Below are 260687 nucleotides of genomic sequence, written 5' to 3' on the forward strand. Positions count from 1 at the left end.
GTTAAAGCAAGATGGCTGCTGACATTCAGCCTTCCTCTTCCTCTTAAGGCTTTGTGGTCTCAGCTTCTTCCAGTATCAGCTGTAGGCTGGGATAAATCTTGTCTCTCTCTCAGGGCTCCTTTCTTTCCAGGCTCAACTGCTCTGTTTTCTCCACAAGGTCAGCTGTAGACTATGCGGCTCTCTATGCTTTGCCTCTCTCCCCAGGGCTCAATTCTCTCCAGGTTCAGCTGCTCTGCTCCCACCACAAGGCCAGCTGTGAACTATCAGGCAAATGGCTCGTCTCTTTTCCAGGGCCTCTGCTGTGTCTAAAGAGCCATCTCTATTCTTCTGTGCTCTTCTCCTGTGTGTTTACTCCCCAGGGTTCCAGCATTCAAAATTCTAACCTCCCTTCTCTGCAGTGGGGTTTCTCTGTGCGTCCCACCCCTCAATGTCCTACTGGCGTGGCCCAATCAAAGCCTCAATCATTATTTAATCAAGTGAAAGTGAAAACTCTGAATCTAATATAAGCTACTATGCCCAGAGGAGCTGATCAGTTTACAAACATAATCCAATATCTATTTTTGGAATTTGTAAATCCAAACTGCTACACTTACCCAATGTAAAAGTGATGGGGGAGGGGAAAGGATGTGGCTCAAGCTGTTGGGCACCTACGTACCACGTGGGAGGTCCCAGGTTCGGTTTCCAGTGCCTCCTAAGCCAAGAGAGCAAGCTGGTGCTACAGGCTGTCCCAGCGAGGTGCAACAAGATGATGCAACTGAGGAAACAATGAGAGACACAACAAGCAGGGAGCAGAAGTGGCTCAAGTGATTGGGTACCTCCCTCCCATATGGAAGGTCCCAGGTTTGGTTCCCTTTGCCCCTTAAAAAGACAAGGAGACACAAACACCACCAGGATGGGGAGGGGGATATGAATAAGTTAATAAGTGATGGGAGAGGCAGCATCTTCCGATCAAAACGCAGCTCAGGAGTTTCCTGAAACCCTGAAGAAACTGATTGAAGAGAACAGCTAAAAACTGGAACAGATTGTCAATGCTGACAAAACTACCCTATACTGGGGGGGGAGGGATGCCTCAGAGGACACACATCAGCCCAGAGAGGTGAGTCCCAGGCTTTAAAGCTGCAAGGTCTAGGTAAACTTCCTCTTGTGTCAATGTCATAGGGTTGACAATAAAGACAGCCCTGATATAAAAAGCTGCAAACCTTTGAGGTCTGAAAGGAAAGGACAAGTACCAACTGCCTATCTTCTGAAAGTTCAGTAAGAAAGCATGGACCACCTAAGGACTTTTCCTTGGCTGATTCCATTCAGTATCTTGTGCTGGAGGTTACAAAATAGCTTATTAGCCACCCACAACCCCATGAATTCCATGCTGAAGGCAAAGTCATCTACATTCCCCTTAATGTAGGTTTTCCAGATTCTGGGGGCACTGTGCCCTAACCCCTGCAGTGTGGAAGGGTTAACTGTATTTGTCTTTGTAACATGGATTTGATGATACTTTTTTGAAGAATTGCTATAAGGGAGAGTCTGTGAATATATAGTCAGCCTTTTTCTCATAAACCACCATCTTAAGGATTTCCCATCAGAAATAGAGGGAGCGAATGTAGCTCAAGTGTTTGAGTGCCTGCTTCCCATTTACAGAGTCCCAGGTTCAATCCCTGATACCTCCCAAAAACAAAACAAATGAAAAAGCCAACTCAGGGAAGCCAGTTAGTGGTTCAGCCCCAGTTAGCACATACAAGGCAGGATCGGGTTCAATCCCTGGCCCTGGTACTGCAAAAAAAAAAAAAAAACCCACCCTTGACCCAATCCCCAGTCACCCACTGAGTAGTGGCTTTGAAATGGTCTTTTTAGCTAAACTGATGTTCTAGTATCAGATCAAAGACAACAGCCTTACAGAGACTGGGAAGGTTGAATCCACATAACAAATCCCTTTTTATATATGTGTATCTCCTACTGGTACTGTTCCTCCTGTTGATACACCTAACAATATGGATCATCACACCTGGATTTATCTTTTTAACATCTCACGGTTCTTCTCTCCATCCTCACTACCACTTAGTTCATACCCTATCACTTTTACAGTAATTTGTTCGTTTGTTTTTCTGCCTCCAGCCACTCTTGCCTCCCTCCAGTCCAGCTCTTAGGGCTGCCACATTGAGCTTTCTCAAGAGTCTATCATGCCATTCCCCTAGGTGATGTCATTCTGTGGCTCTGCCATACCTTTACTTTACTATATAAAATTCAAACCATACAAAAACATGTAATAGGAAATCAGGCTCTTTCCCAATATCCCAAATCTCTTTTCTATAGGCAATCTTTTGCCAGACTCTAGAGATAAAATTCTATGCAAAAAGTATAATTTTACCTTGGTCTTTCCACATATCTTGGAAATTTTATCTGTCAGTATCTTTTTCTAAATTAGGTACCCACTCTAAAAAGAAAAGAAACTGGTGCCTGCCACTTTCAAGATGGCAGAGTGAGATGCTTCAAGGCTCCTCATCATTGTCTCCCCTGCCCCAGAAGCTTTGAACAGTCTGCAAGACCTGGAAGAAACATCTTTCTGAAAGCTCCAGAAAGGACTGCAATAAAAGAGCAAACACTGAATCAAGAAAAAGGTTACGTAAAAATTGTAGGATCTTATAGCACCTGGGCTACCCTTTCCCTTACCGCTCACCAGCTTGGCAAGGAACTGGACATGCTCCCAATCTGAATATCTAATTCCAGTTCTAGAGGGAGCAAAGTAACCCTAGTACACATACTGGAAGCACATATGTCTGGCCCAGTCTCTCTAGTGGTGGCCTATGGGATTCACCTTCCCAGAACTTGCCCATTGTGTAGAAGGCAGCTCACAAAACTCCCTCTCTAGGTTTTATGTATATGGGAAATTCTTAGGGACACACACGCAGAAAGGATCACTGAGGTCCCTACACTTTGGCCTGGAGCTATTCTCATTGTAGGGAAGGAGATTGATTGTCCTAAAAGGACACTTGCACATATCAAATCTGCAAGTACTGGGAAAGGTGTTCCCCACCACCACCATTTTTTTGTTTCTTTGTTAGCTCCTGGCAATTAAGGAAAACTCTGTCATAATTGTAGCTGAATACAGGCTTAAGGAACAGATGCCTCAGAGTCTAGATTGCATTGATAATACATTAAAATATCAAAATGTCCAGGTTTCTAATTGTAGGGACTTGTAATTTTATCTTCTGTTACAGTAGTGGTCCATAAGAAATGTTATATTTATGATAATTTTCATCTACATGGGATATTTATTTGCAGTGATGTCTGAATACTGCAAAGTCAGCACACATAGGAACAGTGGACCTGAACAAGAGCCATGTGGTAGGATCAGGAAATAAAAAAGAATACCAAAAAAAAAAAAGTTCAGGTTTCAATAAAAGGTCACAAAGTATATTTAAAAAAAAACAGGAGGGAAGCAAACTTGGCCCAATGGATAGGGCGTCCGACTACCACATGAGAGGTCCAAGGTTCAAACTCCGGGCCTCCTTGAACCGTGTGGAGCTGGCCCATTCACAGTGCTGATGCGCACAAGGAGTGCCGTGACACACAGGGGTGTCTCCCGTGTAGGGGAGCCCCACGCACAAGGAGTGCACTCCATAAGGAGAGCCACTCAGCGGGAAAGAAAATGCAGCCTGCCCAAGACTGGCGCTGCACACATGGAGAGCTGACGCAACAAAAAGACGCAACAAAAAGAAACACAGATTCCTGGTGCCACTGATAAGGATAGAAGTGGTCACAGAAGAACACACAGCTAATGGACACAGAGAGCAGACAACTGGGGATGGGGGAGAAATAAAAATAAATAAATAAATAGGAAGACCTAATAACCCTTTAAAAAAAAACACAGGAAACAATGTTCAAAGCAAAAGAGAAGATTAAAGAATTAGAAACCATCAGTAAGGAAGATCAGACTTGGGATGTAACCAGTGAAGACTTTTTAAAAATAGGTTCTAAATATGCTCAAAGAGCTAAAGGATGAGAAACAGACTTGGCCCAGTGGTTAGGGCGTCCGTCTACCACATGGGAGATCCACGGTTCAAACCCCAGGCCTCCTTGACCCGTGTGGAGCTGGCCCATGCGCAGTGCTGATGCGCTCAAGGAGTGCCGTGCCACGCAGGGGTGTCTCCCGTGTAGGGGAGCCCCATGCGCAAGGAGTGCACCCGTAAGGAGAGCCGCCCAGTGCGAAAGAAAGTGCAGCCTGCCCAGGAATGGTGCTGCCCACACTTCCCGTGCCGCTGACGACAACAAAGTGGACAAAGAAACAAGATGCAGCAAACAGACACAGAGAACAGACAACTGGGGGCGGGGGGGAGTTAAATAAATAAATAAGAGCTAAAGGAAAATATGGAAAAAAAATTAAAGGAAGTCAGGAAAATAATATATGAACATCCAGAGAATATCAATAGAGAGAAAAAATTATGAAAAGGCACCAAACAGAGGTACAAATTAAAAAGTCATTAAGTGTTCAATAGCAGCCTGGAGCTGGCAGAGGAAGAATCAGTGAATTTGAACATGGACAACTGAGATCATCCAGTCTGAGGAACAGAAAGAAGAATGAAGAAAAGTGAGCAGAGCCTGAGGAACTGTGTGGGACACCATCAAGATTACCAATGTACACATTGTGGGAGCCCCTGAAGGAAAAGAAAGGGATGGAGAGAATTTCAAAGAAATAGAGGCTGAAAACTTTCCAAATTATTCAAAAGACATGAATGTGCATATCCAAGACATTTAACAAACTCCAAACAGGATAAACCCAAATAGAACCACACCTTCACATATACTCAGGCTGTGGAACACCAAAGGTAAAGAGAATTCTGAAAGCTGCAAGAGAGAAGCAACATGTTAGCTACGAGGGACTCTTAGTAAAACTAAGGGCCAATTCTCATTGGACCATGAAGGGATAAAACTAGTGGAATGATGTACTGAAAGCAAAAAATTGCCACCCAAGAATTCTATATCTGGCAAAACTGAAGCAGAAGGAAAGGAGGGGAGGGGAAGTTATAGACTCTCAGTTTGTTTATCTGTGAATATTCTAAATTCACCCTCATTTTTGAAAGACAGTCTTGCCAGATGTAAGATTTTTTCTCTTTCGGTATCTTAAATATATCATACGGCCTTCTTGCCTCCATGGTTTCTGATGAAAAATCAGCAGTTAATCTTATTGGGCATCCCTTATATGTGATGAGTCTCTTTTCTCTTGCTGCTATCAAGATTTATTTTCACTCTCTTTTGTTTTGTTTTTTAAAGATTTATTTTATTTCTTTCTCTCCCCTTCCCCCCTGTTGTCTGCTCTCTGTGTCCATTCACTGTGTGTAATTCTGTGTCTTGCATTCTTGTCATGCAGCACTGAGAAACAGTGTCACTTTTTTTGTTGCGTCATCTTGTTGTGTCAGCTCTCCATTTATGCAGTGCCACTCCTGGGCAGGCTGCTCTTTTTTGCGCGGGGCATCTCTCCTTACAGGGCACACTCCTTGTGTGTGGGGCATTCCTACCCGGGGGACACCCCTGTGTGGCATGGCACTCCTTGCTCATGGCAGCACTGCACATGGGTCAGCTCACCACATGGGTCAGGAGGCCCTGGGTATCTAACTCTGGACCCTCCATATGGTAGGCAGATGCTCTATGAATTGAGCCACAACCACTTCCCCACTCTTTTAAAATTTGTAATTTCTTTCAATCTATTTTTCTATTTTTAAATTTTATAATAAAGGACTTTTAACAGCAAAAAAAAAAAAAACACCATTGTTTATACACTTTGGATAGATCACAGAGTATGTGAATATATCTCGATAAAACTGCTTAAGGAGCAAATAAATAATTGTGCAACAACAGCCAGAAATAGCAACTATGTGCAGAAGGGGAACAAAGATTTTCTCTTTATCTATGGTGTTTGACATTCTGATGAGTGTGGGTCATGGGGTAGGTCTCTTTGGAATTATTCAGATGGGAGTATGTTGTGCTTCTTGGACACAGATATCTATGTCCTTCAATAGGGCCAGTTAATTTTCTCCCATTATTTCCTCAAATATTCCTTCTGCCCCCTTTCCCTTCTCTTCTCCTTCTGACACAGAGGTTTGCACACCTCTTGCTGTCATTTAGTCCACCAAGACCCTGTTCAATTTTTTCCATTCTTTATCTGTTCTTTTATATGTTTGTTTTCAGAGGTCCTGTATTCAAGCTCACTGATCCTATCTTCTGCTTCTTTAAATCTTCTGTTATATGCCTCCAGTGTATTTTTTTTTTCATTCCCGCCCCCTGAGAAGGCTCCCTCATCTGTCTGCACATTGCTCAGCTTCTTTAGGAGGCATCGGGAACCAAACCCAAGACCTACCATGTAGGAGTTGAGTGCCCAACCACTTGAGCCACTTCTGCTCCCTGTTAGCTGCAGCATCTTTTCATTGCAGCGGTTGTATCTGCTGGTTTTGGCATCTGTGGTGTCTGCTGATTGTGGCACCTGCTGGTTGCAGCATCTGCTTGTCTTCTTTAGGAGGCACCAGGAACCAAACCTGGGACCTCACATGTGGGAGGTGAGTACCCCAACCGCTTGTGCCACTTCCGCTTCCTCCTTGTTGTGTCTTCACTGGTTGCAGTGTCTGCTAGTTGCAGCACTTGTTCTTCTTCTTTAGGAGGCATCAGAAATCGAATTCAGAGGTGGTGGACTTGGCCCAGTGGTTAGGGTGGCCGTCTACCACATGGGAAGTCCGAGGTTCAAACCCCAGGCCTCCTTGACCCGTGTGGAGCTGGCCCATGCACAGTGCTGATGCACGCAAGGAGTGCCGTGCCACGCAGGGGTGTCCCCCACGTAGAGGAGCCCCATGCGCAAGGAGTGTGCCCCCTAAGGAGAGCTGCCCAGCACGAAAGAAAGTGCTGCCTGCCCAGGAAGGGTGCCGCAAACATGGAGAACTGACACAACAAGATTATGCAACAAAAAGAAACACAGATGCCTGTGCCACTGACAACAGAAGCAGACAAAGAAGACGCAGCAAATAGACACAGAGAACAGACAACTGGGATGGGGGGAAGGGGAGGGAAATAAATAAAATAAAATTTTTAAAAAGTATATTAAAAAAAAAAAATCGAATTCAGGACTTCCCATGTGGGAGGCAGGCACCCAATTGCTTTTGCCACAACTGCTCCCCTTCCCTCCAGTGTATTTTTTATTTCATTTATTGTGACTTTCATTCCAATTAGATCTGCTATTTTCCTATTTATACCTTCAAATTCTTCTTTGTGCTCATCCAGTGTCTTCTTGATGTCCTTAATCTCCTTATCCATCTTACGGAATTTATTAAGGAGATTTGCTAGAACATCTATGATCAGTTGTCTGAACTCCTTTATGTCATCTGGATGCTTGGTTTTATTCCTATTGACTGGACCATATCTTGCTGTTTCTTGGTATGGATTGTAATTTTTTGTTTATGTCTCAGCATCTGATTTACTCCTTTTCTCCTTAGGGCTTTTTTTTTTAATTGGCTTTGAGCTATAGGCCCTCTTTTGTACTTGGTTCAACTTAATTTGAAATTTTATAGATGCTTGTGTTTAGCCAGTCTGAATTTTTTTCAGCTTTTTCATCTGTTTCTTGCCTTTTATCCCTTGCTGGTTGCAGAACAGGATGCGGTTAGTACTATATGCCATGGAGGCTGATGCTGCCTGCATTGCCCCAGGAACCAATGAAGCGTCTCCCACCTTTCTCCCCTATCAGGGGTTGGAAAGGAGCTGCAGCCGTGTACAGTAATCCAAGCCATGCAATTCAAGACCTTCTGTAATTGCCCAAACTGACTGATGAAGCTCCACGTCCCTTCCTCCACTGCCTGGGGTAGGGATGCAGCTGCGGGTGTGGGCAGCAAACTAAGCTGTGCAAGTTAAAACTGACTAGTTTCCCAGGTAGACTGATGAAGCACTGGCCCCCCTCTTCCCTGTCAGAGGCAGCAATGGAGCCTCCAATGTGCTCAACAATCCAGTCTGTGCAGGCCAGAAGTGACTGCAGTTGCCCAGAGAGGGTAACAGAGCACTGTTCCTCCACATGCTCTGTCAGGGGCAGGGATGGAGCAACAGATGTGTCCAATTACCTAGTTCATGCAGGCAAAAGTGGCTATAGTTGTCCTGATAGGCTCAGGGAGTACTGTCCCTTCTGCCCCATTAGGGGCAGGGATGGATCCCCAGGAGTGCCAAACACTCTACTTTGTGTGGACCAAAAGCACCTGCAGTTGCCTGGAGAGGTTGAGGAAACACCGGACCCTTCCTATCCTACTGGGAGTGAAACATATCCACAGGTTTGCCTTCCAGTCTAGTCCATGCAGGTCTAAAGTACCTGCAGTTGCCCAGAGAGGCTGTGCAGGTCCTCCCACCTTGCTCCCTGCTGGAGATGGGGATGGAGCCTAGGCTAGGGCTGCAATCCAACCTGTGCAGAAAGCCAGTCCCTACCTTCTCTGGGGTTTTCAATCAGCCCTGCTTCCCCTCATGCTGGGGGTCGAATTAAAATGGAGGCTACCAGACGCATTCCAACTTGGACAAGTTCAAACTTTAGCTGTTCTTAGGAATGGAAGTTAATCAGCTGAACTTACTAATCAGTAGCTTAAATTGGTGCCTGGCTGTCTCTTCATCCCCCATTTTTGGGAAATGGGCCTCCAGCCAGGGAACAGCTCCTTAGGCAGCTTGCACTGCCAGCAGGGCACTGGCCTCCATGGGATGGAGTGGTCACTTTCCTCCTTCCATTCTTCCAAGGAAATTGCAGGACACTTCTAGTCTGCTGGGCCCCACAACCAGGTGATTTAGATAGCTCTGGGAGATTCCTAACTGCTCTGTAGAACAAGTGAATTCTTGGAGCACCTTATTCTGCTGCCAACTTGCCTGTTCTCAAGATAAAGGATATTAAGACAGTGGATAAGCATAAAGAAAAATTTGAAAACATGCAATGAAAAGTAACAAAATTTATGAGAATGAAAGGCAAAATAGATTAAAATTCACTAGAGGCATAAAATAGATTTGAAGAGGCAGAAAGAATCAGCAAACTAGACAAGACAACTGAAATCTTACACACAACAGAGAAAATGCATGGAAAAATTGAGCAGAGTCTCAGGGATTTGAGTAATAGCACAAGACACATAAACATACATATCATGGGAGTCCCTGAAGGAAGGGAGAAAGGAAAAGAATTTTCAGGAATTAATGGCTAAAAAATTCCCAACTCTTAATGAAAGACATTAATTTACAAGTCAAAGAAGTGTGACTACTACAAACAGAATACATTCAAGAGACATACTAATCAAAACATCAAATGCCAAAGATAAAGGGAGAATTCTGAAAGGAGCAAGAGAAAAGTATTTGATCAAATACAAGGGCTGCCTGAAGACTAAATGCTGATTTTTCATCAGAAACCATGGAGGCAAGAAGACAGTGGTATGGTGTATTTGTTGGAGATTTGGGCCTGAAGGGTATCGGGAATGAAAGAAAGAGAAAAAGAAGAATGAAAGAAAAAGAAAGAGAGAGCTGGGATCAGGGGGTCTGCAAATAGAGACTCATCAGACAATTTTATTGTTTACAAGGGGCTCTATATATAGTCTATGTGAGAACAAGCAGCAACATGCAGTTAACTATCAGCATTACTCATAGTCTAAGGAATTTAAAAAATCTTATCTCAAGGTACAAAGTCTAAGTGTTCTATTTACTACAAAAGGTATGTGCTCATCTTTTCTTTCAGCCTTTAACAGCTTCATCCTGTTTGCCTGGAACTCTTAATTACCGCATTCCTTAGGTTGCAAGGGTAGCCATGGAAACAGCATGTCTCCCCTTGTGAGACCACTGTGCCTCAGTTACCAACAATATTTAAGGTACTACAGCAAAAAAACTGCCAGCCAAGAATCTTATATCTGGCACGGTTGTCTTTCACAAATGACGGTGAGTTTAGAAATTTCAGATAGGGAAGCAGACTTGGCCCAGTGGTTAGGGCATCCGTCTACCAAATGGGAGGTCTGCGATTCAAACCCCGGGTTTCCTTGACCCATGTGGAGCTGGCCCACGCACGGTGCTGATGCGCACAAGGAGTGCCGTGCCACACAGGGGTGCGTAGGGGAGCCCCACGCTCAAGGAGTATGCCCTGTAAGGAGAGCCGCCCAGCGCGAAAGAAATTGCAGCCTGCCCAGGAATGGTGCCGCTGACAACAACAGAAGCGACAAAGAACACGCAGCAGATAGACACAGAAAACAGACAACTGGGGCGGTGGGGGAGGGGAGAGAAATAAATAAAATCTTTTTTTAAAAAAAAGAAATGTCACAGATAAACAGAAACTGAGAGAATTCATAAACAAGAGACCTGCCCTGTAAGAAATACTAAAAAGAGTTCTGCAGGATATAATGTAAAGACAGGAGAGGGAAACGGACTTTGGCCCAGTGGTTAGGGCGTCCGTCTACCATATGGGAGGTCCGCGGTTCAAACCCCGGGCCTCCTTGACCCGTGTGGAGCTGGCCATGCGCAGTGCTGATGCGCGCAAGGAGTGCTGTGCCACGTAAGGGTGTCCCCCGCGTGCGGGTGCCCCACGCGCAAGGAGTGCTCCCGTGAGGAAAGCCGCCCAGCGTGAAAAGAAAGAGCAGCCTGCCCAGGAATGGCGCCGCCCACACTTCCCGTGCCGCTGACGACAACAGAAGCGGACAAAGAAACAAGACGCAGCAAATAGACACCAAGAACAGACAACCGGGGGAGGGGGGGGAATTAAATAAATAAATAAATCTTTAAAAAAAAAAAAAAAAAAAAGACAGGAGAGAGGCTCTGAGGAGAGTGTAGAAATGAAGAGTATCAGTAAGAGTAGCTAAAAAGGGTAAAAGGAAAGAAAAAAATAAGATATGACATAGAAAAGCCAAAAGATAAAATGATTTAAGTAAGTGCTGCCTTTACAGTAATAACATTGAATGATAATGGATTAAAATCCCTGATAAAGACACAGATTGGCAGAATGGATAAAAAAATATGATCCATTCATATGCTGTTGACAAGAAACATACCTTAGATCCAAGGTTACAAATGGGTTAAAAGTGAAAGGCTGGAGAAAGATAATCTATGCAAACAACAACAAAAAAAGCTGAGATAGCTGTACTAATACCAGGTAAAATAAAGTTTAAATACAAAGCTGTTATAGGAGACAAAGACAGACATTACATATAAATAAAATAATAATCATAAATATGTATGCATTTAACCACAGTGCCCCAAAACACATGAGGCAAACACTGGCAAAACTGAAGGGAGAAATAGAAAACTCTACAGTAATAGTTCATACTTCAAATTACCACTCAATAAATAGAACATCTAGATAGAGACTCAATACAGAATCAGAGAACTTGAATAATAAATGATCTAGACCTAACATAAATACAGAACTATTTACCTCAAAACATCAGGATAAACATTCTTTTCAAATGCTCATGGATCATTCTATAGGGTAGACCACATGTATCATAAAACAGGTTCTGATAAATTTTAAAAGACTGAAATTATAGAAACTATAATATCTGGAAACCACACTTCTGACAAGGGTCTAATATTCATGATATATAAAGAGATCTTAAAACTCACAAATAAAAAGACAAATGACCTGATTTTAAAATGGGCAAAAGAACTGAAACACATTTTTCTAAAGAAGAAATACAAATGTCAAAAAAACATGAAATAAAGGTTCAACATCACTGACTATTAGGGAAATGCAAATCAAAGCTACAATGAGATATCATTTCACAACTACTAGAATGGCCACCATTCACAATTGCCAAAAGATGGAAACAACTCAGGTGTCCATCAACCACTGAATAGATAAACCATGGTGTTTACAAATGATGGGATATTACACAGCTGTAAGAAGATATGGAGTCATGAAGCGTATGACATCATGGATGTCATGGAAGGACATTATGTTGAGTGAAGTAAGCCAGACAGAAAAGGATAAATATGGTATGATTTCACTATTATAAACTAAATATATTGTGTAATCTCATGGACTTAGTAACTTGAATATGAGTATCCAGAAAATAAAGTGAGGTTAGAGAATGGAAAACTGAGGGTTAATTTGTGCAGAGTTGGTAAAAAGGATGTGTGTCAATCTTTGGAAATGAATATAACAGGTAAGAGCACAACATAACTAGCAGTGCTATTATATGGGTATGACAGCGGTTAAAACGTGAAGTCTAAGGTCATGTAAATTACAAAAAGGAAAGCTAACAAATATAACATGGAACTGTATAGCATAGTAAAACCTTATGTGAAATACGAATATGGGTAATATTGCATATTACTGTTTTTCTTTGAAACTGAACAAATGCATGTTAATGTTACAAAATGTTTTTTGTTTTTTTTTTTTAAAGATTTATTTATTTATTTAATTTCCCCCCCTCCCCTGGTTGTCTGTTCTTGGTGTCTATTTGCTGCGTCTTGTTTCTTTGTCCGCTTCTGTTGTCGTCAGCGGCGCGGGAAGTGTGGGCGGCGCCATTCCTGGGCAGGCTGCTCTTTCTTTTCACGCTGGGCGGCTCTCCTTGCGGGGTGCACTCCTTGCGCGTGGGGCTCCCCTACGCGGGGGACACCCTTGTGTGGCGTGGCACTCCTTGCGCGCATCAGCACTGCGCATGGCCAGCTCCACACGGGTCAAGGAGGCCCGGGGTTTGAACCGCGGACCTCCCATATGGTAGACGGACGCCCTAACCACTGGGCCAAAGTCCGTTTCCCAAAATGTTATTATCAGACCAAAAAAAAAATACCCATTATGCTAAGTGAAAGAAACCAGACACAGAGTACTACATACATATTGTAGTATTCCATTTATATAAAATGTAAATATAAATCAAATTCTAAAGATGAAATTAGATTAGTGGTTATGTAGGGCTGGGGAAGGAAAAGGGACTGAGAAGTGACTGCTAAGGCATGTGGAGTTTTTCTTTTTGGAGTAATGAAACTGTTCTAAAAATTTTTGTGGTGATGAGTGTACAACATTGTAATTATGCTAGGGGTCATTGATTGTACACTTCGGATGGATTGTATGGTATGTGAATATATCTCAATAAAACTGCTTTTTTTTTTAAATGGGGGGAAGCAGATGTGGCTCAAGCAATTGGGCTTCTGCCTACCACATGGGAGGTCCCAGTTCAGTTCCCAGTACCTCCTAAAGAAGACCGTGAGCTGGAGCAACAGGCAGGTGCAGCAAACTGATGCAAGAAAATGATGCAACAAGAAACACAAGAAGGAAAATGAGAGACACAGCAAAGCAGGGAGTAGAGGATTCCTGTGCCTTGTAATGAAGATGAGCAAGAGAGCGAGCTGACGTGACAGGCAGGCACAGTAAACTGACACAACAAGATGATGCAACAAAGAGACACAAGAAGAAAAAAAATGTAATGAGAGACACAACAAAGCAGGGAATGGAGGTGGCTCGAGTTATTTGGTGCCTCCCTCCAACACCAGAATTCCTGGGATCAGTTCCTGGTACCTTCCTGGAAGACAGACACAGGAAGTGCAAAACAATGAGGGGGTGGGAAGAATAAATAAATAAAAGTAAATCTTAAAAAAAAATGGGCAAAAGACCTGAACAGACATTTTTCTAAAGAAGAAATACAAATGGCAAAAAAAAAAAAAGAGGAAAAATGTTCAACATCACTAGCTAATAGGATAATGCAAATCAAAGCTACAATGAGGTACCATTTCACAGCTACTAGAATGGCCATTATTTAAAAAAAAAAAAGCAGAAAACAGAAAGCTACAAGTGTTGGAGAGGATGTGGAGAGTCAGGAATGCTTATTCACTGTTGGTGGGAATGTAGAACGTACAGCTACTATGGAGGACTGTTTGGTGGTTCCTAAGGAAGTTAGATATAGATCTGCCATGTGACCTAACAATAACACGACCAGGTTTATGCCCTGAAGATCTGAGAGCAGTGACACAAACAATATCTGCACAATGATGTTCACAGCAACATTATTCATACTTGCCAGAAGATGGAAACAACCCAGGTGTGCATCACCTGATGCATGGACAAACGTGTGGGATATACCCATGAAGGAATATCATTCAGCTGTAAGAAGAAATGAAGTCATGAAGCATATGACAATGTCAATGAACCTGGATGACATTATGTTGAGTGAAGTAGGCCAGACACAAAAGGTCAAGTATTGTATGATTTTGCTACTATGAAATGAATAAAATGAGCAAACTCATGGAGTTAATAGATAGAATATGTCATCAGAAAATAGAATGTGGTTAGACAATGGAAAGCTGAGATTTAATCTGTTCAGAATTGGTAAAAGGACATTTGTAAAGGTTGTAAATGAACAGAAATGTTTTTCTTTTGTTGCTCGTACAAACATCATACTGTTTGTAATTAGCACTGGTAATATATGGGTCTGATAGTGGTTAAAAGGGAAAGTCTAAGGTCATGTATATGACAAGAAGGAAATCTAAAAAATGAAACATGGGACTGTATAGCATAGAGAACTCTCTTGAGTATGGTTAATAGTACATACATAAGAATGTTTTCCTCTAAAACAGAACATATGTATGTTAATTTTACAAGACGTTAATATCAGGGTGGTATTTGGGCAAAAATACAACCAAATCCAAGTATGACAATAGTGTAAAGTAATATCCTAATAGCTTTCCATCAATGGTAATAAAAAATGAAGTATGATATGTGAGTACTACATATTATTTGACTCCATCTATACAAAATACAAATAGAAATAATAATAAATTACAGAGATGGAAACATTTGCAGTTATGTATGGCAGGGGAAGGAGAGATTGTGATTGGTTTGCTGAGGACTTCTATTTCTTGTAGAGTCAGTGTAGGCTTTTTTGTGTTTCCAGGAAATTGTCCATTTAGTGTAAGTTTTCTAACTTGTTGGCACACAGTTATTCATAGTAACCTCTTATGATCTTTTTTATTTCTATGGGGTCAGTAGTAATGTTCCCCCTCTCATATCTGATTTTATTCATTTGCATCTTTTTAAAAAAATTGTCGATCTAGCTAAGTGTTTGTCAATTTTATTGATTTTCTCAAAGAAACAACTTTTGGTTTTGTTGATTCTCTATTTTTGTTCTCAGTTTCATTTAATTCTGTTCTAATTTTTGTTATATCTTTCCTTCTACTTGCTTTGCTGTTGGTTTGCTCTTCTTTTTCTGATTCCTCCAAGTGTGTAGTTATGGCTTTGATTTTAGCTCTTTCTTCCTTTCTAATATATTTAGGACTATAAACATTCCTCTCAGCACTACCTTTGGTGCATCCCATAACTTTTTTTAATCAATTTTATTGAAACATTCATAAACCATACAATCTATCTAAAATGTATAATCAATGGCATCTGGAAGTATCTCAGAGTTGTACATTCATCACTTCAATCAATATTAGAGCATTTTAATTACTCCACAAAAAAGAAAAGAAAAAACAACAAAAATTAAAAACAAACATCGAAAAAGAAAAAAATACCTACCTTTCAGCAGTCACTTCTCAATCTTTCTAGCCTCCTCTTGCCACACATAACTGTGTATCTATTTCCATCTCTACAATTTATTTGTTTGGAATACTATTCAGCTGTAGGAAAAAATGATGCATGTGAGAACAAGGATGAACCTTGTGGACATTATGTTGAAAGAAATTAGTCACACATACAAAAGAACAAATATTGTATGATCTCACTAATATGAACTAAATGTAATGAGCAAATCCAGGGAGTTAATAGCTCAAATATAGGTCACAAAAAGATAAAATGATGGTAGAGAATAAGGAGCTGATGCTTAATTTGTGTAGGATTTGTAATAAGGTTAATTGTAAATGTCTGGAAATGGAAAGAGGTGATGGTCACACATTACCATGAGTATAATTAACAGCACTGATATGTGGGCATGACACTGGCTGAAGGGGAAAGTTTAGGGTCATGTATCTCTCTAGAATCCACTAATGCTAACTGTCAATTATAGGGGGCTATAATGGGTATGGGAGTTTTCTTTTTGAACCAAGAAGAATATTCTAAAATTGATTGTGGTGCTGAAAGTATACTCAGTGATGATACTGAGAGCCACTGATTGTACACTTGGGGTGGACTGCAGGGTGCGTGAATAAAATTGTTTTTAAAAAAAGTAAATTTCATACCAATACCTCTTATGAATACAGATGCAAATATTCTCAAGAAAATAATGGCCCACTGAATTCTACAGTATATGTTTGTTTTTTTTATTGATTTTGTAAAAATATTACATTAAAAAAAATTATATGAGGTCCCATTCAACTCCACCACCCCCACCCCACCTCTCCCCTCCCCCCCCCCCAGCAACACTCACTCCCTTCATCATGACACATCCATTGCATTTGGGAAGTACATCTTTGGGCATCTCTGCACCTCATGGTCAGTGGTCCACATCATGGCCCATACTTTCCCACATTCCATCCAGTGGGCCCTGGGAGGATTTACAATGCCCGGTGATTGCCCCTGAAGCACCATCCAAGGGCAACTCCAAGTCCCAAAGGCTCCTCCACATCTCATCTCTTCTTGCCATTCCCCATATCCATCAGCCACCATTCTACAGTATATGTAAAGGCTTATTATACACAATGGCCAAGTAAGATTTATTCCAGAATTGATATAAGAATATCAATCAATGCAATATACTACATACCATATAAACACGAGGAAGGAGAAAAAAACACTTGATCGTCTCATTGATGCAGAAAAGCATTTGATAAAAATCTAACATTCTTTCATGATGAAAACACTCAGAAAACTAGAGACAGAAGGAACTTTCTCAACATGATAAAGGACATCAATGAAAAAGTCCAGAAAATACTATAATTTTGAGAGACTGAATGATTTTGCCCCAAGATTAGGTATAAAACAAGGATTTCTACTGTCACCACAGGCATTCAACATTGTACTGGAAGTTCTAGTCAGAGAAATCAGCCAAGAAAGAAATAAAAGGCATCCAAACTGGAAAGGAAGAAGTATATTATCCCTATTCACAGATGGCATGATCCTCTATTTAGAAAATCCCAAAGAATCCACAAGAAAGCCATAAGAACTAAAAATGAATACAGCATTGTTGTAGGATACAAGATAAACATGTAGAAGTCAGTTGGATTCCTGTACACCAGTAATGAAAAATGTGAAACGGAAACCAAAAAAAAAATTCCATTTAAAATATCATCTAGGGAAGCAGGTTTGGCTCAATGGATAGAGCATCCACCTACCACATGGGAGGTCCAAGATTCAAACCCAGGGTCTCCTGACCCATGTGGTGAAACTGGCCCATGTGCAGTGCTGATACACTCAAAGAGTGCCATGCCATACAGGGTGTCCCCCGTATAGGGGAGCCCCATGCACAAGGAGTGCACCCCGTAAAGAAGAGTCACCCTGTGTGAAAAAAAGTACAGCCTGCCCAGGAGTGGGGCTGCACACAAGGAGAGCTGACGCAGCAAGATGATGCAACAAAAAGAGACACAGATTCCTGGTGCTGCTCACAAGAATACAAGTGGACACAGAAGAACACATAGCAAATGGACACAGAAAACAGACAACTGGGGGGGTGCCGGGGAGGGGAGAGAAATAAATAAATAATAAATCTTTTAAAAAATATGTATCATCTAAAAGAATAAAGAATCTAAAAGAATCTAAAGAATCCTAGGAATAAATGTAACTAAGTAGGTAAAAGATTCGTACATTGAAAAATACTAAACATTTCTGAAATAAACTAAGGATGACTTAAATTAATGGAGAGACATCCCATGTTCGTGGATTGGAATACTTAATATTGTTAAAACGTTAATTCTGCCTAAATTGATCTACACATTCTGTGAAGTCACTGTCAAAATTTTTGCAGGTTTTATTTCAGCAATGGAAAAGCTGATCCTCAATTCATATGGAATTTCAAGTGCCCTTAAATAGCCAAAACAATTCTGTAAAAGAACAAAGTTGGAGGAATCACACACCCTGATTTCAAATCTTAAAATGGCAAAGCTGCAGTAATTAAAACTGTGTGGTACTGGCATAAGGATAGCTGTATAGACCAATAGAATAGAAATTTTCAGGTGATTTCTGACTAGGGCCCAAGTCCATTCAATGGGGAAAGAACAGTCTCTTCAACAAATGGTACTGGGAAAGCTGGATGTCCATATACAAAAAGAATAAAGTTGTATGTCTACCTCATACCACACACAAAATAATCACCTCAAAAATGGATCAAACACCTAAATACTAGAACCAGAACTATAAAACTTAGGAGAAACATTAGGAAAACATCTTCAGGACCACGTATTAAATAGTGGTTTCTTAGACTTTACACCCCATAGGACAAGCAACAAAAGAAAAGATAGATAAATGGGACCTCATCAAATTTTTAAAAATTTGCACATTAAAGGAATTTACCTCCATGAAAGTAAAAAAGACAACCTATAGGGTGGGAGAGCATATTTGGAAATCACGTATCTGATAAAAGTTTAGTATCCAGAATATATAAAGAAATCCTACAACTCAACCACAAAAAGACAAGCAACCTAATTAAAATCTGGCTAAAGCTCTAAATGGATATCTCTCCAAAGGAGATATTTAAGTGGCCACAAAAAACATGAAAAGTTGCTCAACATCATTAGCCATTAGAGAAATACAAATTGAAACCATAAGACATTTCACAGCCACTAGAATGGCTACTGTTTAAAAAAAAAAAACAAAATAGCAAGTGTTGGAAAAGATGTGGAGAAATAGGAACACTAATTTACTGTTGGTGGGTGTGGCAGTTTAATATTATTTATGAATTCCAAAAAGAGATTTGATTATGTTTGTAAACTTGTCTGTTCTTTTGGGTGCGATAACCTTTTGATTATATTAAATTCAGCTGAGCTGTCTGATTAAATTAGATTAAGATTAGGACTTTGATTCAGCCATGTCATTAGAGTGCAACTCAGCATCGAGGCTGAGTCCCTGCCCCCTCAGTGGGCTGATAAAACAGACTCTCACAAAAAAGAAGACACACAGAGAAGAAGAACACAGGGGAAGATAGACACCTCAATAGACAAGGCAGAGGCCCGGGGAAGAGAGATAAGCTGGATAGCCTACAGCTGCAGCTGAGCTCGGAGAGAAATGAGCCTGGGCAGAGAGACTAGACTTATGCCAGCCTACAGCTGAGATCAGAAGAAGCTGGGACCACAGGGCCTTAAGATGAAGAGGAAGGATGAATCCTCACAGAGACTGGCAGCCCTCTTGCTCCAATACATGGCAACAGACTTTGGTGAGGGAAGTAACTTACTCGTTATGGCCTTGTGACTATAAGCTTCTACCCCAAATAAATACCCTATACACAGCCAACATATTTCTGGTACCTTGCATCAGCACTCCTTTGACTGATTAATACAGTGGGAATGTAAAATGGTGCAGTCCCGGTGAAAGGCAATTGCTGATTACTCAGAAAATTAATAGAGAATTACCATATGACCCGGCAATACCACTTCTAGGTATATACCCCTAAGAACTGAAAGCAGGAACTAGATATTTGCACACTAATGTTTGTAGTGGCATTATTCACAATTGCCAAAAGATAGAAGCGACCCAGTGTCCATTAACAGATGAATGAATAACTGAAATGTGGAGCATACATAAAATAACTGAAGAATATTTAGTCATTAAAGGAATGATGTTCTGATATGTGCAACAACATGGATGAACACTGAAGATCTCATGCTGAGTGAAATAAACCAGATAAAAAAGGATAAATATTGTATGATCTCACTGATATGAAATAATTAGGATAAAATAATTCATTGACTCATACTAGAATAAAGGTTACTGGGGGCTACAGGGGAGTAGGGAATGAGGAATTAACACTTAATTTGTGGGAAGCAGATTTGGCTCAACTGTTAGAGTGTCCACCTACCATATGGGAGGCCCACGGTTCAAACCCAGGGCCTCCTGATCCGTGTGGAGCTGGCCCATGTGCAGTGCTGATGCGCGCAAGGAGTGCTGTGCCATGCAGAGGTGTCCCCGTGCAGGGAAGACACACAAGCAAGGAGTGCGCCCCTGCAAGGAGAGCCACCCTGCACAAAAAAAGCACAGCTGGCCCAGGAGTCGTGCTGCACACACAGAGAGCTGACTCAGCAAGATGACACAACAGAAAGAGACAGATTCCCAGTGCCACTGACAAGAATGCAAGTGGGGAAACGGACTTTGGCCCAGTGGTTAGGGCGTCCGTCTACCACATGGGAGGTCCACGGTTCAAGCCCTGGGCCTCCTTGACCCGTGTGGAGCTGGCCCATGCGCAGTGCTGATGCGCGCAAGGAGTGCTGTGCCACGCAGGGGTGTCCCCCGCGTAGGGGAGCCCCACGCGCAAGGAGTGCACCCATAAGGAGAGCCGCCCAGCGCGAAGGAGGGAGCAGCCTGCCGAGGAATGGCGCCGCCCACACTTCCCGTGCCGCTGACGACAACAGAAGCGGACAAAGAAACAAGACGCAGCAAAAAGACACAGAAAACAGACAACCGGGGGAGGGGAGGGGAATTAAATAAATAAAAATAAATCTTTAAAAAAAAAAAAAAGAATGCAAGTGGACACAGAAGAACACAGCGAATGGATGTAGAGAGCAGACAACAGGGCAGGGGGGCAGGGCAAGGGAAAAGAAATAAATTTTAAAAAAAATCTTTTCAAAAAATACTTAATTTGTGTAGTTTTTCTTTGGGGTAATGGAAAAGTTTTAGTAATGGATATTGGTGATGGTAACATTGTGAATAAATATAAGTAACACCACTGAATTCTATATTTGGATGTGGTTAATAGGGGAAATTTTAGGTTGTATATGTTACTAGAACAATTTTTAAAAATTCAAAGAACTGTTGTTTTTGTTCGCTAGGCTGCTGAAATGCAATATATCAGAAATGGATTGGGAAGCAGACTTGGCCAGTGGTTAGGGCGTCCGTCTACCACATGGGAGGTCCGCGGTTCAAACCCCGGGCCTCCTTGACCCGTGTGGAGCTGGCACACGTGCAGGGCTGATGTGCGCAAGGAGTGCCCTGCCACGCTGGGGTGCTGCCCCCCACATAGGGGAGCCCACACGCAAGGAGTGCGCCCCGGAAGGAGAGCCGCCCAGGGCGAAAGAAAGTGCAGCCTGCCCAGGAGTGGGGCTGCACACACGGAGAGCTGATGCAGCAAGATGACGCAACAAAAAGAGACACAGATTCCCATGCAGCTGACAATAGCAGAAGTGCACAAAGAAGAACACACAGCAAAATAGACACAGAGAACAGACAACTGGGGTGGGGGGAGGTGGGGAAGGGGAGAGAAATAAATAAAATAAATCTTTAAAAAAAAAAAAGAAACGGATTGGCCTTTACAATGGGGATTTATTAGTTGAGAGCTTACAGTTCTGATGCGAGTAAAATTTCCAAACCATGGTATCATCAAGCGATGCTTTCTCCCCAAGGACCAGCTGCCAGTGATCCTGGAGTCTGCTGACATTAAGGCAAAGCACAGAGCCATGTCTGCAGGTCTCTCCCTTCTTTTTCTGTTTTTTTTGTTTTCGGCTTCTTGCTTCCAGGTCTGTCTCTCCATATTCATCCCATTTATAAAGGACTCCCATAAGAGCAATCTAAGATGGTGGAGTTGGAATTGCAGGCTTCACTCTTCCTCCAAAAACTGCAGGAAGGTAGGCAGGCTTGACTGGCATAAAGGAAGCCAGGGGACCACTGCAGCAATCAGAGAGGGCAGCTGGAGACCGGGGCCCGCCTGCTCTGGGGGAAGGGAAGCTGGGGAGGTGATCAGCAAGGTAGACTGGCGCCCAGCTGGCTCCCAGGGAAAGGGAAGCCATGGGGCAATTGGGCATGTGTCCAGCTGGCTCCAGGGAGGAGAAGGGCCAAGGCCCGCACCCAGTCAGCTCTAGAGAGGGGAGTGGGGAGGTGTATTAGTCAGTAAATGGGGTGCTGATGCAAAGTACCAGAACTCTGTTGGCTTTTATAAAGAGTATTTATTTGGACTGGAAGCTTACAGTTACCAGGCCATAAAGAGTCCAACTCAAAGTTACTTCCTTACCCAAATCTGCTGCCACATGTTGAAGCAAGGTGGCAATGTCGGTGAGGGTTCAGCCTTTCTCTTTTCTCTTAAGGCTACATGGACCCAGCTTCTTCCTATCTCAGCTGCAGGCAGGCATAAGGCTCATCTTTCTCCCCAAGACTTGACTCTTTCCAGGCTCAGCTGCTCTGTTCTCTCCACAAGGTCGGCTGTAGACTATCAGGCTCATCTCTCTTCCTGGGGCCATGTCTGTGGATCACCCTATCTTCCTGAGTATCTGCTTCTGTATTCTCCTTCTCTGTGTATTCCATGTGAGCGTCTGTTTTATCCCTAAGTGGCCTGGGAGTCGATGCTGAGTTGCACTCTAATGATGTGGTTAGATCACAGCCCTGATCTTAACACAATGTAATCAGATGTCTCTGCTGAATCTAATACAATCAAAGGGTTACCAGGTCAGAGGAAGCAACCAGTTTACAAACATAATCTGTATTTCTTTTGGGAATTCATAAATAATATCAAACTGCCACAGGAGATGATCAGATGGACTGACAGGCATCCAGCTGGCCCCAGGAAGCGGGGAGCCAGGGGAGTGATCCAGTGGGCTAACAGTCACCCAACTTCCCCTGGGAGGGAGAAGGGAGATGGGGGACTGATCCAGTGGGCTGACAGATATCCAGCCAGTTCCAAAGGGAGGGGAGCTGCGCAGCAAACAACCTCAGGAGGAAGGACTTAGGGATTTTTTTCTCTCTCTCCATTGGGGTACCTGCACAGAGGCAGGCCACGGGGGTGACTGATTGGCGGCCACAGGAAACCCTGAGATGAAGAACTGGGATATTTGGTTTTGTTTTTCTTTCTTTTTTTCTTTCCTTCCTCTTTTTCATTTCTTACTTTTCTTTCATTATTTCCTTCTTCCTTTTCTTTATTTTTTCCCCTTTTCTTTCTTTCAATCTCCCATTTACCTTCATTTCTTCTTCCTTTCTCAATTTCTGCTATTTCATTTTATTTTTTCCTATTTCTCTTTTTCACCTTTTAATATTTATTCCTTTTTAATTTTTCATATTTTCCCCTCTTATTCTTCTTTTTCTTTCCCTGTTTTGTTCTTTCTTTTCTTCTTTAATTTTTTTATTTTTCTTTGTTCTTTTTTTTTTTCCTGTTTTGTGGCTCTAATATTTTTTCAATTGAACATGGGCAACTATAAAGACATAGAATAAGTGGATCAAAGTATCAAAGAGGGCCATTAACACAAAGCCAAACAAAAATAAAACCCTAGACTAGAAAGAGAAACTGACCAACCAAATAAGCCCATCAAGATAAACAGGACCCCGTAAAAGACCCAGCCTGGGCCACAGCCTAAGGAAGTACTGTAACCAAAAGGTCCCACCTACAATAGGGGCAACACCCATGGGAATGAATTAGCTCTAAGGACACGATTTCCCTAGGGTCCATAAAAACTTCAAATTACCACAACTGTGCAACACGGTTAACTCTAGTGTAAATTAGACTATAGTTAAAATAATAATATAGTAGGTTTCCTCAATTTTAACAAAGGTACCACACTAAAGCAAGGCGTTAATAATAGTGAAATCACATGTGGTGGTAGGGTTTATGAAACTGTGTTTTCTGCATGATTTTTCTGAGATCCTACAATTTCTCTAAACAAAACAAAACAAAAATCTAAATCTACAGTAATCAAGACAGTGTGGGGAAGCGGACTTGGCCCAATTGATAGGGCGTCCGTCTACAACATGGGAGGTCCGCGGTTCAAACCCCAGGGCTTCCTTGACCTGTGTGGAGCTGGCCCACACACAATGCTAATGCACGCAAGGAGTGCCGTGCCACGCAGGGGTGCTCCCTGCATAGAGGAGCCCCACACGCAAGGGGTGCGCCCCATAAGGAGAGCCACCCAGGGCAAAATAAAGTTCAGCGCCACACACACAGAGAGCTGACACAACAAGATGATGCAACAAAAAGAAACACAGATTCCCGTGCCGCTGATAACAACAGAAGTGGACAAAGAAGTATACACAGCAAATGGACACAGAGAACAGACAACTTTGGGGGGGGGAAATGGGAGAGAAATAAAATAAATCTTTAAAAAAAAAAGTGAAAAGGCAGCCAACTCAATGGGAGAAAATATTTGGCAATAACATATCTGATAAGGATAATATCCATGATATATAAGGAGATCATACAATTCAACAAGAAAAAGTCAAACTATACAATTTAAAGACTTGAAAAGACAACTGTTCAACAACTGGGGTGTGGGGGGAACAGGAGAGAAATAAATAAAAATAAATCTTTTAAAAAAAAGAACTGTTCAAAGAAGAAATACAAATGGTGAAGAAACACATGAAAAAATGTTCAACATCAGTAGCGATTAGGGAAATGCAAATCAAAACTACAATTAGGGAGGCAGATGTGACTCAAGCAGTTGGGTACCCACCTACCACATGGGAGGTCCCAGGTTCAATTACCAGGGTCTCCTAAAAAAGATGAACAGAGAGCAGACAGCAAGTGTAAATGAGGTGTGTGTGTGTGGGGGGGATAAATAAACAAACAAACCTTAAAAAAAAAAACCCTACAATGAGATATCACTTCACATCTATTAGACTGGCTAATATTAAAAAGTAGGAAGGAAGCGGACTTGGCCTAGTGGATAGTGCGCCCGTCTATCACATGGGAGGTCCGCGGTTCAAACCCTGGGCCTCCTTGACCTGTGTGTAGCTGGGCCCATGCGCAGTGCTGATGCGTGCAAGGAGCGCCCTGCCACGCAGGGGTGCCCTCCGCATAAGGGAGCCCCACGCGCAAGGAGTGCACCCCGTAAGGAGAGCCGCCCAGCATAAAAGAAAGTTCATCCTGCCCAGGGATGGCACTGCACACACACAGAACTGACACAACAAGATGATGCAATAAAAAGAAACACAGATTCCTGTGCCGCTGACAGCAACAGAAGCTGACAAAGAAGAACACGCATCAAATGGACACGGAGAGCAGGGAACGGGTAGGTTAGGGGGGAAGGGAAGAGAAATAAAAACAAAATAAATAAATCTTTAAAAAATAAATAAATAAAAAGTAGGAAACCCGTAAATGCTGGAGAGGATGTGAAGAGACAGGAACACTTATTCATTGTTCTTGGGAATGTAGACTGGTACAGTCACTGTAGTGGGCAGTTTGGCAGTTCCTAAGGAAGCTGAATACACACTTGCCATGGGACCTGGCAATACCATTGCTAGGTATATACCCAGAAGAACTGAGAGCAGTGACACAAATAGCTATCTGCACACCACTGTTCACAGCCGCATTATTTATGATAGCCAAAAGTTGGAAACAACTCAGATGCCCATCAACTGTTGAATGGATAAACTAATTGTGGAGAATATATACAATCGAATATTACAGAGCAGTAAGAAGAAATTAAGTTGTGAAACATGACATCATGGATGAACCTGGAGGACATTATATTGAGTGAAGCAAGCCAGACACAAAAGGACAAATACTGTACACTGTATGAATACTATTATGAACTAAATATATTATGTGAATATGAATATGGATAGAAATGCATATATGACTGTTTTTCTTTGAAGCTAAACAAATGTAAATTAATACTACAAAATGTTAATATCAGACAAAAAAAAACCATTATACTAAGTGAAGGAGACCAGACAGAGTACAACATATTGTATGACTCCATTTATATGAAATGTAAATATAAATCAATTTATAAAGGTGAAATGAGATTAGTGGTTATGTAGATCTGAAGAAGGAATGCTAAGGGGTTTGGAGTCTTTCTTTTTGAAGTAATGAAATTGTTCTAAAATTTTTGAGATGATGACTGTACAACGTTGTGATTATACTAAAAACCATTGATTACACATTTTGGATTGAATAGCCAGACACCAGCTATGTACAGTGGGGGAAGTGTACAGAGATTGAGAGGTGAGGAATTTTCGTTTGTCTGTTTTTTGTTTATTATTATTATTGAATAATGAAAATGCTCTAATAATGACTCAAGGGATGAATACACAAACACACACACAAAGAATATGAGCTGACCCTATAGGCAATTTTGCAATGGGGAGAAACTGGGTCACCTTTGGCCAGGAGTATTAATTGATTAAAAATATATTTTAGGGACATTATTTCAGGGCAAGAAAGGAGGTTGCAGTATATGTGAAAGAGACAAGAAATGGGAAGGTCTATTTTTCTTACAAAGCTGGCTAGATTTGGACAAGTAATAAATACAGTGTTCATTTTAAGAAATGGATCACAGACCTAAATGTAGAAGCTAAACTATAAGGCATTTAAAAGAAACAAAGGTAAAAATCCTCAAAACCTTGGGCTGGCAAAGATTTTTTTTAGATATGAAATCAAAACATGATCCATTGCATGGGTGGGAGGGAGTTCTCCAGGCATGCACATAGGGTATATAGATATGTTCATATGTTCACTGGGTATTGTCATAGTGGACAGAGTTACACATGACAACTGAGGGAATGCTGAGTTCCCATCCTGGGGAGCACTGCAACATTCCCCAATGGGACATTAACAATCCCCCAAGTGCAAGGACAAAGACCAATGAAGAAGTATGGTCGAATGATGGGCCCTGGATACTGATGACTATGTTTATGAGTCTGTGTGCCTGAAATATGAACTAGGCCTAGAGCTTCAGGGTGCCTAAGAGTTACCTCCTGAGAGCCTCCAAGTTGCTCAAATGTGGCCACTCTCTAAGCCAAACTCAGCATGTAAATGCATTACCTTCCCCCTAGTGTGGGACGGGTCTCCTGGGAATGAGCCTCTCTGGCCTGGAAGGATTACTACCATCACCAGCTGGTGATGCACCTAGAAAAAGACCTTGAATAAAAGGGGGAAATGGTAAAGACAAATGAGTTTATATGGCTAAGAGACTTCAAAATGAGTTGGGAGGAGGCAGCGAGCAGCCTCAAGGAGGGAAGGGGTAAAAAAAAATGAGTTGAGAAGTTATCAGAGGAGTCACGCTTATGCATGTCTCAGCAGGATCCCAGAGACAGTCAAAGTAGATACAACCCCAGGTACTGGTGCTCCTGAGGGTTATGGAGACACACAGGTTCTATGGTCATGACAGATGGCTCTGGAGTTCACTGCCTTGCCAGTGGGCCCTACATTGGAATTTGTGCTCCCGATTGTGATGGAGTTGGACTCAGATGTGACCTCTCTACACATGCCTCTTCTGTCACTTTTACTGAACCTGTGGTTGGTGCTGGGGTTTGTATATGCTCAGGAGACTTGAATCTCTGGACTGTCCATGTCCCAGCTGGGCCCTGAGCCTCAACAGAGTTGCAACACCTACTCTCTGGTTCTTTGGATGTACCCAGATCAGCTGATGGAGAGATGAGAATGGTCAACCACCACACCAGGGAACCGAGAGTGTCCACAACTGCAAGCAGGAGAATCACATCCATCAGCCATGTGGGATCTAAGCCCCTTCTCGATTTAGAGATAGAGTGGACATCACCATCCCAGAGTCACAAAATGAAGGAATATAATATGGATTGGAGTGGACTTGCTGGTATTCTACTATAGAACTGTTGTGACTCTAGCAATGGAAGAAATTGTATCATTGATATGGAGACAGTGGCCATGAGAGTTGCTAAGGGGCTGGGAGAAGGAGGAAGAGGTATGATATGGGGCATTTCCGGGACTTGGAGTTGTCCTGAATGATATTGCAGGGAGAGATGCAGAACACTGTTTATCCTGCCATAACCCACTGGATGGACTGGGGGAGAGTGTGAACCACAATGGAAACTATGGTCCACGCGGTGTGGCAGTGCTCCAGGGTGTATTCACCAAATGCAGTGAAGGAGCCTTACTGATGAAAGGGGATGTTGATGTGAGAAGAGCATGGGGTAGGATAGGAAGTGGGGTATATGGGAACCTCTTATGTTTTTTTTAATGTAATGTTTTGTATGATCTATTTCTCTTTAAAAAATAAAAATAAAAAATTGAAAAAAAACCTTTATATTTTTACAAAACAAAATGAAACAAAACATGATCCATAAAAAAAATTTGATAAATTGGACTTCATCAAAATTAAAAACTTTTGTTCTTCAAAAGACAATATTAAGAAAATAGACAATAAAATAGACAATAAATAGACAAGAAAATAAATAGAAAATAAATAGACTGAAAGAAAATATTTGCAAAACATATGTCTGATAAAGGACTTTCATGCAGAATATAAAAAGAACTCCTATAACTCATTAAGACAAACACAATTAAAAATGTGATAAATATATTTGAATATATAATCAATAAAATAAATTATACAAAAGGCTAATAAACACATGAAAAATGCTCAACATCATTAGTCATTAGGAAAATGCAAATTAAAGCTGCAATTAGATACCTCTTCATACCTAATCAAATGGCCATAAGTAAAAAAGATAGACATAACAAGCACTGGGAAGATGTGGAGAAATGGGAACACTCATATATTGCTGGCAGGAATATAAAATGTTACATGTACTTTGAAAAAGCTTGCAGTTCCTCAAAATGTTAAACACAGGGTTATTTTGACCCAGCAATTCCACTTATAGGTATTTACCCTAAAAAAATGAAAATGTGTCCACGCAAAGACTTGTATGAGACTATTCATAGCAGCCTTATTCATAACAGCTAAAAAGTTGAAACAATCCAAATGTCCATCAACTACTGAGTGGATAACCAAAAAGGAATGAAGCACTGATACATGCTACAACACGGGAACCTCAATAGCATTTTGTTCAAAATCCAGATGTAAAAGACTGCTTATTGTATAATTAAATGAAATGTCCAGAAAAGGGAACCCTATAGAGAAGGTGGATTCCTGGTCTTAGGGGGCAGAACAGGGATTAAGTGTAATTACAAGGGAGGGAACTTTGGAATAAGATAGAAATGTTCTAAAACTGGGTGATTGTGATGGCTGCGTAAATCTGTACATTTACTAAAAATAACTGAATGAATACTTTACAATGGCTGTAATGTAAATGATATTTTAGTAACTTTATATTTTAGTAGCTTTTAAAAAACACTGCCCTGCAGTCAAAACCTTTTTTTCCTTCCCTTTCTCCATCACAGGAATCAAACCTTCCTCACGGTCTGATGGCTTTCCCAAGTCTCCTCTGGTTCTTTCCCCATTTGCCCTCTCAGGCATGTTCACAATAAAGTGCTCGCGTGTCTAATTCCATCTCATTGTCTGCTTCTGGGAGGATCTGACATCGAAACCATTTTCTGTGTTCAAGAGACAAATCTAAAGTTGACAGTAAAAAGCCAAAAAAGACATACTGTGCAAACACTAGCCAAAAGAAAGCTGGTCTGTCAGTACTACTACATGACGAAGTGGACATTAGGGTAGAACAGCATTATTAGATAAAAAGAGGGATATTTTGCAATAATAACAGGTTCAATTCATCAGGAAGATAAAACTTTTCTGAAGTAGTACACCTGAAAAACACAGCCTAAAAATAAAAATAAAAATTGACAGCATTACGAAGAGAAATATATATTCAAAGTGGGAGATCTAAAACACCTCAATAATTGATAGATGAGATAAAAAGAACCAGTAAGAATATAAAAGATTTGAAGAGCATGATTAACAAACTTGACTTAATGGAAGTATTTTTAGAAATATACCTCAAAACTTCAGAAAATACATTATTTTTAAGCACAAAGTAAACCTATTCAAAAATTGACTACCATTGGGCCATAAACCAACAAATTTCAAAGAATTGAAATCATATAGACCATGTTCTCTGATCCCAATGCAATTTAAACTGGAAATCAATAGTATAAAGATAACAATTAAAGCCCTATATGTTGGAAATTTCTGGTATGCCCATCAGTTAGGGGGAAAAAATCACAGTGGGAATAAGAAAGTAATTAAAACTAAATGATGAAGAAAATACTAAACTTGAAACTTAAAGATTTTGTTCTTTGAAAACATTATTAAAATGAATTAAAAATTCTGATGGCACTATTCAGTTAGAAAGGCAAAAGCACAAATAAGCAATATCAAGAATTTAAAAGGAGGGAATCCTCTATATTTTCATGTAACTTTTCTGTAATCTAAAACTTCCCTAAAAACAAAGTTTATTATGAATTTTTTAAAAAAGGAATATATAAGGACATCACTACATATCCTACAGACCTTAAAAAGATTAAATCAGTATATTACAAACAAAATGATGGCAATAACTCTGAGTTTATCAATCCAATAGACAAATGCTCAGAAAATATAACTTACCTAAATTGATAAAAGAAACATAGAGGGAAGTGGATTTGGCTCAAGCAGTTGGGCGTTTGCCTGCTTCATGGGAGGTCCTGGGTTCTGTTCCCAGTGCCTCCTAAAGAAGATGAGCAAGATGGCGAGCTGATGCCACAGGTTGGTGCAGAAAGCTAAGGTAACAAGCTGATGCAATGAGATGACCAATGAGGAGAAACAACAAGGAAACACAATGAGAGACACAACAAGCAGGCCTGCTCAAGCAATTGGTGCCTCCCTCCTATATCTGGGAGGTCTGAGGTTCTGTTCCTGTGCCTCCTAAAAAGAGGATGAGCAAACACAGAAAACACACAATGAACAGACACACAGAGCAGACAGCAAGTGCAAACAAAGTGGCGGGGGGGGGGAGGAGAGGAAGAAATAAAAAAATAATAAATCTTAAAAAAAAACCCACCAGAAACATAGAGTTTAAATAGTGCTATAACTATTACAGAAATTGAATTCAGAATTGAAAACTTTTCTACAAAGAACACTCCAGACTCATATGGCTTCACTAGCAAATTCTACCAAATATTTAAAGAAGAAATAAAGCTAATCTCATTGAATCTCTTCTGGAGAATAGAACAAGAAGAAACACTCCCAGTTTGCTTCTTGAAGCCAATATTATCCTGATATCAAACCTGAGAAGAACGTTACAAGAAAGGGAAATTATAGGCCCAACTCACTAATAAAAGTGGATATAAAAATTCCAAACCAACTATGAATAACATTTTAAAAGGATAATACTACATAAATAAGGAATAAATCCAGGAATAAAAATCCAGAAATGCAACACAGGATTACATATAAAAATCAAATTAGATAATTTACTTCATTACCAAATAAAAGATATAATGATTGTCTTAAGAAATGCAGAGAAATCTTTTTTTTTTAATTTAAAATCCTTTCATGATCAAAACCCTTAGCAAACCAGAAATAGAAGGGAACTTCCTTAATCCGACAGAAGGTAAATACGAAAACTCTTCATACCACATCAGATATAAAAATGAAATGATGAAATTTTCCCTTTGAGAAGGGGAGCAAGACATGAATGTCTGCTTTCACCCCTTGTATTCTACACTATACTTTAGGTCCCAGTCAGTGCTCTGATGCAAGAAAAACAAAAGATAGAAGAACTGAAAATAAAAACCATCATAATTTGTGGATGATTATACAGAAATTCAAAAGGTGTAGCAGTTTGATATGGTTATGAATTCCAAAAATAGATATTGGATTATGTTTGTGATCTGGTCTATACCTAAGCATGATTAAGTTAGGATTAGGGCTTTGAATGGGCCATATCATTAGGGCATTGAGTCCCCACCCCTTGGTGGGAATAAAAGGCATGGCAGGCAGCGGACTTGGCCCAGTAGTTAGGGCGTCCGTCTACCTCATGGGAGGTCCACGGTTCAAATCCCAGGCCTCCTTGACCCATGTGGAGCTGGCCCATGCACAGTGCTGATGCGCGCAAAGAGGGCCCTGCCACGCAGGGGTGTCCCCCGCGTAGGGGAGCCCACGTGCAAGGAGTGCGCCCCATAAGGAGAGCCGCCCAGCATGAAAAGAAAGTGCAGCCTGCCCAGGAATGGTGCCGCACACACGGAGAGCTGACACAACAAGATGACGCAACAAGAACACACACAGATTCAAGTGCCGCTGACAACAACAGAAGCAGACAAAGAAGATAATGCAGCAAACAGACACAGAGAACAGACAACCGGGGTGGGGAGGAAGGGGAAAGAAAAAAAAAGGCACGGCAAAGTACACAGTTAAGGGTTTTGTTTTTTTTTGTCTTTAATGTTACATGCAAAAAATATGAGGTCCCCATATACACCCTACCCTCCTCACCCCACTCCTCCCCCCATAACAACAATCTCCTCCATCATCATGAGACATTCACTGCATTTGGTGAATATATCTCTGAGCACCGCTGCACCTCATGGTCAATGGTCCACACCCTACTCCACACTCTCCCCCAGTTCACCCAGTGGGCCATGGGAGGACATACAATGTCTGTACCTGCAGCACCACCAAGGACAACTCCAACCCCCGAAAATGCCCCCACATCACATCTCTTCCTCCCACTCCCTACCTCCAGCAGCCACCATGGCCACTTTCTCCACACCAATGCCACATTTTTTTTCAATTACTACTAATCACAATAGTTCATGAATAGAATATCAGTTAAGGGTTTTTTGATGTTGGAGTCTTGATGTTGGAGTTTGATGCTGAAGCCTTAAACTGAAGCCCCAGGAAGTAGGCTCACAGAGGAAATAGAAGCCAGCCCCAGGAAGAGAGGAACCCTGAGCCCAGGAAGACGCAAGCCCTGGGAAGAAAGGAACCTTGAACCCAGAGAGAAGCAAGACCCGGGAAGGGAGGAACCCAGGAAGCCTGAACCCTCACAGTCATTGGCAGCCATCTTGCTCCAAAACGTGAAAACAGACTTTGGTGAGGGACATAATTTATGCTTTATGACCTGGTATCTGTAAGCTCCTATCCCAAATAAATACCCTTTATAAAAACCAAACCATTTCTGGTATTTTGCATCAGCATCCCTTTGACTGACTAATACAAAAGCATCCACAGATAAATAATTAAAATTAATATGGGCATAGCAGTGTTGCTGGTAACAATGTCAGTATACAAATCCGTTTTCTCTGTATCAACAATAAAAATGAAATAAAAGATTCCACCTACAACAGCATCAAAAATGAAAAAGCATAAGAAATAATATATATATATGACATTAAAAATATAAAAATGTGTAAGACTTTTATATAGAGAACTATAAAATATTTTTTGGAAAATTAAAGAAGGCCTCAAAAATGTTAAAATATACTGTGTCTATGAATTGGAAAATTTAATATTGTAAAGACATAAATTCTTCCCAGATTGATCTATAGAGATGCATTTAAAATCAACTATCCATTCAAAATCCCCATCAGTTTCTCTATGCTTTTGTGTAATTTGACAAGCTAACTCTAAAATATATGTGGAAATATAAAGAGTCCAGGAGAGACAAGACACTGATTGTGCATCTCCCGCGCCTGGCTCGTGGGAACCTGGGAAAGCAGATAGTTTGATCACTTGATTAAGTCTGTGGTACACCAGATTTCATCACTGTAAATATACCTTTACCCCCTCATAATTCACAAATAATCTGTGGAGTGAAACTTTGAAAATCCTTTTACCATCCTGTTTCCTAACAAATTATCACCCAGTGGTTTTGATGATCCTTAACTGAAAAAATTATTGATAGTTGCAAAATGGTAAATTTAAAAAATTTTATCACTCCTAAATTTATTATCTGCCATTCTATGAACCCCTAACACTATCCCTGCCCCCATTTTTTAAAAAAGATTTATTTATTCCCCCCACTTGCGGATTGTTCTATTCTTTTGCTGTGTCTTCTCTGTGTCCATTCACTGTGCGTTTTTTTCTGTATCTGCTTGTCTCCCTCTGCTGTGTCATCTTGCTGCGCCAGCTCTCCGTGGTGCATGGGCCAGCTTGCCCCCCATTTTTAATCTCATTCGCTGTGTGTTCTTGTGTGTCCTGTTACATACTTGTTAGCGACACCAGGAATCTGTGTCTCTTTTTGTTGTGTCATCTTGCTGCATCAGCTCTCCATGTGCGCAATGCCACTCCTGGGCAGGCTGCGCTTTTTTTTGCGCGGGATGGCTCTCCTTGCTTGTGGGGCTTCCCTACGCAGGGGACACACTTGTGTGGCACGGTACTCCTTGTGTGCATTAGCATTGTGCATGGGCCAGCTCACCACACGGGTCAGGAGGCCCTCCGTTTGAACCCTGGACCTCCCACGTGGTAGGTGGACACTCTTTAACAATTGAGCCAAATCTGCTTCCCTAATCTCACTTTGGATCCAGGGATCTAAGACACTTTTAAAAAACTTCTAATAAAGCTAAAATAATTAAGACCGTGTGAAAATGGAGCAGAGCAAAGGAAGAGAATCTAAAGCATTAGCAATATTTGAAAATATTGATAAATTTTTGAAAAATAAACCAACTATTCTTCAAACGACCCTTTTAAGAAAATGAAAACGTGAGGCAGAGTGGGAGCAGATATTTTCAATACATGTAAGTGACAAAGTGCTTGTATTCAGGATAGAGTATACTGAAGTACTCCTACAATCAATAAGAGTCAGACAACACAAAAGAAACATGGGAAAAAGACTTGAACAAGCACTTCCTAAAAAAAGATAGCCAAAGGCTATCACGTGAAAATGTGCTTACCCTCAACTTCATTTGAAAATTCAAACCAGAGGTAATGACTAAAATTAAAAAGTTCTAGCTTGGTCATGGAACAACTGAAAACTATGTGATACTGCTGGTAGAATATTAAATTGGCAGTTTTAGAAACAGCTTGTTATTATTTACTGAATTCAAACGCACCCAACCTCAGGATCCCACAGTTCCACTCCTACCTATACACTCAACAGATAAATGAAATGTTGATACACAAGTATGTTAATTATGTCACCTAATAGCCCAAAACTTGGAAACAACCCCAAAGCCTGCCAAGAGAAGTAAAGATAATTGGTGGTATAATCACACCTTGGACAACTGTGAAGAAATGAAAAATAATTTACTGGTACATCCAAGAATAGGGATGAAAGTCACAAATGACACTGTAAGAAGCCAGTAGCAAAATAATACATACTCCGACTTATTTACATCAAGTTATTTAAAAGATACTTTTCTGGGAGTGCTTTCACTTCTCAGATCAAAGTTTTACATTTTCCCCATACGCTATTGGCCAGAAATGGTATCGCGAGAGAGAAGAAAGGTGGTTTGGCTGGAAAGAAACCAGCCGCAAAACAAGTCAGGGCTAGGGTAGAGCCATCTTTCGGGCGCAAGGGCCGGGGTCCCCGCGAGCCAGGAAGAAGAGACGGCGCCGTCAGCGATGCTGCCGCGGGCAGCGGCGTTACCTACGACTTCCGGCCCAAGGGGCGGGACCGCGCGGCTCCCCCACCGTCGCCCAAGACCGACAAGCAAGACTGGTCCACTCCAAGAAAAGGGGCGGGACTGATGGGCGGAGTCTCTCCAATCAGCGGGAAAGGATGTGTGCGACGCAACGGAGAGCAGCGAATGAGGCCCCGCGCACAAGCCTGCCGGGCCAATCGGGTGGACGGGCGAGTGGGCAGGCACGGGGAGTGCGGCCCCGAGGAGCCGAGCGGCATGGCGGGCGGGGCCCGGGAGGTGCTCACCCTGCAGTTGGGACACTTTGCCGGATTCGTGGGCGCGCACTGGTGGAACCAGCAGGTGAGGTATCCCGGCGGCTGCCCCGGCTGAGCTCTTCGGGATCTCCAGTCCCCACTCCCGGCCTGCGCCTCTCCCTACCTCTGAGTCCTGTCCGCCCCTTGCGCCTCCCCAGGATGCTGCGTTGGGCTGCCCGACAGATGCCAAGGAGCCACCGGGAGAGCTGTGCCCCGACGTCCTGTACCGGACGGGCCGGACACTGCACGGTCAGGAGACCTACACGCCGCGACTCATCCTCATGGATCTGAAGGGTGAGGCGGGGGCAGAGGTCAGCAGATGTTCAGGTTTCTCCTTTCGCGTGCAGATTCTCTAGCGTCCGTTTGAGATCAGTGATGAGCCACGGGCAGAGCGAATCACAGTTTGCCAACACCCGAAGGGGACAGGAAAGCCATTTATTCCGCTCACTCAAGAGCCACCACTGGGATGGTCTATTTGTCCCTGAAGACAGCGTGATGTTGAACTGCGGCACTCCTGTAAAACCGCTACGTGGAAATTTTGCCCCAGGTCCCACGGCTAATGACTGAGCTGGGAATAGAAGAATATGATCTAGATTCTCTAACTCCTAGAGAAGGGTCCCTTGTCCACCACCACCCCTCCCCCAACTCGTGTAGATTAAGAAAGCTTGGAGGAGCCAAAGTAAGTGCTGGATGGATGATGACAGCAAGTTGTCACTGAAGCAAAGGTGGTTTAGAGAGACATCCTTGGTTTGACCTGACTTTTCTTGTTCTCTCTATGCAGGCAGTCTGAGCTCCCTAAAACAGGAAGGTGGACTCTACAGGGACAAACAGCTAGATGCTGCAATAGCATGGTGTGTATTTGCCACGCATGGAGCGGTGGAGGATATGTGCTGAGAAAGCTGGAGCAGTCAGGGAAACTGTCACTATGTTCAACCTCCACTCTCTTTCAGGGAGGGGAAGCTCACCACACACAAAGAAGAGCTCTATCCCAGGAATCCCTATCTCCATGACTTTCTGAGTGCAGAGGTGAGGGTCTCTGCCCTAAAATTTCAACTTGGGTACAACCAGTCTGTTAAAATTGCTTCCCAGAGAAAAAAGACGCCTTTAATCATTTTAAATGCCTTAGAATGATATTTTGAGGAAAAGCACTTGTTTTCTTAAGCACTGTGATTATGTGAATAGAAAGGAGGCTGTGGGGTCTGGCCAAAAAGTCCAGACAGGGTAGATCAACTCTTGCTCCTAGATTGCATGGGACTAAATTAGATTTTTCCTTATCCCTCCCAGGGAGTGCTGAGTGGTGAGGGTGTCTGGAGGGTCAAAGCCATTCCCAATAGCAAAGGTGAGACTTTCTCAGCTACTGCTGGCTGGGGGAACTGGGCAGCCAGGAACATGGAGAAAGGTACAGTTCCTCTGCTTTTTCTTCAGGTCTTCCACCACTCACCACAGCCATAAATTCAAAACCACTCATCCCCACAGAAGGCAGCATCAGAGTCTGGTCAGATTTCCTCAGAGTCCATCTCCATCCCCGGAGCATCTGTATGATTCACAAGTACAACCATGATGGGTATGTGGGCCCCAGAAGCTGTGTGGCAGGAAACTTGGGTCCTAGACAAGGCTTTTGAGGCCATCTTCTCTACCTTCCCCCAAAACAAGAGAGATCTGGGAGTGAAGGGGAAAAGGGATCCCATAGGTCCTGGGTTGTGTTTATGTGTGGCAGGGAAGCAGGTCGGCTGGAGGCTTTTGGCCAAGGGGAGAATGTCCTGAAGGAACCTGGCTATCTGGAAGAACTGGAGGACAGGCTACACTTCTACGTGGAGGAGTGTGACTACCTGCAGGTAGCTGTGTGGCAAGGTGGACTAAGCAGGGTAGAAATGCTCTCATCCTACTTTCGCACCCTTGGTCATGTATTTCTCTCCAGGGCTTCCAGATTCTGTGTGACCTGCACAATGGCTTCTCTGGGGTAGGTGCTAAGGCCTCCGAGTTGCTACAAGACGAGTATTCAGGGAGGGGAATAATAGCCTGGGGCCTGCTCCCTGGTCCCTACAGTCGTGAGGTAAGTGGAACTTGGGGGTGGGGGAGTGGGTGGGTGGAAATAGCCTCAGAGGGGAGAGGGGGAAATGAGGGAATGATGCCCCAGTGAGAAAACTACCTAAGGCAAACCATTTCTTTCATCAGGAGCCCCAGAAAAATATCTATCGTCTGTTAAACACAGCGTTCGGGCTGGTGCACCTGACTGCTCACAGCTCTCTCGTCTGCCCCTTATCCCTGAATGGAAGCCTGGGCCTGCGGCCTGAGCCACCTGTCAGCTTCCCTCATCTGCACTATGACGTAAGGCCAATGCTCTCGTACAGCTAGCCTGCCACAGGGCACCCAGTCACACTCCCCAAATGTTAATGGTTCTGTGGCTGAAGCCTGAGCTTGGACCCAGCTATGAGGTGGCCTCTTACAGCCTACTGTGCCTATGCTTGGCCAGCCTTGTCCCCAACACACCCCTGCTTCTTTCCGATGCACCAGTTACTATTCTGCATCCACATTCTCTCTTCCAGGCCCAAAAGTCCAAATATTCCTCTCGGTATGTATCCCCTTTCCAGGCCAGTCTGCCTTTCCACTGCAGTGCCATCCTGGCTACAGCCCTGGACACAGTCACCGTTCCTTATCGCCTACGTTCCTCTCCAGTTTCCATGGTTCATCTGGCTGATATGCTGAGCTGCTCTGGAAGAAAGGTAGGAAGCATCGTGAGGAGGAAAGTCAGAACTGAGAACAAGCTTGGTAACATGATTTCTTCTTTACCTTTAGATGGTGACAGCAGGAGCGACCATGCCCTTCCCCTTGACTGCAGGCCAGTCTCTTCCGGATATACTGGTTCAGCTTGGGGGAGCCCCCCCATGGACCCCGCTGTCTGCATGTGGGGACCCATTTGGAACACACTGCTTTGCCCAATCAGTGGTATTGAGGGGAATAGACAGAGCATACCACACCAGGTGAGCACTGTAGCTCCTTGGGAACTTGTCAGATTTTTTGTTCCATGTCCTTTTTCCTGTATGCCTCTCGGCATTCTAATGGCACTGTGCCTCCCTTTCTCTCACCCTGCACTACTTTAAAAAAAAAGCCTCTGAACATCCCGATTCCCCTGATATTCAGGAATGTCAGAATTCTTGGTTTCTTACTCATGCTGTCACAGAGTAAAGGTGATTTTGGCTTTGTTTTGGCAGTCAGCTCACCCCAGGGACACCTCTGCCCTCCCCACTCCATGCATGTGCCACTGGAGAAGAAGTCCTGGCGCAGTATTTACAACAGCAGCAGCCAAGAGCCATGAGGTCAGTATAAAGCTTGCTCCTGCCCTTCTTCCAGACCTCAGACCTCCCTGGACGTTTCTGCTCACTCAGCTTCCATTCTCTTGCCCCCATAGTTCTTCCCATCTGCTGCTGACTCCCTGCAGGGTGGTTCCTCCCTACCCTCACCTCTTCTCCTCAAGTCTCAGCCAGAAGGGCTTAATTCTGGATGGTCCCTCCACTGGGCCAGGTATGTAGGAGGTGAAGAAAACCAAGCATGGAAGAGATTTTACCATCTCCCTGGGTTAAAGGTACTTAAAATGTTCACAGTTAAACATTCTTTTATTTATCCTGTGGCTCCTGAGAGGCGTGTTCTTTCATCCTCTGGAGTAGTGGTGTAGTAAGGGACAGTACACAAAATTTGCAGAGTTTGCTTTATAGTCAAGTGTAGCAAGGGCCCAGACTTCCCTATCTGCATGACTCTAGGGTACAATAACAATCCATTCCCAGGTTTCCTTTTTCTTTCTCTCCACAGCAGTGGAGAGCATCCCAGTGTTTGGGACCCTCTGCTCCTCTTCATCTCTGCACCAGACCCTGGGAGGCTTGGCCAAGGAACTCTCTAAACTCGACCTGCGGCGCTGGGCCAGCTTCATGGCTGCAGGAGTGGAACAGGATGACCTAGAGGAGATGCTACAGGAGCTACACAGCCTGGCCCAGTGCTACCAGGATGGCAACAGCCTGACCGACTAAAGTTCCAAGAGGAAAAAAAGAGCTCGTTTCCAATAAAAACTGCTGGATATAGGACCTCAGTGTCTTGGAGCAGAGCAACTCAGTATCCAGGGTTCACTACAACAACATTTATTACATTTATTACACTTACATTTGACAAAAAAGGTAGAGAAAGGAGCTGTGCCCCACTCCCACAGTGCTATTTACAAAGTAGATTTGTAAGGTTTTCATAAAAGACCTTGAATGACATAGGATGGCAGAGCTCCTGGGCCCTACTCCAACCCCAGCCTGACCTTGTCCTTCGGCCCTCCAGCTCTATGAACTGAACCCAAGGGTTGTACAAATAAGATACAGCACCATCTCCCTCAACATCAGGGTGCCATGTCAGCTTTAGACAAGTGCAGGTAATCCCCACACATGCCGAGAATCTCACTCGTCCAGCTCCTCCTCAGACAGAAGGTCCCCACGGTCAGAAAGCTGGTCTGTATTGCTGGTGCTCGTTGCGTCATCCTCATCCTCAGAGCTGGCCTCACAGGCTGTGTGGAAGAGCTGCATAAGTTCTCGAAAACGGTGGGAAACCTAGGAGTAGAGGAGGGCTGCTTTCACTGTTCCTAAATTAGAACCATTTTAACACTAAGCACTATATACCAACTTGAACATGCTGCTTTTTATTTCTTCCACATGCCAAGACTGGAGGATTGTGTCCTCATAGAAAGGAGACTCAAGAAGCTATTTTGCCCAAAGTCACACAATAACCAAAAGCAAAACTGGAAAGGAACCTGTGGGGCTTCGACCTCTAAATTTCTCTCAAGACTTTCCTTAGGGCAGAGCTTTACAATAACATTTAGAATCTTTCCGTCCCTTACTTGGCCACTCTTGCCCACTCCTTCCCCCACTTACCTCGGCAGGGGTCTTATTTCCCAGCTCTTGGGAGATAATGCTAAAGGTTTGTGGCTGGGCTCCTTGCTCCTGGCACATGGTAAGAATCACACGGTCAGCTTCCCTGTAACCAAAATATAATCAATGCTAAGGAGCCACAAGGATATGTTCCATGCTTCTTCCAAACACTCACCATCCATCCTACCTACCTTGTCCACAGGACAACCTTTTCTCCAGTGGAGCTGACCTTGCTGTTGTTGGCACACACCGTAGCTTCTGTGGCCTTTGGCTGCTGCTCCCCCTCTGGACTTTTGCCTTGTATTCCACTGTCTTTAGCCAACCCCCCTCTAGAGGCCTTGGGAGAAACCTCTGAGGTGTCAATTCCTAATGAAGAAGATTCATAGGCAGGGGACATCCTGTTTGCTTTCTTCATCTCAGTGCTACTTGACAGCCACTTCTCTTCAGTATTGGGTTTTGCAGACACCTGTATTCTTCCTAAGTCTCTGGTTCTTAAGGAAACAGGACTTAGGGAAGAAGCAGAGACTTCAACAGTTCCAGGCAATTTCTCAGTTTCTGAAGCACTCCAGACAAGTCTTAAAGTCTCTGACTCATCCACCACTGCTTTATGACTGTCCCTCTCTTTTTGAAGTTTGGGGGATGACCTAGGGCAGGAGACAACCTCAGGCCCAGCCTTGTTTCTTCCAACAGGGTATAGTACAGCTCCAGTTTGGGGGAAAAGCTGAGGAGCCTCTGGAGAGCAAGGTGGCAGGCCAGCCAGGAGGAGTGGATCTGTACGAGTCACTTCTTGAGGGGACAGCAAAGGGCTTCCCTCTGCCAATCCTGCTTAGGAGGAAAATAAGGATCTAAGTGTATGGCCAGGATCAAAATGCACCTAAGGACTACAAATTACCACAGGGTCACTCTGGTGAGCTACTGGGACAAAATCATAATTTAAAAGGGGGTGGGGTTGTGTGGCAAAAGTCACTTGCAAAGATAAAAAGTCCTACAGCCAAAGCTGAGTGTAGCTGAGATTTTACAATGTAAATTACAGAGAGCTCGTGGTTAAAGGAAGGGGCTTTAGGAATGGGAACACAGGAGAACACTGAATTACAGAGACTTCATAGCACTTTTTCAAGAGGACTGAGGCCACAGAGAACAAAAGTAAGGATGGACAGGAAAAAGTTCCCTATTGGTCTATTAATGAAAGGGGTGGTATGTCCACCCCTAAAAAAGACTACTATTTATCCTGCTTGAAGTATGTGAGAATGAGAAAGGGAGGAGGAGGCTGGGTTGGCCTGGGAAACTAGAAAAGGCAGTCATAGATCACTCACCTGCAACAGGGGTCTCTCCCTTTCTGGTGGTCCTGCCTGTCCTGCTCTGTGTTGCCTCAACGTTCTCCCGCTCCTCTGATGCTTCTTCCTCCACCACATCCTTGCGCTGCCCAGCTTCCTTAGTCCCAAGCATAGGACTGGCCTCTCGGTGGGGGCTGCTGCTCACCAACTCATGGAGCTCCTTGCTCTTACAGGATTTGCTGTCACAGACCTGCAGGAATGGCTTTGTGGGTCAAAGGTCTCCTGACCTATATCTCAGGGGCCCACCAAAAGAAAAGCCCTGCCAACCAACAAGTATTCCTGCTCCAAACATTTCTAATGGCACAGAATAGAATAATGGATTCTGCCACTCATTCCTGAACTCAGCACTGAATTTTTGCTGTCAATCAACCCTACCCTAGAAAACCAGTATTACCTTTAGGGGGCTGTATTCCTGACACAAGTATATTAGGATTTAAAAAAAAAAATCTAAGAGGGAAGAATTTGAGCTAGTTGTTTTTTTCCAACTCCAAAGCTTTACCCACAAGATTCTCTTTAAAGAACAAACTCCATTCAGATATTTTTTAAAAGATTCTATTTATTTTACACACACACACACTCCAACATACACACTTACATGTGTGTATACTGCATTTTATATATGCATAATTTTTTTTAGAAATTCAGTAAAGTACAAATCTGTGGTAAGAAACAATCCCTGAATAGTAAGGCCTAGAGGTGGCCCGGGCAACTGTGATAACCCTGTATAGTTTCTGCCTCACCTTGCTGCTACAGTGGCTACAATTTCTTCTTTTGCTCTTCTTCAGCTTGGAATCAGGACCTCCCTCACGGCAGGAACAGGCGCAGTCTTTGGCCCCATCTGGCCACTCAGCCTCCTAGGAAATATCTGGGTTTAGTTAGCTAACAAACATTTTTGGTACCAAGTGAGGGAGCCAAGTTATAAACCATTAAAACAAATCCCACCCAGCCTTAATGATTTCTCTTTTTGTATGTGCCATCCATCTAGTCACAGTGCCTGGGGAAATCAATGGCCCAACCTAGATCAAAGCCTATTATGAATCCCTGAAACAATCCCTAAATGACCAAGACTGACATATCCCAACTGTCCAGAAGTTTCAAGAAAATTTAATGCAATCTGAGGCAATTGGAGAGCTCCACCATGAGATACAATCTACTCACTTGTCTGTCTTTGTTTCTCTCTCCCTGTGCTTTGAGTTCTCCCCCTCTCTTCTAAGCCCCTTGAGAGAGCACTGTGAACGTATGGAAGGCTCAACCAATGACAAGCTCTGTTTAATAAACCCAAGACATGATATTATTATCCTCATTAATGATGAAGAAACTGAAACAAAGAGAGGTTAAATAATTTGCCCAAGGTCATTCAGCCATTAAGCAGTTTCTCCCCAGGAAAGAGTAAAGACACGTAGTAAAGAGACATGGATTCAAGAGAGGACCTTGTGAAGAATAGGACAGAGCAGACTCAGTGTACCCTCTGGAGCTAGATTACCAGGTATCTTAGCATTGCCACCTATCGCTCGGAGTTTAAAGAGAAAAGGGGAAAGGGGAAATAATTCCTTCTGGTGAGGCAGTGCTGGGATCTCTTCCACAACTTCACTAATCTTCCCATGGTCTCTGCATACTCCATAGCAGCCTGCCTTTAGTTCCTGCTCTGATTATCTCAGATTCCATCAACCCAAACTTTGGATCATACTACACCACAGAAACATTTAGATAGAAAAGTCAAGACTTGGTTTATGACAAATGGACAATCCCCAACAAATAATCCAGCATACCTTATCATGATTTTGAACCCCAATCTCTTTTTTTCTCTTGTTCTTTGAGGCTGTGGGTATCTTGGGAGGTTCCTCTTCCTCTTCCACATCAGGCAATGCCACTTCTTCAAAGCCATCAAACTGGGGAGGAGTTGGTGGCACTTAACACAGACTCTGGACTGGTAGCCCTCCCACACGAGGCCTTCCCACTTCAGAACCTCCCTACAGCCTCAAGGTCTATACCTCATATTCTTTCTCCTCAGTCCAATTGATCTCTTCAAAGTCACCCATCCGGCTCGCTGATGGGCGCAGATGGTCAAAGAAGATGGAGAACTCATCCTGCAGGTGGTCATGGCCCTTAAGGAGCTGCCACATCTGTGTCTTAAGCTGTGGAGAGCAACAGAAGGAAAGATAAAGGCTCCAGAGCCTCTCTAGGCAGCCATTCCAACCCAATCTCATACACTTCCAAGTTTTGCTTTCCTTATCAACTAGGAGACACACTGAAGCCTTTCTTTGATAGCTAAGAATTTTAAAACATCTCTTTCCTTGCTTGACAGCAGGGGAAGGGTATTAATAATGGGTTTGACTCCTAATGGTAACACTCCACTTCTGCCCTACCGCTCTCCAGCTAGGGCACTAATGCAAGCCCTGCTCTCTCAGGGACCCATGGTCTCCTCCTTTAATTGTCCCTTCCAGGCACTGATGGCATTTCTAAACCTGTGAATGAGTCAGGCTCCAGTTTCAGGTGGCAACTCTTCCCTAACCCAATGCTTCAGACTTTAGGGTACCCTAAGTAGTCCTAGACTTCCTAATCTCAAGAAAGTCCAAAGTGCCCCAGGGACAAGAGAATATGCAAAAAGGCAGGGGAAGGGAGAAGCAAAGGGCTTAAAGCCCAAACAACAATGGAAAGAAAGCAAGATAGGAAAAATTACCTCAGTGATCTCCTGGGGCAAGCAGTCTGCACAACCTTGTAGGACCTTGATAATCTTCTGGTGGTGTGAGGGGTTCTCAGCAAAGCAAATCTCCAATTGCCGAAGGAATTTGCGACTCTTCTCAAAAGCCTGCTGTTCCTCAAACTTCCAGACAGGAAAGAGGACAAAAGAGAAGTCACCTATACAACTAGAGCAGGACTTGATTCTAAAACAATGTGCTGAGGGGTGTGGGGAGTGAAGTGGGGGTGAGGCAGGGCATGGACAACAGGGCTCTAGTGTACAACTGTGAGATCCTATTTAAGGCCCTAGCATCCCTCAACCATCGGCCACTGGGGGCTACCAACCCAAGATAACGAATATGTTACTGAAGGATTCTGAGAGATGTGCATATCACAGGTTGTTTCTTCTTTCATGGATTGTGAAATCATACACAAACTCCTATAGCACTTCATAGATTACAAAGAATTTTGACATAAACACTCATTTTGTCATAATAATAGGAGAGGATTGGCATGATAATCATCCTATTACCATTTACCTGCACAGACAATCAAAATAATCTCATTATACCCCTTATCCCTGATTCTATCTGTCATGACAAGAAGCCAAGAATTACTTGGACAATTCTTATGTTTAGACTCTTGTTCCCCAACATTTCAAATGTCACCTCACTACCCTAACCACTCCAATACCCCAGGTCCCTCACCCACCTTACCTATAACTCTCTATTCCTCTTTCCTGCTTTATTTTTCTATAAAGCATTAGGATTATAAAGGATTATCAACTACATATTTTAATTATTTATTAACTGACTATCGCTGTAAGAATTAAGCTCCATGAGGGCAGGGATTTTAAGTTTTTTTTTTTTAAGATTTATTTATTTCTCTCCCCCCACACACCCCTGTTGTCTGCTCTCTGTGTCCATTCCCTGTGTGTTCTTCTGTGTCTGCTTGTATTCTCATTAGGCATCTCCAGGAACCAATCCTGGGACCTTCCAGAGTGGGAGAGAGAGGTGATCATTCTCTTGCGCCACCTCAGATCCCTGTTCTGCTATGTCTTTTATTGCCTCTCCTCTGTGTCTCTTGTTGCGTCATCTTGCTGTACCAGCTCTCCGCGTGGGCTGGCACTCCTGTGCAGGGTGGCACTCCCATGTGGGCCAGCACTCCACATGGGCCAGCTTTCCTTCACCAGGAGGCCCTGGGCATTGAACCCTGGACCTCCTATATGGTAGAGGGAAGCCCAGTTGGTTGAGCCACATCCGTTTCCCTAAGTCTTTTTAATTGCTCCATTCCCAGCATCTAGATTTTGGCCTGATACACAATAGGTATTCAACAAATATTTGTTGAATGAATGCCTGTTTTACAACAGTGAGGAGGAGAGGACAGATGACTTGCCTAAGGTCTTCATTGCAACTCAAGGTAAAACTGCCTTACATTCCACATGTACAGAAAATATGAGAACAGGGGATAGAAGATTATCCCTAAATAAGAAGGAGGCTCTTATCACCTTGGGCTAGGGGAAGGCTATCTGTCTGGAAGCAGCTGAGAGGTTGGGACACTCTGATTCAACCCCGTTCAATCCCAGTCTTGCTCTGACCCAGGAATCCTAGTGTACTGTTTTGGCCCATCCTACTTACTAATCCACAGGCAAGAGCTTGCTCTGGCAATAGGAAAGCAGCAAAGTCTCTCAACAGCTGAGGCCAATCTCGGAGCAGAGTTCGCAGGCTTCTGTAGAGATCCACAGCTGTCTGCTTCTGGGTACTTGACTCAAATTCATAGATAACTTGGAGGAAGTCCTCATACTTGCCAGGGTTATGTTGTAGGGCTTCTCGTACCTACACAGGAAAATGTTCAATCATCAATACCCTGTCTTTGGGCGCCAAGTATCCTTCAGAGGCTACTCCTCTGACAGATCTTAAGTCCTTACTGTTAATGAAAGACACAGCAATGAGCTGTGTCTGGTAGTAGGCAGCCAGAAATCCTTCATTTTTCAGAGAACAAAGCCCTGCTCACAACCAGGTAATGCTTTTCTCTAGGTCACAGCCCTTATCATCCATTCCTTATTTCTGCCTGATATTGAATTAGATAAGGAGTGCTTTGTACAAGTATTTCAGCATGGTGTCATTTAAGGGTAAATAATATATAAATAAATAATGTAAATAAAATCTTAGGAGAGAAGAAAAAGCCATGACTATGTCTGCTAGTACTCCATTTTCCTGGGGCAGGGTGGGGAGATAAAGGAAACAGCTGGTTAGCAACAGAATAGGACACTAACCAGGACAATTACCGGGAACAGGATGCTTCATGTCTTTGAAGATCAACGTAATTGCTGAGACGGACTCTTTGGCCAGTGCACCACACATCTTTCTTCTCTAGCTAAGGGCCTGGTAAAGGTCCTAGAAAGCTACCTAGAGAAGTCACAACCTCCCAGAGATGATGGTGGCACCACCCTGCCCCAAACTCTAGGCAATAGAGAGGTGATGCTAGGGTAATCAACAATAAACCTGCTTATGACTGAACTCTGTGTCTCCTTGTGGTTCTCACAAGAGATCTTTGGTAATTCTAGCAGAACTAACGAGGCATGTAATGCCTGTTTAGAGCAGAAAACAGCATTTTTTTCTTTAAAACTCTTCCTTAGGGGAGCGGATGTGGCTCAAGCAGTTGAGCACCTGCCTCTCACACAGAAGTTACCAGGTTCAGTTCCTGGTATCTCCTGGACAAAAAAAAAAAAAAAAAGAAACAAACAACAAGCAAAACAAATGATAAAACCAACTCAGGGAAGTTGATGCAGCTCAGCAGTTGAGCACTGGCTTCCCACATATGGGGTCCTGGGATCAATCCCCAGCACCAGTACTTAAAAAAAAAAAAACAAAAAAAAAACAAAAAACCCTTCCTTAGAGGAGAAGCAGCCTCATTAATAGGGACTTACAGTAACAGGAAGCAGCATTTGCCTACCCTGGTCAGATAAGCCTGGGCAAAGGCCAAGTCCTTCTGTTCCCTGAGTGGATCCCGCTCGAGAATATCTTCATCATATAGCAACAGCAGCTTAGAGGTGTCCTTGCTGGCCCGGGCTCGACTCCCCCGCTTGTTGCGAGCTCGATGATTGTTCCGACCCTTTCCAGCAGCTTTGGTGCCCTCTCCTTGGAGCACATGTGAAAAAGATTGTTTTTCTGTCCCTGCAACACCTACTCCTCCCATCCCGCCACATCCAAATCATATTCAATGTTATGGAGCAACTCAGGAGAAAAGTTGTTGGAACAATGGTATGAGGCAAGTTTGTCTCTGTCAAGTCAGCTCCAAGCAGGGTCTGCAAGATAACTACATCAGTGGAGATGACAATGACATAATGAGCTACTAAATACTGAGAAAGAAAGTGGAAAGAGTGGGTATGGCCTTATGTTGGGCTCCCAAAAGGGTGGGGAATAAGCTGTTGTTTTTTCTTTAAATGTACCTCTTAGCCTCGTATGTGATAGATGAGGTGAGAAACAGTATTAACTTGGATGACCCCTATACAAATCTAGCAGCTGATGAGAATCAAATTAAAAATCTATGAGCATCTCTTTTCTGCAAACGTACCAGATTAGACATATGAATTGGGAAAGGGAGGCTGCAGGGAAGAGCCAGAGGCTTTCCTGTGGAACTCTTCCATACCGGTTTGCAAGCTAGCCACTGTGAATGGTCTGTCTAGACATGGAAGCTACGTGAGACCAACCCCTCGGGGCAGGCCTGCCAAACTCACCTGGTGGGGTTCTGTTGAGCTCCACTTCGGGAATAGTTTGGGGTGAGGTAAAAGTGGAAGGGGGCTTTTCAGCAGGGTCTCCAACTACTTCATCAGTTATTCCATCCTCTTTCTGCAGGCTTTCCATCCCTTCTGCTTCCTCTTCCTCTTCTTCCTCTGGCTCAGAGTTTTCCTCCTGGGAGTTTTCTTCCTCAGACTCACCTTCCTGACTCATACGCCTTTCAGATGCGAGCCAAGTCAGTTTCTCCATTGTTTCCTGCAAACCCCCCCCCAAGAGTGCTTATAATGGCTCAGACAGTGCCAACTGCGCAGACTTGGAAGGAACAGAGGCTAAACAGTGGGGAGTCCGCCACAACTATCAAAAGCCTGACTCCCTGGGTTATAGAATTACAGGGATGGGGGAATGCAGCAGAAAGGGAGAAGATAAATTCTGAAAAAGTACCCCCTCTATCCCGAAAATTGTCCTTTGACACACACATACTTATGATCTACTTTTATAGGCATTTAAAGTGTACTCAGGTGACTCAATCTATATTTTAAATGAGTTTATGTCAAATACCATTAGGAAATAAAATTTCATCCTTTTCTACGACTCCGCTAAACTCCCTGCAAAGTTACATCCCTAATACATTGAAACATCAAATAAAAAAATAATTTTAGGACCATCTATAGTGCAGTAAGACTGGCGTATCGTATCAATACATTAAACTACAGGATGAGAAAATATTGGAGAATATTCCTCAACTCTCACCTGCAGTTCTGGAACAGAAAGCACAGACTCCTCAGAGGCTGATGACATCTCATCTTCCTCATCTTGGGTAAGGTCGTCAAAGTCCTCTTCTTCCTCTTCCTCTGGCCCGTCCTTCTCTCCTCCAGTTTCTGGCCCAGCAGGGGTCCCTACTGACTGACCATCAACACTGGATGCATCTTCAGGCTTCCCTAAGGGACTGCTAAGCATCTTCTCAGGATCAGTGGAGGATGACGCCTTCTTTGGGGATCCTTTGCTCACATCTGTTCCTGAGTGTCCTTCACAGGGAGGATCCTGAGAAGCTGAAGAGGTTTTAGTTGGCTGATTCCTCCCCTCTTCCTTTTGTAAGACTGTCTGTTTCTTTACCTCTCTAGCTCCGCCTGATCCCTCATTTGAAGAACCAGTGTCCAACTCCACAGACTGTTCTTCTTTAACTTCATCACCACCGTCCTGCTTGGGGGACCCACTGGAGATTTCCTCTCTAGAGTCTTCAGGCTCCATTTTGACAATTTGCATTAAATCCCCAGGTGAAGGGTTCAGAGATTCCTGGAAGCCCAGAGACAGAGCTTGCATCCCCTCTTCTGTTTTCACAGTAGTCCAGCCAGAGACACTGTTGTCTGACAATTCTTCCTGGTACCTCCTATCTGCTGGTGGAAGCCCTGGGCTGTGTTCCTCTTTCGGGAAGACAGCAGTACAGAGAGGAGATATTTCCTGGGGTTCCAATTTGGGTTCTATGCCTTGAAAGTCACTTTTCCCTTCAGTCAAAGGACAAGCAATATCCACACTGACATGGGCTTTATCTTCAGGGGTAGATGCTACAGGAAGATTCACAGAGTTGCCAGAAACAATTAAAGGTGGGATGGAGGAGGCCACAAGGGGCTGGTTCAAAGGACAGGGGAAGGGAGTAGGGTTAACCAAGAGGGTGGTGATGGGAATGGCTTGAGAACTCTGGGCCACCGTTGCATTGACAGGCTGGATCATGTTACAGCTGCTGCCGAGACTCACCACGTTCACAGTGGCGGCAGGAACAGTGAAGATAACAGGTGCAGGGTGTATGAGGGGGGCAGGTTTCAGATAGGGAGTAGCCTTGGCCCCCTTTCTCTTTGGGGGTCTCCATTTCACACATAGTTTTCGAAACTTAGAAGGGGCAAGTGAGGGCAGCATTACCTTGGGAGCAGAGGCAGGAGAGAGCAGGGCCTGGGACTCAGAAAGAGAGCAGCTGGTTCTAGCCTCAGGGGAAATAGTAGGCAGTGCCACAGGAGACTCAAAACTATCACCCCCCGTGACGCCCAGTGGTGAGACACTTGGCACTGTCTGTAAGACGGTAGCTGGTTGGATCAGGGGAGGAATCCGGACCATTATTTTGCTTGGAGGGGCTTCTGATTGAGTTGACCTGGTGGGAGTTTTCCCAGAGTTGGAGCTAGGCTGGAGAGATGGGCTGGGTCGGATAAGGAGGGGTTTCAGGACTGATGACCGCTTCTGTCTCCAAGCCTTCCTGGAAAAACGGTTGGCAACTGGCTTTAGTTTCAGGACTACACCTTTTGGCAAGAGCAGTGGATACTGAACTTCACTGCTGAATTCCGAGCTGCCTTTCTCTAGTCCTGGCTCAGACTTGATCTCAGTTGCTCCAGCCACATTTCCTACCTCCCGAGCACCAACAGCAATGTTTCGCAGTTCCTCCTGGATGGATGGCAAACTGGCCTGTTGGGAAAAAGAACACTCAGATCCATCACGTCAGAATTTAGGAAACAGAATATGCCTTTCTAGACTTGAGGGAACTTTCCGAGACAGCCTGAAGACATCTTTCCAAGAGGAATTTTTCTGTACAATATAAAATTTCTACTAGGACTTTGTACCAATTATACATTTAAGAGACTCTTCTCTGAATTTCCTTTAGGAAGTTTTCAATTTGCCCAATACTTCTAAAACATTGTAGAATCCCTTGGGTGGGTGGGTGGGGGGATGGAGAGGAAAAGCAGGAGAAGGAGAGTGAATGAGGAAGACTTAAGTCCAAGTTCTACAACTAAAGCACTGGAGGCTTAAGGCAGTCCGGGACACTTTTGCCAGGGTTTTCAGTGACCATTTGCCCCTATGCACTTTGAAGAGAGCTGTACCTTTAACCAGAATGGGAGCCGGTGTTCTTCTCTTTCTATAGGTGGCTTCCACTGATGTGGCTGGATCTCTTCACAGCACTTTAACAAGATGGGCAGCTGTTTGGTCTTCTTGTAAAACTGAGCATGAAGAAATACAGAATGTTTCTTTCCAGAAACATGTCTTCTCTCAGGCTTGGGTAGGGGTGGGAGGCAGGCAGCAGACTGATACAAGCACTCACACACACACACAACCATGTTGTCCTATGCACACATAGATAAATACAAATATATACAATGCACATGCAGAATGCTTCTGCATTTCAAATTAAATAAGAATCTATAATTCATCAAGATTTTATAATTACACAATATCTTCTGTCTCCATTCTGGTCACCAGGAAGGGAGAACTTTAGTCACAAAGAAAAGGAAGCAGATGGTTAGAGTAATTTTATACGATAGGTCACCTTTTTTGTTTGTTTGTTTGTTTTGTTTAAGGTACGAGGGCCAAGGATTAAACCCAGAACCTTCTAACTGGGAAGCTGGCCTTCAACCACTGAGCTACATCAGCTCCAAGTTGTTGGGTTTTTTTTCCTTTCATTTGTTAGCTTGTTATTTGCTCTTTTTTGTTTTTTAGGAGGCACCAGAAATTGAACCTGGGATGTTCCATGTGGGAAGTAGGCACTCAACTGAGCCAAATCTGTTCCCCTAATAGTTCACTTTTAAGAGTAAATGAAGTAAATGATGAGGGGAACTGAATTTATAATCTTGACAACAAGCATTCCTTCATTCAACATTTGTTACTGCCCTCTACTGTGCCACTAGCTTAGCATATAGACAAGAAAAGCAATCCCTACTCTCAAGGAGCTTCCAGACTAGTGAGAGAGAGGGTCAAATTGGCCCATAATGATACTCTGCATTAAAAAGTACAAATACGAGGATAAAAATGGCACACAACTTGAACTTGAACAAAGATTTTTTTGGAATGGGTACAACTACAGATGAATCTTAATGGAAGAGAGAGAATTTGCTACATGAGGCAGGTGAGGGCAGAGTATACATCCTATGTAAAAGCATGGAGATGTTTAAGGAACCAGAAAGAGATTAGTTTGGCTAGAGCTTAAGGAATATGAGGAGACTTAAGGAAACAAAGTCAGAGGTAGACTGTGCCATGCTCAGCAGTATGAACTTTACCCTGAAGAATATGATAAAGATGGCTTTGGCAGCACGTGAAGGACAAAATAAATGGGGCTAGAATTAGAGACACCAGTTCGAAAACTACTGAATTAATCCTGGTTTGACAAAGGCTGAACTAAAGCAGTTGGCAAAAGAGAAAGAAAACTGAGGACTTGGTGACTGCCAGTATATAGTGGAACTCAAGCATGAGGAATCAAGGATAAATCCTAGTTTGTGGGCTAAAAAAATGGCCAGACAGTGAGGTCACATGCAGAGAAAGAAATCACAGAAGGATAGGGAGTATGTGGTTAGTGGTGGTGGCAGTGGCAACAATTAGAGGACATGGAGAGGAGACATAAGTTCAGTCTGAGGCAAATGATGCTTGAGGAGCCAGTGAGGCAACCAAGCTGAGAATTCCTTTACACAGTTAGTTAAACTAAGCTGGTGCTAAGGAGAGAAATTTGGACTGAAGATACAAATTTATAATCAGGAGACAGATGGTACTGAAAATCATGGATTTTGCTACCACACACTGAGAAGACACTGTAGAGCATTGACATTTATGGAGGAAGAGCTCCTAAGGTAGGAATTCTGGTATCACAGAATCAAAGAGAATTGAGAGTCTGCAGAAGGAATGAATGAACTATAGCAGCAACTGTGATGTTGTTTAGGATAAAAACAGAAAAACATCCATTGGATAAGGCAATTGGGAAATCAGAAATTTTTGTAGGGGTTAAAGAGGTAAGGATAAATTTACTGTTAAAACAAGCAGTTAAACATATCCATTTGGCTTTGATCCCTCTTGAAATCCAATGAAAACGAGAAAGGAATATTTTTAGGAATGTTATGGACTGATGTGCAATACCTAACCCCCAGATCTTCAAATGTGAATTTATTTGTAAATATGGTCTTGGAAGATGTTATCAGTTAAGACGAAGGCAACCTGGATTAAGGCAGGCCCTATAATCCAATATGACTAGTGTCCTTACAAGAAGAGGAAATCTGAGCACAGACACGGAGTTAAAGACAGAGATAGACAGAAGGTCACATGATGGAGGGAGGCTTTGAGTTATGCTATCACATGCCAAGGAATGCCACAGATTACAAGCCACCCAACAGAGGCCAGGGGAGAGGCACAGAACAGTTTCTCCCCTTTAAGAAGAGTCATGGCCCTGCTGAAACCTATATGTGGTCTCAAGCCTTCTGAACCATGAGACAATAAATTTCTGTTGTTTAAGCCAACTAGCTTGTGGTACTTTGTTATAGTAGTCCTGGCAAACTAAGACTAGGCAAAAACCTACAAGAACCAAGAGAATGTGAGTAAAGACAAAATCAACAAAACTTTGAAGAGCATATGGATGACTAGTAACTGACTGCAGAATGCAGAGAACTGAACCCCAAGTGGAAAAAGTTAAGGGCCAACTAAATTTATATATCAGAACCAGGAGAAGACTATCAAACAAGATACCTTTATAAGTGGGGGTGAAACGGAAATTAAAAACAGGTACAAGCCTTCTCTTCGGCAGCACATATACTAAAATTATATTGGAACGATACAGAGAAGATTCACATGGCACAAGGATGACATGCAAATTTGTGAAGTGTTTCATATTTTTTTAAAAATCAGGTACAAATGGGGAGCGGATGTAGCTCAGTGGTTGAGTGCCTGCTTTATATGAACAAGGCCCAGGGTTCAATCCTTGATAAATCCCAAAAACAAAACAAAACCCAAAAAATCTCAAACAAAAAAACAGGTACAAATGAAATTAAAAACAGGTAAAGAGAGGGAAGTGATGTGGCTCAACTGATTGGGCTCCCATCTACCATATGAGAGGCCCTAGATTCGCTTTCCAGGGCCTCCATGTGAAGGCAAGTTGGCCTGCGCCCATGGAGATCTGATGGCCTGTGCCCACAGAGAGCTGGTGCAGCAAGATGATGCAACAAAGGGAGACAAGCAGACACAGAAGAACACACAGTGAATGGACACGGAGAGCAGACAGCAAGCAAGCGGCAAGGTGGGAGGAATAAATAAATAAAAAATAAATCCTTAAAAAAAACCAAACAGATAAAGAGGAGGACAAATTGCAAATCTGTAGAAGAGGCAGTTAGACCCGCAAATTCCCTGTAACTTTTGGTGCAGCCAGGTGACAGCTAATCCTCTTCCTCTGGTAGGAGTCAAGGCATTATTTGCTGGACTGAGACTACCAGGTATAGGTGAGGACAGAAGTACTATATGCTGATAAAACACAGAGTATTCTAGACTTCCTCCTCCCCTACTTCCCTTCATGTCCTCTGCCATCTACCATTTAAAAAATTCAACAACAAAAAAGCTATTAAATGAAAAGTATGATAGAAAAATAAAGAACTCAACTTGGCAGAAGATTTAGAAGAAAAAGGTGAGATAATATCCCAGAAAGTACAACAAAAGGCAAAATAATGGAAAAAGAAGACAGACAAGATCAAAATCCAGTCTGGGAAGTCCAACATCTGACCATTACACACTGTAGAATTCTCGAGAAACCAGAACAAATGAAGGGGAGGAAATGATCAGTACATAGTCCTGAAAATCTCCCCAAACCAGAACGTATGAGTTTCCAGAGTAAAAAGATTACTAAATGCCTAGCAAAATGGATGACACTAGACCTATGCTATGGTAAACTATCAAATTTCAAAACACTGGTGGGGGTCCCAGACCCCCCCTCCAAGTCCTCAGCACATAGCTGCCTGCATGACCTATATGTAAGTTAAAGGTTAACAACCTGGGAAGCAGACTTGGCCCAATGGATAGGGCGTCTGTCTACCACATGGGAGGTCCGCAGTTCAAACTCCAGGCCTCCTTGACCCGTGTGGAGCTGGCCCATGCGCAATGCTGATGCATGCAAGGAGTGCCCTGCCATGCAGGGGTGTCCCCCCTGTAGGGGAGCCCCATGTGCAAGGAGTGCGCCTCGTAAGGAGAGCCACCCAGTGCGAAAAGAAAGTGCAGCCTGCCCAAGAATGGCGCCACACATGCACTGAAAGCTGATGCAACAAGAAGAAACACAGATTCCCGGTGCCGCTGATAAGGATAGAAGTGGTCACAGAAGAACACACAGTGAATGGACACAGAGAGCAGACAACTGGGGGGAGGAACGGCAGAGAAATAAATAAAAAATAAATCTTCAAAAAAAAGGAAAAAGGTTAACAACCCTCCTCAGAAGGAGAGAATGTATTAGATAGTATCATAAACTATAATCTTTTCAAAACAGTGAACGTCCTTGGTAAATATGCTTCCTACGAATGTAGTGAAAACATCACCAGATCCCATATGTATGCTTGATGTGACCCTAGAAGAAACTCTGTTCTCATACCCTATGGAATGTCCTTGCTCTGAAACCCCTTATATCACCCCTCATTTTGCAATCTCCTTGAGGAGCGCTATCTTCATTCTCTGAACTACTGCCATCAGAAAGCCTCTTCTTCAGTCCTAATAAAGCTTATGCCTAACTCAGTGCCAGGTGTGTTCTTTAGTCTTGTAGTCGCACCAAGTCGTGTCCTTCAGGAAGTGGGCTGGAACAACTGGAGACAAAGAAAAGATCCTACATGCTGCTAGAGGAGGGAAAAATACGTATCATACAAAGGTACAAGAGTCTAAAAGGCATCAAATTTCTCAATAGCAGAACTAGGAGCTAGGAAGAAACTGGAGTGAAGCCTAAAAAATTCTAAAAATGATTTCCAGCTTAAAATTCTAGGCACAGTGAAGGGTGAAGGTAAAAGAGAGATGTTGTTTTGCCTCTTTATTTTGAAACTATTATATCTTCACAGAAAGTTGCAAAAATAGTACAGAAAGGTCCTGTGTATCCTTTACCCAGTTTCCCCCAATGCTAACACATTATGTAATTATAATGCAATATCAGAAGCACGAAATTGAAGTTAGTACAAACCACCAATATCATGAACAGAGAGTTTAAACGTAAAGATATGCTTCTCAGGTACTCTTTCTCAGAATGCTACTAGGATGTGCTCCATTAAAGCAAGGACATAAAACAAAGAGGATGTATGGGATCCAGGAAACACGGGAATCGAATACAAGTTAGAGAGGCAAAAGGGATCCCCTGGATAATGTTAAAGAAAAAGTCCAAGGAAACAACAGGGCAGTAAGCTGAAAAACACATTTCAAGTAGTACAGACTCAGAGGGCTCAGGGAGAAACTTCTTCAGAAAAATGAAAATGAGAGAACATCTAAAATATTTGAACACACTGAAAGGAAATTTACAAAACTGAAGTAAAGAAGTAAAGTTTAGTGTTGAACTGGTGATAATTATATAATATCCTCCAACCCCACCTCTAGCAAAAAAAAAAAAAATCAATTATTAACTCCAGGACAAAATTTTTTCAGTAAGAAAGGCAAAGTAATCATGATACATTACATGGCTTAACTGTAAGGAGTATTTACGTAGTTCTTAAAATGCTTATACTGTAAACCCTGAATATGATCTAACCAAAATTGTGATATGATTATAATGGGAAGATGGAGAAGAGAAAACATTCCACATGGGGTGGCAGTAAGTGAGTGAAGAGGGAGCTAAATCCTCACCTTCCATGGTTTAGGGTTAACACATAAGGCCTAAATAAGCATGTTATTTAGTTTGGAGGTAAATGTATTCCCCCTTTAGCAGGAAATGGGGAGAAGAACACTGGTTTTCACAGCAAGCCTCACAGAACCATTTGACTTTGTTTAACTGTACAAGGTTATACATGTGTAACTGTATAACTTTGATCAAAAGATCGAACTTAAACAAAGAAAAGAAGAACATTATGGGAAACGGACATGGCTCAACTAATAGAGCGTCTGTCTACCATATGGAGGGTCCAGGGTTTGATCCCCAGGGTCTCCTGACCCGTATGATGAGCTGGCCCATGCACAATGCTGCCATGCACAAGGAGTGTCATGCCATGCAAGGGTGCCCCTGCGTAGGGGTGCCCCACATGCAAGGAGTGTGCCCTGCAAGGAGAGTCGCTCCACGTGAAAAAAGCGCAGCCTGCCCAAGAGAGCTGACACAGCAAGATAATGCAACAAAAAAGAGATGCAGCTTCCCAGTGCTGCCAGATAATGCAAGCAGACATAGAAGAACACATAGTGAATGGACACAGAGAGCAGACAACAGGGGGAGGGGGAAGGGGAGAGAAACAAATAAAATAAATCTTAAAAAAAAAAAAAGGAGAAAGTTGTAAGTGGAGTGTTGTCTACCCTTTCAAGAAGATTAGAGTGAAAGAGAGAATGTACAGCTAAAGGGAAACATGGATGTAAGAAATATTTTAAATTGGAGCAGAACTGAACAATTTTTATTTAGGGGAAATATCCAAAGGCGAGAAAGAGCCTAAGATGCACTAGAAGAATATAAAGTATCAATGTACCTGCACAGGCAAAAGGGGAATGCATCTAGTATACAAGAAAAAGGAAGGTCACCTTTGTTACTGAGACTATAAGGGGGGAAAACTGGGTGTAAACAGGCTCAGTGCCCAGGTGGAGCATGCCGGAAGTACTCACTTTAATGATGTTGTCAGGAGCTCTGTTCATGTTGAGGTTCTTGATTCTCACTGTCAGCTGGTGGGCAGTCTTGCAGGTTAGAAGGTATGTGCTGATTAAAGGCTTAGGAAATTCAGTCCCTTCAAAGTGCTTCAGTCCTAAAGCTAACAAACTATAAAAAAAGGAATAATGAAAAGAATGAAACTAAATCTCACTTCACAGTCCTTTCTTCCAAACATCCTCCATAGACTAACTCAAAAATTTTACAACCCAATTTTTCTACATCTACTCTTGCACAAGTCAATGGCTATCAAAAGAAAATTTCAGACATTTCATGTGTCCTACTATGTGATAATAGTAAGTACTGTGTGGGTTACAAACATGAATAAAACTCAATCAGGAATTCACAATTAAGTTGCAAAAGGGAAAACTAGGTATAGATCACTAACAAATGTCAAACATAATATGTTTTATATTAGTAATATAAATTAAGTCTAAAGGCAATAATAAAATGGAAGGAGAATAATTCTAATAAAATATATAATATGAATAATAGGTATCATGTTAGACATAACATATCAGCACCATCCAAATGTAACATATTCAATTATGGTCATATATGCACATATTTCCTGATGGCAGTTTAGTAATAAATATCAGAACCATAAATATATTTATAACCTAAAGGATAAACTCAAAAGATTTTAAAAGCTCTATATAATAAAGATCCTGGTGAAACATCAGTTAGAATAGCAAAATAAAAAAAAGAGATGGCCAAGAAAAGGAACACCAAAAGGTCATTAAACATTGCTTCAAAAGACAATATAGTCAAAAAAGAACAATGTTACAGCATTGAAACACAATTTCAATAGGGTGGTACATCAAAAAATAAAATACAAAATTTCATTGAATTTCATAGGAATCATGTAAAAAATGCAGAGGGGAAAAAAACCCTTTGTCATGGAGTGGTAGGATAATGAATAAAAAATTTTTCCTTTGAAAAATTTCTTTTCACAGTATTATAAGATTGGTTTTACAAAAATTAAAGCCAGAAAACAAGTTAAAATGTATCTAAAATGTACCTGCCATCCCCCAAAAGAGCAATATCTGGCCCTGCTGGAACAAGCATACTCTGTAGAACTCTATCTAATATCCTTTTCTTTTCAGCTTTTGTATCCATGACTTACTGTAAGTGCCTTATTTCCCAAAGCACCTTGAGAAAAAGAACTATATCTTCTCCCTCACGTAGTTAACACCTACTTGTCCTCAGCCTTGGTGAAGAAGATCTTATTCTGGGGATTCTTGGCCTTCAGGGAACACACAGGAAGTAGCTCTGGGTACATGAAAACCTTGCTTGTGGCCAGGATCCATGCCACTTGCTTTGGCAAACAGGGAAATTCATTGGCTATAAGAAAAAAAGGAATTCTAGAATAAAAGAAGGCTTCTGAACCCATTTCTGCATTTATTTAGAGCCACATTTTTCTAACTTGATGTTGTCTCACCACCCTTCCCCCTCTGAAAAAAAGTTTCCACAATCATTTTCAACCTCACAGATCCCTAAAGGGAGTTCCATTCAATGCCAATACAAGTTGACTCTCTTATCTTTTCCTATGTGAAACCAACACACTAAGTAGCACAAACACTTAAAAAGCATCTAGCCTGCCACATTAGTGTATGCTCCAAAAATTTTCTCTCTCCTTCCCTCTTTAAATCACTGAAGGATAAGTGACCTTCAACAATGCTTTCTTTCTTCCAGGGTAAAACTCCAAGTTCCTTCATCCTCCTCACAAATCTGGTTTTCCACATTTTATTTTATTTCTTATCTAACTTTTACTAAGTTCTCCCAGATTTCTCCTAAGGTTTGGAAGGAAAACACATAAAAGGAATGAGACAATTCAGTCTCATTCTTTTCAGTCTTCTTGACTAAGTCTCTCAATTCAGGCACCTGCCTTTCTAGAGACAAGCACTATTTTTCCTCTCCCCTTGCCCCTCCTCCCCACCCTGCTGTTTTTGCTGTCTGTGTCCATTCGCTGTGTGATCTTCTGTATCTATTTCTCTTTTTGTCTTCTTTTCTCATCTTTCTCCTCTAGGATTCACCATGATTTGATCCTGGGGACCTCTGATGTGGAGGGAGGTTCCTGGTCACTTGCACCACCTCAGTTCCTGGTGTCTATTGTGCCTCACCTCAACTCTCCCCTTTGTCTCTCTTTTGTTACATCACCATCTTGCTGCATGACTGACTTACACAGGCACTGGCTCACTGTGAGAGCACTCGGCTTGCTGTGCTGACACTCGGCACACTGCGCAGCACTGGCTTGCTGCATGGGCACGGGTACTCAGCTCCCTGCACAGGCACTTTTTTTCTTTTTTTTTTTACCAGGAGGTCCCAAGGATCAAACCCAGGTCCTCCCATATGGTAGGTGGAAGCCCAATCACTTGAGTCACAACGGATAGGGAGCCCACCTATCACATGTGAGGTCCAAGGTTCAAATCCAGGGCCTCCTGACCCATGTGGTGAGCTAGTCCACGCGCAGTACTGATGCGCACAAGGAGTGCCGTGCCATACAGGGTGTCCCCCGTGTAGGGGAGCCCCACGCGTAAGGAGTGCACCCTGTAAGGAGAGCCGCTCAGCATGTAAAAAGTACAGCCTGCCCAGGAATGGCGCTGCACACACGGAGAGCTGACATAAAAAAAAAACGAGACACAGATTCCGGGTGCTGCTGACAAGAATACAAGTGGGCACAGAAGAACAGACAGCGAATAGACACAGAGAGCAGACAACTAGGGGGGGGGTGGGAGGGGAAGGAGAGAGAAATAAATAAAAAAATCTTAAAAAAAAAAAAGTATATTGTGAAGAGATATATTGACTGTGAATTTAAAAAACAAACAAACATGGGACTAGATGTATAAGTTGTTACTATGGTTTGTGTTAAATTAGGTTTTCAATATTTATTAAAGTAATTTGGGATCAGTGTCTATAACATAATGCACTTGAATTTAACTATAAAAGAGTCCGGGATTTAAAATGAAATCCAAAGACAAACCAAAATTCAGAACAAACCACAACTAGTTTTATACCAAGAAAGAAATCAGAAGCAAATATCTGGTTTAAGGGAAAAGCAAACAAAATTAAATATTTTCTTAAAAAGTACTAACCCAATGCAAGGTAGAAACCAAACCTGCAAACTTTAAAACACTGAACCCAACAAAAGTATAGCATCTCTAATTTGTGCCTAATACCAAAATCAACATTTCATTCAAAATGGAGATACTGCCTCCACTGGGAAATAAAATGAGTAGATCCTAATGAAGAAGAGAGTAAAAATCTCAGCATAACCAGACTTTCCCACTTGACTTTCTTCTTTTCCATACCCCTAGATTATCTTGATCTCACTGCTAACACTTACTCTCTCAAGCCTATCTAAAGTCCAGTTCTTAGCACTAAGTCCCACACCACTCCTGTCCACTGCCTCTACCCATTACCTAAACTCCAGTATTGTCATGTAATTCCAGAACTTAGATCAGTGAAAGGGAAGAGAAATGAGAGAAGGAAAAAACTGCAAAATCCTGCCTTTTCCATCCTTAGGAAATCTTTCTATGGGAGAAGCCTCCCATCTCTCACTACAAAAACAAAAGTTGGGGAAGCAGCTGTGACTCAATCAGTTGGGCTCCTGTCTACCCAGGCTCACCCACACACCACGGAGAGCTGCCAGCCTGCAAGTTCTGTGGAAAGCTGACTCAGCAAGTGACGCAACAAAAAGGGAGACAAGTAAAAACAGAAAAGCATGCAGCGAATGGACACAGAGAGCAGACAACAAGCAAGCCGCAAGTGGGCAGGGGGGGAATAAATAAAAATAAATACAGACACACAGACGAAATGCACAGCAAATGGACACAGAAGAGCAGACAACAAGCAAGCTGCAAGGGGTGGGGCGAATAAAAAAATTTTTAAAAAGGACACTAAAAACAAAAGTTGAAGTTGACACATCTGTCCCCTACCAGTCTTCTTGACAGTTTTACGAGGACTCCAGTCAATGCTGACATGTGTGTTGAAGTCTTCAATGAGCTGCATAGCTCCCATCAGATTACAAGGTTGGAATAAGGTCTGAAATTTGGGGTTCAACTGTTGGTGAAGAGCGATGGAGCTTTGAGCGAAGGTTCCCAGCTCTTTCTGGGAAAAAACAGGACACAAAGCAGATCTAAGTAAATTCCAGACCATGAATACAGTAGCCGTTAGCCTCTGTGTGAGAAACTGTTCTTTCTACTACAAGGTAAAAATAGGTAAAAATCATAGATTCTTTCTCTATTAACATTATTTCATTATTACTTTTTTGCTGAGTCCCCAGGTATTCAGTAATTATGTTTATGATACACTCAATTGTTATGGTTTATTTTTTAGGCTCAGTGTTCCTCAGCCTTTTAGATGTATGGTCTAGCACCATAGCTAGAAAGAAGGTGCTCACGAATGAGGCTGATGGGAGCAGACAGAGCTCAGTGGTTGAGCATCCACTTCCAGTTCGAGGTCCTGGGTTCAATCCCCAGTACCTCCTTAAAAAAAGGATGAGGCTGGTTATTTTTTATTTATTTATTTTTGGGGGGTGTCTTTTGGTTTCTTTGAATAACAGCTAGAACAAGGTACTCCTCTGAACACAAATGGAAGTGAGTACCCACTGTTACCCACCAAGAAAGCTTGGCATATTAGCGAACATATTACTAGAACTCCCAAGAGACTGAACCAAGAATCACAGAATATATTCATTATTTGCCACAAAGCTCAGATTTTATAGGGTTTAAAATTTTAAAATTAAAACTCTTTCCTCTATCAATGAGCAAAATTAATCCTATACACAAAATACTGCTATTAAACCTAGTGCATGGATAAAGAATTTAATATCTATAAAAAGAATAGCAGTACCAAAAACCTAAAAGTCAAGATAGATCTAAAAATGAGGCAGAGGACTCGACAAAATGTCAGAGGGACAATTCTGAGAAAATTGAATACATTCTCTATCCTTTCATAGAGATCAGTGGCTTATGTTTCTCTTAGCAAACATGGAAAAAAGTAGAGTTATCTATCAAAAACATCCCAGAGTGAGGAATAAATATAGGTTATGATGGGTGAATAACTGTGAGAAATGACTTGTCAAGGTGAAGTCTTTGGAGTTAGGAATATATAGAGCCTTACAAGAAATATCCTGGTGGTACTGGCCTCAGAATTGAGACTGGGGTTGGAGCTGGCAAGAAGGTGGATTTGTGTCAAGAGCTGAACATGCTGAGGAAGTAAAGAAAAGAAATACATATTATGATATTGTCATTTCAAAAACCCAGACAGATGTTACCACGATGTTTGCAACTTTATCACATATCTTTTGTTTGCTGGAAAGACTATGAGAATTACACAGTACATTAGCATGAATTTCTCAGGTGTGTTTGCCTTGAACAAGAGCCAGACAAATCTCAGAGGGACTGAGATTAGAAATATGAAAAAAACTACTGCTGGCAGAGAAGGCTATTAATTCAGAATGGATGACCAAGACTCTGAAATCTATAATTCTGAATACTATCAGGGTCCTTACAAGCATTTTTGCCTGAGCCATAGGGCAGAAACATGATAGCCACTCAAGGCTCTAACATGTTATAAACCAGAGTCCATGGTTTTAATGGTATGAAGATAGCTAGTTTTGGGCCTTAAGGTCAAACTATGGGATGATGCAATATTAACATTAACAAAAGAGTCTTACCTGCTGCATCTGATGCTGGAGTCTTTTTCTCTGTGCTGTGTCTAGAACCAGGGTCTGATGAACTTTCTCAGTCTGGGGCTTGACCCTCTCTACCTCCTGCTGCTGTTTGGCTGAAGATTTCTTCATTTTCAATTGTTCAAATAGCTCTTTCACTGTACGATGTTGCTCATTTAGCAAATTGGCCAATGGTTCCTCAAACCTATCCCCGAAAGAGAGATAACTGAAGTGGGATGTTTTCCTACATCTACACACTCATAACTATTGCTAATGACAGGTGAAAAAGAACCCCAAAATTTCCATCTTCTGATAACCCCCCAAACCCACTTTAGACAACAGTTGAACTCTCAGCCTTATCTAAATCTTTTCCTAAAGTTGTTAACATAGACTAAAATAACATGATTCTGAATTAGCCCCCTCTTCCAATCTTTCTACAATCATTCCTCTAAGTGAAAGACAAATGGAAAGGAAATTAAACAAAAATCTAGGAGCCAAGAAACATCTGGAAAACAAAGTACCCAAAGAGCTAGTGGGAACTTGTCATTCTTGCATCACATTAATTACATTAACCACACTGACTACATTAATCTGGCGCTTGCTCTTAATCACGATATATAATTTCTGAAAGCGCAGCATTTGTTCTCTAATTTACCTGTTACTCCCTTCCCAGGTCAAGCTTTTCCCATCCATATAGGCTGCCCTGCCTTCCTTTCTTGAAAAGTCAAAGACATTCCAGCATGAAGAAGGTTTACAGAAACATAACATATGGTAGGTGAAATGAAGAACCGAGAAGTTAGTTCCACTATTACCCTACTATCCTCCATGAAAATATCTTCTTCTGACTCTTTGAGTCTCTTCCCCATTCTTCCTAACCTATCCTTACCTCCTGAGAGAGCCACTGTTTCAGGGTTGAAGTGATAACCTAAATACCTAGCCTGTTAGTTCTTAGGTGAAGGCAGAGCAAGATATTTCAATAACTAAGCACATGCTGATACACTGTATAATCAGGATAAGTCCTGGTCAAGGAACTATGATGAGTGAGTTTTCCTGTTTCAAGGAACCCCCTATATTAAGGCAACAGTTAATGATAATCTCATATTTTAATTAATAATTTTAAATATTTAAAAATAATATTTTCCAATGGCCTCTGGGGATGAAGATTTTATTTCTTTTTATAGTATTTATTATAGGTTTGGGCAAGCACAGAGTAAAAAACTGAAGACCATGGAACTGTACTCCCTACGAAAACCGAAAATTATTGATTATATGTACAACTATCAGAGGACCAGAAGAGCAGAAACATAGTTGCAAAAATTGCCTACATCTGACTTTAGTATTATTTAGTTAGTTGGTAAGGGGAGCACAAATGACTCACTTTCCGTACGATGTTTTTTGTTTTTAAGATTTATATTTATTTCTCTTTCTCTTTCCCTGCCCCCTGCCCCGTTGTCTGTTCTCTTGTGTCCATTCACTGTGTGTTCTTTTGTGTCAGCTTGTATTCTCAGTGGCACTGGGAATCTGTGTCTCTTTCTGTTGCATCATCTTGCTGCGTCAGCTCTCCGTGTGTGCGGCACCATTCCTGGACAGGCTGTGCTTCACAGGGTGGCTCTCCTTGCAGGGAGCACTCCTTGCATGTGGGGCTCCCCTACATAGGGACACCCCTGCGTGGCATGGCACTCCTTGCACGCATCAGCTCTGCATGTGGGCCAGCTCACCACACAGGCCAGGAGGCCCTGGGTTTGAACCCTAGAGCTCCCATATGGTAGACAGATGCTCTATCAGTTGAGCCACAACCATTTCCCACTTTTTATTTAATCAAAAATTAAACCACATTTGCATTTCCAACTAAAAGAGAAGCAGCAGCATCCCAAGCAGACTTACTAGCAGAATGTAACTGATTTGAACAGGGATTTTAAAGTGGCCATATCATTCCCAAATATAAAAAATCCATACACTGAGTTGACTAATGAGACTGAACTATTTTAAAGCTCAAAAAACCTAGTTATAGGAACCCTGTACTTAATGATTGTTTTGTAAACCCACAATGTCTCTAATAAAATAATAGAAGAAAACCAAAAAAGAATGGTTCCATTTTTCTGTTATATCAGAATTTTGTTCTATGAAGTATGGCTTGAAATAAGTGGGTCAATTACTGACATTTAGAAATCTTGAGATTTTTATTGTGATGGTATTTTGGTATTAGTTGTAATGGAATATAACAGGTATTTCTGGTTTTATCCATTGGTTAGTACATTGCCTTTGTCAATAAACCACAAGGTCCCTGAAGGCCTTGTTTTCAGATGGATCTGTAGCTTTCTAGCTCAGTAATGGAGTTAGTTAAAACATGGACTGTGAATGTGTTGGCTTTACTTTGTTCCACACATGGAACAAACTATATACTCACCTCTAGTCATTCATCTAAGGAATTGATGCTACTACTCACAATGAGTAACAAGTAATTAAAGTACAGATCAGTTATGCAAATCCATCACAGAAACAGGGAGAAAAGCCTCTATTTTCTGGATGGGGCATTAGAAATGCCAACTTTGTATGAAAAAGGCAGTACATAATTTTAGACTCCCAGGGCGTTATTGCTTCATGGTTTGATCTATTCATGCCCAGCTTACCGATAAAGCTTCATTAATATTTACCAGATATTAGTGGCATATAGGAGAGCAAAAGTAACATAACTGGATAATAAGATTTGAGGAAATGTATGTGGCTGGCCACAAATCCTGCACACCTCTCCAGCACCACTCACCCGAGAAGTTGCTATGGATGCCAGCTACTATTTTTTCTCCCTTCCCAAACAGATACAGCTTGGTCTGTAGCTGCACTGCCCCATAACAAGGAGACTTATTTAACTGACAGCCAACTCCACACAAGGTTCTGTACCTTACTTCAGTAATGGCAGCTACGTAGGAATGGGAAATTGTTACTGTAATTTCTGAAAATTTTTTCAGAAATACATTTTCACTCCATTCTAAGTCTCAAGGTCTTTGGCTAGCCTACCGTAGGGCTTGAGGGGTGTTAAAATTAGGCCGAGACTCAGTCACACGATCCTCTTCTTCTGGGCCATCATCTTCCACGTTGGAAAATCCCTTTTCATCTTGGAACTGAGAGCAAAAGAAGAGGATGGTTTTCATGGGGAATGGGCATATGAAAGTCACCCTAATGATGAGAAGGGCAAGTATCTAAAATACAGGCCTTGAAATAATGCTGGCACCCAGGAAGAGTTCACATGACAACCATTCTCAAACTAGTCCTCCCATAACCCCACATATAGGATGATTATTATGGCAGGAAAAAAGTTTCTCTACCAGTCAACTTGCAATGCTTTTTTAAATTTTTTTAATTTTTTTTATTATTGATTCTGTCAACTTGCAATGTTAAGGACAGAGAACAGATAACTCAAAATGATCAATCTCTTGGACAAAATATCTTCTCAAGGACAGATTTATCACAAAGTTAACTATTTGTACTTTGAATAGTCTAAAACAAGTTTGCAATCTCTCAGAATCCAAGTGACAGTTGAGGAAGCCATCCAAAAGCTAGAAAACTTGACTAATAGCCTTCACGTGGATAATCAAGCATTTACTTGATAATTAGCTAAATTAATGTGCTGCTATAGTCTTTCCTAGATGGACTAAAAGGGGAGATAGCTCAGGCAGATCACGCTTCTCAATGAAGCAAGGGTCCTAGGGCCAAAGCACTGAGCTTCAGGAGAATTCACTTTTACCATCCAGAGTTCTCACTCAAGAATCACTACTCACAGTTTCAAAGAGCTCTTCCACTTCCTTTTCTGTAAGAAACACAAACAGTGTGTTGTTGGCACAAGTTAGTTTCATTTTGCAATAATGGGGAATTTCATGAAGACAATATATTGTTTCACCAAGGGACCTCACAAAATCCTCATATCTGTAATCTTTCACTCATTCTTTCAAAAACATTTGCCAAACACCAACTAGGCCCTAGGCCCTGCTTCACAATTCTCTCAAAGCCTACACCCTCAAAGCCTTTTAACTCTACACTTCTCTTTGATTCCTGGTGTTCTCCTTCTAACCCTTCTTCTAACTTTTGCTATAATAAAATGCCAAATAAACAGAAGATCTTCTTCATAATGGATATAGTATTGTAATCTTAAAAATAAGATGAAAGATGATAAAGCAATAAAACAGAACGTAAGTTCTCTTAAATTCTCTTAAAACAGAGAATTATACTATTTAGGAATACAATAAATGTTTTTGGATGCTCATAATGCATTCTCTATAACCTGATCAAAAGCCAGTATCTTACCTTCTTGAAGTTTTATATAGGATTCTAGCACAGGGTCATGTGTACACTCAAAAAAAATCAATGGTTTCTCAAGTACATGCTTTTCCATTATCAGTACACCAGAGACAATGACATAATTTGTTAAACAAATGATTCCAGCCAAATTAAGCTATCATGGTAATTGCTTTCAATGCCTCCAATCAGTTCATTAACTAGATAAAATCAAAGCGGTTTTTCCAAAAGTCAAATCAGTTTCTATTAATTTCCTGTTTAAAACTCTTGGACTTCCATTTTGATAAAACCAAACTCAAATCCAAAGCCCTCCATGATATAAACACTCTGTATCTTTTCCACTACCACTCACACACACAACTATATAAACTACTTATCAATTTTTCAAACATACTTTTTATTGTTTCACAATTCTATGGTATATAGATGCTCTTCTATATTGCAATATATATTCTTCTGGCCCCATCTACAAAAAATCTCTTACTCATCCTTCAAAACTAAGGTAACTCATCTCATTTTGTGAATCCCATACACTAGATTATATCCTCTTAGAGGCCACTAGAGTTATACCTTACACACAAACCATTATAGCATCTATCATTTTACAGTATTTTTGTTTGTATTTCTGTACTAAGCTGAGCTCTTACAGGGCAAAGGCCAGGGCTGGTTCATCTTAGCATTCCAAGTACAATACGTGTCAAATAGTAAAGAATCAACATATGCTGAGGGCTATTTAAATGAAGGACTAAACAGGCTTTCTGGGAGTATATACCTAAATTTAAAGAATTAAAGAAATAAATGGGACAAAGGAAATTTAAATGTCTTAATTTAGATGGAAAGAAAACTTCACCTGCAAAAACTTCACCTGCAAAAACTTCACCTGCAAAAAGCTACAATGTAAACAAAGGTAGGCAGATGTGGAACAGTCAAGAGCTGGACTCAAAATAAACAAAGACTCACTAGGGATTCTCACAGCCCGGTCAGTGCGGAAATCCTCTGTGTCTGGTTCATCAAGATCTTCCAGGAAATTATATTCCGGATCATCATCATCATCTGCCTCATCTAGGGGAAAAAAAAGTGTTTCAAACACTTATTCCCAACTATGAACTCATAACAATGTACAAAAGTTAAGATTTTCAGTACCTCAGGGGCCTGTTTCAATAAAGCATGTTTAAAGGACTTCCAGGGAAGATGAGAGTAGGGAGCTCTAGACTCAGTCCTTTAACCAAAAGAGCTTTGAAACAGGCAGAAACTATTTGAAACAACTGTTCTGGGGCTCTGAACACTGTATAGAAGAACACTGCACAGCATCCAGGGAAGAGTGGGAGGAAGAGGCTGATAATCTACTTAGAGAATAGTGCATTGCTCTCCCCACATGGAGCAGCTGATGGAGCCCATTCCCCACTCTCCTGGGAGGCCATCTCAAGGTATAGCACCTGGCTAGCTCACTAGTGACAGGAAGGGACATAAGAATCCTTTTCCCCCAAAACAGGAGTGGGCACAACCAATCACGGATCAAAACTTTTGATTAGAAAATTTGGATTGCTGGGTTGTGGCTTTGAACTATTGTTTCATCCTGCTCTGAACAATGCCACCGTGGACAGGGGTAGAGGATGTGGAGATTTTAAAGATGCAGCAGTGCTTCCTCAGGGCTGCAGGGGCAAGTTAGCTGAAGAAGCAGCATATGCCGGGCAGGCCAGGTAAGTAAAGCTTTGAGGAAGTTGTCAAATGGGGTTTTGACATCCTTCCTGATCCCCTCTCCAGGGTAGTCTGGGGGCAGACTGTGCCTTCTTCATGGGCCCCTGGCTGGGAAATACTGACTTGGGAGAGTTCTCTCCAGGGGGACCCTCCTCCCAGAATTTGCCCTCCAGGCAAAAGCTGTAAGAATTTTAAAAATGTAAAAAACCTACAGAAAGAAAAAAAACAAAACAGATGAAGATTACCAGAGAATGAACAGAGAAAAGGGAGTTTTCTCCTGATGAGACAATTGCACAAGTGCAACCTTAAAAATTATAGCACCTATCCAGAACAAGAATGAAGATGAGCTGAAAAAGTAAGAACAGTTAAAACACTAGTTATTCTGAAGGTCTAGAATAATGGAGAGTAAGCTTCAAAGAAGAGCCTTAACACAAAGACAATCAACAAAAAACCATAGGCAAGAGAGAGAAACTGACCTTCAGAATAAAGTCATCAAGATAATCAGAGGAAAGTGGACATGGCTCAAGCATTTGAGCACCTGCCTACCACATGGGAGGTTCTGGGTATGGTTCCCGGTGCTTCCTAAAGAAGACAAGCAAGACTGCAAGCTTACATGATGGGCTGGAATGGCAAGCTGATATAGCAAGATGATACAACGAAGAGACACAATGAGGAAACACAACAAGAGTTATAATATGTGGGAGCAGAGGTGACTCAAGCCATTGGGCACCTCCCTCCCATGTGGAAAGTGCTGGGTTTGGTTCCCGGGGTCTCCTAAAAAGAAGACGAGCACACACAAACAGACACAGAGAACAGAGAGCAAGTGCAAACAACAAGGGGGGAAGGGAGAAATAAATAAATTAAAAATAAATAAGATAATCAGATGTCTAGACAGTAGCAGAAAATGACAAGCGATACTAAAGAGGAGGAAGATATGACCCATTCAAGGAAACAAATTAAAACTTCAGAGGAGACACAGAATTTGGAACAAATAATCAGATATCTAAATCAATTAAAGGAAATGAAGGAAAATATGGCTAAAGATGGGTAAATAACAGCAGCTATGAACAGGCAGAAGAAAGAATCAGTGAACTATATAAATGGGATCTCCTCAAAATTAAACACTTTTGTACCTCAAAGGACTTTATTAAAAGTATGAGAAGGCAGCCAATTCAATGGGAGAAAATATTTGGAAACAACATATCCAATAAGGGTTTAATATCTAATATATAAAGAAATCTACAGTGCTCTCTTCAGCAGCACATATATTGAAATTGGAATGATACAGAGAAGATTAGCATGGCCCCTGTGCAAGGATGACATGCAAATTCCATATTTTTTACTTTGTGAAGCCAAAATAAATAAATATATAAAATAAAGAAATCTACAACTCACCAATTAAGAGACAGACAACCTCATTTAACAATGCACAAGAGCCTGACAAGGAAAGAAGGATGGTGGTCCCCCAGCCTCTCCAGACAACTGCAGCCACTTTCTACCTGCATGAACTAGACTATTGAACACATCTCTGCCTCAATCCCTGCCCATTAGGGCAGGAGGAGAGACAGTGGTCCCTCAGCCTCTTCAGGCAACTGTTGCCAATCTCTGCTCATGTGGACTAGATAGTTGGACACATTTGTGGCTCCAACCTTGCCCCCAATAGGGAGGAAGAGGGATAGTGCTCCCTCAGCTGTCTGGGCAACTGTAGTCTATTTCGGCCATCACGGACTAGACTATTGGTTACACTTGTGGCTCCATTCCCACCCCTGACAGGCAAGAGGAGGGGCAGTGCTCCCTCAGCATCTTCAAGAAATTGATGTCACTTTCGGCCTCCACTGACAGAATTGTTATGCATACCTGTGGCTTGATCCCCGCCCCAGGCAGGGGAGGAGGGGACAGCCAGTGCTTCTTCAGTCTATCTGGGCAACTCCTGTCAGTTGTGACTCAGATGGCTTAGTTTACTGCCCACAACTGCAGCTCCATCCCCACCCCAGCAAAGGGAGAAAAGGGCGTGGAACTTCACCATCTGGACAAGTGCAGATCATCTTGGCCTGCATGGCATGGACTATTGCACATGGCTGCAGCTCTACCTCTATCCCTGGCATGGGAGAAAGGTGGGAGATGCTTCATCAGTTACCAGGGCAAAATAGGCAGCTTCAAACTCCACGGCTTACAGTACCAACCGTATCCTCAATTCACCACAATCAGTAAATGAGAAAGGGCAAGAAACAGATGAAAAAGAGCTGGATTAAAAAAAATTCAGATTGGCTAAACATGAGCCACTATAATAATGCAATTAAGTTGAACCAAGTATCAAAGAGGGACTGTAGCACATAGCCAATCAAAAGCCCTAGACTACACAGAGAAACTGAGCCCCGAATAAATATATCAAGTAAATCACATGCCAAGACACCAAGAAAAAAATTACAATTCATACCAAGAAACAGGAAGATATGGCTCAGTCAAAGGAACAAGTTAAGCCTCCAGATGACATAAATGAGTTGAGACAACAATCATAGATGTTCAAACAAATCTTAATAAATTCAATGAGACAGCTAAAGAAATTAAGGATATTAAGAAGACACTGAGGGAAACGGACTTTGGCCCAGTGGTTAGGGCGTCCGTCTACCATATGGGAGGTCCGCGGTTCAAACCCCGGGCCTCCTTGACCCGTGTGGAGCTGGCCCATGCGCAGTGCTGATGCGCGCAAGGAGTGCCGTGCCACGCAAGGGTGTCCCCCGCGTGGGGGAGCCCCACGCGCAAGGAGTGCGCCCATGAGGAAAGCCGCCCAGCGTGAAAAGAAAGAGCAGCCTGCCCAGGAATGGCGCCGCCCACACTTCCCGTGCCGCTGACGACAACAGAAGCGGACAAAGAAACAAGACAACAAGACGCAGCAAACAGACACCAAGAACAGACAACCAGGGGAGGGGGGGAATTAAATTAAAAAAATAATAATAATAAATCTTAAAAAAAAAAAAAAAAAAGAACATGATATTTAAAAAAAAAAAGACAATGAGTAGAAGTAGAGTTGGCCCAATGGATAGGGCATCCGCCTACCACATGAAAGGTTCACGGTTCAAACCCTGGGCCTCCTTGACCCATGTGGAGCTGGCCCATGTGCAGTGCTGATGTGCGCAAGGGGTGCCGTGCCACACAGGGGTGTCCTCCGCGTAGGGGAACCCCACGTGCAAGGAGTGCGCCCCGTAAGGAGAGCCACTCAGCGAGAAAGAGAGTGCAGCCTGCCCAAGAATGGTGCTGCACACACGGAGAGCTGACACAAGATGATGCAACAAAAAGAAACACAGATTCCTGGTGCTGCTGATAAGGATAGAAGTGGACAAAGAAGAACACACAGCAAATGGACACAGAGAACAAACAACTGGGGTGGGGGGAGGGGAGAGAAATAAATAAATAAATGAATCTTAAAAAAAAAAGAGGAGGAGGAGGAGAAAGAGCTAAAATCAATGAAGTAACTACATAGATGGAAGAACTAGAAAAAGAACTGCAAACTATTCCCAAAGCAAGCAGAAGGAATGAAATAACAAAGATTAGAACAGAAATAAATGAAATAGAGAACAACAACAAAAAGAAAATCACTGAAACCAAAAAAGTTGGTTCCTCTAGATTAACAAAATAGACAAAACCTCAGCTAGAATGACAAAGAAAGGATGCAAATAAATAAAATCAGAAATCTAAGTAGGGACATTATTACTTACCCCACAGAAATAAAAGAAATCATAAGGGGATACTATATCCAACTGTATGCTAACAAAAAGGAAGGGAGGGAGGAAGGAAGAAAGGAAATTATAGACCCATTTCCCTAATGAATATAGATGGAAAAATTCTCAATAAAATATTTGCTAATCAAATCCAACAACACAGTAAAAGAATTATTTGTCATGATCAAGTAGGTTTCATACCAGGCATGCAAGTTCTTGTAATTTTCAATACAAGAAAATTAATCAGTGTAATGCATCACATTAATAAATCAAATAAGAAAAATCACATGATCACCTCAATCGATGCAGAAGAGGCATTTGACAAAATACAACCTCCTTTCTTGATAAAAATACTCCAAAAGATAGGACTTGAAGGAACCTTTCTCAACATGGTAAAGGGCATATATGAAAAACCCACCCTAACACTGTACTCAGTGGTGGGAGACTGAAAGCTTTCCCGCTGAGATCAGGAACAAGACAAGGGTGCCCACTTGTCACCACTGTTGTTCAGTACCGTCCTAGAGGCTCTAGCTAGAGCAATCAGGCAATAAAAATAAATAAAAAGGGAAGCAGACGTGGCTCAACTGATAGAGCTTCCGCCTACTATACAGGAGGTCCAGAGTTTGATACCCAGGGCCTCCTGGCCCAGGTAGCAAGCTGGCCCATGTGGAGTGCTGTTGTGAGCCAAGGAGTGTTGCCCTGCATAGGGTGGCCTCCGTGCAAGGAGTGCAGTCCTGTGCAGGAATGCAGCCCGCCCAGAAGTAGTGCTGCCCACTTGGAAAGCTGACGCAGTAAGATGATGCAACAACAAAAAAAGACAAGAGAAGAGACAATATGAGACACAAAGAACTAGGGAGCTGAGGTGGAGCAAGAGAGTGATCACTAGTCTCCCACTCCTGAAGGCCCAAGGATTGGTTCCCAGAGCTGCCTAATGAGAATACGACACAGAAGAACACACTGCGAATGGACACAGAGAGCAGACAATGGGGGCAGGGGGAGGGGGTACAAATAAGAAAGAAAAAAAAGGAATAAAAGGCATCCAAGTTGGAAAGGAAGAAGTAAAACTTTCACTCTTCACAGATGATATAATCTTATACCTAGAAAGTGAATGATTATGCAATTATGATATCTTAATATGAGATAAATGTATGTAAATATAAAATGTAAACATGTAGCCATTCCATAAATGTTGAAAACAGGCATGAAAAAAGTACAATATATACATAATGATTACAAGTATGAAAAATTATCTTTCTATACTGGTTAAGAATCAGGAGTTAAGTAACTAAATTATACAAAAATAATAAAGATTTATTACGTTAGGGTAGTAGAAATATGGGTGTTTTTCTCCCTCATAATTTTCCTTAATGTTGATGCTACGATGTCTATGATAAATAAAAACTGATGGGGGAGCAGATGTAGTTCAAGTGGTTGAGTGCCCGCCTCCCACATGGGAGGTTCCAGGTTTGGTTCCCAACGCCTACTGAAAAAACAAAAAAGCAAACAAGCAAAACAAACCAAAAACAACTCAGGGAAGCCAATGTGGCTCAGTGGTTGAGCACCAGTTTCTAACATACAAGGTCCCAAGTCCAATCCCCAGAGCCCAGTACCTCAAAAGAAAAACAAAAACAAACAAAAAAACCATATACAACAATTGTGATGGAGTCATTGAATTATGGAACTGTTATGGTAAGGTGATTTTTCTCCCTTAACAATTTTAGATCAACCCTGTAATAGAACTTTCTGCCATGATAAAAATATTCTATATATGTATTATACAATATGGTATACACTAAACAGATGTGGCTAATGAGACTAAGGAACTGAAATTTTAAAAAAAATTATAAATGTGATTGCAGCTAAAAGGGGTAGTCTAGGGAAGTTAATTAAAAGACAGCTAGAGGATAATCTAGAACTGTCTAATAGTGATTTCGGAGGTAGATGAGGATTGTGGTTAATAATATGAAAAAAAGAATGTTCTATTTCCAGGTATTAAGAATATGGTGAGGGAAGTGGATGTGGCTTAAACAGCTGGGCTCCCACCACCAATTGGAAGTCCCAGGTTTGGTTTGTAGTGCCTCCTACAAAAGAAGAGCAAGACAGCAAGCTGACGCAACAACATGATGGGGTGAGATGATGCAACCGAGAGATACAGCAAGGAAACACGAGAGACAAAACAAACAGGGAGTAGAGGTGACTCAAGCAGTTAGGTGACTCCCTCCCACATGGGAAGCCCTGGGTTCAGTCTCTGGTGCCTCCTAAAAAAAAAAAACGACGAGCAGACAGCAAGCGCAAACAATGAGGGGAGAATAAATAAATAAAGAAAGAAAAAGAAGTCTAAAAAAAAAAAAGAATATGGTGATACATGGCAAAAATACAACTAATGTAACCTACAGGCTATAGTTAACAGTAATATTGTAATTTTTTTTAGCAAAGACAAAGAAGGTACTGTATTCATGCTCAAGGAAAAAAAAGGGGGGGGGAACAGGTGGTCTAGGACATATGAACATGATCTAGCATTTTTCTCCCTTCATTTTCTTCATTAACAAGGAGACCTTGGTCATGTCATTTAACCAATCAGTTCTCACTTACTTTTCTCTCTGAACACTGGAGAAAACAACTGAGTTTGTTTTTGGGATTGAGTAAGATACATGTGCCTGGACAGAATTTATTAAAGTAAAGCTTCGATAATTTGCTCAGCTGTCTTTTGTCTGTTATTTAATATTTTGAAGTTCAAATAAAGTTTACTTAAAAAAAAAAACAGGTTACCAAAAGATAATAACTAAAATCCTTACTATTATGTAGCCTGAAACAGAAGCAATAGCTCTCCAAGTACTATGATGGAAAAATGTCTAAATTATTTTGTTAAGTGAGAAAAGAAAGTTACAGGTTTAGAATATATATGATGTGTTTGTGTGTGTGTGTGTGTATGGAAAAAAACTTATTTGGGAGTGTGTTTGAATACAATATGTCCTTGAATATATACAGCAAATATTTGGAAAGACACTGTGACATATATGACTTTGCATTTTCTCCCCCAACCCTTCCAGTTTCTTCCCCTTCCAGTCACAGGAACATCCCATTCCTAAATCGTTAAAAGGCAAGTCTAGGGAACTGGTTGTGAGCTGTTAACTGATCAGTAAATCTTGCAGGACTTCATTCTTTACAAGTCCTGCTGTCCCTCACATGCCTTCCCCATCTACATGTAGACATGCATTATAAAAGAAACCTCTCATTTTGTGGCAAACAGGGATGATCAAGCTCAGAAAATGCTGTTTCTCCTCATGCTGCTGAGGATGAGGACCCCACGTTAAGACCCTAAATAATTGCTCATTACTTGCCAGGCTGGACTTGTGTGAGTTTTTCTTCAGCCTGACATATTCACCTCAGTTTGGCAGGAAGTTGTCGTTTTACACAACTTGCCGTATTCGGGAAAAACACAAAGAAACTATTACTTTTCTCTTTGTACCCTTCTATACTATCTAAATTTTTCATAATAAACAAGCATCTTTTGTTAAAATATATATAAATATACATACATATTTTTAATCATAATCATTGAAAAGTCTATACTTATTAATCCCAATGTAAATTGTTAAACTGATCATTCTTTGTTCAACACAAATACTCAGTTAATAATATATTAATTGGCACTGTTTATATATTACTACTCAAATATCAAGACTTTTTCATCTAAGTATTTATGTCACCAATTAAAATTCTTTAAGTCCTTAAGAATGGAACCTTATCTTCCTAATTTTTAGTTTCTAAGCAAGTCTCTTCACAGCACTCTACAAATGTTGCCAAATAATGAAAGTTCTAGAAAGAGCATTTAGCATACCAGTTTGGTCCACCATCTGTGGGTTCAAGAACTGCAACAGACATAGCCCACCATGCACAAATGGGTCAGCCAGTATTAGTCACAGAGTACCCATTTAGCAAACATGCTAAATACCATTTAGGGGGTTCTGAGTTCTGCTTAGCTTTTAGGGCCTTGGTTGTGCACTATGCCCTCTGGGCCTACTTATTTTTTGGCTCATTAACATCATCAGCATCTACCCAACTAATCTTCAGTTGGTATGTCCTTCCTGTGCTGCCTCTTAAATTATTTTATGCAAATGAGACTTTCACTTTTAATAATATGTAGCTCAGATGGAACATGTGAAAATAGTTAACCATGAAATACTATAAAAATAGAACAGCATATGGCTAAAAAGTTTGGTACTTGAATCTATATCTAGCATCATCTCCTATTTTCCAGCTCTCAATAAATTCAGCGGGTAGATCTGGGGGAATCACATCCACCCCAATCATTGGCTTTGGGCTCTGTTTAGAGTTTTTTGCTTTTAGGTTTTTTTTGGTAAACCCGTACTAATATGTATACAGAAAAATAATGAAGTTTTAAAGAAAAAGTATTTTCACCCTCACTAACCATCATTCCATTACCCCAACCAACCCTTAATATACATTCCTAAGCTGTCCAGACCAGTTGTTTAGGACACCTAAGAATTAGATCCCTACATCATACCCATTAGAGATTCTGATATAACAGGTATGAGGTAAGGCCTTAGCATCTGCAGTTTTAATAACACACACCCATGCAAACATCCTTACACTACTTGATTCTGATTCAAGTTCTAGGGACCATATTATGAGAAGTACTGGCCTAGACTCCCAGAATTCTGACAGCCAACTGTTTGGCCTTTCCTTACTAAATGCTACCATTTCAGCTCTTTGAACAAAGGCAATTAAAATCAGGGCACCAAAGCTGCTAATACTGATGATAAGACTCTGAGAATCTTACTTATCTACTGTCAATATTTTATCTTAGCCTAGAGTCTCAGGACAAAAAGCAGAGCTTTCTTATGAAAGGATATACCCACTTTTAAAAAGTTTTAACTCCCCTGTGACATAATTAAGGCATGTTCCTAGAATATTAAACTGGGGTCTACACATTGTAGTATAACAAACTGATTCTATAACATTGAGCAAGGCAAGGCAATGAATTTCTCTGAGATTTCACTATCTACAAATGGAAAGAACTATCTCAGTTGGTGTCACAGATCTTAGGGTAGGCTGGTAGAAAAAGGATATGTCAATAAATGAACTTAAAAGGAATTTATAACCCCCAATAAATCATCTGAAAAAATTTCATGTATGTAGATATGTGCATTTTTCTGGAAAGAAGGTGCATACTTTCCACTAGATTTTCAAAGTGGTGAGTAACCCAAAAGTCAGAAACTTAGGCTCCTCTCAGAAAGACTAATGGGAATAATATATGGCACTGATCATTAAAAAACTGATTTTCTAATTTATGTGTAGATGACTCAGCTTCAAAATTCATCTTTTTCTCATGCAATTTTGTATATTTTGTTGCTTATTAGAACCACTGCTACAGAAGACAGGTGGGAAAGAAGGAAAATGCTAAGATTCAGACCATTTGGCTGCTTGTTAAATGGTTCCAAATGTTTGGACAAAGATAATTTAAATTTGGGAAACGGACTTTGGCCCAGTGGTTAGGGCGTCCGTCTACCACATGGGAGGCCCGCGGTTCAAGCCCCGGGCCTCCTTGACCCGTGTGGAGCTGGCCCATGCACAGTGCTGATGCGCGCAAGGAGTGCCGTGCTACACAGGGGTGTCCCCCGCATAGGGGAGCCCCACGCGCAAGGAGTGCGCCCGTAAGGAGAGCCGCCCAGGGCGAAAGAAAGTGCAGCCTGCCCAGGAATGGCGCCACCCACGCTTCCCGTGCCGCTGACTACAACAGAGGCGGACAAAGAAACAAGATGCAGCAAAAAGACACAGAAAACAGACAACCGGGGGAGGGGAGGGGAATTAAATAAATAAATAAATAAATCTTAAAAAAAAAAAAAAAGATAATTTAAATTTGGGACTATAATTCAATTCTTCCTATCGCCACATGAATGTGGAAAACTAAAAGGTAACTACATATTTGAAAACTCACAGAGATGCACATCTATTATCAGTGGTCCCTCTGGGGCATGAAATTGTCATAGGGAGGGACTTTAATAGTTTATTTTATATACTTTTAACTATTTGATTTTGTTATCCCAAGCATGTATTATTCTTGTAATTATAATAGAGAAAAAAACTCTTGGAAGGATATATCCTACAAAACCCACCATTCTTTTTATTTCATGTCATTTCTACCCATCTGTCCTCCTCCTCATTGTCAATGTTTTCAAAATTCTTTCAAAAGTTCATCTCAACTATCACCTCTTTCATGTAGCTGTCTCTGATCATCCCAAACAAGAATTATCTGTCTCTATGTCTTCTTGAATCTTACAACAGCATTTACACCGCTTTTATGGCATCTGAGTTTATTCAACAACATCATTCATCTAATACGTACTGCAAAAATAAAACAAAAATAATAAATAAAATGTACTGCACATCTAACATTGGTCCAGGCATGCTGTCATTCATGCAGGTTTTATACCCTGATTAAACAATTACAATATTTTATCCCTCACAGCACCTAAGCACAATGTGTCATATAAAAATTTACCAAATGATGTACATTATAATTATTAACAGCATCATAAAGTACATTCAAGGGCTTGCTATTTTTTTTCATTCACTTTTCAATATTTCTAGTCTCACCTGCCCAGCTACTTATTTAGCCTATTCTCCATCCAAACAACATACTCTCTTCTTTATTTTATACTATTATTCCTCCCCCACCCCCCAATGGCTCCCTCATCTGTTTGCTCATTGTTTTTGCTCATTTGCGCTCATTGTTTTTTACTTGTCTGCTTTTTTGCTCATTGTCTATTTTTTCTTTAGGAAGCACGAGGAACCAAACCTGGGACCTCCCATGTAGGAGGTGGGTGTTCAACTGCTTGAGCCACATCTACTCCCTGATCATTTGTTTTTGATAGTTGTATGCGTATTGTTTTTACTCTATGTCTGCTTGCTGTCTGCTCATTGTTTGTTTGTCTTCTTTAGATGGCACTAGGAACTGAACCCAGGACCTCCCATGTGGAAGGTGGGCACTCGATTGCTTGAGCCACATCCACTCCTCTCATTATTCTTTTCAACACATAAAATCTTATGGTAGTTAATCTTTATTCTTAGAATAGTAGCTATAGCATGTCTTCATTTTTGTAAAAATAATTATATATAAACACATGCATGTATTTATGCATATATACATAGATGTAAGAGGATATATGTTACCTTTGGGGGAAGAATAGACATTTTCTGGGGGAAGTGTAGTGATGACAGGGGAGAGAAGAGGTCATTTGTTCATTACTTTATACTTTTTTTTAAAAAAGGCACTACTCAAAGATCTTTGGCCACTTGTGGTGTTAAAGCCTGCACTGACTGGAGGGCTCCAATATTTGCCTACTATCTAGCAGTATAAAACCATGTTTTCAAAATTGTAATTCTGTTATCCCTCACAATAGAACATCAGTTTACAGAACCTGTTCATGAAAACTACATGCTAGTCTTTTTGTTTTTTTTAAATTTTTATTATTTACTGTCTTTTTTTTTTAAGGATACATATGATTTTTTTGTCTTTAATTTTTTTAATGTTACATTAAAAAACATGAGGTCTCCTTATATTTACTGTCTTTATTATCAAATTACAGAAGTGCTCTTACTAGGCTCCAATTTTAAATGAGGAGAGTAAGAGGACTTCAGGTATAATTAAGCCATTATGGTTATGCTCTATGATCCTGTAGAGAATTCTGCTAAAAGCAAAGTATGTTACTTACAGTAATCATGGACTTATATGAGCTTTGACTTTTTAGATAAGAACAAGTTACAAATTAAGTTGTAAGAGTGCTCTCTACATACTTGTTTATTAATGTGAACACAAAGACCACATTTTTCACATTACTAATGGAATTGGAGCTGGCAGACACACCATCTGAAAGATCAGATAATCTCCATCCTCTTAAAATTAGGGCTGTGCACTGGCTCCCCCTTCGTTTAACTTGAATTTCAATATAAAAAAATATATATATTTATACCTCAGGCATTAAGAATAGAAAAATAAGTACCATAAATTTTTTTTTTAATGATCTTATAATCACAAATTTGGAGAGACCACAGAAAACAACTAGTCTTGTTATCGAGCCATTTTCAGTTACCTATTATTTTGAAACAAAAATTTTATTTAGCAGGTACCATGCAAATCTAACCAGTTTGTATCTGGTAACCCATATAGCACATTAAATCATTTAGTTACTAGGTATACAACTAACAGCTACTTTTTTTTAATTTCTCTACTCTCCACCCCCCCCCCCACCCCCGTTGTCTGCTCTCTGTGTCCATTTGCTGTGTGTTCTTCTGTGTCTGCTTGCATTATCCTGCGGCACAGGGAAACTTCGTCTCTTTTTTGTTGCATCATCTTGCTACATCAGCTCTCTGTGTGAGGCGCCGCTCCTGGGCAGGCTGCGCTTTTTTCATGAGGGTCAGTTCTCCTTGCGGGGCATACTCCTTGTGTGTGGGGCACCCCTAGGTGGGGGGGCCCCTGCGTGGCATGGCATTCCTTGCGCACATGCATGCGGCAGCACTGCACAGGGGTCAGCTTACCACATAGGTCAGGAGGTCCTGGGGAACAATCCCTGGACCTTCCATATGATAAACGGACACTATCAGTCAAGTCATGTCTGTTTCCCTAACAGCTAATTTTTTTTTTTAAGATTTTTTATTTATTTCTGTCTGCTCTGTGTCCATTGCATTTTTGTCAGGTGGCACCAGGAATCTGTCTCTTTTTATTGCATCATCTTGCTGTGTCAGCTTTCCACGTGTGCCACACCACTCCTAGGCGGGCTGTGCTTTATTCATGTGGGGCGGCTCTCCTTGTGGGGCACACTTCCTACGTGGGGAACTCCCCTACGCGGGGGACACCTGTATGGGCTGGCACTCCTTGCGCACGGCAGCGCTGTGCATGGGGCCAGCTCACTACACGGGCCAGGAGGCCCTGGGTATTGAACCCTGGACCTTCTATATGGTAGGCGGATGCTCTATCGGTTGAGCCATGTCTGCTTTCCAACAGCTACTTTTATTATTAACTATGGTGAGTTGCTGAGAAGTTCTGCTGCTCTACATTAGATGTACTAGAGGAGTGTTAAGGAGATTTTTCTTTGACCATGTTGGGTAACTGGCAGAACCACCTATTGTGAACATCTTTCAGACAAAAAGTCATCTATGGGGTACCACACAAACGTTAAGTGTCAAAAATAGGGGTGGGGCTTCTCATTCCCTATACAAGAAACAACTCAAAATGGTTCAAAGACCTAAATATAAATGCTCAGACCATAAAACTACTAGAAGAATATGTCGGGAAACATCTTAAAAACCTTGTGGTAGGTGGCTATTTCTTGGACCTTATACCCAAAGCACACATAATAAAAGAAAAACATAGATAAATGGAACCTCCTCAAAATGAAACACTTTTGCATCTCAAAAGACTTTGTCAAAAGGGTGAAAAGGCAGCCGACTCAATGGGAGAAAATATTTGGAAATCACACGTCTGATAGGGGTTAATATCCATGATATACAGATGTTACAACTCAACAATAAACAAACAACCCAATTAAAAAATGGGCAAAATACTTGAATAGACATTTGTCCAAAGAAATACAATGGCGAAAAAATACACACAAAAAAATGTTCAACATCACTAATGATTAGAGAAATGCAAATCAAAGCTATAATGAAATATCATTTCATACCTATTAGAATGGCGACTAATAAAAAGACAGAGAACTACAAGTACTGGAGAGGCTGTGGAGAGATAGGAACACTTACTCACTGTTGGTGGGCATACAGAATGGTACAGCCACTGTGGAGGACTGTTTGGCAGTTCCTAAAGAAGTTGAATATAGATCTGCCATGTGACCCTGCAATAACACTACTGGGTATATACCCAGAAGAACTGAGAGCAGTGACACGAACAGACATCTGCACACTGATGTTCATAACGGCATCATTCACAATTGCCAAGACTTGGAAATGACCCAGATGTCCATCAATTGATGAATGGATAAACAAACTGGTGTATTCACATGATGTAATATTAAGCACTCTTAAGAAAAAATGAAGTTGTAAAGCATATGACAACATGGATGAACCTGGAGGACATTATGTTGAGTGAAACAAGCCAGACACAAAAGGACAAATACGGTATGACTGCATTTTTATAAACTAAATATATTGTGCGATGTATTGTATGATTTCATTTATATAAAATATAAATAAAAATCAATTCATAAAAGAAAAAGAAAAAAATAGGAGCAGGGGAGGATATGGGAATGTTGCTTAAATGATTCTTAGAAAAAGGTTATATACCACAGAAACAAATTTCCTTGTCAGCTATACTCCTTTACTCTGAGGCTTCTCTGAAAGTACATCAGCCTGCTGCAGGTCAAAATTTCATCTTTGTAATAGGAGTTCTTTGAGAAGTTTTTTTATCGAATACAGTTTCATCACTATTTGAGAACACTGTCACCTTGAACCCAAAGTGTAGCAGGTGATCCCTGCTCAGAGCCATTTTCCTCCTCTTTCTGGAAGTCTATAGATTGGGGCGGGGCTGCTGCCACCCATTTGTGCCACTGTTGCTGGTCCCCCCACCCCCACCCTGCACCCACTGATTGCATTACAGGGTGCTGCAAGGAGGCCTGAGGGGCCACTGCAGAGCGTGTGTCTCCCTGTGCATGGCCTGGGAGAGCAGGGCACTCTTCGTGCTGAAGGGCAGCCCAGGAGCCCTGCTCAGCTCTGGGAATATGCAGCAAGGCCACACCTTGGACATGGGGGTCAGGGGGTGCAGTGCTGGAGCCCAGCAACCTTTCTTTTGGCTGAGGGGGGGGCACGCATGGCAGAGAGGGGGCAGGTGAGGTAGAAATGTTATGGTAGTTATTCTTACGGGACAGAGAAAAGAATAAAAATATGCTCAGTTCTCTATAATTAGATTTGGTAGGACATTAACTGATTAAAAAATAAGATAAAAGAATTTGACTACAGATTAAAGTGAGATAAGTAGAAGACCCTATTCACATAAAAATGCAAGTAAGACCCTGATATTGGTTTGGTTTTAGCAAAGAAAATAAAACAAAAATAAAAAAACAACAACAGTATTCCACAACAAACCTAATCAGAATATTCTGGTCACCTTCCACTGAAGAGAGTGAAATGGAAACAAAAACAGCCGTGATTCCATCAAAAGAATGTGATGTCACCTGGAATCACTACAGATAAGTCAAGCGTTCATAGGTTTTACAGAAATTTATTATACAACAATGAATGATGTCTGATTTCCACTATAATACACTTAGAAAGTCTCCAAAAACAAATTCGGTAATGTTCTAACCCATTCTAAAGCAGGAATTTTAACTTTTATTCTAAAACAAACAGGGATTTATGGTAGGGGTTTTTGTATCATATATGATTGTAATCAAGATGTACAGTTTTTGCCTGACTGATACTCCTTCTCCACTTCTGGTAACACCATCACTTCTTTTGGGTAACCTGTTTTATGAGATGCTGCTAATCCCAGAACTCCAAGGTGAATCAGTCACCCTATCCCACACAAAACCGAGAGTGTGGGTATGTGATCACACCAGACCAATCTGAGTTGTTCCCTTGGATTTTTCAAACTGAAGACTGTAGGAGAGTCCTTCTCACATGAGGGGCAAAGCAGGAAGAAGTAGATATGGAGTGCTTATGGCTGTAGTTCCAGCCTTGTAGAAAAAAAGAGGTTTGCAAAAAAAGTTGATTGACAGAAAGAAGTAGAGATGACAGCTGTAGAAAGATGGAAGAAGGGTCCCAATAGTGCCTAAGTTTCACTACATGTCTTTCTGTCTTTCCCAATGTCTGCTTTCATTTGGTCTCAGCAAGTTGGAGTTAGGATTCTTTCATTTGTACCTTAAAGAATCTTAACTAAGACAATGGTTTCTGATTGAGTCAGTGAACTCCCATGGAATTCTACGAAAATTATGTGTGCAAATATAATTCAGGGAAGGATCCTTAGCTTTCAAAAGATTCCCGAAAAGATTCTTAAAAAAAGAGGGGGGGAGAAGATACAGCTCAAGTACTTGAGTACCTGCTTCCCATGTACTAGGTCCCAGTACCTCCTTAAAAAAAAACACACACACACACACACAAACAAACAAAACAACTCTCATTGGGGAGTGTATATAGCTCAGTGATTGAGCACCTACTTCCCACATACAACATCCTGGGTTCAATCCCCAATACCTCCTAAAAAACAGAGAGAGAGAGAGAGAGAGAAAGAAGATATAAACTAATGGTAAAGTGTCAGTTAAATACAAAGTTAAAATCAGTTAACCAAAATATCCCATTCTTAAAGCTTCTAATTAATGAAAATGTTATCACAGAGATAATAAATGCAAACAAAAGAAACCACTTACCTTCATTCCCCACATCATCATTCATGAGTCCCCCTAGCCACATTTTCCAGTCCTCATCATCTGCGGTATTGGGGTCATACATATCTGGGGTGATGTCTGGAGCTTGCAGTTCTGCCTCTAGCTGTCCCAGGGGAACATCTTTCAAAGGCATCTTTGAACGGGTTCGGAATGCAATGAGGCTGTCATCCATGGGCTAGCCAACAAAGACGGAAAAAAACATGCCACTGAATGTCTAATGCTTCCAAATTCTCTAAACCTCATGTGCTTCTATTCTTAGCTTAAATCAGAAGCTCTCTCTTGTATACAATTTGGGTTTTTAAACTTGTTTTTCTGAGATAATTCAAGAAAAATGACATTAAATGTAAAACCAATATTTCAGGAACATCTGTAAAAGCTTTATTGAAATATAATTCACATACCATGAAATTTACATTTTAAAGTATATAATTACGTTTATTTTAGTATATTAACAGAGTTGTACAATCATACCAACTATCTAATTCCAGAACATTTTCACCTCACCATAAAGAAATCCTGTACCCATTAACAGTCATTTGCCATTCCCCCTTCTTCCCTGTTAACCACTAATCCACTTTTTGTCTCTACTGATTTGCCTATCCTAGACTTTTCATATAAATGGAATAATATAGTATGTGGCCATTTGTTCTGACTTCTTTCATTTAGGGTAACATTTTCAAGGTTTATCCTATTATAGCATGTATCAATACTTCATTCCTTTCCATGGCTGACTGATACTCCATTGTACGGATATACCATATTTTGCTTATTAATTCACCAAATGATGAATATTTAGGTTGTTTCCACATTTTGACAATCATCAATAATGCTGCTATGAATATCTGTATACAAATTTTTGAATGAATATGCTGTCAATTCTCTCAGAGTGTAATTGCTGGGTCATAAGGTAACACTATGTTTAACTTTCTGAGGAACAGCCAAACTGTTTGCCACAGTGGCTGCCATCATTTTACATTCCCATCAGCAATGTATGATGTTTCCAGGTTCTCCAAATTCTTGCCAACAGTTGTGATTCTTCATCTTTTTAAATCATAGCCACTGTCCATGTGCCAGCTGGGCCCTGTATCTCAATAGAGTTGCAATACCTACTCTCCAGTTCATCGGACTTACCCTAGACAACTAACAAGGAGATGATGATGGACAGCACCCATCCCAAAGAACCAAGAGAGTCTACAACTATAAGCAAGAAAGTCCCATCCATCTGCCCTATGGGATCAAAACCCCCTCAATTAGAGGTGGACTGGTCATCACCATCCCAGAATCCTTAGGATTGGGGAATGAATGATGGACTAGAGTAAACTTAAGTGGTATTCTACTACGGACTTACTGTGATTCTAGCAATGGAAGAAATTATATCATTGATGTGGAGGCAGTGGCCACTGGAGGTTCTGAGGACAGGGAGAGGGAAAAACAGGTGTAATATGGGGGGCATTTCTGAGACTTGGGAATTGTCCTGAATGACATTTCAATGACAGATACAGGCCATTATATATCTTGCCATAACTTACAAAGTTGTATGGGAGAGACTGTAAACTACAATGTAAACAATAATCCATTCTTAGTGGCGATGCTCCAAAATGTGTTCATCAATTGTAACAAATGTACTACACTAATGAAGGATGTTGGTAATGTGGGAAAATGTGGGAGGTGTAGGGAGCAGGGCTTATGAGAATCCCTTATATTTTTATGTAACATTTACATAATCTAAGTATATATATTATATATACAAAATATATATATATACTAAAAAAACAAATAAATATATAAACCAGAGCCATTCTAGTGGGTAAAAAATATCCAGTTTTTCCAGCACCATTTGAAAAGACATTAAATGATCTTGGCACCTTGCCAAATCAATTGATCATAAATGTAAGTGTTTATTTCTGGGCTCTCAATTCTAGTCCATCAATCTATATGTCTATCCTTATATCAGTACCACATTGCCTTAATTACTGTAACTTTGTAGTAAATTTTCAAATCACAAAGTATGAGTTCTCCAACTTTCTTCTCATGTGAGATTCTTTTTTTATAATTTTTTTTTTTAATTTCTCTACACTCCCCCCCCCAGTTGTCTGTTCTCTGTGTCTATTTGTTGAGTGTTCTTCTTTGTCCGCTTCTGTTGTTGTCAGCGGCACGGGAATCTATGTGTCTTTTTGTTGCGTCATCTTGCTGCGTCAGCTCTCCGTGTGTGCGGCGCCATTTCTGGGCAGGCTGCACTTGCTTTCACACTGGGCGGCTCTCCTTATGGGGCGTGCTCCTTGTGCGTGGGGCTCCCCTACACAGGGGACACCCCTGCGTGGCAGGGCACTTCTTGTGCGCATCAGCACTGCACATGGGCCAGCTCCACATGGGTCAAGGAGGTCCAGGGTTTGAACTGCGGACCTCCCATGTGGTAGAGGACGCCCTAGCCACTGGGCCAAATCCGCTGCCCTCATGTGAGATTGTTTTGGCTATTCTGGGTCTCCTGCATTTCCATACAAATTTTAGGGTCAGCTAATCAATTTCTGCAAGAAAGGCAGCAGAGATTTTAGCAGGGATTAGCATCGAATCTGCAGATCAACTTGGTAGGTTCTCCCTTAGCCTGCTACAACAATCTCCTCACTCTGTTTCCTCTCTTAACTTGCTATTTCCATGCCTCAACCAAAAGAAAAATTTTAACATAAATCAGAAAACATCACAAATAATTTTCTAATGGTTGAAATAAAATCTAACCTTTTACTGATGGCCTCCCAAGGCTCTTATGACCTAGCGTTTGCTTAATTCTCTGAATTTACTCCAATCGTCTCTACGGTGATCCCCACGCTTTAGCCAGTTTCTGTCCCTTGAACATGTCACGACTGTTTCCATTTTAGGGAGCTCTGAATATGCTATTTCCTCTGTATGGAGCATTCTTTTCCCATATCTCTTACATGGCTGGCTCCTTCTTATTATTCAGGTCTCACTTCAAATGCCATCTCCTCAAGGAAGCATTTTTTGATAATCTTATCTAAAGTACTCTGACAGTCACTATCTTTTTCCTTGCTTTTATTTAGTTTATAGCACTGAATACTATCTTCAATTATGTATGTGTTTATATAGTGTATCCCCACTCCCCAACCCCTAATGGATTATAAACTCCCTGAGGAAAGACCTTTTTTACAACTGGTCTTGGAGGCCCCATCAATTGCCAGATCAACCTGGAGCTTGATGCCTCTTATGTCTACCTGTAGATGTCTCACTACTTTGACTGTGATGATGGGACTGAAGAACTCTGCCAAATATTTTCTTTGCCAATCTCACGGGGAGTGGTAACATGCTAGAAATCTTATGAAGATGCAAAACCAACAAGGTAGCTGAATCTTCAGGATAGGAAGAAATCAGAATATAACAAATGGAAGAGTGGGCAGAATGCAATCGAGTGTGTGTTACACTTGGAAAAAAGGGTGAATTGGTCACTACTGGAATTGTACAATGTGGCCCCTGATAAAAAATAGCCCCCCCCTCCTTTGTGCAATTTCACTGAGACTCATTACCTAAACGAGCAGGTAAAATCCATCAAAGAACTGGGTGACTACTATAACAACCTTACACAAGATGGGGGTCCCAGAATCTGGCTTGTCAGAGTATCTCTTTGATAACTATACCTAGGAAACAATGACAACAAGAGCTAAGCCTCAGGCAGACTTCCATCGTCACCAGACCAGTGTATACATGGTGGGTTTACCTTTACTTTTCTAATATCCACCAAATTCTTTCATTTGTCCCATTTCTTCAAATGAGGAAGAGGGAGTTAGTTTATAGTTGATGCAGAGTTTGTTTGGAGTGATGGAAAAGTTTTGGTTATGGTGATGGTAACACAACATTGTGGATGTAATTACCACCACTGAAATATATATCTGAATGTGGCTAAAGGGGAAATTTTAGGGTGTATAAATGTTGTTAGAACAAGAAAAAAATTTTTTTGAAAAAGCAATCGTAAGACTATACAACATAAACAGCAAACCCTAATGTAAACTATGACTATAGCTAATGGCATATTATAATAATATTCTCTCATCAATTGTAACAAAGGTACCATACTAATGCAAATGTTAAAAATGAGGGCAGGAGGAAGTGGATGTGGCTGGACCAGTTGAGCACCCGCCTACCACACGAGAGGTTCCAGGTTCAGTTCCTGGTGCCTCCTAAAGGTGATGAACAGATGCCACACCCACTGCAATGAGCTAGATGCTGCACTGCTGCACAAAGCAGACTCCTAAACGAGCAGATGATACAGGCCAGTAGACGCCACAGTCCGTGGGGAACGGTTGTGGCTCAGGCCACAGGGTACTCGCCTCCCAAGTGAAAGGTCCTGGGTTCAGTTCCTAATGCCTCCTGGAGAAGGCAAGCAAACAATGAGCAGACAGAAGAGAGAACCATCTGGGGGAAAAGGGGATAAATAAATTTTTAAAATGAGGGCAGGTATATGGGAACTCTATTTTGTGCAAGATCTTTCTGTAAATCTAAACTTTGCTAATATAAAAATAAAAAAATAAATAAATTGGTACCTCCCCCCCCAAAAAAAAGCAAGGCGGTTAAATTAAATTTAACCATTTTTGAAAGCTATTCCATTAAAAATCCCATTTTTAGGGAAGTGGAATTGGCCCAATGGATGGGGGCGTCTGCCTAACACATGGGAGGTCCAAGGTTCAAACCCAGGGCCCCCTGACCCGTGTGATGAGCTGGCCCACGCGCAGTGCTAATGTGCACAAGGAGTGCTGTGCCACGCAGGGGTGTCCCCCGCGTAGGGGAGCCCCACATGCAAGGAGTGCGCCCCGTAAGGAGAGCCTCCCAGCGTTAAAAAAGTGCAGCCTGTCCAAGAATGGCGCCGTGCACATGGAGCGCTGACGCAGCAAGATGACACAACAAAAAGAGATACAGATTGCTGGTGCTGCTGACAAGAATACAAGTGGACACAGAAGAACACACAGCAAATGGACAGAGAGAGCAGACAACTGGGGTGGGGGGAAGGAGAGAGAAATAAATAAAAAATAAATCTTAAAAAAAAAAGTCCCACTTTTAAATTTTAAAATAGACATATTTTTCAGTGATCCACAAAAGTGTTGGGAGAAAGCTTGGAATATTAAAAAGAACTGACTAAATAATGGGATTAGGAAATCATCATTTGACAATAACCATAATAACGATTGTTAAGTAAGAATTATCAATGGATGCTAAAAATAATGGATAAAAGAACATCTGGTCTCAAAGTATGTTCCCATAAGAGAATTATTAATTTAAAATGGAAGCATAATAACTTTATAGTAGAAAAATCAAATAGCCAACACTTTAACCAAGTGATCAAAGTTAACATTACAAGACACGGGACAAAGAGACATTACGTGCACTGAAATCATGCACTGAAGACACATAATTTCTGTGGTATTCCTGCCAAAAGTGGATAACCTAAATCTAATAATGAGGAAATATTAGAAAAATACAAATTGAAGAGCATTTTATAAAATAAATGACCCATACCCATACTATTCAAAATGACAAGATTAACCTACAGAGAGGAGATATGGCTCAAGCAGTTGAGTGCCTGCTTCCTACATGGCATTCTAAAAATAAAAAAACAACAAGCAAACAAAAGATAAAACCATCCCACAAACAAGGTCCCAGGTCAATCCCTGGCACTGGTACTTCAGGGGGAAAAAAAATTATCCTACAAATGCTGTAATAATAAAAAAAAAAACAGTAAAGATTATGAAAGACAAAATAGATTGAGAGAGGGGGTGGCTGAGTAAGGCATTCCAATGGTCAGTTTGTTCCACAGGGTAGTTAGTAATCTATACAGAACTATCTAAAGCACCTAATTGGGGTACCCAGGAGACCAAAGAGCATCCTGAAACATCCTTGAAAGAGTGGAAGGAAGAATCTGCCCATTTACAGTGAAGTTCAAGAGTAGAGCATTCCACACCAAAAAGGCTAGTGCCCATCCTCTAAAGACAGCACAAGATGCCTCAGGAGCTATTCCATGGCTGGAGTGGGAAGCTCCATTTCCAAAAACCAGGAAGGAAGAAAACAGTTGGTCAGCAACTTCAGTTACTGACAAGTAAATTTGGCTGGCTAAAGTATAATCCTAAGAACAGATAAAGTTTGAACCTGCACAAGTCAGAAAGAGGCCAGTAGCTGCCATTTTAATTCTGCCCTGGCATGAGGGAAAGCAGGGCTGATTGAAAATCAGTCATGGTACAGAAAAGCTTCTTTCCACCCAGATCAATATGCCTCTCTAGCCTAGGCCCAGCCCCACCTCCAGCAGCGAAGAAGCTGGGGGATCTGCACCAGCCTCTCCAGGCAAATGCTGGCACTTTTGGCCAACACAGACTGAATACTAGACACCTGGAGCCCCATCCCCACATCTAGTAGGATAGGAGCTGTGTTTCCTCAGCCTCTCCAGGCAACTGCAGGTTCTTTTGGCCTGCAGGAACTGGTTTATTGAGCACCTTCAATTCAATCTCCACCCATCCACCCCCATAGATAGGAGGGGGCTGGTGTTTCTTCAGCCCTTCTGGGCAATTGCAGGCGCTTACAATCCACATAGACCAGATACTCAGACTCTTGTAGTTCCATCCCCAGCCCCCAATAGGACAGGAGGGGGCTACTGTTTCCTTAGCCTCTCAGGGCAAGTACAGGTGCTTTTGCCTACACAAACTTAACTGTTGCATGCTTGTGGCTCTACCCCCACCCCCAATAGGACAAGAGGGGGGTGGTGTTTCCCCAGTCTTTCTGTGTAGCTACAGGTGCTTTTGGCCCACACAGACTAAAGAGCTGAACACCAGCAGATCCATCCCCACCCCCAAGCAGGATAGGAAGGGAGCTGCATTTCCTCAGCCTTTCCCGGCAATGGCACGCACTTTTGGCACACACAGATTAGATTGTTTGGGCACTCTGGAAGGTCTATCCCCAACCCTGGCAGGGGTAGAGGGGGGCCGGTATTACATCAGTCTACCTGGGCAACTATGGTCATTTTGGACTCATATAGCATACATTGCTATTCATACCTGCAGCTCCATCCCCACCTCAGGAGGGAGAAGAAGGGGTGTAAAGTCTCACCACCAAGCAACTACAGATGATTTTGACCTGCAGAACTTGGATTATTACATACTGCTGCGGCAGAAAAGAAGGGTGGGAGAAGCTTCATTGGTTCCTAGGGCAAAGCAGGAGCCTATACAGCTTACAGTATCAGCTACACCCTTGGCTCCTACTACACCACCAGCAAGGGAAAATGGGAAAGAAAGCACTAAAATAAAGAGAGAAACTGTGCCAAGAATAAACACATCTAGTAAGCCAGATGCCAAGATGCCAACAAAAAATTACAATCCACACCAAGAAATAGGAAGATATGGCCCAGTCAAAAGAACAAACTAAGCCTCCAGATGACATAAAGGAGTTGAAACAACTAATCATAGATGTGCAAACAAATCTCCTTAATAAATTCAATGAGATGGCCAAAGAGATTAAGGATATTAAGAAGACACTGGGTCAGCACGAAGAAGAATTTGAAAGCATACATAGAAAAATAGTAAGTCTTATGGGAATGAAAAGTACAATAAATGAAATAACAAACACACTGGAGGCATAAAACAACAGATTTGAGGAGGCAGAAGAAAGGATTGGTAAGCTTGAAGACATGGCCTCCAAAAGCAAACATACAAAAAGAAGAGATGAAGAAAATGGAAAAATTTGAACAGGGTCTCAGGGAACTAAATGACAGCAAGAGATGTACAAACTTACGCATTATGGGAAGGAGAAGAGAAGGGAAAAGGGGCGAAATGAATACCTGAAGATTTAATGGGAGAAAATTTCCCAACCCTATTGAAGGACATAGATATCCATATCCAAGAAGCACAACGTACTCCCATCCAAATAAATCCGAACAGATGAACTCCAAGACACATACTAAACAGAATGTCAAATGTCAAAAACAAAGAGAGAATTGTGAGAGCAGCAAGAAAAAAGTGATGCATAACATACAAGGGATACCCAATAAGATTAGGTACCAATTTCTCATCAGAAACCATAGAGGCAAGAAGGAAGTGTGATATTTAAGACACTGCAAGAGAAAAACTGCCAGCTAAAAATCTATATCCAGCAAGACTATCTTTCAAAAATGAAGGTGGGGAAGCGGACATGGTTTAACTGGGGAAGCAGACGTGGCTCAACTGACAGAGCGTCTGCCTACCATATGAAGGTCTAGGGTTCAATACCCAGGGCCTCCTGACCCATGTGGTTAGCTGGCCCATGCACAGTACTGCTGTGCACAAGGGTGCCAAGCCACGCAGGGGCATCCCTATGTAGGGGAGCCCCATGAACAAAGAGTGTGCTCCACAAGGAGAGCTGCCCCATGTGAAAAAAGCACAACCTGCCCAGGAGTGGCAATACACACATGGAGAGTTGGCATATTAAGATGACGCAACAACAAAGAGATGCATTTTCCCAGTGCCTCTTGATAATACAAGTGGATGCAGAAGAACACACAGTGAATGGACACAGAGAGCAGACAATGGGGGGGAGGGATAGGGAGAGAAATAAATAAAAATAAAATCTTACTAAAAAAAAAAAGGCAAATTTAGAATATTCACAGATAAACAGAAACTGAGAGAGTTTGTGAACAAGAGATCAGCTTTGCAGGAAATACTAAAGGGAGATGCTACAGCCTGGAAAGGAAAGACAGAAGACAGAGGCTTGGAATAGTCTAGAAATAAAGATATCACTAAAAGCAACTAAAAGTATAAAAAGATTGGTGAAAATAAAATACAACAGATAAAATCCAAAGGTCTAAATGGGTGAAATAAGAACTGTCTTTACAGTAATAACACTGAATGTTAATGTATTAAACTCCCCAAACAAAAGAAACAGATTGGCAGAATGGATTAAAAAAATATGAGCCATATATATGCTATCTACAAGAAACTCACCTTAGACCCAAGGATACCAATAGAATGAAAGTGAAAGGCTGGAGAAATATATTCCATGCACGCAGTAAACAAAAAAAAAAGCCAGAGTACCTATACTTATAGCAGGTGAAATAGACTTTAAAAGCAAAACTGTTATTAAAGTCAAGGAAGGACATTATATATTAATAAAATATTTCAAAAGGAAAAAGTAACAATCATAATATATATGTACCTAATCAGGGTGCCCAAAAGTACATGAGGCAAACACTAGCAAAACTGAAAGGAGAAATAGATGTCTCTGCAATAATAGTTGGAGACTTTAATACACCACTCTCAGCAATGGACAGACATCTGGGCAGAGGATCAATAAAGAAAAAAAGTTTGAATAAAATGATAAATGAACTAAACCTAATTTGCATATATAGAGTATTGCACCCCAAAACAGCAAGATATACATTCTTCTATAGTGTTCATGGATCTGGATACTGATTGTTCTACTATGAACTAAATAAATTGTGCAATCTTATAGAGTGAATTGCTTGAAGATGAGTCACCAGAAAATAGAATGAGTTCAAAGAATGGAAAGCTGAGGATTAACTTGTGCAGAACTGGTAAAAAGGATGTGTGTTAACTTTTGGAAATGAACAGAAAAGGTGAAAGTCAAATAAAACATCTCTGACTAGTAGTACTATTATGTGGGTATGAAAGGGGTTTAAAGCAAAAGTCTAAAGTCATAAATATATTCCTAAAAGCTAAAAAATGTAACATGGAACTGTATAGCAAAGTAAAACTGCAAGTGAAATAGGAATATGGGTAAAACTGCATATAAAAGACTGCTTTTCTTTGAAATTGAACAAATGTATGCTAACACTACAAGATGTTACTAACAGACACAAAAAAATAATTATGCTAAGTGAAAGAAGCTAGACACAAAGTACTATAAATTTTATGATTCCATTTATATAAAATGTAAATATAAATCAATTTATAAAGACGAAGTTAGATTAGTAGTTATGCAGAGCCAGGGAAGTACTGCTAAGGGGTGTAGAGTTTCTCTATTTTGAGTAATGAAACTGTTCCAAAATTTTTTGTGGTGATGAATGCACAATCTTGTGATTATACTAAAAGCCATTTATTATTTAAAAATCAATCAATTAATTAAATTAAATAGCACATACCAAATGGCGTATCAGAGGCTGACAATTTCACAGTCCTTACTCATTATATCATAAGTTTTAAATTTTTCTTTCTCTTCCCAACCTGAATAAAACTAAATTACTCCATTTGACTTTCTCAGTGATTTAGAGTAATAGTGCTTACCTGGAAAGAATCCAAGCAGACTGGACTGGAAGCCAACTCCTCATCCACTGCATGCAACTTCTCCATGAAAGTGCTATCCCTGGTCTGCTTAGGCTTTGGAGGAGGCGGAGGCCCCATGGGTACTACCTCAGCACTAATGTGTCTGATGGTGGGTGTGGTGACTTTTTCAGCCTGATTAAAAGAAAAAAAGCCAGGGGCATGCTTAAAAAGGTGTGTGTGGGGGTGGCGGGGGGAGGACGGATGTGGCTCAAGCGATTGAGCTCCAGCATTCCACATGGAAGGTCCCCAGTTCAGTTCCCAGTGCCTCCTGAAGAAGACAAGCAGACAGCAAGCTGGCACAACAGGCAGGCACAGCAAGCTGATGCAACAAAATGACACAACAAAGAGACATAAAGAGAAAAGACAATGAGAGATATAACAAACCATGAGCTGAGGTGACTCAAACGACTGAGTGCCTCTCTCCCACATGGGAGGTCCCAGGTTTGGTTTCCAGTGCCATCTGAGAAGATGAGCAGACACAGAAAACACAAAAAAAGGACATAGAGAGCAGACAGCGAGAACAAACAAGGTGGGGGATAAATAAAATTAATCCTTAAAAAAAAAAGGTACAGGGGTGGCATATCTTCCAAATGTTAATAACCTTTCTCTTCCTATCCAGAGAGAGGTACATAAAAATAAAACTACCATCAAGTATATTGGTTTAATCCCATTAGCTTTCATCCTATTTCCAGCAAAAAGGATGCTACTTTGGTTACCAAAAAGTAGGAAATCTAATAAAAATGGCTTTATTACAATATTAGAAAACAAAGGTATAAGAAAAGAGAAGAATAGGAGAAAAGAAGAAGCTCTGGTGGTCTCACACCCTCAGGCTTTTAATAAGAACTTTGAAAAACTCTTTCCCCATTGCTAAGTTCCAGTCTTCTCTTAATTGTTCACTGACTTAAAAGAATTTGAAACCTAAATAGTTATAACCAGTCACTGATTCCAGAAAGCTATGGCATGATTTTGAATCACATCTGGGAAAGGATAACAGTCGCTTTTGCATGAGGTTGACTTACCTCTGGTAAAATACCACTCTCCTCATCTGTTTCCGTCATTTCAGAAGACTGCCTCAATCTGGATTTCTTTGCCCCACGTGGAGATGAAGCAGTGCTTTCAACATCACTTTCCAATAAACTCTACAAAACAAATCCAATTCACATTTATATATATGTCCCTTCCTCATTCCACTAAGTTTGAAGTATCTCAAGAGAAAGAATATCCCAAAAAATCAGTCAGAATAAGAAAAAATAAACCAGTAACCCTCCCCGTCATATTGCCAAAGGGACATTCCCAATGTTGTAATTTCAACCACATACCCACAAATCCCCAGTGTTCAACCGTTCCCTCCCCTAACCATACTCCCAGTTCCATGTACAGTCCAACCCACCCTCCTCACCCTAACCACCTCACAAACGAGTGATACTCAACCCAATAGTATCATCACACCACTGTCATGCCCATCTGCTGCACAGCTATATGCTTCCACTGTATCATAGATTCTACCTGTATGGGCACAGGCTCACAACCTTCTTCTCCCTTTCTGTTTCTATTTCTATAAACCTATCTTCCAGATTCTAGCTCTGTGAGTCTGCTCAATTTGCTTAACTCGTATTAGTGAGGTCATGTAATATTTGTCCTTCAGTGCCTGGCTGGCTTCAGTCAACATAAGCTCTTCGATGTTATCCCATGTGCTAATACTGCATTTCTTCTTACAACTGAGTTATATTCCATTTTATATATGTGTGTGTGTGTGTGTGTGTGTATATATACCACAATTTGTTTATCCATTCATCTCCACATATATCTGTTTATCCATTCATGTGTGCATATATCTGTTTGTGTCCCTGCTTTCAATTCTTCTGGGTATATACCCAGCAGCTGGATTGCTGGATCATAAAGCAGTTCTATAGCTAGCTTCCTAAGGAACCGCCAAACTGTCCACCACAATGGTTGCACCATTCTGCATTCCCACCAGCAGTAGGTAAGGGTTCCCATTCCTCTACATCCTCTCTAACATTTGCATCTACTATTTTTTTAATGACCACCAGTCTAACAGTGTAAGATGATATCTCATTGAAGTTTTTTTTTTAAGATTTTATTTTTTATTTCTCTCCCCTTCCCCCCCGCCCCGCCCCAGTTGTCTGCTCTCTGTGTCCATTCACTGTGTGTTCTTCTGTGGCCGCTTCTATCCTTATCAGCAGCACTGGGAATCTGTGTTTCTTTTTGTTTATCATCTTGTGTCAGCTCTCCATGTGTGCGCGCCATTCTTGAGCAGGCACTTTCTTTTCGCGCTGGGTGGCTCTCCCTACGGGGCGCACTCCTTGCGCGTGGGGTTCCCCTACGCGGGGGACACCCCTGCGTGGCAGGGCACTCCTTGCAGGCATCAGCACTGCGCATTGGCCAGCTCCACACGGGTCAAGGAGGCCCGGTGTTTGAACCACAGACCTCCCACGTGGTAGGCGGATGCCCTATCCACTGGGTCAAGTCCACTTCCCTCTCATTGTAGTTTTGATTTGCATTTCCCTTACTGCTGTGATTTTGAGCATCTTTATATATACTTTTTAGCCATTTGCATTTCTTCTTTGGAGAAGTGTCTACGCAAATCACTTGCTTATTTTTCAAATGGGTTGTTTGTCTTTTTATTTTCAAGGAGTAGGATTTCTTTATATATCCTGGATATTAGGCCTCTAGCAGATACAAGGTTACAAATATTTTCTCCCAATGAGCATGCTGCCATTTCACTTTCTTGACAAACTCCTTTGAGGTGCAAAGTTTTTAATTTTGAGGAGGTCCTATTCATCTGTTTTTTCTTTCGTTGCTCTTGCTTTAGGTGTAAAGTTCATGAAATCATTTCCTAATACAAGTTCCTGTAGATGCTCCCCTGCATTATCTTCCAAGGTCTTTATGGTCTTGGCTCTTATATTTCTTGATCCATCTTGAGTTAATTTTTGTATAAGGTGTGAGATGGTGTTTCTCTCTCATTCTTTTGGATATGGATATCCAGTTCTCCAAGCATCATTTATTGAAGAGGCCATTCTCTTCCAATTGAATGAGTTTGGTGGCCTTCTCAAATATCAGTTGACTGTAAATGTGAGTACCTATATCAGAACTCCCAATTCAGTTTCATTGGTCAACTCTCAATTTGGTTCTGTATCAGAACTCCTGGCTCTATTTCAGAACTCCCAATTCAGTTCCACTGGCAGGGGAGGGTTACTGGCTTAGGGTTTTGGGTGTGGGAAGTATTCAGGATACGGCATACCTGGGGCAGGCTTCCAGAGAGTATATGAGTGCTCACCTTGTCATAGTACGTTGTATCAGTGGGTGGCACACATAATGAGCGGAAAGGTGTTGGACCCCCATCCTGGGGAATCCTGCTATGTTCTCAAATAGAGAGGCAGGAATCTCTTGAGAGAATAGGCAATGCCCAATAGGGGAGGACGGGCTAGTATGTCATGCACTCAATGTTGTTCCAAGTAACATGAGTCTTGTTCTTCAAGGAATGAAGCTTGGTGGTTGTCGTGAGTCCCAAGGGGAGGGGGAGGGAGGGAAAGAATAGATGGAACACAGGGCATTTTGGGGGCAATGGACGTAAACTACATGATCTTGCAATGATAGATACAGGCCATGTTAAATTTCATCAAAATTTATAAGGGAAGTGGACTTGGCTCAACAGAGAGAGCGTCCTCCTACCACATGGGAGGTCCACGGTTCAAACCCAGGACCTCTTTGACCCGTGTGGAACTGGCCCACGCGCAGGGCTGCTGTGTGCAATGAGTGCTGTGCCACACAGGGGTGTCCCCCGCATAGAGGAGCCCCACGTACAAGGAGTGCACCCCGTAAGGAGAGCCACCCAGCGTGAAAACAAAGTGCAGCCTGCCCAAGAATGACGCCGCACACATGGAGAGCTGATGCAGCAAGATGACACAACAAGAAAGAGACACAGATTCCCTGTGCTGCTGACAAGAATAGAAGCAGACACAGAAGAACACAAAGCGAATGGACACAGAGAGCAGACAACTGGGGTGGGGGGAAGGGGAAGGGGAAAGAAATAAAAACTAAAAAAATAAATAAATCTTTTAAAAAAATTTATAAAAGTGTATGGTGCAAAATATAAACTATAATCTTAATCATTGACTACAGTTAGTAGCAATGTTTCAATATTTACACACCTATTATAACAAATGTACCATCCACATATAAAATGTTATTAATAAAGGAAAGGGGAAAAGGGGGAGAATGTTGGGTATATGGGAATCCTCTATATTCTGTATGTGACATTTCTGTAACCTAAAGCTTCTTTAAAGACAAAATGAAAAAAATAAGACACTACAGGAATAAACAGAAGAAAACGTCACTTTACATACAAGATGACAGATCTTACAGTGATGAAAGACACGTCAAAAAATTTTATTTTTAATTTTATGCTTTCTATTGTTTTTATTCCAAATTTTTAAAATTTTTTGTATTTTATTATTTTTAAAACGATCATTTTTCATTTTCTTATTAATAATATTTGATTATTTTAGGTTCATTTTTGAAGAAGTTTTGGATTACAGAAGGCAGAGCAGGATCGTTGGTGTAGGGTGTCAGTGATGGGGGATGCATGGGAGAAGGTTCACCTGAGGCATACCTATAAGGCATATAAATGTCTTCAAATGTTCTCGGGGTATTCTCAAGGTGGATGGAGATTCAAACAGTAACCAAAAGAATGTCAAATTCCCATCCTGGGGATATCTGCCACATCCTCTAATGGGAGAGCAACAAGCCCCCGAGTACAGCAGCAGTGACTAGTGAAGGAGGATGAACCACTGACAGGCCCTTGACACTGATGAATGCACTTATGAACCTTTACTTTCGAAATTGAAACTTAGGCTAGTATAATAGGGTGCCTAAGAGTTACCACCCAAGAGCCCCTTGTTGCTCAAATGTAGTCTCTTTAAGTCAAACTCATGCAAATAAATGGATTACCTACCCTCAGTGTGGGACATGACCCCCTAGCACCGAAGGATTACTACCAAGCACCTACTAGCAATGCACCTGGAAAAAGACCTTGACCAAAGACAGAAAGGGTAATACAAATGAGTTTATATGGCTAAGAGATTTCAAAGTGAGTCGGGAGGTCATTCCAGAGGTTACGCTTATGCATATCTCAGTAGGCTCTAACTGACCACCAAAGTAAATACTGCCTCAAATAGCAGACACAGCTAGACACTATAGGAAGGGCAGACAGCTCAGGAGTTCATTGCCCTGCCAGTGGGCCCTACTTGGGAATTTATGTTCCCCACGTGACAGACTTGGGCTTAGTTGTGGTTTCCCTACACATGACTCTTCTGCACCTTCTATTTACACATATACTTAGTGTTAGAGTTGACAGATGTATGTCCAAGAGACTTAAATCTTTGGGCTGTCCATGTGCCAGCGGGGCCCTGAATCTCAAAAGAGTTGCAACACCTACCCTCTATTTCATTGGACTCACCCAGGACAATGAACAAGAAGATGATGTTGGACAATGACCATCCCAAGGAACAGAGAAAGTATGCAACTACAAGCAAGATAGCACCATTCATCTGTCCCATGGGATCAAAGCACCCTCTCAGTTAGAGGTGGAGTGGGCATCACCATCCCAGAGTCCTCAAGATTGGGGAATGAACAATGGACTAGAGTAGACTTACTAGTATTCTAGTACAGACTTATTGTGATTCTAGCAATGTAAGAACTTTCATGATGGATGTGGAGGCAGTGACCACGAGAGGTTCTAAGGGGAGGGAGAGGGAAAAACAGGTGTAATATGGGGACATTTTCAGGACTTGGGAACTGTCCTGAATGACATTGCAATGACAGATACAAACCATTATATATCTTGTCATAACTTACAATATTGTTCAAGTGAGAGTGTAAACTACAATGTAACTTATAAACCACGATTAGTGACAATGCTCCAAATGCGTTCATCAGTTGTATCCAATGTACCACACTAATGAAGGATGTTGTTAATATAGGAAAATGTGGGAGGGGTTGGAAGCAGGGCATATGGGAATCCCCTGTATTTTTTATATAACATTTATGTAATCTAAGTATCTTTAAAAAAAAAAAGTGTATTTAAAAAAATAAGAAATAATAAAAGAAAATAATGCTGTAGGGATATCAACACTGTAAACTTTGTAAAACTGTAAAACACTGCTTTAAAATCCTTTTCTGAATAAGTCAAAGAACACATTAAGGGAATAGCATATTGCATGGCAACAAAAATGAATAAACTATAGATATAAGCAACCATATGGATAAATCCCAAAAGCATAATGTTGAACAACAGAAAGTCTGACACCAGAAAGTCATGACAGTGGTTCTCTTTAGGATGGGGGAAGATGATTGGGATTGGGAAGGGCAACAGGGGGTGTCCAAGCAGTGTTATCTCTTGACTTAAAGGGAAATTTCATGAGGATCTGCTTTATTATAATTTGATATTGGAATGAAAATGCTCTAATGACTGAAGGGATAAATGCACAACTGTCATTATACCAAATACCATTGATTATATACACTTTGGATAGACTGTACACTTTGGATAGATTATATGCTTTAATATGTATCAATAAAATTCATTTAAATAAATAACTTGATAAGCTGTATATTTTTATTCTACACATACACCTCTATGTGTGCTACATTTAAACTAACGAAATGTGAAGAACACAGAAACTCCTCACAGTCTTTGATATATGCAAAAAAGAGAGTAGAAAAAAAGAACTTGTATCTCAATTTTTTCAAGAGAATAAGTGACATTACTAAGGAAACAAAGTATACCAAACTTTACTGGGTCAATTTATTTATTTATTTATTTATTTTTGGTAAAATAGAGGACATTATAACTACTGACCTCTTCAGCAGTCTCGTCTTCTTCTTCATCATCCGGCTGGTACTCTTCATCTGAGGAATCATCTTCTTCAAGGTGGATATCCACAAACTGAGGAGGCTACATAAGTACAATGTGAAAGAAATAGAGTAATGTGAAACACATATCTTACGTATTTGGAAAATGGGAGGAAGAAAAAGGGACAAAAAAAAAATCCTAAAAGCAAAAAGAGCAGATAAAAGAAAGTAGGTAAGAAGTAGGGATTAAAAAGATTCCTAACAGTAGTGGAATGAAAAAAAAAGATAAAGCTGGAAATAAAAACAAAGAGATGGGTTTAATTCAGTGGACCCTAAGTTAAAACATGGACTACAGTTTAAATAGTACAACTATAAAAATGGGCTATGGTCAATTTTGGCAAATGTTCCACACCAATGTATTAATAAGTTGTTAATAATACAGTAGTATTGGGAATCTTTTATTTTATGCGTGATTGTCTGTAAACCCACAGAAAATGGGGGAAAAAGATGGGTTTTTTAAAAAAACACCTTAAATAGAAAAGAAACACTTAGGTTTCAAAACTCCTGGAGTCTTTTTGGAAGAGAAAAAGAAGGATCTCCTCCAAGTTTACCTTAATTTCATTGGCCTTCTTAATTGGTGAAATGTTCCACGTTGGTATTACCTACAAAAAGAGAATATAAATAATTAAGTTCTTGTATGAAATGGACTGTTTTCATTTTTACTTCCTCTTCAGCAAAGAGTCATCTACCTAACTCACAGTTGTACTGATTCTAGGAGTATTTATTATCCCTGAAGGTATACTCTCAAATATTTGCCAGAGCTGGATAGAACAAAAAGAAAAAAGAACCTTTTGTTAGATTACCATGTTTTGTCCTGAACCAGATAAGACTCAGTTATATCATTGGTAAAACAATGAAAACAATGTCTGTCTTGCCTACTCTAATAGCACAGCTGTGGGTTCACACAGAATAATGGCTGTGAAAAATATATATAAACTGTAAAACTATAGAAAACAAAAATGTTATAGGTTTACAGTAGGCTTTTGACATGAATTTCTTCAAAATCACTTCACAAATCCACCATAAGTACACCTCCAAAGTCACAAAAAGCTACTATGGAATGATGTAGGGGTGAAGTGTCTTGTCTACAACTTAACTTTCAAATAATATAAGGAAAAATAGATGTAAACATAGAGACATAAAACAAATATGACAAGATGTTACAATAATCCAGATGAAATTTAGATTAATTATAATATTCTTTCAACTTTTCTGTGTTTAAAAATTTCACAATAGAATTAGAGGAAAATATTTTTAAGGAATGTTTTAAAAGCTCCCATACGCTGCTGACAAAATGCCACTGGAGTGTATAATTTCTTGACCATTTAACTGTGACCCAACCGAAACAAGCTTATGAATAAAATCCAAATGGCCACTAAGTTCTATCTCCAAAAGAAGCCTTAGGTTTTCCACATGCCTGCAGGTTTGTCATGTCTTTGACACATACCTAGCGCTGTGTAGCTGGTCCCACTATAGGGCAAAGGGGATAATGTGAAGGTTAATATTCCTTCCCATCTCTGCTGCTTAACCAATCAGTTTCCCTACCGCCAAACCGATCATGAAGGCAAGCCAACATCTGGAAGTGTGTTGGAGTCAGACTATAAATCATTAAAAAGCAAGAGAACTTACTCTCCCATATAAACTATAATCATGGGTTGCCAAACTTCTCCATATCTATATACACAGCTATTGAAATAATCCAGAACCTGATTTGGTTCTCCTTGGATTTTTTTCCAAATCAAACATGGAATTAATGTTAATTAAGGGAAAAGGACTTGGCCCAGTGGTTAGGGCGTCCGTCTACCACATGGGAGGTCCATGGTTCAAACCCCGGGCCTCCTTGACCCGTTTGGAGCTGGCCCACAGGCAGTGCTGATGCCTGCAAGGAGTGCCCTGCCACACAGGGGTGTCCCCCACGTAGGGGAGTCCCACGCGCAAGGAGTGCGCCCCGTAAGGAGAGCCGTCCAGCGTGAAAGAAAGTGCAGCCTGCCCAGGAATGGCACTGCCCACACTTCCCGTGCCGCTGACGACAACAGAAGCGGACAAAGAAACAAGACGCAGCAAATAGATACAGAACAGACAACCGGGGGAGGGGAGGAAATTAAATAAATAAGTAAATCTTTAAAAAAAATAAAAAATAATGTTAATTAAACTCTAAATGTCAAGTGGACTTCGTGGAATTAACAGCCTCATTAATGGCTGCATTCATCATTGCTACCACATGTTCATTTATGATTATTTCCTAGCAGACGATGAAATTTATGCAACAAAGGTCTGTCAACCAGACAAATTGAGATTTATTTTTAAAGATTTATTTTTTATTTATTTCTCTCCCCTCTCCCCACCCCCTGCCGCCCCATTGTCTGTTCTCTGTGTCCATTTGCTGCATGTTCTTCTTTTTGTCCACTTCTGTTGTTGTCAACGGCACAGGAATCTGTGTTTCTTTTTGTTGCATCATCTTGTTGCGTCAGGTCTCTGTGTGTAGGGCACCATCCCTGGGCAGGCTGCACTTTCTTTTCATGCTGGGCAGCTCTCCTTACGGGGCTCACTCCTTGTGCATAGGGCTCCCCTACACGGGGGACACCCCTGCGTGGCAGGGCACTCCTTGCGTGCATCAGCACTGCACGTGGGCCAGCTCCACACGGGTCAAGGAGGTCTGGGGTTTGAACCGTGGACCTCCCATGTGGTAGACGGACGCCCTATCCACTAGGCCAAGTCTGCTTCCCCACAAATTGATTTGACTGCCAAAAAAAGCAAAAGCAGCTTTACAATACATTAATAGAAATACACTATCTGGAACACTAAGGGAATAATGTAACTTTAATCTGTATAATTAAACCATATCTGGAGCAGTAGGTTCCATTTTGGGCATACTTTTAAGAGGGTTTAGACAAACCAGGTACATTCAGAAGAGAAGGACCAGATTGGTGAGGGTAATCATATCTTGTCACATGAAAAACAATGAAAAGTTGGGGGGTATTTATCAGGGAAAAAAAAAGATTAGGAAAAGCATAATAGGACTTCCAGGAAGATGGCACACTAGAAAGACATGGGACTCTCTTCTCTTCCAGAAAAATAGCTAGAGGACAGGATGAAACAGCCTGATAAAAGATCTTCTAGGGTTTAGGACACCAGGCAAAGGCTGGACACTGCCCAGAAGAGGGGAATCATAACTGCAAAACTATGAGTTGAAACCAGCGACTGCTACTGATGGCCGTGTCTCCAATGCTAAAGACATTTTAGAATTCTCAGGCCTCTGAGTCAGTTATAGACAAAAGGCGGCTCCAGGGATCCACTACCCCCAAGAAAGGGGAGAGAAAGGGACACAGCCTAAAGTCGTTTCAACTTCTGACCCACAAACTTCTTCTGTTGTGTCCCACCAACCTTCCAGGTTGGTTGGGACCACATCGTTGTTTGCCCTGGGAGCCAGGAAGAGACTGGACAGATCCAACCTTCTTAATCTCTCTCCTTCCAACTGTGCCTGATTGCTGGGGACACATCTCCCCAGGAAAGGGAAGAGAGAAAGGGACACAGTCTCAGGCTGACAGCCTTTGACTCACAAATTTGATCTTCTGTGTTACATGAGCCCTTTCAGGCCAGGTGGGATCACGCAGTTGTTTGCCCTGGGAACCAGCAAGAGACTAAGGAATTCCAGGACTAAAGAGATCTAATACATGTTAAGGGACAAAACAGTCTCTTCAACAAATGGTGTTGGGAAAACTGGATATCTATAACCAAAAGAATGAAAGAGGGGAAGCGGATATGGCCCAAGCAATTAACTCCCATCTACCATACAAAAGGTCCAGGGTTCGATGTCTGGGCCTCCTGGTGAAGGTAAGCTGGCCAGTGTGGTGAGCTGACCCATATGGATTGCTGGCCTATACAGAGTGTAGCCCTGCGCAGGGCTGCTGGCTCACATGGAGAGCTGGCGCAGCAAGATGATGCAACAAAAAGAGTCACAGAGGGAAGCAGATTTGGCTCAACTGATAAGAGTGTCTGCCTACCATATAGGAGGTCCAGGGTTCAAACACAGGGCCTCCTGACCCTTATGGTGAGTTGGCCCACACGCAGTGCTGACACGCTCAAGGAGTACCATGCCATGCAGGGGTGTCTCCCATGTAGGGGAGCTCCACGCGCTAGGAGTGAGCCCAGCAAGCAGAGCCACCCCATGAGAAAAAAGCACAGCCGGCCCAGGAATGGTGCCACTTGTATAGAGAGTTGATGCAGCAAGATGACACAACAAAAAGAGACACAGATTCCCAGTGGTGCTGGCAAGAATGCAAGCAGACACAGAAGAACACACAGTGAATGGACACAGAGAGCACAGGGGAGGGAAGAAGGGGAGAGAAAGAAATAAATCCTTAAAAAAAAAAGAGAGACACAGAGGAGAGACAATAAGGGACGCAGCAGATCAGGGACCTGAGGTAAGAGAATGATCAGGGAAGAGGATGTGGCCCAGTGGTTAGGGCATCCGTCTACCACATGGGAGGTCCGTGGTTCAAACCCCAGGCCTCCTTGACCCATGTGGAGCTGGCCCATGCGCAGTGCTGATGTGCGCAAGGAGTGCCCTGCCACGCAGAGGTGTCTTCCGCGTAGGGGAGCCCCACCCGCAAGGAGTATGCCCCATAAGGAGAGCAGCCCAGCGCGAAAGAAAGTGCAGTCCGCCTAAGAATGGCACAGCCCACACCAAGAGCTAACACAAGATGACGCAAAAAAAGAAACGCAGATTCCCATGCCGCTGACAACAGAAGCGGACAAAGAAAAAAAAACACAGCAAACAGACACAGAGAACAGACAACCAGGGTGGGGAGTGAGGGGAGAGAAATAAATAAATCTTAAAAAAAAAAAAGGGGGGGGGAATGATCACCTCTCCCCCACTCTGGAAGATTCCAGGATGGGTTCCTACAGCTGCCTAATAAGAATATAAGCAGACACAGAAGAACACACAGAGCAAACAGACAGAGAGAGCAGACAACTGGTGGAAGGTGGGGATAAATAAATAAATCTTTGAAAAAAATGAAAAAAGAATGAAAGATGACCCCTATCTCACTCCCTATGCAAGAATCAACTCAAACTGGATCAAAGACCTAAATATAAAAGCCAGGACTATAAAACTACTTGAAAATATAAGAAAACATCTTAAAGACTTTGTGGTAGGTGGCGGTTTCTTGGATCTTCCACCCAAATCACGAGTAACAGAAGAAAGCATAGATAAATGGGATCGCAAAGTTAAACACTTTTGCACCTCATAGGACTCTGTCAAAAGGGTAAAAAGGCAGCCAACTCAGTAGAAGAAAAAATATGTGGAAATCACATGTCTGATAAGGGGTTAATATCCATGATTATAAAGGTATGTTACAGCTCAAAAATAAAAAGACAAACGACCCAATTAAAAAATGGGCAAAGACTTTAATAGACATTTGTCTAAAGAAGAAATACAAATGGCAAAAAAAAAAACACACGAAGAAATGTTCAACATCACTCATGATTAAGGAAATGCAAATCAAAACCACGATGAAGTATTTCACACCTATCAGAATGGCCACAGAACTTCAAGTGCTGTAGAGGATGTGGAGAGATAGGATATACTTATTCACTATTGATGGGAATGCAGAACGGTATAGCCACTGTGGAGGACTGTTTGGCAGTTCCTAATGAAGCTGAATAGATTTGCCACATGACTCTGAAATACCACTACTGGGTATATACTCAGAAGAACTGAAAGCAGTGACACAAATACACACCTACACACCTACATTCATAATGGCATTGTTTACAATTGCCATAAGTTGGAAACAACACAGGTATCCATCAACTGATAAATGGATAAACTATGGTGTATTCACATGATGGAATATTATTATGCAGTGGTAAGAAGAAATGAAGTTGTAAAGCATATGACAACATGGATGAACCTGGAGATACATTATGTTGAATGAAGAACACCAAACACAAAATGACAAATACTGTAAGACTGCGTTAATATAAACTATATATATTGTGTAACACATTATATGATTCCATTTATATAAAATAAAAACATAAATCAATTTATAAAGATGAAATTTGATTAGTGGCTATGCAGGGTTAGGGAAAGCATGTTAAGCAGTATGGAGTTTTTCTTTTTGGAGTAATGAAATAATCGTAAAATTTTTTGTGATAATGAATGCACAACATTGTGATTATACTAAAAGTCATTGATTATGATTTTAGATAGATCATATGGTCTGTGAATATATCTCAATAAAAGGGGAGGGGAGGGGACAAAAGGGGAGAAGAGGGGAGAGGAAGGGAGGAAGGAAGAAAGGCATAATAACTATCTTCAAATACAGGAAAGGTCATGTGGAAGAAGAATAGACTTTTTTTTTTTAAGGAGGTACTGGGGATTGAACCCAGTTCTAAGTACATGGGAAGTAGGCACTCAACCATTATGTTACATTTGCTTCCCCTTGAGAGTTGGTTTTTTCCTTTGTTTGTTTTTAGGAAGTACCTAAAACAATTTGGGATCTCGTACATAGGAAGCAGGCGCTCAATTACTTGAGTTACATCTGCTCCCAAGAAAGACTTTTATTCTACAGGGCTCCAAGGAACGGAACCATGATGAAGAGAGAGAAACTGCAATTATGTTATTTTTGGTCCAAGAGAGCCAAATCTTATCATCAGAGACAGAATGGGCTCCCGCAGGACTGTCACAGAAGGCAAGCACAAACAGGACAACTGCTTATTAAGAAGGATATTGAGTAATCCCAAGCAACAAGGAATTTACAGTACTAAATATTTCAGAAGTCTTCAAGTGGTTCTCATTATTTACTATGCAAAAAATTACCTGTTGTGTTTTCAACAATGCATATTCCCAGGCCCACCCCACAGAGAGATAAATTGTTCTTCACAGATCCTGATTCATAGAGCCAAGGTGGACCCAATAATATACATATTTAATAAGCACTTCTGAGGGACTCCACACCAAGGTGATTTTGATTTAAGTGGTCACTAGAATATACTTCAAAAAATACTATACTAAACAAATTTGCCAACATATGCTACAATGTGAGTAGAAAACTGACCTCATTGATTTAAAACATTCTAAATGTTTATCTGTTTAGCACTTCCAAAAAGCAATACTTCAGCATCAACTAAAACTATGATAATGTTTTCATATACTCTGTCTTTATTTATCTTTTACAAATATTTCCATAAAGAAGTAAACCTAGGCACTAAAAAACCTTTACTGTGCTTTTTTCTCTACAAATAACCTGGAACTGGGTCTAATTTATTAAGCTAAATAAACATTAAAGAAAAAAAAAACCAAAACACTCACCACCCCTTTCTCCACCACTTCTTTTAGTTTAGAGCGTGTCATTTTAGGCTCCTAAAGAGGGAAAAGTGGGAATAAAATAGTCAATGACCTTGTGATTCTTGGATTTCAAAGGCTAACCTTGCTTGTAACTGACAAACTATTTACAAATACCCAAGTGACCTCCTACTACTGAGACATTCTACAGAGAACTCTATTCCATTACATAAAAAGGATGACAGTCAACTACTCACAAACATAGGCATATCTTCTGTCTCACTGATGGCTGCTTTCATCATTGCTACCACATGTTCATTTGTGATTACTTCCTGGAGAAAGATGAAATTTCACTTTAGGCAACAAGGGTTTGTTATCTAGACAATACTCATCTTTCCGTAACTCTGCTAGACATATACAGAAAATAAACAAGTGCTCAGTACTCAAATAGCTTCAGATTGGGTTAGCATGATGAAAGTGAAGAAGGCAGATGCAAGCACACAGCTTCAAACCAACTAGCAGCAAATGGACCAATCTCATTAGTATTATTAAGAATAGGAATGGCTCTCTTAAGTTTCTGAAGTAACTAACAATATGCCTAAGAGACAGAGTAACAAAGAGCAAACGCTGAGCACACTTCTGTGCTGCTATCTATCAAAAAACAATTTTTATATATGTGCAAATGTATATGTCAACCCACAAAAACTAAATCCAAGATCAACATTATCATCTTTGAATCTGCTAAACAATATAGTAAACAAACAAATCAGTGGAACAATTTATCTTCCCAATTAAGTTCTTCAATATGTGTTCAGATTTCAAACTTGTGCTGCGTACAAAGAAGAAAGTCATATTGAAATATGAAATGTTTGTCACCAGTTACCCACAAAATTAGTAATGCACATACCAAGAATCAAGAATTTTCTAAGTAAAATTTGCTTCCCAGGGAACATTTCCGTTACATTTACACAGCTACTCCAGTCTTACTCACATGAAGAATGTTTCGCACATTGACTGCTGTTAGATTGTGTTGTTTGGCACCATCCTCTAAGGTACGGTCAAGCATGTCATCCAGTTTCAGGTCATAAGCCAAAGTTCCTTCTTCTGGACCTCTTCCATCTCGTTTCCTCTTGGTACCCTTTTTCTTTTTTCGCCTTTTTTCACTTTCTTCATTGTCTTGCTCTTCTGCAAATAAACCAAGAGCATCACCAGAATCTCCAAAACTGCTGACCCAGAAATTTAGCCCAGAAAGCCAGCAATAAAAGAAAAAGGAGCTGCCAGCTGTCTGGCCCTGAAAATCAGAGAACACAATGATATGGTACTAGTAGTGATAACAGAAATGGTAATGGTACAAGTAGTAGTAATGATAATAACTAACACTCCCTGAATGTTTATGCCAGGCACTCTTCTCTACACTTTATACATATTAATTCACATTCCTCATAACAAGCCTATGAGGTAGGTACTACTATTTTTCCTACTTTACAGATGAGGAAACTTAAGGCAAAGAGGTTAAGAAACTTGTCCAAGCCAGTTAAGTGATAGAGTCATATTTTGTAGGGAAGCATTCTAGCTGAAGAATCTGCAACTTAATGGGTACTGTATACTGCTCAAAGAAGTCAGAAATCCTAGGCTTGTGTCCCAATCCCACTTAGTAATAAAGCCTCATTTTTAGTCTCAAAATATAGATTTCTGCCCATCAGAAAGGCCATGAAGATTAAATTAAATAATATATATATATCAAAGTGCTTTACAACCAAAGAAATATTATACAAATGTAATTTATCATTATCATACTACTCAATCTAGAGAAGGGAAAAACCAGGATTAAACCAATTTTTAAAAATTCCACTCTCTGAACTACACAAGGAAAAGGGACAAAGTATCTAAAAAGGGAGCACATATATAATTAGACAAAAGAACTTCTTCACTATTAGAATTTGGTAAGTCTTGGAATAAGTTATGATGAAACACCGCAACTAGGTTCTCATCTTTCTAATACTTTTAGACTGCTTCTGTCTGAAAACAAAGGGTTAGAGAAGTGAGCATCAAGAAGACCTTCCCTCCTTAAAAAGATTTCATAACTTTCAAGTTGCTCCCTGGCAAGACCTAGAGAAAAATCAAAGTACAGATTAACATTAATTAGTTTAGCAAAAACAAAGAAAACAAGTAAATGTCCATTATTAAAGAATATGGTACAATTATATTTTGGGCTAAAATCAAGGCACTAAAAATTGTCCTTTTAGGTTCCAGTCAACAAGATGGCAGATTGAACCCCTCCAGGGCCTGTCCCCCCACAAAAGCTTTAAGCAACAAACAAGGGCCAGTAGAACCATGTTTCTCAAAGCTCCAAAAAACCATTAAATGATTGCAGGAACAGGACAAGTGTCAAATCAAGAAAAAGACAACCTAGTAGGAAATCCACAACAAAGATATAAGAAAGAATAAACAAAGTCAGCAAAGTGACAAGGTACAAAATCAACCCACAAAAATCAGTACTCTTGGGAAGTGGATGTGGCTCAAGTGACTGAGCTCCCGCCTACCACATGGGAGGTCCCGCATTCGGTTCCTGGTGCCTCCTGGAGAAGATGAGCAAGGCAGAAAGCTGGTGAGATGGGGAGGCACGGTGAGCTAATACAACAAGATGATGCAACAAGGAGACACAAAGAGGAAACACAACGAAGGACACAACAAAGCAGGGAGCAGAGGTGGCTTAAGCAATTGACTGCTGCTCTCACACATGGGAGGTCCCAGGTTTGGTTGCCAGTGCCTCCTAAAGAGAAGACAAGCAGACACAGAGAGCATGACAGTGAGCGTAAACAACAAGGGGAGGGGGAAATAAATAAATAAACCTTAAAAACAAAAAACAAAAACAGGGATTCCGAAGGGAAGAAAGAGAGCTGAGGGAAGCGATAGGCATCAAAGGTTCTCAAGTTATCAGAAATATCTTCAAAAAAAAATCAATGCCATAATTGCCCAGTAGAAAATAGAGACCGGCTGCAAATTTAATGGGAATTTTATCCAAAGATAGTTTTTCCCCCTTGTGCAGTTATAGATGAAAACTTGGCCTTATGCCTGGTCTCAGGATGGATATCAGAAATTTCACCGTGAAGGGAGAAACATTCCTTCTCTCCTGAAAGAAAATAAAAATTCTGCATCCCATAATCAGAGCCTAGGCAGACAAACTGGCACACTTTTTTGCTCTCCAGCCTCCCTTCTATTTTCTGAGAGAAATAAAACTGCAGACTTGAGTCACAATTCATAAATACTTGGTAGTATTATGTTTCAAGGAATTGGGGGGAAACTACTGAGAAGATAACTCTTAAAAGCTTTGCTTTCACTCATGTAAACAAACTTTATGCTTCTCAATAACACTTCTGTTTTGTAAGTGACCATTAAAATAACAGATCCTTGATTAAAATTCTGTTTTCTTTTCACAACGGTCATTTGGAGGTTTTGGGGGACCCCCAAATGTGGTCTTAGCCACGATACCATTAGGATTTTATTAATGCATTCCAAAGGTTAAAACCTCTTACTTTTTGGGAAGCGAACTTACCCAGTGGTTAGGGCGTCCATCTACCACATGGGAGGTCCGCAGTTCAAACTCCGGGCCTCCTTGACCCATGTGGAGCTGGCCCATGCGCAGTGATAATGCGCGCAAGGAGTGCCGTGCCACGCAGGGGTGTCCCCGCGTAGGAGAGCCCCACATGCAAGGAGTGCGCCCCGTAAGGAGAGCTGCCTAGCGTCAAAGGAAGTTCAGCCTGCCCAAGAATGGCGCCGCACACACGGAGAGCTGACACAACAAGACAATGCAACAAAAAGAAACACAGATTCCCGTGCCGCTGACAACAACAGAAGCAGACCAAGAAGAACATGCAGCAAATAGACACAGAGAACAGACAACTGGGGCGGGGGGGGAAGGGGGAGAAATAAAATAAAATAAATAAATCTTTAAAAAAAAAACCTCTTACTTTTTATAGGGCTTTTAAAAGCAAACACTTGATTATCTATTGAATGTAAACTGAGTCTAAACCCATTAAATGTGACAACTTCATAACTGACCCTGTTTAAGGGTAAAAATTTATCAAGGATTTGCCACATTTTTAATTGCTTTGAATGAAATGGAAACTGAACTGAAGCCAACATTTGGGAATGAAAAGAATTAAATCCATGCCAAAACCTTTCAATATAATAATGATATTTTTAAATTAGAGTTTTTCCCTTATACAGTTGAATGATTCTTTATGTCACAAAAATAGTTTATATTGAAAGGCTTATTTTTCTCTCTAGTCCAGTCACAATGCAGTCATTTTGTCATTAAAAACAGGATGAAAAAAATGTTTAAATATATATTTCAGGTGTCCTAGCCTAAAAAAAAAATGCTCAGGGCAGCAATCATAAATTTGCCTTTGTTGTTTATTTGGATGGAAAGGAATCTGTGGCTGAGTAGATTTGGAAAGATATTGTCAAGCTTTTAGAAAAAAATTCTTCTAAATTAGCCTCTTTTAGGAATTATATAATAAATTCACAATAAAATAATAAAACCAATGAGACTGGGTATATATAGCCATTTTTTGTTATTTTCCATTTTGTCTTATTCTCATGACATACATTTTTAGGTTGGATTACCCTATTCCCTTGAATGATCTTTTCTACCACACTTGAGATTTTCCTGCTTCCCAACTTCCACCCCTAAACGGAACTGTCCAAGTTCCCTTCCAATTTCCTACTATTTTTATATCACCAATCATAAAGAGGTTTTTGCTTACCTTTATTCTTTTATTCATTTGTTTTTAGTGACTTAAAACATTTCTCTTTCTTGTACATTCTATTTCTTCAAGTTATATTAGGTTTTTCTTCCCCCTTAATCCTTCACAAGTGAGGTACTAAAAACCATCTCCCTAAACCTTTCCTTTTATTGCTTCTGTGTTGAGGCTTTGGGGGAGCTACATAACTAGCAGGAGCTGATATGCAGATAAGCTTGTGTAACACGTACTTAATTATACAAACAAGTCTTTTGATAATTACCTCCTGAAATAAATATACCTAAATATACCTCAGCAACAGCAATAGTAATAAAATCCGAACAATCATTTCTTAAAGCTTTTATTGTTGCCTATAATTAGTCTGTTGATGTGATTAAAGTTACTTTTGATAAACCCCAGATTCCTTATAGATAACATTTCCAACAGTTCAAAACTACTTTCAAGCGAAGCGGATTTGGCTCAATGGATAGAGCATCCACCTACCACATGGGAGGTCCAAGGTTCAAACCCAGTGCCTCCTGATCCGTGTAGTGAAGCTGGCCCATGCGCAATGCTGATGCGCGCAAGGAGTACCCTGCCATACAGGGGTGTCCCCCGCATAGGGGAACCCCACAAGCACGCACTGTAAGGGAAGACGCCCCATGTGCACAAAAAAAAAAAAGTGCAGCCTGCCCAGGAGTGGCACCGCACAGAAAGAGAGCTGACACAAGATGACGCAACAAAAAGAGACACAGATTCTCAGTGCCGCTGACAAGAATACAAGCAGACGCAGAAGAACACACAGCAAATGGACACGGAGCGCAGACAACTGGGGGGGGGGAGACGAGGAAGGGGCTAGAAATAAATTTTTTTAAATCTTAAAAAAATATATATTAGAGGGGAGCAGATGTGGCTCAAGAAGTTGAACTCCCACCTCCCACATGGGAGTTTCTGGGTTCAGTTCTTGGTTCCCAGTGCCTCCTAGAGAAGACAAGCAAGACAGCAGCTGACATGAAGGGTTGGCAGGGTGAGCTAATAAAAAGATCTGATGCAAGGAGATGACACAATGAGAAGACACAACGAGAGGCCAACAAGCTGGGAGCGAAATGTGACTCAAGGGATTGGGTGCCTCCCTCCCACATGAGAGGTCATGGGTTAGGTCCCCAGTGCCTCCTAAAAGAAGACAAGCAGATACAGAGAGCGCACAATGAACAGATAAGAGAGCGGACAGTGAGCACAAACAGCGGGGGAGAGGGAGAAATAAATAAATAATTTTTTTTTAAAATTAAAAAAAAACACATTAGAGGCATACAACAGCAGAATCAAAGTGATAGAAAAGAGGGCAAGTGATACAGAAGACAGAAGAGTGAAATAGAATAGAAAGAACAGAGAGAAAAATGGAAAAAAACAGAACAGGGGCTCTAGTAGTTCAAAGACAGCATGAAGGGCAACAACGTATCTGTCATAGGAGTTCTAGAAGGAGAGGAGAAGGGAAAAGGGGCAGAAAGAGTATCTGAGGAAATATGGCTGAAAATTTCCCATCTAATGAAAGAAATTAATTTATCACAGCATACCACAATCAGAATAAACCCAAATAAACCAACTCCAAGACACACATAACTCAGAATATCAAGCGCCAAAGATAAAGAAAAAGTTCTGAGAGCAGCAAGGGAAAAGCAAACCATCACATAAAAGGGACACCCAAGACTTAGTGTGGATTTCTCACCAAAAACTGTTGAGCTACTTGAGCTAACAAACAAGTTCAGCAAAGTGGCAGGATATAAAATCAACACACAAAATTCAGTAATAGTTCTGTACACTAGTACTGAACTGAGGAGGAAATAAAGGGGAAAAAATCCATTTACAATAGCAACAAAAAGACTCAAATACCTAGGAATCAATTTAACCAAAGATCTATAGGACCTATATTCAGAAAACTACAAAACACCGCTAAAAGAAGTCAAAAACCTAAATAAATAGAAAGACATTCTGTGTTATAAATTGGAAGATGTCTATTCTAACCAAACTGATTTATAGATTAAATCAAATACCAATCGAAATTTAACCAGCCTACTTCACAGAACTAGAAAAGACAATTACTAAATTTATTTGGAAGGGAGAGGGCACCCAAATAGCAAAAAATATCCTAAAAAAGAAGAGCAATGTTGGAGGACTCTCACTGCCTCACCCTGAAACATATTAACATATTACAAAGCTACAATGGTCAAAACAGCCTGGTATGGGCATAAAGATAGACACATTGATCAGTGAAATAAAAGTAAAAGTCCAGAAATAAAACCACACCTCTACGGCCAACTGGTTTTTGACAAACCTACCAAGTCCATGTTACTGGGGCAAAACAGTCTCTTCAACAAATGGTGGGGGAGAACCAGATAACCATATCTTAAACAATGAAAGAAGATCCCTATCTCACTCCATATACAAGAATCAGCTCACGGAGCAGGTATAGCTCCATGGCTGAGTGCATGTTTCACATGTATGAGGTCCCGGGTTCAATCCCTGGTACCTCCAAAAAAAATCAACTCAAAATGGATCAAAGACCTAAATATAAAAGCCAGGACCATAAAACTGAAAATTTACATAAACATCTCTAAAATTTTATGGTATGTGGTGGTTTCTTGGATCGTACACCCAAAGCATGAAAAACAAGAGAAAAAACAGTATAAAGACCTCCTCAAAATTAAATACTTTTGCACCTCAAATTACTTTGTCAACATGAGGAAAAGGCAGCCAACTAAATGGGAGAAAATATTTGGAAATCACATGTCCAATAAGGATTTGATATCCATTGTATAGAAAGAGATGTTACAACACAACAATAAAAAGACAAACAACCCAATTAAAATTTGGGCAAAAGATTTGAATACACATATTTCAAAGAAAAAATACAAATGGCAAAAAAAAAAAACATGAAAAAATGTTCAACATCAATAGCAATTAGGAAAATGCAAATCAAAAACTATAATGAGGGTGGGGGGGTGGGGTTGAATGGGACCTCACATATATATTTTTAATGTAATATTATTACAAAGTCAATAAAAAATTAAAAAATTTAAAAAAAAAAAAAAAAACTATAATGAGACATCATTTCACACCTATTAGAATGGACACTATTAAAAAGACAGAGAACTACAAGTGTTGGAGAAGATGTGAAGAGATACGAACATTTACTCATTATTGGTGGGAATAGAGAATGGTACAGTCACTGTAGAGGACTGTTTGACAGTTCTTAAGGAAGCTGAATAGAGATCTGCCACGTGATCCAGCAATACCACTACTGGGTATATACCCAGAAGAAGTGAGAGCAGTGACACAAATAAACATCTACGCACTGATGTTCATAAAGGTATCATTCACAATTGCCAAAAGTTGGAAACAACCCAGGTGTCCATCAATCTAAGAATGGATAAACTGTGGTATATGCACATGATGGAATATTATATAACAGTAAGAAGTGAAGTTGTAAAGCATATGACAACATAGATGAATCTGAAGGACATTATGTTGAGCAAAGCAAGTTGGACACAAAAAGACAAACACTGTATGACTGTGCTGATGCACGCAAGGAGTGCCCTGCCACGCAGGGGTGTCCCTGCGTAGGGGAGCCCTATGCACAAGGAGTCCACCCCATAAGGAGAGCCACCCAGCGCAAAAGAAAGTGCAGCCTGCCCAGGAAGAGCGCTGCACACACAGAGAGCTGACACAAGATGACACAACAAAAAGAAACACAGATTCCTGTGTCACTGACAACAACAGAAGCGGAAAAAGAAGATGACAGCAAATAGACACAGAGAACAGACAACTGGTGCCGGGGTGGGGGGGGAGGAAAGGGGAGAGAAATAAAAAATAAATAAATCTTTAAAAAAAAAAGAGACTCACCATAGACCCAAACACACAAAAAGATTGGAAGTAAAGAATGGGGAAGCAGATGTGGCTCAAGCAGTTGGGTATCTGCATACCACATGGGAGGTCCTGGGTTCGGTTCCCAGTGTCTCCTAAAAAAGAGAAGCAATACAGTGAGCTGACGCAGCAGGTTGGCACGGTAAGCTGACACAACATGAACCAACAAGATGATGCCAAAAGATGACACAACAGGAAACACGGGAAACGAACTTGCCCCAGTGGTTAGGGCGTCCACCTACCACATGGGAGGTCCGCGGTTCAAACCCCAGGCCTCCTTGACCCGTGTGGAGCTGGCCCATGAGCAGTGCTGATGTGCGCAAGGAGTGCCGCGCCATGCAGGGGTGTCCCCCGCATAGGGGAGCCCCACGTGCAAGGAGTGCACCCATAAGGAGAGCCGCCCAGCGCGAAAGAAAAGTGCAGCCTGCCCAGGAATGGCGCCGCCCACACTTCCGGTGCTGCTGACGACAACAGAAGTGGACAAAGAAACAAGATGCAGCAAATAGACACAGAGAACAGACAACCGGGGTAGGGGGGAATTAAATAAATAAATAAATCTATTAAAAACAAAAACAAAAAACAGGAAACACAATGAGAGACACAGCAAGCAGGGAGTGGAGGTGACTCAAGCAATTAGGCACCTCCCTTCCACAAGGGAGGTCCTGGGTTCAGTTTCCAGTGTCTCCTAAAAAGAATACAAGCAGACAGAGAGCATACAGCAAGCAGACAGCGAGTGCAAATGAGGGAAGGGGGGATAAAGAACAAAAATTAAAGCTTAAAAAAAAAAAACCCACAGAAAGTGAAGTCTAGAAAAAGATATTCCATGAAATAGTAACCAAAAAATAACTAGGGTGGCTATACAAATATCAGACAAAATAGACTTTAATGAAAAACTGTTGTAAGAGACAAAGAAGGACACTACATATTTATAAAAGGTGAAATCCACCCAAGAAGAAATAACAATCATAAACATTTATGGACCTAATCATTGTGCCCCAAAATACACGAGGCAATACTGGCAAAACTGAAGGGAGAAATAGACAGCTCTATAATAAAATTTGGAGACTTCAAGATAGTACTCTCATTAATAGATAGAACACCTAGACAGAAAATCAGTAAGTAAACAAAGAACTTGAATAATATGATAAATGAACTAGAACTAAAGAGACATATACAGAAAATTGCATTCCAAAAACAACAGGATATACCTTCTTCACAAGTGCACATGCATCATTCTCTAGGATAGACCACGTTTGGGTCACAAAACAAGTGTCTATAAGTTCAGAAAGCTTGGAATCATACAATGCATCTTCTCTGGCCATAATGGAATGAAGCTGGAAATCTATGACTGGCAGAGAACTGGAAGAGCTATAAATGTATAGAAGTTGCATAACACTCAAACCATCAGTGGGTCAAAGAAGAAACTGTAAGGGAAATGAGTAAATATCTTGACACAAATGAAAACAAAATACAACATACAAAATCTTAAGTGCTGAGAGGGAAATCTGTAGCCCTAAAAACTTATATTAAAAAAGAACTAAAATCAAAGATCTGACTGGAACACCTGAAGGCATAGAAAAAGAACAGCAAACTAAACTCCATAGCAAGCAGAAATTAAGAAATATCAAAGATTAGAGCAGAGGGGAGCAGATGTGGCTCAAGTGGTTGAGTGGCCACTTCCAACATGGGAAGTCCTGGGTTCAGTTCCTGGTGTCTTCTGAAAAGACAAAAACAAACAAGCAAAACAAAAAGACCAACTCGGGGAAGCCGATGTGGCTCAGTGGTTGAGTTGCGGCTTCCCAAACACAAGGTCCTGGGTTCAATCCCCAGGGCTTATTACTTAAAAAAAAAAAAAGATTGAACAGAAATTAAAGAAACCTCAAGAATGAAAAAAAACAATAGAAGAAACAAAACCAAAAGTTGTATCTTTGGATAAAATAATAATTCAAAATAAAATTGACAAACCCTCAGGTAAACTGACAAAGAAGAAAAGAAAAATGATGCAAATAAAATCAGCAATGAGAGGCGGGCACTAATACTGACCCCACAGAAATAAAAAGGACCAAAAGAGTATACTATGAACAACTGTATGCCAACAAATTCAGTAACCTAGATGAAATTAACACATTGCTATAAACACATGAACAACCTACACTGACACTAGAAGAAATAGAAGACCTCAATAGATGAATTTCAAGTAAAGAGACTGAATGAGTCATAAAAAACCTCCCAACAAAGAAAAGCCCACAACCTTCACTTGGTAAATTCTACCAGTCATTCAAAGAAGAATTAATACCAATCCCGCTCAAACTCTTCAAAAAATTGAAGAGGAGAGAACACTATCTAACTCAGTCTATGAGGCCAAAATCACCCTAATACCAAACCCAGATAAAGATACAACAGGAACAGAAAATTACAGACCAATTTCTCTTCTGAATATAAATGCAAAAATCCTCAACAAAATACTACCAAACTGAATCCAACAGCACATCAAAAGAACAATACACTGTGAACAAGTAGGTTTTATCCTAGGTTTGTAAGGGTAGTTCAACATAAGAAAATTAATGAAATACTTCACATAAGCAAAAAGGGGGAAAAACACATGGTCTCCTCAATTGACACAGAAAAGGCACTTGACAAAACTCAGCATACTTTTTTGATAAAAACACTTAGAAAAATAGAAACAGAAGGAAAATCCGTAGCATGGTAGAGGACATATATGAAAAAATCTACAACTAACATCATACTCAATGGTGAAAGACTGACAGCTTTCCCTCTAAGATTTGGAACAAGACAAGGATACCCACTGTCACTATGGTTATTCAACATAGTACTAGAAGTTCCAGCCAGAGCAATTAGGCAGGAAAAAGAAATAAAAGCTATCCACATTGTAAGGGAAGAAGTAAAACTTTCACTGTTTGCAAATGACATGATTCTATCCATATATAGAAAATCCTGAAAAATCAACAATAAAGCTAGTAGAGTTAATATACAAATTCAGCAAAGTGGTGGAGTACAAGATCTCTGATCAACTAGAAGGCATATGAGAACTAGGTCTGTTTTTTTCATGTCCAACATTGTTAAACTATGGAAATTCTCCTAGTCAGCGGCTGAGGTTGCAAGTGCTGGAGTGCTTTGGGCCTCTGCACTGCTGCTGTGGGCCTCCCCCTGCCAGCCAATAAATAACTGCAATGCCTAGTCACCAGAAAAGACTGGGCCCATTTGGGGCAATAATTTTTTCTAATGTGCTGTTCCCTGAAAGGACCCAAATGTTAGGGTCACCTTCTTCACTATAATTTCTGGAAAAAGCTCAAGTCGTTGAGTACCTGCTTCCCATGTATGAGGTCCTGGGTTCTCTCCCCAGGACCTCCTAACAAGAAAATAAGGGAACAGACAAACGAAAAAAACAACTCTCATTGGGGAATGAATGTAGTTCAGTGGCTGAGCACCTGCTTCCCATGTACAAGGTCCTGGGTTCATTCACTGGTATCTCCTAAAAAAAAAATTCCTGGATTTGAGATTCTCTTTATAGAAATCTGGAAGAAAATTTGACAAAACCTTCATATGAGGAAACTGATTAGAGAATGTCTATATCACTGGTGTTAGAGTACTTGACTTACTTTCTTATATCAAGTGCATGTCATGAATTTCTAATAAGTTGACTTTCCAGAAAGCAAAATTTACTTTTAAAAGGTTAAATATAGGGAAGTGGACGTGGTTCAACTGACAGAGCGTCCATCTACCATATGGAGGGTCCAGGGTTTGATCCCCAGGGTCTCCTGACCCATGTGATGAGCTGGCCCATGAGCAGTGCTGCCACGCACAAGGAATGCCATGCCACACAGGGGTGTCGCGCGCAGGGAAGCCCCAAGCACAAGGAAAGCCGCCAAGCATGAAAAAAGTGCAGCCTGCCCAGGAATGGTGCTGCACACACAGAGAGCTGACTCAGCAAGATGATGCAACAAAAAGCGACACAGATTCCCAGCGCTGCCTGATAATGCAAGCAGACACAGAAGAACACACAGCAAATGGACACAGCAGACAACAGGGGAGAAGGGGAGAAAAATAAATAAAATAAATCTTTAAAAAAAAAAATGAAATCGAACTTGGCCCAAAGGACAAGGCATCCGCCTACCACATGGGAGGTCCGCAGTTCAAATCGGGGGCCTCCTTGACCCATGTGGAGCTGGCCCATGCGTAGTGCTCATGTGCGCAAGAAGTGCTGTGCCACGCAGGGGTGTTCCCTGCGTAGAGGAACCCCATGCGCAAGAAGTGCGCCCCACAAGGAGAGCCACCAAGCGCGAAAGAAAGTGCAGCCTGCCTAAGAATGGCGCTGCACACATGGAGAGCTGACACAAGATGACGCAACAAAAAGAAACATAGATTCTCGGTGCTGTCTGACAAGAATAGAACCGGTCACAGAAGAACACACAGCAAATGGACACAGAGAGCAGAAAATTGGCGGGGGGGGAGGGAAGAGAAATAAATCTTAAAAAAAATTCCAATATATTGTACAATCCAAAAAAGAACAGATAATTCAACTATTTCTTATTCTGTTTTAGAACTCATCTTTTATCTTTATTTTTTTAAGTATCAGAACACCACTGACTCTAAGAATTCTAAGAAGCAGAAATAAAAGAATTTTAAAAGGGAGCTTACTTTTTCAGACTGGAAAGATAAAAAAGAAAATCTATCTTTTCCTTCCATTAGATGACAAATAACTTGGGAAGACGGCTAAAATCAAGATATTCCCTGAAAAGCAGACAGAATAATATAACCAATAAATTGAAAGCAAAATGCACTGTAGAAAAGTAGATGAGGGGAAGCAGACTTGGCCCAGTGGTTAGGGCGTCCGTCTACCACATGGGAGGTCCACAGTTCAAACCCCGGGTCTCCTTGACCCGTGTGGATTTGGTCCATGTGCAATGCTGATGTACACAAGGAGTGCCCTGCCACGCAGGGGTGTCCCACAGGTAGGGGAGCCCCACGCTCAAGAAGTGCGCCTCGTAAGGAGAGCCACCCAGCACGAAAGAAAGCACAGCCTGCCCAAGAATGGCACCGCCCACACGGAGAGCTGACACAACAAGATGACGCAACAAAAAGAAACACAGATTCCCGGTGCCGCTGATAAGGATAGAAGCACTCACAGAACACACAGTGAATGGACACAGAGAACAGACAACTGGGGGGAAGGGAAGGGGAGAGAAATAAATAAAAAATATATCTTTAAAAAAAAAAGTAGTACTTAACAGCTCTGTCAAGTAACAAAGCCAGGTCTTCTGCTTCTTGCCATGACAAAGTCTCTTTTCAGACTTTCCTGCCAAAAACATCTATAAAATCAAGATAAAATATATAGAACATCTGACAATATTGGAGAACAACTACTGCAGGTATTATTTAGAGGCAATGATCCTTGAAAGCAGGGAAGTACATAGGGAGAACACAAGCTGAAAGCAGCGGTTTTCAGACTGCAGGCTGCCAGAGCAGCTGGGACTGAGGAGAAAGACCCTACAGAGGAAGAAATCAAAGAAAAATGACCAAAAAAACACTTCTCCGTAAGATACTGGCAGACTCTTTTTGGTTTTTTAAAAGATTTATTTACTTATTTCTCCCCACCCCTTCACTGTTTGCATTTGCTGTGTCTGTTTGTTGTGTATTGGTCTGCTTTTATTTTTATTTTTTTAGGAGGCACCAGGAAAACAACCCTGGAACCTCCCATGTGGGATGGAGGCGCATAATCGCCTGAGCCACCTTCACCTCCTGCTTTGTTGTATCTCTCATTATGATTTCCTTCCTTATGTCATCTTGCTGTGCCAGCTCGCTGTCCTGCTGCTCATCTTCTTTAGGAAACACCAGGAATTGAACCCGGGACCTCCCATGTGGTAGGTGGAAGCTGAATTGCTTGAGCCACATCTACTTCCCTGGCACACTTTTAAACTGTACATGCACAGGATTAAACTCCAAGAAAACCAGCAGGAGACAGCAGCTGGGAACTAAAGAACAAAAGCAGATTTTAACACTCCTCCGTGCTGGGAAGACAGAGGGAAGGCCTTGACAAACATGTAGATTTTGTCAGTTGATACCACAAAAGAGCCATGCTTTAGGAATACAGGCCATACCCTAGAAATAAATTGAAAGTTTAAATTGAAAGTAAAAATAATTGAAAGTTTAAATAAACTACCCTTAACATAGCATGAAACCAACCCTTGGCAGAATTCAGGTGATCCTTCACAATTATCTGCCTTGCCAGAAGAAAACGTAACCCTCTTTGGAGGAAGGTAACATCATCAAAGCTTCTAGAACTCTTCACTGGTAATGTCCAGGATCTAATAAAAAATTTTTAAAAAGTAATATACTAAAAACAGAACCAAATGCCCAAAACAAGAGGAAAAAGAAACAGGTAAAAAAGACTTACAGATAATTCAGATAGTGGGGTGTATATACAAAGGATTTAAAAATAATTGTAACTTATAAAATCCAGATAATTAAGGAAAAGATGGAGAATTTCACCAAAGGTCTAAAATACATACGCACATGAAAAAAGTCAAACTGAGGCAGTAAACTGGTATTAAGAATTCAATAGGTGTGTTTAAGAGATTAGACACAGCAGAATAGAAACTGGTTAACAGGAATACAGAACAGCAGAAATTAGAGCAAAGAAAGAGAAAGAATAAGAATATTAAAAAAAAATAATATATATGGAACAGAATGAAAGGTCTAACATACATGTAACAGGAGTGCCGAAGTCAAAATGTTAAAAACCAAAACAGAGAAAATACTAGAAACAACAACAGAAAAATAAGAAATATTATTCAAATAAAAACAGGACTGATTGCTGACTATACAACAGAAACAAAGGAAACCAGAATACAATAGAATGCATTTTTTAAATGTTGGGTGGAGGAGGGTGGGGAGTGCCAACTTAAAAGTCAATATCCAGTGAAAATACTCTTTAAAAATGAAGGCAAAATTAAGGTTTTTTTTTTTAGACGAACAAAATCTGAGATAAATCACTGATAAACAGACCTGCTCTACAAGAAACGCTAAAGTGGGAAACAGACGTGGCTCAACTGATAGAGCGTCTGCCTACCATATGAAGGGTCCAGGGTTCAATACCCAAGGCCTCCTGACCCATGTGGTAAGCTGGCCCACACGCAGTGCTGCCATGTGTAAGGAGTGCCGTGACACAGAGGGGTGCCCTGCATAGGGGTGCCCCATACGCAAGGAGTGCGCCCGCAAGGAGAGCCGCCCCGCGTGAAAAAAGCACAGCCCGCCCAGGAGTGTAGCCGCACACATGGAGAGCTGACACAGCAAGATGACACAACAAAAGAGATGCAGTTTCCCAGTGCCACCTGACAATGCAAGCAGAAGCAGAAGGAAACACAGTGAATGGACACAGAGAGTAGACAACAGGGTGGGGGGGGGGGGGAAGGGGAGAGAAATAAATAAAATCTTAAAAAAAAAAAAAAAAAAGAAATGCTAAAGTAAATTTTCAAGATGAAGGAAAACGATCTCAGATGAAGAAACCAAACTTCAGGGAGGAATAAAAAGCACCAGAGGTTAACCATGTGATACATATAAGTGAAAAGTGACTGGTTAAAATAATATTAAATGGGAAGCAGATGTGGCTCGAGTGATAGGGCTTCTGCCTACCATCTGGGAGGACCTGGGTTCGATCCCTGGGGTCTCCTGGTGAAAAAGAAGAAGAGAAAGTGTGCCTGCATGGTGACCCAGTGCCTGCATGGTGCACTGAGTCCCCATGCTGTGAGCCAGTGCCCGCACAAGTGAGTCATGCAGCAAGATGATGACACAACAAAAGAGAGATGAAAGTGAGAGTCAAGGTGAAGCATAGTAGAAACCAGGAACTGAGGTGGTGCAGCTGGCAGGGAACCTCTCTCCACATCAGAGGTCCCCATGATCAAATCCCGGTGAATCCTACAGGAGAAAAAGTGGAAAAGAGAAGAAAAAAAGAAATAGATATAGACGCTCACACAGCATATGGACACAGACAGCAAAAACAGCAGGGTGGGGGAGGGGAAGGGGAAGGGGGAAAATAATAAATCTTAAAACAAAATAATATTAAAATGTTCTATGGAGTTTTAAACATTTGAGGAGTAAAAGGTAACATCAACAGCACAAATGGCAATAGTAGGTAAATGGAGTTAAAACTGTTGTAAATTAAGGTAGATGGTAATGTTTTCAAGGATGCATGTTGATAATTTATGGACAAGTAAAACAATAAAATAATGTAAAACTAAAAAGCAAATAGATATGAAAATTAGGAAGACAAAAAGGACTTGATTAATCCAAAAAATGAAATAAAGAAGGGAAATAAAGGAAAGTAGAAATAAAGGAAGGATAAATAAGAGATGGAAAAAAGAAAACAATCATATCAGAAAATATATGAACTATAATTTTTTTTTGAGGTAGCTGGGACTGAATCCAGGACCTCATACATGGGAAGCAGGCACTCACCCACTTGAACTACATCCTCTCCATTACATTAACTATAAATAAACACTCCAATTACGAGACCATGATGTTCAGACTAGATTTGTCAAAAAAAAGAAAACCTATGCTATTTATAAGAGATAGAAATTAAATATAAGGACACTAGGGAAGTGGATGTGGCTCAAGCAATACTGGGCTCCCATCTACTATATAGGAGGTCCAGTGTTCGATTCTCGGGGCCTCCTGGTGAAGACAAGTTGGCCCACATGGAGTGCTGGCCCACACAGGAGTGCTGGCCTGTGCAGGAGTGCCGGCTCGTGCAGAAAGCTGGTGCAGCGAGATGACGCAAGAAAAAGAGACACAGAGGAAAGACGATAAGAGACGCAGCAGACCAGGGAGCTGAGGTGACGAAAGAGATTGAGTGCCTCTCTCCCACTCCAGAAAGTACCAGGATCAGTTCCCGGTGCTGCCTGAAGAGAAGACATGCAGACACAGAAGAACACGCGGTGAAAGGACAAAGAAAGCAGTGAGTGCAAAAACAATGCCGCAGGGGGGTGGGGGTGAGGAATGAAGAAATAAATAAATCTTTATAAAAGGGACACTAAAAGCTTGAAGAAATAGAAAATATATACCATGCAAACACTAATATCATATAAATACAAAGTAGACTTAAAGCAAGAAGAAATAAAAAGCAACATTTCATAGTGATTAAAGAGTCAATCCAACAAAAAGATATAACAATTCTAAATCTGTAGGTACTTGATAATACATCTTAAAATATATAAAACAAAAACTGAAGGAAAAAAAGGGCAAAACAAATCCATTAGAAATGTTAACAAATCTCAAACAGTACCTGATATAAGAAGCAAATAAAGAAAGATATAAAAGATCTAAAGAAAACCTTAACAAACGTAACTAAAATACATATTTAGAACATTACAGTTGATTTAGAAGACATAGAAAACACCCACAGGGAAGCGGACTTGGCCCAGTGGTTAGGGCATCCGTCTACCACATGGGAGGTCTGTGGTTCAAACCCTGGGCCTCCTTGACCGGTGTGGAGCTGGCCCACGTGCAGTGCTGAGGCGCGCAAGGAGGGCCGTGTGGAGTAGGGGAGCCCCACATGCAAGGAGTGCGCCCTGAAAGGAGAGCCGCCCAACACAAAAGAAAATGCAGCCTGCCCAGGAATGGCGCCACACACACACACACACACGGAGAGCTGACACAAGATGACGCTGTTGGAAACTGAGGCACAGTGGCCTCTCAAGAAGAGACGTGCTGTCTCCATGGCTAAGCTTGCAACCTAAGGAATGCAGTAATTAAGAGTTCCCAGCAAATGGGATGAAGCTGTTAAAGGCTGAAAGAAAAGATGAGCACATACCTTTTGTAGTGAATAGAACACTTAGACTTTGTACCTTGAGATAAGATTTTTTTAAATTCCTTAGACTATGGGTAATGCTGATAGTTAATACGTGATGACACGGTAGGCTATGTGTTTATGCTTATTGGCATATAGGCTATGTATGCCTGCTTCTTGGCACCTACACTGGGGTATATATAGAGCCCCTTGTAAACAATAAAGTTGTCTGAGGAGTTATTACTCACAGACCCCTGATCCCAGCTCTCTCATTCTTTTTCTCTCACTCTTTCTTTCTCTTTGTTTCCTTTTCCCTTCTCTCTCTCTTTCATTCCCGATACCCTTTGGGTCCAAATCTCCAACAGACGCAACAAAAAGAAATACAGATTCCCATGCCGCTGACAACAACAGAAGTGGACAAAGAAAAACACATAGCAAATAGAAACAGACAACGGGGGGGGGGGGGGGGGGGGGGCAGGGAAGGGGAGAGAAATAAATAATCTTAAAAAAGAAAACACCCACAAAATGAACCTTCTTTTTAAAGGCATATGCAACAGACCAAATACTAAATAAGTCTCAAATATTTTCAAAGGTCAGAAATCATATGGTATATATTCTTTGACCACAGTGGAATTAAACCAGAAATCACTAAAAGAATTTGTTTTGGGTGGTAAAATACATATAATGTAAAATGTGCCATTTTAATCATTTCGAAGTGTACAATTCAACAGCATTAATAACATTTAAAATTCTGTGCAACAACCACTACTATCCATTTCTAAAATTTTTCATCACTTCAAACAGAATCTCTGTACCCATTAAGTTGTAACTGCTCACTTCTCCCTCTCTTCAGCACCTGGTAACTACTACTCTTCTTTCTGTCTCTATGTTTTTCCTATTCTAGATATTTCATGTAAGTGAAATTATACAGTATTTGTCCTTTTTGTGTCTGGCTTATATGACTCAGCATAATGTTTTTCAAAGTTTGTCCATGTTGTCACATATACTGGAACTTCATTCCTTTTTAAGGTTAACTAATATTCCATTGTGGGTATATAAACTACATTTTGTTTATCTATTCATCTGTTGATGGACAGGCTTACTATCCAATAACTTGTCCAGAGCTCTACTACAGAATGCTGTGGGAAAGCAATCAAGTCACAGCTGCCTGGGGCAAGGTACTGCTTACTATAGGACATACAGCACCGTGCCTGGACCTTGAGGAAACTGCTTCTTAGGGTAGGGAGGACATTCATATCTGTGTAAACAGGAAAATTCCCCATGCCACACAAGCATGCCCAAGATAAGACACATTCACAGAAAGGACCAGGGAAGCTCCTATGATTTGGCCTTGAATTGTTCTCTCCAATTAATATATAGGCAAATTCTGAAGGAAAACACTCACAAAAGTCACTCTGCAAAGACTGGAAACGGTGTTTTTTTTTTCCTTTCTTTTTTTTGGTCTGCTCCTGGAATTCAAGGAAAGTGTTCTAGAAGACACACACTTAATGGGAAGCAGAGTTGGTCCAACGGATAGGGTGTCCGCCTACCACATGGGAGGTCCAAGGTTCAAACCACGGGCCTCCTGACCCATGTGATGAGCTGGGCCACGCGCAGTGCTGATGCACACAAGGAGAGCTGTGCCACACAGGGGTGTCCCCCGGGTGGGGGAACCCCACGTGCAAGGAGTGTATCCCGTAAGGAGAGCTGCCCAGTGCGAAAAGGAAGTGCAGCCTGCCCAGGAATGGCGCTGCACACACGGAGAGCTGACACAGTAAGATGACAAAATGAAATGCGAGAACACAAGGGAATACAGAAGAACACAAAGTGACTGGACAAAGACAGCAGGCAACTGGGGTGGGAAGGTGGGGAAGGGGAGAGAAATCAATAAAAAATAAATCTCAAAAAAAAAAAAAGATACACACTTAAGAAACAGATGCCTCAGAGTCTAAATTCCAAAATTCTAGTGATAACACATTAAAATATCAAAATGCCCAGGTTTCAACAAAAGATTATGAAACAGAAAGAAACATGAAACAGTGACCCAGGCAAAGTACAAGATTAAGGCCTCAGGGAAGCGGACTTGGCCCAGTGGTTAGGGAGTCCATCTACCACATGGGAGGTCCACGGTTCAAACCCCGGGCCTCCTTGACCTGTGTGGAGCTGGCCCATGCATTGTGCTGATGTGCTCAAGGAGTGCCCTGCGACGCAGGGGTGTCCCCGCGTAGGGGGGCCCACGCGCAAGGAGTGCACCCCGTAAGGAGAGCCGCCCAGCGCCAAAGAAAGTTTCAGCCTGCCCAAGAATGGTGCCGCACACATGGAGAGCTGATGCAGCAAGATGACGCAACAAAAAGAAACAGATTTCCGTGCCGCTGACAACAACAGAAGCAGACAAAGAAGACGACACAGCAAATAGACACAGAGAACAGACAACTGGGGTGGGGGAAGGGGGGAGAAATAAATAAATAAATAAATCTTAAAAAAAAAAAAGATTAAGGCCTCAGAAACCCTTAATGAGGAGGATCAGCCACAGATCATAGCAGACAGAGAATTTTAAAAACTGGTCCTATATGCTCAAAGAGTTAAAAGATAACGTGAACAAAGAACTAAAGGAAATATGGAAGACAACGATGAGCTGAGGAACACGTGGACACCATCAAGTGTACCAATATACATATAGTGGGAGTTCAGAAGAAGAAAGAAAGGACTGGGGAGAATAGTCAAGGAAATAATAGCTGAAAACATCCCAAATTAAACAAAAGACATGAATATGCACTCAAAGACATTCAAAAAACTCCAAACAGGATAAAACCCAAATAGACCCAACCCTCCACATATTATAATCAGATGGTCCAATACCAAAAATAAAGAGAAAATTCTGAAAGCCTTGAGAAGCAATGTGTCAAATACAAGGGAGCCTCAATAAGATTAAGTGCGAATCTCTTACCCGAAACCATGGAGGCAAGAAGGCAGTGGGATGACATACTTAGAGTGCTGGAAGCAAAAAACTGCCACCCAAGAATTCTGTATCTGGCGAAACTGTCTTTCAAAAATGAGGGAGAGCGAAGCAGATTTGACTCAATGGACAGAGCGTCCACCTACCATATGGGAGGTTCAGGGTTCAAACCCAGAGCCTCCTGACCCATGTGATGAACTGGCCCACACGCAGTGCTGATGTGCACAAGGAGTGCCGTGCCACACAGCAGTGTGCCCCGCGCAGGGGAGCCCCACACACAAGGAGTGCACCCCGTATGGAGAGCCGCCCAGTGCAAAAAACGTGCAGCCTGCCCAGGAGTGGCACCGCACTCACGGAGAGCTGACGCAGCAAGATCATGCAACAAAAAGAGACAGAGATTCCCGGTGCCACTGATGAGAATGCAAGTGGACACAGAAGAACACACAGCGAATGGACACAGAGAGCAGACAAGTGGAGCGGCGGAAGGGGACAGAAATTAAATAAATAAATAGATCCTTAAAAAAATATAAAAGATGAGGGAGAGATTAAGACACGCTCAGATACTCTTCTGTCACTTTTACTGAACCTGTAGTTGGCACTAGGGATGATTCATACTCAGGAGACTTGCATCTTTGGACTGCCCATGTGTCAGCTTGGCCCTGAGCCTCAGCAGAGTGGTGATTCCTACTCTCTGGTTTGTTGGTCTTACCCAGGTTAGCTAACAGTGGGGTGAAGATGGTCAATCACCACACCAGGGAATCAAGAGTGCCTACAACTGTAAGTAGAGGAATTGCATCCATCATCCATGTGGAATCTAAGCCCCATCTTGATCTAGAGGTAGAGGGGACATCACCATCCCAGGGTCCACAGAATGGAGGAATAAAATATGGACTAGAGTGGACTTACTAATACTCTACTATAAAACTATTGTGATGAGTAATAGAAGAAATTTTAGCATCGAGGTGGGAAAAGTGCCCACACTAGTTGCTGAGGGCAGGGAGAGGGTAGAAGAGATGTGATTTGGGGGAACTGTTGAGATTCTGAGTTGTCCTTAATGATACTGCAAGGTCAGATGCTGGACCTTATATATCCTGCCATAACCCACTGAACATACTGGGGGAGAGTGCAAATTACAGGGTAAACTATTATCTGTGTAGCGCAGCAGTGCCCCAAAATGTGTTTACCGAGTGCGATGACTGTGCCGCAATGATGAGGGAGGTTGTTGGTGTGGAAGGAGTGGGGTGGGGGGGTGGGGGGTATAGAGGAACCTCCTATTTTTTAGTGTAACCTTTTTTTGTGTGATGTATATATCTTCAAAAAAATACAATTTTCAAAAATGATGTGGTGTGGGGGTGGGGAGTGGGTTATATGGGAACCTCTTAGGTTTCTTGTTTTTTATATTTTTTAATGTAACATTCCTTATGATTTATTAACTTCAATGAAAAAAATTAAAAAAAAAAAAAATGGATGAATTCTGAAGACATCATGCTGAATAAAATAAGCCAGACACATAAACACACAAAGAAAGACACTCTCAGAGAAACAAAAACTGAGGGAATTCATCAAGACTAGACCTGGCACAGTGCTGATGAGTGCAAGGAGTGCTGTGCCACACAGGGGTGTTCCCCGTGTAGGGGAGCCCCATGCGAAAGGAATGCGCCTTGCAAAGAGAGCTCCCCAGCACAAAAAAGCGCAGCCTGCCCAGGAGTGGCGCCGCACACACGGAGAGCTGATGCAGCAAGATGATGCAACAAAAAGACAGATTCCCGGTGCCACTGACAAGAATGCAAGCAGACACAGAAGAACACACAATGAATGGACACAGAGAGCAGACAACGGGTGGGGGGGGGAGAGGAAGGGGAGAGAAATAAAAAATTTAAAAAAATAAAAAAATAAAAAACTAGACCAGGGAAGCCGATGTGACTCAAGTGATCAGGCTCCCGCCTACCACATGGGAAGTCCCTGGTTCATTTCCCAGGGCCTCCTAAAGAAGACAAGCAAGACAGCGAGCTGACAAAATGGGCAGATGTGGCAAGCTGATGTAACAAGATGATAGAATAAGAGATACAAGAAGGAAAACATAACAAGAGATATAACAAAGCAGGGAATGGAGGTGGCTCAAGCCACTGGGCTCCCGTCTACCATGTGGGAGGCCCCAGGTTTAATCTCTAGGTACTCCTTTTGAGGGCAAGCTGGCCCACTCTTTGGAGAACTGGCAGCCCGCACTGCAGACAGCTCATGCAGCAAGATGACACAACCAAAGGAGACACAGAGGTGAGACAGTGAGAGATGCAGCAGACCAGTGAGATGAGGTGGCTCAAGCAATTTAGTGCCTCTTTCCCACACCAGAGATACCAGAATCGGTTCCCAGTGCCTCCTAAAGAGAAAGCCAAGAAGAAAAGACAAGCAGACCCAGAAAGAACATACAGCAAATGGACACAGACAGCAGACAACAAGGGCAAAGAACAACAATGGGGTGGGGGGATTTAAAAAAAGGAAACAGGTGTCGTGCCTGTGAGCCCCATAGGGCCAGGGAGGCACCAGCTGCCGCGTGGGGAGGAGGCCGAGGCCACAGCTTGAGGGAGGTCCCAGCCCCTCTGTGCCTGTGTCTGGCAGAACCGGTGTGAGACCAAGACAGAATCCTTCCACACCGCCTTGATAATCAAGAGTTTTGGCCGGACCTTTGAGTGCACACCGAGATAGTGCGGAGCCAGACGAAAAGCACAGACTATGGCGCTGAAACGGATTAATAAGGAACTTAGTGATTTGGCCCATGAACCCCCAGCACAATGTTCTGCAGGTCCAGTTGGGGATGATATGTTTCATTGGCAGGCCACAATTATGGGACCTAATGACAGCCCATATCAAGGCGGTGTATTCTTTTTGACAATTCATTTTCCTACAGACTACCCCTTCAAACCACCTAAGGTTACATTTACAACAAGAATTTATCATCCAAATATTAACAGTAATGGCAGCATTTGTCTCTATATTCTAAGATCACAGTGGTCTCCTGCTTTAACTATTTCTAAAGTTCTTTTATTCATTTGTTCACTGCTATGTGATCCAAACCCAGATGACCCTTTAGTGCCAAAGATTGCACAGATTTATAAAACAGAGATAAGTACAACAGAATATCTCAGGAATGGACTCAAAAGTATGCCATGTGATGCTACCTCAAAGTCAGAATAGCCTGCATTCTGAAATAAATAAATAAATAACCTGGATTATAGCTGGAATAAACTTTAAGTTACTGTTCCTTTTTTTATTTTCTTATCCAGCTGCTCCCCTATCAGACCTCATCTTTTTTAATTTATTTTTTTGTTTACCTCCCTCCATTCATTCACATGCTCATCTGAGAAGACTTAAGTTCTTCCAGCTTTGGACAATAACTGCTTTTAGAACTGTAAAGTAGTTACAAGAGAACAGTTGCCCAAGATTAAGAATTTTTTAAAAATGGAGCATGTGTATTATGTGGCCAATGTCTTCACTCTACCTTGGTTATGAGACTAACATCATTCCTCACTGCTCTAGCATGCTAAGAAGTCATCTGAGGGGGAGGGAAATGGAGGTTCAGTTGTCACATCAACGGAAGCAGCATTACTCTATAGCAGCATCCACTGTTAGAGATTTGAGGTTACATGATATACTTTATGCTCATAACTGATGTGGCTGGAGAATTGGTATTGAATTTATAGTATCAACAGAACAGAAAATGTGATGTATTTTATGCATGTCAATAAAGGAATGACCTGTTCTTGTTCTACAGAGAATGGAAATTGGAAGTCAAACACTCTTTGTATTCCAAAATAGGGTCTCCAACATTTCGTAATTTTCATTTAAATTGTTAGGAAGCTTGGAGCTATTACTTAATCTATCTTCCAATACACTGTTTAATACAGCACTGAATAAATGAAGCAAGTTGTCAATGGATGAGGGATCAGTTAATAGCTCTGCTAGTAAACTGATTTTTCTTCAATATAGTTGCATAAACCAAAAAAAGAAAAAGAAAAAGGAAACAAATGAGAATATTCTCTCATGAACTATAATAAATACACAATACTAATATATTCTGTTAATAATAGGATGGTTTGTGGGAAAAATACCCAAAATGTAAGATATGGACTATAGTTAGCAGTAATATTTTAATGATGTTCTTTCATCATTTGTAACAGATGTTCCACAGCAATGCAAGATGTTGGCAGTGAAGTGATGTATGGAAATCCTGTATGGTATGCATGATTATTTAATAAAATAACAATAAAGTAAAAGAAAAAGGAAAAAAAAAGAAACGAGGAAGACACAGCAAGTGTACTGAGGGGGTGGGGAGAAGTAAATAAATAAAATCTTTAAAAAGTAAAATAAAATACTAGAACAGCCTACAAGAGATGTTAAAGAGAGTTCTGTAGGTTGAACAAAAAGGAAAATAGACAATAGATCAAGCTGCATGAAGAAATAATGATATCTAGTAAGAGTAACAATGAGTAAACACAATGCCAGTACTTTTGTATTTTGGGTTTGTAACGTCACTTTTTATTTCCTACATGATCTAAAAAGCAAATGTATAAAATATAATGATAATTCAGTGGTTCTGGACTCATAATGTATAAACATGTATTTTGTAACAAGAACTATATAAAGGTCAGGAAAACAAGTGTTATCAGAATATACTGTTAAAGTTAAATTGGGGGAAGTAGCTGTGGCTCAACTAGTTGGGCTGCTGTCTACCATATGGGAGGCCCTGGGTTCACATCCCAGGACCTCCTTGTGAAGCCAGGCTGGCCTGTGTGCTGCGGAGAGCTGACAGCCCATGAGCCACGGAGAACTGATGGCCCATGCACCAAGGAGAGCTGGCGCAGCAAGATGACGCAGCAAAGGGAGATGAGCAGATACAGAAAAAACGCACAGCAAATGGCCACAGAGAAGAGACAGCAAAGAATGGAACAAGTCACAAGGCAGGGAATAAATAAATCTTAAAAAAAAAAAAAAGTTAAATTTGGTATCACAGCAAACAAGATTGTTACAGACTTAGGATGTTAAATTTAAGCCCCATGGGAACTACAAAGAAAATACTGGAGAATATGCAAGCTCATAGAAACAGAGAGGTTGCCAGGGGTAGGGGGGGCAGAGGGAATGGGAGTTAATGCATAATGAGTATTAATGGAAAGTGGTGAGGGTCCTGCACCACAGTGAATGTGATTAATTGCACTGAATGATATGCTTGGGAATGGCTAAGTTGGGAAAGTTTATGTTGTATATATATGTTGAAAGGAAGGAAAGGAGGGAAAGGAGGGAAAGGAAGGAAGGGAAGGAAGGGAAGGAAGGGAAGGAAAGGGAGGAAGGGAGGAAGGGAGGAAAGGAGGGAGGGAGGAAGGGAGGGAGGGAGGGAGGGCAACTAAAAAGACAATGACAGGGACTGGGTGTTGCTGGTTTGAGTGCCTGCTTCTCATGTATGAGGTCCCAGGTTGAATCCCCAGTACCTCCTAAAAAAAAGGGAGAGAGAGAGACAATGACAAGTAAACGCAATATGTGATCCTGGGATGGGATCTGGTAAGGGAGGAGAAAAGGTTCAAAAGAGTATTATTGGGGCATATGAACTTTAAAAAATTGGAATATAGACAGTAAGCTTTAAATCAATGTTAAATTGCTTGACCTTGATAACTGCATTTAAGGTGGTTACATAAGTGAGATCCTTGTTCATAGGAAATGTATAAGACAGTTTTAAGTGTTCAGGAGCATGATGTATACAGCTTACACTCACGTGTTCCAAAAATGGATGGATGGGTAAGATTAGATAGACAGATAGATAAAAAGATAGGTGCTTTATGCAGTTGTCTTTTTTTTTATTTATTTTTTTTTATTGACTTTGTAATAATATTACATCAAAAATATATATGTGAGGTCCCATTCAACCCCGCTCCCCCACTCCCCCTCTCCCCCCCCAACAACACCCGCTCCCATCATCATGACACATCCATTGGACCTGGTAAGTACATCTTTGGGCACCTCTGCACCTCATAGTCAATGGTCCACATCATGGCCCATACTCTCCCCCATTCCATCCAGTGGGCCCTGTGAGGATTTACAATGTCCGGTGATTGCCTCTGAAGCACCATCCAGGGTATGCAGTTGTCTTTTAAATAAAGTAGAAGAAAAGTTTTACAAAAATAAAAAGAAGATAGGTAGATAGGTAGACAGGGCAAACATGGTAAAATGTTAATATTGGTGGGCCTAGTATCTAGAGGAAAAGAGGTATGTTGGGGTTCTCTGCATGGGGTTTGTTATTATTTTTGTAACTTTTGTAAGTTTGAAAGTATTTCAAGATAAAAAGTTTGTTTTAGGTGTTCTGGAGGTGCCACCGTCCCCCGCCACCGCCACCCAGAGCAGGAACAGACTCCATGGCCAGAGGAGGGAGGAGAGAGAGGGAGGAGGGGGAGGGGAAGGGGGAGGGGGAGGGGGAGGGGGAGGGGGAGGGGGAGGGGGAGGGGAGGGGGAGGTGGCGGTGCCGGATGGGTAGGGATTGTCAGTATTCAAAGGGCCCACACCATGCATGAGTACAAGCTAGCAGTCCTTGGTTCAGGAGGTGTGGGGAAGTCTGCTATTAAAGTTCAATTTGTTCAGGAAATTTTTGTTGAAAAATATGATCTGACAGTAGAAGATTCCTACAGAAAACAAGTCGGAGTAGACTGCCAACAGTGTATGCTCGAAATTCTGGATACAGCAGGGACAGAGCAATTTACAGCGATGACAGATTTGTATATGAAGAATGGCCAGCTCAGTCCACATTTAATGAGAGGACCTGAGGGAACAGATTTTACAGGTTAAGAACATAGAAGATGTTCCAATGATTTTGGTTGGCAATAAATGTGACCTGGAAGATGAGTGAATTGTTGGCAAAGAACAGAGTCAGAATTTAGCAAGAGACTGGTGTAACTGTGACTTTTTTGAATCTTCTGCAAAGTCAAAGATCAACGTTAATGAGATATTTTATGATCTGGTCAGACAGATAAATAGGAAACCACCAGTGGAAAAGAAGAAGCCTAAAAAGAAATCATGTCTGCTGCTCTAGACCGACAGTAAGCAGCAGTTCTGAGCCAGATTACAGGAATGAAGCACTGTTAACTAATTGGAAAGTGTCAGCATTCCAGACTTTAAAAAGTAAATCTGAAGAGGCTTCTTCTGTTTTATATATTATGTGAAGAATTTAGATCTTATTTTGGTTTGCACAATTTCCCTGGAGAAAAAAATTACTCTGTGTATATCTCTTGGAAAAAAAGATAATAATATTTCTCCTTTGCAATAGCAGTTATAACAGACATGAAAATAAATATACTTGACTCTAATAAGATTATACAAAAGAGCATGAATGCATTTCAAATGTTAGATATTGCTACTATAATCAAATTATTTCATATTGACCTTTTTATCATGATTCTTCCCTATCAAGCACTGTGAAAAAAAAACCTGGAGTTTGCCAAGGAGATGGCGGATGATGATGATAGCTTCCCTTGAGCAGGGAGGTAAGGGAGGGGTGGGACGATTGGAGATGGCTCTTTATCTCCCTTGGAGGTCCACTGCCCAGGAATCACCCTCTCTTCCCACACATGGACTACAGATGTGCAAGGGGTGAGGGGTGCAGGGAGCCAGCCACCCCAACTCCCCCCAGGGCCCCTCCCCAGCCGGCAACTTAGCACATGGTCAGGCAGGTTGGCCTCCCAGGGCAGGGTCCTGGCTAGTGGTGTGGGCAGGACAGGAGGGAACAGCCCTGTGCTCTCCTGTGCTAGGGAGGAGGGACTTAAGTTGGGTCATGTGTTGGGTTGTATGTTTTTTTGAAACTTCAATTATGATTTTTAAACAATAAAAAGTTCTCCAAAGCTCAAAAAAAGAAAAAAAAAAAAAGCTCTATCAGTTGAGCCACATCTGCTTCCCTGTCATTATATTCTAATTAAAATTGTGCATAATTCTTTGAAAAATGGGTCTTTACAGGAAAAATGGGATAACTAATTTCTATGGCTTTCAAAGCTAAAATATATAATATACTAAACCAACTCTAAATATTGCTTCTTGTGTTTTACTGTCATTAAATTACAGCTTTTATGGATGATTAAATTTTAGTACATTTTAAAAAGTTTGTTTTAAAAGTTGAAAGGATTAGTAATGTAGAGTATTCAAAAGATGGAATACTATACAGCAATTAATGTGAACCATCTACAACTACATGCAACAATATGGATAAATTTCATAAATACAATGTTGCATGAAGAAAAGCTAGTACAAAAAGTACATGCATATGATTCCATTCATACATTACAAAACAACTGAACCACTCCATGCTGCTGGAAATCAGGAGAGTTACTACCCATGGGTGAGGGGGTTAATAATAAAAGAAAAGGGAAAGCAGACTTGGCCCAATGGATAGGGCATCCGTCTACCATATGGGAGGTCCATGGTTCAAACCCCGGGCCTCCTTGACCTGTGTGGGGCTGGCCCATGCACAGTGCTGATGCGTACAAGGAGTGCCCTGCTACACAGGGGTGTCCCCTGCGTAGGGGAGCCCCACGCGCAAGGAGTGCGCCCCGTAAGGAAAGCCGCCCAGCGCGAAAGATAGTGCAGCCTGCCCAAGAATGGAGCCGCACACACGGAGAGCTGACACAACAAGATGACGCAACAAAAAGAGACACAGATTCCCGTGCCGCTGACAACAACAGAAGCAGACAAAGAAGAATACGCAGCAAAATGGACACAGAGAACAGACAACTGGGGGGCGGGGAGAGAAATTAAAATAATAATAATAATAATAATAAAAGAAAAGGAGGACATGGGAACTTTCTGAGATATTGATAGTATCGTTTCTTGATTTGGTTGCTGATTACATAGGTATTCCATTTGTGAAAATTCAGTCAACTATACACTTGGGATATACTCAGTTTTTCACATATTATACATCAATAAAAATCTTTTTTTTTTAATTAAAAAAAATAAAGTAAAAAGCAACCCTACCCATTGGAATGAAGAGTCCACCATCCTCTATCTCTTCCTCAGCTTGGTGAGCTCGAGTCCTGGGTAGCTTTTCTTGAGGAGAGGCATAGACACTGGGTTGTGAAGATTTCATAGCCTGGGACCCTAGTTGTGCAGAGAAGCTGCCTGATGGCAGTGAAGGTAACTCCCCTCCAGAATGCATTTGAGGTTTTCCTAGAAGAATCACAAATATTTCTCCACATTTTGCCCATTCTCAATCATACTCTGTAGTAGAATTAACATCTTTTTTAAAAAGTCTTCAGTTAGATCACTTGATGAATTAATCATATATTATACAGGGAGACTCCTTTCTTAAAAACAGTTTCATTCAGGACAACTAACAAGGATATGATGATGGACAAGACCCATCCCAAGGAAAAGAGAGAGTCTGCAACTGCAAGCAAGTTAGTCCCATCTATCAGCCCCATGGGATCTAAGCCCCCTCTCAATTAGAGGCAGAGTGGGCATCACCATCCAAGCATCCTCAGGACTGGGGAATGAACTGTACTTAAGATGACTTACTGTTATTCTACTATAGACTTATTGGTATTCCAGCAATGGAAGAACTTCTATCATTGATGCGGAGGCAGTGGCCACCAGAGGTTCTGAGGGGAGGGAGAGGGAAAAACAGGTGTAGAATGGGGGCATTTCGGAACATTGGAATTGCCCTGAATGACACTGCAATGATGGATACAGACTATTATATATTTTGTCATAACGTACAAAATTGTGTGGGACAGAGTGTAAACATAATGTAAACTATAATCCACACTTAATGGCAATGCTCCAATGTGTGTTTATCAATCGCAACAAATGTACCACACTAATGAAGGATGTTGTTAATGTGAAAAAGTATGGAAGGAGTAGGGAGTGGGGCATATGGGAATCCCCTATTTTTTTTCACATAACATTTATGTAATCTAAAGTATTTTTTTTTAATTTTTAAAGTATAGAAAATAAAAAAAATAAATAAAAAGCAACGATGCTTACAGTATCAGAAGTAAACATTAGAAATAAAGTCATTACCTATAGGATACGTATACAAAAGACTGGCATACATACAAAGTATCTCTGGAATATATGCAAGAAACTTCAACAGTGATTGCCTCTGGGAAGAAGATTTGGGGAACAAGAGAACAGGTTGAAAGGGTGTAACTTTTCACTGTGTACCTTCAATATTTCTGATTTTTCCCTATGTTTGTTTATTAGTCCATCAAAATTTCATTTTAAAAAAATCAAATTATTTGTCACTAAGCCCCATTCAAAATAATTAGCTTTTATGCTTTTTTGAACTGCAATCTCAACATTAGCAATTTTAATGGACAAACATGCTTTGTTAAATATAGGTCCCCCACAAAAAGAAGGAAGAAAAACTTTCATTTTAAAATAAAGCATTGGGAAACAGATGTGGTTCAAGCGGCTGGGCTCCCTCCCGTCTACTGTGCTGGAGGTCCAGGGTTCAATTCCTGGGGCCTCCTGAAGAAAGGCAACCTGGTCTGCGAGGTAAGCTGGCCTGAGAGGAAAGTTGGCCTGAGCAGCATGCTAGCCCACACAGAGTGCTGGCCCACGCAGAGTGCTGGCCAGCACAGAGAGCTGGCGCAGCAAGATGACACAACAAAAACAGAGGAGAGACAGTAAGAGACACAGCAGACCAGGGAGCTGAAGTGGCACAAAAGACTGAGTACATCTCTCCCACTCTGGAAGGTCCCAGGATCATATGCTGGTGCCGCCTAAAGAGAAAACAAGCAGACACACAGAGAGCAAACAGTAAGCGCAAAAAACAATGGAGAGGTGTATGGGGCGGGGAGTAAATAAAATAAATCTTTAAAAACACAAATAAAGTAAAATAAAGCATTAATCAAACCTTAATTGTATTTGCTCTCAATCTCACTTCCTTTACTTGTTTTTCTATCTGGTTGCGTCATCATCTTTTCAGTGCGTCTCTTTCTGGGACACCTTTTTCTTTTTTTACCAGGAGGTCCCGGGAATGGAACCCGGGTCCTCTATTTGGTAAACAGGAACTCAATTGCTCGAGCCACAGCCACTTCCCAACTTCCTTTACTTCTGGAGCCCATGATTACTTAAGGTAAAAAAGTCTAAAGGCTTTGGGCCTTAACAGAGACTCTACAAGGAGTTAAATCCTAAACCTATCAAATCAAAAGTTCCTCTCAGCCAAATTTCTTATAAAAGAAAATTGCAATCAATACTGTTTTTTTCATTTTATCAGCATTCTTTAATAACTTTTAGAGGGAAACGCACTTGGTCCAGTGGTTAGGGCGTCCATCTACCACATGGGAGGTCCGTGGTTCAAACCCTGTGCCTCCTCGACCAGTGTGGAGCTGGCCCATGCGCAGTGCTGATGCGCGGAAGGAGTGCCCTGCAGGGTGTCCCATGCACAGGGGAGCCCCACGTGCAAGGAGTGCACCCCGTAGGAGAGCCATGCAGCGTGAAAGAAAGTGCAGCCTGCCCAAGAGTGGCGCTGCACACGCTGAGAGATGATGCAACAAAAAGAGACACAGATTCCCATGCTGCTGACAACAACAGAAGCAGACAAAGAAACAAGACGCAGCAAATAGACACAGAGAACAGACAACCCGGGTGGGGAGGGAGGGGAGAGAAATAAATAAATATTTTAAAAAATAATAACTTTTAGAATTGACCATGTCTAACATCTTAAAACCTGAACTGAAACAAAAGACCTTTTTTTAAAAATTTTTGAAGATTTATTTTTATTTATCGCCCCCTTTTGTTGTTTGCGCTTACTGTCTGCTCCCTGTGTCCATTCACTGTGTGCTCTCTGTGTCTGTTCGTCTTTTCTTTAGGAGGTACCAGGAATCGAACCTGAGACCTCCCATGTGGGAGAGAGGCACTCAATTGCTTGAGCTACCTCTACTCCCTGCTTTGTTGTGCCTCTCATTGACTTTCCTCTTTGTGCCTCCTTGCTTTACCTTGTTGTGTCAGCTTGCAACACCAGCCCATAGTGCCAGCTTGCTGTCTTGTTTGACTTCTCCAGGAGGCAAAGGAAACCGAACCCGGGACCTCCTGTGTGGTAGGCGGGAGTTCAATCACTTGAGCTACATCTGCTTCTGACCTTTTAAGCAAACTCATCAGAACCCTTAAATCTAAGGAAGTAGTACCCCTCAAAATACTGAAGTTCACTTTGGTTATGTAGAGCTTCTTCCATTGGTACTTTTACTACATAAAACATATTTAGAATTACTCTTTAAAATTGTCAGCTGCACAACAAAATCATCTTTCATACTTTATACAGAGAAAATGTTTCTTTTCTCTGCAACTCTTTTTACTCAGACATCACACTGCTTTTCAATTTAATCTCCCTCCCTTAGAACCCTTTAGAACCCTACTCTTCTTTTCCTCTACAGGTGTGCTAGGTGCTGAAAGACCTCAGAAATGAGAAGCATTACAGGAAAAGAGATAGAGAGAAGGAAAAGCTTTATACAGGCATACCTGAACGTTTAATGCCAGCCTAAGAACTGTAAATTGAAAACATGAAAGTAAGTAGCCAAAGAATGTACAAAATCAACTAATCATAAAGTGAAACCTCCCTATGCTAATTACTTTTAGGAGGCAAAGAAAGAAAAAAAGTTTAGTAGAAATTAAGGTAAATAAATACATACAACTTAATAAGAATAAAATTCTACTAAAATAAAAACCATTAAAGAGCAGGGTTTAATCACTAGAACCTGCACTCTAGTAATAAGATTTAACAGTGTATCAACTGGAACAAGTTGCCAATACTTTAAAATAACTCAGATGTCTTTTCTGTAATTTTTTTTTCTACAATGACCATATGGTGCTTTCATAATCAGAAACCTGAAATGTTACTCAAAAGAAAGCAAGACAACAAAAAGAATTGCACTAAATATTAAGTACAATGAGTAATAAGGGGAAAGCGGATTTGGCTCAAGGGCTAGAGTGTCCGCCTGCCACATGGGAGGTCCAAGGTTCAAACCCAGAGGTTCTTGACCCGTGTGGTGAAGCTGGCCCATGCTCAGTGCTGATGCACGCAAGGCGTGCCGTGCCACACAGGGGTGTCCCCTGCATAGAGGAGCCCCATGCGCAAGGAGTGCGCCCATAAGGAGAGTTGCCCCACGCGAAACAAGCGCAGCCTGCCCAGGAGTGGCACTGTACACATGGAGAGCTGACGCAGCAAGATGATGCAACAAAAAAGAGACAAAAGATTCCCAGTGCCGGCGACAAGAATACAAGTGGAGGGAAGCAGACTTGGCCCAATGGATAGGGTGTCCGCCTACCACATGGGAGGTCTGCGGTGCAAACCCCGGGCCTCCTTGACCTGTGTGGAGCTGGCCCATGCGCAGTGCTGATGCGCGCAAGGAGTGCCGTGCCACACAGGGGTGTCTCCCGCATAGGGGAGCTCCACGCACAAGGAGTGCGCCCTGTAAGAAGAGCCGTCCAGTGCGAAAGAAAGCGCAGCCTGCCCGAGAATGGCACCGCACATACGGAGACCTTACACAGCAAGATGACACAACAAAAAGAAACACAGATTCCTGGTGCCGCTGATAAGGACAGAAGTGGTCACAGAAGAACACACAGCGAATGGACACAGAGAGCAGACAACTGGGGGGGCAGGAAGGGGAGAGAAATAAATAAATAATAAATCTTTAAAAAAAGAAATGAAAATGGGGACATTACTACTGACCCAGAGAAATAAAAGAAATCATAAAAAGGAGACTATGAACAAGTAAACACCAACAAACTAGACAATGTAGATGAAATGGAAAAACTTCTAGGAACTACAATGTACACTGACCCAAGAAGAAAAAGAAGACTCAAGAAATCACTCATGAGTAAAGAGTTTGAAACAGTCATCAAACAACTCCCAAAATAAAAAGCCCAGGACCAGATGGCTTCACAGGTGAATTCTTCCAAGCATTCAAAGCTTTGACACCAATCGTACTCAAACTCTTCCAAAAATTGAATAAGAAAGAACACTACCAAACTCATTCTATGAAGCCAATATCACCTTAATACCAAAGCCAGATAACAATATCATGGAAAAAGTAAATTACAATCAATGGTATTCAGTATAATCACATAGTTGTCCATTCATCACTTCAATCATTTTTATAGCAGCTTCATTATTCTAATGATAATAATGAACAACAGGCACTGTTATTCAAACTTGCGCTATAAGTTCTAGCTAGAGCAATTAGACAAAAAAAGAAATAAAAGGCATCTAAATTAGAGGAAAACAAAGTAAAACTCACTGTTCGCAGATGACATGATCTCGCATTTAGAAAATCCTAAAATATCTACAACAAAACTATTAGAGCTATTAAATCAGTTCAGCAAAACAGCAGGATATAAGATCAGTTCACAAAGATTAGTGGTGTTTCTATACTATAGTAATGAGCAAGTTGAGGAGGAAATCAAGAAAAAAATTCCATTTATAATAGCGACAAAAAGACTCAAATATCTAGGAATTAATTTAACCAAGACTGTAAAGGATCTATATTCAGAAAACTACAAAACTCTGCTAAAAGAAATGAAAGACCTAAACAAATGGAAAAACATTCCATGGTCATGGTCTGGAGGACTAAGCATCATGAAGATGTCAATTCTACCAAAACTGATTTATAGATTCAACAGAATCTAATCAAAATTCCAAGAGACTGCTTTACAGAAATAGGAAAATCAATTACCAAACTTATTTGCAAGGGAAAGGGGTCCCGAATAGCCAAAAACATCCTAAAAAAGAGTAGCACAGTAGGACTCATGCTTCCTAACCTTTAAGTGTATAATAAAACTACAGCTGTCAAAACAGCATGGTATTGGCATAAAGACAGACACAGTGATCAATGGAATCAAATTGAGAGTTCAGAAATAAACCCTCACCTCTATAGTCAAAGTCCACTTTGTAGGCTTATCAAAACTCAGTTGATTAATCAGTTTATCAGTTGATAAAACAACTGGTTTATCAGTTGATAAAACCAGTTCTAAGAACTACCGGTTTTGGGCAAACTTATCAAGTCTATGTTGATGGGAAAAAGCAGTCTCTTCAATAAATGGTGCTGGGAGAACTGGATATCCATTAGAAAAGGAATGAAAAAGGACCCTTATCTCACAACCTATAGAAGAATCAACTCAAAATGAATCAAAGACTTCAACATAAAAGCCAGGACCATAAAATTCTTAGAAGATGAACAGGGCAACACCTACAAGACCTGGTAGTTGGTGGGGGTCTCTTAAACCTTACACCAAAAACACCAGCAACAAAAGAAAAAATAGATAAATGGAACCTCCTCAAAATTAAACACCTCTAACAACTTTGTGGCAGCATACTGGGGAGCAGATGTAGCTCAGTGGCTGAGTGCCTGCTTCTCATGTACAAGGTCCTGGGTTCAATACTAAAAGTCACTGATTATTCACTTTGGATAGATCATATGGTAGTGAACATATCTCAATAAAACTGCTTAATTAAATAATAATAATAAAAAATAAAAAAAAATAAAACAGAAAACTGCAAGTATTGGAGAGGATGTGAGAGACAGAAACTCTTATTCACTGTTGGTGGGAATGTAGAATGATACAGCCACTGTGGAAGTCTGCTTGGCAGTTCCTAAGAAAGTTCGATATAGATCTGCCATGTGACCCAGCAATATCACTACAAGGGATATACCCATAACTGAAAGCAGTGACACAACAGACATTCGCACGCTGATTTCATAGTGACATTATTCACAATTGCCAAAAGATGGAAACAACCCAGGTGTCCATCAACTGATGAATGGATAAACTGTGGTATATACACACAACGGAATATTATGAAGCTGGACAAAAAGACAAATATGGTATGATTGTGCTATTATGAATTAAATATATTGTTAATCTCATGGAGTTAACAGCTAGAATTTGTCACCAGAGAATAGAAAGTGGTTAGAGAATGGAAAGCTGAGGTTTAATCTGTGCAGAACTGGTAAAAAGGTGTTTGCAAATGTTTGGAAATAAACAGAAATGGTGAAAACACATCATAGCATTTGTAATGAGTAACACTAACATATGGGGATGATAGTGGGTTTTTTTTTTTATTGTTTTTGAGCAATGAAAATACTCAAATAATATTGATTGAAGTGATGAATGCTCAACTCTGTGATTATGCCAAATGCTATTGATTATACACTTTAGCTAAATTATAAGGTTTATTTATGAACAAAAAATAATTGGGAAAAAATACACCAAATGTAAGATATGGACTATCATTAGTAGCAATATTTTGACAATACTCTTTCATAATTTGTTACAAATGTTTCACAGCAATGCAAGGCATTGGTGGTGGGATGATGTATGGGAGCCCTGTGTCATGTTAGGCATGTTTGTTTTATAAAGTTTACAACTTTTACTACATACTTATTATTTATATATGTTCATGTATGAATATTATTCAATAATTTTTTTTAAATGAAGAGGGGGAAGGAAGACCATATATAGTTCATCACTCCAGACATGCAGATTAAAGGATGAGAGAAAGGGAAGAAAGGGATAATGAGGATTTAGGGAATGGGAAGAGAGGGGTGAAGAAAGTATCTAACCATTCATAAAGTTCTCTGCTGACCATTAAGAGTCCACAATTATAATTCCCTACCAAACCAGTATCCCCTCTCAGAAATACCATTTGTAAAGACACCGTGGAGAAAGCAATGACAAAGTAGTATTTACAAGAAAAATGCAGTCTAAAGACACTTCATATCTTACCTCCTTCTTCCTTGAATTCTTCACTAGGCTCATCTGAAAAAGGTTCCTTTATGATGGGATGATCACCTCTGTCTTCTAGGGTAACTGGCCCTGGCCTGAGTACAATTTTCTTCCCTCTCCTTGAGCCAGTGGCCTGGAGTTTTCCTTTATCAATACATATATTAAAGGGTTGGGAAGCCTCCAAAGAAGATAAGGTGATTCCCTGAGAGATGGTCACATCAACAGCTTCCAGAACTGGTACATTTGTGTCTTGTGGGGGCACCCTGGAGCTCAAAGATAGATCCTCCATACCAAGTTCATTTCTTGCATCCTGCAGAGACTGTATTTCAAGGCCAGCTGCTCTGCTATGGCTTGGACCCCAGGACAGTGACACTGAGTTCAAGTCTTTAACCTGGTCAGATTCTGGTTTAACAGCTGATTCTAGATCTAAGTCATCTTCTTCATGGTTGCCCTTATGCTGTGGGGACTCTGTCGCTGTGGTTCTTCTCTTCTTACAGGGCAACATTTTTAAAAGCCTTACTTTTGTTCTATCCTGAAAGGAGAAAATCAAGTTCTTATCACCTTCATATTAATTAATGATAAGACTTTCTCAAATATCTTTTCAGTTATTCATGTTTAATCATGGACACAATACACGATACCAAATGCACAATCTCTCTTTAGTTGGGAGATGGGAGACAGAGTGCCTGAGTTCAAATCCCAACTCTATTATCGATTAGTTAGTTACGTTACCTTGACCTAGTGACTTTACCTCTCTAAGCTTCAGTTTCCTCAACTGTAAAATATAGTAACTCACCTTATCTCATAGAGTTGTTGTAAGAATTAAATAGTAAATGTTTAATAAGTGTAAGTCATTATACCCATTAGGAAGGCAGAACTGAGAGCAAATTGTGGAGTGAAACTGTCTGAATTTGTCTCCCAAGTCAGCTTTTCTGTGTCATTTTGTGACCTTACATAACTTACCTAATCTGAATCTCAGTTTCTTCAGCTATAAAATGAAATGAAAAACAGCACCTTTGTCACTATATAGTAAGAGATAAATGTCTGCTATTGTTTTCATAAACAGATATTTTCATTATTAGAAAAAATCCAAAAACAAAGTGTGGTGTTTAACAAAGTCTAAGTTATATTAATAGAAATTTTGTGTTGAAAACAAGGGAGAGGAGATTCCTACTGTTCTCTGTACTACATTACTTCTGGACTCTCAACTTCAATTCTAGTTATCACATATTAAGAGCAACACTGACCTAAACTGGAAGGCATTTTCTCTTATATTGCTACAGCACTTATTTGTAAACCTCTTTTATAAGATGCATCTTATCACGTACCTGTTTACCTTCCTTTTTCCCTAATCCAAAACTATGAGCTTTTGAGGGGAAGGACTCTTTCAACTAGTAACCCTCCTACCTAGCAGTATCTGGCCCATTGTAGCCACACATTGAGTGTCCCTGAATAAATGAATGAATAAAGCCTTGAAAAACTGTTTCTCTTGTGTTTATCATTTGGACCAAAAGGTTACAAATTATATGAAAATTGATTTCATCTTTCTACCCAGAAAAAAAAACTTTGCTCTCAATGAAATATGTACAAGAACAGAAGATGACTGCCATGCTTTACGAGTTCCTCTTCCCTGACAATGTTCAACCAAAGTCAGAATGCCCACCTATCATGCTACTAAATGAAAGCTTGGATTAGAGAACTGAAAAATAAGGTTCCTTCTACCTCTGAGTCTGAACTATAAGGTTAGTTTTAATATCTCCCTAATTCACTTCTTCCAGGACAATAGAGATTACCCCAAAAACCAACTTATGTCCTTATCTTGGTAATAAGTGCTCAAATAAATGCGTGAAGATTCCCCTAATACCTACGAGGGAGGATGGCGAGTGGGTAAGGAACGGAGTGAGAGCAGACGAGGCGAGTCTTTTATTTCACAGATGAAATATGTGAGGTGCAGAAAAGAAAAATAGAAAGTCAGCAGCGTGCAGGGCTCGGCTCCAGGCACCTCAGGCACAGCAGTAACTCGAAAGAGGCCCCTCCTTTAGGGGCCTGAATCGGACCACAGAGAAAATGAATGTCAATCCGGAGGCTGTCGCTGCGAGGCCCTCTTCTAGGAAAACAACTCAGAAAGGGGATCTACCTGCGCTTTCTACCTCAGTGCCTAGCCTTGGACCAAGTTTCCCCTTCCAGACTCCTTCACACTCCTACCTCCCAGCGCCCACCTTCAGACCCGAGCCCCTCATCCTGAATGGCCTTCACCTAGCTTACCCCCCGCTCCCATTTGCCTCTTCCCGACCCCCACAAACGACCCAGTATCCTCACCCGCCGGCCGTATCCCGCGGAAACTCGGCTTCAGCACCACCGGAAGTCAGCCAACGACAGCGACTGACGTGCGCGCCCCCGAGTACTGGTGCGCGGCGTCTCAGGGCGTCAAGGAGCATGCGCTAAATGGTGGGCTCCATCCTATTTTAGGGCGGAGTGACGCTACAGCGGTAGTACGTTAGTTGTTGGCAAAAAAATTTAAAGGCGCTATCTTGCTCTCTCTACCCAAGGAGCTATCTTACACAAACAGAGCGGAGGCTGGGGCATGGTTCAGATTGTTGGACTCAGTCCATAATCATTATTCACATCGGTATAACACTCTACATTTTACAAAATGTTTTCTTTTATCATAAGTGATTTGGTCTTCACAATAAACCCTGTGAGACAATGGGAATTATTATATCACTTCCAGTTTATACAGGACAAATTTCTGGCTCAGCTGAGTGGGTGATTTCACAAAAATATCAGTCTTTCACGCTATCAAGGGGAATTAGAAATTAGGTATCCTAACTCTGGCTCCTAATGCATTAATCCAGTGCCCAGGAAGCTGCCTAGGGCATAATCTATGTTCAGTAGTTCAATAAATGGTTTTTAATGAATGAATGATTCCTAGATCCATGTTCCTTCCACTTCACTAGAAGCACAGAATGTGAAACCTGGAAAACATATTTTACAAGAAATATTTTACAAGTGAACCACCAACAAATACACATTTATTTTTTTTTAAGATTTGTTTATTTATTTAATTCCCCCCCTCCCTGGGCTGGCTGTTCTCTGTGTCTATTTGCTGCGTCTTGTTTCTTTGTCCACTTCTGTTGTCATCAGCAGCACAGGAAGTGTGGGCAGCGCCATTCCTGGGCAGGCTGCACTTTCTTTCCGGCTGGGCGGCTCTCCTTATGGGTACACTCTTTGCACGTGGAGCTACCCTACGAGGGGACACCCCTGCGTGGGGCGGCACTCCTTGCGCGCATCAGCACTGCGCATGGGCCAGCTCCACACGGGTCGGATGCCCTAACCACTGGGCCAAGTCCGTTTCCCCAAATATGCATTTAAATAACCAGTTCGAACTGGTTGGGTCTGTAAACAGAATCTGACTGGATGAAAGCATCCACAAACAAAATGAAGGGTGGAATTGTTGTAATCATTGAGGTAACAGCCAGTAGTCTGGCTCTAACCTGAATCACACTAACTCTCCCAAATGCCGAGAAAGTCTTCAGACGCCTGAAGTTTCACCTGTGTCCTCTTTTTGAACTCACAGAATATACAGATCTGTTGTTCTCTTGCTCTCTCTTCCCATCCCTATGCCCACTTCCCATCCCCTAAGCAGCTAAAGCACTTTAGAAATATTCGACTCAACGAAGAGAAATATTCAACACTGATTAACTTTAGCATTCATTAGTCTAGCAATTTAATGATTGCTAGAATTTTCATAAGTGTGCAACCATCACCAGGTTGGTCTTTAATCAGACCTGCTAGAGTTTAAGGAAGTTTCCTAATAACCTTTAGTGGTTTCAAAAATGCATACTAACAATGGCAATCGATACTTAAATCCAGGCAGTATCGCATTTTCTTTTTCCAAATTCCTGGGCTCCCTCTCACCCAGAACATTCTGCTGTTATATTAAGCCCAGGGAATCGGAATCACGGGATCTGTAAATTCTCATATGATGATCAACTTTGAGAGTTCCCTTCACTCCGGCCTCTGGATTTCTGCCTAAGAGACCCACACCCCACACCAGTGGGCGGTGCCTCATTCTCTGGAAATCTCGGCGGCTGGGGGCCCTCCCCTAGAGCTTCCGGAGGGGGCGGGGCCTGCCTTCCGGAACTATTCGGACAGAGGTGGAGTCTTGTGCCGAGGGCCGTTCGGAAGAAGGCGGAGCCTACTTCGCATCAGGACCAGTCTGGCTGCACCTGCATCCTTAGCCCAGAGCATCCTTGAAGCTTCTTAAGAGGCGACCGCAGCTGACAACCAGGGACTGGACCGTCGCAGGAGGCGTCCGTCGGATACCTTCCCCCACCCCTGACCTAGCGCTCCGCAGCAGCGGCCTCGTCCTGACCCGGGGTTCCCAGAGTTGTGCGAACCCTGCAAAAGCATTTATAGCAACAGTCTCTGATTACGACATGGCTGAGATCACCAATATCCGACCTAGCTTTGGTAAGTAGAGTCGGGCAAATTATGCTTGGGGTGGTCAGAGCCACTGCAAAGCCATGGCAGGTCAGCGTTTGGCAGGGGGTGCAAATGCCAGGCGCGCTAGAATCGGGCCTGTGGCGTGGGCAGCGGGCAGGGGCTGGACTTGAGCTCTGGACTGCAGGGGCTGGCACGGCCAGAGCCACATCGGGGATGGGGAAGACCAGGATGCGAAAACCTTGCAGGGTGCACCGTCACCACGGTCGGAGGTGAGAATCGGCGAACGTGCGGAGGACACGAACCCCTCCTTCTGGGGGAGGAGAGGTGGAGCAGGCCGAGCCCTCCCGCCCGGGGCGCGCAGGGCGGTGCCCTTCCTCCCCCTCCCACTCCTCGGGGCTGCGGGGAGGGCGGTGGCCCGGGAGGGAGGTGGCCCGGGGACGGGGCCTCAAGATGGCAGCCCGGGAGGCTACGGCCTCGGGGGAAGTGAGGGTGCGGGGGCGGAGAGCAAAAAGGAAGCCACTCCTTACGCCGGTTAGCTGGCTGCTGGGGCTGGAAGGAAACGTGAACCCTGCGAGCTCCGTTCTGCATCGTAATGGTGGGATCCGTCCGATGCTACCAAATGGCGCTGGGCGCTGCTGGGATGGGGGATGACGTTATGTCTATTTCTGGGCCTCCTGGCAGCGCCTCGGCTCTTCTTCCGGGGCCTTTGTTCCCTATTTCCCTGGGACTGGCTTTTCAAAAGTGGGCCTCACCCGCGCCGGTGCTGGCAGGGGCCGGAGCCAGGCCGGAGGGGGTGGGGCGACAGGGGCCGAGCCCGGGGGAGGCCGCTTTGTGTACCAGAGAAAGCATTACGTCATCTCAGCGCGGCTGGTCCCCGGACCGGCCTTAGGGCTCCGAGAGGAGTTGCACTCCCTTGGGTAGAGAGTGGAGTGGAAAATACTGAAGAAGGTGGGAAAGAATATCTTGAAAAGCAAGTTTTTTCCTCTTTGTGGGTAATGCTCCAAAATGTGCTAGAGCATTCAACTACCTGTGCTACACTTTCCCCGACAACAAAAAAAAAAAATTTTTTTTAATTGCCCCGCTTCTCCCCCAGTTTGGAAGGGTGAAACCTGTGAGAGGTGCTGCCAGCCTAGGCTTCCTTCTATCCCTTAAGGGATTCTATTCTTCTGACAACCCAGAAGGTTTGAGTATCAGAGTCCAGTATTTAGGGTGGGGACATAATCTGACTAGAAAATGACTTTTCTTATTCCAGAGTCAGAGGTATGTAGAAATAAGCAGAACCCAGTATGCTGTCTCTCCCAATTACGGGAAGAAAGCATTAGATTTGGGAACGTATCCAGACAATAGATTTTCACACCTATTAGCTTCTTGCTCCTGCTTGCTCCCTAAAACTAAAACCCAGTTGTATTTTCTTCTTCCACCATACCTTTGCATCTGAGTCCCAAGGTTCCAAATAGAAGGCTCTTTTTTGTGTATAATCACACAAATTACTGCACGGTTTTCTTCCTGCTGTTTTTCTTATGCCTTCTTTCCAACAGATTCCTTTCTCTAATTGCAGTTCTAGGTTCCTTGAAAAAGCAGGTGGTATGGTGCATAATATAAAGATTTCCTTTAGTGGGGCTATTAGTGGAAACAGAAAAAAGAAATTATATCAGCCTTTTACTTGCTACGTTTTGTCTAATCTTTCAAAGACCCTCTTCTGTAGGCATTATTACATATAATTTGGCAGATGAGAAAACTGAGGCTCAAGGAGATCATAGAACTTGCCTGTAGTCAAGCAACCTAGTGAGGGTAGTGCTAGGACTTGAACCAGTGATGGCTTGATACCAAAACTCATTCTCATTCCCCTGGGTCACACTGGACTACTGGACAAGGGAGGGCTAAGTTTAAGAAAGGACGTGTCAATAAATAAATCTGATCAGAGGCTGCAAGATCTGGGCATAGCCCAGTGTGTCTTGCAGGTCTCTGGACCCTCATGGAGGGTCTCCTGCATAAAGAATTGCAGCTCCTAACTTTTTCATGTCTCAAAGAGTATTTAATTGTACCTGTCAAATGGTGTCACCCTTAGGAGGTGCACCAAGTCAACACTCAATTACCTATGACTTTGAAGTACGAAAGGAGCAAAGAGCACAGGTCACTGCAATTTATAGCTTCGGCCATTAGTTCCAACTTCGTTTTCCCACCAGCCTTTTCACTAAAGCCAGACAGCAGACTCTGAGTTTCAACATCTCTGAATTTTCTAGTTCGCTGCCTTGGATTTGGGGGAAAGAGGCAAGGTTAAGTTAACGAGTACTAAACTGAAGAAGAAAGTGGGGCAGAAGTAGGAAGTTAGGTAGGGAAGAGCTTAATACACAAAAGGGTTTTCTCTTCTTTTTCTTCTCTCTATCCTGAGAGATAATAATCTCTCTTCTTTCTTACCCACGCCCTCTCCATTTTCTAACAATAAAAATTGCTGCGTTGTAAGCAGCAGTATTTCCTAAAGATCATAGAGCAAATCAATGGTAAACCTGAAAGGATCACCCAGGTATCTCTCAACCTGGGCCTTTAGACCTCTGTTTCAAATAATTCTCAAAAACATACCTGTCTTAATAAATTATAGCAGTTAGAAGGAAAAAAACAACTATAATACCTGTCTTGGAGTTCCCTGCTTTCTGCTTTGTAGTAAAAACAGTTTCATCATTCAGTAGCAAGTAATTTGCAGGAAAGCCCATGATTGGTGATTGGAGGCCCACTTCTTCAGAGTGCACCCATTCTGAGTTAACAGTTGAATCCAATCAATTGTTCAGACCAATACTAACTGAGTTATTAGGTGCAAGAGACTCTGAGGGATTCAAACAGATGTTGTTCCTGCCCTACTCTCAAAGAAATTACCGCCAGGACCACCTCCATTTTGTAAAACTCATTTCATTTGAAGACTAAACGTATAATTATTCAATAAAGACATGGATGAGGTCACCTTGGCTTATCTTGTTAATAAGAATTTTACTCCTTATTTATCTTATTTTAAAATGTAACTCCTTTTCTTGCCTGGTCTCAACTTTAATAGAACCATGGAATGCTTATGGTAGAAGGAATCATCTAGTCCAGTCATGATTCAGAAATTACTTTTAGAATATGCCTGACCAAGGACGATTTAACCCCTTTTTGAAATTTTTCAGTTGGAGAATCACTGCCTCATGAAGTAACTCGAGCCATTGTGAAGCAGTTCTAATAATAATTTGACTCTTTTGTCTCCCTGTAACCTGTAAGCACTGGTGCTTGTCCTGCCCTCCAAAGTAAAATCAAATCAGCCCCTCTTCTGTCAAAATGCGTTGAATACTTGAAGACATTTATCATGCCTCGACCACACCCACCCTATTTCCTTCAGTTTCCCCTTATTCCCTATGGTTTCCAGGCCTTTTACTCTCCTGCTTATCCATAAAGTAGAGCGTAGACACTGGTGTCAGGCAGGCCAGGGTTTGAATCCCTGCACGCCCATTTTCTAGTGTGTGACCTGGGCAGATTTCTGAGTCCCCAGTTTCCTCAGTTGTAAAACAGGGATATTACTGGTACTTATTTCAACGAGTTCTTTGATTCAAAGAGAGAAAGCTCTATAGTCCAATGCCTGGCATGGACATAATAAATGCACACAAAAGATACAGTTTTTAATATTGTCAGTGCTAGACAGAACATTCATGTGTGTTGTGACCAGTGCAGATGAAATTATACCTACCCTTCCTATGATCTGGACATAGTGCTCCTAAGAAAAGGTGGCATTAGCCTAACTAACTATGGTACAGGCTTGTGGTCAACTAAACTACTAAGTCATTTTTGCACAAACTATTGTCAAATAAGTTCTCCCAATGCTTATAGATGTTTGTTTTTTTCCATTTTAAAAACAATTTATTGAAGTATACCATTCATAGTGAACATACATAAACAATAAGTGTACAGTAAAAGTTGTGAACTTATAAAACAAACGTGCATAACATCATACAGGGCTCCCATACATCACCCCACCACCAACACCTTGCATTGTTGTGAAACATTTGTAACCATGAACAGGGAATAGTCTTCCATTTATTTAGGTCTTCTTTGATTTCCTTGAACAATCTTGTATAGTTCTCGATGTATAAGTTTTTTACCTCTTTAGTTAAATTTATTCCTAAGTATTTGATTTTTTTATTTACTATTGTGAATGGTATTTGTTTCTTGATTTCCTCCTGATCTTGCTCATTATTGGTGTACAGAAATGCTACTGATTTTTGCGCATTGATCTTATAACCTGCGACTTTGCTAAACTCATTTATTTAACCAATTGTGAAAGAACATCATCAAGGTATTACTACTAATTATAGTCTGTATCTTATATTTGATGTGTTTCCCCCCCCCATATAGATGGGATTTTAAGCCCAAATAGGATTTCATTTTTATTCCTGTTACATGGAATCATATTGATGTCATCCTCTTTTTCCAATCTGTGAAGACTGTTTTGAATTCACTAATTCATTTGTTCACTGAGCATTTACTATATGCTACATGGTTCTAGACAATGTCCCTGTTCTTATAAAGCTTATTTAGTGAGGGAAGACAAATAAAATATATGTCAGTGGATGATCAGTTCTATAAAGAAAACTAAAGCCGAGAGATGGGAATAATATCTACCTGGGGTAGTCAGGGAATATTCAGAAGCTTGCAGTAAGTGAGGGAGGGAGCTGTGCAGATCCTGGTAGAAGAGTGTTCTAGGCAGAATCTACAATACATTGGAAGCACGTTTATTTTCTCAGTTCTCTCTTCCCTACCCAAGACTTCTCTTAAAAGTAATGTGGGGGTGGGGGGTGGGGGTTATATGGGGACCTCATTTTAAAAAATGTAACATTAAAAAAATAAAGACAAAATAAATAAATAAAATAAATAAAAAGAATTTTTAAAAAAAGTAATTTGGGGATCAGATGTGGCTCAAGCAGTTGAGTACCTGCTTTCCACATGGGAGATCCCAGGTTTGGTTCTCAGTGCCTGCTAAGGAAAACAGAAACAAACAACAAGCAAGAAAATAAACAAAACAAAAAATAAAAACAACAATGAGAACAAAAAAAAAAACACACAAAAACCATGAAAACCAACTCAGGGCAGCCAATGTGGCTCAGTGGTTGAGCACCAGCTTCCCATATACAAGATCCTGGGTTCATTCCCCATCCCCAGTACCACAAAAAAAATTTTTTAATAAATAACTAAATAAAAGGTAATATGGAAAACTACAGGCATTATCTAGACCTTTTAGGCCTAACCCAATTTGGCTTCAAGGGACTTGAGGAAGAAAAAAGTGCCAACCTGAAATATTCTAGTTTAGGGCCAAACTTTAGTGGGAAAAGACAAAACTGTAGAGAGGGAAGGGAAAAAAATCTATTGTACTTAAGATGTTCATTCATTTGATACTGTTCTAGACAGAACATTCATGTGTGTTGTGACCAGTGCAGATGAAATTATACCTACCCTTCCATATAGTTCCTGCCATGTGTTCTAAGAGCTGGGGTTGCAGCAGAACAAAAAGGCAAAAATCCACGTCCTTGTTTATCTTACATTTTAGTGGAGAAGATAGACAATAAATAGTAAAATGTAATTTTTTTGGTCTATCTTCTCCACTAGAGAAGTGACAAGACATATGGAGAAAAATTAAGCAGGGTTAAGAAGTGTGGATATCAAGCAAGAAGGCTGTACTTTAAATAGTGTAGTAAGGAAAGACTTTACTGAGAAGGGGACATTTGAGCAAAAATTTTATATTTTCCACTGTCCCTATTTCTTCCTATTTAAAATGCTTATATTTTAGATACCTGGTAGCTGAGAAAGAAACTTTGGAACCTATTTTAAGAGTGCCACCCACCCACTTTTACCACTCTTGAATATTCCACAGAAACTCAACTCAACTCATCCTTTCATTCCACCAGGCAGCACTGGCCCACTGTTTCAAATTCTATACTGCAGGCTGTGGAATATCCTCCTGAAACAAAAGACATCACTTGTGTCCTTGGGTAAAAGTTGAGGTGAACGGTCTCCCATTTAAAAAGGTGACCTAAGAATACTTACAGAGAAGCTTTATGTGAAACACAAATCAATGAGAAAATCTAGTCCATTAATACTGAGGGAAGATCAAGAAAAGAACAGTGAGTCAGATGGGCAAACTCACAGAAGGCTTTCTGGAGAAGATAAACAGTATAGCCAGGTTTGTCCTTGAGAGAGGGGGTGACCCTAAAGGTCAGACAAGTATGTTTTGCTTTGGAGGGTAGACTGCAGATGAGTTTGGCTCTGGCAGAGGCAATGAGTGGGGAAGCTTTGGACAGGGATTGAAGTCTACCTGCCTTGATGGGTCTCATCTCTGCCTTTAGATGTCTCACCGGTGGTGGCTGGCCTTATCGGGGCCTCTATGCTGGTGGTGTGCGTCTCAGTGACCGTCTTTGTCTGGACATGCTGCCACCAGCAAGCAGAGAAGAAGCACAAGACCCCACCCTACAAGTTCATTCACATGCTCAAAGGCATTAGCATATATCCAGAGACCCTCAGCAACAAGAAGAAAATCATCAAAGTAAGGAGAGACAAAGATGGCTCTGGGAGGGAAGGTGGACACGGGAATCTGTTGGTGGACGCAGCAGAGGCTGGCCTGCTGGGCCGAGACAAAAGTCCCAGGGGGCCTAGCTCTGGCTCGTGTATAGACCAATTACCCATCAAAGTGGACTATGGGGAAGAACTGAGGAGCCCTGTTGCAAGCCTGACTCCTGGGGAAAGCAAAACCACTTCTCCATCATCTCCAGAGGAGGAGGTCATGCTAGGATCTCTCACCTTCTCAGTGGACTATAACTTCCCGAAAAAAGCTCTGGTGGTGACAATCCAGGAGGCCCATGGGCTGCCAGTGATGGATGACCAGACCCAGGGCTCTGACCCCTACATCAAAATGACCATCCTTCCTGACAAGCGGCATCGGGTGAAGACCAGAGTGCTGCGGAAGACCCTGGACCCCGTGTTTGACGAGACCTTCACCTTCTATGGCATCCCATACAGCCAGCTGCAGGACCTGGTTCTGCACTTCCTCGTCCTCAGCTTTGACCGCTTCTCTCGGGACGACGTCATTGGGGAGGTCATGGTGCCATTGGCTGGAGTGGACCCTAGCACAGGCAAGGTGCAGCTGACCAGGGACATCATCAAGAGGAACATCCAGGTGAGGAGGAAGAATGTACTGGGGAGGGGTGGCAGGTTGGGGGAAATAACCTCTAAGGGGAGGAGTGGGAGGGAAAGGGGAGATGGGATGAGTAGCAAAGAGGAGCTGGAGAGAGGAAACTTGATTATCAAGAAGAGTAAGAAGGGGGACTTGTCAGGTTGGTCTCCTCCAAGGAACAACTTCCTGAGGAAAGAAGGGCTAGTAGCTTCCAAAATTTCACTTACTAAATGAGACAAAGGGACAAGAAATAAAGAAAAATTAAAAAAATTTTAAAAAACACCACCAACAACAAAAAAAGAATTAAAAAAAAAAAGAAATTTCACTTATTGGTTAGCATCTTGAGGCTATGTCAGCTTGCTTGGAGCCTGCCAGCTCCAGACACACCATCATATCATAATAAGGATATGGAAGCTAAATGTCCTCTCTAGAACGATATCTGATCCTCCTCCCAAAGTGAACTCATTTCTCACAGCTGAGGAACCATGAAAATACTTCAGTAATTTTTCCCTGGCCTTCCTTTTCCCAAGCCAAACCTAGAAACATAGTGCCATGTATATATGTCATTTAACAACCATTTCATAAATGCAACTTAATGAACTGCTCCACCCTTCTGGCCTCTTACCCAGGCCCAAACCTTTACCACAGATATCCCCATCTCTCCTGTCTTCTCTGTTTGTGTTAGAAGGGGGTTGGTAGAGAGTCCTCCATCCTGCCTTTCTCCTTTTCCCCACAACTGGACGTGCACTGGCTCTTGAGTTGTAATTTCATGGGTGCAAAAAATGTACCCCACCCCCACCCCCGCTAGTTCATTCATTTCTTTCACAACTGAGGAGACTGTATAGTGCTGTGGTATAGCACTTGGGCTCTGGGGTTGGACTGCCTGAGTTCAAATTCTGCCTTATCATTTTCCAGCTGTGTGATCTGGGTGAATTACTTATCACCTAAGCTTCTGTCTCCTCATCTGTAAAAATGGGAATGATATCCCTTCCTTACATGGTTATGAGGATCAAATGAGACAATATACCTGGTGTATTATTGCCCTTGAGAAATTTCCATTCTAGTAGAGGAGAAAGACAAACAGTTTTAGCACTTCCCTTCTAGTAAGCATAGTAGATGCTATGAAAGAAGTTGCTGAAATTTTACCCTTAGAGTTTCATTTCTTTTGGAGGGTATAACGTAAGTGGTAAATTAATAGCAAGGACTTTCAGGTCAGACCTGAGTTTAAATAAAAATTCCACCAGCTATATGACTATGGGCAAGCTGCTTAACTTCTCTGTGTCTCAGTTTCTCATAGGAATTAAGTGAAACAAATTTACATAGAGCCTAACTCATAGGAAGCACTTAATAAATTTGAACTATTGCTATCGTCATCATAATAAGTATTTCTATCATAAATAAATTTTGATCCCTGGGAGATACATGTGGTCTGTAGATACTTATTCTTTGTTTTGACAAAAGAAGGCAGACACTCCTGAATCAGCAGAGAAGGGGGTAGAAGGCTCAGAAAGGATGTCAGGGCTAACTGAAAACTGCACCTCTCCTGGAAAGAGGCCTGCCTACAGGTGCCATTCTTATGGCTTGATGCCTTTTCCAGGCACAGGATTGGACAGAAGAGGCTCCCAGGTCAGCAGGAGCAGAGTGTGCCTGGAGCTGCCAGGAAAAAGGTTTGCCCACTGAAGAAGGGCTCTGGCAGGGCTGGGGAGCAGGTAGAGAGCAATTCCCCTCTGGGTGTGTGTTCTTGCCGTCTGTGCTGTGTAGTAGCCCCTTGTCCCACCGCAGCCGGCCCAGACATGCCATTGCCCCAAAGTAACTGCTGTTCCTGTGTGGCACACTCAACTCCACTTCACTCGGCCAGGGAAGGCAAAGAATTTTGGAGAATATCAGAGGCATTTGGTCAGGGCATCCACAAGGCACTGGTTCAGTGCTAGAATACAATGAGACATCCTAGAGTCCAACCCAGCAAGGGTTCTTGTGTTTTCTGAGGTTGGGTTTCAAAGGCATGGGCAGAAGAAACCACAGCAGTGCCTGTTTTATCCTTCTGCATTCCCTTTTCCTCTCCTCCTGTCTTTTCCCCAGGGCTCTGCCCAGCCCCTTCCCAGTTTCCTGCCTCCCCTGTCCGCTGCTCCAGTGCCCCACTACCTGCCTTCATCTATTCTCCTTCCAGGAAGATCCTGACCACCACACTATTCCCTGGAGCCCCAACCTCCATAAAGCCCCTAATAGCTGGACTCCTCCAAACAGCTCAGGCACTCACAGTCCAAGGCAGGAGTGGAGGATGGCTCTGTGCCAAGCTGCAGCTGGGGACAGACTGGCAAGGAAAGGGGACTGATTTGGGTTGGAAACAAAACAGCCTCAAATCCAGGGCATTGGGCAGAGAGCACAGACAATGGCATTTGCTAAACTGCCAGAGCACTCTTGGCAAAAGCCAAGTTTCTTTCCACTTTATTAACTCCCTTCAGGAGAGATAAGCCAGCGCTGGATCCTGAGCAACACATCCCCTGGGCGAGGCCCCAGGCAGGACCCCCAGAGCCACTGCAGCCTCCCAGGCTCCCCAAGCCCATTTTCCCCCAAATAGCACCGGTGGACAGGGCTGTGTTCCAGCCAGAGACAGGGCTGTCAGCTTCCTAATCACTGTTCCTCATGATTCCCTAGCAGGGCAGCCTCCAAATATCTATCCCAAATCCTCCCCGCTGGAGCCTAGAGTCTGCCCTTTCTGGGTCTCCCCTTGGCAAAGAGTGGCTAGAGCCGCTCTGGGCTCTCCCACCCTGTCTGTAAAGAGCTCTTTCCTGGTCTATGTAAGGCATCCCCTTACAATATGGAGCCAAATTATCTTCCTCCCAAGATTTGTTGGTGGAAACAGGTGAGAATTTCATTTCTCTAGATAAACCCACACCCCAACTCTGTTTCCTGGTCTTTAGCAAAAAATTTATCTCTTGTTTTCCCATAACTACAGTCCAGTCCAATTGAAAAAGTCCAGGACTGTCCCTGTCTAACTCTGGGCGAGCATTTATCCCCTCTGGACCTTAGTGTTTCCTCTGACTGTATGGTGAAGGTTAAGGAGTCGCTGTGTGAGAGCACTCCCAGTTCTTAGGAATATACAGAAATAGTTAAGAAGCATTAAAAATTAACCCTTGATTATTAGTAAGAGGAAGTCGCTGTATAGACCTTAAAATGGTGGATAGCACCCAAAATCCCTGAGCTGGGCTTTGGAACGAGATATTTTTACTGGAAGCTAGATTTTCTATTTGGCTCAGGTGGAAATTAAAGTGAACTTACATTCCCATCATAAATCCCCCACGAGGAGAAAGGAGGTGGTGCAGAGAGGGCTGGGGCATAGGGAGGAGACAGTGGGAAAGAAGTGATTTACAAAGTGAATAATAGAGAGTTGTTAGAGGCCTCCTAATTTCTTCAGGTTATTGTTCTCCAAACTGTTTCCTGCCTTTCCCCTGCCCAGCTCTGGTGTTGACGACCCAAGACTATGGTCATGGGAATGAGAAGATTCTTAAAATCTCAGAATTAAGAGGGACCTCAGAGGTCATCCAGTCTAGCCAAAAGGGATGGAAAAAAGAGAAAGAAAAAGGAATGCCAATTTTCCAGGAACAATAAAGAAGGTTGCTATGCACATGTCACGCGGGGAGGAAGAGGGGAGTTCTGGTTGAATGTTAAGGTTTTTGTTCCTTTTGTTTTCCCATGGTTGCCATTTAGGGTGGACGTGGCCCTTAGGACTTTTGGCCCCAAGAAAGGTTTATTGAGGGTCCCCTGGACCTCTGAGTACAAAGACTCTGGCTAGAAAATCACTCTGGAAGAGGCTCTGCTAATTACAGGAAAATAGACTTCTCTCTCTCCTAAGTACTTCTTTCATCTGAATGTATTCTTTGGGACCACCGCTCCTGTTCCTCTTTTCCACTGGAGAAAGGAGACCGCTTTCTGAGAGCAAAGCTTCCCAGCTCTGTCAGGCAGGGATAAAACGCTTTCTCTCCCTTGTCCTTCTGCTTGCCTGCCCCCCACAGGGCCAGTGCCTCAGTAGGCAAAGAGGCTGGGAAACAGAGCCCACTCCCAGCACTCAAAGGCTCTTTCTTTTGAAAGAGCTATTGACAGAGCTGCTTGGAATGGGAATTGGGTAGAAAGAGAAGGGGAGGGGGAATGAGGGATTGATGTTAAGCTCTGGCCTTCCATGCAAAAGAATGGCATTCAGGCAGTGTTGTGGCTGCCGCCTTGGGCATCACAAAGGGGCCCGAAAGGAGATTGCCATTCTACCCATGTCAGTGGCCAAAGGTGAAGGGGAGGCGGGGATCAGATGAAGAAAGTTGCCTGAGGTGTGATTTTAAAGGAGAAAATGATTAAAAGGGAAACCGGAAGGGGCCTACTTTCCCAAAGAACTAAGTGAGGAGCACAAGGATTTACATTAGGAAGAATTTTCTGTACTGGGTAATTTACAGACATGTTTTTAAACAAAAAATCAGGAAGTCTAAGCTATCACTTTGTAATCAGTGTTATTTTTATGAACAAAGCTCTTCATTTATTAAATCAAATGTTCCTTTTTTCTCCACTTACCCCACTTCTATACATGAAGTTAGAATTATATTTAAAGAGTGCATATTTCATATTTAGATACTCAGTACTTAATGTAGTGATGGTTCCTACAAATAGATAGGAAATAGAGTTAACATTTCCTTATTCATGGAAATAGAGGGGAGCAGTAGCCCAGATAATCTGAAAGTTCTTTCTAGATCAGTGCTGTCCAATAAAACTTGCCATGATGATGGAAATGTTCTATATTTGTTCGCTCCAATAATGGTAGCTGCTAGCCACATGTGGCTTTTGAGCAATTGAAAGACAGTTAGTATGACTGAAGAACTAAATTTTATTTTCTTTAATTTTAAAGAATTTAAATTAAAATTTAAATAAACACGTGGCTATGGCTACTGTATTAGACAGCTCATCTCTGGATATTTTGGAAGGCATTCAATTTTCTTTTTCATGAGCAATTGCTTGCCTGATGCCATTTTGCTGTGGCTAATAGTAAAAGTGAGTTTCCACTGCTGACTAAAGCAGGTTTATTGTTGTTATTATCTTGTGGTAACTGAGTAATTTGTAACATTGATATATATATATGGGTTTTTTTTAAGATTTATTTATTTGTTTATTTATTTTTATTTATCTCTCTCCCCTTCCCCCCTCCCATTGTCTGCTCTCTTGTGTCCTTTTGCTGTGTGTTCTTCTGTGTCTGCTAGCATTTTCGACAGCACCAGGTATCTGTGTCTCTTCTTTTTTTGTTGCGTCATCTTGCTGTGTCAGCTCTCCATTTATGTGGCGCCACGCCTGGGTAGGCTGCGCTTTTTTTGTGTGGGGCGGCTTTCCTTGCGGGGCACACTACTTGCGTGCGGGGCTCCCCTTAGTGGGGAACACCCCTGGGTGGCACGGCACTCCTTGCACGCAGCAGCGCTGCGTGTGGGCCAGCTCACCACGTGGGTCAGGAGACCCTGGGTTTGAACCCAGGACCTCCTATATGGTAGGTGGACGCTCTCTCACTTGAGCCACATCCACTTCCCTATCTATATTTTTAATTACTCATTGTGCTTTGATGTTATGCCTTAAACTTTTACTGAGGCACACAGAATAAACTGCTTTCTGAGCTGTCTGCCCCCCCCCCCAAAGGTGAGTTTACATTCCCTGATTGTATTCTGACTCATGGCAAAAGGAAACAGCCCAGAAATATACTGGTTGGCGAGGGCAACAAGCCTGGGATTTAAATTGACTGTAGGTATTTCCCATAGACATAATCAAGAGCTGACACTACATATGCTGTGGGTAAAGATGAAATGTGGGGCTTCAAGCTAGCAGAGAAAAACCAGACACACCCACCTCAGGCAGACTCACCTCTCACCCTTCTCTGAGCACAGGGTACCCTCACAAGGCTCCATGCCTTTTTTTTTATTAAAGAGTTATATTTTTATTTATTTCTCTCCCCTTCCCCTCCCCCCGCTCCTTGTCTTCTCTCTGTGCCCGTTCACTGTGTGTTCTTCTGTGTCCGCTTACATTTTTGTCAGTGGCACCGGGAATCTATGTCTCTTTTTGTCGCGTCGTAGGCAGGCTGCACTTTTTTCATGCTGGGTGGCACTCCTTGTGGGGTGCACTCCTTGTGTGGGGGGACACCCTTCCATGGCATGGTACTCCTTGCACACAGCAGCACTGCACATGGGCCAGCTCACCACATGGGTCAGGAGGCCCGGGGTTTGAACCCTGGACCTCCCATGTGGTAGGCAGGCGCTCTATCCGTTGAGCCAAATCTGCTTCCTGGCTCCATACCTTTGTACCACCCATTCCTGTGCCTCTTCCTGGCATGTTCTCCACTCTGCCCATTGCCGCATGTCTCTTCTTCACTCTCCATAAACAACAGCAGGCAAAGCCTTGTCTGAATCTCCCAGTCAGGCTGACCTCCAAGTGTTGTTGAAAGTGTTCTTAGAGGACTAGGATTGTTTTTTTTTTTAAGATTTATTTATTCTCTCCCCTTCCCCTCCACCCCAGTTGTCTGTTCTCTGTGTCTATGTGCTGCATGTTCTTCTTTGTCCACTTCTGTTGTTGTCAGCGGCACAGGAATCTGTGTTCCTTTTTGTTGCATCATCTTGTTGTGTCAGCTCTCCATGTGTGCGGTGCCATTCTTAGGCAGGCTGCACTTTCCTTTGTGCTGGGCGGCTCTCCTTACGGGGCGCACTCCTTGCGCATGGGGATCCCCTACATGGGGGACACAGGGACACCCCTGCCTGGCAGGGCACTCCTTGCGTGCATCAGCACTGTGCATGGGCCAGCTCCACACGGGTCAAGAAGGCCCGGGGTTTGAACCGTGGACCTCCCATGTGTTAGGCGGACGCCCTAACCACTGGGCCAAGTCCGCTTCCCTACTACAGTACTTTTTAGCTCAAAATAGATATTGGAGGGGAGGAGGCGTGGCTCATGGAGTTGAGTCCCTGCCTCCCACATGGGAGGTCCTGGATTTGGTCCCTGGTACCTCCTAAAAAAAACAAAAAAAAACAGAAAAACAATAAGCAAACAAATGAAAACACCAACTCAGGGGAACTGATGTGGCTCAGTGGTTCCCACATACGAGGTCCTGGGTTCAATCCCAGAGCATTGGGGAGGAAGTGGACGTGGCTGGAGAAGACATACCAACATGCACTCTGCAAGGCAGGCTGAGCAGGTGTGTAGATATTCTTTGTGTAATATGGAGGGACAGGCTCCAGAAAGTTCAGGGACTTGCCCAGGGACATATAGTAAATAAGTGGCGAATTTAAGCCTCCAACCCAAGTTTCCTACCTCCCACTATATACTCTTCAAAACTTTTTTATCATAAGAATAAAATGAGAGAGGAAGAGTGAATGTACTTCTGCTGTGCATACTATATGCCAGGCACTGTTGTGTTTTACAAATTTTAACTTATTTAATCCTCTTAATAATCCCGTGAGCTAGGTGCTATTATTTCCATTTTTAAATTTTTTATTAGATTTATAGAAAACTCATGCAGATGGTACAGAGTGCCCATATACCCCATCCCACCCACAGTTTTCTCTATTATTAACAATTTGCATTAGGATGGTACCTTTGTTACAGTTGATAAAACAATAATATTATAATTTTACTATTAACTATAGTCCATAGTTTACACTAGAGTTTATTCAGTGTTTGTATAGTTCTGTGGGTTTTTTTTTTTAACTTTTATTCTGAGAACATATATACAACCTAAAGTTTCCCATTTAGTCACATGCAATTATACAATGCAGTGGTTTTAATTACATTCAAAATGTTGTGCTGTGATCACCACCATCCATTACCAAAACTTTTCCATCAGAAACTCTGTGCCATTAAGCATTACCTCCCCATTCCCCACCCCCACCAGTCCCTAGTAACCTGTATTTTAATTTCTGACTTTATCAATTTGCATATTCCAATTATTTCATAACAGTGAGATCATACAATATTTGTCCTTTTGTGTCTGGCTTACTTCCCTCAACATGATGCCTTAAGGTTCATCCACGTCACATGTATCAGAACTTCATTCCTTTTTACGGACGAATAATATTCCATTGTGTGTATATACCACATCTTGTTTATCCATCCATCTATTGATGGACGCTTGGGTTGCTTCTACCCTTTGGCTATTGTGAGCAATGCTGCTGTGAACTATTATTTCCATTTTATAGGTGAAGAAACTGAAGTACGAAGATGTTCAGTCCCTTGTCCAGGTCCCATAGCTAAGAAGTGGCAGCCAGGATTTGAAAATAGGCCAATCTGGCTTCAGAGTCCCTGCTCTTAAACACTTTGCATTTCTCCATGCCAATGATTTATTTACTATCAGGATTATGATCATAACACTTCCTCTTTTCCCTCCCTGTTAAATATAATAGTAACATATTCACATAGAATGAGCATCTTTCATATAAACATATCATCCCTGCACTTGTTCTTCCCACCCCTCTGCATACTTCTGTGCCATGCCCTGCTCCTCCACCAAGATACTCACCTACTCTTTCTTGCTCGCAGAAGTGCATTAGCAGAGGGGAGCTCCAGGTGTCTCTGTCATATCAGCCTGTGGCACAGAGAATGACAGTGGTGGTCCTCAAAGCCAGACACTTGCCGAAGATGGATATCACCGGTCTCTCAGGTAGCAGCTATTTACTTCAACCTACAAACTTCTGACTATCTGAACCCCCACCCCAACCACTGCTTGCCTCCAGCCCAGACACACTCCCACATTTCCAGACCCTTTGTGCTTTCGGTTTTCATCCTTTCCTCTCTTTAATTTTGAGGTCCAAAAGATTTCCCCAGCTGGGAGGGGCTTTGAGTGAACAAACAGGGTCATTCTAGTTGGCAAGGCATCTTAAAATGATATGCATGCCAGGTGCTGAGCCTTTGCCCCAGGTGAGATTTCTCAAAAAGTCCACAGACATTTGCTGGTTCCTGTGCCCGCAAATGCACTTCTTAGTGTCAGAGGGTTTCTTCAAACCGACTTAGGAAGGTTTTTCTGTTCTCTTCCTGTTTGGTTTCCTTGTCCCCTTTCCCAGGCAGGCAGACTCAAATATAATCAGTGTACATTTATTGTGCCATCACTAACCACCACCAAAGAAATGAACAACAGAGCCCCCTCCTTCCCAACCCAAAACTATCCTAGGAGAGGACCGTGTCATAGGCCTGTCTCCCTTTTTCTTATCTCTTTGGGGGACCCAGATCCTTATGTCAAGGTGAACGTCTACTACGGCAGAAAGCGCATTGCCAAGAAGAAAACCCATGTGAAGAAGTGCACTTTGAACCCAGTCTTCAATGAGTCTTTCATCTATGACATCCCTACTGACCTCCTGCCCGACATCAGCATTGAGTTCCTCGTCATCGACTTCGATCGCACCACCAAGAACGAGGTGGTGGGGAGGCTGATCCTGGGGGCGCACAGCGTCACAGCCAGCGGTGCCGAGCACTGGAGGGAGGTCTGCGAGAGCCCCCGCAAGCCTGTGGCCAAGTGGCACAGTCTGAGCGAGTACTAGTTCTGCTGTCCTTGCCTCTAACCCCAGGGCTGGCTGGGGAGGAACGTGGCAGGGAGAGAGAGATGACAGAGAGAAGCAGACTCAAACCTCATTTTAGTTGTAGAAGAATATTTGTTACAAAACGAACCCACAAAGAACACCCCACAGGACCACAGCTGCAGATCACTTCTTGGCAATGATTTTTCTCCTTTGCAAGGCACTAGAAATTCTTTTTTTTTTTCTAATGGGGGAAAAAAGAGAGAGAAAGACCCTTACAAGCCTATATATAACAATGTAACCTTATACTTGCATGTCTAATACAAACTGAAGAAATTAGTCTAACTGCCAATATCAAGTTACAGATTTTAATCCATGAAAATTGTGTTTTGTGCCGAATTGTATTTGCTGAAATTGGCCTTTTTTATTGGGCTTCTCTGGAGAGTCACTCCCACCCCCCATCTCTGCAGAAGAATAGTTTGCTCTTGTAAAATCCCATGGTTTCATCATCCCCATTTTTTCTCCCTCTTACCTCTTATATCTCTGCCCTTTGGCTGAGCTTAAGGTCCAGAGTTGTGTAGTAAGCCAAGAAACGAACGTGGGCTAGATAAAGCAGGGTTTGCAGGAGAAAGAGTAATTGGGAAGTGGGGTGTTTTTGCTATGAAGGAATAAAGACATTCTATGATTCATTGACAGCCCCAGGAAGCACATAGAACATATCAGACTTATCAGGAAGAACTTGGGCTTACGAAACTCGATGACTTCTCTAAAAGGAACTTTGGAGACTTTTAGAACAGTAACCAGCTGATCCCAAATGCCATTTGCAGGTAGGAGAACAATGAGAGGAGAAATGAGGTGACTGCCATCTCCCTTTGCAGCTATATATAGAAGTGACAGCCATTTGTTGATTGATGGGTTGGAAACCATCAGAGGTTTGAAGGCTTAAATGGCTCCTTGATTTTTCCAGAAATGCTAAGTGTTGAGAAGCTTTAGAATCTTCTCAAGTGGCTTTGATGCTGTCATAAGGTTAATTTTGCTTCATAAGGAAAAGGGCTCTCAGAGATGGTTCTTTCTCATTGGCTATAAAAATAACAGTGTGGCTAAATGAGTCATCAAAGCCACTTGGGTTCTTTCAGAACATCCTTTCCATCAAACCAAAGTGCTTAGTTCTTGGAACTGGTGAGTCTCACAACATAGTGGAGGGATGGGGGACCACAGAGTTGAATCCTCCTTCTGGCACCTGGCAATAGAGGTTGAGAGAGATTCAGCATCTTGCTGGGATTAGTCCAGCCATGTCTCCAAAATTGAGACTTTTCAGATGGCAAAGACTTCATTGGCAATAAGTAGACTTAGATTGGCAGTAGATATTTTTCGCCAGCCTAAAGACAAACTCAGATAAGCAACAGCTTAAACTTTCAGGACCTGAAAGATTAGCCAAGATCTAAGTGTCCACTTACGTACCAGAACATCACTTTCTAATTTGCTTCTGAGAAGGTGGTTGAAAAGTTGAATCTCCATGGAGAGGGTGTGATCTTATCCTTGGTGTTCCCTTAGCTCTTGTGAATGTAGAACAAATCTACTCCCCCCAATCCTTTTGTTTTTCGTAACTCAGATTCTTGACAACACAGAGCAGGCATAAAGGCCACTCTCTGTTCTTGTCCCAGTCAATACCCATCCTCCATAATCTGGCTCACTAGCTCACCATCAGCTGGGTTCACAGCACCAGTCTCTGTCCTGTACCCATGGAATGTAAATACTGTATCATATGTAGAAGAAAATAATTTTTGTTTTCTAAAAATGCATTTTGAGATAGTTTAATGTAAATCTGACAGGAGCGTTCTGAAGCACCGTTAGAAAAAATTTAAATGGTTCCTCTTCATCGCCTTAATGTCTAAAGATCAGAAATTGCTGAGCAACCCGCTTTTGTTTCCTTCCCAGAAACAATGCAAAGCAACAGGTGGAGATAGTCTGGTCTTTGCCCTGATGCGTGTGCCTCTGTAGCTCCTCCTGACGTTAAGTCTGGGAAAACAGCCTCACCCCACCCTTTTTTTCCCGTTTCCTTGTAGCTTTACTCCTAGCATTCTTTGGGTCTACTGAGCAGTGGGTGGTGAGGTGACAGGGAGGAACAAGTAGCTCTGTAGCCTAGGAGCTACCTCAATGTCTTTCTCTGAAAAAGGCAAAGAGGCGGATGGTACAGGGTTCCTCCTTTCTACCTCAGGCCCAATCCATCGTGCCCTTGACTTTGCTGTCCCAAAGTAGCTGACTTGGCTTTCACCTTTGTTCTTTCCTGATATAACGTAGAAGGGTGGAGGAGGACTGCCTCCTCCTAAGAGTCATTTGAAAGACAAGAGAGTCACATCCTAGCTTTTGCACAAGGCATTCACGGTCAGGAATAGGTTAGGGAATGGTCACTTCTGATTTTCCAAGAGTCGGTCCTTCTGTGCAGACATCCTGACTCCTTTGAGAAGATAAGAGTTTTTCTTAGTAACAGAGTGCCTTTGTGAGTTATTCCTTCTTTCAGTTCTTAGTGGAGCACAGCCAAGATGTACATGTTTCTGAACAGTGCTCTGGATATGAAAACAGATAGAACTGGTTTGTAGGACAGGGGCGGCTTGCTCAGGAGAGAAACAGTACAAATTCCTTTTTCTTGGAAGGCTTTTGCTATGGCCATGATAGTGACATTGCCTTCACCCTGATCCCTCTCCAAAGTGGTCATCTTTCTTTACCTTGTGTCTTCTCTTGTAAAAATGCAACTCAAAAATAAAATAAATATGTCAACATTTTAAAAAGAAGAAAAAAATGAAAAAGCTAACATGAATTTTGTGAAATTGCATAATGCTGTAACGCTAACCTACAATATGTCATGCTATCTTGTATGTTGAACTTGTTACTGCACCACACAAGTGCAAAATAAAGGCCGATTCACATTAAATAGGCACAGTGATGTCAGCATGATTCTCTGGAAATTGGATAAGTATGAACAAAGCCAACGATCTCCAATCGCATGTTGTAGGGCATGTTTACCAAACTGTGGTTCCCAGGCCACCTGATTCAGATCACCTGGGGACTTGTCAAGTTATGCAGATTCCAGGCTCCTGTCATAGACAATCTTATTTTGGTAGGTGACTTGATTTGCTGCTGTCAGCAAGCTAAGTTCAAGTGTCCTTGTTCTAGTGGGTTTTACCCTTGAAATGTCATTTCAGAAATAACACCATAACCACCAGAGGGAGAAAAGATGGTTTCTAGTACTGAGAAATAATCTGTCCCTTTAATTGGAAATGTCTAATATTTCTAAAAAACAAACAAACAGAAAAAAACAACTATGCCAAGGCTGGCCAAGTCTGTTCTCTCATTCATTCACTTATTATTCAAGAAATATTTATTTACTGAGTATCTACCATATGCCAGGCACTGGGGATACAGTTCATTGATAGGCAAGAGTCCTATTCTTGTGGAGTAGGCAGAAAACAAGCAATAGTCAAATAATCACACTAATGAACGTGTAATTACAAACTAAGAATGCTCTAAAGGACAAGGAGCACGGGTCACTGCTACACTCCGAGGTCCTATGTTGGGGTGATATGATCATTGCAACTGCTTTTTATGGATTTCTCTGCATGCCTTAAAGTACAAAATGATCACTTTACACCTTTCGTCTTCTATGTAAATTACCCTCCCTGTGAACACAAGAGGAAGAGAGAAAGGAGTAGGAGAAACATTCCCTGCTCTTTTTAAGTTTCGGTGAAAGAAATAAAAACGTTAAAATTTTTTTTTTATTATGAAAACATATATACAACATATTTCCCATTTTAACCACTTTCAAGTATGCAGTTCAGTGGTGCTAATTACATTCACAATGTTGTGGTACCATCACCGCCATCCACCCCCAAAACGCTCCCATCATTCCAAACGAAACTTTGTACTCATTAATGCCTCATTCACTCCCGTCCTGCCCCTGCTACCCTGTAATCCACTTTCTATCTCTATGAATTTGCATTTTCTAGTTATTTCATATAAGTGAGACCATACAATATTTGTCCTTTTGTGTCTTATTTCCCTTAACATGATGCTTCAAGGTTCATCCATATTGTCTCATGTATCAGAACGTCATTTCTTTTTATAGGTGAATAATATTTCATTGTATGGATATACCACATTTTGTTTGTTCATCAGTTGATGGACTCTTGGGCTGCTCCCACCTTTTGGCTATTGTGAATAATGCCGCTATGAAGATTGGTGTGCGGATATCCGAGTCCCTGCTTTCAATCCTTTTGAATATATCCACAGAAGTAGGATTCCTGGGTCAAATGGTAATTCTATACTTAACCATCTGAGGAACTGCGAAACTGTTTTCCACGGAGCAGCACCACTTTACATTCCCACCAGCAGTTCACAAGAGTTGCTATTTCTAAGCATCCTCACCAACACTTGTGTTTTTATAATAGCAGCCATTCTAGTGGGTGAAGTGGTATCTCATTGTGGTTTTAATTTGCATTTCACTCATGGCTAATGATGTTGAGCGACTTTTCATGTACTTATTGGCCGTTAATATATCTTCTTTCGAGAAATGTCTATTCAAGTCCTTTACCCATTTTTAAATTGGGTTGTATGCCTTTTTGTTGTTGTGGATTTCTTTATATATTTATATATTCTGGATATCAGATATACAGTGTCCAAATATATTTTCTCCCATTCTGTAGCTTGTCTTTTCACTTTCTTGATAATGTCCTTTGATGTACAAATGTTTTAAATTTTGGTGAAATCCCATTTATTTTTTTCTTTTGCTCCTCCTACATATACTGTAAAGTCTAAGAATTCATTGCCTTTTACAAGGTCCTGAAGATAGTCCCCTGTGTTTTTTTCTAGGAGTTTTCCAGTTTTTTTTTTTAAGATTTATTTTTCATTTATTTCTCCTTCCTCCCCTCCTTGTTTGCACTCACTGTCTGCTCTGAGTCTGTTCATTACGTGCTCTCTGTGTCTGCTCATCTTCTTTTTAGGAGGCACCAGGAACCAAACCCGGGGCCTCCCATGTGGGAGGGAAGTGCCCAATCGCTTGAGCTACCTCTACTCCCTGCTCATTGTGTCTCTCATTGTGTTTTCTTGTTGTCTCCTCATTGAGTGATTTCATTGTATCATTTTCTTGCATCAGCTTGCTGTGCCAACCCATTGTGTCAGCTCCCTGTCTTGCTCATCTTCTTTAGAAGGCACCGGGAACCAAACCCAGGACCTCCCGTGCAGTAGGCGGGCACCCAACTGCTTGAGCCACATCCACTTCCCAAGTTTTGCAGTTTTAATCTTATATGTAGGGAAGTGGATATGGCTAAAGCAATTGGGCCCCCATCTACTATATAGGAGGTCCAGGGTTCAATACCCAGGGCCTCCTGCTGAAGGCAAGCTGGCCTGTGTGGTGAGCTGGCCCACGCGGAGTGCTGCCCTGTGCAGGAGTGCTGCCCTGCAAAGGAGTGCTGGCCCATGCGAGTGCTGGTGCAGCAAGATGACACAACAAAAAGAGACATAGAGGAGAGATAATAAAAGACGCAAGAGGCCAAGGAGCTGAGGTGGCGCAAGAGAATGATCACTTCTCTCCCACTCCAAAAGGTCCCAGATCAGTTTCCGAGCCACCTAATGAGAATACAAGCAGACACAGAAGAACACACAGTGAATGGACACAGAGCAGACAATGGAGGGAGGGGGGAGAAGAAATAAATAATCTTTTTAAAAAAATCTTATATTTAGGTCTTTGATCCATTTTGTGTTAGTTTTTGCATATGGTATAGAGTCCACTTTCATTCTTTTGCATGTGAATATACAGTATTTCCAAAATCATTTAAAGAGACTATTCTTTCCCCATCGAATGGACTTGGCACACTTGTCAAAAATCATGTGGTCATAGATGTGTGGGTTTATTTGTGAACTCTCAATCCTACTCCATTTGTCCATATCTTTGTCCTTGTGCCAGTATCACAACTGTTTGAACACTGTAGCTTTATAATAATATTTAAAATTGGGAAGTGTGAGTCCTCCAACTTTGTCTTTTTCAAGATGGTTTTGGCAATTTGGGGTCCCTTGCCCTTCTATATGATTTGATGGAATCAAATGGCTTTTCCATTTCTGTGAAGAAGGCTGTTGAGATTTTGTTTGGGATTGCATTGAATCTGTAAATTGCTTTGAGTGGTATTGACACCTTAACAATATTTAGTTTTCCAATCCATGAACATGGAATGTGTTTCCATTTATTTAGGTCTTCTTTCTTCAGCAATATTTAATAGTTTTCCATGTACAAGTACTTTATTTCCTTGGGTAAATTTATTCCTAGATATTTAGTTCTTTTACTTGCTATTATAAATGAAATTATTTTATTGATTTCTATGTCAGATTTTCACTGCTGATATATAAAAAACACTGGTTTTTTTGCATGTTGATCTTGTACTCCACTATTTTGCTGGATTCATTTATTAGTTGTAGGGGCTTACTTGGAGATTCTTCAGGATTTTCTACGTATAGGTTCATGTCATCTGTAAATAGGGAAAGTTTTACTTCTTCCTTTCCAATTTGGATACCTTTTATTTCCTTTTCTTGCCTAATTGCTCTGGCTAGAATTTCCAGTATGAAGTTGAATAGCAATGATGGAAGTGGGAATCTTTGTCTTGTTCCTGATCTTAGGAGGAAAATTTTCAGTCTTTTACCATTGAGTACGATGTTAACAGTGGGTTTTTCATATATGCCCTTTACCATGTTGAGGAAGTTTCTTTTTATTCCTAGTTTCCTGAATGTTTTTATCAAAAAGGAGTGATGGGCTTTATCAAATGCCTTTTCTGCATCAATTGAGATTATCTTTTTTCCTTTCATTCTATTAATGTGGTGTATTACATAAGTAGATCTTCTTTTGTTGAACTACCCTTGCATTCTTTGGATAAATCTAATTGGTCATTGTTTTAGTTTCCTGACTGCTAAAACAAATACCATGCAGTGGGTTGGCTTACACAACAAGGATTTATTGGCTCACAGGGTTTTTGTTTTGTTTTGTTTTTTACTTTTTAAAATTCTTGGCCCATGGTTTTGAGGCTAGGAAAAGTCCAAAATTGAGGCATCATTAAGGTGATGCTTTCTCCCAGAAGACTGTAGCATGCTGGAGCTGGATGCTGGTGATCCTTGGTCCTTGTTTTTCTGTCACATGACAATGCACATGGAGGCCTCTCCTGACTTCTCCTTTCTCTTCTAAGTTCTTTTGACTTCCAGCTTCTGACTGCTCCCTGTGGCTTTCTCTCTCTCTGTGGCCTTCCCTAAAAGACCTTTAGTAATATGATTAAGACCCATCCTGATAGAAATTGGGCCATACCTTAACTGGTGTAACCTCATCAAAAGGTCCTGTTTACAATGGGTTCACATTCACAGGCAAGGATTAAGATTTTGTTTTTTCATATGTAGGTAACTAAGCCACCATAGTCGTAATGTACAATCCTCCCAATATACTGTTGGCTTCAGTATGCTAGTATTTTGTTATGGATTTTTGCATCTATTTCCATAAGGAATATTGGTTTATTTCTTTTTTCTTTTTTTTTTTTCAATTTTTAAAAATTTTGTTTTCTTTGGTTTGCTTCTTATATCTTTATCGGGCTTTGTTATTAGGGTGATACTGGCCTCATAGAATGGGTTAGAAATGTTCCAACCTCAATTGTTTGGAAGAATTTGAGGATCAGTGTTAATTCTTCCTTGAATGTTTGGCAGAGTTCACCAGTGAAGCCATGTGGTCCTGGACTTTTCTTTGTTGGGAGGTTTTTGATTACTGATTCAGTCTCTTTACTTATTATTATCTACTGAGGTCTTCTCTTTTTCCTGAGTCAGTTTAGGTAATTTGTGTGTTTCTAGGAATTCATCCATTTCATCTAGGTTATCTAAGTTGTTGGAGTTACAATTGTTCATAGTATTCTCTAATAATCCTTTTTCTTTCTGTGTGGTAAATTAAACATTTTAAATTTAAAAAAAAAAAAGATTTATTTATTTATTTAATCCCCCCCTCCCCCTGTTGTCTGTTCTCTGTGTCTATTTGCTGCGTCTTGTTTCTTTGTCCGCTTCTGTTGTCGTCAGCGGCACGGGAAGTGTGGGCGGCACCATTCCTGGGCAGGCTGCACTTTCTTTCACGCTGGGCAGCTCTCCTTACGTGCACTCCTTGTGCGTGGGGCTCCCCTACGTGGGGACACCCCTGCTTGGCACAGCACACCTTGCGCGCATCAGCACTGCGCATGGGCCAGCTCCACACCGGTCAAGGAGGCCCGGGGTTTGAACCGTGGACCTCCCATGTGGTAGACGGACGCCCTAACCACTGGGCCAAGTCCGTTTCCTTAAATTTTAAAATTAATATATCATAAGAAAACTGGAAAATAGAAAAGATTTTAAAAAATATCGAATCAATCAAGAGTCTATAATCTTAGCAACCATCTGTCTTCCAGTCATTTCATGTGCTTTTTTTCCCTGATACATTACCCAGTATCACTGTAGAAAATATGTAAACTAAGTACAAGTTCATAGAAACAGGAAAAAAAATCCACATAGAGGCAAGTAACATTGCTAATTTTGGCACATCTCCTTTCCAATTTGTTTGTCTCCTTTTGTGCTTGCTGTCTGCTCTCTGTGTCTTTTCGTTGTGTGCTCATCTTTTTTTAGGGGGCAACGGGTGCTGAACCCAGGACCCCCCATGTGGAAGGGAGGCATTCAATCTCTTGAGCCACCTCTGTTCCCTGCTTGTTGTCTCTCATTGTGTTTCTTTGTTGTGTTTCTTCATCGCATCAGTTTGCAGTGCCAGCTGTCACCTCAGCTTGCTGTCTTGCTCATCTTCTTTTTTGATTTGGTTTTGTTTTTTCTCATCTTCTTTAGGAGGCACCAGGAACTGAAGTCAGGACCTCCCATGTAGTAGGCAGGCACTCAACTGCTTGAGCCACATCCACTTCCCCCAATTTGTTGTGTTTTTTTTTAAGGTTCATTTTTTATTTATTTCTTTCCCCTCCACCCCAACCCCCATTGTCTGCTCTCTGTGTCCACTGTGTTTTCTTCTGTGTCCGCTTGCATCCTTGTCAGCAGCACTGGGAATCTGTGTCTCTTTTGTTGCATCATCTTGCTGTTTCAGCTCTCCATGTGTGCGGTGCCGTTCCTAGGTGCTTTTTTCACATGGGCAGCTCTCCTTGCAGGGCGCAGTCCTTGCATGTGGGGCATGCCTACATGGGGACATCCCTGCGTGTCATGGCACTCCTTGCGTGCACTGGCGCTGTGCATGGGTCAGCTCAGCACATGGGTCAGGAGGCCCTGGGCTTGAACCCTGGACCTCTCATATGGTAGGCAGATGCTCTATCAGTTGAGCCAAATCCACTTTCCCCAATTTGTTTTAATTATCTTATGATTGCAGTCATGGCATATTTATAATTTTGTATATTACGTTTTCGTAGGTAATAGTTTTAAAAAGTAACAACACGATCATTTAACAACAATGGTGGAACATCAGTTAAGATACTTTGGGCTATACAGGTGGCAGGAAACCCAATTCAAATTGGCTTAAATATTTAGAAAATTTATTGATTCAACCAACCGGAAGTCCAAAGGTGGGACAGGCTTCAGAATTGACTTATGCAAAAGGTCACTAATATCGAGGACAGAGGTCCTTCCTGTGGGCTCACTTTTATATTCCATATTAGTTAATCCTAAAAGTTATATGATATTTATGGAGGAATTTATGGAGGAACGGACGCCCTAACCACTGGGCCAAGTCTGCCTCCCTGTAACTTGTAGTCTGAAAAGACAAACAGGACTTGTGCTTGCAGTCCTCTTTAAATAATTCAAGAGCAACATACAAGTTTTCCACAGGACATTTTTCAGAAAGCTGAGAAAATATTCTTTTTTTAAATTTAATATCTATCCTCAGTCAGTATAATTTTTAGTAAACCAGAGAGCATCCCTATTGCTAATACAGTTCTAGGTCAAACACTACCTTCTAAACACCTCTAAGAAATGCTCAGACTCTGTCAGGCCTTCAGGAACAAACTCCTACAGCAGGTCTTAAAGCTCAACAGACCCAGAATTAGATTTAACAGAAAAATCTGGATAAAAGCTTGGGAACTCAGTAACTGCTCTTGTGTTCAAGTCTGAGGAGCTGATAATTCACCTCAAATGTTATATTAGGGAAACGGACTTGGCCCAGTGGTTAGGGCATCCGTCTACCACATGGGAGGTCCGCGGTTCAAACCCTGGGCCTCCTTGACCCGTGTGGAGCTGGCCCATGCGCAGTGCTGATGTGCACAAGGAGTGCCCTGCCACGCAGGGGTGTCCCCTGCGTAGGGGAGCCCCACGCGCAAGAAGTGCGCCCCGTAAGGAGAGCCGCCCAGCGCGAAAGAAAGTGCAGCCTGCCCAGGAATGGCGCCGCCCACACTTCCCGTGCCGCTGACGACAACAGAAGCGGACAAAGAAACAAGACGCAGCAAATAGACACAGAGAACAGACAACCGGTGGGGGGGGAGGGGATTAAATAAATAAATCTTTAAAAAAAAATGTTATATTAAACCTCAATCTAATTGGAAAACTCTGACCAAGTCATAGAGAGACACTCATTTTCTTTTTAATAGTAATAGTAAAAATAGCTAACAATTGAATGTTTACCAATGCTGGGCACTATTTAAAGCACTTTATACATATAATACTCATTTAATACTTACAACAGCCCTGTTGTATATCTACTAAACAGTCATTTAACAAATGAAAAAAAACAAAGTCCAGAGAGGTTAAATAACTTACTCCAAGTTCACCCAGATGGAGCCAGGATTCACACTGTGGTGGTTTGTCTCTAGTGTGAGAGAAGACGCAAACAGAGCCTAATGGAAACTAATGGAAATTAGAATGTGCTCATGATCTTCAATGTTCACGAGAATGTTTTAGAAGGCCACCTGCAATAGTATGAAACTGGACATTTTCATGAGTTACATTCACTCACACTAAATCAGCCACTTCTCAAGTCATTTTCCAAGTTAACATTTAATTATTGTACACTGAGCAGGTGAAATTCCTATTTATGCCTTACCCCTTCTCACCACCACTACTTGATCCAAATCTCACATATGATTTTGCACTTTAGAATTAAGAGGTGTCCACACAACAGAACTGAGACTCCGACAAATTTGTGCTTGTTTTTATTCACTGTTGGATTCCCAACACCCAGCACAACCTGGCAAACAGAAGGCATTCAATAAAGGTTTGTTGAATCAAGGTGGGCAGGGAGGCAGGTAAGCAGGGAACAAAATATTGTCTGGGTAGCAAACCTAAGGCAAACATGAAAAAGCTTTGCCTCTTTTTTCTACTTATCCTAAAGCAGTGTTTCAAAACCAGTTTGGGCGGCGGACTTAGCTCCGTGGTTAGGACATCCATCTACCACATGGGAGGTCTGCGGTTCAAACCCCAGGCCTCCTTGACCCGTGTGGAGCCGGCCTATGCGCAGTGCTGATGCACGCAAGGAGTGCCCTGCCACGCAGGGGTGTCCCCCTCATAGGGGAGCTCCACGCGCAAGGAGTGCGCCCCGTAAGGAGAGCCGCCCAACGCGAAAGAAAGTGCAGCCTGCCCAGGAATGGTGCCGCACACAGAGAGCTGACACAACAAGATGACGCAACAAAAAGAAACAGATTCCTGTGCCGCTGACAACAACAGAAGCGAACAAAAAAGACGCAGCAAATAGACACAGAGAACAGACAACCGGGGTGGGAGGAGAAGGGAAGAGAAATAAATAAATAAATCTTTAAAATCAAACAAACAAACAAAAAAATCAAAAGCAGTTTGGTCTAGTTTTTGGTTTTGGTGGTGGTAGTGACAGGGTGTGTTAGCTTCAACCAGACCCATATATTCTCTTATGGAGTCCTAAGAATATGAAAGTAAGAGTAGCTAGAACGTTTCAGGTGGGACTGTGCAAGGTACTTCTGATTTAAATTCATGTGCAGGCTGAATGCGGGGACAGCAGGGAAGTTTTTTTTTAAGGAGTTATTGGGGATTGAACCCAGGACCTTGTACATGGGAAGCAGGCACTTAACCACTGAGCTACATCTGCTCCCAGGAGGGAAGATTTTATGTTGGATGGCACTCACCTTCCTAATAAACCCTCAGTTTCTCTGCCTCAGCTACTTTACCCTACATACTCCTCTGCAAAGGAAAGTAGGGGAAGCATCAGGTGGGGATGTTTCAGGAGCTAAAGACATTCTTCTGGCTAAGAGAAAACTGTAAATAAACTCTAGCAATAACTAGCTCTGGGTAGGGCAGGAAATGAGACATGTCCCCACCCCAGCAGCTTTTGTTCAAAAAACTGGATGGCTTAATGATATGATCATGTGTGCTGAGGAGGGTAGGCACCGAACCAAAAGCTGCTCATGGAGGACTAAACAAACAAACCAAAACCAAGCATTAGCCAAAGTTAGAATGTTTCAGCATCTCTGTCACAAAGCCAACTCATGTTTAAAAGTTGATTGGAAATTTCAGAATACCCCAAACATTCTAAGACCTAACAGTCCTATGTTTCACCCAGTGTTTTCTTCACAAATTTATGCTTCTTGCCTGTCCCTAGAGCCAAATCCCTTATTTCTCTACTTGTCAACTATTATATCATCTTTCTTTTAGTTCACTCCCAACTGCTCCCCTTCCCTAAGCTTCTCTGTATATAGCGGTTAAAAATTTCACACCTTTGCTACAACCTCGTCACTGCTTTACACAGTCCTCCAATTATCTCCCAAGACACTTCAACACCATCCAGTTCAGTGATTCCTAATTTTGGAATGGCTGCCATCAGAATCACCTGGTGAGGTTTTTGATTTTTGTTTTAATATAGATTCTTATGTTCTATCAGAGATCTATCACAGCAAAATTTCCAGAGGTTAAGCTGAGAAAATGAGAAAACAAAACAAAGCAAAATCTCCCTAGCTCTCTCTGATCCAGAATAACCAGTGGAGAACTATACATATTTCAGACTCTTTTCAAGGCTTACTACCAAATTAGCCCCACCTTATCGATCTCTTATCCCCTAACTGTGAGTTTGCTTCTTGATGCCCATTTCCATGTACCATGCAATAATGTTGATTTTCCCACTCTCAAACCCTGCCCTGGAATTGTCCTATATATACGTTTTTGTTGTTGTTGTTCCAAGCTAGTTTTCTTCCTCTCCATCTTATAATTTCAAGTATCCTTTATGGTTTAATTCTGCCTACCAGTATAATCCTAGACTATCCTTTCTGCAGACAAAAGCTAAGGCAGCTCTTCATGGAGATGGGAACAGTCTAGCCAAATAAGTGAATAGCACACCACTGCAATACGGCCAATAAATCAAAGAACAGCAACAGTCCCATCTTGCCTTTCATAAAAAAAAAAAAAGTTAAAACTTCTGAGTAAATATAAATACAGTTCCTATCTTCTTATTTATTCTAATTCATGCTACATCTAAGAACAGGTATTATGGAAATAATTTCACAGCAATTAGTGGGGCAAGAAGGGAGAAAGAAAATTAATTTATGCAGTAAGAACACTTACAGAGAAATTGAGAATAGGGGTGAATAATCTATTGAATCAAGAGAACTATGGGAAGCGGACTTGGCCCAAAGGATAGGGTGTCCACCTACCGCATGGGAGGTCCGCTGTTCAAACCCAGGGCCTCACTGACAACAACAGAAGCGGACAAAGAAACAAGACGCAGCAAATAGACACAGAGAACATTCAACCGGGGTGGGGGTGGGGGGGAGAGAAATAAATAAATAAATCTTAAAAAAAAAAAAAAAAAAAAAAACCCAGGGCCTCCTTGACCCGTGTGGAGCTGGCCCATGCACAGTGCTGATGCGTGCAAGGAGTGCCGTGCCACGCAGGGGTGTCCCCCGCGTAGGGGAGCCCCACGCGCAAGGAGTGCATCCCTAAGGAGAGCCGCCCAGTGCGAAACAAAGTGCAACTTGCCCAAGAATGGCGCCGCACACATGGAGAGCTGACACAAGATGATGCAACAAAAAAAGAGATTCCCGGTACCGCTGATAAGGATGGAATGTGGACACAGAACTCACAGCAAATAGACAGAGAGAGCAAACAACCTGGGGTGGAGGTGGGGGGGGGGATAAATAAATCTTTAAAAAAGAGAGAACTAGGATTTCCAACTATGTCCCTATAAGATTATTATATACCACCTATGTTTCAGTTCCAGTTAAGCTAATGAAACTTAGGAACCATGTGAATATAAATCTTAATTTGAAGCTAAGCAAATCCAACATTTTCAGTGTTGAATCATCTTTTACATCAGGGATTTTCTAAATTTATTCAAGACATTTTGTTTTTAAAGATTTATTTTTATTTATTTCTCCCCCCCCCCCACAAGCTGTCTACTCTGTCTCCTTTAGCTGCACATTCTTCCATGGAGGCTTCTATCCTTATCAGCGACACCAGGAATTTGTGTTTCTTTTTTGTTGCATCATCTTGCTGTGTCAGCTCTCCCTGTATGCGGCGCCATTCTTGGGCAGGCTGCACTTTCTTTTGTGCTGGGCGGCTCTCCTTACAGGGTATACTCCTTGCGCGTGGGCCAGCTCCACACAGGTCAAGGAGGCCTGGGGTTTGAACCGCGGACCTCCCATGTGGTAGGCGGACGTCCTATCCATTGGGCCAAGTCCGCTTCCCAAGACATTTGTTTTTAAAACAAAAAGCAATAAATACTAGGAAGGAGAAACTTCAGAGGTCACATCCCCCTTTTTTTCCAGTATTTTAAAAGCTATTTTTATTGAGATATATTCACATACCATACAATTCATCTGAAGTCACATCTCTTTAACCTAACCTGTTTATTATTCCATTCAGATTAAATTCAATTGCTCCTCAATCTCCTTCCACATCCATCAGCCCTTCCATTAGTTGGCCCCTCTGATATGCTACAGGCCATACTAATTCTTTCTTCTCTGAATTCCTATGACATTTCCAGTTTGAAGCACATCATCTACCACTTTAAGAATGATTTCTCGTTGTTGTGCATTTGCAATTGTATCTTATTTCCAGTATAGGAATCATATTTTATATTCCTTTGAATTCCTTAAAGCTCTTAGAACAATACCCAGTTCACAAATGAGGCTAATACTTTGTAATTCAGCTGCCTATCCTAACAGAGGTCACACTAGAATATGGAATGCCACTCCTCCATTACCCGTTTCAATAGCAGATGACACTGACAGTTACTGATCCATTCAATGAATGTCAAGTAATCAGGACATAAAAGTACATTCCTTTAATGGCCAAACTAAGTTCTCTCTACCAACACTGATTTCCATTTAGAGTGGTGGAGATAAGCAATGACCGTTCACACATGAATCAAAAAAATTACTCCTCACACTCACATTTAGTGTACATACTTTAAAAAATTTAACTCTCTCAAGTGGCATACGCTCTTTTTCAATATATTTTCCTTGTCCCTCCCACCCCCAACCCCTACCAAGAGGTCATCTCTTTGAATGAAGGGGCCTTCTTTGGCATTCACCCTACCACCTGATACAGGTATTCTGTACAAAGTAGGCACTCACATTTTTTTGAACCAATATTTACTGGAATATAAAGTTTCATGGTATTGTTTTCCCTTAAATTGGCTCTTTTGCAATGATTCCAAACATTTTTATCGACTCCTGGTTAAGTAAAGGAAAAGCTCAACAAGTTGTTCCAAAGTTTTATATTGTGTCATAAATTGTCTTCATATACAAGTGCATAAGTGAAACCTCCTTCTCCCAAACATCACAATAGATCAATTTTTTGCTACTATATCACCAAATTAAAACATATATCCATTTGTGAATTCTAAACAGCTAATGTTTAAGCCTCTAAATCTTGTACCTTACTGATCTGGTATGGACATAAACATTTCCAGTGCCTTCTGAGTTGTCCCTGAATTTCTCTCTTCAAAGTTCCATGCAATAATTGACTTTAATGCCCTCAAATTAGGATAAAGCTGATTATTTAGGGTTTATAAAATTACCTACACTGTCTGATCACAAAGAAGAGATATGACTTACACATATTATACTCTCCAAACAACCTAAGCACCATGTAAGGATTCTCAAAACTAATGGACTAATTAAATCTAAGTATCAAGTATATGACAGTGATAGTCTTAGAAACACCAACTGTTATTTTTCTTATATACAGTACAAATTCCTTCCTGTCCTAACGATATTTCTTTCTGGCCATGTTTTCTGCTGCCTTGGTTATCTTCAATTTTATAGCTGTTAAGTTTCTTGCTTGATGCTAGTAACAATTCCCTGGGTTATCAGTACTGAGAAGCTAAGGTGTTAAACTTAAAAGGCTCTAAACTAGTTTAAATGTGGTTGAAATACTATTATAATAGAATTATATTTCTTGTCTACCTTCATGCTTCTCCAAAGTGCTAAGGTTCCTGTATGATTTTTGTCCTCCAGAGACTCAAATTCTGAGTCTTTCAACTTTTGGATGGCTTCAGTATCTTTAATAAAGCATGATTTATTTGGTAGCATCAACCTTTCCAGGAGTTTTAAAAAGGACCACCACTAAGAGCTAAAAAAAAAAAATTACAACATTCATTTTCCTTTATATCCGGAACAAATATCATTAGTTATAATGAAAAACACAACAACCCTGTTTTCCTTCTGCCTCTAATGAAAGGTCAAAATAATAAGTTGAGCTATGTGGTTTTTTTTTTTTTTCCAAAGGAGGTACCAAGGATTGAACCAGGGACCTCGTACATGGGAAAGAGGTACTCAAACCACTGAACTACACCCACTTCCCAGCTCAGCACTTTTAAAGAGGTGCTACACAAAGTTCTCTTTTTATGGTGGAGACAAACACTGCTTCAGTGACATTTAATGTTCAATACATGGTAACATTACTCTTAGAGCTTTTGCATTTAATCTCCTCACATACCATTCAGACAGCAAAATAATCCTGATTCCAAAACAGAGAATTCATCACCAGTATTTAAAGCTGTTTCTTCTCACTACGCATAGGTAGCAAAGTGGGATTCTCTTAGGCTAGCTTTTGTAAAGGCTCAGACAAACCTGAGGTGAACTTGCCAAAGTCCTTGTAAAGAAATTTTCAGATGGGAAACTCAGCCTATGTGTGTACTAAAGCTTAAAGACCGACCCATTAAACAGAAATACCACAAGCTTTCTTAAAGCATTGGTTTTAGTGGCTATAGATGCCAAGGAGGCACATACACAATTTTACTCAAGCTCCTGATGTCTCTTCTGAATAGAAAATGCAGTCAGCCTGAGAGAGAGAGCCTAAAAAAACATTTTGTCAGGCCTAGCTCTTCTCGAAAACACAGTAAAGTTAAGGGAAAGAAATTGAAGCAATTAATGTAAATGCACTGTTGTGTATATGGGGGGTGTGTGTGTAAGGAAATGGCTGCCCCAACAAGAGACTGGGAATCAGTAATGGTTCCCACGTGTGTACCTTTGAAGCTAAAGATAGGCAAAATTATGAAAGGAAAAGTAAACTAACTTCAAAACTTCATTGCATTTTATATGCTTCTGTTTGTTCTCATCCTTTACAGTGGTTTTGGTTCAAATGTGCACTAAGTTCTTAGAAAAGCCAGGCTTGTATTGGGAATACTGTTCCCATCCTCTCTTTTTCTAGTCAAGTCCCTACAAACATATGGCCTGATTTCCCCAAATCTCATCACGTTATAATCTGCAAAGGAGTCAACTTCTTAGTTATTTGCACTTCAGCAAGTTCCCCTGTATGATTTCTGTTCTGTCTTGAGGAAGCACAGTATAAATGGCAAAGACTGGGTCTTTTTCAGGGATAGTCTCAGGAAACTGAAGTTGAAAGATAATGTGGATTGCACAGCAAAAATTCCTCTTGTGAGCTTTGTCAAACACACATGGTATACACATTCCTCTGAGTATAAACAATTTACATTATCAATTAATATCAGCAATTGTACTCAAAACATTGGGAGGTCAAATTCTAAAGTGATAATTTAAAAGTAGACAGTGCTTCACTGGGTTAATAAGTCAGAATTAACTAAGAGACAATACTTTAAAATACCACATTGTTGAAAACTCCTAGTAGGCATGTCCTCCTCATCAGTTACTTTTAAAATAACGGTCATAACAGGACAAAGAGCAAGCACCATGCTCACTAATGCAGGTTACTGGACTGCTTTGATTAAGCACTGCAGTTCACAGATACTATTTCAAATCTTCCCTTCAAGTTACTGAATCTTTCTTCTTCCGGAATGGTGATTTTAGCCTCTTCCACACACTCCTTTTGGGTTTAGATTTTTTCTCCATAGCTAGTACTGCCTCCTTTTCTTTCCTACGTATCTCCCGCACAAGGGCATGGAACACATCATCAATGTAATAGCGGTATGCAGCAGAGGTCTCAAAAAAGGGACAGCTGAATTCTCGGGCCAAAGCCAATCCTTCTTCTTTGGTAACCTTTAAAAACATGAACATAAGAAAAATTTACATAGGAAACAATGGAAAAGAAATGCAAGCAACCCAAAAAGTAAATGGGCTACCTTAACAGAAGAGCTCCTAAATTCTATAGACGTATTCAAGCAGAGTACAGTGATTTTTGTAAAGTTTGGGAGACTGGATTAGATGACGCCGAAAATTTCTTCTGCCTTCAAATTATATGATTCTTTATCTAGTTTATTTTAAATATAAGTTTTTAGGGGAATACTTACAGATATTGAATAGAAAATCAACCTTCCTCATACTTTTCATTTTAAGAAAACAACCCCCCAAAAACCCAAAAAACAACAAAAACACACACAAGGCAAGGAGATGTATACTTAATCTACTAGGAACCCCAAATGGACATATCCAATCATGGATATACCAGAAGTTCTATTTTTGGACATTTAAGACTGTTTCTAACTTTTTACTACCACAAATAGTCTGGGAATGGCCATTTTATATATAAATCTCTGAACAGATTGTTCAAACAGGGATTAACTGGGAAGCACCATGGATTTAACTACTGTCAAACTACTTCCAAAAACTCTCTATCATTCATTGCTTCCATTAGTGGTCATAACTGTGCCCATTTCACTATACCTTCGCAATTACAGCAAAGAGCAAAATTTAAAACATCACTGCTACCTTGAAAGATATCACTTATTTTTAAAGTCTCCACAAGTTCTCCTTTCAGTACTCAAAATTCTCACCATCAGGAAATTTGACTTAATTTTCTCCTGTTGCAACACAAACATATTTATTTCTGAGGTCCTATGAACATTCCATGATCCTTCACTTAATAGTGTTCCATTTGTCATCTGGCAACAATACTACAGCTTCTGATCTGTAAATGGATTCCTATGATCCAGATTTATCTAAAATAAAAGCAACTGGGGAGCAGATCTGGCTCAACGGATAGAGTGTCCGCCTACCACATGCGAGGTCCAGGGTTCAAATCCAGGGCCTCCTGCCCTATATCATCAGCTGGCCCACGCACAGTGCTGATGCACACAGGGAGTGCTGTGCTACGCAGGGGTGTCTCCCACATAGGGAAGCCCCACGCACAAGGAGTGCATCCCATAAGGAGAGCCGCCCAGCGCAAAAAAAGTGCAGCCTGCCCAGGAGTGGCGCTACACACGCGGAGAGCTGACACAGCAAGGTGACGCAACAAAAAGAGACAGATTCCTGGTGCCGCTGACAAGAATATAAGTGGACACAGAAGAAAACACAGTGAATGGACACAGAGAGCAGACAACTGGGGGGTGGGGGAGGACAGGAAAGGGGAGAGAAATAAATAAAAAAAATAAATCTTAAAAAAAAATAAATTAAATTAAATAAAAGCAACTTGGTCGATATAGGGATATTTTCAAGTTTAGGGAGAAAATAATTCTGAATTTTTAGTTTAAGGCAAAGAAATCTATAAATGAAGAGAAACAAAAATGACTAATCCTACATTATAGACAGCATTTTCTTTTCTATTCTCACCTGTCTTAGCTGTTTTAGGTCAGACTTGTTTCCCACAAGAACCACAGGTGTATCATCAGTACGTCGAACTCGATAAATAAGCTGTTTGAATTCCCGAACTTCATGGAAACTTCGACGATCCGTGATAGAATAACAGATGATAAACCCTTCTCCTGCCCTCATATACTGATCGCGCATGGCTGTAAACTCTGCCTACAAGGAAACAAGGGTCATTAATGCACTGATGCCACCTAGAATTACATCACATTTGTTATTTATTTCAGATTAAAGAAGAGGTATATTGATTACCTGCTATCCTGAGTCAGATTGCATGAAAAATTAAAGAGATGAACTAGTGATCTTCTCTGCATAAGCGTTCCCCTCCCCTTGACCAGAATGAAAAAGCTTTACTTATAGCTTTCTGAGATTTAATACCTGTCCAGCTGTATCCAAAATGTCCAAATTGGCAGGTTCATCATCAATACGGATCCGGATTTTATAAGCATCTTCTACAGGTGGGAAGAAAAATGTATTATAAACCCATAAACACAAGAATAAATACCTTATTTTAAAACTCCTCTTGTTGAAAGCTAGATTTTACCCAAGTTCTTTAAGTGCCCAACTTTTCTAAGGAAGCATGCTAAATCCACAAGGTAAATAAATTGGGTCTTCGCTAAGGTTATCTCACATTGGTGATAAAGTAGTTCACACACAACTTTAGTTTATAAAACTTCACCTACAATTCTAAGCTAAAAAAAGATTCTAAACAGTCATGATAATCCAGTGAGGTAGGTATTATTATTTCCATATTATAGATAAAGAAAATTAAACTCTCAAACATTAAATGTCTTCCCTAAATGGCACAATTAATTAGTAGTAGAGCCAGGATTAAAACCAGGGCTGCTTGACCTTATTATGTGCTTAACCATATGCTATTCTGCCTCCTCATTTCAATAATATAGGAAAGAAAAAAAACAAAACAAGTATTTTTATGAACAAGCCAATTTATCATAATTTCTCCTTTATGAAAGCAAGTTTATGTATGTAATATTATTATAGTTAAGTTGGAAAACACAGAAAAGTAAAAAAGAGAAAAAACCCACATAAAACTTGCATCACTCAAAATATGATGTGTGTCTTTTTAACAATTTTTCTCGATTACCTGCTTCTGACTTCCTTAAAGATGAAGAATCCACTAACTCAGTGTTTCTCAAACTACAGGTCATGATACCAAAAAGAATAATGAGCTGTGAAATCAATTTAGTGAATTGAGACCAGCATTAAAACAAACAAACATAAAACTGAGAGCCAAGGTGGCACAGTGGCTGAGCACTAGCTTCCCACATATGAGGTCCAGGGTTCAATCCCCAGCCCCAGTACCTTAAAAACAAACAAAAAAAGCCCTTAAATAAAATAGAAAATACTAGAGCATATCATAGGTAGTGAGGTATAATTTTATAACATTTTATAATTTTAATTATATATATAAGCTTATATATACATAAATATAAATATATGTACACATACATAAACTTTAATACTTATGTATCAGTTACTTTAAAGAAAGAAAAGTCACATTTGGAATTTTCAAGAATTACCCTAGGGAAGTGGACTTGGCCCAATGGATAGGGTGTCCGACTACCACATGGGAGGTCTGCGGTTCAAACCCTGGGGCCTCCTTGACCCATGTGGAGCTAGCCCATGCGCAGTGCTGATGTGCGCAAGGAGTGCCCTGCCACGCAGGGGTGTCCCCCGTGTCGGGGAGCCCCACATGCCAAGGAGTGCGCCCCATAAGGAGAGCTGCCCAGGGCGAAAGAGTGCAGCCTGCCCAAGAATGGCGACGCACACACAGAGAACTAACACAACAAGATGACGCAACAAAAAGAAACACAGATTCCCGGTGCCGCTGGTAAGGATAGAAGTGGTCACAGAAGAACACACAGCAAATGGACACAGAAAGCAAACAACAGGGGTAGGTGGGGGCGGGGAGGGGGGAGGGGGGAGGGGGAATAAATAAATCTTTAAAAAATTACCCTAAGCTCTAAATTTATTTTATTCTTAGAACTCCCATAATAGTTCAAATATCAAAAATGTTCTAAATTTGATATTGTGCCCCCCAAAAACCAAGAACTGTTTCTATTTTTCCCAGTCCACTTAAAGCATCTACTGTATAAAATGACCACATCCACAGCTGGTTACCACAGAATACTCCATGGTTTGATGGAAAATAGAGTAGCAGAGGCCTGATGCAATGGAAATCCTTCCTAGAGTTTGGGATCATGGCAAAGAGTATCATATGCTGAAATACTAATAGTTATGGTAGATCGTCTGTGCACCCCTCTCCTCCAGTTTTTCTTTTATACTAGGACATGAGTCCTTGAACCAAATCTGATTCCTTATGGTTCAGGAATGACAGTGATGGTTAAGTCTTAGTCTTTGTAAAGAATAGCAATAAAAATAGAAGCAAAACAAAGCAAAATTTTTCCCCCTCTAATAGGGTTTTACCAACAATGGAGAGTAAAGGGCTAATAAAAGATACGGAGAAGGCATTATTATATAATGAACCTCGGATAAAAGGAAGTATATGAACAGCAACAAAAGGAAGAAGTCCAGTCACTGCATATCTGGGTTGTAAGAGTTCAGCAGGCTGGTTCTACTTGTTTTTCTGCTTCCTTTTGTGGAAGTTCAAACCAGCTGACTCAGAGTTACATAGTCTCAAGTTAGACCCTTCCAGAAGTGACAGCAAGAAAAGGGTTCTGTTAAGTGGCTTTTCCTTTAATCTGGCAATACAATATACCAACCATGAATATGTGGTTGCTATGATACCAAATATCATATGCTACAATAGCTTAATAAATCTGACACACCAGAGAAAAGGCTCAAAGTATAAATAGTTAAAAACTTTAAAATTAGCAATCACCAGAACACTTTTATGGGGTTGATCTGGAAACCTAAGTGATAATCTAATTTACCTATGGTGGGGTCATGATCTTCTGGGAATCGATGGCTGATGAACTGCATGGTCATGGCTTCAAAACAAGAAATGAAAGTTAGTCAAATCCATACTGATGACTACAGAAAGAATTTTAAGTATGCACATTGCACGATAGCCACTATTCCATTTGCTTTGGGTAGAGGTAATTTATTTCAAGTACTTTTCGTCCTTATTTTCTGTCAAATGGAAGAAAAATGCCACCTACCACTTTTCCCTACACCACCAGCACCCAGCATCACTAGTTTGTACTCCCGTGAGAGCCCTGCAGGGCTGCTACAACCGCTACCAACTGGGCGAGTTCCCGAATCCATTTTCCTCTTGGGGAAATGTGCCCAGAGGAAAAGCCACCACCTAGGAAGGAGAAAAAGACTTAAACCTTGATGGAGACCACACGACGTGCAGCTCTAGAGCCACACCTCACTTTGGCCTATCACTCCTGTGCCCTATGGTGTCCTATTTTGGCGGCCCTAAGAAACCCCACAACCTCACCCTCCGTCCAGGGCAATTCAGTCCTAGGACACATCGCAGGTTTCCCGAATCGCTTGTTTTTCCAGGAAAAAAAAAAATCAAGAGACAAAGAAACTCAGACTTTCTTTCAAACTAGGGCATTGGCACAATAGGAAAGAGGCCGAGTGACAAAACTGAGGTTTGGAAACCAAAAAACAGGACTTGTCCCTAAGGCCACACGGGCCCTCTCCAGACGCCCGCCCGCAGTACCCCTAAGTTCCGCCCCCTACCCATTCTTCTTGGACGCTCCTTCCCCGCCCGCCCCTCCAGTTGTTCCCTCACCGCTCTGCACTCCCACTCTCCTCAGCTTTACGACCTGACCCCCGCTGTTCGTACCCGTCCGGAGAAGGCCACAGCCCGGTCCGATCGCCCACTTCACTTTCCGTCTCGCCCACTTCACTTTCCGTCTCTCGCTGCGAGCTGCCGGCACTGACCTGTGACCCCTCCCACGGCCGAGTAAGATGGCGCCATCCGCGCCCGACGCCCGACGCGAGGGGCGGGGCCACCGCCTGACGCTCGCGCCGGGCGCCGCCATCTCTGGGGCGGAACTTCTCTTCCAGGTCGTCAAACCTAGTCCAGGGACTCACCATTTATCCTAGCCCCCTGAGTGGCATCTGACGCATACACACAATTCCCACGAGATAAGATGTGATGCTAAGGGACACACAGGGGGACTCTAAAATTTTAAAAAGTTAACTACCTCAGTGCTATTTGCTGCTCCTGAAAAACTAATTGGTAACTGAGTCAAATGTAACGAGGAAACAAAGAGGAAGTGAGGAAAACCCAGGATTGAAATCAAGTTTACCGGGATTCCTGCGTAACAGCAGGAAAAGCAGATTTCCCCAAAGGGGCAGCTGCGATGACTTGGCCTGAAACCCCAAACTGGTTTCAACCACAAGTTCACAGCCTTCTAAGCAGGCTTCTATGCCCATTTTAAACAGATATATATGAAAGGTAGGATATACGTGTTAAGGTTTTTTGTTTTGAACAAATGTTCTACCACTTACCTCCAGCAAGAAAGGGTAAAATTCAAGAATTTGCAAGTGGCCTCCAGTTAAATAGAGCAGTAACCGAGGGCACTACCACTGGGTGCAGCTCTGAGGGGCACACACTTCCACTCACTCTTCCTTCTTAAAAACATCTTTCCAAGAATAATCTGCACTTCCTTCAAAATTTCATTCACTCAGGTCCTTTAACCCCACGTTAAATAAAGGAGGGCTAAAACAGGAAAATGGAGAACATTCAGCATGATGTTCCTTAAAGTTTTCATCTGGGCTTTAAGGGTGTGCTCTGGAGTCATAAATTGAACATAACCTTGAAACTATGCCAAGTCTTGGGTCCATGTATGTCTTTTTCTTTAAAAGAGGTTATAAATTTCATCATTCTGTGAATCCAAAAGTTCATTAATTTTAGTGTATGGCTGAGTTTTATAGAAGAAAAAGAGAACCCACAAGCAGAATATTTATACATTTATTTATAATGAAATTATGGTCTAAATATTTACAACATATAGGAAACCAGAGGATAAGTTTATACAAAGCCAGCCTGCAAAGTATTCAAATGTGCAAAATGACAGTTCAGTATCTCAAACTACTTCTGGTTCAGCAGACTAGCTCCTTCACTTTCACACATCAATATTTGATACAAAAAAGTTCTTTTGGCAAAACCTGTAATGCCAAGAAAAAGGACAAGTTGCAATTTCAGTCACTAAGTCCACCATCCTACTGTGAGCAGTCAAATCTCTCTATTTAGCTGCGACCAGTTCTGAGAGAGATAGACCACTCACTGTTTCATTTCTGTGATGAGTTCTGACCAGCTTTTGGTCAAGTAGTTCTCTCTGACCCAGTTGGAGACAAGGAGCACAGTAGGGCAATAAAAAGAGCAATGGCTGTCTGAGACAAGTGTGCCTGAAAATGCCAGCTTTGGATCATCCCAATAAAAAGACACAATGAAAATATAACTTCTTTCCTGCCCAGGATCCAGCTATACCCAACAGTTTTAAATTAATAAAATTGCATTTCCCAAGGCAAAAAGAATCCAAAAACAAAATATTGATGAGGATCTCTTAGAATTAAGTACTGAAAGGAAAGGATGGTCTTAAAATCACTTCCCCACTAATAAATAGTAAGGCTTTGTTTGTAACCAGTTATTAACGAAATTTACTGAACAGTAGTTAAATACAAATACAACTTCCTTCATGTTAGAGCAGGGGCTATATGACTGGAAAAGTCTAGATCAGATCAAATGTATATGGGAATGACCCTGCTGAGATGCTCTGTTGAACAAGCACATTTTTCGTCCACTGTTAAAAAGTTTGAGACAAATCTGTAATTCTAAGTAGATTTGAACAGATGCAATGCCACTGCAGAAATAAGGATGTTGTAAAAAGAATAGGAACCCTTTTGGAAGGGGAAACGGCATCTCTAACTTCTGCAAAGGTCCAAGATGGTTCCCAGAACAGGCCCCAGAGTCTTGTAAATCAAATACATGCATTATTGCTAAAGAAGAGTCACCGAGGGTCAAAACTGCTCCACTGTTTCCTACGGGGCCATCCAGAATGGCATCTGTTGTTTAGCTCGTGGCTGTGATGAAGGGTACTGATATCCCAAACTCCAGCCCTGTGGGAAACTACTTGCATTTTTATGACCTCCGTGTTCCTCCTCTTCATCAGACGAATCTGCAGCATAAGCTACCAAGCCAAATCCCTTCTCCGTAGTTTTCATCTTTTTGGCTGGATAATCTAGAATAGAGAAAAACAACCCCAACCCCATTCCCCACCAAGAAAAAAAAAGATAATACCATGAAATCGTTAATTAAAAAAAAAAGATGTTAATTATAAATGGTTAGTTGGACACCATTTTGAGGTCACAGGGTCAACGGTCACCCAAAAACGTTGAAGATCACACGAAAAACAGCACCAGCATCAGCAAATGTGAATCCACCAGAACCATGTAAGAAAACAGAGAAAGAAAAAAGAAAACATAAAAAAAAAAAAAAGAAAAAGAAAAAAAAGGAAAGTTAGCAAGTGAGTCTCTAGGGGCTGATATTTCACCTTTTAAAGAGTTAAAAGAAAAGAAGTTAAGAAAAGAAAAAAAAATGTATTTCTTCTGTTCATTTTAATTATGACTACAGGCAAAGAACAAAAATGACACCATGTACTTCTACAGGATTAGTGTTCTGGAATACTAAGATGCAACATTTTTCACCACCACAAGCGGACAATTACCAACCATTAGCACTAAGAGGGGAGATGTGGCTAGCTCCCAATACGAAGAAAAATCCACCTTTATTAAGTCTGTTTCAGATTACCTCTGGATATTCAGACAACGCAGGCAAAACAATTTGGAAACCACCTACCAATCATTAGTATTTCCTAGGATTTTTATGATACTGATGCTATGTATAAAATACTAAGTTGACTGACTTGACACTTTTCTAGACACACGTCGGTTGAAAATAAAAGGTCATGTAACTACATGCTGTTCAAATAAATAAATAGATGGTTCTTATTAGCTAGTAGATTATAGAGGTTAGATTAAACACCTGAATGAATATCAGGTTAGAAAACTAATAGCTGAAGACCACTCTTACTTAGTCATTCCCTATTCCCCCAGCTACACCTTACTCACCATGATTTCCTGCTAAGGTCCCAGATCCATTCCTTTCATCAGACTCCGTTTTTATTCCAGTCACTGGAAAGGCTGGTGGAGGCATCAACTGCCTGTTAAAAAGCAAAATAAAATTTTCTTTCAAATTCAACCAATTTTTAACTTATCTAGTACATAAGAAGAAAAACAGTAAGATCTGCAAATAATCCTCCAAGTTCTCTTTATCCATTCATTTCAACCCTTTCCAGTTCACCCTCAATGTTCAAGCTATTAACAAGTCATAGGATTATACTGCCTGTCTACATAATCTGGCAACGCCAAAAATGGAATAAGCTGTGACAGGATAAAATCAACTTCTTTACTAATATAATAATAATATAGGAAAGGAGAATTCAAGTATTGGATGGGGGGCTGGACTCATATTCAAGTACCTCCATCCACAATACTCTATAATACTAAGCAGTAAAAATGGCCAAGATGAAGACAACAAAAGGAAGATATCTGAATAAGTACCGAATTATACAGTGCTGAGTGTAACTGCTTATAAAACTGAAAGGCATATGATTGTATTTTCCATTATGGCATCAATTACAACAGGAGCTTGTTTGATCCAAATTATTTCATTTAGAACACAGAAGCCTGCTGCAACTGTCATTAAGTATCACTAACGGTGCAAACAAATGACATCTGAATGTATGCATAAATTTATGTTCCAACTAACTTACCTGTCCCTCTCTCGCTCTTTGCCTGAGGAACTTGCCGGCTTCGTTCCTGCACCTTCAATCTCACTCTGACTGGAGAAGCCTGTACCTAAATTAGTCATATGAATGGGTCCATGCTATGAGCAGAAAAATACAGTGGCATTAGCAAACCTACAACTGCTGTATTGACTTTAGCTCCTTAATGTAACTGTCAAGTGCCTCATCTTTCTGATAAATTGCAATAAATTAAACTGAACTACATAGCTCTTTGGGATTTGGAGTATAACTTGTCAAAGCAGGGATTATTTTCCCTGTAGTAGTCGGGGATGTTGTGATTCATTGTGCTGTTTTTTCAACTTACTATCCATAACCCTACTGGTTTGTATAAGCCTAATTATGAACTATAAAAACACCTTTAAGGATTCTGGCAAAAAGCAAAGGTGCTTCTTCTCTGCTAAAACAAAACAAAAACTCAAGGAAACTACATATTTTAATAATCTTAACTCTTTAGTCAAGGACAATAATTATAAAAACAAATATGCGTGTACACAAAATCACTCCTTTTCTGGCAGTTTGTGTGTGTGTAGCAAGGGAATAGAAATAGAAATCACCCTCTTTTTTGGGGGTGGAGGTGGGGAAATAGCAAATGGAAAGACCAAGTTTTAATAAAAAACCACATACTGAAAGAAGGCTAGCTTTTGGTGAGATCTGGAGGGAAGTGAAAACCATTAGAGGCTTTCACACGTCCACTGTATGCATAAAAGAAGTACGGAATTCTATGAAACTTCTTCCAGATGCTAGTTATGGGAAACCTCACTAGGTGGGGAACTTTGTATTCTCTTATCACAGTGACCTAATTAAGCCAAAGGCAAAACCACCCAAATGGAACAACTCTTGCTTTAATAACCCCCAAGGATAAAAACCTAACCTAAATGGATTCCAGAAAGCTGAAACCCTGAAACTGTGAGGACAATTGATATAGATGTGAATTCATCTTTCTTTAAAGGGAGATTATAAGAGTAGGATTAGAAAATTAAGACAGGGCATTTTATTTAACCTGGTATCCAAGAAGTCCAGATTCTCGTTCATCTGGTAACTCCTCCGTGAATCGTCTCTTCTGTGCCTGAGGTTGACTAGGGAGTTGGGGCTGGGGTGGGGGCTGGGGACCAGCAGGCAAGGCAGTTTTGACAGGAGCAGCAGGAATAAAAGGACCACTTATCGGACTCTGGCGCCAAAACAAACCAAGGAAGGAAAAAGCGTGTGAGAATGCCCAACTACCAAATAAACAATAATTATAATATACTTTAAATTATCAATATGTATCATATGAATCTTTAATCTTCTCATTTTTAGTTTCCTTCCAAGTAGAATTTAATAATAGTATTACCCACCCTTCCTAAGAAAACATGCAATTGACACTCTATATGCAGTACTTTGAACTCTCAGAAAAATGTCATTTGGGCTACTAGGGGTAAACACCGGCATTAACAATAAGAACTCCAGCCACTTATAGCAGAAGTCATCAAGCAACAATATTCTCTTATATAAAGCCCATTTATCAATATGATTGGCTATTTCTGTATCCTAATTGATGCTGAAGTTTGTGGCTAAGGCAACTTCATTTGCCACTTCCATAGAGTAAGTCGCTACCTTAAGAAAAGGTTTAATGTTTTAAGAAATTGTTCTGAAAAAAGGAATAAGGGGTGATCAAAAGACAGTATATAGTTGAGAAAAATTAGTTGTCTAACAGGAAAACTCTAATAATACTATTATTCATTATAACAAACAGCTAACATTTATTGACAGCTTGGATAAACTTAATCCTTGCAACTCTGAGATAATAGGATTGGGTCCATTTAATGCATAAGGAAAACCAAAGCCTGAATAAATTAAGTTACAATCGAACATCACACAACTCAAAAGCGTGATGAACCCTGGACTCTAGACTCCAGCTCTTACTTATTCTGCTATATTGCTTCCCAATTACAAAGGAATGTGGCTTATAGCTCTGCTTAAATATAATAAGTTAACTAATTATGACTAAGGACTCATTTAGTTCCATAAATCCTTTTTTGTTTCTCACTGTGCAACCCCCTTCAATGCTTAGAGCCAGTGGGTAAGGAGACTGGGCAATATAGTTCGAGGCTGCAGTTTATTCTGGCATGGGTACACTATGAAAGGCCCTCAGAGAAGGGCCGCCATAAATCTATTACCATGCTGTCATTAGTCTCTTCCCTCTATATGAGTTTCTACTCTATTCCTAAACTTCTAGTTTCTTACATTATATGGGAAATATATACCAGCATTTGTAATCCTTAAGGTCTAGTTCATCTCATGGCTGAGGAACACCTTGCACATATGTTTTTTTTTAACTAAAATGAGAACTGCTAAGTTCCAATCATTGACAGATGTGGTATAGGTGAGTCCCCTTCTTCCTGAGGTCTTTCTGAATTACACAAAGTCAGGGGTAGAGGAAAACTATGGTCCAAGGGCTTATTCAATCCACCACCTGCTTTGTAAGTAAAGCTGTATTGTAACACAGCCATGCCCACTCATTCGGCATTATCTATGGCTGCTTCTGTGCTACAACAGAGTGGAGTAACTGTGACAGGGATCATAAGGCCTGGCAAGCCTGGAATTTCTAACCAGCCCTTTACAGAAAATTTGCTGAACCCTGTTCTAAACAATGACCTGGTAACAAGACTTGTGACCTTAACTGCAACCCTGAGAATGCTACACACATGTACATACTCTTCCAAAGCAGCCAAGTATAATTTAGTGGTAGGAGCAGAGGAAGACAGCAGGGAAAATGGTCTCACACAACATGACTGCTTTCTGAATAACAAATACTTCCACCTCCCCTCCTGTCCTGTTCCAGTTTTTTCCTAATTCAACCCCATCATGTTGCACATCCTGGCAGCCTACCTGTCCAGTGCTAGCCGGAGGCTGCACTTGTGTTATCGGGTATTGTGTTGGCACAGGTGGGACTCCAGTAGGTAATGCTGGTAAGACTCCAGGTGCCAATGAAACAGCTGGTGGCACTATGCTTGGTACTCCATAGGGAGGTTGAACTGGCTGCTGAGGAGGGGGAACAACAGGGTAACCAGACTGATAGCCATTGGATGGATAATATGGTGGTTGAGGAGGGACACTACTTATAGCAGAGGGTTGTGTATAGCCTGAGGGGGAAGAAAAAAAGTGTTTAATCAGCTGCAGCAGAATGAGACATTTTAGCCGAATATTAAACTTATTATCTAGGGAAGAAAAATACTGAGGCAAGAATGGCTTTCAAATTACCCTAAGTTGAAGGGAACATTATCAGTGCCCTGGCACAGTCTAGCCTCAAGTATCATTGTTTATACATAAATATCTTTAGTAAAAAAAAAGTTTTTCTCATTAAAATAAACACTTCAAGACATACACACCTGGCAAAGGTACAGCAGTATTAATCTGATTCACAAATCTAGAGTATTCAGCATGAACCTGAAAGAGAGGAAAATACAGAATTGCACCAATTCACTCTGTATTTGAATAAGGCACACCTGTAAATTAACTGCACCAGGGTTTTGTGTTTGTGTTTTTTTTGAGGTACTAGGGCTGGGGGTTGAAAGCAGGACCGCATATGTGGGAAGCTGGCACTCAACCACTGGGTCATGGTGGCTCGCTGAGTTTTTTTTTTTTCATTTTTTTTTTTTAAGGAGGCAAAGGAAACTGAACCCAGGACCTCCCACATGGGAAGTAGGTGCTCAACTAATGGAGTCACATCTATGCCTGTGCATGAGGTTTTGGGATTCGGGAGGTCAGAGAGACTCAGAAATTAAGCAATGAGGAAATTTCTAAATTGTTAGTATAAATGCAAATCCATTAATTCAGCATTTATTGGGTGACTATTATTTCCAAGGTACTGTGTTAGAAGGTAAAGATATAAGTAGGACACAATTCTTATTCTCAAGTAGTTCACAACAAAGGCTTAGTATTTTTTCCTTCCAATTCTTTCATTTTAAGTATCCTATGAAGTCCATAATTTCAAGTAGCACCAAGAAAAAGATGGGGAATGGTTAGGAAAGTTATGTGGTACAAGGGTTGGCAAATCAGATCATCTGCACAGAAGCAAAGAAAGCACCAGTCTTCCAAAAATGCACCCTTCTGCACCAAAGAATACAAGGTTGACTATATTCGAGGCCGAAACCAGATTTCCTTTAGATACTATAATAACAGCCCTATAATTTAACTTTGGGTTTTTTGTTTATAGAGTAAAAATAATAATCCAATAAGCAATTACTCAGTTGGCTGCTAATTTAAAAACATTGCTAATTGGTTTTAAATTATTGTAGCTCTGCCCTAACTTCAGCTAAAGCTAATATTAGAAAGAAATTGGAATGCCCATCACAAACAACTTATCCAGACTTAATGTTACTTAAATAACAACCTTGAGATTCTATGATATACTGCAGACATCAAAATTCCATACTGGAATAGCTCCTGAAGAGGAAATGCAAGGAACTTTGACCCCGGCTAGATGAATCTGGTTTCCTTTAAAGAATGTTAGTTGCTATGGAAGGAAAAATAGCCAAGATACACCCCAAAATAGCAGTAGCTCTACTGACAAGTGTCAGTAGATACTGAGTATCAGTCAAACATAACTCACTGTTTGCAAGAGATTCTCACAGAGTTTCTTGGCAGCAGCCAGGCCTTCTGGTTTGGGATGACTGCAAAGAAATAACCAGAAATTTAAAGGGAAGGAAAATAAAAGATAGAGCCCTGCCTTTGCTATTTTGTAAATTTATTTCAATATATTCACTTTAGTTCATAGCTAAGTCTCTAACAAATATTTTATTGGCCTCTTTCTCTGAATTACTTAAGAAAAAAGATATCAAAAGGTTACTAAAATTGCTATAAAAAGTATTGAAACCATCACAGGTTAAAATGAAACTTAGTTTAGGTTCATCGCAGCTCATTTTAGGATCACACACATGTATAAAACACAAGGTCTTGAATACTAAAACCATGTTAAGTATTTAAAGGCTTTCAAAGACAATTCCACCTCCTAATTCAACAACTTTTTTTTTTTAACCAATTCTTTACCTAAATTCTTTGTGTCACTACTGATTAAGCCCATTTTCTCTTGGTTCTTCTGAATTATCCCTCCTGCACTGATCAGCTAAAAAGTCAAATGTTCTCTGCCATATCCATCCATACCTGATGTAAATATACATAGGTTCAAAAGCTTCTCGGCCAGATGCAGGCTCTATGCAGCCTGAACCTTTGCCCCGTAGGAAGACTTTGGCACCTGTTTCAATCTGAATGTGCTGCAAATAAGAGCAGCCTGGGCCTTCTACCTTCTCCTTGACATTAAATGTGGGCACAGCATGTTCCAGACCCACAAATAATTTATCTTGAACATAATGCATCTGTAGGAAGAACAGAAAATCTCCGATTAAACAGACAACACTAAGTAAATCCTAGCCATATAGAAATTATGCAAAATATTTCAAACCTCCTCCCAGATATATTTATTTTTATTTATTTTTTCATTTCTTTCCCCTCCCCCCCCAGCTGTTTCATCTGTGTCCACTTGCTGTGTGTTCTTCTGTGACCGTTTATATCCTTATCAGCATCAAGGGGAATCTGTGTGATTTTTTTTGTTGTGTCACCTTGTGTCAGCTCTTGGTGTGTGTGGTGCCATTCTTGGGCAGGCTCCACTTTCTTTTGCGCTGGGCGGCTCTCCTTACGGGGCGCACTCCTTGCGCGTGGGGCTCCCCTACACGGGGGACTCCCTTGCGTGGCAGGGCACTCCTTGCGCACATGAGCACTACACATGGGCCAGCTCCACACAAGTCAAGGAGGCCCGGGGTTTGAACCACGGACCTCCCATGTGGTAGGTGGACGCCCTATCCATTGGGCCAAGTCCGCTTCCCTCCCAGATACTTTTAATCACTTCCAGAATGACCCCCTATAATTTCAACCATAATACCTACCTACAACATAAGGGATGTTTAAGAGGAGAAAACCCAAGATCTGATATGGATTAAGCCCACCCACTTTTCCCCCTAACTTACAGCAAAGACAGTCTCCCGTAAAAATGAATAAAATGTTGGGTAGTACAGTCAGCCCTGTGATATTCTCCAATAAGGGCTACTCTCTCCAACCCTTATTTTCTAGGAGGAATGTATCAGCAGAGTCTTACTTCATCAGACTCAGCCTTCTTAGTCCTCCAGTCACCATCAAGTTCACAGGTAAAAATTTAAATCACTAACTTCAAAAGTACAATATGTATACACTGTGATCCATCAATCCCCCTTCTAGAACATATCTGAAGAAAGGAATGTGTGCTCAGAGGCTCATTACATCTTGGACACCTAAATGGTCCATTAAGAGAATATTAATTCTATCATTATTATTGTTACTATTAACTGTCAGGTTGGAATGCCAATATTTTATTTTTTAATTTGTAGTTTCTGTATTATTTGACATGCATCATTTTTACAAAAACAAGAATGCTATCAATGATCCCTTCACAAAACATACCCCTGACTGGAAGGGAGGTTTCTGGTTAACAGCTGGAGAAAGCTGAGCGATGGGTGCTGGCTGATGATAGACAGTGACTGTTGCACCATTAAAAGTTGGACTTGTTCCTGTGGCAGCCTTCACCACCCCATTGGTGATAATTTCTTTGATTCGGTTTACAGCTCCTAGGGAAAGATGCAAACAATAAGATACTATACCAAAGAATTGAATGAACTGACTAGTGCCCAGTGGTAATCACAGGCCAGTTCTCAATTACTCATGCATTAATCCATGATATGAATTTTCAAAGTATGTGGCTCCCAACCTCCCTAAGCTCTCACTCACACATTCTGTGTAATGCATGAACAAGTGTTAAAACAGTCATTTGGGACAGTTTACTAACTTGTCACACATAGTTCTGTATTTCACACTTCACAAAAGCAGTACATGACCTAAAACATTACTTACTGTCCACTAATTCCCGGGTCTGGCCTTGAACGTGAAGATATAATGGACGATCCCTATATAAAGAAATATAAAATGATTATTGCAAACTGCTTATATCTGAAGGGAGCCAAAAGGGTCACCAACTCTAATTTGTAATGTCTAAAACTTCCAAATATAGGACGACTGTATATAAAGAAGCGGTTATTGCTAGTTAATATCTAAAAACATGGTTTTATAGCTGTGGAATGAATACACCTTTCCTGTTAATACTAGAATCAATTCTGTCCTTTAGGGCTAATTAGCATTAGTATCAAATCAATTGAGTTAACCCAATGTTTAAGAATAGAATTACTTTCTACTGGATTCCCAACAGGTTATATGTAAATGTGCTCTTGGCTATCCAAAGTAATGGGACAAGAGTGATGGTGGCACATAGGTAAAGATTTAAAGGTTCAAATCAAATGATAATACCCTTTAGATTTCTAAATGTAAAGATGGCTTAGATTCAGATTTTTAATGTAATAATGAAGTGATCAATAACCATAGTTAGCAAAAAGCATAGGTAAAAAATGACTGTTTAAAAGAAAAAAAAAATCAAAGCAGCAACTAGCACATAGACAAAGATTTTAATACGTGACTTTGAAATATACCCTTGGTTTGGTACGGGGAGCAAATCGCACCTGCCAACTGACAGTGCAGAGCTCAAATATTGAATAATGAAAGGAACGAAACTAAACTGAGATTAAAACTTTACATGGATAACCTACAACATATAATTAGCAGAGTGGCAAACAGAAGTTTATAAAAGGTTGTGTTATTTCTTAAATCACCACAAAATTCTATACAGTAAAATATGAACCCACTTTGGGGCAAAATGGTTCCATAGTAGAAAGTTTTGAAATATAAACATTATAAGTTTGTGGTTAATATTATAAATACAAGAATGTTCCTCTATTACAAGGTGTTAAGAATACTGTGATATATGGAGAAAATGTAACTAACGTAGCTTACAGACTAGAGTTATATTAACTTTGTAATATTTTTGTAGCAAAGACAAAGAAGGTAATGAACCAATGCTAAAGGTCACACACACAAAAATATGGGATTAAGTTTTATGATATGTGAAGCACTTTTTTTCCATTATCTTCATTAACAAGGAAACCTTGGTCAAGTCATTTAACCAATCTGAGCTCATTTAGTCATAGTTCTCAACACAACTGAGTTTGTTTTTAGGATTAAATAAGATAAATGTGCCTGGACAGGATTTTTGAAAGTAACGCTTCTATAATTTAAGCTGCCTTTTATCTGTTATTTTTTTTTTAAGTTGAAATAAAGTTTTTAACAAGTTAACAATTATTTTCATTTACATTTTTTATGATTTAGGTTTCCTAAAATAAAAACACTGTGATAGGAAAAAACCCAAAATGCAACAGAAAAAAAAATAGCTGCCAGTTTTCTTACACCTGTTATGAGAGTCCCAGAATTCTGCCGAAAAGCATATACAGCAAACTACTAACCAAGTATCATTTACACATACTCCCTAAGAAGGAATAATATGAAACTAATGTGGATTATATGCCCAACCTTTCCCCAAAGTAGAGGACAAGTATACATACCCTGGTCCCACTTTGGCCTTCTCCTCAGTTGTCATGAACCTCCCTCGAGTTGACACGGCTGCCCCACTAAGTCTGCTGATCTAAAGAAAAGGAGAAAGTTCTATTAAAAATTTGGGTAGGGAAGTAGACTGGGCCCAACAGATACGGTGTCCGCCTACCACATGGGAGGTCCGCGGTTCAAACCCCGGGCCTTCTTGACCCGTGTGGAGCTGGCCCATGCAGTGCTGATGCATGCAAGGAGTGCCGTGCCATGCAGGGGTGTCCCCTGTGTAGGGGAGCCCCACGTGCAAGGAGTGCGCCCCGTAAGGAAAGCCGCCCAGCGTGAAAGAAAGTTCAGCCTGCCCAAGAATGGAGAGCTGACACAACAAGAAGACGCAACAAAAAGAAACAGATTCCCAGTGCCGCTGATAAGGACAGAAGCAGTCACAGAAGAACACACAGCAAATAGGTAGGAGGAATGTGTTCTCTCATATATGTAAAATTTCAATTCCATTGTTTTATATTCAAACCAATCCAGGGAATTCACCCATTTCTGTTTCATTACCTTCGCTAAGAAGTTCCTATGTGATTAAGTTAAATCCAATTCCGACTCTGGCAATTAAGACCCAAACCCACTAATAAGTATCTGACTTCCACTTGTCCATGACACATCCACCTGTGCCCTTTTCCAAACAAGAAGCTCAACTCCTCCATACCTCATCTTGAGTCTGTCCTCGAGTCAGTAAGTTCCTACATGTAAGAGGCACATCATTGATTTCTACTTCAGCTACCACCAGGTCATCCTTGCTTTTATTGCTAGTCAGGCCTTTGCCAGGGGTCTGAAGCTACAAAAAGAGAAATAAATTAAATAGAAGTTTAAATGATGGAATAAAATCTTTTAGTTGCTCAGTTTACAAATATGTCTGTTCCCTTCCCTGCCCACCCCACTCCCCAATACCTTTCCCTTTCATCTGCTTACAAACACACTTGGAAATACTCCTGGGTAGTTCTTTAAAAATGAAATAAACAAGGAAAACATTATTTAAAAAAATAACACCAAGTAAAGACAACCTTCTTTTAGGCTGTCATCAGATTTCTCTGTAACCCTGGCCACATACGCATTTTTATGGCCATAAACTTACAGATGCTATATGGGCTAGAATCAGCAACCTCCAAAAGGAATGTTCAAGGACCAAATTATGATGATTTACAGTTCAATTAGATAGCTGTACATGTAGTAAAACAGAGTAGAGTCCAATGCACAACAACCCATACATCTTGTTCATATGACATAAAGTTGACTTTGTGTCAACCCTACAGTCACAGCATAACAAATTCAACTAATTCCATGCTTGCAAAAATCTCAAAAAATCCTTAAATTGTATCTAATTCATTTTTCCATTATTCTCCATTAGGGAGAACAAAGAGAATGGATTAAAAAAAGATCCTAAAACTTGATCAGTTTTCTCTCAGTTTAAATTACAGGCAACTCCAGATATCTGATTTACTGTTATCTGAAATAATTTTAATAATGAAATGGCTTTCCCCACTCTTAGCTATCCCACCAATGTCTAACAAATCTGCTCAAGAAGATAAAATACAGCTTATTTCTTGTGCATTTAAAAAACGTGGAGGCAAAACTAAATAGACTCAACAACGTCACCTTACCTTTGTCTAGCACCTTACAGTATGCATTTACACATACCTTACTTCATAAGAATATGGATACCTTTTTAAAGGTATATATCAGTGCTGCCCATAAGAATTGTCTCTGATGATATAAATGGCCTATATTGGAGCAGTCCAATATTGTTGCCACTAGCCATATGTGGCTATTGAACACTTTTTTTGTGGCTAACAGCTATTATACCAGACAGCCCAAGTATATGTTATCAAGCCCATAACCGATGAGGATACTGAGGCTCAGTGACGTTAAAGTCACACAATCAACAAAAGGGTATTCGGGATTTCAAACCCAGGATTTTTGACTCTAATGCCAGTATTTACACATCATGCTGGCTCCTGCTGACTTCGGTTGTCATTTTAAAGATTACTGTTTAAATTTAAACTAGAAGCCTAAATGATTAACGTTAGTATCGAGAATTTTAATATTCAAGGAACAAACTTTGCCAGTGTGCTTTTAATTTTTCCTTATAAATCTTAAAAGTGGACAATCAACTCACAATCTTTGCAAACCATAAAAATACACTAATTAATTTCCAGATGACTAAGAATTCTCAATGACTTTGTAGAACTTGAATATTTAAGCATACAGACAAGCTATGGCTTATTAAGCATTCTGTAGAATTGGAAGGTTCAAAAAGGACTGCATTTTCAATCACAGAACTCCCCTGTTCAATTTTTAATTCAAGTCACACACAAAAAAACCCTTTTAATGATAACTATAGTGGAGTGAGCTGCCTTTGAACATAGGAAACTCTCCATCTTTAGAGGCTCTCAAGAGCAAGCCAGACGCCTGATTGTCTGAGTGCCTTTGAAGTCAGACACCTGCACCTACCACTTAGGGGTCTTAGATAAGTTACTTCACATTCCAGAGCCTAATTTTCCTCATCTGTAAACTGGTGACAATAATCTATTCCATTGGGTTGTCTTAAGAATTAAGGAGGGGGAAAGTGCAAAGCAAGCATTCTAGCAACACAGTTATTACCATCATAACAATGTAAGACTTGAATTCTATGACAAGGTGAATTAAAAGGCTTCAAAGAACCCATGGCTTCTAGTTCTAAGGCTCTAACTATACCAGTAATTTTTAAAAAGGACCAAATCATTTCCTCAATTTGTGTTAAAAACAGCAATACACACCGTATACAATCCATCCATTTTCCGTTAATCTTTAGTTGTATTTTAAATAGTCATTAAATAAACATCTGCAGATATAATTAGAGAAGGATGCTATTTTAAAGCCTACTTTAGTTACGAGTTTCTTTTTTGATTTCATGAAAAATGCATGTGTAACAAAAACATATTACAATAAAAATATATTTTAAAAACACAACATATTGCAGTGTTTTAAATGATTACATGGAGAAAACTTAAAATGAACTAAGTGAACATACACAATTTACTCCATAAATGTAATCAGCCGAATCAAAATTGCCTCAAAAAAACCCAAAAAAAAACAAAAAACACACAAATGTCATCTGGTAAGTTCCAAAACTAAATGATGTCCAAATTGTTGTACAGCTGTTTTTCCCTTCCATTAACACAAATGATTGTGAGATTACAGGACAACAAATTAAGTCTGAGAACTGCAGTCAAGTCCCTTCAACTTCAAATACCTTCTCCGCAGCATTCTGAGTCGGTTTCAGCTTTCCTTTGGCCATGAGCATGGCATTGATCTTGGCAGCCACAGCGGCAGCAGCATCCAAAGCTCCTGAGGGAGCAGCTGTGGAGCCGCCAGGGCTTCCCCCGCTGCTAGTGACCTCCCCACCTGGAGCCGCCGGCGGTAGGAAGAGAAGGGGGGCTGGAGCAGGTTGGTCCCATTTGCTGCGGCGCCTACAATAAGGAAAATAAAAACATCAGGCCTCAAAGCTTTAATTTATATTATTATTCCCTTACTACACCTCTATCCTGTTCCCTTTATCACTCCGGATCTCTTTCCAAATCTAAAATTACCATCTTTTCCTAAATAGACAACTATCGCTTTACTTCCCAAAATCCCCCACTTCTTTCAATCTTTTCTTTCATCTTTATGTAAAGACCGCCCCCTCTGTTCCGCAAGCCGTCGTTTACGCCTCAGTCTTGGTTCGCTTCGCCCTTCCAAAAGCCACTGCTTCCCTCCACCTTGTGCTCCCCGCCGGTCCTTTTCAGGCGACCCAGGCCTGTTCACCACCCTTCTTCCCAAAAGCCTAGTCCGTACACTTCCCACTCAAGCGCCCCTCCACCTAAACGCAGCTCCCCATGGTCCCTCCCCTTCTCCAGGGTCCCCATGCTCGCTCGGATGCCCTCGCCTGCGATGCCTCACCCGCCGGCTCCAGGATGCGTCGCGCTCCCCGCGGACATGGCGACCGGCTCTGCTCAACCACCCGCCAACTACCCTACTACCACCTTCTCGTCACTTCCGCCCCCAACGCCCATACGCACAGCCTCTTCCGGTCGTTAAGCAGGGAGGTTCCGGTGACATTGTCGAATGCGATTGGACGGTCGCCGATTTAAAGGCATCTGGCGTTGTCTGAGACAGGTAAGGTGTGACCTTCCTCCTTGAGCCTTGCCCTTCAGAAAGATGGCTGTCAAGTCATTCAAAAGCGAAATTGGGGAACGGAGAATCCATCTTTGTTGTGGGCAAGTTGGTAGAAAAGAAGACAATACGCAAGAATCAGGAAATTAAGCAGCTTTCTCCCAAATTCTGCTTCGGTTATGTTGCATTCCATTCTATGTATGGGGAGAGAACCTTCCCGCAGCTTTTATCCACTTCGCCTTTCGGTTACCTGTTTAAGAAAGGGGAAATGATTAGTTTCAAAGGTCATTTGCAAAACTTCTCTGGCTCTGTCATTTCTGTACGCCAGTTCTGTTTTAAGAGCAGGGGATATAAGGATGAATAAGCCGCAGGTTTTGCCTTTCTAGTACTCACAATGGGGGCGTGGTAGGCACAGAGATAAATACATACAATAGGATTGTATAATAAGCAAATGTCGAAGAAGATAAGACCCAGTGCGGTGTGTGAGCAGGGATTTGAAAGAAACAGAAGCTAAAGACTGATCCTTGGTGTAATAGGTGTGCATATAGTTGAGCCGACTGAGTGTGAGAGCCGGATCTTGAAAAGCCTTGAATGACATGCTAAGGATATGATTACGTTGATTCTAGAAGCAGAGGTTTCCAATATTTGGAGTATCTTGGAGCGGCAAAGAGTCTGTAGTTTGAATAAGTAAAACATAATGCTGGGGAGTGGATGTAGCTCAAGTGGTTGTGTGCCTGCTTCCCATGTAGAGGTCCTGGGTTCAATCCCCAGAACCTCCTAAAAATATACATATATATAATGCTGTTTTTTTTTTCACATGAAAAAATTTTCAGTGTCACTAGCTATTAGGGAAATGCCAGCGGAAACAATGAGATATCTCACACCACATAAAATGGCCATTGAAAAAACAGAAAACAGTAAGTGCTGAAAAGGATGTGGAAAACTAAGAACCCTCCTTTGCAATTGGTAAGAATGTAAAATGGTGCAACCTCTGTAGAAGACAGTTTGTTGGTTCTTCAGAAAGCTAAATATAGAACTGCTGTATGATCTAGCAATTTCTCTACTAGGAATATATCCAGAAGAACTGAAAACTGTGCTGCAAACAGACATTTGCACACCAATGTTCATAACAGCATTATTCACAATTGCCAAAAGATGAAAACAACCCAACTGTCCATCAACTGATGAATGGATAAACAAAATGTGGTACATATATACAATGGAATACTATGCTGCTGTAAGAAGAAATGAAATTGGGACATATATGATAACATGAGTGAACCTTGAAGGCATTATGCCACATGAAATAAGCCAAACACAAAAGGATGAATATTGCATGGTGTCACTAATATGAACTAAATACAAAGAATAAATGCATAGAGTTAAACCTAGAGTATAGGTTATTAGGAGATAAGAGGAGTGATGAGAAGGGGTACTGATGCTTAATGTATGTAGAAGTTTTAATTAACTTGACTGTAAAAGTATGGAAACGGATAGAGTTTATGGTAACACATTAGAGTGAGTAGAACCAATGCAATTCAGCTAGTTTATAAACAGGATTGTGGCTGAAAAGGATAGTTTAGGAATGTATGACAGTTTGATATTATTTATGAATTGCAAAATGATATATTGCTTATGTTTGTAAACTGGTCTGTTCTTCTGATTGATTTAAATTCAAAGGCTGGGAAGTGGACTTGGCCCAGTGGATATGGTGTCTGTCTACCACATGGGAGGTCCGCAGTTCAAACCCCAGGCCTCCTTGACCCATGTGGAGCTGGCCCACGCGTAGTGCTGATGTGTGCAAGGAGTGCCATGCCACGCAGGGGTGTCCCCCACGTAGGGGAGCCCCACACTCAAGGAGTGCTCCCTGATGGAGAGCCGCTCAGCGCGAAAGAAAGTGCAGCCTGCCCAAGAATGGCGCCACACACATGGAGAGCTAACACACAAGATGACGCAACCAAAAGAAACACAGATTCCTGTGCCGCTGACAACAACAGAAGTGGACAAAGAGGAAGACGCAGCAAATAGACACAGAGAACAGACAAACAGGGCCGGGGGTGGGGGGTGGGGATAAATAAATAAATAAATAAATCTTTTAAAAAAATGCAAAGGCTTACATTTCCTTGATTAAATAAAAATTAGGGCTTAGTTCAACCACATCATTGGGGCGTGCAGGGTTGAGTCCCCACCCCCTTGGTGGGCTGATGAAACATACTCTAAACAGATGTAGATACACAGAGGAAGGGAGACAGCTCCATAGACACAGAGGAAAGAGCTTGATCCTGGGACCCTGGAGAGAACTGAACAATTTGCCTGATAGTTTACAGAGAAGAGACCAGAGCAGCTGGGCACAGAAAGAAATGAGCCCTAGAAAAAGAGAGAGACTAGCCCTTTTGCCAGCCTACAGCTGAGATCAGAAGAAGCTGGAACCATGGAACCTTAAGAGGAAAGAGGAAGGCTGAACCTCACAGACTTCACCTACCATCTCACTTCAACACGTGGCAACAGACAGTGGGTGAGAAAATACCTCTTATGGTATCTTGAGTTGGACTCTTTAGGGCCTTGTAACTGTAAGATTTTACCCCAAATAAATACCTTTTATAAAAACCAACAGATTTCTTGTACTTTGCATCAGCACCCCTTTGGCTGACTAATATAGAATTTGGTGCCAAGAAGTGGGGTGGTGCTTTTGCAATTACCAAGATCCTGGGATGGTTTTATAAATGGATAAGGGGTACTTTTTTTTGGAGGAATTGGGAAATGCTTGATAGAAAAGGCCTAGATTGCTTTGAAGAGATTGTTGGTAGGAATATAGGTGCTAATGAGACTTTAGAAGTAAATGATGAAGCTATTATTGGAAACTAGGTAAGGCGATCAGTGTTTCAAACTTGCAAAGAACTTAGCAAGATTGTCTCCTGATGTTACATGGAAGACAGAACTTAAAATTTATGAGCTTGGATATTTAGCCAAGGAGATTTCCAAACAAAATGTGGAAAATGCAACCTGGCTTCTCCTTGCAGCTTATAGCAAAGTGTTAGAGGCAAGAGATAAACTGAAAACTGAATTATTGGGCACAAAGAAACCAGAAACTGACTCCAGAAATTCCGTGCCTCTGGAAATCAAGCATCCAGATGATAATGCCCCATTTGAGGACTTAACTAAACTTGGAACTTGTAAGTCAGAATTGAAAATGCAGTTATCTAGGAAAGACTTGTGGAAAGTCTTACTGTCTGATGGCTTAGACCCCTGTTTCCTGCATGCTAAACCAACAAGCTTTTTGAGAAAGCTGTATGAACAAAACCACTGTAAGCCTGGGCTTAAGGAACATGGAGAAGAGAGATGAAAGGTAAAATGACTTTAAGAGGAAAACCATGGAAACTGAGGTCTGGAATTAAAACATCTCCTTGGGCCAAGAGAGGAACCCCACTTATATGTACAGAGAGGGTGAGATTGCCCTGGCAGTTGAAGAGGGTGGATGTTCCAGCCTGCTGCTCAGGGAGAGTTTTGCTGCTCTAGGCTACAGAGAGGGTGGAGCACATTCCCCAAGGGTTGGGGAGAGTGAGGTCAACACCCCTGTGTTCTGAGATGGGTGGACTTGTTCCCCATAGGTCAGAGAAAGTGTGACCATCACCCTAATGTTCTTGGAGGTTGAGGTCTGGAGCTTGGCTGCCACCCAGATGCCTGATCAGGGTGGAACCAAGAAAATGGTCATTGGGCAGGCCTGTGGAAAGGGTGGGTGCCACGAGGCCCCAAGAATGAGAAGAAACCATCATCTTAAGAAAGACTCTTAGACTTTGAAATCTAATGGAGTATGCCCTGTAGGTTTATGGAACTGTAGAGAACCCATAACTCATGTTTCCTTCCCTAAGTCTCCTTATGATAATGCAAATGTTCTTCCTTTATCCCTTTGTATATTGCAAGCAGATAGATTGTTTTGTTAGTTTCAGAGGTCTACAGCCATATGGGACTTTGCCCCAAGACAAACTGTATTTCTATGAACTGATTGTGATGTGATATTGTACTTATCATTGTTACTGATTCAAGTTGTTTTTTTTTTGTTTTGTTTTTTTATATTGTAATGTCTTTTTGGAATTCAGAGGGTGGATTGTGGCAGTTTAACATTATTTATTAATTCCAAAAAGAGATATTGGTTGTGTTTATAAATTGGTCTGTTCCTCTGGGCATGATACCCTTTTTTTTTTTTTTTTAAGATTTATTTTATTTATTCTCCACCCCCTCTTGTTGTTTGAGGTAGTTGTCTGCTCTCTGTGTCTATTCACTGTGGGCTCTCTGTGACTGCTCATCTTCTCTTTAGGAAGCACTGGGAATTGAACCTGGGATCTTCTATGTAGGAGAGAGGCACTCAATCACTTGAACCACCTCAGCTCCCTGGTTTGTTGTGTCTCATTTTCCTTCCTCTTTGTGTCTCTTTGTTGCACATCTTGTTGTGTCAGCTCACCACACCTGACCATTGCACCAGCTCACTGTCTCCAGGAGGCCCCAGGAACTGAACCTGGGACCTCCCATGTGGTAGGTGAAAGCTCAATTGCTTGAGCCACATCTCCATCCTTGTGATACCCCTTTGATTATATGAAATCCAGAGGTTTCACTTTTACTTTATTAAATCAAGATTAGGGCTTTGATTCAACCCCATTATTAGGGCATTCAGGGTTGGGTCCATGCCCCTTTGGTGGGCTATATAAATGGATGCTCAAACATGAACACAGAAGTAAGTACACTGAGAAGAACACAGAGGAAGAAAGATGGCTCCATAGACACGGTAGGTGCCCCAGGAAAAGAGATGAGCCTGATAGTCTACAGCTGACCTTGTGAAGACAACAGAGCAGCTGAGCCTGAAAAAAAAAAGAGCCCTCCTGCCTATAGCTGATATCGGAAGAAGCTGGGCCCATGAAGCCTTAAGAGGAAGAGGAAGGCTGAACCCTCACAGACGTCACCCGCCATCTTGTTTCAACACATGGCAACAGAGTTTGGTGAGGAAGTATTTTTGCGAGTTGGACTCTTTAGGGCCTTGTAACTAAGCTTCCACCCCAAATAAATACCCTTCATAAAGGTCAACAGATTTCTGGTCTTTGCATCAGCACCCTTTGGGCTAATACAGAATGTAAACATCAACTGAAAGAAAGCTAGAGAATAATCTGGGGACTGAATAACATAGAGAACCCAGAGGTGGATAAGAGTTGTGGTTGATGGTGCTTATACAAGATTATCCTTCTATGAACTAGAACAAATGTACATCACTATTGTAAGGGGATAAGAATATAGAGAACTATGGAAAAAATACAATTAATATAACTCAGGGACTATAGTCAATAGCAATACTGTAATATTCTTGTGTCAGTTCCAAAGATGTACTGTGTTAATAATAATAGGAGGGTATGGGGTGGCGGACTTGGCCTAGTGGTTAGGGCATCTGTCTACCACATGGGAGGTCTGCAGTTCAAACCCCGGGCCTCCTTGACCTGTGTGCAGGCCATGCGCAGTGCTGATGTGCGCAAGGGAGTGCCGTGCCATGCAGGGGTGTCCCTGGCGTAGAGGTGTCCCCTGCGTAGGGGAGCCCCACGCTCAAGGAGTATGCCCCGTAAGGAGAACCGCCCAGCATGAAAGAAAGTGCAGTCTGCCCAAGGATGGCACCACACACACGGAGAGCTGAGGCAGCAAGGTGACGCAACAAAAAGAAACACAGATTCTCGTGCCACTGACGACAACAGAAGTGGACAAAGAAGACGCAACAAATGCACAAAGAGAACAGACAACTGAGGTGGGGGGGAGGGGAGAGAAATAAATAAAAAGAAATCTTAAAAAAAAATAGGAGGGTATGGAGGGAATATAACAAGTGTATGCTATGAACCATAGTTAGTGGTCTGATGATATTATCTCATAGTTTGTCAAAAACATTCCACAACAACATAGTGTGTTGGTAGATGGGTGTCGTATGGAAATTTCACACATGTGCATGATTGGTAAGTTCACAACTTCTCTAATAATAGTATATTTTAATATATATATATATATATAATGCTATTTTTCAAATAAATGTAGATTCTGATATTGTTAGTGGAATGCTCTGGGTTCTGGAGTTCTAGGTTCTTGGCTTTGTTGCATAAAAGAATTTAAGGACACACCATAGGGTAGGTGTGGCAGTTTGAGATTATTTTATGAACCCCAGAAAGATAAGGTTTGTTTGTAAACTGGTCTATTCTTCTGGGCATGATACCCTACAGAAAGAAAAGAACTTGGTCATTTTGGTCCTGCCATGTGACAGAAAGAAGGCTCGAGCAGCTAAAGCCCTGGGAAGAGAGACAACCCCTATGTCAACCTACAGCTGAGATAGGAAGAAGCTGGGCCCACAGAGCTGCAAGAGGAAGAAGTCCTGAGAGACCAGACAGAGATTGCCTGCCATCTTGCTTCAACATGTGGAAACACACTTTGATGAGGAAGTACCTCTTATGGTACCTGGAGTTGGACTCTTTAGGGCCTTGTAACTGTAAGCTTTTACCCCAATGTAAATATAAAGTACCCTTTATAAAAGCCAACAGATTTCTGGTACTTGGCATCAGCACCCCTTTGGCTGACTAATGCAGTAGGCAAGGGAGTAAAGAATTTATTAAGAAACAAGAAAACAAGAAATGAGATAAGTACACAACCTAAGACATGGGTTGCAAGCGTGCTACAGGGCAAGATGCACATGTGGGGCCCCAAATTAGGTCTTTTAAGACCTTTCCTCCTCCTGTTTCCTAACGTGGGGAGGTGCCCCAGCTGTGTGTTGATCTGGTTGCGCCACCTGTTAGCTCTCAAGGAGCCAATGATGCGGCCTTTTGTTTGGGGGTTATCTAGGGCTTCCCTTTGACCTGGAAAGAGCTCCAAATGAGACCTGGTGGCCAGGGTCTTTGCCAGGTCTTTTCAACTTTTTCTTAGTAGTAGTCTTCCCTTGGGGGTTTTCGGATGGTTTTCCTAGTCATGTTTATTGCTGGGTCTCAGTTATGACTCCTCTTTCGTGTTTTCCCTGTTCTAAACTGCCTCAATATGATTAATAGAATAACAAATTTATTTAAAAATCAAATGCAATACAGTGTTTTCACTTCAGTATTTAATAAATAAAAGGTCTCTTCTATACAGATTTGAAATCCAACCTTTTTTATACATTTATATTTATACATTCTTTTCTGTTCCAATGATCTATTTGTTTCTTTGCTATGCTGTTTTCATTACAGTAACATTATATATATTTTAATATCTGGTAAGGCAAGCCCATCTTCATGCTTTTTCTATATTTCTTTGTTCTGATATATGTATTTTTAAAATGAATTTTAGATTAAAGAATATTGTTTATCCCTTGCCTTTTGACCCAAAAACAAGGGTGTTGGGACCCTGATTGAAATTCCGTGGTGATTTTTTTTTCCTTTTCTAAAAATTTGAGAAATGTATCACATTCTACAGAATTTCCCCTTTTTAAGTTTACAGTTTAATGGCATGAATTACATTCAGTGCTGTACAATCATTAACACTATTATTTCCAAAACTTTTTCAACACTCCAAACAGAAATCCCATACACAATAAACAATAAGTCCCTCATTTCACCTTCCTCCAGCCCATGGAAACCTCTAGTCTACTTTCTGTCTCTATGAATTTGCCTATTCTAGATATTTCATAAAAGTGAAATCATACAATATTTGTCCTTTTTAGTGTGGTTTATTTCACTTACCATAATGTCTTCAAGGTTCATACATGTAGTAGCATTTATAAGAACGTTATTCTTTTTATTGCTGTTTTATTTTCCTTGTTGCTAAATAAAATACCATGCAATGGGTTGGCCTAACCCATGGGAATTTATTGGCTTACAGTTCAAGGCTAGGAGAAGTCCAAAATTGAGTCCTCAGTAAGGCAATGCTTTCTTCCTGAAGATTGATGTTCTAGGGCTGGCTGCTCTTGATCCTTGGGTCCTTGGCTTTTCTGTCAAATGTCATTACACATGGTGGTATCTTCTCCTTTCTCTACCAGGTCCTGTTAACTTTAAAAAAAAAATTTAATGTGTTTATTTTTATTTAACCTGAGATGGCTCCCTTATCTGTCTGCTCGTTATCTGCTCATTTTCTTTAGGAGGTATTGGGAACCAAACCCAGGACCTCCTATGTAGAGGCGAGTGTCCAACCACTTGAGCCACTTCCACCCGCTGCTGGTTGCAGGGTCTGCTGGTTGTGGTGTCTGCTTGTCATGACATCTGCTCTTTGTGGCAGTTGTGGTGTCTGCTTGTTATGGCGTGTGTGGTGTCTGCTAGTTGTGGTGTCTGTTGGTTGTAGTGGTTGCAGTGCTGCTGGTTGCGGCATCTGCTGGTTGTGGCATCTGCTGGTTGCGGCGTCTGTGGTGTATGCTGGTTGCAGCACCTTGTTGGTTGCAGCATCTGCTCATTACAGTGTCTGCTAGTCTTCTTTAGGAGGCACCGGGAACCAAACCCAGGACCTCCCATGTGGGAGGTGGGTGCCCAATTATTTGAACCATATCTGCTCCCCTGCTGATGTTTGACTTATTATTTTTTCTTTTATTTTTTTGTTTTTGTTTTGTTTTTTTCTTTATTTTCTTTTGTTTTTTAAATTTTGAAAATTCTTTTTGTTTTTTGTGTTATTTTTTATTTTTTGTTTTTTTTTCTCTTTTTCCTTTATTTATTTTAAAAATCCAAATAAAATAAAATAAAAAAAGAAAAAAATGAGAAAATATTCTTTTTTTTCATTTTTTTTACTTTTTGTTTTTATTTTATTTGGATTTTTTAGCAGTTTTATTGAAATATATTCATATACCATACAATCTATCCAAAGAGTGCAATCAATGGCTTTTAGTATCATCACTATGTTGTTCATTCATCACCACTGGAAAATTTTAGAACAATTTTGTTAAATAGTAGTATATTTTATAAAATTGTCTCACATGACCATGAGGATGCGCAAGTTCAAATTCCATAAAGCAGGCTGCAAGCCAGAGGCTCCAATGAAGGTCCTTGATGAATTTCCCAGTAGACACTGGCTGTCCGAAGTAGAAACGGGCAGTTTCTCTCTGAATGCTGGAATTACTTCTCCATTTTTAAATTAATTAATTAATTTATTTATTTATGTATCTATTCCCCCTCTCCGTATTAGTTCGTCAAAGGGGTGCTGATGCAAAATATGAGAACTCTGTTGTTTTTATAAAGGGTATTTATTTGGGGTAGAGCTTAACAGTTATCAGGCCATAAAGCATAAGTTACTTCCCTCACCAAAGTCTTTTGCCATATGTTAGAGCAAGAGGCTGCCGATGTTTGCCAGGGTTCAGGTTTCCAGGGTTATTCTCTTCCCAGGGCTCATTTCTCTCTGGGCTCAGCTCCTCTGTTTTCTCCACAAGGTCAGCTGTGGACCGTGAGACTCTCTAGGCTTTGCCTCTCTCCACAAGGCCAGTTGTAGATTATCAGATGACTGGCTCTGTCCCTCTCCCCAGGGCCCATTCTCTCTGGGCTCAGCTGCTCTGCTCCTCTATGTGCTTATTTTCTGGGCTCCAGCTAAAAACTCCAACTCTCTTCTCTGCAGTACAGTTTCTTTGTAAGTCCCCACCATTACTGTGTCTGCTTGCTGCGTCTGGTTATTGTGTCTGCTTCCCTGCTCTTTGCAGCATCTGCTCATTGTGGTATTTGCTTGTCTTCTTTAGGAACCATACCCAGGACCTCCCATGTAGGAGGGAGGCGCCCAACTGCTCAAGTCACATCTGCTCCCCACTTCTTTTTTTTCCTGAAGATTTATTTTTTTTTTATTTCTCTCCCCCTCCCCTCCCTCACCTCCCCAGTTGTCTGCTCTCTGTGTCCATTCGCTGTGTGTTCTTCTATGTCCACTTATATTCTTGTTAGTGGCACCAGGAATCTGTGTCTCTTTTTGTTGTGTCATCTTGGTGCGTCAGCTCTCCGTGTGTGTGGTGCCCCTCCTGGACAGGCGGCACTTTTTTTCACGCTGGGTGGCTCTCCTTTACAGGGCGCACTTCTTGGGCGTGGGGCTCCCCTACATGGGGGCCACCCCTGTGGCAGGCACTCCTTGTACACATCAGCACTGTGCGTGGGCCAGCTCATCACACGGGTCAGGAGGCCCTGGGTTTGAACCCTGGACCTCCCACGTGGTAGACAGATGCTCTATCTGTTGAGCCAAATCCGCTTCCCCCCTCTTCTCCTTTTAAGACCTTCTACTCATTGGATGAGATGTCACTCACTGCTGACAACAATATGGTTGTAGATATAACCAGCCATCTGTGCAATCAACTCACTGATGATTAAAGCCCATGAAATGCCCTTTATTACAGTTAGCCCAGTGCTTGCTTGACCATATAACTGGACACCATTACCTGGCCGGATTGACACATTAGCCTAACCATCACAGTCTACCCCTTGTCAACTTGGCAGTCATACATATTACCTAAAATCATACTTATTCTCTAAATAAAAATAATAACACACACATCTATATATATATTTCCTGCCTAACAATACTTAACTGTCCTGTGTACAACTGGAAACATACTATATCTTCCGAAATAGGGTACAAGTCCTTGGGTAATATTCATTCCTAAACTTGACATCCTTAAATACTATGACATGAAAGTAAGACAACTTATGTCATATGATAAGGAGAAAGGATAGGGAAGAAAGCAAAGATATTGTTTATGTACATATACAAGCATACTCATAACAAAACAAGGAAGAAATATAAATGACCATTACAGTTCTCATTTCTGTAACTGGTCATGTGGTCAAAGTTCATAGTAACCACTACCTTCTTCCACTACCCATTCCACATTCCCTTTACTCCCAGCAAGCAGCTTAGCTGGCTCTGGTTCTTTGCCAGGTGGAGGGATCCAAACTTTCATTCCTGAAGATTCTGGGACATTGTTACTCCTACATAGGTGGAGTCATTAAATATTTCCATTGACTTTAATCACAGGGCATGGTAGTACTAAGAGACACCCTAGAGGATCTCCTGTGTTCCAGGCAAACTCTTCTTTATCTTCATTGTGTAGGTTCAATCCTATTTCCCCTTAATAGTCAGGATCAATCACCTCAGCCAGTGTAGTAATTCCCTTCTTTGCCTGTTGATTCAGAGGTAAGAGGAGCCCAAAGTAGCAGATGGCAGTCTTAACTTCCAGTTCAATGGAATTGTTGGTGTGTTCCCTGGTGGGAGCTCTCCTCCTTTTGAAACTAACCTGTAGACCAGCAGAACTTAAGGTTGCAGGAACAGGAAGCAAAAATTTTCCTAGTGGATCACTAGGAGTAATAGTAAGTGGTGCCACCCTCATTTCCAGTCCTTGACTACTGGACCCAAGAATCCTGGCTGTGGGAAAAACATCACCATAGAATGGACACTGATTCAAAGCATACACCGCTTCCTGGAAAACATTGCCCTAGCCCTGCAAGGTATTGCCACCTAGATGGTGCCGTAATTTAGTCTTCAGAAGGCTGTTTCACTGTTCTTTAAAGCCAGCTACTTCAGGATGATGGGGAACATGGTAAGACCAGTGCATTCCATGAGCATGTGCCCATTCCCACACATCATTTGTGCAATACCATGGTTGTGGATAAGACATTCAGTAAGTCCATGGTTAGTAGTTTTGGAAGAAGCATTGTATGCAGGGAAGGCAAGCTCATATCCAGAATATGTGTTTATTCCAGTTAGAACAAATCATTGCCCCTTCCATGGTGGAAGTGGTCCAATGTCATCAACCTGTAACCAGGTAGCAGGCTGCTCTCAGGGAATGGTGCCATATCGAGAGCTGAGTGTGGATCTCTGCTGCTGTAGCCAAGTCAACCTTGGTGAGGTGAAGTCCATGTTGCAGAGCCCATGCATAACCTCCATCCCTACCACCGTGGCCACTTTGTTCATGAGCCCATTGGGCATTGACAGGAGTGGCTGGGGAAGGAGGCTGAGTGCTAGCCACACAATGGGTCAACTTACCCACTTGAGTGTTAAAGTCTTCCTCTGCTGAAGTCATCCTCTGGTGAGCATTCATAGGGGACACAAATATTTTCATGATTTTTGCCCACTCAGAAAGCTTTATTCACATACTTCTTCCCCAGACCCTTTTTCCAATCATGTTCTGTCCAAGTCCCTGACCATCCAGCTGAACCATTGGCAAAAGCCCATAAATCAAGATACAAATTTACCTCCGGCCATTTCTCCTTCCAAGCAAAATGAACAACCAGGGAGTGAATGTGGCTTGAGTAGTTGAGCGCCTGCCTCCCACACGAGAGGTCCCGGGTTTGTTACCCATGCCTCCTAAAGAAGACAGAAAATGAGCAGACAATGAGCAAAACGAATGAGCAGAGGAGCGCAGACAACGAGCACAAACAATGAGCAAAAACAATGAGCAAACAGATGAGGGAGCTATCTGGGGTAGGATGGGGAATGACCAGGTGCACTGCTCAAATTCTGCCCACTGGGAAGATTTCCCCTCACCATTGTCCTTCAGGAACATCCCAGAAAGGGGCTGAAGTGCTGCTGCTATCCATTTTCAGGTGGTACCTGCATATTGTGCAGAACCATCTGTAAATCAGACCTAATTTTTCCCTCCTCAGTCAACTAATTATAAGGAACTACCCAAGAGGCCACAGCTGTGGGCTGAGAAAGAGAAGGTAACATGGCAGGGGTGGTGATCATGGGCATTTGGGCTACTTCCTCATGTAACTTACTTGCACCTTCAGGACCCAATCAAGACCTACCATTTTTTTTAAAGCAGTTTTATTGAGATATATTCACATACTATACAATCTATCCAAAGTGTACAATCGATAGCTTTTAGTATAATCTTTTAGTATAAACAATGTTGTGCATTCATCACCACAAAAAAATTTGGAATAATTTCATTACTCTAAAAAGAAAAACTCCACACCCCTTAGCAGTCACCTCTCAATTCCTCTATCCATCCCAGCCCTACATAACCATTAATCTAATTCCATCTTTATAAATTGATTTATATTTACATTTTATGTTAATGGAATCAAACAGTATGTAATACTTTGTATCTGGTTTCTTTCACTTAGCATAATGTTGGCTTTTATTTTTAGGCCTGATAACATCTTGTAACATTAACATGTTTGTTCAGTTTCAAAGAAAAAGTCTTACATATACAATATTACCCATATTAGTAATTCACATGAGATTTTACTATGCTATACATCACCATGTTACAGTTTTAAGATTTCCTTTTAGTAATATACATGACTCTCAACCACTGTCATACCCATGTAATAGCACTGCTAGTCACAAACATTATGTTGTGCTTTCACCTTTTATATTCATTTCCAAAGATTAACACAAACTCTCTTTACCAATTCCGCACAAGTTAACCCCCAGCCTTCCATTCTCTAACCTCATTCTATTTTCTGGTGAACCATGTTCTAGTTATTAACTCAGTGAGATTACACAATATATTTACTTCATAATAGTGCATTCATACCATATTTGTCCTTTTGTGTCTGGTTTGCTTCTCTCAACAAAACATCCTCCAGGTTTATCCACGTTGTAAGCTTCACAATTTCATTTCTTACAGCTGCATCATATTCCATCATGTGAATATACCACAATTTGTTTATCCGTTCATCGGTTGATGGATACCTGGGTTGTTTCCAACTTTTGGCAATCACGAATTACATTTCTATGAACATCGGTGTGCAAATGTCTGTTCATGTCACTACTCTCAGTTCTTCTGGGTGCCCACTAGTGGTATTGCAGGGTCAAGCGACAAATCTATATTCAACTTCTTTAAGAACTGCCAAACAGTACTCCACAGTGACTGTACCATTCTGCATTCCTACCAACAGTGAATAAGTATTCCTCTCTCTCCAGATCCTCTCTGTCCTTTTAAGAGTCGCCATTCTAACAGGTGTGAAATGATATTTCATTATAGCTTTGATTTGCATTTCCCTAATCATGAGTGATGTTGAGCATTTCTTCATGTGTTTTTTTGCCATTTGTATTTCTTCTTTGGACAAATGTCTATTCAAGTCTTATGCCCATTTTTTAATTAGGTTGTTTGTCTTTTTATTGTTTTTTTTTTTTAAAGATTTATTTATTTATTTAATTCCCCCCCCCCCCTCCCCTGGTTGTCTGTTCTTGGTGTCTATTTGCTGTGTCTTGTTTCTTTTGTCCGCTTCTGTTGTCGTCAGCGGCACGGGAAGTGTGGGCGGCGCCATTCCTGGGCAGGCTGCACTTTGTTTCGTGCTGGGCGGCTTTCCTCATGGGCGCACTCCTTGCGCGTGGGGCTCCCCTACGCGGGGGACACCCCTGTGTGGCACGGCACTCCTCGCGCGTATCAGCACCGCACATGGGCCAGCTCCACACGGGTCAAGGAGGCCCGGGGTTTGAACCGTGGACCGCCCATATGGTAGACGGACGCCCTAACCACTGGGCCAAAGTCCGTTTCCCTGTCTTTTTATTGTTGAGTTGTAATATCTCTTTATATATCCTAGGTATTAAACCCTTATTGGATGTGTGATTTCCAAATATTTTCTCTCACCGAGTCAACTATCTTTTCACCCTTCTGACAAAGTCCTGTGAGGTACAAAAGTGCTTAGTTTTGAAGAGGTCCTATTTTATCTGTTTTTTCTTTTGTTGCATGTGCTTTGGGTGTAAGGCTCAAGAATCCACCCCCTATTAGAAGGCCTTGAAGATGTTTCCCTACGGTTTTTTTTAAGATTTATTTTTTATTTATTTCTCTCCCCTTCCCCACTCCCCACCCCCAGTGTCTGCTCTCTCTGTCCATTTTCTGTGTGTTCTTCTGTGTCCGTTTGTATTCTTGCCTGTGGCACCCAGAATCTGTGTGTCTTTTTGTTGCGTCATCTTGCTGCGTCAGCTCTGTGTGTGTGTGTGGTGCCTCTCCTGGGCAGGCTGCACTTTTTGCGCTGGGTGGCTCTCCTTATGCTCTTTGCACATGGGACTCCCCTATGCGGGGACAACGCTGTGTGGCACGGCACTCCTTGTGCACATCAGCACTGTGCATGGGCCAGCTCACCACACAGGTCAGGAGGCCCTGGGTTTGAACCCTGGACCTCCCATTTGGTAGGCAGACGCTTTATCCATTGAGCCAAATCTGCTTCCCCCTACATTTTCTTCTAGTAGTTTTATGATCCTGGCTTTTATATTTAGGTCTTTGACTCATTTCGAGTTGATTCTTGTATAGGGAGTGAGATAGGGGTTCTCTTTCATTCTTTCGGTTATAGATATCCAGTTGTCCCAGCACCATTTGTTGAAAAGACAGTTTTGTCCCATTAACTTTAACTTGGTAGGTTTGTCAAAAACCAGTTGACTGTATAGGTGAGGGTTTATTTCTGGGTTCTCAATTCTATTCCACTGATTGATGTGTCTATCTTTATGCCAGTACCATGTTGTTTTGACCACTGTAGCTTTGTAATATATTTCAAGGTCAAGCAGTGAAATTCTCCTACATCGCTCTTCTTTTTTAGAATGCTTTTGGCTATTTGGGTGCACTTTCCATTCCAAATGAATTTGGTAATAGCCTTTTCTAATTCTGTAAAGTAAGCTGTTGGGATTTTGATTGATATTACATTGAGTCTATAAATCAGTTTGGGTAAGATTAACATCCTCATGATATTTATTCTTCCTATCTATGAACATAGAATGTCTTTCCTTTTGTTTAGGACTTTTCAATTACTTTTGGCATTGTTTTGTAGTTTTCTGCATATAGGTCCTGTACTTCCTTGGTTAAATTAATTCCTAGGTATCTGAGTCTTTTTGTTCCTATTGAAAATGGAATTTCCCCCCTAATTTCCTCAAATTGTTCAGTACTAGTGTACATAAATGTTACTGATTTTCGCATGTTGATCTTGTATCCTGCCATTTTGATGACTCATTTATTAGCTGTAATAGCTTTGCCATGGATACTTAAGGATTTTCTAAGGACAGGATCCTGTTATCCTCAAACAGTTAAGTGTTTTACTTCCTATTTTCCTATTTGGATGCCTTTAATTTTTTTTTTCTTGTCTAATTGCCCTAGCTAGAACTTCTAGTACAATACTGAATAACAATGGTGACAGTGGGCATCCTTGTCTTGTTCCTGATCTTAGAGGGAAAGCTTTCAACCTTTCCCCATTGAGTATGATGTTGGCTGTGGGTTTTTTATATATGCCTTTTATCATGTTGAGGAATTTCCCTTCTATCCCTATCTTTTGAAGTGTTTTTATCCAAAAAGGATGCTGGATCTTGTCGAATACCTTTTCTGCATTGATTGAGATGATCATGTGTTTTTTTTTCCTTCAATTTGTTAATGTGGTGTATTATGTTGATTGATTTTTTTATGCTGAAACAGGCTTGCATACCAGGAATAAAATCCACTTGGTCATAATGTATGTCTTTTGATATGCTGTTGGATTCAATTTACAAGTATCTTGTTGAGAATTTTTGCATCTATATTCATTAGAGAGATTTTGTCTGTAATTTTCTTTTCTTGTAGTATCTTTATCTGGCTTTGGTATTAGGGTGATGTTGGCTTCATAAAATGTGTTGGGTAATTTTCCCTCCTCTTCAATTTTTTGGAAGAGTTTAAACAGGATTGGTGTTAGTTCTTTTCAAAATGCTTGGTTGAATTCACCTGTGAAGCCATCTGGTCCTGGACTTTTCTTTGCTGGGAGATTTTTTATGACAGATTCAATCTCCTTAAATATGATTGGTTTAAGTTCTTATATTTCTTTAGTGTCAGTGTAGGTTGGTGTGCATTTCTAGGAATTTGTCCGTTTCATCTAGGTTGTCTAGTTTGTTGGCATACAGTTTCTCTATGACTATTCTTATTTCTGTGGGGTCAGTTATAAATTGCCCTCTTTCATTTCTGATTGTATTTATGTGCATCTTCTCTCTTTTTTTTCTTTATTAGTCTAGGTAGGGATCTGTCAATTTTATTGATCTTTTTAAGGAACCAGCTTTTGGTTTTGTTGATTTTCTCTATTTTTTTGTTCTCAACTTCATTTATTTCTCCTCTAATCTATTATTTCTTTCCTTCTGTTAGCTTTGGGATTGGTTTGCTGTTCTTTTTTTAGTTTATCTAGTTGTTCAATTAAATCTTTGAGTTAGCTCTTTTTTCTTTTTTAATATGGGCATTTAGGGCTATAAATTTCCCTCTCAAAATTCCCTTTGCTGTATCCCATAAGTTTTTTTTTTAAGATAGGTTTTTTTTAAAGATTTATTTATTTTATTTATTTCTCTCCCCTTCTCCCCACCACGCCCCGCCCCACCCCAGTTGTCTGTTCTCTGTGTCTATTTGCTGTGTGTTCTTTGTCCACTTCTGTTGTTTCAGCAGCACAGGGAATCTGTGTTTCTTTTTGTTGCATCATCTTGTTGTGTCAGCTCTCCGTGTGTGCAGCGCCATTCCTGGGCAGGCTGCACTTTTCTTTCGCGCTGGGCGGCTCTCCTTAAGGGGCACACTCCTTGTGCGGGGGACACCCCTGCGTGGCAGGGCACTCCTTGCATGCGTCAGCACTGCGCATGGGCCAGCTCCACACGGGTCAAGGAGGCCCGGGGTTTGAACCGCGGACCTCCCATGTGGTAGACGGACGCCCTAACCACTGGGCCAAGTCTGCTTCCCATTCCATAAGTTTTGATATATTATGTTCTCATTTTCATTTGTCTCAATATATTTACTGATTTCCTTGCAATTTCTTCTTTGACCCACTGATTATTTAGAAGTGTGTGTTCAGCCTCCACACATTTGCAAATTTATTTTTTCCTATTATTGATTTTCAGTGTCATTCCATTACCATCTGTGAAGGTGCTTTGTATAATTTCAGTCTTCTTTATTGAGAGTTGCATTGTACCCTAACATGTGATCTATCCTGGAGAAAGATCCATGGGCACTTAAGAAGAATGTATAACCCACTGACTTTCAATGTAGTGTTCTGTACATGTCTGTTAGGTCTAACTCGTTTATCACATTGTTCAAATTCTCTGTTTCCTTGTTGATCTTCTATCTAGTTGTTCTGTCTAATGATATGAGTGGGGTGTTGAAGTCTCCAGTGTTATTGTAGAGATGTCTGTTTCTCCCTTCAGTTTTGCCAGAGTTTGTCTCATGTATTTTGGGGCACCCTGGTTAGGTGCATAGATATTTATGACTGTTATATTTTCCTGGTGGATTGTCCCTTTTTCCATATTTCATGGCCTTCTGTATCTCATAACTTTTTTTGCATTTAAAGTCTGTTTTGTCTGATATTAGTATAGCTACCCTTGCTCTTTTGGTTATTATTTGTATGGAGTATCTTTTTCCATTGTTTCACTTTTAACCATTTGGTATCCTTGGGTCTAAGGTGAGTTTCTTGTAAACAGCATATGGATGGCTTATGTTTTTTTACCCATTCTGTCAGCCTGTATCTTTTGATTGGGAAGTTTAATCCATTCACATTCAATGATATTACTGTAAATGCACTATTTACTTCCATCATTTTATTCTTTGGTTTTCAGATGTCATATCATATTTTTGTCTGTCTTTTTACTCTTTTGGTCATCCTTTCTGCTATTCTTCCTTCTATACTCTCCTCCAAGCCTCTCTCCTGTCTTTTTCTTTCAGGTTCTAAGGCTTCTTTTAATATTTCCTGCAAAGGTATGTTCTTTTTTTGCAAACTCTCTTAGTTTCTGTTTGTTTGTGAATATTTTATACTCACCTTCATATTTGAAGGACAGTTCAGCTGGCAGTTTTTCTCTTTCAGTATCCTAATTCTATCATACCACTGTTTTCTCACCTCCATGGCTTCTGAAGGGAAATCTGTGCTAAGTCTTACTGGATGTCCCTTGTACATAATGGTTTGCTTCTGCCTTGTTGCTCTGAGAATTTTCTCTTTATCTTTGACATTTGACATTCTGAGTAGTATGTGTCTTGGAGTAGGATTTATTTTGATTGCAGTACGGTGTGCTTCTTGGATATATAAGTTCATTTCTTTCATGAGAGTTGGGAAATTTCAGGTATAGTTTCCTCAAATACTCTTTCTGCCCCTTATCCCTTCTTTTCTCCTTCTGGAACTCCCATGACACATATGTTGTTGCGTTTCATGTTGTCGTTCAACTCTCTGATCCCCTGCTCATTGATTCCATTCTTTTCTTTCTCTGTTCTTTCCTCTCTTCAATTTTAGCTGTTCTGTCTTTGGTATCACTTATTCTTTCTTCTTTCATTTCAAATCTGCTGTTGTAAGCCTCTAATATATTTTTTGTTCTCACCTATTGTGTCTTTCATTCTCATGAGCTCTGTTACTTTTTTGTTCAGGATTTCAAGTTCTTCTTTGCACTAACTCTATGTCTTTTTTTTTTTTAAGATCTATTTTATTTATTTATTACTCCCCCCCTCATTGTTTGCAATTGCTGTCTACTCTCTGTGTTTATTCATTGTGTGCTCTCTGTGTCTGCTCATGTTCTCTTTAGAAGGCCCTGGGGACTGAACCTGGGATCTCCCATGTGGGAGAGAGGTGCTCAATCTCTTGAGCGACCTCAACGCCCTGCTTTGTTGTGTCTCTCATTGTCTTTCCTCTTTGTTGCATCAAGTTGAGTCAGCTCGCTGTGCCTGCCCATTGCACCAGCTCGCCTTCTCCAGGAGGTGAATCAAACCTGGGACCATTTTAATTCCCATGTGGTAGGTGGAAGCCCAATCACTTGAGCCACATCTGCCTCCCTCAATGTCTTCTTTTTATTTATTTATTTATCTATTTTTAAAGATTTATTTATTTTTAAATTTATTCCCCCTCCCATTGTCTGCTCTCTGTGTCCATTCACTGTGTTCTTCTGTGTCTGTTTGCATTCTTGTCAGCGGCATCAGGAATCTGTGTCTCTTTTTGTTGTGTCATCTTGCTGCATCAGCACTCTATGTGTGCGGCACCACTCCTGGGTAGGCTGTGCTTTTTTTGCACAGGGTAGCTCTCCTTGAGGGGCACACTCCTTGCACGCAGGTTTCCCCTACACAGGGGACACCCCTGCGTGGCATGGCACTCCACTCCTTGTGTGCATCAGCACTGCATGAGGGCCAGCTCACCACACAAGTCAGGAGGCCCTGGGTTTGAGTCCTGGACCTCCTATATGGTAGGCAGATGCTGTATCAGTTGAGCCAAATCTGCTTCCCCTCAATGTCTTCTTTTTAATTTAATTTAATTTATTTTATTTATGTCTCTCCCCTCTCCCAGTTGTTTGCTCTCTGTGTTCATTTGCTGTGTGTTCTACTGTGTCTGCTTCTATTCTTGTCAGCATCCCGGGAATCTGTGTCTCTTTCTGTTGCATCATCTTGCTGCATCAGCTCTCCTTTGTGTGGTGCCACTCCTGGGTAGGCCGGACTTTCTTTCATGCTGGGCAGCTCTCCTTACAGGGTGCACTCCTTGTGCATGGGGCTCCCCTATGCAGGGGACATCCCTGCATGGCATGGCATTCCTTGCGTGCATCAACACTGCACATGAGCCAGCTCCACACAGGTCAAGGAGGTCCTGGGTTTGAACTGCGGACCTCCCATGTGGTAGGCAGACGCTCTATCCGTTGAGCCAAGTCCATGTCCCTCTCAGTGTCTTCTTGATGTCATTTATCTCTTTAACCATATTGTCTTTCAACTGATTAATTTGATTTTGGAAATTTATGTACATCTTGCTCTTCAGTTCTCTCAAATTCTGTTTCTCTTCTGGGACATTGAAATATTCCTTTTCTTTGTCTATGTCTTCCATTTCCTTGGTATGGCTCATAATTTTTTGCTGATGTGTAGGCATTTGATTAGGATATAGTTTACTCAGATCCTCAGTTTTTTTCTCTTTTGTAGGGATTTAGTGGTGGGAAGCTGTGTATTATTACTGCTCTTTGCTTTTTGGCTCAACCTGGATTGTTATGATTGTCCCTGATGGCTGCTCAAAACTGGGCACTGGACCCAGTAATTGGTTGTAGACTCCCTTTCTAGGGCCTTGGAGAGGGAGGCTATAGAGGTTGGAAAAAGCCTCTCCCAATTATTTTTATTTTCTCACATGCACTTCCTTGGTCTGCCAGAAGATTGCGCTCTTTGGCAGCTCTCAATTCAATGCCTGGTAGAGTGTATTTGTTGCAACACAGATTGGATCAATGTGATACGTCTTCCTGTCTTGAGCCTAGGAGCCTTGTAATTCAGACTTTCTCTGAGACATTTCTCTAGACTTCTCTGGCAGCCGCCTCCCTTTTTGTGGCTAGGAACTATTTCCATTCCCCTCTGAGTCCTCAGCTATCAGTCCTGGTTAGTAGAGGAGGAAATTGGAAGGGTTGTCTCTTTAGCCCCTTGCCAGCTCTCAAGGCACACAGTGGTGTGGCCCCACTCGACTGGAAGGACTCCTGGGACACAGGAGACCAAATTTGTGAGTCAAAAGCTGAGTCAGCTTTAGGCTGTGTCCCTCTCTGTTCCCTTTCCTGGGGCGTCCTCAACAATCTAGGACAGTCCCGCTAGAAGAGAGAGAGACTGCAAGGGTCTGCCTTCTCCAGTCCTTTGCCAGCTCCTAGGGCAAGCCACCATGTGGTCCTACCCGACCTGGAAGGGTTGGTGGGACACAACAGATCAAATTTGTGGGTCTGAAGCTGAGTCAGCCTGGCTGTGTCCCTCTCTCTCCCCTTTCCAGGGGAGCCCCCTTTGTCTGTACCTGTAGGCCCAGAGCCCTGAGAATTCTAAAGTATCTTTAGTGTGGGGGATGGTGCCGGCAGCAGCAGCTACTGGTTTCAACTCACAGTTCTGTCATTTGCAATTTCCCTCCTTTGTCCTTCTTTCCTCTGGGTGTTGTCCAGCCTTCACCTGGTATCCTAAACCCTAGATCTTTTTCTAGGCTGTTTCAGCCTGTCCTTTAGCTATTTTTCTACAGGAGAAGAGAGTCCCGTGTCTTTCTAGTCCTTCATCTTCCCGGAAGCCCACCCCCCACCATATCTTTCTAATCCATCATCTTCCCAGAAGTCCTCAAATCCTATCATATATATACCACTTTCACTTTATGATGGAGTTCTGCTGTGCATGCCCAACTTTATGATTTGTTGAATCAGGCAATACCCAGCTCATGATAGGCAAATCAGGTCTCATGGTAACTTGGTGGCCCATGGTTAAGCTTTCAGTCTCTGTTGTAACTGTTACTCATGCAATGAGACTCTGAGTCCATTTTCAGAGATCTCAAGTCTGTGGCTACATGAAATAAGATTTCCTTTCAGAACACCCACAGAAACATTCACATCATTCATTGGACACTTAAGTTGCAAATTTGAAGCCTTCAGCTCATCCTTTTTTGTAACTGTATTCAGCATATTTAGGAACAGCCAGCCAACATCATTTTACCTTTTAACTCCACAAAACTCTGTTAAGGTGTTAAAAACACTCTCACCCAGATCCTTGCCTCTTATAAGCATGGAAGTAGTCATATTCAGTGGTGATATTTTGCATAACTCTATTGCCAACTCATGCCATGGACTGTCAGAGACCTCTTGATATTGGAAATAAAGTCATTAATGCCCTTGAATCTAATCAGAGTAGAGAGCCAATTGCAAAAATCTCAGAATCAATTAAGAAATCCCATTTTTAAGATTCTGGGGGAGTGGATGTGGCTCAAGTAGTCGAGTGCCTGCTTCCCACATGGGAGGTCCTGGGTTCTCTCCTCTGTGTCTCTTGTTGTGTCATCCTGCTGCACCAGCTCTCAGGGTTGGCCAGGACTTCTGCATGGGTTGGCTTTCTTGTGTGGGATGGCATTCCAACACAGGGCGGCACTCCTGCATGGGGTGACATTCCCACATGGGCTGGCACTCTGCATGGGCCAGCTTGTCCTCACCAGGAGGCCCTGAGCATCAAACCCTGGACCTCCTATGTGGTAGATGGGAGCCCAATTGGTTGAGCCACATCCATTTCCCTTGAGTTAATTTTTGTATATTGTGTGAGATAGGGATTCATCTTTATTCTTTTGCATGTGGATATTCAGTTGTCCTAGCACTATTTGTTGAAGATACTATTCTTTCCCCATTGAATGGACTTTTTAAATTAAATAAATGTCTTAGAATGTACTATTTTAATTCCTCTTTTGATTTTATGACCATATTTTTGATGTATTTTCTCAGCAGTTACTCTAGGGACTACAATATACATATTACAATGTAATTCAGATTAATAATGACTTTTTTCTGCTAAAATAAAGAAACTTTGTTTCAGTATATCTCCATTCCCCCTTCATAATATATACATATAACACCTCTATATTTTATAAACCTAACAATTCAGTAATATAATTATTACTTCATACAAATATGTGTTTTAAAGAAATTAATAGAAGAAAAGAAAAATGTATTTATACAGTATTTTATATCTACCTACATATTTACTGTTTCTGGCAGTCTTCATTTCTTTTTTTTTTTTAAGATTTATTTATTTCTCTCCCCTTCCCCCCCACCCCAGTTGTCTGTTCTCTGTGTCTATTTGCTGCTGTGTGTTCTTCTTTGTCTGCTTCTGTTGTTGTCAGCGGCACAGGAATCTGTGTTTCTTTTTTTGTTGTGTCTGCTCTCCGTGTGTGTGGCGCCATTCCTGGGCAGGCTGTACTTTCTTTTGTGCTGGGCAGCTCTCCTTACGGGGTGCACTCCTTGCGCATGGGGCCCCCCTATGCGGGGACACACCTGCATGGCAGGGCACTCCTTGCGTGCATCAGCACTGCGCATGGGCCAGCTCCACATGGGTCAAGGAGGCCTGGGTTTGAACCATGGACCTCCCATGTGGTAGGCGGATGCCCTAACCACTGGGCCAAGTCCATTTCCCTTCATTTCTTAATGGTTACAGTTACTGCTATGGTTCAATGTCATTTTGTTTCAGCCTATAGGTATTTCTCCTTTCATTATTTCTTGAAGGGCTGGTCTGCTTGCGGTGAATTCTCTTACTTCTTGCTTATCTCAGAATATCTTTATTTTACTTTCATTTTGGAAGAATAGTTTTGTTGGATATAGAATCCTTAACTGACAGTTTTTTTTTCTATTGGCAATTTGAATATGTCATTCCATTGCCTTGTAGACTCCATTGCTTCTGATGAATAGCCAAGTATTAATGTATTGTTGATTCTTCTATGAGATGAATTATTTTTCTCTTGATGCTTTTTCTTTATTATTGGCTTTCTGAAGTTTGACTATAATTTATATTTATCCTATTTGGCATTCATTGAGCTTCTTGAATATGTAGATTAATGTTTTTCACCAAATTTGGGACATTTTCATCCATTGTTTCTTCAATTCTTATTTCTATCCTTTTCTTTTTCTCTTTCTGGGCTATTAGACTTACATTGGTATTTTGGTGTTGGACCACACCTGTCTGAGATCTTGTTCTTATTTTTCCATCTTTTTTCCTCTATTTCTTCATATTAGGTTATTTATATGCTCTGCCTTCAAGTTTACTGGTTCTCTTTTCTCTCATCTCAAATCTTTCTATTGCAATACTCTAGTGAATTTTTCATATTGATTATCTTACTTTTCAACTCTAGAATTTCCATTTGGTTCTTTAATTCTTTAAACATAGTTTCCTTAAATTATCTGAACATATTTATGACAGCTATTTTGAAGTCTCTGTCTGCTAAATTCAATATCTGGACCTTCTGCAGCATGTGTGGGGGCCTGTGTCTCACCGTTCATGTCTGGGATGCCTTTTTTCTTTTTTCTTTTTTTTTAAATTTTATCAGGATTGAACCTGGGTCCTCCATAAATGGGAGCTCAATTGCTTGAGCCACAGCTGCTTTCCTACTCAGTCATTTTTAAAATTTGTTGAAAATTAGACAGTTTTTATAAGCATTGTAGTGACACAGAAGTCTGTTTTTTTTTTCCCCTTAGAGTTGTTGTTGCTGGTTTATTTGCTTGTTTAATAACTTGCCAGGACTTAAATTCATGAATTTTCTACCTGTCAGTGTTACCTAATGATGTCTCTGCTTAGGTTTTTTTTTGTTTTTTATTAATCACACTTTTGTTTTTAGCTTTTCTTCCTAGGGGTTGCCCCTGTATCTGCCTAGCTTAATGATTAGCCAGTGATCTGGGCCTAGATTATGCTCAAACACACTGAGCCATAAAGCTTCCACTTCATGATGATGGATTTGTGCGTCAGTTATTCAAAGGTCAGCCAATTTTCAAGTCTCAAGTTCTCTTTACACTGAATTCCTGGCTCTACTCTGTGTATGGACATAATTTCCCAATCTGCCAGAAATATGTGGAGACCTTATCTACACTGTCTGTTGTTCTCATTCCTAAGAGTTAAATTTCTGGATGTTCTACTAATCAGCCCAACTGGAACCACAACTTTATGCTAACAGAGATGTGGGCTTTCTCCATTAATTTTCTACTGAGTTTGTTTTTCTTAATGATAATGATGCTGGCATAACCTTTTTCTCTCTGCCCTAAATCAATTCTGCCTCCTCTGGTAGCAAGTCTGCTGGGTTTCATGACCAGCCTCACCCTTATAAAATCCTTTTTCACAAAACTAGCTGAGGGTAGAGGAAGGGGAATAGCTCCAAGCAAGAAGATTGCCGAACTCCACTGTTCTTACCTGAAGTTCTAGTTTTTTATGAGTTCATGCTTTTTAATTTGACATTTGCCTTGGCTGATTTCCAGAGCTTTGAAAATGGTTATATATTTTTAAAATTTGCCCAGTTTTATATTTGTTTGGGGAGATAATTTGCTAAGCTCTGAGTTCTTTTTTTATATTCTATTTATTTATTTATAATGTTTGTTTTCCTTTAATTCCTTGAAAACATTTATTATAACTATTTAAAAATCTTGTGTGCTAATTCCAACATTTCTGACATTTTGAAGTCTGTTTCTATTGACTGATTTGTCTCTTGATTATGGGTCATATTTTATGACTTCTTTGAATATTTTATTGGGTAGTGGACATTTTGATTATCTAATTTTGTTGTCTTCCTTTAAAGAACATTGAAGTTTGTCTGACAGGCAGTTAAGTTATTTACCAAACAGCTTGTTCCTTTCAAGCCTTGTTTTTAAGCATTATTAAAGCAAATCTAGAGTAGATTTTGCTCCAGGACTGTTTTAGCCCTATTACTTGTTTGTGACCATTCCAGGGCCTTTTTTTTTTTTTTTTTTTTTTTTGGTGTGGGGGGTGGTACAGAGCAAGTTTACTGAGCTAAAGTTGCATTAATGCAGGAGCAGGCACCAAAAGAGGTTTCTGCTCAAAAGGTTGAGTTGGGGGAGCAGCTTATAGGGCTGCTTGAGACAAAGGGAAGGTATGAGGGGGATGGGGGGATAAGGGGGACATGATTTATTGTTGGTGTATGCTTTCTGAGGCTATGGGGCTGTTTGAGCAGAGTGTCCTTGAGGCCCAGTTAGTTAATTAGCAAGCCGGGTGTTGATGTAAGGTTGTAGCTATCTGGTGAAGATGAGCAGGCCTTGCTGGCGTCAGCTTGAACTCTTTGTTATAGTTCTTCCTCTCAGGCTGGGGCAGGGGTTTTACAGCACCGCAAAGGATTATTGGTATGTCAGCTTGCTTCGGGTAACCTCCATTTCTTCTTCATAAATCTCTGGATAAAATGGAAGCACTTGGGTGACCTTGAGGTAGCTGAGCATGCTGCACTGGTAGTTGGGGTTGCCGCTCACGCTGGCCAACCCACAGTGCTGGCTCAATGGCTCAGTGGTGGGTTGGGAAGGGCAGCTGGGGCCCTTGGAGGTGCTCAAGGCCTTGCCCTTGAAGCCATCCAGCTCCTGGCTGCTCCACATGCTGCCACCCTCTTGGGCTGCCTCATGAAGTGGGCTGCCAGCACCAGGAGCTGGTGGGCTCAGTGGAGTCCTGGCATCGCCATTGCCACTGCCTCCTCTGCACCCAGCTAAGCTAAGGCCATGGCTTGGTTCTAGAGCAGGGGCTCTTGACCAGGGGTCCACGGATCACCAAGGGGTCCATGGAAGGATTTCAGGGGGTCCATGAGCTTGAATTGAAAATTTTAGAAAAAACATGATTTCTGTGGAGACATGTTGATGAGGGTGCGATATATTTATTAAATAGTTTATAGTATAGTGTGACCTTAGTACGGGGTTGCAGTTTTCACTTGACTGGTAAAGGAGTCCATGGAACAAAAAAAGGTTAAGAACCCTTGTCCTAGGGTCTTTTTTGAGTGCCCCTAGTATTCAACATGATCTCTCCACTGTGGTTGGCAGGAACATAAAAGTTTTCCAACAAGGAGGCAGACGTGGCGCAACTGATTGAGCAAATGCCTACCATATGAGATGGTCCAAGGTTCGATATCCAGGGCCTCCAGACGTATGGTGAGCTGGACCACGCGCGGAGTTGCCACGCGCAAGGAGTGCCCCACATGCAAGGAGTGCGCCCTGCAAGGAGAGCTGCCCCATGTGAAAAAAGTGCAGCCCGCCCAGGAGTGGCACTGCACACACGGAGAGCTGACGCAGCAAGGTGATGCAACAAAAAAGAGATGCAGTTTCCCAGTGCCACTGAGGGTACAACTGGGCACAGAAGAACACACAGTGAATCGACACAGAGAGTAGACACCGAGGGTGGGGGTATGGGGAGAGAAATAAATAAATAAAAATAGACAAATAAAAACCTATTTAAAAGAAGTTTTCTAACCCTTTGTGAGCTCTGGAAATCATTTAGCTTCCCAGAAGTATTCTTTGCCTGGCCTTGTACGGTTTCACCTTACGATGGCTTAGATTAGTACTCAGCCTTTTAAAGACCCCTATGAAGATTTCAGGGGCAATTTCTATGCATTATTCTCACCTCTCTAGTAATCCACCCCACAAATTCCAACTGCCTTGCCTCTCTGAACTCCTATGTCTGTCTCCTCATCTCAGAAATACTGGCTTTGCTAAGGTTCTTTCTCTTTGGAAATTGCCTTTAGGTAGAAAGCTGGAGTAATTATAGGACTCTCCTTATTTGTTTCATTTCCCTCACGGATTACAGTCCTGAACTGCCCATTACCATAACATTAATATCTGGAGGGAAACGGACTTTGGCCCAGTGGTTAGGGCGTCCGTCTACCATATGGGAGGTCCGCGGTTCAAACCCCGGGCCTCCTCGACCCGTGTGGAGCTGGCCATGCGCAGTGCTGATGCGCGCAAGGAGTGCCGTGCCACGCAAGGGTGTCCCCCGCGTGGGGGAGCCCCCACGCGCAAGGAGTGCGCCCGTGAGGAGAGCCGCCCAGCGTGAAAAGAAAGTGCAGCCTGCCCAGGAATGGCGCCGCCCACACTTCCTGTGCCGCTGACGACAACAGAAGCGGACAAAGAAACAAAAGCAGACAAAGAAACAAGACGCAACAAAAAGACACCAAGAACAGACAACCAGGGGAGGGGGGGAAATTAAATAAATAAATAAATCTTTAAAAAAAAAAAAAAATCTGGAAACAGTTGTTATATTTGTATTTCCCAGGTTTTTAGTCATTTATGATATGCTTTAGTTTTCCAGTTGCTAAAGCAAATAGCGTGCAATGAGTTGGCTTAAAAGAGGGTAATTTGGGGAAACAGACTTGGCCCAGTGGTTAGGGCGTCTGTCTACCACATGGGAGGTCCGGGGTTCAAACCCCGGGCCTCCTTGAGCCGTGTGGAGCTGGCCCATGCGCAGTGCTGAGGCATGCAAGGAGTGCCGCACCACGCAGGGGTGCCCCCTGCATAGGGGAGCCCCATGCACAAGGAGTGCGCCCGTGAGGAGAGCCGCCCAGCGTGAAAGAAAGTGCAGCCTGCCCAGGAATGGCACCGCTGCCCACACTTCCCGTGCCGCTGACGACAACAGAAGTGGACAAAGAAACAAGACGCAGCAAATAGACACAGAGAACAGACAACTGGGGGAGGGGGGGAATTAAATAAATAAATAAATCTTTTTAAAAATTAAAAAAGATGGTCATTTGATTGGCTTGTGGTAGGAGAAGTCCAAAGCAAGCCCTCATCAAGGCAATGCTTTCTTCCTGAAGCCTGGCATTCTGGGGCTGGCTGTCAGTGATCTTTGTCCTTAGTTCCTCTGTCACATGGCAATGTACACGACAGCTTCTCCTCTCCTCTTCCCTCTCTTCTGGGTTCCATTGCCTTTCAGTTTCTGGCTGCTTCCTCTGTGACTTTCTCTTTCTGTCTGAATTTCATTCTGCTTATAAAGGACTCCTGTAATAGGATTAAGAGCCACCCTGAGTGAGTTGGGCCACATCTTACCTGAAGTAACCTCAAAAGATCCTATTTACAATGGGTTCATACCTATAGGAATGAATTAAGTTTAAGAACATGTTTTTCTGAAGTACATGGCTCAAAACCACCACATGGTGGTAGGGTAAGTCCCGCAACAGTCACTCTGTCAATAGTGGAAGCCTCTGTGCTTCCTATCTATTTTAAACTAATGTTCTGGGGTACATTTTACATATAATAAAAGACTCCCATCATAAGTATACAGTTTGATGAGTATTGAAAATGTATACACTAGTATACTCACCACTACTTTTTTCTTTTATTTATTGAATTTTGTTTTTCTTTTTTTGTTTCTTAGTTTTTCTTTTTTTCCTTCTTTTTATTTGTTTTTCTTCTTCTTTTTCTTCTTTTTAAGGTATTAAAACTTTTGATCCATGTCCTTCTCAATCCCCAGGGACCTCTCATCTCCATCTCCCATATTTTCTGCCTTTTTCTCCTCTGGCTCCTTTTTCTCAGCTTGTAAATAAATTCTGGTTCCTTCTCCTTTAAAAATCTACTGTTCATCAATCCTGCATCCCCTTATGGCTTGAACCAGGATGCTTCTGATTACAAATAATAGAAAACCCAATTCAAAATGGCTTGAACAATGATAAATGTGTTCTCTCTCAAAACTAGAAGCCCAAAGATAGTACATGCTCAGTTTTTTTACTGCTTTTCAATTCTGCCTGCCTCCATAAGGTTTAGTCCTTAGACTGGCTTCCTTCATGGTCACAAGATTACTGCCAGCACCAACTAGAGCACATGCCTCTGTTCAGGTACAGTAAGAAAGAATTCCTTTATGCCACTCAATAAAAATCCTGCCCCTCTTCAGTCTGATTGGACTAACCTATAGACTAATAACAGTCACTGCAGTAATGGAATGAAGTGATTGGCCAAAGACTTGGTTCAAACCAATTACTATCAAGAGGGAGGGTTATAATTTGAACAGCTTAAACTAATCAGAATCTACCCTGAGTGCCAGGGATAGAGTTAACTTCCTCTGAATCATCTGGCCTATGTAGGGGAGGAGTGGATGCTGGAACAAAACTGGCTCTTTAGAAAGGAGGAAGGGCCACATGTATGCTGTGGGTTTCCCCCATTCATTTCCTACTGAAATTGTTACTTTTGCAGGATTTGCAGGGCTACTGGACCTTTTCCTCCTTTCTCAGTCTGTCTTATTATAAGAGAATTCTATACTTCCTATTTCTTCTTCAGCTCTCATCGCTTCTCAACTCACTACACTGTCTCTGGCTCCTTCCCCTCTGCAAAATGACTCTGGTAAAGCTGACCAGTCACCCTGAATTGCCAGATCTAAAAGGGTGCTTTTCAGTTCTCATCACACCAGATAAGTCTGTGGTATTTATCATTGTTGGTCATTTCCCCCAGAGATTTCTTGTCCTTGATTTCAGTACTAGCAATCTATTGCTGCATAATAAATTACCCCAAAATTTAGAAGCTTAAAGTTTGAATCATTTATTTCACAGTTGCTGTAGATCAGGAATCCAGGTGGTTCTGGCTTAAGGCCTCTCAAGAGGCTACAGTCGAGATGGTCATCTGAAGACTTGACTGGCTATGGTATCTGCCTTCAAAATGGCGCACACACGTGGTTGGGAGGGCTCAGTTCTTCACTGAATGTTGGCAGGAAGTCTCAGTTCCTTGCCATGTGGCCTCTCCATAGGCTGCTTTAGTGTCCTCACGATGTGCCTGCTGACTTCCCTCACAGCGAGTGATCCGAGAGAGCAAGACAGGACTTACAATGTCTTTGATGACTTAGCCTGAGTGTAATACTCTGTCAGGTCTATACTATTCAGGGTGTGAATAGTCTAAATGTGAATGACTGGCTATCACAATTTTCATGATGTCCTTACTTCTTGGTTTTCTCTTTCTTCTCTGTCAAAATTGTCTAGCTCTTCTCACATTAATCATCTCCTTTTGGCTGCCTGACAAATGTTGGTGCCTGATCCATTACCACCTTCCACTGAAGATTCCTAAATAGAGATTGTCAGACTAGGTCTCTTTCCAGACCAAGTAGTCAACTACCTCTTGGACCACTACACTTGGATGGTTCACAGACGTCTCAACCTGCTTTTCTTCCTGTATTTTCTAATGCTGCATGTGGTCCTACCATCCATTCATCCATCCATTCATGTAACCATTCATGCACTTAAGTCCCTGAACCAATAAACTGATGGTCATTCTTAACTCCTTCCTCTTTTTAATCCCTTTACATCCCCAATCATTTGATTCTATTTCCTAAGTATAATCCACATCTCTTCCCTGCTCTACTCCCTGACTATCCCAGCCCCTGTTTACGAAAGCTCCCTAATCGATCTTCTTCTTGCCTTTCTCAACCACCTTGAATGGTCCTTCATGTTGTTGATAGATGGGTATTTCTAAAAAATAAATCTGGTTCTATTACTGTTTAGATGAAAAGCTTTTAGTAGCTCCTCATCTTATAAAAAAAAATCCAAGCTTCTTTGCCTGTCTACAATGTCCTCTATAAACTCACCCATGCTTGCCCCTCCTATCCCACACAGTCTTTTCTTGAGTACACCAACCATGCTGAAACACTTGCATTTACCCATATGCTCCATGCAGTTGCATGCCCTCGCATTAAAAAAAAAAAAAATTTATCATACTGGCCGCTCTGCCTGAAAGACCCTTTCCCTGGACAAATGTTTACTGGATTTTTAAGACTCAGTTTAAAACTCATCCTCCTTTGTGGTCCCTCTGAACTCTATGAAATCTTCAATATAGCACTTTTAATATTGTTTACAAGTATCATTTATGTTTCTATTGCCCTGGCTAAGAGTGAGCACCTTAGAAGTCAGGCCTTTGTCTTAATCATCTATTGTACGCTTTGCCTAACGTGGTCCCCAACACTTACCAGATGCCTATAGTGAGTGCCTTCTGGCTTAAGGTATGAAGGATGGAACTCATCAGGCAAATGTGAAAGGACTGCCAAGCAGTTCTGAGAGGCTAGAGACTAAATTGTATTTAGGCCCCAATGTTAGCGTGTAGAGCGTACCCAGGTGTCCCTCTGAGACCTTAGCTAGCAGTGCCAATTGCTGAAGACTTAACCTCTCTTTGGTTTTATTGGGGGGTCCTCAAAAGAGCCTCTTTCATCTATCTCTGGAGGGTAAACACATGAAACCTGAAACGGAAACCTACTTGGTCTGGGCTGCTCAGAACCACAGCATGGGGAGCCCAGTGGGGGGTACCTTAAAGTGATGCTAGTCCAGAGCAAACAGAGTCAGCAATGAGGCCGCCCTATTTCAGAGGCGCACGCTGCCTGGGCTGGGGACTGACTCAAACAGGACTAGGATGCAGTGTGGATGAACCCGTGACGGCTGGACAGAGGGAGGGGGAACAGATGCTTGACTGAGGCGAATGGGAAGGGCCAGCAATCATGATCTGTCTGATAACCACCAGGGCTCTTTCGTCCATGCTTTAGAAGACGGTGGGTAGAACTGCGTTTAGTCTGTATAAGCCCCAGGGTTCTTGGGCCACCCAGACTAAGGGGAGTTACAGCCTTGAAGAGAGAGTTCTGGACTGTCTGACTTAAGCCATGATGTTAACATTTAGCATTACATAATTCTGTATGAATAGACAATAGACATTGTTCAAATTTTAAAAGGCACAGAAGGATATTTTGTGAAAAATTTTCCTCCCTACCCTCTTAACCCTGTTTCCCCTACTGAAAGCAACCAGTGTTGCTAGGATTTTTTTATTTTTTATTTTTATTTTATTTTTAAAATTTATTTCTCTCCCCCTCCCCCCAGTTGTCTGCTCTCTGTGTCCATTCGCTGTGTGTTCCTCTGTGACCACTTCTATCCTATCCAGGAATCTGTGTTTCTTTTTGTTGCGTCATCTGGTTGTGTCAGCTCTCCATGTGTGCGGCGCCATTCTTAGGCAGGCTGCACTTTCCTTTGCGTTGGGTGGCTCTCCTTACAGGGCGCATTCCTTGCGCGTGGGGCTCCCCTACATGGGGGACACCCCTGTGTGGCACAGCACTCCTTGCTCGTATCAGCACTGCGCATGGGCCAGCTCCACACGGGTCTAGGAGGCCTGGAGTTTGAACTGTGGACCTCTCATGTGGTAGGTGGACGCCCTATCCATTGGGCCAAGTGTGCTTCCTGCTAGGATTTTTTTAAACAGCTTGATTGAGTTATAATTGACAGACAATAAACTGCACATATTTGTTGGAAACTGAGGCACAGTGGCCTCACAAGGAGAGACGTGCTGTCTCCATGGCTATGCTTGCAACCTAAGGAATGCGGTAATTAAGAGTTCCTGGCAAATGGGATGAAGCTGTTAAAGGCTGAAAGAAAAGATGAGCACATACCTTTTGTAGTGAATAGAACACTTAGAGTTTGTACCTTGAGATAAGATTTTTTAAAATTCCTTAGACTATGGGTAATGCTGCTTGATGTGACATAGGCTGTGTGTTACTGCTTGATGGCATGTCGGCTACGTGGCCCTGCTTGTTGTCACATACACTGGGGTGTATAGAGAGGCCCTTGTAAATAATAAAGTTGTCTGAGGAGTTATTACTCACAGACCCCCGATCCCAGCTCTCTCGTTCTTTCTTTTTCTTTCTTTCTCTTTCTTTCATTCCCGATATCCTTATAGTCCAAATCTCCAACACATATTTCAAGTATATAATTTGATAAGTGCTGACATATGTATACACCAATGAAATTACCATCACAGTCAAGATGATGAACATATCCATACCTGCAAATGTTTCTTCGTGCTGCTTTGTAATCCCTCTTTCCTTCCCATCTTGTCCCACTACCCTCTCCCTGCCACCTCCCCAGGCAACCACTGATCTGATTTCTGTCATTATAAATTAGCTTGCATTTTTTAGACTGAATCAATGAAATCATATAGTGTGTACTCATTTATTTTTAATTGTCTTTTTTTTGGGAAGATACACAGATCACAAAAAAAGTTACATTAAAAAATAGAAGTTCCCATATACCCCACACCTTACCCCCCCACACACTCCTCCCACTTCAACAACCTCCTTCATCACTGTGGCACATTCATTTCATTTGGTGAATACATTTTGGAGCACCGCTATACTACATGGATTATAGTTTACATTATAGTTTATACTCTCCCCAGTCCATTCAGTAGGTTATGGCAGGATATATCATGTTCAGCATCTGACACTGCAATATTATTTAGGACAACTCCAAGTCCAGAAAATGCCCCCACATCACATCTCTTCTTCCCTCTCCCTGCCCTCAGAAACTCCTGTGGCCACTGTCTCCACATCAATGATACAATTTCTTCCATTGCTAGAGTCATAATAGTTCTTTAGTAGAATACCAGTAAGTCCACTCTAATCCATATTTTATTTCTCCATCCTGTGGACCCTGGGATGGTGATGTCCACTCCACCTCTGAACTGAGAGGGAGCTTAGATTGCACATGGCTGATGGATGAGATTCTCCTACTTGCAGTTGTATGCACTTTCGGTTCCCTGGTGTGGTGGTTGAACATCTTCACCTTCCTGTTAGCTGACCTGGGTAAGTCCAACAAACTGGAGAATAGGACCCAGCTGGCACATGGCCAGTCCAGAAATTCAAGTCTCCAGAATATGCACCAACCCCAGCATCAACCACAGGTTCAGTAAAAGTGACAGAAGGGGCATGTGTAGTAAGGTCACATCTGAGTCCAACTCCATCACACTCAGGAGCACGAATTCCAAAGTAGGGCCCACTGACAAGGCACTGAACTCCAGAGCCATCTGCACTGAACATCCAGAGACCTGTGTGTCTCCGTAGCCCTCAGGAGAACCAGTACCTGTGTTGTATCTACTTTTGCTGTCTCTGGGATCCTGCTGAGATGTGTGTAAGTGCATTCCCACTCATTTCGAAGTCTCTTAGCCATAAAAACTCATTTGTCTTTACCATTTCCCCCTTTTATTCAAGGTATTTTTCTAGTTGCATCACCAGCTAGTGATTGGTACTGATCTCTCGGTGCCAGGGAGGCTCATCCCCAGGAGTCAAGTCCCATGCTAGGGGGAAGGTAATGCATTTACATGCTGCGTTTGGTTTAGAGAGTGGCTATATTTGAGCAATAAGGAGGCTCTCAGGAGGTAACTCTTAGGCAACCTGCAGCTCTGGGCCCAGCTAAAATTTCAGGCACACAGGCTCATAAGCGTAGTCATCAGTATCAAGGGCTCATCATCGGACCATCCTTCTTCAGTGGTCTTTGTTCTTGCACTTTGGGGATTGTTGCTTTTCCATTGGGGAATGTGATAGAGCTCCCCTGGCTGGGAACTCAGCACTCCCTCAGTTGTCATTTGTAACTCTTACTACTCTGAAAATAACTAACGAATATCTGAACATTTTTATATACCCTATATATATGCCCTGGAGGACTCCCTCCCAACCATGTGTCCCCTATCAATAACACCCCACACCAGTGCACCTCCCCTGCCATAGATGAACCCCTCTGTGGTCCAAAACTTCTTAAAAAATGAAGCCTAATATATTGTCAAATTCAATTAGTAGGAAAATGAAATAGTAATGATAGGTTTAAAGGTTAGAAATAGAATACATACTAATTTAGAAAAACTAAAATAAAGTAAAAAATAAATTTGGGTATTAAAAAAATAAAAATATCATAAAACTTTGTTTTTGACATTTTGCCTTTCATCACTGTAATATATGCCTGTATGTATAATGGCAAGGCAATTTCTTTCATTCCTTCCTCAGTTTCTACATCCTTTTTTTTTTTTAATTTTTAGTTTTGACTTCAGAGAAGTTTTAGATCACAGTAAAGTCACATATGCAATATAGGGGACTCCCATAAATACAACATCAAACCCTTTACCCCCTTCCTCAGAAATGATCTTTTTACATGTTCATGTTATATTTGCTGCAGCTGATGTACAGATAATTGAAACATAGCTACCAAACATGGTTCTATTTTGGTTTACGTTATGGTTTATATTTTAGACTGTACACTTCTCTAAATTTTTGGTTACATTATGATTTACATTTTAGACTATACACTTTTATAAATTTTTGGTGAAATTTAACATGTCCTATATCCATCATTGCATGATCTGGTGGAATGCTTCCATTGCCCCCCAGTTACCCTGCTTCCATCTATTCTATTCCTCTCTCCCCTCCCCTCAGGGCCCACAGTGACAACCAAGCTTCACTACTTGGAGGACCAGATTCACAGATACTTACAACAATAATGAGAGCTTGACGCACTAGTCCGTCCTCCCCCATTGGGAACCACCAGTACTCTCGAGAGAAATCCTTCCCTCTATTTGGGAACATCAGGCCTCCCCAGGATGGGGGTACACCTTCCCACTCATTGTTTGGGTCTCCACCCAGTGATATAACATATTATAACAAAATGAGCACTCACACACTCTCTAGAAGCCTGCCCCTGTGCCAGAGGTCCCCCATTAAGCACCTTAAACAAGTAACCTTTCCTTATTATATTTTCTAAAGGGTTTTCTCTACATTATAGTTTCAACCACTACCCTCTCCCTTCCACCTCCCCAGGCAACCACTGATCTGATTTCTGTCATTATAAATTAGCTTGCATTTTCTAGACTTGAATCAATGAAATCATATAGTATGTACTCATTTTTGTGTGATTTCTTTCACTCAGCACATTTATTTTGAGATTGATTCATGTCATTGTGTATATCAATAATTCATTCTTTTTCTTTGTTGAATAGTATTCTATTGTATGGACATTCTACAGTTTGTTTATCCATTCACCTGTTGATGAATAATTGGGTTATCCATTTGAGTTTTTATGCTTTTAAGTTACTTACAATAAAGCTGCCATGTACGGGTCTTTATGAGAACATATGTTTTCTCTTTTTGGGCCAGATGGTAGGTGTGTGTTTAACTTTTTAAGAAACTGACACATTTTTTCCCCAAAAGGATTACATCATTTTACATTCTCAGCAGTAGTGCAAGAAAGTTCCAATTGCCCCACACCCTCAACAACACTTGGTATGGTCAGACTTCTTAGTTTTAGACATTTTAATAGGAAGGTAGCAATATCTCCTTGTGGCTTTAATTTGTATTTCCCTAATGGCTAATGATGTTGAGTATATTCTTATGTGCTATTTGCTATCCCTATTTCTTCTTTGATGAAGTAACAGTGCAAATATTTTGCCCACTTTTAAAATAACGATTTTTGTATTTGAGAGTTCTTTATGCATTGTAGATAGAAGTCCTTTACCAGATATGTGATTCACAAATATTTTCTCACATTCTGTGGTTTGTCTTTTTTTTTTTTTAAGATTTATTTTATTTCTCTCTCCTTCCCCCATTGTCTGCTCTCTGTGTCCATTCACTGTGTATTCTGTGTCTACTTGCATTCTTGTCATGTGGCACCAGGAAACTGTGTCACTTTTTTTTTGTTGTATCTTGCTGTATCAGTTCTCCGTGTGTGGGGGGCCACTCCTGGGTAGGCTGTGTTTTTTTTGCATAGGGTGTGCACTCCTTGCATGTGGGGCACCCCTACATGGAAGACACCCCTGTGTGGCAGGGCACTCCTTGCACGTAGCAGCACTGTACGTGGTAGGTGGATGCTCTATCAGATGAGCCACAACTGCTTCCCTGTGGTTTGTCTTTTCATTCTCTTAACAGTGCCTTTCAAAGAACCAAAAGTTCTTAATTTTGATTAAGTCTAATTTATCAATTTTTTTTCTTTTATGGATTGTGCTTTTAATGTGGTAGCTAAGAAAACTTTGCCTAACCCAAGGTCACAAAGATTTTCTCCTTCATTTTCTTCTAGAAATTCTGGAGTTTTAGGTTTTACATTTAGGTTTATTACCTGTTTTGAGTTACTTTTTGCACACTGTGTGAGGTATGGATCAAAGTAGACTTTTTTCCCATATGAATAGTCAATTGTGGTATTGTCATGGTGGGTGGAGATGCATACCCAATATCAAATTCTCATCCTGGGGAGCTCTGGCATATTCTCTAATGGAATATCAAGAATCCCCCAAGTACAGGGGCAGTGACTAGTGAAGGAGGATGATCCATAGTTGGGCCCTTGGTATTGATGACTGTGCTATGAACCTTTATTTTTGAAATGGAAACTTAGCCTAGTATTATAGGGTGCCTAACAGTTGCCTCCTGGGTGCCTCCTAGTTGCTCAAATATGGCCTCTCTCTAAGCCAAACTCAGAATATAAATACATTGCCTTCTCCCCAGTATGGGACATGACCCCCAGGGATGAGCCTCCCTGGCACCGAGGGATTACTACCAAGCATCAACTAGCAATGCAACTGGAAAAAGACCTTGGTCAAAAGGGGGGAAAGGTAGAGACAAATGAGTTTATATGGCTAAGAGACTTTAAAGTGAGTTGGGAGGTCATTCCAGAAGTTACGCTTATGCATGTCTCAGCAAGATCTCATTGATTTGCCAAAGTAGGTAATACCCCAAAGAGTGGGGCTCCTGAGGGCTCTAGAGACATCCAGACACTATAGTCAGGGCAGCTAGCTCAGGAGTTTGGTGCCTTGCCAGTGGGCCTACTTTGGAATTTATGCTCCCCAGGGTGACAGATTTGGACTATTTGTGGTTTCCCTACACATGGCCCTTCTGTTCTATTTGATCCTATAATTTGTACTAGAATTGGTAGGTGCACATTCAAGAGACTTAAATTTTGGGTTTATCCATGTGTCATCTGGGCCTTGAATCTCAACAGCGTTGCAACACCTACTCTCCAATTCATTGGTCTCATCCAGGACAACTAACAAGGAGGTGATGATGGACAACTACCATACCAAGGAACCAAGACAGTTTACAACTGCAAGCAAGAGAGTCTCATCCATTGGCCCTAATGGATTGCAGCCCCCTCTCAGTTAGAGGTGAAGTGGACATCACCATCCCAGAGTCCTAGGGATTGGGTAATGAACTATGGACCAAAGTAGACTTACTGTACTCTACTATAGACTTATTGTTATTCTAGCAGTGGAAGAAATTATATCATTGATGTGGAATCAGTGACCACTGGAGGTTCGGAGGACAGAGAGAGGGAAACACAGGTGCAATGTGGGGCCATTTTTAGGACTAGGGAGTTGTTCTGAATGATATTGCAATGACAGATACAGATCATTATATATCTTGCCTTAACCTACAGAATTGGGTGGGAAAGAGTATAAACTAGAAGGTAAAGTTTAATCCATGCTTAGTGGAAATGCTCAAAACTGTGTTCATCAATTGCAATGAATGTACCACACTAACTAACATATATATATGGGTGTATTTTTCTTCATGTTTATACCATTTGGTTTTCTCTGAACTTCTTGGATATGTATATGTCTGTCTTTTGCTAAGTTTGAGATCTTCTCTGTCATCATTTCTTTGTCTATTTCTTAGGCGTCTGTCTTCTCCTTCTGGGACTCTCATAGCCCATATATTGTGCTTGATGGTACCCAATAGCTGTCTTTTTTTTTTTTATTTTTAAAATGTCTTTTTCTTTTTTTTTTTTTAAAGATTTATTTATTTATTTCTCTCCCCTTCCCCCCCCCACCCTGGTAGTCTGTTCTCTGTGTCTGTTTGCTGCGTGTTCTTTGTCCGCTTCTGTTGTTGTCACCGGCACAGGAATCTGTGTTTCTTTCTGTTGCGTCATCTTGCTGTGTCAGCTCTCCGTGTGTGTACGGCATCATTCCAGGGCAGGCTGCACTTTCTTTCGCACTGGGCGGCTCTCCTTACGGGGCGCACTCCTTGCGCGTGGGGCTCCCCTACGCAGGGGACACCCCTGTGTGGCAGGGCACTCCTTGCGCGCATCAGCACTGCACATGGGCCAGCTCCACACGGGTTAAGGAGGCCCGGGGTTTGAACCGCAGACCTCCCATGTGGTAGGTGGACACCCTAACCACTGGGCCAAGTCCGCCACCTGTCTTTTCTTTAAAGATAAATAGATCACACAAAATGTTACATTAAAAAACATAAGAGGGAAACGGACTTTGGCCCAGTGGTTAGGGCGTCCGTCTACCATATGGGAGGTCCGCGGTTCAAACCCCGGGCCTCCTTGACCCGTGTGGAGCTGGCCCACGTGCAGTGCTGATGCGCGCAAGGAGTGCCGTGCCACGCAAGGGGTGTCCCCCCGCGTGGGGGGAGCCCCCACGCGCAAGGAGTGCGCCCGTGAGGAAAAGCCGCCCAGCGTGAAAAGAGAGAGCAGCCTGCCCAGGAATGGCGCCGCCCACACTTCCCGTGCCGCTGACGACAACAGAAGCGGACAAAGAAACAAGACGCAGCAAATAGGACACCAAGAACAGACAACCAGGGGAAGGGGGGGAAATTAAATAATAAATAAAATCTTTAAAAAAAAATAAAAAAATAAAAAAATAAAAAATAAAAAACATAAGAGGTTCCCATATACCCCACTCCCCCCCCCCCAATAGCTGTCTTAGGCTATTTTTTTTTATCCCCCCACCCCCGTGGCTTTTTGTGTGTGTGTAGTAGGTGTGTGCTGTCTGCTCTCTGTGTCCATTCACTGTGCATTCTCTGTGTCTGTATTTATTTATTTTATTTTATTTCCCCTCCCCCTTACGGCTTGTTTGCTGTCTGCTCTGTGTCCATTCACTGTGCACTCTTCTGTGGTTTTTTTTGCTTGTCTCCCTTTTTCTGTTGTTGCGTCACCTTGCTGAGTCAGCTCTCCGTAGCTCTCCGTAGCATCTGTGGACCCGGCTGCGCTCAGCGCGCTGGCGAGCCTGCCTTCACAAGGAGGCCCCAGGACAGGAACGCAGGGCCTCCTGCGTGGTAGACTGAAGCCCAACTGACTGAGCCATCGCCACTTCCCTTAGGCTAACTTTTGAAGTCTTGTTTATTTTTCCATGTATTTTGAGTTATGAACTCATAGCAAAGTCAGTGCCTTTGCTATGTCCCATAAAATAAATTTTTAAAAAGTCTATTGTTACAGAATCATTTGTTGAAGATCTATCTATTCTTCAGTGTACTGTCTTTGCACTGTTAGTGAAATCAATTGACCATAAATGCCTGGGTCTTTTTCTGGGCAAAGAAAATTCTCAATTATGGTCCATTGATTTATGTACTTATCCTTTCACCAAAACTCTACTGTCTTGATTACTGTAGAATTTTAGTGAATCTTGAAATCACATAGTGTGAAGCTTCAACTTTATTTTTTTTACAAAATTATTTTGTTTATTTTACAAAGTTGTCTCAGCTATTTTGTGTTTCCATATGAATTTAGAATCAGCTTGTCAATTTCTTAAAAAAACCAAACCTGGTAGAATTTATATTGGAATTGTGTTTAATCTACAGACCAATTATGAGAAAACTGACATCATAACAGTACCGAGTCTTCCAATTCATGACAAAGTATATCCCTCCATTTATTTAGAATTTCTTTTATTTCCCTCAGCAATGTTTTATAGTTTTCAGCGTACATGTATAGCACATCTTTTGCCAGACTCATCGCTAAGAATTTATTATTTTTATGCCTTGCCAGTTGTATTTTTTTAACTTAACAACTTTATTTCAAGTTCACAAAAATAACAGAACAAAAAAAGGCAACTCTACAAGTTATGGGAATGTTATTCCTAAAAAGTTCTTTTTCAGGCACTTTTATCTCATCTAATTCCAACCGCTAACTCAGTTGTTCCTCTAGTGTTCAGAAAGATACACAGGTGAACACAGATTAGTTAAATGACATAGTCAAGGTCTCCTTATTAATGAAAAAAAAAAGAATAGAAAAAATGCTTAATTGTAGTTATACCTCACAATACCAAACCCCATATTCTATTTTTTACCTTTAGAAAAGAATACCAACTCTGCTTTTGCTACAAAACATTACAATGTTCTTGTTAACTATAATCCATAAATTACATGAGTTATATTTTCCCCATGTATCACAACTTTCTTTTTTTTTAATTTTTTTTTAAGATTTATTTTTTTACTTCATTCCCCTCCCCCTCCCCCTCCCCTCCCCCTCCCTCCCCCCTCCCCCTCCCCTCCCCCTCCCCCTCCCCCTCCCCCTCCCCCTCCCCCTCCCCTCCCCCTCCCCCTCACCTCCCCCTCCCCCTCCCCTCCCCCTTCCCCCCCTCCCCTCCCCCTCCCCTCCCCTCCCCCTCCCCTCCCCTCCCCTCCCCCTCCCCCCCCCTCCCCTCCCCTCCCCCTCCCCTCCCCTCCCCTCCCCCTCCCCTCCCCTTCCCCTCCCCTCCCCTTCCCCTCCCCCTCCCACCCTCCCCCCTCCCCCCTCCCCCTCCCCTCCCCCTCCCCCCTCCCCCTCCCCTCCCCCTCCCCTCCCCCTCCCCCTCCCCCTCCCCTCCCCTCCCCCTCCCCTCCCCCTCCCCCTCCCCCTCCCCCTTCCCCCCCTCCCCTCCCCCTCCCTCCTCCCCCTCCCCTCCCCCTCCCCTCCCCTCCCCTTCCCCTCCCCTCCCCTCCCCTCCCTCCCCTCCCCTCCCCTCCCCTCCCACCCTCCCCCTCCCCCTCCCCTCCCCCTCCCCGCTCCCCGCTCCCCTCCCCCTCCCCCCTCCCTCCTCCCCCTCCCCCCTCCCCCTCCCCTCCCCCCCTCCCCCCGTTGTCTGTTTTCTGTGTCTTTTTGCTGCGTCTTGTTTCTTTGTCCGCTTCTGTTGTCGTCAGCGGCACGGGAAGTGTGGGCGGCGCCATTCCTGGGGCAGGCTGCTCTTTCTTTCGTGCTGGGCGGCTCTCCTTATGGGGCGCGTGGGGCTCCCCTTCGCAGGGGACACCCCTGTGTGGCAGGGCACTCCTTGCGCGCATGGCCCCAGCTCCACACGGGTCAAGGAGGCCCGGGGTTTGAACCGCGGACCTCCCATGTGGTAGACGGACACCCTAACCACTGGGCCAAAGTCCGTTTCCCTATCACCACTTTCTTAACACCCAGTAGTAGAAGAACATTCCTGTATTTATATTATTAACCACAATCCTCATCTACTTCCAAAATCATTGTTATACATTCCCAATATTATCTTCTGGCTGTCCTCCAACTAACATTAATCTTCCTAGACTATTTGTTTCAGCCACAATCACATCCATAAATCAGTATCCTTTGTTACATTCATTATAATGTGTTACCATCAAGTTCAGTCATTACCACATATTTACATTTGACCTTATTAAATATACATCCATCGTGCTCTCTTCCTTCCCATCTCACATTCCATCTCCCCACCAAACTATATTTCATAGTCCAAATCCTTATGTCTACTCATTGTATTTAGTTCATATCAGTGAGACCATATGATATTCATCCTTTTGTGTCTGCCTTATTTCTCTCAACATAATATCCTCAAGGTTCCTCCATGTTGTCATGTGCTTCCCCCAACTGATTTATTTTTACAGCTGAGTAATATTCCTTTGTATGGATATACCACATCTTGTTTATCCATTCATCAGTTGATGGACACCTAGGTTGCTTCCACCTTTTAGCAATTGTGAATAGTACTGGTGTGAACACTGGTGTGCTTGCATCCTTGCTTTCAGTTCCTCTGACTATATTCCTAGTAGTGGGATTGCTACTCATATGGGGGTTCTGTATTTAGTTTCCTGAGGAACCGGCAGATCGTCTTCCACAGAGGTTGCACCATTTCACAAGCCCACCAGCAGTGAAGGAGTATTCCTATTTCCTCACATCCTCTCCAGCTCTTGAAGTTTTCTGTTCTTTTAATAATGGCCATTCTGTAGGGCTGGAGATGATATCTCGTTGTAGTTTTGATCTGCATTTCCCTAATAGCTAATGATGTTGAGCATCTTTTCATGTGTCTTTTTTCCATTTCGGGAGAATGTCTGTTCAATTCTTTTGCCCATTTTTAAATGGTGTTGCTTGTCATTTTGTCATCAAGTGGTGTGATCTTTTTATAGAACATGGAGATAAATCCCTTATCAGATACGTGGTTTCTGAAGATTTTTTCCCATTGAGTATGTTGCCTTTTTACTTTCTTGGAAAGTCTTTTGAAGAACAAAAGTATTTAATTTTGAGGCAGTCCCATTTATCTCTCTTATTTTGTTGCTTGTGCTTTCGGTATAAGGTCCAAGAAACCATCACCAAGCCCAGCCTATTGTATTTTTAGTTTGAAAAAAAGAAATGTATCACTCTCACTACCTTTCTATTTTTCTGAAAATCCAAAAGTATTCCAAAATAAAAAGCTTATTAAATAGAGAAAGAGTGATATATTCAGAACTTGCCCCTGAACATTGGAGCTGCTCATACCCATTAGCAAGACTGGAGGATTTTCTCCAGCAAACCTCAGCAGACATGAGAAAGCACAGAGATGATGGCTGATTGACTTGATGCGAGCTTAGGGATTCTGGAGTAGGGCCAGGTCTCCTTGGGTAGTCAGTCCCTCCCGAACTCTGTTCTTTCTGCTACAAATGCACATACAAATCTTCCTCCTTTTTGTGCTCTGCAGAGGGATAATTCAGACCCTCCCGCCTCTTTCCCAACGCCCCCCATAGCCTAGGCTTTGGAGTGAAGGGAGAGGGAAGTGGCGCTGGAGGGACCCGTGGGCTGAGAGGGGTGGAAGTTCAGGTGCCCGAGGGGAAGGCGGGGTCTTCAAAAGACCCCTCCCTGTGAGGCAGGCTCTAATCCGCCACTCCAGATCCTAGGACTCTGAGACAGACAATGGGGCTGGCAAAGTGTGGCTCTAGAGGATAGGAGGAGCATGCGGGAAGGTGAAACCATTCTCGTAGATCCCTTTCCTCCTCAGCTCCCAGCAGTTGTGAATGAAGGCCACCTAGAGAGGCATGCCTCTGTCCCTCTGTCCACATTCTGGTGCTGTTTTCCTTAGCGGCTCTGGAGCTTCCCAAGGATAGGGACTAGTGGTCCTGGTGCTCAGGAAGGGGCGAGGGATTATGCAGGGAAACAAAAGCTTAATGGGCAGTGCAAGGTGGAAGAAAGAACCATATTTCAGGAGTCAAAAGACCTGTTCAAATCCCAACTCAGCCACCCCTTTCCTGGGGGCCTTGGGTAAGTCATGTTCACTCTCAATAAAATGAGAAGGTGAACTAGATGATCTCAAAGATCCCTTCCATCTTAAAAAACAAAACAAAAAGAACTTTATTATTTGCTTTGTGGAGAGAGACCGTGTTTTATTTGTTTTTGTCTTCCCGGCATCTAGCACAGTGCCTGGCACATAGTAAGGGTTCAGGAGGTTAGGGAATGAATGAATGAAATACACGAAAAATGGCAGGGCCCAAAATAAAGTTTTAGACGTGACCAGTCAGTGGCATCACCTAGGCTCACATAACCACAGGCTCACACTAGGAGACACGAACTAAGGTAAAAAAGAAAAGATCTTTTATATGGACGGCAGAGCCGAGGAACTGTGGCCCAGCTTCCTTTCTCCAAGCCAAGAGGAAAGAAATCCAAAGCATTAAACAGGTATTTTTACTATCAGATTGGCAAGGTGCCTCTGGGTGGGTGGGAGAGTAGACATGGTCCCGGGATGCAGGTGACTGGTACCGAGGCACTGGCCTGACCTCAGGCTGGGCACTCCCCTTCTGCCACCCCCTTCACACCCATCCCTTGACGAGCAACCCCAACATCCTGGCACCCAGCCTGGCTTATCAAACCCACCCCTGCTTCATTATCCCCCAGCTTTCTGAGGGAACTTAATATCAAACATTTTCTTAATGAGCCGGCAGAGGGCAGGAAAGTGTCAAATACATTGGAATCTTTGAAAAAGCCTCTCTCACCCACCCACCTTCTGGCCTTGCCTTTCGAAACATCACAGCTCCTGCAGTGGGGAGGGATGTGGGCATGAAAGGGGAGCACCCATGAGGCGTTTTTTCCAGTTTGGATCGAGATCAGGGGGAGACAGGATGAGGTGTGGCGAGGGCAAGTCTTAGGACCCATGGCTCTGAAATGAAGTCCGAGGTCTGGAAGAGGGAGTGGGGCACTGTTGAGCTCTGGCCAGAGCAGGAAAGGGCGAAAAGGCAGCGTGAGTGACGGAGCTCAGCAGGGCAGCTTCGGGCAGCTTCGCAATCAGGAGTAGGAACGGAACCAAGGGCTGGGCCCAGGTCTGCCCAGCTCCTCCCAGCCCAGCGTTCCCAGTGGGGGAGGGACCGGGAAGCTGGGACTTCCTCTCCCCTCTCCCTCCCTGCCCTTAGCATCAAGGTCACTTGGGGCTGAGATTAACTCGAACCTGTGTTTCAGTTGGCACCGTTCCGGGCCTGATAAAGCCACTAAGTTAGCTGCTCCCTTTCTCCACCAAACACCCCAAACTCCTCCTTGAAATATTTGTTCATGCAAATAGCTGCGTAAAACCTTTTCGCATGTATTATCTCCTTTCATTACACCAATCCTGTGAAGCAGACTTTTATCTCAGTTTTAAGGGAGTGACCTGAGGCTCGGGGGAGTTAAATGACTCACCCAAAGTCACACCGTCAGTGAGGAGCACATCTGGGATTCCAGAACCTCTACAGTTTCCTCTCCCCAACAGCCATTCTGGTTCCTTGCTTTCTCTGCCTCCTCTCAAGCCTCTTCCCCTGGGCTACAAGGAAGCACTTTCTGCAAAAAAAAAAAAAAAAAAGGGCAGGGGTGGGGCGGGGGAGGGGCACGTGCGTCTGCACAGCGGTAGGAATACGGGCGCTTCAGTTTGGTTCCTGCCTTCCTGAGACGGGGTATGTCCAGCCCCAGCCCTCTTCCTAGGGCGGAAGCCGGGGGCTGTCCGCTGCTGCAGGACAGCTCCAGCTTCAGCCCTCCCTCCCCGCCGCGCCCCTGCACCCAGCCCTTCCCTCTCCTTGCCCCACCTACCACCACTCTTAAACAGCAGGGCAGGGGCAGGCTGTTCCCATCACACCCCTCCCTCGGAGGTGTGGGCACGGGCTGGGGCTCCTGGCAGGGAGAGGCCCCAAGGGAGGCACTCGCACCTAGAGCCTCCTGTGGAGCTGCGGTGGCCCCTGCCCGTCCCCAGGGCTGGCAGGCACCCGCCGGCCCCTCCGCCCGGCACCAGGGACCTCTGATGCCCTGCGATGCCCACACCCACCTCCTCCTCCCCCCTGCCCACGCCCTCCTGGGTCAACACCTCTGGAGGCAGCGTGCTGAGCGCTGACGACGCCGCGGTGCCCGTCGACTCCCTAGCCCTGAGGGTCGTGGTTGCCCTCGCCTATGGGCTGGTGGGGGCCTTGGGCTTGCTGGGAAACTTGGCCGTGCTCTGGGTGCTGGGTGACTGCGCCCGGAGAGCCCCCCGCCAGCCTTCCGACACCTTCGTCTTCAACCTGGCCCTGGCGGATCTGGGGCTGGCCCTCACCCTCCCCTTCTGGGCAGCCGAGGCGGCGCTGGACTTCCACTGGCCCTTCGGGGGCGCCCTCTGCAAGATGGTGCTGACCGCCACTGTCCTCAACGTCTACGCCAGCATCTTCCTCATCACGGCGCTGAGCGTCGCCCGCTACTGGGTGGTGGCCATGGCTGTGGGGCCGGGCACCCACCTCTCACTCTTCTGGGCCCGCGCGGCCACCCTGGGAGCCTGGGTGGCGGCTGCCCTGGCGACGGTGCCCACGGCTGTCTTTGGGGCCGAGGGCGAGCTGTGGGGCGTGCACCTGTGCCTGCTGCGCTTCCCCAGCAGGTACTGGCTGGGGGCCTACCACCTGCAGAGGGTGGTGCTGGCCTTTCTGGTGCCCGTGGCCGTCATCACCACCAGCTACCTGCTGCTGCTGGCCTTCCTGCGGCGGCGGCGGCGGCGGCGGGACAGCAGGGCCGTGGCCCGCTCTGTCCACATCCTGGTGGCCTCCTTCTTCCTCTGCTGGTTCCCCAACCACGTGGTCACTCTGTGGGGTGTCCTGGTGAAGTTTGACCTGGTGCCCTGGGACAGCACTTTCTACACCCTGCACACCTACGTCTTCCCTGTCGCCACCTGCCTGGCCCACAGCAACAGCTGCCTCAACCCCGTGCTGTACTGCCTGCTCCGGCGCGAGCCCCGGCGGGCCCTGGCCGACACCTTCAGGCATCTGCGAGCCAGACTGCGGCCCCAGGGCCAGGACTGGGGGGAGCAGGTGGCCCTAAAGGAGGTAGGCGGGCGGTGGGTGGCGAGCACCCCCCAGGAGAGTGGGCCTGCCACCATGTTCACCAACCTGGACAAGGGGACCCCCGGGTGAAGGGGCAAGGCTGAACGCCCTCCGCGTCCAGGCGTCCTGGAGAGCCGGCCTCCGCGCCGGGCTGCCGCGCTCTCAGACCAAGTCCGATCTTTGATCCCCGATCTGTGGGTGTGGTGGAGTGGGGGAGGCCAAGGCCCCGGTCAGGGCTGGGCACGATAAAGCTTAGGTCTCCATTTGGGGGTGGGGGTGGAAGATGCTTGAATAAACTTCTAGATTGCCCACAGATTGTCTCGACCTTTTTCTCCCAGTCCCAGCTCCTGATCAATGTAGTACGGAAGGAATCCTGGCCCCGTTTCTGCCTCTTATAAAGAATTCCAAGGAAATTTTCCCTAAGGGATCAGAGGTCAGTGGTGCTTCCCTGTCTGCTTTCCCACCCTCAACTCAATGGAGCATGCCCATAGACGTCTCTGGTGCCAAAGGCCAAGACGCTGCCCTCCCCTGGCCAGCTCCACCCTCTTACCATCTCAGCGGTGCCCACAGAGAGCTCAGCTGCAAAGCTGTCGTTCCCTGCAGAGATGCCAGGCGTGGGTCCTGCTGAGCTCTGGGCACCTGCTAAGTCTTGGTGCTGGCTGGGAACCCCAGGGTCTCTTCATAAATCAGGAGTTGAAGGGAGATGATAATAACAAGTCAAGGATGTGGGTGGGATGAGGGGAGGTGAGAGTTGCAGAAAGCGGATCGGGAGAAGCTGAAGGTGGCGCCAGAAAAGTGGGTGGAATCCGCAGAAAGGGGTGCTGGTTCTCCTCCCTGCCACGGGCGTGGTGCAGAGGTGTATCAGCTTGGCTGAGGGTGCCTGGAACCACATCCTAGCTCCGCACTAACTAGCTGGCGCACGTCGCGCAAGCTACTTTACCCCTCTGTACCTCAGTTTTCTCATCTGTATAACGGGCTGTTGTAAGGATAAAACTGCCTGAAATATGCTTGCAAAATGGTGACAGAGAGAAGGAAAAAACAGGAGGTGGGGGTGTGGGGGACAGCTGGGAGCCAGCAGAGCCAAGCAGGCCTCTTCTGTAATGGTGTCATGTGGCCTGAAGTGCAGTCAAATGACTTAGAGAAACACTGAGCGGCTGGCCCCTCCAGCCCCGCTCGAAGGCCTGTTCTACAGGGGAGGGGCTCCGCTTTGATGTCCACTGCCACAGAACAGGGGCTCTCTGGGTGGCACCCCTGGAGAAAGGGGAGGGAGGTAGCAGAGAGATGGATTGGAGTTCCCACTCCCATTGCTCCCAGGACCAAGACCTCAGGCGCTGGGTGGGAGCAGTGCCTCCTCATGAGCAGAGCCCCCACATTGGAAAGGGAGGCCACCATGTCTCCATGCACCCCCTTCCCAGCTCCAGTTGCTGAGCAGAAGGGGCCCCAAACGGCCACCCAATTCACAACATATTAAGCAATATTAGAGAGATTTAATTAGCCTCTGGGTGTTTAATTTCCTCTTTTTGATAATGTTTAAACAGATCCCAAAACCTCCAGGTCTGTTCCCAACCAATTCAGGAAGATGGAAAATCTCCCCCCACTAAGTTGCCCTCTTCCACCCCCAGCAGCTCCCGCGGGCCTCGCTGGCCTCCGGATATTGGCTCCTCTGGGGGCATCTCTGCTTTATGGGACCTGGAGGTAAATATTGACGGAGCTTAAGCAGGCCTGAGTGGGAGAAGAATGAATGCACAAAGGCCTATCCTTGGAGGGGAGTGGGGGAGGAGGGGAAAGGGTACGGGCACCGGAGGTGGCCTGAGCATGGCAGGCGCGGAGCTCCTCTGAATGTGAAGGACACATGGCAGAGAGAAGCTGGGCCTTGGCTCCCTGGAGCCCAAAACCGGAGCGCTTCGAAATTGCCACAGAAGAGGCAGAGGTTAAGACTCTCGAGTTCTCCAAAGGGGAATTAGGGAGGGGGAAAGGGACAGAATGTGATGGGACTTGTCAGGAAAAGCCTTATCAGAGAAACGCTTTGCCGTCATGTTTCAGAGCCAAGGATGGTACTGGGCAGGGAGGGGGTTCACATCATGTTTCAGGGCCAAGGAACAGTTGGGGGACAGTTGGTCAAGGAACAGCGCTGCAGTGGAGCTCCGCATGAGCTGTGGGTTTCTTCACACCCACTCTGGGATCTGCCTTCAGGTTTCCCGTTTCTCTCCTGACCAGCGTCCCTCACCCGTCCCCTTCGAGGTGGTCTTTGGAGGCTATCTGATCACAACCCCCCTCCCCTCCAGGCTCAGCCTCCCTCCACTCCTCCTTCACAGCTTTGGCTTCCAGCTGCTTCTAGGGGACAAGGCAGACAACTGCTGAGCCACGTGTCAGGGTGCATTTGCAACTTGGAGCTCTGGTATTTTGAGGCCCGGTCGACGAGGAGAGCAAGTGGAGGGCCAGAACTAAGGAGGCTGGCCCCTTCCAGCCAGATGGTGCCCTTTCTCACCCCAGGTTTCCTTCTCTGTAAAATGAGAGCAATTCCTGCCACATGGGATTTCTGGAATGGTGGCAAAGCACCTGGTAAAGGCTAGATGTTGGTGGGCAGGACTTACTTACAGGAGTGGAGGTGTGGCTGCTCCACCTGCCTCCCAGGCAATTTCAG

The 260687-nt window shown here is 41.9% G+C and overlaps 6 protein-coding genes, 3 non-coding genes and 2 pseudogenes across 19 annotated transcripts; 6 read left to right on the forward strand and 5 right to left on the reverse strand.

Moving 5' to 3' along the window:
* The first annotated feature begins 35327 nt into the window (after nucleotides 1-35327).
* On the forward strand, nucleotides 35328-39606 carry MSTO1 (misato mitochondrial distribution and morphology regulator 1). Of its 2 annotated transcripts, none has more exons than XM_004448596.4 (14): nucleotides 35328-35576; nucleotides 35689-35824; nucleotides 36312-36381; nucleotides 36481-36556; nucleotides 36815-36869; nucleotides 36956-37094; nucleotides 37248-37365; nucleotides 37449-37583; nucleotides 37706-37858; nucleotides 38122-38253; nucleotides 38327-38511; nucleotides 38743-38847; nucleotides 38940-39052; nucleotides 39338-39606. In XM_004448596.4, the coding sequence occupies exons 1-14, from the start codon at nucleotides 35343-35345 to the stop codon at nucleotides 39550-39552; spliced, it is 1866 nt and encodes a 621-aa protein (XP_004448653.2). In that variant the 5' UTR covers nucleotides 35328-35342; the 3' UTR covers nucleotides 39553-39606. The 2 variants fall into 2 exon arrangements, with proteins under 2 accessions (XP_004448653.2, XP_004448654.2); XM_004448597.4 differs by having other exon boundaries at nucleotides 39341-39606.
* Nucleotides 39607-39639: 33 nt separating this feature from the next.
* GON4L (gon-4 like) lies at nucleotides 39640-150672 on the reverse strand. 7 transcript variants are annotated; one of them, XM_058309847.2, is made up of 32 exons: nucleotides 150585-150672; nucleotides 148266-148797; nucleotides 140514-140705; nucleotides 111075-111268; nucleotides 110341-110415; nucleotides 110111-110161; nucleotides 103344-103394; nucleotides 102740-102835; nucleotides 96879-96998; nucleotides 95821-95991; nucleotides 85544-85736; nucleotides 68686-68787; nucleotides 67212-67240; nucleotides 66451-66554; nucleotides 63442-63640; nucleotides 62886-62972; nucleotides 61700-61871; nucleotides 58961-59105; nucleotides 57722-57872; nucleotides 51043-51159; nucleotides 48932-50629; nucleotides 48181-48436; nucleotides 47397-47581; nucleotides 46079-46276; nucleotides 44443-44586; nucleotides 43754-43897; nucleotides 43532-43651; nucleotides 42503-42616; nucleotides 41742-41952; nucleotides 40620-41250; nucleotides 40432-40534; nucleotides 39640-40110 (listed from the first exon to the last, which is right to left on the reverse strand). In XM_058309847.2, the coding sequence occupies exons 2-32, from the start codon at nucleotides 148768-148770 to the stop codon at nucleotides 39961-39963; spliced, it is 6708 nt and encodes a 2235-aa protein (XP_058165830.1). In that variant the 5' UTR covers nucleotides 148771-148797; nucleotides 150585-150672; the 3' UTR covers nucleotides 39640-39960. The 7 variants fall into 7 exon arrangements, with proteins under 7 accessions (XP_058165830.1, XP_058165829.1, XP_058165832.1 ...); XM_058309846.2 differs by having other exon boundaries at nucleotides 40620-41253; XM_058309849.2 differs by lacking the exon at nucleotides 140514-140705.
* On the forward strand, nucleotides 53707-53810 carry LOC111766854 (U6 spliceosomal RNA). Its single transcript, XR_002798805.1, has one exon. It is a non-coding gene; the product is annotated as a U6 spliceosomal RNA (small nuclear RNA).
* LOC111766853 (U6 spliceosomal RNA) lies at nucleotides 70668-70763 on the forward strand (annotated as a pseudogene).
* LOC105747185 (ras-related protein Rap-1A pseudogene) lies at nucleotides 138060-138627 on the forward strand (annotated as a pseudogene).
* A 1603-nt stretch (nucleotides 150673-152275) lies between the features above and the next one.
* On the forward strand, nucleotides 152276-172347 carry SYT11 (synaptotagmin 11). 2 transcript variants are annotated; one of them, XM_058309854.2, is made up of 4 exons: nucleotides 152276-152738; nucleotides 159074-159900; nucleotides 168439-168562; nucleotides 169123-172347. In XM_058309854.2, exons 1-4 carry the CDS (start codon nucleotides 152705-152707, stop codon nucleotides 169431-169433), a joined length of 1296 nt encoding a protein of 431 aa, XP_058165837.1. In that variant the 5' UTR covers nucleotides 152276-152704; the 3' UTR covers nucleotides 169434-172347. The 2 variants fall into 2 exon arrangements, with proteins under 2 accessions (XP_058165837.1, XP_058165838.1); XM_058309855.2 differs by having other exon boundaries at nucleotides 152373-152738; nucleotides 168439-168559.
* A 12744-nt stretch (nucleotides 172348-185091) lies between these two features.
* On the reverse strand, nucleotides 185092-193488 carry RIT1 (Ras like without CAAX 1). Its single transcript, XM_004448602.5, has 6 exons — nucleotides 193176-193488; nucleotides 192538-192683; nucleotides 192310-192366; nucleotides 189773-189846; nucleotides 189359-189550; nucleotides 185092-187849 (listed from the first exon to the last, which is right to left on the reverse strand). Exons 1-6 carry the CDS (start codon nucleotides 193427-193429, stop codon nucleotides 187619-187621), a joined length of 954 nt encoding a protein of 317 aa, XP_004448659.2. The 5' UTR covers nucleotides 193430-193488; the 3' UTR covers nucleotides 185092-187618.
* An 807-nt stretch (nucleotides 193489-194295) lies between these two features.
* Nucleotides 194296-209788, reverse strand: KHDC4 (KH domain containing 4, pre-mRNA splicing factor). Of its 2 annotated transcripts, none has more exons than XR_011645431.1 (14): nucleotides 209683-209788; nucleotides 208997-209213; nucleotides 206414-206542; nucleotides 205719-205798; nucleotides 204124-204176; nucleotides 203677-203840; nucleotides 202348-202559; nucleotides 201797-201857; nucleotides 200574-200631; nucleotides 200074-200327; nucleotides 198206-198373; nucleotides 197173-197257; nucleotides 196469-196560; nucleotides 194296-195579 (listed from the first exon to the last, which is right to left on the reverse strand). XR_011645431.1 is itself a non-coding variant. In XM_004448601.5 (14 exons), the coding sequence occupies exons 1-14, from the start codon at nucleotides 209718-209720 to the stop codon at nucleotides 195380-195382; spliced, it is 1839 nt and encodes a 612-aa protein (XP_004448658.2). In that variant the 5' UTR covers nucleotides 209721-209788; the 3' UTR covers nucleotides 194296-195379. The 2 variants fall into 2 exon arrangements, 1 of the variants encoding a protein (XP_004448658.2); XM_004448601.5 differs by having other exon boundaries at nucleotides 197173-197285.
* LOC111766855 (small nucleolar RNA SNORA42/SNORA80 family) lies at nucleotides 199229-199366 on the reverse strand. The gene has a single exon (XR_002798806.1). It is a non-coding gene; the product is annotated as a small nucleolar RNA SNORA42/SNORA80 family (small nucleolar RNA).
* On the reverse strand, nucleotides 203238-203367 carry LOC111766856 (small Cajal body-specific RNA 4). The gene has a single exon (XR_002798809.1). It is a non-coding gene; the product is annotated as a small Cajal body-specific RNA 4 (non-coding RNA).
* Nucleotides 209789-256917: 47129 nt separating the features above from the next.
* On the forward strand, nucleotides 256918-258502 carry RXFP4 (relaxin family peptide/INSL5 receptor 4). 2 transcript variants are annotated; one of them, XM_058309865.2, is made up of 2 exons: nucleotides 256918-258046; nucleotides 258382-258502. In XM_058309865.2, the coding sequence occupies exons 1-2, from the start codon at nucleotides 257012-257014 to the stop codon at nucleotides 258439-258441; spliced, it is 1095 nt and encodes a 364-aa protein (XP_058165848.1). In that variant the 5' UTR covers nucleotides 256918-257011; the 3' UTR covers nucleotides 258442-258502. The 2 variants fall into 2 exon arrangements, with proteins under 2 accessions (XP_058165848.1, XP_004484944.2); XM_004484887.5 differs by lacking the exon at nucleotides 258382-258502 and having other exon boundaries at nucleotides 256918-258227.
* Nucleotides 258503-260687: the final 2185 nt, after the last annotated feature.

The sequence above is a fragment of the Dasypus novemcinctus genome, chromosome 13 (genome assembly GCF_030445035.2).
Source record: "Dasypus novemcinctus isolate mDasNov1 chromosome 13, mDasNov1.1.hap2, whole genome shotgun sequence".
NCBI lineage: Eukaryota > Metazoa > Chordata > Mammalia > Cingulata > Dasypodidae > Dasypus > Dasypus novemcinctus.

What these genes read in the sequence shown, in the direction of transcription:
- MSTO1 (XM_004448596.4), top strand. Translation starts at nt 35,343, where the DNA reads ATGGGCGGAGTCTCTCCAATCAGCGGGAAAGGATGTGTGCGACGCAAC. An exon ending in AGGAGTGTGACTACCTGCAG is followed by an intron (nt 37,366 to 37,448) that starts GTAGCTGTGTGG and finishes ATTTCTCTCCAG; the next exon opens with GGCTTCCAGATTCTGTGTGA. An exon ending in TGAGCTGCTCTGGAAGAAAG is followed by an intron (nt 38,254 to 38,326) that starts GTAGGAAGCATC and finishes CTTTACCTTTAG; the next exon opens with ATGGTGACAGCAGGAGCGAC.
- GON4L (XM_058309846.2), bottom strand. Translation starts at nt 148,770, where the DNA reads ATGTTGCCCTGTAAGAAGAGAAGAACCACAGCGACAGAGTCCCCACAG. An exon ending in CCGGGCTGTGAGAATCCCTA is followed by an intron (nt 67,241 to 68,685) that starts GTGAGTCTTTGT and finishes TGTTTCTTACAG; the next exon opens with AAAAGGAAGTGGAAGAGCTC. An exon ending in GAAATAAGACCCCTGCCGAG is followed by an intron (nt 40,111 to 40,431) that starts GTAAGTGGGGGA and finishes CTCTACTCCTAG; the next exon opens with GTTTCCCACCGTTTTCGAGA.
- SYT11 (XM_058309854.2), top strand. Translation starts at nt 152,705, where the DNA reads ATGGCTGAGATCACCAATATCCGACCTAGCTTTG. An exon ending in CAATATCCGACCTAGCTTTG is followed by an intron (nt 152,739 to 159,073) that starts GTAAGTAGAGTC and finishes CTCTGCCTTTAG; the next exon opens with ATGTCTCACCGGTGGTGGCT. An exon ending in TATCACCGGTCTCTCAGGTA is followed by an intron (nt 168,563 to 169,122) that starts GCAGCTATTTAC and finishes TGGGGGACCCAG; the next exon opens with ATCCTTATGTCAAGGTGAAC.
- RIT1 (XM_004448602.5), bottom strand. Translation starts at nt 193,429, where the DNA reads ATGGTGAGTCCCTGGACTAGGTTTGACGACCTGGAAGAGAAGTTCCGC. An exon ending in AGATCATGACCCCACCATAG is followed by an intron (nt 189,847 to 192,309) that starts GTAAATTAGATT and finishes TCCCACCTGTAG; the next exon opens with AAGATGCTTATAAAATCCGG. An exon ending in ACCTAAAACAGCTAAGACAG is followed by an intron (nt 187,850 to 189,358) that starts GTGAGAATAGAA and finishes ATGTTTTTAAAG; the next exon opens with GTTACCAAAGAAGAAGGATT.
- KHDC4 (XM_004448601.5), bottom strand. Translation starts at nt 209,720, where the DNA reads ATGTCCGCGGGGAGCGCGACGCATCCTGGAGCCGGCGG. An exon ending in GAGGACAGACTCAAGATGAG is followed by an intron (nt 205,799 to 206,413) that starts GTATGGAGGAGT and finishes CCTTTTCTTTAG; the next exon opens with ATCAGCAGACTTAGTGGGGC. An exon ending in GTGAGAATCTCTTGCAAACA is followed by an intron (nt 200,632 to 201,796) that starts GTGAGTTATGTT and finishes CCTCTCTTTCAG; the next exon opens with GTTCATGCTGAATACTCTAG.
- RXFP4 (XM_004484887.5), top strand. Translation starts at nt 257,012, where the DNA reads ATGCCCACACCCACCTCCTCCTCCCCCCTGCCCACGCCCTCCTGGGTC.